Source organism: Chelon labrosus (genome assembly GCF_963514085.1).
Source record: "Chelon labrosus genome assembly, chromosome: 3".
In the NCBI taxonomy this organism is placed as follows: Eukaryota; Metazoa; Chordata; class Actinopteri; order Mugiliformes; family Mugilidae; genus Chelon; species Chelon labrosus.
In genome coordinates, this window is record NC_140339.1 from 3,189,144 (window position 1) to 3,395,710 (window position 206,567).

Consider the following 206,567-nt stretch of genomic DNA (forward strand, 5'->3'; position numbering starts at 1 on the left):
ATTGCTGCGGCTGATTTACGACGCTGCAGGCTCGCCGTGTTGCCTTGTTGCTCTTTTGGATTGAGCTTCTATCGTCTGCAGCATCGCTTCCCGTGCACAGATAAGTCAGAGTAGAGGGATAATTTAACATCCCTGCAGAGAGGAAGAACGCCGTCCTGTTCCCTCTGTTATGTCTTCGCGGCTCCAGATGATAGTCCAAGGTCTCGTGATGGAACTGTGGCTCAGATGAAGTGTCTCTGCCTCGGCTGTGACGGACCGAGGAGACGACAGCTCTCCGAGTTCAAGGAGAGGCCTTGGCGGTTGCCTCGCCATCACTTCCCATTTGTACCGCTGCACAAACAGAGTTAGGAAACTGGAGAGGACCTGCATACTACCGCCCCATACATCACAGAGGCTGCTCCTGCTGTAAAACTAAACCAGCTAAAGAGGGCTGTGACACGTCAGATATACAGCACAGAGACAGAGAGACAAAGGAAATGCCAGAGGGGTACAGTTACACACAGGTATACGAGGACGGAGGGGGAGGTTTAGATGTTCCTGTTAATAAACGACGTCTGGTATGGAAAGACTGACACGGAAAGATGTCCTGACGTGTAGATGCAGGTGAGGTTTGGCTCCTCGAAGCAGAAAGGTGAAGATAGGGATAGATATACTGATCAGTCATAACATTATGACCACCTCCCTAATATTGTGCAGGTCTCCCTTGTGGTGACTCATCAGAGAATGGACATGGACCTTCTGAGGGTGTCCCAACAGAATGTTGTTTGTGGGGGGGCCTTTGAGGGGAGGGGCCTCTGTGGATCATCCCACAGATACTTGATCAGTTTGGGATCTAGTGAATCTGGAGGCCAGGTCAACACCTTGTGCTGTTCTTCATGTTTTTTTTTTAGTTGTTCCTAAAGTGTTTTTGTGTGTGTGTCTGTGTCAGGCTGCATCCTGCTGGGGATGGCTGCTGCCATCAAGGAGTGTCATTGCTATGGGGTGGGGGTGCCTGGTCTGGTCTAGGTGGGTGCTACATGTCTAAGTAACATCCACACCAATGAATGCCAGGTCCAGAAGTTTCCTTGCAGAACACTGAACTGTCACGAGATGGTCAATGACGGCAGAGATGACGGAGGGAGCTACTCTGATACACTCCTGTTTTCTGACTAACAGTTGAAGCTTGCAGTGAGTTTAGATTGAAAAATCCAGCGATGTTCAGTGAAGCCTGAGGCAAATTAAAACCGTCCCGTGTCCGATCATTTTACTCCTTTCATGTTCACTGAAGCTGTGGATGAGTAACAACTTAAACAGTGAAAGACTTCACATCATCTTAATGTAGGACACACGTCATGTGCCAAACAGGAATTAGAATCACATCCAAGAAAAATAATAAAAGTCATTTGAAGCGTTCCAGATGTTCTTTAACGGCCCAGGATCACATGAAGTACTGTACGCCGGTATATACACGAAGACAGTAGCAGATAACAAATAATAAATATACCACCAGATGTGAATGTTAATGCGCGTTAATGACATGCACAAGAGAAAACCTATCCCAGCTGTCATTGGGCGAGAGGTGGGGTCAACCCTGGACAGGTCTATCAAGGCTAACATAGAGAGACACTCACACCTACAGCCAATTTAGAATCACCAATGAACCTAACCAGCATGTCTTTGGACGGTGGGAGGAAGCTGGAGAACCTGGAGAGAACCCACGCAGACACAGGGAGAACATGCAAACTCCACACAGAAAGGAACCAGTCGGCCATGATGGATTAGAACCAAGAACCTCCTTCTTGCTGTGAGGCATCAGTGCTAACCACCACATCGCCACCAAATGGATTTCAGGGTGCATGAAATTTTTGGAACTACAAATGTTTGAATGAGTCAGTAAAAACTTTTCCAGCTGTGCATCTTTGACTCATGATGAGATGCTGTGAGACGGGGGCAGATTAAAAATGTAAGTGTATAAGTGTACTAGCCATAAGTATTTAATTTTTACTGTTGTTTTCTCAGATGAGACTCTTGCGGAGTCCCTCAGGGCTCTGTTCTCGTTCCACTCCCATTGTCCCAATACATGCACCTGGCTTCTCGTTCCATAGTTATGCAGAATGATACACAACTTTGTCAACGTGTCACCTGAGCTGAATGACACAGCATACGTACATTCGTTCATCCTGATAGAAGATCACACAGTCTACATTTACAAATGTTATTAAACTATATATATATTTTATTTTATTAGGCGGAGTCTCGGCTCTGTCTTGAGATGAAGGATTTGGCCAAATTTGCGCACAAGATTATTTTTTTTATTTCTATTTACCCTGAGAGTAAATTGCTCTAAAGTAAATTTTCATTTTTAGTTTATTATTTCCACCTGTAGAGTTTTATGTTTGCAGCAGAAAGGTGAAAGCCTCTGAAAGGCTATGATTGGAGGAGAGAGGCGTGTTCACCGCAGGAATGCAGCGGCGCTCAGGTGGAGGGAGAGAGAGAGAGAAAGAGAGGGAGAGAGAAGGGGAGAGAGAGAGAGGGAGAGAGGGAGACAGAGAGGGGACGGCACACAGACACAGCAGCACCACGCTCACTCTGCGCCGTGGACTCTGTGCGCGCTGCTGGTGGCCATCTGCGCTCCTTGCAGGTCGTTTGCGGTGCACCGTGCGCACTTTGGGTCTGTTTGGACTGAGAGGAAGATCGAAAAGAAAAAAGAAAAAAGGAAGAAGGAACACAGCTACTGGAGCTACCTGCTGCTACAACAACAGTGAGCTTAACGCGCTGCACTCAAGAGAAAACCACCTGCCTGGAGGCGACGGTAAAACTCTTAGACACACTTCAGGGACTAAATTAGAATCCTTTCAAGTTTGGATTTTCCTGCAGGTGGTTTATAAGAAACAGAGAAGTGGATCTTTGTGCCAAGAGAAGAAACAACTCACTTTTTTTTTTTTTTCTGCTCGTTTCTTTCACACTTTGCTTGTCCCCAAGGACAAAACTGATGTGATGCGTTTTGGGAACTGAGCTACAGCTGTTTGGACGCACGAAGTCTGCAGCTGAGAGAAAAGAAAACAGTTTTTATTAATTAAGAAAAAAGAGAAGAATACGCCGAAGAGACGCCAGAGGAGAGAGAGAAAGAAAGAAAGAAAGAAAGGGAGGGGGGGATATGGATGGTGTTGTTGGGCCTGAGGTTTGCGTGTTGGAGCAGCCTGCAGCTGGGATGCGCTGTGCGTCCGAGCCGAGAAGTTTCACATCATGATACGGAATCAGAAGAGCTGCACCTGACCGCGAATGTAACACAGCCCGAGCCACAGCACAGTCCACGAGGATCTACCATGTCCCGGGTACACGCCAGGTGAGACGCTGCGGCTCTTTCTTCCTCTTGGCTGCGTGAGAGCAGAATCAGGGTGACTGACTTATAAGAAGAAGGCCGCGGCTCTGACGGGAGGAGGTGACAGATTCCAGAGCGTGTATGTGGAAGCTGTGTGTGCCCTGACTGAGGGGAGAAATCAGCGGAGGCTTTAAATATTTACCTTGGGTTATTTTTCTTGCAAGGAACTGCAAGGCCTTGAACATTTTCTGCAGTACAGTGAAAGATGGGAGGTGATACATTCCAGGGACAGTTTGAGTTGTTTTTTTCCAGTTGGAAGCTGTTTGTTCTGTGGTTTGATTCATTGCAGACATTTCAGGGGGAATTTATTGTGGTTTTAAACTTGCTTCCAGTTGTTTTTGGTGCGTAATTGCAGAATGTCCTTTACTCAGGGCCCCTTGTGTGCAGTATTTGACTTAAGCATAAGAGAAACTTGAAGCTTTAGATAATCCTGCAGGGCAGAAGTCACATCCAGTCTGCTGTAGGCGGCTTCCTGCCACTGGGTGAGGTAATCCTCCTGCCATATCTGTGATATTGCAACCCCTGACTCTACATTCCACAGATCCTGCTACACCACCTTTATCTCCTAAATGTCACCGGCTATAAATACGCCGCTCATATTTGATCTAATCCCATCCCTGCAACGGGGGGACACAAACACAGGAGGACTGCTGCAGAGAGAAGCCGGACCTCTCTCCTCCTTGCTCTCCTCCCGTGTGATTTAAAAGTGTTTTGTATTTGTTGTAATGTGTCAGGAGAAATGAAAATGTGCGGGCCGTCTGTCAACGCAGAGACATTGGAACGATCTGGCTCGGGGCTCCTTTTCTGACTCTCTGATAACTCTCTGGAGGAATGTTTGTTTGGGAGGGAGCCGTCGGCCTCATGAACAGATTTAATCTACTTAACGTGGTCCGCTGAGCATATAGCTTCAAAACGAGGACTCTAATTTGGCGTTACATGCGATGATGTCACTCTCTCCTGCGGGGAGGAATTTCAATCCCTTCCTTCGCTGTGATGTGAACTTTGGGCAAGGAGTCCTTACAGGATGTTTGCTCCCTCACCGACGAACAGTCAAAGGCAGAAACGTCTCCAGAAGCTTGAGTTTTGCAGGTACAGGTTCAGAGGAAGCACGCTTTAGTACGGAAACGTCCATCTTTCACAGATGTACCATCAGAGGCATTCACTCTAATGGACCCCAGATGTACTGTATACACAGATCCTGACCCTCAATACAGCTAGAAACTACAGTTATGCCCGATCTAAGGTAAATGTCATTCATTGAGACGTACAGAAACTAGAATAGTTTGGATGCTGCTGGAAAGAAACAAATATCTGGGGTTGTAATTAGGGCTACGTCAGTCAAACCTTTACCCTCCAGATATAAATTCTGCCGCCTCAGCCTGAGCTCATGATACTGTTCATTCCTAATGCAGGCCGGTTAACCCCGCAGCAGAAACACTGATCACTCCAGCATTTATTTAAAGTCAGTTTGTCTCATTTGTGAGTCCACAGATGCTGCTGCTCAGTTTTTCTCCAGCATTATTCGTTCCAGAAAGTTGCCATCCATTCCTTCAAACGCTTCCCCTCTTGTCGTCTAAGCCCTCCCCGATTTGCAACTTTATGCAAACGTGCCGTGCCGCACGGATTTCCTTCAATGCAGCTCAGTGATTTGACCTTTTACCTGTGCAGGTTTACAGTCTGCTCTAAAGTTGAAAGCTTTTAGAAGCAGGAAGCTGTGTACGTAGGTGTAATTCTCAAAGGACTAAACTGAAACATAAAGAGCTGCATTCATCTTTAGGTATAAAAGGCGGAGGTACAAACTTGCTCCAGCATCAACCTTTTGTACTCGCCGGGCAAACCTCTGCTGCTCAGTTTGAGTTTGAGCGTCTGCGGTCGACAGGTCAATAATCATGTCAGATGGTTTTTATTGTGGGAGGTTTCAATCCGAGCCTTAAAAACACTTCAGCTGTTAGTCAGAAAACAAACAAGGCTTTTCGTCTTTGTACCCTGAACAGGTTGAAATAAGCCTTCCCCAATTTGCAGCTTTATGCAAACATGCATCGCTGCTCAGATTTTCTTAATGTCGCTCGATGATTTCGGCAGCTTTTAGGAGGTAGAAACCGTGGAGGAGTAATTCTCAAAGGACTAAAATGAAAGTTCAGAGCAGCAGGAAGAAGACTCTTGTGTTTTGCTGCACGGTGATTCATCTTAAGATACACAAGGTGGAGGTTAAACTTGCTCTAGCATCAAACTTCTGCACCCAACGGGCAAACTGAGTCACAGAGGTTCGCCTCTGACAAGTCAGTAATCATGTCGGAGAGTTATTAAGAGAACACTTGAAGAACTTAACGCTGACAAATGTTTTCTGCAGATATTTCATTCTGGGAAGTTTCCATCCCGGCTTTAAAATGCTGTTAGTCAGAAAACTAACAACAGGTTGAAAGGAACCGTCCCCAGTTTGCAACTTTATGCAAACATGCGTCGCTGCACAGATTTCCTTTAATGTTGCCCGATGATTTGACCTTTTACCTCTGGAGGTACACGGTCTGCTCTGAGTTTGAAAGTAGAAGCTGTGGAGGAGAATTCGTTCATTTCGAGGACTGAAATGAAAGTTGAGAGCAGCATGAAGACAAACTCCAGCACTCAACGGGCAAACAAGTGCCTGATTGAAGTCAGTGATCGTGTCAGAGAGTTATCAAGAAAACCAAAACACTTGCAGAACCTGCTGCTAAGCGTTCAGAACCCCCTCGAGCTTCACACGTCATTTAAAATCTCCTTTGCAGCATGTCTCTTGATGACCCTGATGAAGGCCACGAGCTGAAACTCATCAGTCTAATAAAGTTGTTCCATTAACTAAAGGTGCTGCTGGAGTCTTGACCTTTCCTCCTCCATGCACCTCAGCAGCAGGTGAAGTTGCACCAAAAGGACTTTCTACAACAACCCTTCCTGCGTCGTGTTCCGCCACCGCATCCAGCTCAAATACCGCTTCCAGGTCGCTTCAACCCAGACCCTGAACTTGACCGACCCCCGTTCCGTCAGAGAGAAAGAGGTGAAGCCAGGCTGTCCTGACAGACGGCGTCTGGTTCCAAGGTTCAGTCAGATAAGACTTTACTGCTCGTTACCGTGTTTGCGTCTCGCTGCACAGATTCTCGATGAAGGGCCGTATTTCCAAAGGAGGATTAGCGTTGTGTTTTTACCCATCTTAGAGCGCCCCTTCGTCTGTCAGCGCGATGTTTTAAAACCCTCTAAAAGAATTTCCATGATGGACGCGTCGGCTTCGCGCCAGGAAACGACTGATTTGGTTTTGGTGCCGATCCAGATCTGGGATCTCTGCCATGTGACTTTTTAGCTGTAATTATGAATCTAGTCGAGACAGAAACTTGACTCCGAACCCTGCAGGTACGGCTCAGGCCCAACAGATATGTGTAACGTGTTTAGGAGAAGGGCGTTCAGTGTAGTTTAAGTGTTCAAACGTTTGGTGGGATTAGCTCGTCCTTCATCCTCCCTGTCACTTTGCGCGTCGGTCCACATTTCTCACGTCTTGAGGCCGTACGACCTGAGAGCTTCTCCTTCAGTCAAAGTCGCTGTGAGAAGGTAATCTCATAATCCCTGAGGTATGACGCTGTCCCAACTCTGTCCGCTCTGTCGTGGAAGGAGCGAACGACGCAAACAGAAGGAAACGACAGTCGAGCAAGAGGCCCGAGTCTAGACATCTTGGCAGCGGCAAAACCAACAACACGACCCCAGTGTCTGTCTTTCATTTTGTAATTCACCGCAATCCTCTCTGGGAGTTTTGTTCCGACGTACAATGGCTTTTAATTTCTTTTCTTCAAAAAAGGTTTTACTACGTCTTCAAGTGAAGCAGCTGCCGAGGCACAAAGAGCCTCCGCTTGCGTTCAAAGAGGCTCGTTTTGTTAAAGCGCGCTGACCGGGGCCACCGAGGGCCCGATTGTTGCGGCCTCATTCATAGTCAATCCAGATCCAAAGGGGTCAGAGCTGACCACGGAGGCTTCAGACTGAACATCTGTTAAAGGTTGTGTCAGTTCATTCAGCAGCGCGCTCCATATAAACACGGGACCCTCCACCAGGCATTCCCCTAACACTGGGTGGGTCACAGCTAAATCTCTGGGAGGGTCAAAGGTCAAGTCAGCCCCCCCTCCACCCCGGCTGGAAGATGTGTTGCTTTTCCAAACTCAGTGGGTGTGCCGACGTTTTGTGAAAGGGACGCCCGCAGGTCACCATGCAGAAACACTTAAACACCCAAGATCCCGCACAAAAGGGGAGCGAGGCGGCAGAGATCTCCAGTCAGGTGTCTCCGGTGCAGACGTGACTCACACCTTCTCCGAGGTCAAAGGACACATTCTCACCTGCGGCGCAATCGAGCCGGCGCGGCGCAAGAGTTTCCGTGTGATTGCACGACAACGCCGCGGACCTCTTGTTTATTTGTGCAGGGTGGGAATGTGAGAGCTACCTGTCTCGGGGCGTGTTTGAGGGGAAGGTTTGCGAGTTCAGTCACATTAGAGGAATTATAAACGAGGGCGGGGAGAGCGCGGAGGGCTTTAGCTCTGCTGGAAGAAGCCAGGTGGAGCCTCTGTTACCTGTCTGACGGCCTGGACGTGGACCGGTCGCACAAAGTGAACCTCATCTAGGATCATGTGAGGTCAGCGGGTCCTGATGAACTTTAAAAAATAAACTAATTGGCTATTTTTATCATACAAAGAAGAAGAAAAGGAAATTATAAATCCCTACAGTGAACAAACCAGATGTAATAAGACAAAAATAATCTTCCTTAATATATAATTTTCTAAAAAATATTGATAAATATGATTTATTAGACATATTTTTACATTTCTGCTTAAAATAATTAACTGTCATGTACAGAATTTTTCTGCAAAGGATCAAATGAAACAAAAAAGAAGTAAATCTGTGGAGGAGCAGACGAAAAGTTTCATTCAGGATATTAAATCTGCATCAAATCATTATTAAATTATAGATTAATTAACTGCTGATTAGCTTTTAGACTCAATGATTCATCATTTACTTTTTAAAATGTCCCAAAATAGAGAAAAATGTGCATACAATTTATATATATATATATATATATATATATATATATATAGCCTTCAAATTAAAAAAAAAAAAAAATCATTTAAAGCTGGAGCCGCAGCCACAGATGTGTCCGCAAACAGTTTAGTGTTTAGTGAGATTTTCAGCGTCATTATTTTGTCTTCCAACGCATTTAACGCGTCAGATCTATCCTGCAGACCACAGTCATGTTTGTGTTTCAGTCTTTATATTTAAAACGGGACCAGATTTGGATAATAATGATGATTGCATGGTTGATCTTATCCTGGGTGTTATTTCTTCGATAATGACGTCTTTTATTTTTTTTTTTCCTTCTTCGTCTCAGCTCACGAGAGAGAGAGAGAGACTAATGTCACTCAAAACAAACAGCGAGTCTCGTGTTGATTAAAGCCGTTTCCCTCTCCCTGCCCCGGAGCTATTCGCTAATGTGCTGCTACAGTCTTAATGAGAGCGGGAGGAGGCGGGCTGACCCCTTGCTCTCCTCTGTGAGGGGCCCCTGCAGCGAGGGGGCCAAGCAGTCAGTCACCAGAGCTGCCGTCGCTCCCTCCTCGGAAAGCCAAAGAATTCAAGGAGTAAGTGAAGCTGCAGAGAGATGATTCAGTCGTTTACAAATCGAAAAACTGCTCGTGTTGAAGACAAGTCGATCATTTTAGGGACAGGATGTGAGGTTACATGGTATAGATGATTTTAACGTGATTGAAATCATTCTGCTGAATAAAACGATGTGATGAAAAGCCAAGAAGGTTCTGGGTTCGGACCCTCCATGTGCTCCACCATCCTCCGACAGTCCAAAGACATTTACACCTGTCAGCCACAACATTATGACCACTGACAGGAGAAGTGAATGACATCAACCATCTTGTGACAGTTCAGTGTTCTGCTGGGAAACTTCTGGACCTGGCATTCATTGGTGTGGATGTTACTTAGACATGTAGCACCCACCTAGACCAGACCAGGCACCCCCACCCCATAGCAATGACACTCCTTGATGGCAGCAGCCATCCCCAGCAGGATGCAGCCTGACACAGACACACACACAAAAACACTTTAGGAACAACTAAAAAAAAAAAAACATGAAGAACAGCACAAGGTGTTGACCTGGCCTCCAGATTCACTAGATCCCAAACTGATCAAGTATCTGTGGGATGATCCACATTGTGTTGCCAGACACCACAGGACACCCTCAGAAGGCCCATGTCCATTCTCTGGTGAGTCACCACAAGGGAGACCTGCACAATATTAGAAATGGTCGTAATGTTATGCTCTGATCAGTGTACGTTAGCTATGTTGTCCTCACTACAGTGTAGGAACTGTAGCTATACAACTAGTTAAACTCTTCCTTAAAATGATGACTTGAGTCGGATGACTTACAGTGTGGATGGCGTGCGATGAACAAACACATGCAGATTCAGCTAGCTCCCTCTATCGACAGACAGGAAGTGAACTCTGAACCTAAGCCAAACAGGAAGTTAACTCTGAACCTAAGCCAAACAGGAAGTGAGGTCTGAACCTAAACCTATAACTTCCTGGGCAGGATAAACACATGTTGAAATAAGGGTTTATTTAAAAATAGAAGCATATTCAAACGTATGCCTTAAGGGCAGCACATTAGCTGCATGTGAGTTCAGGTTAGGGTTTGTGTCTTTGTGTAGAGCTATGACAGGCTAGCGTCGCTACCTCTCCCCCAGTGACATCTGGGTTAGTCTCCATCACCCCCATGACCCTATAAGGGTAACTGGTAGCAGATAATGGATGGATGATCAGTGTGTATTTACATGCTCCAAATCAGTCACTATAGAAGTAGCTCTGCTGCTGTGGAGCATTAAATCTGCTGGAAATAGAACAGAAGAAGAAGTTTTGTTTGCAACTTTGACAACGAACCAAGATGTCTCCACGTCTCCATCGTCTCTGTCCACATGGACTCCATCTTGGTTCATCTTGTTTTTCTACCTCCATGTTTCTGTCTCTCACCTGATGTTTACTCCACGTGGAGCAGACATGCTCAGAGAGAATGGATTTATTTCAACCAGGGAGAAACCAGAACATCAAGGGTTTACATGCTTAGTAAAGGTTTACACCACCACCTCTATGCCTGATCTGATTGAGGACCATCTCAGCAAATGTTTGCGTATAAACACATTTACTGGACAGAGAGGATTTCTGGACACAGAGCAGTTTTAAGTCTAATATCCATTTGAAGTTCAGCAGGAAAAGAGTTGGATAAGTTCCTCCCAACATATCTAAAACTGTCGAGGTTGAAGACTTGCAAACACAGCGTCCTGAAAGTCAAGCAGCTAACATGAAAGTAAAAAGACTCTGTGTGGAAATCTGACAACCTCTTCCATCAGTCATGTTTCATGTTCGAGTCACTTTGACCTTCCTTGTTCCTCTGATAAGAACTCCCCCATGTAAGGCCAGGACGGGAGGCGAGGGCTCTGAAGGGAAGGGCTGCTCAGCCAAGTGTGAGGGAGATGTGTATCGTTTAATTGGACAGGGGGGGCAACTACTGACCTGAGACTGAGCCAAAAGCCGACTCCAAACGCTTTGGATCAGCTCCTTTGGTGTTTACGGCCCGGCAGAGATAAAAGAGACGGGTAGATGACGGAGCGGCTGGAGGCTGATGCACCGAGACGTGGGAGGGGAGGAGGAGGAGGAGGAGGAGGAGGAGGAGGAGGACGAGGAAAAGAAATGGAGAAGATGGGTCGCTGCAATTCAGAGTGCAATCGGTCATGCATACTTTTCCTCGGAGCGCGTTAATGAAAATGACATGTTCCGTCTCAAAACAGACCCTTGGACGTATGACACACACTGTGGCTGTCACGGCAACGGTGCCAGGAAGCGATCAAAGAGAGGGGCTTTCCAAGAATCGCTCCGACTTCTCAGGAAAAAGCTCTCGGCCTTTGGTGAGTCAGAGGTAGAAAGAGGCCGAGAGTCAGCGTCTCACTGTTGGATGAGTCGTGTTTGCCCGGAGGCAAGGAGGAGACGAGCAAACAGACGCTCACCGTGAAGCTCAACGGACATCTTATCAGACCGGTGGCTCACTGTGGTGATACTACACTGAGTCTGTAACTCAGTCCACAACTTTTACACTTATGAGCTCAGCGTCATTTCCTTATTGATATCAACCCTGATCAGATTTACCTGGTGACTGTACCTGAGAGGAACACGCTGGTCACAAACGAATGCTGCCCAGCCAAACATCTGTCAAAACTTTTTGAAATATGTCCGGTTAAATCTGGGAGGAGAAATTCTCCAATGCACACCAGAGAGCTGGGGCTTTGCCTAAGACGGTCCTCAGGTCATCCAGGTCACGGTAGATGCAAAACAAAGAAAGAGAAACTGGACTTGTAGAGTTTCTTTGAAGACGTTTCATCCAGGTAGCTTCTTCAGCTCTAATCTGATTTTGACAGGAACATCTGTGTGTGTTAATCATCAGAAACTGAAAAGGAATAGTGTCGACCAGGTAGATACAGGTATCTAGAAGTGTCTTCAAGAAACTCTAAGTCCTCTTGCCTTTTTTATTTTTAGGTTTCTATCTCTTACTTTCTGGTCTCTGTGCACCGATGTTTGACAGAATAACCTGGTCAGCTCAGATGTCTACCGACTGGTGGGTGAAACGCTCCATCTGCAAAGTCCCCCACCCCATTTTTCCAGCGTTTCCCTCCTTAAATGGACACAAGGTTTTTCAGTCCCGTTTCAGTTTACACTCACTTGTCCTGCTCTAAATCCTCCTTCATGACTCCTCTGATGTTCAGTTGATGCTGAAAGGAGGTAAATCAACTGGATGGTCACAGTTGAAACAACGGCTCTCTCAGTTCTTTTAAACTAAGATTTACAGACAGACTGTTATATTAGAGTATTTTCACTAGTGTACCCAATGAACAGGTTTTCACGTTGACTTCTCTCTGTTTTGACGGCGACATATTATGCAGATGCAGATTTCGCCCCTAACATTCATGTTTATTCTTGTACCAGACCGATTTCTAATTATTTGTGAGGGATAGTTGGTCTGGAGTCTCTCTGTTGGTCTCTCTGTTGGCTGCTCAAGCAAAGATCTCCCGGGATAATCAAATCTATCTGGGTGTTAGTTATGCGATGATGGGCTATCTGATTGTGTGCAGAGCTTTATTTCAGCTCAAACACGCCCTATAATGAACTCTAAATGTTACTTACAAGCGGCTCATCTACACAAGCATCTTGTGTGCTTTACTTTTTGAGGACTTGCACAACCGAAGCTCTTTTGCAGGATACGTGAGGAAGCCACCTGCTTCTGTCCATTTTTCTTTATTTCAGGTTACATTTCATATTTCTTGGATCTTATATTTGCACGCTGGGCTGGCTCCTTTCCTTTGTTCAGATAGCTTTACACTGTGAATATTTAGCAACAAATAATCTCTGAAACCGTGTGGAGTTTGCATGTTCTCCCTGTGTCTGTGTGGGTTCTCTCCAGGTTCTCCAGCTTCCTCCCACCGTCCAAAGACATGCTGGTTAGGTTCATTGGTGATTCTAAATTGGTCGTAGGTGTGAGTGTGAATGGTTGTCTGTCTCTCTGTGTTAGCCCTGTGATGGACTGGAGACCTGTCCAGGGTGGACCACCTGAGATAGGCTCCTGCCCCCCCACCACCATGACCCTTGAATGACTGAACTCTGCAGCAACAAGTTTGTGTGATTCAAATTTAGTGATAAAATTAGAGTTAGTTCCGTTATTTATTGGATTAAATATTACGAAAATTGAAAATATTGTGTTGAGTGTGAGAGAAAACTTGTGTAAATATCCACTCCAATCAAGCAGTGAATAAGGAGAAGAATAAGTGATGGGCAGATTAATTAAAGCTGTCGTTAGTTGAGCTCAAGAAATGTTTATTGCATCCATAAATGTATTCCACATGATGCAGATGATCGGTGTAAGCAGAGTGAGTTTTTGAGTCCTTTTCCGTTTGAGGGTCAGTTGGACTGGTCGTCTCTTTGTCTCGGGTTGTGTGGTAGTTAACACAACACTGTGGGGGTGAGTGGGAGGGGCTGGGCAGGGGGAATTAATGATAGCTAGATGGGGGGGCATTCCTGACCCTGTCCCCTGCCCACGGGGACTCATAGCTGCATGGCAGCTTATTTATGGATATTATCAGCGACCCAAAGACCTCTGCTGCTTCAAGTGTCAGCCGCCGCTGCTGTTTCCTCTCTCCTTGTCCTCCCGTCCTCAGCTGTAACCATCTACGTCTTGACTTTCTCTCTGTGTCTCCAGGAAGCTGACGCTGTGCCAGGCCCTGACCTTTGTCCTGCTGCTGGTCGCCCCCGCCTGCCTGTCCTCCCCGCAGAGCGTAAGTCCGACCCGCCGAAGCGCCTCTTAATATTCAGATCCGGAAAAACCTGTCAGCCACGGCTCCCCTTTTCTCAGTGCAGTGGAAGCTTTTTAATTAGCCTGTCAACGAGGCTACAATAACTATAAACTGCACCTCAGTGTTATTTTTATTATCTTATCTTCATATTTTCAAGTCGTAATTCTGTCTACCTGATCAAAGTTCTCCTCTCCAGCCTTGGAGACAAATATTTCTGTCTTTAGCTGCAAAATGATCTGCTTCCCTCTGACTGTGCTCGCTGTTTTGGTGCTGGACAGGTTTTGTGCATGTGTGGTTATTAGAGCCTGAGCTGAGGCTGTTCCAGACTAGCCTAACCCAGACTCCTTTCTTATGAGAATATGAGTCTGGTTTTCATTATGTTTCAACCGATACGGATTAAAACAAACCCTCTGCATGCAACTGCATCGTCCTCCAGCCAGTCAGAGGCCTTTTGACTGAAACAAATTCAACTCCACGGCGCTCAGATTGACGTGCATGACTGCGTCGCTGTTGCTCTCCTGTCCATCACCACATAAAGACGCGCTCAGACTGTTTGATTGGCCCGACAGATCTTTGCAGGAGCAGGATCAGCTCCCAACGCAGAGACTCCAACTCTTTATAGTTGGTTGGGCTTCAAGGCTAGTTCAGAACAAGACATGGGCCAAAACTGTTGGTTCTCTGCTGGGCATTCCTCTCTTTTGGCAGGCTGGAAACCACATGATAATAAACCCTACCCTCCTGGCTGGTATACACTGATCTGGCATAACATTATGACCTTAATATCTTATCTTTGGAGGCACAAGGGAGACCTACACATTAGTAGGTCTCCCTTGTGCCTTCAAAACAGTTGTGACTCATCAGAAAATATACATGGGCCTTCTGAGGGTGTCCTGTGGTGTCTGGCAACAGAATGTTATTAGTGGGGGGGGCTTTCAGGGGAGGGGCCTCTGTGGATCATCCCACAGATACTTGATCAGTTTAGGATCTAGTGAATTTGGAGGCCAGGTCAACACCTTGTGCTGTTCTTCATGTTTTTTTTTTAGTTGTTCCTAAAGTGTTTTTGTGTGTGTGTCTGTGTCAGGCTGCATCCTGCTGGGGATGGCTGCTGCCATCAAGGAGTGTCATTGCTATGGGGTGGGGGTGCCTGGTCTGGTCTAGGTGGGTGCTACATGTCTAAGTAACATCCACACCAATGAATGCCAGGTCCAGAAGTTTCCCAGCAGAACACTGAACTGTCACAAGATGGTTTAAATGTTATTCACTTCTCCTGTCAGTGGTTTTAATGTTGTGGCTGTATGTGATTGGTTGGCCCAATGCCACATGACCAATCCCACCTTGCACACATTATTTAAAACGTCCTTCGCAGAGTGTTTTTTGATGAAGGGGCTGAAACACATCGGTTTAATAAAGTTGTTCCATACACTCCAAGTGCTCCTGGAGTTTTGACCTTTCTAAAACTGGGAGCTAAACGCGGCTTAAATTCCCTGCAGAGCTGTACAATTGGTGATTTTGTGCAGTTTCCGTGCAGCGTAACTGAGTGAGCTACAACCTCCATTTTAACTGAATCCTACTGATAATAGAGCTTTAAACAACCTCCCATAGGAAACATTTTATCTGGAAGTAAACACAAATCTTCTCTTTCAATTGAAGTGCAGTTGCTCTCAGAAGGCCAGGCGACCAGCGTGTTGAGTTGAGCAAATATCTGAAGCTAATAGGTGGATGACAGTGTTTCAACAAGTGGCACCACGCTGTATTTGCACATGCCATTTCCCACAGACCTGACCACTTTGTCCCGACTCTGCGTCGTCTCTTTTCTTCCATTTGACAGAGTTAAGCGTCGCCATTAAGCTCGTTTGTGTGGAGGGAAATCGCTGCTCTCGGGTTCCAAATCCAGCTCATTTAGATAATAAACCAATCAGAGCCCATTGACTCGCCGCCGGGGTCGGCTGATTGAGGTTTTGTGTTTGTCTTCTGGTTGTATTTTGTGTTGGAAATAGTAGCGCTCCCATACGCCAGCGTCCTCTTGGTGTTTCCACGCTCTGCGCTTTTCCTCCTCAGACCGCGGCGTCCATCCTTCATCACTATTTGTCCTGTTGTCAGGACACAACTCCCCCCAGGGCTCGGCTGGAATAACCAGACAGCGACGCAGGCTACCAGCAGGCCACTCTGTCACATCAAACACAGGAATGCAGTGGACGCATTTGTCTGTTGTTTTTTGGGGAAAATTAAAAACTGTAATTTAGCCTCATTGGTGCCGTTTAAAACAAAACTAATGACAGTCTGAGTAGAAACAGAAACCTTTTCAAAAGTTTTATTAGACGTTTTAGATTGCTTCCATAATTCATTGTTGCAGCTGCGCTGGTGTTAAAGATGGAAACAAGACAAACAGAATCACAAAATGTTGTAACTCTGCATTTTTTCCTTTGACTCATGAACATCATGCACAAACGCTTTAGTCAGTTGTCCCGTTAAATTATAGCTGATGACTTCAAGGAGCAATTATTTTTATTATTATTGCATAAATCGTTCTGAAGCTCTCCCTGATGTGTGGATGCATCAGCTTTTATACTTTATACTGCGCACTACTTGGTGTACAGCTCTTCATCCAGCAGCTCACTATGGCTGCATCTTCTTGTTCTGTTAGTCTCTGAAATACTCTAAACTGATCCTCTGACAAATATTTAACGATAATTCCAAAACACATTCCTGCGAGAGTCTTTTCTAATAAGAGTCAGCTTGTGTCCTCGGCAGTTAAATGCTTTTAATATGAAGCTGTTTGGTCCGATTAAGCAGATTTCTTAAGCTGTAAACAAATTTGCTTTTTCCACAAAAAGCCACAGACACCCACTTCATAAAAAGGACGAGGACAATGATGTGTGGTGACTCTCGGTGCAGCTGCACACAAAGAAAACAAGGAGGATTTAAAAGAAATATTCTTAGCAGAAAGAGACAGTAAACATTAAAGTAAGATTAAGTGAAGCAGTAGTAATACAGTTGATAAAATAGGGAGGGAGCATGTCAAGTATTGACCCAACAATCCAGAAGTTACTGCATAAAATAGAAGTTGAACATAGAAGTTTTTGCTACGGCTCTGAGGACAAAGCTGTTCCTCAGTCATGTTCATGTTTAATGTTCTAAAAGTCTCGTATCTTTTCCCTGATGGTGAGGTGGTGCATGAGGTTCTTTACTGATGCTGCCTATTCTCTTGTTCTCCCTGTGCCTGCATGGGTTTTCTTTGTCTGTTAGGTTCATTGGTGATTCTAAACTGGCCGTAGGTGTGAGTGTGAATGGTTGTCTGTCTCTCTGTGTTAGCCCTGTGATAGACTGGAGACCTGTCCAGGGTGGACCCCGCCTCTCGCCCAATGACAGCTGGGATAGGCTCCAGGTTATACCAGCTAATTTAGGTGCTATTTTATTGGGAACTAAAATTACAATCAGACATGTCAACAGGTGAGACGTGGTGCACCACTGCATTTGTATGTTCCATAAACTAAGCACATTTTTAATATCAGAACTGGTGATCAGTCTTCCCTAAGGGTTCTCAAGTGGCAAGCGCTGTGCCATGAACAATGACAGGGGGCAAGTTAAATGGAAAGAGATGCAGATGAGGGATGAATGACAAGAGTGAGGGTCCTTGGGTCTTTGACATTAGTGACCAGTGTGGAGGAGGAGACTCGATGTGGGGGGTTCCGTCTCAGGTGGTGGGCGGTGGCTGTCCGAGCAACTTATGGACCCCAGATGGTGACTGAAAAGGAGAGAAGAAAGGAGGAAGGAGACGTGGGTGGAGAGGCACTGGGTAAGGGTACGGAAGGACAGAAGGATGAAGGACGTGGGATGTGGGAGAGGGAATGGTCTGCTGCCAGATCATTAGGTACACTAGCGAATGTATTCTAATATAACAGTCCTGCTCTAAATCTTCTCTTCATTAAAGTTTCTGGTGTTCAGCTTTAGTTTATAATAACAGAGAGAGCTGTTGAACAGACACATGTTCCTATTATTTTGACAACCCTGTTCAGGTCAGTGAGCTAGGCTAAATAAAAGAAACACTTTGAATTCAGTCTACTCTAACAGAAACCACAAACTTTGCATGTGACTGCGTCACTTTTACTTTTTTGTCCATCACCGCATTAAGCCCCACCTGAGCGATTTGATTGGCCCAGCTGCTCTTTGCAGGAGCATCATCAGTTCCCAACAGAGAGACTCCAGACCAACATTTATGTTTACCTTTCTGACGCGGTTTCAAGAAAAATTTAACTTTAGAAGAGTCGTGAAGGAGGATTCAGTGCAGGATTGTTACTTTAGGATGCATTCCTTTCCACTTTGAACTAATTAATTAATATAGTAAAGAGGAGAGTGGACATTCTGTTGTTTTTTGATTATGGATCCTCCCTGTTCACCAGTTGTTCTCCAGTTGCCTTCAGGGTGGAGAGGTTTTTCCAGTCGTGTCTGTCAGCTCCAGACTGACTCTGTAGACGGGGAGAGTTTGTCTGCTGACAGATGAGAGGCGATGATGGGAAAGTCAGACAACATTACACGCTAGGAATCTGTTCACCTGCAGGTCGGACTGAAGGGTCAAAGGACCCTGACTCTTTGTCTCTGTGTTTTTTTTTCTTGGAGGAGTTTTTCTTGTGAAAGGGGAGGTGGTGGTGGTGGTGGTGGTGGTGGGGTAGTGTAAAGGTCAGAGGTCGCTTTCATTAATCTAGAAAGCCAGCCCACCCCATCTCCAGCTGTTATCATCGCTAATTTGAGCGCCGGTAACACTAATGAGGGCAACCCCAGGTGACCCTGCCATGGAAAAATGATGGAGAGTCACAGCACAGGTTGCTCTCAGCTGAGTAAGAGAGAGAGGGAGAGAGGGAGAGTCATAAAGTCTCAGTCGGTCCCTGTGTTTTTCCTTCTTGTTCCTGTAAAAACCTCAGTAGTTAAAAGTAGAGTTGGTTTGTCCTGAGGTGTTGCATCTGAGAGTTTGATTATCAGAGATTTATAGATCAAGCAATCACAAAACATGTAGATGTATACCATAGACTGTATAAAGATGGATGGTGGAACTGCTCCTTTAAAGTGAGGCCAAAGCAATTAGCGCTCCCCCTGGTGGCTGACTGCAGTAGAGGTCATAAGCTCCGCCCCCTCCATGTTAGTGGGCGGGACTTGGGCCAAACTAAAACACTAAAATACTCGTCAAATAATTTTTTTCAAGCACGGTTTCTGTCATTTTAGGTAGTTATTATAATGTTGATGAATGTTCAAGTGTCATTTTTTTGGATAAGTTTTATTTTAGTTATTTGACGCTATAGAAACAGGATGTGACATAATGGAGACTACCAGTTGCCATGCCAACCGCTCCATAAAGCAATCCCGTGGGGCCGTGAGAGTTGTAAAAAAAAATTACAAAATTAAAAATAAGTACAGTGTATAATCCCACATTTCCTTGTATCTAGTGGATGTAGAGCAGAGCGTAGTATTAATTAAACGAAAACGCAGGTGAGTCTGGAGGAAGTGTGGGCGGGGCGTCAATATCGTGGCTCCACCCTCAGACCGTACTGATCAGACTCTGGCTCCAAGATGGTGCCGCCCGTATCCCCGGGAAAATAGCATAAGTTTGGCCAATGAGAGGAAGTGGGGACGCATCATCCATATTTATATACAGACTATGGCGTACGTACACTCAGTTGCCAGATCATTAGGTACACTAGTACTAAACAGTCACGAACCAAATCTTCTCTTCATGCAGGTTCTGGTGTTCAGCATTAGTTTAAATCAAATGAGAGAGATGTTGATTCAGCTGTGTTTTCATTTTGGAGCTTGTGGTTTGTAGAACTACTGAATAGTGATGTTCCTATTACTGCACCACAAACTGTATCCTCCAAAATGATCATCAACACAAGCTGAACATTAGAACAGTCATGAAGGGGGATTTAGTCCAATTTGTATATATTTATATTTATATATGTTAGAACAAATGTATTTAGTGTCGAACAAGTCATTCTGTCAAACATCGATGAACAGAGACCAGAAATAAGTAGTAAAGGAAAGAAATCTTTGTAATTTTGTAATTTTGTAAACCGTAAATATTTAAAATCTTTGCAAACTTTGGGATGTCCATTAGAAGGGTTTGAAAGCTATCCACACCGTGTCAGGTGTTGCTGATTGGGCTAATTAAGCTCATGCACCAGACAAAGACTCCACCACCACTGCCACTGCAAGACCAGTGGAGTTTGGAAACTACTTAAACCAAACTATTAAATCAGTTTTCCTCTTTATTAAGTCTGCATTTTCAGAATTAGTTCACAAGCTTTCTCTTATATTCTAGTTGGTAGTTTCTGCAGTTACAGTCTGTTTGTGATCACTGCAACAGAAAAGAAAGAAGATCTGCGTCTGAAAGAAGACGATGTGAATGAGAAAACGCATTTTAATGATAATAATAAAACCACAGCATCTTGTGTGGTCTGTGTGGCTGCATCAGGATCTTCTTTGTGTAGAGGATGAAGCAATGTTTTCACTGCACAATGAAAGGTTTCATACCTCAAATCTATACATGAGCATCAGAAAAATCTGTAGTTTATACTGAATAGTGCCACTAGTTGTAGGGTGTTTACTTGTATGTGACACTATGGTCTCTCCCTCTTATTTGTAACAAGTTTTCACAGTAAAATTGTGTGTTTTCTATGTTTTATGACAGTAAAAAAATGTTATTTAGAGTAAAGAATCTTTTATTTTACAGTTATATTTCTGGGGAGGTGCAGGTCAAGTATAAAAGTACCTCTAATGTTGAATTATGTATAATAAATCCAAGCTACAGTCATTTTAAACTAATAATCAGTTAATCAGAAACCTGGCTAAATACTCTTGTTCAGCTTTTTTTCTGTGCACAACAAATCAAGTCCAGAACATGACAGAAACATCCTACTTACACGGCGCTCTGCTGCTCAGCAGATGATCTGATTACACAGTGGGTCGTCCTGCTGCATACATTTGTAAATAAATGAGGGAAGGAGACGTGGCACTTTAACCCCTTAACGTACAGATTTTTATTTCACCCTCAGGTTCCGAAAATCTGTTTTCGCCACTTTTCAGCTTTTTCCAGCTCTCTTTCGCTCAGAGGAAAACTGAAACGCGAGCTTTTTTCTTGCATGTTCACGCTATTTTTTTGGCGCCTGATTTGTATTTTTGCACTTTGGCCTTAACGACTTCATCAGGAACAATATTCTTAAACACGATTCAGACTGACAGGAAACGTTAGGATGTGCACTATAACTTTACTTGGTAGCTCTGAGCAACATTTGCAGCGACCAGCTCTCAGTGTTTCTCTTTGCTCTTCGTCTCCAGATGACTTTGACTTCAGCCCCTCCTGATAGAAAGTCAGCTGCAGTGAAGTCAAGTGTGCAAAGAGTTAAAAGTGTGTGTGTGTTTGCACTTGTACAGCTATCTTTCTGAGGACCAGTTTGAGTTTTACACCAATTAAGTGAGGACATTTTGGCCCGTCCTCACTTCTTTAGGCTGTTTGAGGGTTAAGACCTGGTTTTAGGGTAAAGGTTACACTTAGGTTGTGGTTATGGGTAAGGGGCTAGGAAATGCATTATGCCAATGAGTGTCCTCACTAAGATAGCTGTATAAACGTGTGTGTGTATGTGTGTGTGTGTACTGGAGCTCCTGTACGAGGAGCCGGTGGGAACGCTGCCAGTTTCAGTCCTCCTCCTCCTCCAGGGCAGAAACTCTGGAATGTGTTTGAGGAGCACCATCGAGATTTCTCTAATCACTTTTATTGTTAAGCTCTGATGCTAAGGATCCGCTTCAAGTTCATGAGGTCGTCCGTTGTTTTCGACACCACTGACTCGTTTTGATTGAACTGATTCATCTCCCTTTAGGATTCTTGGCTAGAAATAAAGTGGGTTTTGCTGGAAGTCATGCACATATGAAACCCCGTCACTCAGTGCCTGCTCTGTCTCTCCCTTACGTGCTGGGATTGTGATGACAGTTGCCTTTTGCCTCCTGACAGCTCTGAACATGCACGACATCTCTGCAGAAAGCAATTACAGACGAGAGCAGAGGGTTGTGTTGTTCAGAGAGGCGCAACATTTAGAGTGATAAAATGTTGGATGAAAATCAATCAGCTTAATTAGTGAAGGTGTTAAAAGATGTTTTTGGATGGATGGAGGCAATTTGACATTTTCTAACATTTCACTGCAACAACACTCCTTGATGTACAGCAGCAGCCATCCCCAGCAGGATGCAGCCTGACACAGACACACACACAAAAACACTTTAGGAACAACTAAAAAAAAAACATGAAGAACAGCACAAGGTGTTGACCTGGCCTCCAAATTCACTAGATCCCAAGCTGATCAAGTATCTGTGGGATGATCCACAGAGGCACATTGCGTTGCCAGACACCACAGGACACCCTCAGAAGGCCCATGTCCATTCTCTGATGAGTCACCACAATGAAGACTTACACAATATTAGGAAGGTGGTCATAATGTTATGCCTGATCAGTTTTCCTGGGACTATCTCAGTCATCACACTCATGTCGAGCCTCGGCCCTTGTTTTGTTCTTCTTCGTGTCACTTTGTGATAAATCTACAGAGCTGTCCCTCCCTCTGGTTGTTTTCAGGCCTCTTGGGGTCCCACGTGGGGTCCCTCCTCTGAGTCTGCGCCGGGACGCCCCGCACGTGCGCGACGGCAGCTCCACTTCAGAAACGAGTGGGCGACGTGGAGCGGCTGGTCCGTCTGCTCGCGCAGCTGCGGGGGCGGAGCCTCGGTGCGGACGCGCACCTGCATCACCAGGTGATTATGGACAGTCAGAAATAAATGCACCTAAATGCACTTCCTGTTGTCTTTAGAAGCTGTGTCATGATTTCAGAGAAACCTGAACTTTATGTAAGTGAAACAGAAACACAGAAATCTTAATCAAAAAATTTTCTTCAACGTACAATAAAACTGAATACTTATAGTTGCATTGAGGGTAAGTATGATGGACAGATTTTGAATTTAGATTTAGATTTCTTGACCATATGAACCAAAAAGTTGGAGGTTAGATGCTCGCTCAGGGCACCTGGACATGGGGAGGATGTGAACTTTGTTCTCTACCCACTACGCCACAGCTTCCTTATTCTGCCAGTTTTGCATATTTTTGCAGTTTTTGTACATTTTGTAAGCCTTTCTAAATTAACAGCAGGGTTTTAATAGTCACCAGTTAGGGTTAGGCTTAGTTAAATAGTTACATGTATTGATTTTGCAGATGCTTTTGTCCACACACATAACTCTTCACCTGTAGTTGATCGATCAAGCATGTATAAAGTCCAGCTTTAATGAAAGTTATTTAAATCTGTAATCATTTTGAGACACTAAAGCCGTCACTTGTTTCTGTCTCCGATCTGTTCTTTGTCTTTCCGTGTCCTAGGAACCCAGTGGGTGGACCATGTGCAGGAGATCCCAGACAATACAAGATCTGCAACACCAAGGTTCATTTTCAGCGTAAATCTTTTCACACCGTAGGAAAAAAAAAAAACGACTTTCGGTGTAGACTGTTTAGAACAATGGCCGATGTTTGCCTTACGAGTTGCTCACTGAGGTGTGTTCAGCCGACGGATTTCAGGGTGTGAGCTGGAAACACGTCGACGTCACCGAGCTGAACTCGGAGGATTTAAGTGGGCTTTTAGAAGTGCTACTGTACTGAAACGTGCTGTGAGGTCAGAGACAGCCCGTCACCGTGGCCCGTGTATTGATTGATGGAAAAACCCACTCACTGCAGCAGCAGCGTGTTAAAGCAAGTTTGAATGCGTGTGCATGTCGTAGTGTGTACATTTTTAAGCTCGGAGCTTAATGAAGGGACACAAATCCTGATTTATTATTTCTGTGCTTTATGATAAAGAAAGATTTATGCACAGATAATAAAACAACATTTATGATGTTTTGATATATGCTGTTCCCTTCAAGGTAAATTATGACTTTAAGATTTTCAAGGATCATATATCATGCGTCTTTATGGCGTGTGCTTGTTTGTGCAGGAGTGTCCTCCCGGCTCGGAGGACTTCCGAGAGATGCAGTGTGCTGCCTTCAATGACAGACCGCTGGTGGCTGGAAACTCCTTCAGATGGACCACGTTTCATGGAGGTCAGAGAGACAAATCACGTCTGGGTAGTAAAGACTAGCTGTTTGGAAATAAAAAAGACTTAATTTTAGGCCTTTATGCACCAGAAATTCAAATCTTTGTGTACTTTACTGCCAGTTTATACAGAGACAGTCTTGTAAAAGTATTAAAGCAACAAGAGTTGTGACCAGAGACTCAGTAACTGTATTTAAAATGCATCACTAACATGATCAATGCTCACCTGAAAAACCTGTTGCAAACCATTTGATTCTTGTCGTCTGCCTCCTGGTGGGTCTGTCCATGCTCTGCAGTCAGTAGCAGGCTTTTGGCAGCCATTTCTAAAATGTCTGATGACATTTTTGCCAATTTACAAAAATTTTACGGTGAAAAATATCATCTATTCATATTTCAGTACAAACTTTTACTTTACTGACACGACCTCCAGTTACTGCATACATTATCCTTTATTAAAATGTCTATTCTATGTTATTTTTTGCACATTTTTCTAATTTAATTAAACTGATCACAAACTGAACACATGCATTAATTTATTCCATCTTAGAAGAATTGTTGTGTAAACTAATGTTGCAGGGCATCAGTCTGTAATTATTGTTTTTTGCCGTCAAAAAAATTACTTATTGTTTTATTTATATTTTATATTTACCAGTTCAGAAAAGAAGTTTAGAGACAGAAAGCTTGAGCAAAGACAGAAACTATATATATATATATATATTTTATATTTTTTCTTACCAATAGACAAAAATAAAAAGGTCATAACATAGAATCCTGCTTGGGAAACCATACAACTAAACCAAAAGAAAAATATTTTTACTTTCCTCTGTCACATGTGCAAGACAGTTTCCTCCTCTCTCTCTCCTACCTTTCCCTGTGTCCCCCCCCCCCCCCCCCCGTGATGAACTAATGAGCCACTGACTGAAGCTCTCCCCTGCCAGGCTCTAACCCCTGCGAGCTCAGCTGTCTGGCCCTGGGTCACAACTTCTACTACAACTTTGGCCGCGTGCTCGATGGCACGGCCTGCGACAAGGAGCCCGGAGCCGTGTGTGTCAATGGACGCTGTCTGGTGAGTGGCGACGTCGCTGTCCCCGTTTTCTGGGAGAGGCTAGAGCCAGGTCGGTGAGGCATGGTTTAAATGTGCACTAGAACGTTAACTAACTTTCGGCTGTGGTCGGCCGATGAGTCCCAGGCGCACCCAGCAGCCTCTCATGCACTCAGAGCAGGACGATAAAAAGTTGTTTTGTGACGGCCTAACATCTGCTCTGTTCCTTTGAAATAAAACAACACATTTGTATCTCTGCAAAAACTATGGAAAAAATGTAATTGGTGTAGATAATGTGCAGCATTTTCCCCCTGCAGTTTTATTTAGAGGATAATCTTCTGGATAATTAAGCATCGCTATAGATTTATATTATGGCCACCAAATGATAATGATCTCTACTTTCTTAAAGTGAATGATTTTGTCAAACTGCTCAATGCCTTAATGGGTTTTTACAAGGTGTAGTCTTCAGTATTTTGTAATAAAATAGTCATTTGTGAGACAATTCATCCATCAATCCATTATCTACGTCCCTAGAGGGTTGCAGGGGGGCTGGAGCCTATCCCAGCTGTTATTGGGCGTGAGGCGGGGTACACCCTGGACAGGTCACCATCCGTCACAGGGCTAACACAGAGAGACAGACAACTATTCACACTCACTCGCACATCCACGGCCAGTTTAGAATAACCATTTAACTGAACAAGCATGTCTTTTGACCTTGGGAGGAAGCTGGAGGACCAAAGAGAAAACAGGGAGAACTGTGCACAGAAAGGACCCAGCTGTTTTGCTGTTTTGCTGTTTAGCTGTTTAGCTGTTTTCTGTTTGTTTAAACCTTGAAAGTTTTCCAGCTGTCAGTAACCTGTCTGTAGAGACAATAAGCAGGACCTGTGTCTCTGGAACACAACAACTCCTTGCAGTCTGCAGCTGCGTGATGTACGATGATGATTTTAAAAGTGAGGCTGGACGGAGCCCAAAGTTTTTCCCTCTTTCTCCATTCCTTCGGTCCCACTCTCCTGTGGCATAAATGATGTTGACCACTCTGACTGCAGCTCTCTGGAGAAGTGAACTCCATGCTGTGCGTTAGGTCCAGAGTGCACTCATCGGTGTGGACTGCAGCCTTCAGTTAGCGTTCCAGCTCTGCTGAGCACGCAGTCTGCACAGCTCCACACGGATCCGCTTGGTCCTGCAGCGTAAAGACACATCTGCAGCCTGAGGGTCCGTGCACAGTCAGAGCTATTTTTACACAGCCGACGGAGGATTAATGCGTGTTTGTGTTTACGTACGTCTATATGTGTGTGTTTGTTCATGCTTACATGTGGGACGTAGTGTAAATAAGTGGATTTATGGCCCGTGGACTGGAACTGGCCGGGGTCAGAGCACCAGGAAGCAGCTGGTCTGGACGACCGCATGTCACAAATTAAGATCAGGCTGCAGAACACATTTTTGCATGTGTGTGTTGCTCAGAACATTTCACAAATTGTTTTGCAGCTTTAATGATAAACCAAGTCAGTTTTTTTTTTTCACCCTTATTTTTGACCCTTTGAAAGCACTGGATTTGTCCAAAGTAGTTGAAATAAACAAGGGATTTTACAAAACAACAAATTTGGAGGCCAGGTCAACACCTTGTGCTGTTCTTCATGTTTTTTTAGTTGTTCCTAAAGTGTTTTTGTGTGTGTGTCTGTGTCAGGCTGCATCCTGCTGGGGATGGCTGCTGCCATCAAGGAGTGTCATTGCTATGGGGTGGGGGTGCCTGGTCTGGTCTAGGTGGGTAACATCCACACTAATGAATGCCAGGTCCAGAAGTTTCCCAGAACGTTGAATTGTCACAAGATGGTCAATGTTTTTCACTTCTCCTGTCAGTGGTCATAATGTTGTGGCTGATTGGTGTAGATACAGCTTTGGAGTTCGAATCACTTAAAGAATTAACCCCAAATCCTTCTGCATTGTAAGAATAACTTTATTTCTACACTCTCGTTATATTTCCTGCATACTTGTGTGTTTGTGGTGTTCCTCAGCCCCTCTCTGAGGTTCTCTGCTGCCTTGTCCCAGAGGCTTCATTTCCTGCTGCACACACAGATGCCGTGGAGTTTTTTGTTTTTAAGGGGCTTAAGGGACTGATTATAGGTTCCCTAGGTTGTTGCTCTCATGCCTGAGAAACCTCCGCGTTGATTGGCCTGTGAGTGAGAGATGTAGACCAGAGCGAGCCGCTGTAATCTATCTAGCAACGGCATTCTCCGCACGCCATAAACCATCCAGCCCGTCCTGCACGCTCTTCGTGTTGGCATTTTAACGTTTACAGAGACAAGCCTCCGATCCCCTCCCCGAGGCCCCGAGGTGCTGTTTTTCTCCAAAGTAAATGTTTGTGAGAGGGGGGGAAAATGACAGAGAGGAGCAAATAAGAGAAGGAGAGCGAGAGAGAATTGAGTTGAGGCCCGGCGACTGTAAGGCAAAGAGAACGCAAAAAGAAAAGGTTAGAAGCTTCTCAACGAATGTGTGAAACAAGCGGGTCGCTGCTTCTCATCGAGACATTCAACCAGATCAAACTGTCACTCACTGAACAGCTGTGCACAACTGTGTCTCGTACAGACCCCCGGCTGTGACTCCGTCCTGGGTTCGAAGCAGCAGGAGGACGCCTGCATGGTGTGTGGAGGTCACAACTCCACCTGTCTGCACCACAAGAGTGTGTACCAGAGCAATGGTCTGGAGGCAGGTAGGATACGCACACACACACCACCACACAACACACACACACACAATCATCACATTATCTCCACGAAGAATGTACTGGAGCAGATTCAGATAAACACGATGCGTGGGATAATTCCCGGGCCTTTGTGATTTCCCGCTCAAGTGTCATTCAGGCTTATTGCTCACTGATAAAGTGAAGATTAACCATGGTAACAGTTGTGCCAAAGAAAAGCACTTGGCCGCCGTCCAGGAGGAACATCAGCCAACAAACGGGCCCAAAATTACAGTGGTTAAGATTTCAGGAAGGAGGAGGAAGAACACAAAGTTCTCCAGGCCATTCTGGCTCGACGCCACCAAAACCTTTTCTACTCTCAGAGGTACCTTCAGAGACTAATGTGATGGAAGGAAGTCTGCAGGATTTCCCATGGTTTGCTCACAGACAGTATACTGTACGGTACGCTGGACTATGAACGGGTTAACCAGGCTGCTCGTGACTCAGTTTGCTTTGAAATGTGCAGTGTAAACTGAAGGAAAGCAAACTAAACCTTTAACATTCAGCTGGTAGAGACAGTATCAATATTGACTTATGTTTATTAGTGTTGTCAAAAGACCAAAATATTTAATCGTGATTTATCGCATAATTTACTAAGATGACGCAGGTTAATCACACTTTTTATATATAAATGTACCTCACCATCTCAGCTCCTTGCTCGGTTCATTGACACTAAACGCAAATAACTTTTAGCAGGACTTTGAAGATAATGTTCAAAATATGTTTCTTTGTCCATTTCTGCTCATTTAGTTCTGATTCTTATTTTTGGGGTGAATTGTTGGGAGTTTTGACACTACAGGGCACATCACTGCCCCCTTTAGGGTAAAATCAGTTACTGCAGCTGCACTTCAGATTCTGCTTGCTTTCCACAGCGTTACTGCTGCTTCGATCACTACTTAATTTGCAATGTTTCTCAAAAGTCATACCTGGTATCACTGGTTAACACACCTATGCCGACAAGGACAAGCGATGGAAACAAGGTCATAATCTTTTGGTGATGTGCCTGAACTTCACTTTTTCTTGATTACTTCTCAGGATATACTGCATGTATTCTGAGCATTAAGACATAATGTGATCATAATGTCATTAACAAGAGCTCACTTGAGCTTGGATGTTTGCAGAGGAAGCCCTCAAAGAAAAGTCAGCTGTTGAATGGAGGTGCAGATGTCAATGATAGAGAACTTTATCAATAATCGTAGAGAAAATGAATTTGGTTCTATGAAGAAAACATTTACATTATGCTTTAAATATTTGAAATGCGCATTATTCTTAAACCTACTCAGGATTGTTGGCTTTCTAAGATTAGATCCAATAAACAAGCTGCAACAAGGACAACTGGACGTATAGAGTTTCTCGAAGATGTTTCATCCAAGTAGCTTCTTCAGTTCTAAAGATGAAGAGTTGGGGTTAAAATAGGAACTTCTGTGGGTGTTGCCCACCTAAAAGTCTCATGACTAAGGTCTGTTACTTACTTGTAATTGGAGGAACCTGTTTTGATTCAGTTGTCCTACCCCAATGGGATGGTTCTCTAATGACCCATTAATGTCCAGAGGCTCCAGTCTCAAGGTGTGGACAGGGGTGAAACTTCTTGGGGAATGGGTTGCAAATTGATGGCAGGTTATATCTCAGTCCACCTCAGACCTAGATGTCTTCCTTTGCTCCTTTGTCAAACCATCGGTTCAGGTATAGGTGGACCGCTGAATCCTGGCCTCTCCTGTGCTCAGCCATGCATTTGTGAATGGGTCTGTTCATTCTTTACTGCACTGAACTTTGTCTTTTACAACTAAAGACACTACTTGGATAAAATGTCTGCAAGAAACTCTATGAGCCCAGATGCCCTTGTTTGAGCTTTGTTTTGTGAACATAACCTGACCTGGATGACTGAGAACCTTCACAGTCCTAGACTGTAGGGGCTAATGTGGAAAACAAAGGAAATTTAAAAAGACAAGACAGCAGGACAGGGAAACATGCATTGAGTTTTGATATTAACACATCGCGGACACACATGTACGGAGACAAACAGAACACCTCTGTTGTGTGACTTGGCTCCAGACTCGTCTCTAACTGTGGCTCAGTGTGCAGGCCGAGCAGAGCTGACAGATAAAGTACCGAGGCGTAATGGCTCAGATTGAGCAAGAAGAAAACAGGCTGATAATGGCCGCTTTGTTTTGGCGCCTCCGTGGCCTTGGGGAGGTTTTTCCTCTCCTCCTGCAGCTGTGTTTCCCAGCAGAGGCAGAACTGACGGAGGGCAGCTCTCCTCCCAAGGTCAGATGGCCTCAAGCTCATCGCTGCCTGTCTGTAACTCTGACACTTCCTCGGTCACAACTCTACGTCTTCATATAGCTTAAGCCCTGCGGATGAACCTTGTGCATAGTTTCTCTCTGACACGGGTAAGCAGGAGCAACCGACGTTACACGGCCTTCACAGGCTTTGATGGATGCAGCTGCTTTTCAGTGCAGAGCAGCGGGCGGACCATAGAGCTGTCCCTGCCTCTGTCTGGTTTGGCTCACAAGTGAAATATCACTCTGCAATGAATGGTTGCGATTTCAGCTCATTCATAAATGTCACTCACCGCGTCTCTTTGTGCTCGTGAGCCGACAGTGCAAACCATCTATCTCAGTTAAACATTACTGACTTCAAGGAGTTTGATTGTTTGGTAATGACAGATCATAAAACCATCACAGCGGCACCGTGGTGTGAAGCACGACCTGCCTTCTCAGATAAACATGATTATAGGTCATCATATTGATCACTGATCACTAACTGACTGCTGATAAATGACGCTTAGAGTGTTAAGATATTAAATCCTGGATATAAAAACTGTCTGATGTAAAACTGCTGAACCATATATGGCAACGTTTCAAAGAACATTTTAGGAACGAGTGCAACTGGACTTTTAGGGTTTCATGAAGGTGTTTCTCCACTTTTATCTCCTGCCATCTTACTACATATAGTTCTCATGTGCTACATATGTTATCATGATGCTGATGTGTGTTACCCTGTAGATACTTTCTTGTGAATCCACAGGTACTCCATGTGGAGCAAGTTATTGGTTTTAGAAAAGCTTTATATACAGTATAAATGAGCTGACAGTAAAAAGTTGCCAGAGTCTGACCACTGCACAAAGCCTTCTCCAGCACATCCCAAAGATTCTCAATGGGGTTAAGGTCTGGACTCTGTGGTGGCCAATCCATGTGTGAAAATGATGTCTCATGCTCCCTGAACCACTCTTTCACAATCTGAGCCCCATGAATCCTGGCATTGTCATCTTGGAATATGATCCATTGATGGAATAACCTGGTCATTCAGTATATTCAGGTAGTCAGCTGACCTCATTCTTTGGGCAACATAATGTTGCTGAACCTAGACCTGAGCAACTGCAGCAACCCCAGATCATAGCACTGCCCCCACAGGCTTGTACAGTAGACACTAGGCATGATGGGTGCATCACTTCATCTGCCTCTCTTCTTACCCTGATGCCCCCATCACTCTGGAACAGGGTAAATCTGGACTCATCAGACCACATGACCTTCTTCCATTGCTCCAGAGTCCAATCTTTATGCTCCCTAGCAAACTGAAGCCTTTTTTTTAGTTTTTCAGTTAGCCTCACTGATTAGTGGTTTTCTTAAGGCTACACAGCTGTTCAGTCTCAATCCCTTGAGTTCCCTTAACATTGTACGTGTGGAAATGATCTTACTTTCACTTTCATGATGGTTCCCCACTATCCTTCCAGTTTTATTAGTTTCTACAATCTCCTTAGATGTTTTCTCTGCTTGATGCATGCCAATGATTTGACCCTTCTCAAACAGACTAACATCTTTTCCACGACCACAGGATGTGTCTTTAGACATGGTTGTTTAAGAAATGAGAAGCTACTCATTGCATCAGTTGGGGTTAAATAACTTGTTGCCAGCTGAAAGATAATCACCCATGCAGTAATTATCCAATAGGAGGCTCCTACCTATTTGCTTAGTTAAATCCAGGTGGTGACTATTGTTATGGCCAGGCAGTGTATATATTTATATATGTGTGTGTATTGGCCGTAACTTCAAGCTAACATGTTGTAATTGATACCAAGAGCGTAGCCTGCAAAGACAAGCCAAAAATGTTCCACTAAGAAGATATAAGAAGGGGTTTAATGACATGGTGTATTCCTGAACAAGCTGAAACGAGGGAAACTTTACTTCTTCAAGATGTTTCATCCAAGTAGCTTCTTTAGTTTGAAGGAGTACTGGTGAGGAGTTGTTTAATAGAAACATGAGTGTTCAGAAAAACATCCTTTTCTGATACGTTATAAAAAAAACGTTAGCCTTGATTAGTGTCACACAGTCATAAATTCCAAAGTTAATCATTTGGCCCTTATCTGGCACGTACTGGTTTAACTTAGTCCTCCAGGTTCATTCAAGGTAAACAGGCAGGAATCTGAACAGTGGGATGATAAATGTCCAGGCTGTAAAACGATGACAGGTTTGTTTTATAACCAGTCATCAGTGACGTTTAACACATTTAACATGAACTTAACTGTACACAGTCTGTAACTATATGCAAACCACATGACCACTACAGTATTTTGCAACCTTGCTGTAACGTCTTTTGTACATTTGATTCATTTCCATTTTAGCACAACACTGAGATCATCACAGAGCCTGGAATCTGAGATAGCTGTGATGCATCAGTGAAGCAGAACAAGAGTTATTCAGATTTTAGTCTTCTGTATTTAATTAAAAAAGAGTAAAGGATGTTAAATCCACATAATGCAACTTAACTGTAGTGTGAGCAGCGTGTTAAGAGGAAACGCCCAGCCTGATAAACTGATCAGAAGACCTGAAGACCTTCAACAAGGACCAGGTCTAGGCAACTCCAGGGACCCTGAAAGTGCCATGTCCATTTAATGAGATATTTTTCTGCAAAGTTCAAGTTTACTGCTGCAGAAAACCAGCAAATTAAGTTATTGTTTCATGTAAGAATCTAGAACAAGTGCATTTGGGGAAATTTTGATTTGAATAAAATAACTCAGACAAGTTTAATCTCATCAGATCCAGAGTTGTGGTTGGTTTCTAAGCGATCTGGGTCAAAAATGTCAAAAACAATAATCCTTAGTAGGTTAGTCTGGTCATGGCAGTAGTCCACATGAGTCAGTTAGTTCACCGTGACCTGTAAACTCAGCGGAGGGAACATGTTCTTTATTTTCGACCACATGAATAACTTCTCGTTCAGTTTGACCTCTCCTCACTATAAACACTGGCTCACAGGTGAACCCAGAACCATCTCTGAAACGTAACAGACACTCTTCAGGGATTACGGTTTAACCGGCTCTTAATGCTCCGCTTCATTTAGACTCAAAATAAGTTCTCGTAAAAAGAACAAGACCTGGCCTCGTTTTACTTCGTATTAACATCGCTTTCAGAGCAGCACTCGTGTCCCTGGCTCATAAAAACAGAAAGTGACTTTTCCTTTAATCATGTGAAGCAGCTAAACATGAAGGGGAAACTGACTTTAAATCCAAGCTCACAACTCACTGCCTCTGTTTTTGTTTCAGGCGGGCCTTTCGGGTACAACGAGGTGGCCATGATACCAGCCGGAGCCACTCACATCCGAGTCACTGATAACAGCAGGAACTATCTAGGTAAGATTCAGAACACCTGGCTTTGGCTTGTTTACGTCAGTTTACTTCACTGGTTGCTGAGCTGCAGAGTAAAGCAGCAACATTAAAATGAATTTGTAGACTTCACCTAGAAACAGGAGGGTCTCAGTACTCCCATCTGGTCTCTGCGCCCGCTGTGTGTTTTCCAGGCAACATAATAACCAAGGGCATCTATTCTCATCCTCGTTTATGAGGCCAAAATAAAACAAGGCCCCCCTGAAATGGCACATACTGTGGTTTTGAAAAGGGACACTCATAAGGGGTTTATCTGACCACTGAGGCCAGCCAGGTGAAGGTACTTGTTTCCATCTCATGTCATGGAAAATCCCTCACCCTGCTCTTAGGACGGACAGCTGCCCCGATGGAGCCAGCTGGCATATTTCTTTCATTTTACCTCAACTCGACCCGGTTACGTGGATTTGTAATTGCTACCTTTGTTGGTTCAGAATACAGCTGCCAGAATGCTTACAGGAACCAGTCTCTCTGTCCACATCAACCCCCAGTCCTTGCATCTCTTTCCTAGCTCCCAATAAAATTAATTAGTAATCAAAATCCTTCTGATCACCTTTAAGGCACAACACAACCTTACAGCCACTACAGTCTTCTTATCCTTGGCCTTGCCATTTTCTGCTCAAAGGTGATTGTGTCTTTGCTGCACTGATTCAGACCATATGGAACCAACTTAGTAATAATATTAGGGCTGTTGACTCATTTAGCCTTTGCTCAGGTAACATTCTCACGTCGTACCTGGTTTATTACCTTGCTCTCCCAATAGATTTGCTTAAGTGGTGGATTTATGATCCGTTTTATTTCCTTCCACTAATCTTTTTGTTCTGTTTGTACTTTGTTTCTCTTTTATTGCATTGTATTAGTCATCTGATCTTTTTATCTAAAGCACTTATTGTTTTAAAAGTGCCAAATACACCGATCATGCGTAACATTACGACCACCTTCCTAATATTGTGCAGGTCTCCCTTGTGGTGACTCATCAGAGAATGGACATGGGCCTTCTGAGGGTGTCCTGTGGTGTCTGGCAACAGAATGTTGTTAGTGGGGGCCTTTGAGGGGAGGGGCCTCTGTGGATCATCCTACAGATACTTGATCAGTTTGGGATCTAGTGAATTTGGAGGCCAGGTCAACACCTTGTGCTGTTCTTTATTTATTTTTATTTTTTTAGTTATTCCTAAAGTGTTTTTGTGTGTGTGTCTGTGTCAGGCTGCATCCTGCTGGGGATGTCTGCTGCCATCAAGGAGTGTCATTGCTATGGGGTGGGGGTGCCTGGTCTGGTCTAGGTGGGTGCTACATGTCTAAGTAACATCCACACCAATGAATGCCAGGTCCAGAAGTTTCCCAGCAGAACATTGAACTGACACAAGATGGTCAATGTTATTCACTTCTCCTGTCAGTGGTCATAATGTTCTGCCTGACCAGTGTATACTTGTAAGCCAATGGTGCACCTGCAAGGTGGGCTTGGTCATGCGGCATCGGGCCAGCCAATCACATACATACATCCACATAGATGTTAATGTTGTGTAACTGGTGCAAATAAAGTAAAATAAAGTACCTTGTGCTTCCATCCAATCACTTCCCTGCCTCGTGCAGCCCTGCAGAATGGTCGCTCCCAGTTTGTGATCAACGGTAACTGGAAGATCAGCGTTCCAGGCGAGTATAACGTGGCCGGGACCAAACTGCTGTACCGGCGCTCTGCAGACACCTGGGAGAGCTTCGAGGTCCCGGGACCTACCAAGGAAGACCTCCATCTGATGGTAAGAGTCCCCAAAGATACCGAAACATCTGCATTTGTGATCAGTTTGAACCTTTTCACCCATGCATAGCACAGGAGAGGACTGTAGGAACCTGTAATTATTTTCTGACAGCGATTTGTTGACAGGATGTTGGAATCATCTACTATCTGCTCGTAATTTAAAAAAAAATAAAATAAACTTTTCCCAGGAGCTAAAGTTCTGCTAACGTGAAACAGCTTTTGCTAATTTTGGCTTCATCATAAACCCATCATAAAGTTTAATTGTTTGTACGTGAGGTACGTATATTATATAGTATATTAAAACCATGCTGACTTAATTGAGGCCCTGCTAGAATTGAAGGTTTTCTGCTTTTTGTTACCATTGAGAGAAACACCAGGTTCAAATAAATAACTGATTGCTTTCATTTAGGATCTTTACCAGTATTCCACAAACAGACCTGAATCTGCAGAGAAACAGCTGCTAACTATTGCAGCGCTGCAAGAACACGAGTCTCTGATTTGTGAAACAATGCTTCCCTTTAGGCAAGACTGTTTCTTTCCTGATGCCTTCTGCATAATGGGCATAAATATATAACCATCGTGATGACTTCCCGGGGGGGTTGTAGTTATTTCTTAGCCCATAATCTAATCCTAATGAAAATGCTCAGGCCTGGGGTTATCCACAATCTTGGGAGAACTTTATAATGGTCTTATATTTTTAAATAAGCAAGTCATGTTGGTTTAATTAAGATGGCTCTCCTTTATGTGAACCTGGTCAATCCCTTTGTTTTATTTAGTTACTGCTACTTTAACCCTTTGGATTATAAGAGCACAAGGACAAATTAAACATGATGGACGCCAGGACCAATCCTGGACAAACTGTGAAAAAACAAACCAGTATTTCATAAAGCAAACTAGAAGGTATGTTGCTAACTACAAGATGGGAATGTCCAAAGCATCTAGTATTTAACCGGTCAGCTTCATGTTAATTTCATCTGATTTTTGTCCAAACAGTTCAAGTTTTCTGTTGCAGAAAACAGTCAAATTAATTTATTTTCTACAGGGGTGGCACAGTGGTGTGGTGGTTAGCTCTGATGCCTCACAACCCAGAAGGTTCTGGGTTCTAATCCTGGGGCCGACTGGGGCCTTTCTGTGTGGAGTTTGCATGTTCTCCCTGTCTTCCTCCCACCGTCCAAAGTCATGCTTGTTAGGATCGTTAGTGATTCTAATTGGGCTAAGGCTAGTGTGAAGCATCTTGAGACGGTTTTTATTGTGTTATTGACGCTTTATAAATAGATCAAATTCTATTTTATTTTATTGAATTTAGTGAGAGGCTAAAAACTGTTGTTTGTTGGAGGTCTGCCTCTTCAACTAGGCCAAAGATGAAGCAGCAGACTCTCATTTACACTCCTGTACAAATGTCCCTGCAACCCCAACAACTCTTCTTTATATTTTGCATTACACTGGTACCAGGAATCACATTCTCCCACTTTAACTTTCATTCATAGCATAATGAGGTGAGAAGATGCTTCAAATAGCCCCTGGAATATCAAATGACCAGACGTTAAAGGTTTGGATCAGGACCAAATAAAACCACTTGGGTTATCTCTACAATCAGTTATAGAAACACTGGTATGTGTCAATGTTGAAAACAGAAAAGACCCACGTGGATGGTTTTTATTTTGTTCTTGTGTTCAGGTTCTGGCGACAGACCGAAACCCAGGGATCGAGTACGAGTACTGGCTGCCACCAGACCAGTACGACCTCTACCACGGGCTGAGGAGCCCGCTGCGTCAGCCTCACCACACTGCCAGCTACCTCCCCTGGGAACAACCCACCACTTCAACTACAACCACCACCACCACCACCACTACCCGGTCTCCCCCCAGCACCACCCGACCGCTCTGGTGTAAGACCTGCCTCCAGCTTCATTTAATCACCCTTAAGAAGATCCATAGATGAAAGCAGGAGTTTTATAAGAAGTTAATCAATTATAACCATGTCAGTCAAGTCTCCATTGATGTTTGGAAGAAGCCTCCGGCTGTGTTAAAGCAGAGATGAGTGGTGCATCAAACACAACCATGTCATTCGCTTCAATGAGGCCACTGTGCTCTGTGCTCCCTCAGGCTTCTGGAAGAAAAAAGTTGTACTTGGCTTAACTTTTGCTGCAATACAAACTAGTGTCATCTGACAACACACTTACACACATCACTTGGTCTCCTTCCAGAGTTGTAAAACCCTGCTGTGTTATAAACCACAGCGTAGCGTAATGATGTTTTCAAAGCCTCCAAACAGGAACAATTACTTAAACCAGAGCTCACAGATTATTTTATCATCAGTACCTGAAGCGGTGCACCTCTGCTGTCTTTAAGCTGCTCTATTTACAGTCTGCCAAATTCACAGCGAGCAGTTTCCATTTCATTTGCCAAAACCGTTGAACCTGAAGAGGCCCGTCCCTTAAAGTAGAATTCAAGTTTCAAACAATGTCCGAGGCCTTACTCTACTGCTTTTAAGCTTTTATACAATAAGGGATGCAAGTATAGTAGTAATGAAGACTTGCTTAAAAAAATACTGCTTCGATATGAGAAGTCGTCGAACTGGAAACAGGACGTGACCGATTAAATGAGCTGCCAGCTTTGCCACATCAGTTGTGTTTGAAAGAGAATAAAACACCTCTGCAGATTAGAGAAGATTCAGTAGAGCCAATAAAAGTATAAACATATAAATAAACTCAAAGTCCATTACTTTTACCATTACCAAGAGCTTTTTATTGTATCTAAAGATCCAGGTGCTCAGTCGTCATGAAGCTGTGGAGGTTTCTGGGAATTTAAAGGACGTCCATATGATATTGTTGTAGTGTTTATTACGGTCTGTCGTGACAAAGCGTCTGGACCATTTATGGCCAGAAACCCTCTAGGACTGATATGCGGTTTCGATTTCTGCATCAAATTGACATAGCCTGACGTGCACCTCCTCAGAAATTTAGCTCCACGCTATGGCGATGCAGACTGTGATTGGCGCGCTTGATAGTAGCGTGTTTCCACTTTAGTATCTCCGGCTGCTTCTCCATCTCCCCAAATTTTGAATTGATTGTTTTTGATCAATAAGGATGGAACACATGGAGGAAAGGTTAACTGAGGAGGTTCAGAGATACAAACATTTGTACGACTCGTCTTCGGTGAAATTTGGGCAAGTTGCCATTGTTTTTTGTGAAGTGAAGCAGGAAGTAGAATAAAAATTAACCCGACTGGCAAAAAATCCACAGGGCCAACTAGCGTTTGGGTGACGTTGTTACAGAGTGAGCCAGACTGACGTGCGCATAAGTATAAATGACTCGAACCGGCGTAGGCTACGTACGTACAGTAGGTTACGATGTCCCGCAGTACTGTAAAAGAGACTTAAGACACAACTAACTGTGGAAAAAGAAGATTAATCTGATCAAACTAACTTCAGGTGAGGACTCATTTATGAACTTGCCCCATGACATGATTTTAGTCTATGATTCTAGACTCCTGTCAGCTGTTTAGGAGTCTGATGGCAGTGGGGATCAAGGACTCTTCGGTCCTGAGGTCCAACATTTCACACTCCTGTACCTCCGGCCTGAGGGTAGGAGTGTGAACAGTCCATGTTGGGGGTGGGTGGGGTCCTTAGTGATGGAGGCAGTTTCTCTGTGGACTCTATGCTGGTAGATGCTCTGCAGAGAGGTTCAGTGGAGTCCTGGTGGTCCTCTCAGCAGCTCTGAATGATGCAGCTGTAGAAGTTGCTGAGGATCTTAGGCGACATGCCGAACTTCCTCAGCCTCCTCAGGGAGAGCGCAGCCGCTGCTGAGCCTTTTTTGACCAGCGGTGTGGTGTTCAGTGAAAAACTATGCCACAGTTTGTTTTAAAAGAAATAAGTCACTTCAGGTAATGACTGAGCCATTCGCTGCTGCTGTGCAATGTTAAATGATGCATAAAGAAGCTGCACATGTGAGGTGACCTGACTTTAACACTGAGACCACACAGACCTGACAAGAGCTCCAATCAGGCACCGTTAGTGAAAACGCTTGTGGTGCGTGTCGTACAGTGGGTTGAAAAAAAAAAAAAGAAAGATCCATCTTCAGGTCACGTTTCGTTTCAAATAGTTTATCTGCATGCTGACCTGGTTCCTGCTGCTGAGGAATGCAGCTGGTTTGTGTCTGGTGATAAACCTGCAGTACACATGTGCCTGAGTGTCTCCCTTGAACACTCGCCTTCGCATGAGGATCTGCACACGGCCCCAGGACTTATGCCTTGTGTCAGACTCCATCCAGTGGTGTAGTAAATCTGAGTAGCCTCTCTGGAGACATTTAGCTGTGAATGGATTTCTTGCTAAAATTGCCAGTAAGGTGTTTGTCAGGTTACAGTGTGGACTTTAAGGCCATGCTCGTTGGAGCAGAACACAGTGAGGTGACACAAGTAACTGTATGCACTGTGTCTTTTCACCATGCAAAATTCAATGTTTTCACACCACAGTGAAATTTTAAAATCTTTGTAACTGCTCAATTTAAGTGTAAAATGGTAAAAATATTTTTTTTAAAAATCTATTTTGTGTCTACTAGTTTTGAGGCCTGTGAAGCCACCAAGGCAATCTCCTCACCACGGCCGCCACCAGCCCATCCTGCCTCGTCTGGAGCGGGAGGAGAACCACAGGAACCTCCTCCCTCAGCCCTCACCTGGAAGTACGTTCAACGCCTCCCCATCCCGACAAGCTAAACCCAACTAACCACGATCCAATGAACCATAGAGATGGTGCAGAAATTGCATGCTTTGTTGTTGAAAGATCAATATCTAGATGTCTCCGGATGCCTAACCTAGTATAAAAACTTCACAGAAAACTTCACAGAAATATACATTGCAGTGTGTTATGTTTTTGGCCATTTAGTCAAAGCATAGACCCAAATTTATAAAGATCTTCAGTTGCAAGAATCACTTGCAACAGATGATCTGAATTACAAAAACTCTAATCCCCTAGACTGTGGCACATTGTTCAAGATACCAATGAAAATTGAATTAGTGCTTATTAAGACATGATCACACCAAATATGGATTAACAGTTTTTTATTTAATCCTCTTGAAGGAAACATCCAAACTTCGCTATTTGTGCCAAAAACCTTACGCGTTATCATGTGCTGCCATTTGTATCCCACATTTTTGACCATTTATTATTTTTTGAAACATAAAGTCCCATTCTTCAGCCGAGGCCTCTGTTAATGAGATACTAATGTAATATCATGTGGATGCATCTGCTCGGTTCATCCTTCAGGGCACTGTGGGAAATGCCAGCGAGTCAAAGGTCGACGGGAGCGCCAGAGACAGTACTGTCAGAAGGATTTTGGTAAGACAGAACTTTGCTGTCTGGTGGAAGCATGTGACACAAGAATACTGACTTATTAAAATATCTTTGCTTCCTGTTAGTTTTCCGGGCCAGAGTCCTCGGGAAGCTGTACAGAGGCGAGGAGACCCGGTACGACGTCCAGATGGTCCACACCTACCGGAACCGCTTCCGCCTGGAGCACAGAGAGTTCCTGTGGGTCCCTAACGTCTGCGACTGCCCCCACCTGGACGTGGGGAAGCAGTATATCTTCATGGTGCGTCGTCACATTAACTACGAGCACACGCTGAACCGCATCCTGCTGGAGGAGGACAGCTACGTGGTGCCTTACAGACCCAGAGAGGACGAGCTGCTGCGACCGCTCGAAAGGCTCTGCAGCAACCGAGGACCCAAAGAGCCGGCAGAGCTGAGGGGACGAGAGTAAGAGACACAGAGCGATGCTCACACTGAAGCCTCATTCATTTATAACGTCTCACATCAGACTCCTTCTGATCCAGACAATGTCCTGATGAATTCAAGGATGGCATCTCTGCAGGAAGACGATGCTTGTTTGAAACACATTTAGAAACCAAAAAAAGAAAAGACATTTATTTAAAAGCCTGACCAGCTTACTGTACCATATAGAGCACTTTAGGTGGACGCTTGTGTCCACCTTTAAACACAAACCAAAGAGAAGAACATGGACTGAAACAGCCTTTTTGTTATTGTTGTTTTTCCACAGCTGTTTTTTTTTTTTTTTTTTTGTATTTTTGAGTGTTAAGGTAAAAAAAAAATCCACCTAAACTTTTTCATATACGGATACACTGCCCAAAAACATCTGACTTTATAAACCAGAAGATACTTCTAACAACGCTGTAGGTTTATTACAGCAGCAATCATTTGTGCTATCTAAGATACCAACAGTAAAAGATGGGTTTCCTTGTTAGTCCGGCCAACTACGATGCAGTTTGTAGCCAGTGATTACATTATACATACGTACGGCCAATTTTAGAATCACCAATGAACCTAACCAGCATGTCCTTGGACGGTGGGAGGAAGCTAGAGAACCTGGAGAGAACCCACGCAGACACAGGGAGAACATGCAAACTCCAGTCAGCCCATGATGGATTAGAACCCAGAACCTTCTTGCCGTGCCGCCCTAGATCTATATGCATGGACGGCAATTTGATCTGATTTGACAAACCAAAATAATGACCCCGAAACAATTAATGCTAATGGATGCAACACAATATAGCATGGCATCAGTTCTTATCAGAACATAAGTCTGGTTCCACTCCATTTAGGTTTTATTATGGGGCGTCTTTCAAAAAAAAGACCTCTGCATCAGCTGGATAGTCCTCCAACCAATCAGAGCCCTTTAATTGTAAACTAATTCAACTCCACAGCACTCAGATGACGTGTATGGCTTCTCTTCTGTCCATCACTACGTACAGTCCCGCCCAAATGATTTGATTGGCCTGGCAGATCTTGGCAAAAGCATAATCAGTTTCCAATGGAGAGACTCCAGACCAGCGTCCACCACAAAAAATTTGTTTGAAGTTCTTCTTGGCTTCCAGGCTAATAAAATCTTAACTCTTAACTTTAATCTTAACTTAATATGTTTTTACATGGCCCAAAATATTAGCCCATATAAAACTGGGTGTTTCTGCTGCTGCAGAACAACCAGTCTGCAGGAAATATACCAGAAGATGGAAGAGTCTTCTGCCAACTTTATCTCCAACTCTGAACTGATAGAGTATTAGAAGACGGACCAAGATGTCTCCACGTCTCCAACGTCTCTGTCCACATGGATTCTATCGTGTTTTTCTACCTCCATGTTTCTGTCCCTCCTGGAAACTCCTCACCTGATGTTTACCCCACATGGAGCAGACATGCTTAGAGAGAATGGATTTATTCCAAGAACCAGAGAGAAACCAGCAACATCAAGGGTTTACATGGTAATTAAAGGTTAAACCACCACCTCTACACCTGATTATTGAAACCTCCTTCTGATCAGATCAGTCTGTTCTGACTGAGCTCTTTACATGAGACATTTTTTATTCTGACTATAATTGGTTCATGTTAATGCAACATAGAAAACTACAGCTGGAGAATATTATCCAAATAATAACAAACTATTCTAACTTCAGCTCTTAAGTCTAAATCTGCTGAGTGCACATTTCCTCTAATTGGGTTCCTGAAATGCATCTTGGGAAATGTGCAAAAGCAGCTCTTAATATTGAATAAGCAGATTTGGTTCAGAAAGTGGATTTTTCTTTTGTCTTTAGCCCCTGTATCTAACAGCGTATTGTTTCACGATGTATTTATGTATAAGATAAAATAATAATAATTATAATAATAAGCTTAAATCATAACACATTACTTGTGTGTCGCTTGTGTAATGTATTTCACTGCTCATTTGTGGTATTCATTGTTATTTTTTAATAGTGTGCGTTGAATCAGGTCTTCTCTCGGATACTTCGCTGAGAAAGAGATTGTTGGAAATATACAGTATTTTATTGTGTGGCACTGATTAGCTGCAGATATATTATTAAGCGTTAATTTGACTATAATTGTTTTGAGAAAGTTTTCAGTCTGTTAAATGTTCAGTTAAACTTTGTGCCTTGTGTTATGGAATATCATATCCTCTCTAAAACCTCATATACGACGTGCCAAAAATGTTTCTGCCATGTAGCGTATGAATAATAATGACCCAGTCTTCATTGTAAAGTTATTGAATCTTATGAAAAATGTTAATAAGTGGCATCTTCATGTGATTCTGTGAACAAACCAGACGTGACAACAGGAACAATTGTAAGAAAACAATGTATTTACAAAAAAATATAAAGAAAGAAAGACAAAGAAAGTTTTACATCTACCACAAAGGAAAAACTACATTAAACTGCAGATAATATACACCAATCAGGCATAACATTATGACCATCTTCCTAATATTGTGTAGGTCTCCCTTGTGGTGCCTCATCAGAGAATGGACATGGGCCTTCTGAGGGTGTCCTGTGGTTTCTGGCTACAGGATGTTGTTAGTGGGGGGGCCTTTGAGGGGAGGGACCTCTGTGGATCATCCCACAGATACTTGATCAGTTTGGGACCTAGTGAATTTGGAGGCCAGGTCAACACCTTGTGCTGTTCTTCATGTTTTTCCTTTTAGTTGTTCCTAAAGTGTTTTTGTGTGTGTGCCTGTGTCAGGCTGCATCCTGCTGGGGATGGCTGCTGCCATCAAGGCGTGTCATTGCTATGGGGTGGGGGTGCCTGGTCTGGTCTAGGTGGGTGCTACATGTCTAAGTAACATCCACACCAATGAATGCCAGGTCCAGAAGTTTCCCAGCAGAACACTGAACTGTCACAAGATGGTTTAAATGTTATTCACTTCTCCTGTCAGTGGTCATAATGTTGTGGCTGATTGGTGTAGCTGTACTCATGTGTTTTACCGAGCCGGACTACTGCTCATTAACTGTATGAACGTCATCACAGACAGTCGACTCTGAGACAGGAAGCTTCTATCCCACCTGAAACAGTTTTAGTACTTTTTTTTTTTAAGCACTCCTGGTTTCATTTCATTTTTTTTTTTTTTATAATTGAACAACAATTGCAAAACAAAATGTAAACACATATTCATTCTATCTGGACATTAGCGATCAGTATAGAAGTGAATGATGCACTGTAAAGCAACACAATGGTAGCATGCATTTTTTTTTAAAAAACAAAAAAGTAAAATGCGGCATTTTAACGCTTCTCGCGTGTTGACCTTTGACGAGGTCACACGTTTCTGTTTAGCTGCCTCTTATTCTAGTAAACCTCGAGTTAAATTTATGAATGAATCTCACAATGCAGAGATGATTTTTTTGTTTGTTTGTTTTGTTTTGTTCTTGAGATCTCAAACACTTCAGGTTTAATTTAAACACATGAACAAATCTTTCTTTGGCTTCGGGTCGGAAAATAAAAAGAATCGTGAGCTGCTTAAACAGGAAGTGAGAGTTCATGAATGAATTTGTGCATTTTCTGGTTTGTTAGCTGTTGTTACGGTTATTAGTTTGGAGAAATTCGCAGTAGTACATAGAAAACTTCTCATTAGATGTTCAAGCAACGGTTTGACATTTTGGAAAGTTGTGGACAAAGAGTTCATCGAGAAGATCAACACCACTGTTGTGCATTAACTACAACCGGGAGTATATTAGCTTTAGCTTAGCATAAAGACCGGAAAAGGTAGCGTAACTGTGTCCAAAGCTAAAGCTCTGTGATGAAATTAGATTTGTACAAAAGGAAATTTTAAAACAAAAAGTTGTGTTTTATTTACGGAGATATGTACAAAGCGTATTGGACCGGACGAAGTGCCACAATACGAGTCAATCTTTCAAGGTTTGTACTACAACATATTTGCAAAGTAGATTGAAATCTTAAGTATTTAGGTTGTTTTAGGTTATAAGAATAAAAAGACAGACTGGGCATGTTTTTAAAAAAAAAAGACTTAAACGTGTCTGTGGTGTTCAGACGGTTCAGACTAAACCAGAATGAACATCTTCTGCCAAGAAGGAAAAACATGGTTGGGCACCGCCGGCAGAGAGGCCGTACAGTCTGATTATAATTTCTGATCTGAAACAGACAAATGTGTCAGTATCTTATGTCTGCACCTGCACTCCGCCGCCTGTTTGGAGCTTCTGAAAGATTTGCTCATGCTCAACAACCTTTGATTGTTTGTGTACGGTCAGAGGACTAACAAGGCTCTCTGATTCAGGGCAGATTCTTCAGTTTGAAGAAAGTTTTTAATGTTTAGGACGTGTGCCTCTGTAGCAATATTACAGAAAAATATCTAGAATATTTCCTCCTGTTATAATATTAAAAGCCTAAATAAAAAAATACTACTAAAATCAAACAGTAAAACTTTATAAATGTATCCGTCTTTACAGCTTCTTACCGAGTGAGAGTTCACTCCTTCTGATCCCTTTGGCAATTCATACTGTAAGTGTGTGTCCAAACCACAGTCACGTCTTTGTTAGTGGTTTAATTTTACGGTGTCAGGGCCGTTGACGTCGAGGCCGTCGACGTCTGGGCTGTACCCAGTTCTTCACAAATCAGCAGTGCAACGAGTGCTGAGCTTCCTCCTTGGTCCTTCTCAAACCTCTGAGAGTCTTTGACCTCTGACCCCAGTGCCATCCATCCCTGACAGCCTCCTCCTGCAGTGCACCGAGGGGAGGCTCGGAGTTACCGGACCTCTTGTCCACATTGCAGCGTGTCTGATCCCCCCGCCCACCGCCTGGCCTCTCAGCGAGCGTCAGACGCTTACAGTGACGTGGCGGGACGACGCCGAGCGCCGTTTGATGCGCGAGCGGCGAGGCCTGGATTCGGACTGACAGCTGCACAGGGGGCCCAGCAGCAGCCAGAGGTAGAGGATGACACAGGCCCAGCAGGACGACATCTTCACCCAGAAGGTAGACCAGCTGCCGTGGGTGAAGGTGGTCTCCAGCACCGCTGACTCGTAGCTGGAGGAGGACAGAAGAAACGTTCACGAAAAGGAACTCGAAAAGGAAATAGCAGCAAGGTGTGGAAACGGACTAACCTGAACCAGTTGGTGAGGGTCATCATGACATAGAGCGAGGCCAGGAAGAAGACGAAATGGAAGAAGAAGTAGCTGTAAGCCACTCGCTGCGTCTCGTTGTGAATGACCTTCTGACAGCCTTTGTTGTCGTCATCAATCACAAACTCCTCTTCGGCTGGAAAATAAAAAGTGAACGGGTTAGGGTTAGTGCTCACTCAGGTTTGAACAGTATTTGCTAAAACAGCAGCTGCACCTCTGAGGCTGGAAGCTGGAAATGGCATTTGATCTTTAAATATACGACTATTTCAACCTCACACTGGAGGCACTAGATGGAACGAAGTGGATCAGTAAGTCAGTGGGACTCTGGGGATCGTGAATGTCTGGACACACTCCATCCGACAGGTGCAACAGATATTTCATTCTGGGCCAAAGTAGTAAACAGACAGACTGGGTAGTCTCTGGAGCCGCTCAGCCAAGCCGGCGTGACGCAACCACATGAAAGATTTCAGGCGCCCAGCACCAACACGCTGCATGTGGTGATAAAATTCACCACTATGGAAGACAGAGAGTCAGAGTTTGTTTCTGTCAAAACCACAAATCAGGTTTAAGAGGAAAATTACACAGTCAGAAGGTCTAAACGCACTCTGCTCTTCTGCTGTTATTCCAGATTGGTTTAAACAGGAAGTTCCTTTTAAGTATTCTGAGTTTTGCCATTTTACGATGCAGCATCTTCTGATTAAGAGCTTTGGGATAGGACAGGAGGATGCTTTGCAAACAGCACTTTTGAAATATGCATATGCACTATTGCTTGTTTTAGTTTTGTGTGTCGTGCAAATACACACGATCAGCCACAACATTATGACCAGGAGAAGTGAAAAACATCGACCATCTTGTAACAGTTCAGTGTTCTGCTGGGAAACTTCTGGACCTGGCATTCATTGGTGTAGATGTTACTTAGACATGTAGCACCCACCTAGACCAGACCAGGCACCCCCACCCCATAGCAATGACACTCCTTGATGGCAGCAGCCATCCCCAGCAGGATGCAGCCTGACACTGTCATAGTTTTGTTTTCTTGTGAACCTGTTCTTTGAGTTTCCTGTTTTATTTTGTAAAGTTCTTCCTGTCTAGTGTTACTTCCTGTGTTTTCCCCCCTTTTGATTGTTTCATTGGGTTCTCCTTGTGTGCTCCACCCTCTCATTAGCTTCACCTGTGTCTCGTCACAGCCCACTTGTATATATATATATTCCTGCCTTTCCCTTTGTTCTTCTGTAATCCTTCCCGTGTTCTTGTATGTACTTATGTTCTCTGCTAGCTTACCCCTCTGCTATGTTACATTTATTCTGTCCTACTATCTTCCCCTGTCCTTTTCTCTGTAATCTCATGTTACTTCTGTTCCGTCCTGCAAGTTTAACCATGTGTTTCTTCGTGTTCCTTAGTTTCTCCTTGGTTTTAGTTCTTACCTGTGTTTGTATTTTGAGTTCTTGGTTTACACTGAATCATGTGCACCTCCTTCAGTTTTCATTAAAACCATGTTGTTTAGCACTCCTGCCTTGTCCCGCTGTGTTCTGCGTTTGGGTCCTACCTCACCCGAAACCGTGACAGACTTAAGGAACAACTCAAAAAAACATGCACAAGGTGTTGACCTGGCCTCCAAATTCACTAGATCCCAAACTGCTCAAGTATCAATCACGATATCAGGAAGGTGGTCATGATGTTATGGCTGATCGGTGTATTTCAGCGTTGACCTTTTCCAGGAGGCGGTCTTTATTTGAGAGTAGGGTTAAAATAAATGAATATTTTGTGAATATAAAGCGATGCAGTACCTTCTTCTTCCTCGGGGCAGCAGAAGCAGCAGGTGGCTTTCTGGAACTCGTAGCGGTAAACTTTGATCATCCAAAACGGCCCGAACACCTCAGCCAGGTAGGACGCTTCGTTGCTGCGCGGGGAAATTAGATTTGAACACGTTTATCTCTGCAGAAAACACTGGGCGGCTTTACTCATCCGGATACAGATCCTGCTGAAGTGTTAACTCACCAGGCGAACAGGACACAGCAGTACATGATGGCAGCCCCGATGATGGCGACGGCGTTGCCTTCATTCTGGATCCCATCTTGTCCCACGCTGGGGTAGCAGACGGTCATGTTCATGCCCTGATACACCACTGACACACAAAAGAAGACAACAAGATGAGTGTAAAAGCAGGAAACTGTCCTCCCTGGTTTTAGTCTGTCACTAATTTATGTCAAGGAGTACAGGACAGAGGCGGGGTCCACCCTGGACAGGTCTCCAGTCTATCACAGGGCTAACACAGAGAGACACTCACACCTACGGCCAATTTAGAATCACCAATGAACCTAACCAGCATGTCTTTGGACGGTGGGAGGAAGCTGGAGAACCTGGAGAGAACCCACGCAGACACAGGGAGAACATGGAAACTCCACACAGAAAGGAACCAGTCGGCCATGATGGATTAGAACCCAGAACCTTCTTGTCATTGTGCCACCCCAACGTTATCATATACTGTATATGTATATATCTATTATTTTATCAACTCTGGAAAGTGTTTAAAGTGAATGTAGGACAGAAATAAACTCTACAGGGAGTAAGAAATGTGTAAGATCAGTCTTTTACTGCAAAACTGTAGAAAAACATTTATATTAAATTTCATTTCTGAGCAGATTCCTCCCTTCATGTGCTTCTGATTCTCTGTAATTATATTGAATTATATTGAAAATTGAAAATTCTGTTTTTTCTAATTTAAACTCAAACCTGTGACACTTTTAATCTACAAATTAGCTCTGCGCTTCTGTTCTGGCTCCTCGTTTTGCCTCGTTATGTTTAGCCACAGCAGGAGTCAGTAATCAGCAAATAAATAGAAATGTCTTTTTTCCTTAAACTACAGCATTCTCTTTTTTCTTTTTGACAGCTCACTGTATTTTGCTTTTTGGTCAGTAACAAGGAGAAAAAGTCGCAGGTCAGGCGTCGCTTTCTTCTTTTCCTCACTCTTTCTCCTTCGTTTCATTTCCTGAGAAATTCCTTTCTTTCTTGTAAAAAGGGGCCTGGGCTGCAGCTCTTTCCCTCTTTCCCTTCTCTTTCTCTTTCTCTCTCTCTCTCTTTTAAACACTCACCCTCTGGACACTCTCTGGGGGGAACACAGAGTTCTCACAAATATGCACTGTATGCTCACACATGCACATGCATGTGCCGAGCTCTGCCTCCCTGAACGCTCGCACACAGATCTTTCAGGTCCGGCCTCCCGAGGGTCGTTTCAGCCGGATTCCTGGCGGAGTGTGGAGTGTGTTTGTGGTGGAAAAGGAACTCAGTGAAAACACCGGCTAATTACAGGACCTGCGCCTTAACACACACACACATCTGGACTTCAATCTTTATGGGGACAGCTAACTAAATATGTGACATGGACATCAACCTAAAGCCTCGGACTAATCTGAAGCTTAAAACCAAGTATCTTCAAAAGTGCATCCTCAAACTGTCCTGAATCCTGACATCTAAAACTGAAGTTTGTCCTCAAAAAGACAGACCTGTAATTACGCACTCGGGTCAAGAGTTGTCGAGAGGAGGAAAAACACGTCCCGCTCTTTGAGTTGTGTCTTTTCGTTTTCTGTCAGTCTCCAGACTAATTCGTCCTCTCAGAAACATGAGGATTACTCAGTGTGAGTGTTTGTCAGGGTGAGCTCATAGAGCAGGATAAGCCTCCCGGGGACAGAGCAGACAAACAAAGACCTAAGAAGACAGTAACGAGGACGGATCACACACTCACGCTCACGTCCCCCACCCCCCCTCTGGAGATGTTACCCTGACAGGTGGAGAAACCCTGAATTAGAGGAGCTGAGAGAAAGGAAACTCAGCAGCCGTAGGTGGGAATTAAATATTACAGAGCAGAGCAGAGTGTGAAGCTGAGTGAGTGAGTGAGTGAGTGTCTTCGTGTGCGGCTCTGTCTTTGCGGTGAAAAGGTGTTTTTATAACAGACTCAGGGACTCTGCATATTTTCTCAACAAGTTGCAACAGTGTCCCGCTCTGCTGCAGGACTCTCTCCCTCTCACACACACACATTCACATTTACTGTAGATTATGTCAACGTTGTTAAAAATGCAAAGGAAGGCTGGAAGAGCAGCTGAACTGAGTCCTTCAAAATAATGCTTTTGTGATAAACTTTTAAGAGCCTGACGAGAGAACACTACGCCTAAAACACGTGTCATGAGCTTGTTTAATATTAATATAGTGTTTATAGTGGTTGTAGTAGCAGTAAAAGTTCTATTATTCAGTTTATTCAGTTTAATGACAGCATGTATTTACATTAATCCTTTTAAAGGAAAAGAAAAGATTTAGTAGAAGCTACTTTCCATCTGTAGCCCTAAAATTATTAAATAGTTTATTAAATAAATAAACAACAATAATTTCCTCTTCTTCTTCTTCTAGTTCCTTGTCTTTTTGTTCCTCATCTTCATCTTCAATTTCTTCTTATCTTCAGATATTAATATTTTTCTTCATCTTCTTCTTGTTCTAATTGCTCTTTTTCTTTTTCTTTTATATCTTCTTCCTCCTCCTCTTCTTCTTCTTTTTCTTGGTCCTTCTTCTTGTTTTTGTTCCCCCTCTTCTTCTTCTTCATCCCCCTCCTTATCTTCTTCTTCTTCTTCTAGTTCCTTGTCTTCTTGTTCCTCTTCTTCATCTTCATCTTCTTCTTCTTGTTTGTCCTCTTCTTGTTCTTCTTCGTCACGCTCCTCATCTTCTTTTTCTTGTCTTTTTGTTCCTCTTCTTCATCTTCTTCTTTTTTTTCTTCATCTTCATCATCTTCTTCTTCTTGTTTGTCCTCTTCTTCATCTTCTTCTTCTTGTTTTTGTTCCTCTTCTTCTTCTTCATTATCATCCATTATGAATCATTTACTGTTAAAGTTTTAGGCACAAAAATTCTGCTCTTGCCCTGCTCTGTCTGTAGGAATCTCCAGAGATAGGTAAAACAGTCACTCATATGCCAAAATATTAGGTACACTGATGAAAACGAACGTATTCTAATAATAAAGAGTCCTGCACTAAATCTTAGTGTTCAGTTGATGTTGAAACTGTCAGACAGGTGGTTGTGTTGCTGTTAAACTGGACCGAATTAAAAGTGTTTCTATTATTTAGCCTCGCCCTCTGACTAAAAGGGGGGGCTGTCAAAATAATAGGAACAGGTACAACTCAATACAATTCAATAGTTCTCCAAACCACAGCCTCCAGAATGAAACAGCTCTCTCAGTTATTTGAAACTAATGCTGAGGCACAGAGGATTTAGTGCAGGACTGTTACATTAGGATGCATTCGTTTTCACTGGTGTACCTAATGAACTGGCGAGCTCGTGTTATCTGAGCTGCCCTCACTTGAATAAAAGAGTCTGACAGCTCAGTGTGTACGAGGAAACCTGAACATCATAACGCACCCCTCTCCTCATCAGGACGCGCTGTGTGAGAACACATTTAATGACACTGGCAGCCTCTGCTATTATGTTGTCAATGGATCCAGGAGGAATGTGAAACAAATATCCTTCAGTCTGCCCTCACCACAGGCCACCGGCCCAGCGGGCAGCATGTCAGAGCACATCTCATCCCAGATTATCTGTGTGTGTGTGCATGTGTCTATATTTGCATGCGTGATTTAGATGTAAACCCTGGATAAGACATGGGGGCCTCTGACAAGCTGCTGCGCTAATGTCTGAGCCATGTGGAGGCTCTTTGTTTCACCTGGAGCCAACAGGTGAGTCATTAGGAGGGAAAAAAGAGTAAAGGCAAATTATGGAGGATTGCGTGAGTGTGTGCATGGGGGCACTTCAGTATAAAGACTTAAGCTTTAGGAGAGGGCGACAATAAGAGACTCGTATCTGGTATCTGATGTACAAACAGGTGTGTAGAGAAGGAGAGAAACTTAAGGAGACACTTTGTTCCCTTACGCCGATAATGACGTTGCAAAAAGAGGTCTTCTTGTTCTTCTTCTTGTTCTTCTTGTTCTTCCTCTTCCTCCTCTTCTTGTTCTTCTGTTTTTCTCTTCTTCTTCTTGCTCCTCCTTGTCTTGTTCATATTCTTCCTTTCTTCATTCTTCTTGTCCTTCTTCTTCTTTTTCCTCTTCTACTTGTTCCTTATCAGTGATGAGTCAATTAATGTTAAAGTTTATGAAACAAAAATTCTGCTTTTGCCCACATATCTGTTCAAGTCTCTAGGCAAAGGTAAAATAGAAGATGTACACTCATACGCCAAAATATTAGGTACACTAATGAAACAATTCTACTGGATGATCATTTTGGAGGATGGAGTTTTTTAATAGTCTTTCTGTTATATAGCCTAGCCCACAGACTAAAATGGGGGCTGTCAAAATAATAAATACAGTCTGGGGCCCCAGATGCTGGGATGAAAGCGTACAATGGATTTCAGAAGAGCATTCCTGTTTCCTGCTGAGAAGTGAGCAGCGAAGGTAAACTGCAGAGACAAGACCCAGGGAATAGTTCTGTGTAGCGTCACTTTTAATGTCTTGCATCGTCTTGCAGCTCTAAACAGCATTTAACCACAAAGAAAACAGTGCTGCACGTGTGTTTCTCCTTTGATCGACTCATGTCTTTTCTGTGCATGATGGACGTTTGTGTGTCAGATTTAATACAGTGTTCAGTGTCTCTGTGAAGCTGCAGAGGTCTCTGCCTTTGCTCCTGCTCCGTGTCAGGATAGTGAGCGTACCTTTCTCTGGAGGTCGGCTGGACAGCGCCGAGAAAGTGAGGTACATGACGTAACAGCTGATGATGGAGGCCTGAAGGAGCCCGGACCGAGGCTGCTCTGCAGAGACAAGAGAGTCAGGACATTGTCAGAATACACACCGTAAAACCTTAACCAAACCATCTCAACCCTCTTTTGCAGATACAAGACTTTTATCTGACATAGCTAATCTGCAAATGTTTAGGATGAAATAAATATGGTGGAGTCGAAAAACAAACTAGTTTTTCATTTTGAATTGTTGCAGCGACGCCTTAGTAAACCTCTGTAAACAGCTGCATGTTTCAATCATAAAACCCAGACGTGTGCAAACATAGCAGGTGACTCCAGATAATGTTAGCCTGCATCTAACTATTATAATCAGCTGGTTTCAACAGGTGGATGTTGGCTCGGCCGTAGCTGACTTAAGTGTTATTTCAGAATCGATGACAGACGCGGGAGTGTTTCACCGACTCACTCTGCTTCACGCATGGCGTGACGGCTATGAAGGACATGAGGCCGCAGAGCCCCAGGTTGATCCACAGCAGGGCCTTGTTGAAGTGGCAGGCGATGGGGTGCGTGTAGTACTTGTACATGAAGGTGAAGGCCATGGTGGCGATGGTGTAGAAGAACAGGGTGGCGCACATCACCGCCAGGTACCAACGTTTGTTTTCTGCCGCTCCCGTCAACCTGAGGGAGCAACGGTGTGGTTTCAGTTTCACATGCATCCTGCACTGTTAACAACATTCACAGTCCTGGTTTATGGTTTTAGTTTTAGTTCTGTCTGATGACACACAACCCTGAAACCATAAGTGATTTATTTAAGGTGCAAATCCATAAAAAAATTAAGACTTCCTGAATGGTTTTTGGCATTTTGACCTGCAAACCCAGAAGGGAGAGACAGTTCCACGGGGGTTGAGCGTGAATGAGAACGTCTCTACACTACACATCTTTAAAGAGAGTAAGAGGATTTTCTAGTTGTTTGCATTTGCTTTGGAAAGGGTCCTGAATGAATAAATCCTCTTAGCTGACGCAGCTACAACTCTGCCGTGCAGCGGAGTTCAGAGCCGGCTGAGAGAGGCTGACGGCGGCAGCAGCAGCTGGACACAGATGGTGAATAACATCTGGGACAAGTCTGGCGGAATGAACGAGGACACGGCGAGAAGAAGATGCAGGCGTTGGCTCATCAGCAGGGAGGAAACAAAGGAACAAGCTGACTAGTCATAGCCAATCATATCCATGCAGGTGTTTTAACCTGACACCAGTTATGTCAAATCTGTGTCAATGATCAATCGAGCAATCAATTAGTTTGTCATAATGACACTGAAGGGAATATTTGTGGATTTTGGAAATTATTTTGTGGCTGAAAGTTGGTGTGGAGTCTCTCTTTTGGGAACTGATTACTGATGAAGTGTAAACACGGTTCTGGCTGAAAAAAAAGCAGCCTCTTGTGTTTGCACATCTGTCCGCCTGTTCGGGGCAGATGCTGCTGACGTCGGTCTGAATGATTTAAAGAGCATCGTTCTGCCGACAGATGCTGAATCCATCATCGCAGGTGTGAAAGAGCAACACTCGTAACTGCACATGGGAATCATGGCTGCAGTCGTCGTCCCCCCCCCCCCCCCCCCCCCCCTCTCTCTCTCTCTCTCTCTCTCTATATATATATATATATATATATATCTACAGCAGGTGTGTTTAATAATGCGTCTAAATATTAACTGCCTGGCCAAAAAAAAAAAGGTCACCACCTGGAATTAACTAAGCAAATAGGTAGGAGCCTCCTATTGGATAATTACTGCATGGGTGATTATCTTTCAGCTGGCAACACGTTATTTAACCCCAACTGATGCAATGAGTAGCTTCTCATTTCTTCAACAACCATGTCTAAAGACACATCCTGTGGTCGTGGAAAAGATGTTAGTCTGTTTGAGAAGGGTCAAATCATTGGCATGCATCAAGCAGAGAAAACATCTAAGGAGATTGTAGAAACTACTAAAACTGGGTTAAGAACTGTCCAACGCATTATTAAAAACTGGAAGGATAGTGGAGAACCATCAGGGTAAGAAGAGAGGCAGATGAAGTGATGCACCCATCATGCCTCGTGTCTACTGTACAAGCCTGTGGGGGCAGTGCTATGATCTGGGGTTGCTGCAGTTGCTCAGGTCTAGGTTCAGCAACATTATGTGTCCAAAGAATGAGGTCAGCTGACTACCTGAATATACTGAATGACCAGGTTATTCCATCAATGGATCATATTCCAAGATGACAATGTCAGGATTCATGGGGCTCAGATTGTGAAAGAGTGGTTCAGGGAGCATGAGACATCATTTTCACACATGGATTGGCCACCACAGAGTCCAGACCTTAACCCCATTGAGAATCTTTGGGATGTGCTGGAGAAGGCTTTGTGCAGTGGTCAGACTCTCCCATCATCAATACAAGATCTTGGTGAAAAATGAATGCAACGCTGGATGGAAATAAATCTATATGTGCTGTGTATGTAAGAAGCCGTGAGAGGCCTGGGAGAACGGTGAACCTCAGAAAGGTCTACAGGATTCATATTTTGATGATGATTTTGTTTTTGTCGTTGTTGCCCTTTTATGACAAAGTGTGTTTTATGAGATATGACAGGAAACAGAGGGAGAGACAAGAAAGGTCTCCCAGCTGGTTGCTAAACAATGGGGCTGTGGTTGACCCTAAGCCACGTGGGCACCCTGGAGGGTTAGAGAAGAAGAGTTTTAGAAATACTCAATATGTCGATGTGTGTCTGTGTAACATGCAGCAGAAACAGGTTGTCTGATCTGAACTTTCGTCTCGTTTTCCAACAATAAATGCATGAATATAACTTTGTGGAGCAAATTCTTCACTGCATCAGCGTCAAGAGGCGAACTGACATATAAACAGTAAAAGGATGTCATTCAAAAACCATGTGCTGCTCTTCAACTAGATGTTGAACTGTCCTCTGCAGGCGTTTGCTCCAAAGCGGATGTTATGTTCCAGTTTATTTCAGTTTAAGTGCTGTCTGCGGTGGGGGTCATGACTCAGGTCATTTCTTTTATGGAGCTGGCTTTAAGGGCTGTTGCATTGGGACGTTGAAACAGCAAAGGTGAAAAGTTTGGAATCACAGTAATGGTTTAGATGTAACGTTTAGATGTAGGTTTATTGCAGATTAAACACCGTAAATTCAACAAAATGATGATAAAATGACGACATATGTTATTCATTTGACCCGTTCACTCACCAGTTCTTGTTCCAGGTGTGCGCGAAAGCCGTGATGAGGATGAGCTGGATGAGGATGAAGGCGAATCCTCCCACCACGCCAACATAATGCCATGCTGAGAGAGGTGAGGGAGACAAAGAGTCATCCGTTGATGTGTTTGAGGGAGAGACAAACAGAGGGAGGAAGGAAGACGGCAAACTGTAGATCATAAATCATCTCAGATATCAGGCTTGTATCAGAGTCACTTTTATTGTTGCCAAACAAAGTGAAACCAAACCGCAGAGATTTACGGCCTAATAATGAATTCCCCTGCAGCGGGACAACAAGAGGAGAGAGGACGGGAGCAGATCTCTGCTGCCCTCTAGAAGGATTCAGGAGGAGCTGCCATTTGTCTCCAGGTAAATTATGAACGGCACAGCTCAGTTTCTCACCATGCAGGAAGGACTCTGTTGGGATGAAGAAGGCAGCGGTGCACATCGCGAGCAGGGTAATGAGCTTCAGGAACCAGAACCTGCGTGAGAAAGGACAGGTGAGTGGCGGCATGGTGTACAGTGTGAGCTAATAGGTTGCATTTAATAAAATTAATTGCACCCGTTGTTCTTCAAGTGTAGAAAGATGCACATGCAAATCATTTTGCTCGATTTAAGACATTTAAATCCATTTACTGAATCTATTTTATTATTTTATCAATCAGATAACTCAGTCTTATCCATGTCAGCGCTTTCCCATCCATTTTACTGCACCTTAACATTTATGCTTCCTATGTGTATAGTGTATATTTACTTCTATTTCTATTTCTTCAAGATTTACACATTTGTGCTTATTTTATTTAATTTTTGTTATTTATTATTTTATTTTATTTTTATTTTATTTTTGTTATTTTAGCAATATTTTATTTTTGTTATTTATTATTTTATTATATTGTAATTTTATATTATTTTTGTTATTTTATTAATTTAATTTAATTTTTCTTTTAATATTTTATTTGTGTTATTTCAATTTTATTATATTTTTTAAACTTTTACCTATTTTTCATTTTACTAGTGTTTTTTATGAGCTACTGTGACAAAGCAATTTCCCTCGTGGATCAATAAAGTCTATCTAAGTCTAACAACTAACAAAACACTCTTTAAACGTGCTTAAACTGTGCATTGTGACCACTCTAGATGATCTACAAACACACTCATGATGGTATTCTCATTTCATCTTTCTGCTATAGGATGATATAATTACGACGTAAAAGGACATTTTGCAGAAATTACCCTGTCACTGTCTTATATCATCATATGTAATTTCTTCAAACAATTAAACAGATTAGCCAATGTGCTATTTCAAGTTTTTACAGTTCATTCAGGTCAGAGAGAGATCAGATTTGAAGTTAACCTAAAATAATAAATTAAATCATTAAATTATTAGTTGATTTCACCACATGTCTAGAAAATATTTTATAGTGCATTGCCCTATAAAGCATTTACAAGCTGCTGAAGACGTTGAGTTGTTAAACTCAGACTTGGATCAGACCGAAACTTCAAATATCATATTGTTGTATATTTTTAAAGCTACAAACACATTAGCTAATAACAAGCTGTTCGTATTTCCGCAGTTACGTTGCAGAAATTATTAGTAGATTTAACAAAATTGCATGAAAATATTTTACAGTGCATTTCCCTGAATGTGTTTACATGTTGCTGCAAGAAGTTGTTGTTGTAGTTTTGTCATTGTTGCTGTTGTTTTTCTGTGGTAATGCTTATTTTTCATTTACTGTAAAACTCTTTAATCAAACCAAAACTTTAAAATGTTATATTGTTGTATTTTTTTCAAACTACAACTGCTAACATGCTGCTAAACATGACTTTATGTATTATTTTGAGTTATATTAGGAAATTATTACTTGATTTCACTATTTTTCTGCACAATGAGTTGTTGTTTATATATTTTTTTTGTTTTGTTGTTGTTTTTCATTCACTGTAAAACTATTCTGTCTTTAATCAAACCAAAACATTACACTTTTATATTAATGTGATTTCTTCAAGCTACAAAACAAATTAGTTATGTTATGTTCAGAAATTATGAGTTGATTTCACTACATCTCTGGAAAACATTTTACAGTGCATTTTCCTGAATAGTGTTTATCTGTTGCTACAAGAAACTGATTTGTTGTTGGTGCAGTTCACTGTGTTTATATCTTTAATCAAACCAAAACATTTAAATGAGTTTCAAGCCGATTTTGTCTCAACTTGAACCTCATCTGCTCTTTAAGAGGGCTCCGGCGGGGCACTGGGTCACTCACTGACCCCGTGCAGACCACTACAAGAGCTGTGACCTTTGCAGCCTAAGACCCTGAAGCCTTTCACCGCTGCACCGATAAGACTCTTGTGAGTAGATTAATGGCCGAGAGGAGAGGAGCAGCGGTCCAGTGTGTCAAATCCTAATCTGAGCTACGTCACGGCTCTAATCGACTGTGCTGCGATGGAAAGTGTGAGCTTTAAATAGAGCTGAGGGGAAAACACTTTCCCCTTCCAGATTGAAGTATTTAAAGGTGTGGGTAGAAAAGTGGAAACATTTCTGGATGGGATCTAGTCTGTTCTAAATATACAGATTCAGGGAAGTGACTAAAAAGTCATTTTTAGCATGTTAATTAAGCACTTTTATTTCCATGGAAACAGTTTTCCACAGAATAAGTTCCAGGAATAAAAGCCTTGGCTGAGATAAATCAGACTGACCCGTTGTGGATGAGCGCTCTGAAGTCCTGACTGGACTTTACGTCTATGAGGAAGATCGCCATCATCAGGTAGAAACAGGACGTGCCAAAGCAGACTCTGTAGACCGCCGAGTAGCCCACCAGCATCTCGCAGTGGCCCCCGCCATGCGCCTGGTCGCACACCATGTTGAAGAAAGGCACCTGAAACGACACACGGGCCACATTCACCACTGGATCCACGTATTAGTGTGGACACCGAGGCACTGGTTCCAGCAGATCACTTGCCAAAACATTAGGTACATTAGTGACTCAAAGTCATAGGAACAACACAGTTCAATAGTTCTACAGACCACAGCCTCCAGAATGAGAACACAGAACCTTCATGAGGAGTCAGTACAGGACTGTTAGACTGCAGTCATTGACACTGGTGTACCTAATGAAGTGGCAGGTATGTATGATTTAGGCAGGTTTGATATTTAGAGAGTTTTTGGAGGCAGAATGAAAGCAGCTTTGTGAATAATAGTAGATTTTTATATGTACTTTGTATATATATATTTGTTTTCTTCTTGGTTACATGTCAACATTCAAAATAGAAGTGACACAATGTCTTCAACTGACATAATTGATTATGTGCACCTCAAATCTTCCTCCTCCTCCTCCTCCTCTTCTTCTTCTTCCTCTTCTTCTCCTCCTCCATCTTTTTTGTCTTCTTCTACTTCTTTTTCTTTCTCTTCTTCATCGTTCCCTTCTTTTTTCTCCTTCTTCTTGTTCTTCCTGCTCTTCTTCTCGTTCTTGTTCTTCTGTTTTTCTCTTCTTCTTCTTCTTCTTCTATTTATTTTGTCTTCTTCACATTAAAATTATTCATGACTGCATAATTCACGTTTAGTAGACCACTCATTACAATAATCAGTTGCATTAATTTGAGATTTTAAATACTACACTAAAATTCTTTCTCTCTCTGGGAACACAGCGTCAGACTAATACTAACTTGTATAAGTGGCAGGTAACGCTACTTCAACGCTCTCATTTCTGGTTGATTGGTGAAAATAATAAATCAGTTTGAATTTATCCAGACTTCTTCCTGACTGATGCGCTGACAGAGAACAGAGAGAGACATTACATCTATTTTAAAGTCTCCACTCTGCTTCCACTGGGCTGATAACAGATTTGATTTAAGCTGTTTCCAAAGAGCAGAGATGCACCGGGCCACGGAAAAGCCTGATGAGGATCTCAGAGAGGCAGGATTTATACTTTATTGGTATTTGCTAAATAATCCTGTTTTAAAAAGTAAACTGTGATTTGATTATTATTATTTTTTTTTTTTAGACATGCAGTCCAACAGTTCGGAGTTACACTAACATGAACCTCCCATGATGCTGTCATGTTGTCTTTAATTTTATTTTTAAGATGTTTAAGATGTTCTTACTATAGTTTCCTAATTTTATAGATTTTTTTTTATTTCAGTATTTTGTCATTTCATATTTTTATTCTGCTCTTTTTCTCTTACTTCTTTTATTATTTTAACTGTTGACGCTTTACTTTTTGCAGAATCAACTCTTCTAAAGTAGATTTTGTCAATTTTCTTTTCATTTGAACCTGAACTCTCATCTCATCTCATTTATATCCGATATCAGGACCTTTTATCATTTCTTTTCGTTTCATCACCTTGTTCCTGGTTTGCATCAATGAAAATTTAAGCTACACCGATCAGCCACAACATTAAAACCACAGACAGGAGAAGTTAATAACACTGACCGTCTTGAGACAATACAAGCCTATCCCTAGCACAGAGCACCACCACCGTCCTTGTCTACGACCTCGTCACTTCAAGCATCGACCTCTGCACCTCTGTTCTCTTTGGTCTACCCTCCAAATGTCTCCATAAACTGGTCCAAAACGCTGCAGCCTGTACCGTCACCTGAACTCCCTCCATGGACCACATGACACCAGTTATTCAGCAGCTCCACTGGCTTCCTACTAAAGCACGTATTGAACACAAGATCCTGCTCTTTACCTTCAAGGCTCTTCACAACCAAACCTCACCTACTCTCAGATCCTCCTCAGCCTCAACCCAACTTATTGCACCACCAGGCACCCCCACCCCATAGCAATGACACTCCTTGATGGCAGCAGCCATCCCCAGCAGGATGCAGCCTGACACAGACACACACACACAAACGCTTTAGGAACAACTAAAAAAAAAAAAACATGAAGAACAGCACAAGGTGTTGACCTGGCCTCCAAATTCACTAGATCCCAAACTGATCAAGTATCTGTGGGATGATCCACAGAGGCCCCTCCAGCTGATTTCTTTAATTAATGGCATTGTTTTGTTAATGACTGGCCCTTCAATCGGCAGTCACGCCTCCATCATGCAGGTCGTGTGTACGTGATACGAGAAGGCTACAGACTGGACGAGCTCCCCGTCACTCACGTTTTCCCTGACGAGCTCAGAGACGGTGCGGGACAGCATGAGGCAGGAGACGGCGCAGCTCATGATGTGGAAGAGGGTGTACATGACCCTCGTGCTGGTGGAGGATCTGACCGGGGGGCAGAAGGCACAGCAGAGAGAGCAGGGGGCCGGTCCGCAGCAGCAGCATATCTGAGGAGAAGAGAAATGACATGAACATGAGCCACTAGGATTAGTACACTATAATACAGTTACTTCAATTTTAATTGCAACCAAAGTTAGTGTTGCAGGAAATGAAAAGACAAATGTAGAAAGATGACACACAGAGGGATTCAGTTTTGCCTGATATACACCGATCAGGCATAACATTATGACCAACATATGATATTTTGTAGATCTCCCTTGTGCCTCCAAAACAGTTCTGGCCTTCAGTTTGTTTTGACGGCACCACAAACTACATCCTCCAAGTTGAATTACCACCTTTCCTTATTCTGTTTCAACATCAGCTGTACATTAGAACGATCGCGGAGGAGGATTTAGAGCAGGACTACATTCACACAGAGTTGCACCCACAGTGGAAGAAGGAACTCTGCAGGATGTCCTTTGTCCCCTCATCAGTCAGACTCTTTCATTCCTTAGCTCTGCTGCTGCTGAGCTTCTTTTCTTGGACATATAAAGAACATAATACATCTGTCTGTACCAACTCATCCCTGTCATTACTTCACGTCACTACCTCATGTCTTTTTGGTGCAATACTTAGTGCAGCTCCTCTTGGAGTTTGCCTTTTTTCAACTTTCTGGTTAGCCACTTAAACCTGATGCAATATGTAAATATTTTTTGTACCTTAATATATTTACATTTATATAGTTTCTCTTGTCTTACCTTATTCTGTTTTTTGTATGTTGCACTCTTGTTCCCTGCCTGTCATGGTTTGTGATTAGTTTTCCAGGGTTTCTGTTTGCTGTTAAGTTTTTCTGTTTTCAGTTTCCTGTTTTATTTTGTCAAGTTCTTAGTTTCCTGTCTCGTGTCTCTTCCTGTATCTTCCCGCCTTTGTGACTGTCTTCCCCGTCTTGATTAGTTTCACCTGTGTGAGTCTCGTCACCTCCTCCATCCTGTGTGTATAGCCCTGCCTTCCCCTTTGTTCTCTGTCACGTCGTACTTGCCTCGTATTCATGTCATGATTCTCGTTGCTTGTCGTTCATGTCTCGTCATAGTTTTTGTCTTGTCAGGTGTAGCTCACTTTTTCATGGTTTATGTTTCATTGAAGTTTTTGTTTCCTCAAGTTGCTTTAAGTTTAGTTTTTTTTCATTAAATACCTTTTTCGCCAACTCCTGCCTCAGCCCTCTCTGTCCTGCATTACCTCCCAACCCTCCCTGACACTGCTGCTGTAACACTTTCATTAATAAATAAAGTTTTATCTTATCTTTCAGCTTATATATTATCTTATCTTTTTTTACTTCTGTATCTAATATTTTGGCAAGTGAGCACCAGAGATGCAGTTCAAATGTTCTTGTGGTTGAAGGAAAACAAGAACTTAACATGATGCTGCCACGCTGTAGTTTAATATTATAAATTCATTCATTCATCTTCTGTAACCGCTTGTCCTCTGGAGGGTCGCGGGGGGGGGGGGGGGGGGGACTGGAGCCTATCCCAGCTGTCATTGGCGCGAAAGGTGGGCTCCACCCTGGACAGGTCTCCAGTCTATCACAGGGCTAACACAGAGAGACACTCACACCTACGGCCAATTTAGAATCACCAATGAACCTAACCAGCATGTCTTTGGACGGTGAGAGGAAGCTGGAGAACCTGGAGAGAACCCACGCAGACACAGGGAGAACATGCAAACTCCACACAGAAAGGAACCAGTTGGCTATGATGGATTAGAACCCAGAACCTTCTTGCTGTGAGGCATCAGTGCTAACCCCCACACTACTGTGCCGCCGTAGTTTAACAATGCCACTTGAAAAAACATCTCCAAATTCAATCCGTGGTTTTCCCTGGAAGTTTTTGGTTTTCTTTTCGGTTTTTGTATTTTCTTGGGGCTTCTGTTGGATTATCTTTGTGCTTGGACTGTTTGTATTGCTCTGCCTTATTGTTGCCGTTGTCTTTTGTTATGTAGAAAGTAAGCGTCCTGTCCCGTTTCCTGCTCCTATCTTCTCCTCCTCTTTAAGTATTTGGGTCCTCCATTCCCAGCTACCTTCACCAGGTTACCAGACCTCAACCTCATCACCAGGCCGGAGTAAAATCAGAAACAACATCTGCCTTATCAGAACCGTAAATTAGCGTCTCAACGAGCAACCAGTGCTCCATAAACCTCCTGCCTTCAGAACATAGTGGAATGTGGAAGGAGGTTGAAAGTCCCAGCTTTAAAGGCCAAGCAGTTTGAGGGACATTTGAAAGTCAGAGTATGAGACAACCTACATTTCAGAGCATTTGGCAGCGGTGCAGTTGGTGGCAGATTAAACTAATGAGTCCAACGGCATCTGGCTGGTTCTGATTCGGATAAATCAGGGCTGTGGACGGCTGGATGAAAGCCCAACGCCGCTGATCCTGCACTAAATCTAAGGAGGCATAACCGGCGTGCACATCTGTCGGACGCTTCGGCAAACTCCGGAGATTGCAGTCTGAAGGTCTGTCTGGTTTTATCGGGGTCACAAGAGGATGAGCGGGATAGGAGAAAGAGCCTCTAGTTTTCTGCTTTTCTCTGCTGATTTTCATTATCCGGTACTGCTGCAGGTACCAGGTACATGCACTGGATGGTTTCTGAGTACGCCGGAGCAGACTCCGTGAATCCGGTACATGTTATTACTCATCACGTGCAAGTTATAATCTGATGGATAATACAGAGAAGATAATCCAGCATCTTCTCGTTGAAGGGAAGACTGAACAAAAATAGATCTTTAATCGTGCGCAGTCACTGCTGTGGAATATGATTAAAGGGACAGTTCGCTGCAACCCATCCATCTCTTTGAGTATCGAACGGTTGAGAGCTGTTGACTTAATCGAGAGTGTTTCCACTGACTGCTCATGTGGCAGCTGCTGCAGATCATCAGATCATTCAGCATCTCCCCCAGAAATCTTTATTTCCTTTTTTGAAGGTTTCCATCTTGACTGAAGATGTTGTCACAACCACCAGTCAAACAATAACCAGAGCTCAAGACTGAAAGGTCTCTGCAAAGATTGAAAACCATGAGGAAACATTTTAGAAAGATTATGTAGAAGAAAGATCCACAGAGAGTTGTCACTTTCTGAATACTGACTAGTTGAGCTCGGGTTTTGTGTTGACATGTCTGTAAAACTTCTCAGTCATCTAGGTCAAGGTATTTCGAAAGAAAAACAAGCTGGACTTAGAGTTTCTTGAAGACATCCAAAAAAACAAGGCAACTGGACTTGTAGAGTTTTTCGAGAAGACGTTTCACCACTCATCCAAGTAGCTCCTTCAATTCTAAGGGACTGGTGGGAAGTTTGAGGTTCCCCCTGTCCCCTAGTAGGAATAACACCTGAAAATCACAGGACTAGGGTCTGTCTCCAGCTAAAACAGACAGATGGTTTGAAAGAGGAGTAAATGAAGCCATTTATATCAGATTGGTAAAACGGTGAAATCAGGTGGATTGAGATACACCGATCAGCTACAACATTATGACCACCTTCCTAATACTGTGTAGGTCTCCCTTGTGGTGACTCATCAGAGAATGGACATGGGCCTTCTGAGGGTGTCCTGTGGTGTCTGGTAACAGAATGTTTTTAGTGGGGGCCTTTGAGGGGAGGGGCCTCTGTGGATCATCCCACAGATACTTGATCAGTTTAGGATCTAGTGAATTTGGAGGCCAGGTCAACACCTTGTGCTGTTCTTCATGTTTTTTTTTTTTAGTCGTTCCTAAAGTGTTTTTGTGTGTGTGTCTGTGTCAGGCTGCATCCTGCTGGGGATGGCTGCTGCCATCAAGGAGTGTCATTGCTCTGGGGTGGGGGTGCCTGGTCTGGTCTAGGTGGGTGCTACATGTCTAAGTAACATCCACACCAATGAATGCCAGGTCCAGAAGTTTCCCAGCAGAACAGTGGTCGATGTTATTTATTTCTCCTGTCAGTGGTCATAATGTTATGGCTGATCAATGTATAATCCTCCATCATTTTACAACAGTCTCCAAAACGTTTCACCACTGTTCGCACTTCAAGTCTCTGGCCGATAATGTTTTGTTAGAGTAGCTTCACTGAGGAACGAAAACAGGATCAAAGCAGAATCCTGCAATCACAGGTGAGTATCTGGTCGTTAATAGACGAGTTTCAGGTAAACACTCACAGATGTTCCTATTTAAACCCCATCTCTCCACCAGGACTTTAGAACTGACCCAACATGTCCTTGTTTCAGCTGTTTATATATAAAACCTCATGGAAACTAAATTAGCATTAGCTTTGTTGAGCCATCTTGTGGACAGCTAGGCGTCTGTCCTGTGGCCTAGTTTAAAGTTTATAATGCAGGATTAATAGTCACCGAATTAAGTTGTTGCAGGCAGCGAGGGAGATTTAACTTGGCATAAAAGACTGAATAATTGCTTGTATTTAAAGATAACTAAATAGCAAAGTGCGTCATGCAGCGTATTCAGGTCAAACTGCAGCTAAACTTAAAGTATTTTGCTAGTTTGGAGGAAATGTACGACACAGTCTAACAAACCACAAACAGTCATGTTAATGTTCCACACATATAATCTAGGACATAGTTATTTGCTTGTAGATGCTTATCAGATCTCCTGCATCTTCCAGGTATTCAGGAAGCTAATCTGAGCGCTAATCCTGCATGATACACATCCCTAATGCACCACTGATCCAAATTTATCTTTTGTTATGCACCGTGAAAAGGTCTTCACAGTTCATCTTACTTTAATTTTAAAAGTATATTCCTACCTTTAAATTAATTTCTCTTTCTATCATTTGATCTGCATATATTTTCATTTTGTGTTTTGTGATTGTCTTCACTGGTTATCCCTCCCTTTTTAGTAAAGCTTAAAGGAAAAATAAAAAGGTTTTACATTCTTAAAATCAGCTTTGAATAGCTGATCACATGTGTGTTCATTGCTGTTGCTGTTTTCACTGGATGAATTGTTTATGACCAGTCGTTTTAGTCTGCACCCGATGCTTCACGAAACATTTCTGCAGCCGTGAACTTCTGCAGAACAGCGTCCTCTGTGGACACCAGCGGTAACTGCAGGATGGTGGCACACTGGACTTCACCTCATTTCCCACAATTCTCTTGTCTCAGACGTGTCTGGGAGTGAGAGGACCAGAAGCAGGGGACAACAAGGTCGTCTCCTGGTCAGGTTTGATGTGTCTGCTGTGGGTTTTACATGAGTGTGATGATGGAGCAGCAGCAGCAGCACAAATACAAGTGCATCCTCCGTAAGATGCATGGCTCCATTTTAGCCGCCATGAAAAACATGCAAACTGGAAACTAAGGCCTCGCAAACTTGAGTCAACACCGCTCTGACACAATAAACCAATGGTTGTAAACTTCATCTATTAGTTTAGGTGGTTGTATTGTCAACATCTGTGAACCTTCACCTGATGTTAAAACAACCATGAGCCACTTTCACTCTCTGTGTGTGTACACATCATCTGATTCTACGTGACCTCCAACTTCACTTCATTTCAGAAAGACATATCTCGTACTATTAACGCCTCTACAACCACACAACAGTCCTGACTAGCTATTTTATTGCATACAACGATCTATAACAGAGTCTGAAACAGAGTTAACAGAGACTGCAACAAGTCAGAAGTGAAAGAGCTTTTCAGAAGAGACGTGAAACATTTTGGAGAATCTCAAAGGAACTGATTTTCTTAAATCAGCTCTTAAATACACCATCACCTGGATGACAGAGAATCTACATACGCACTTTTCCTTTTAAAGCTCCTTTTTCACTTTTTAATTTGTCACGTTGCTGCTTGACTTCACTGAAGTAGCCTTCATTTCTTCTTCTTGCACCACCAGACACATATCATCTCTAAGTGTCAGTTAACTTTGACGTAATTAATCACTTCTTCCATTTCAGAAACAAATGCTATACTTTACGTTCCACTTGATTTTAAGGGATCTCTGAAAGTTGCCCTAGTCAGACGAGCTCTTAGATAGAGTCTACAGACACACTTTCTCCTTGTAACTGAGTATTTTCACTTTTTAATTTGCCACGTTGCTACTGTACTTCACTGAAGCAGCCTTCATTTCTTCTTCTTCCACCACCAGACACGTACCATCACTAAGTGTCCAAAGTAAACTTTTATATAACTAATCCGTTCTTCCATTTCAGGAAGACACGCTATACTTTACTTTACCAGGACACGATGGAGGGATTATATCTCTCGTCTGGCCTGGGAACGCCTGGGGGTTCCTCCGGAGGAGCTGGCGGAAGTGGCTGGGGAGAGGGCTGTCTGGGCTTCCCTGCTGAAGCTGTTGCCCCCGCGACCCGGACCCGGATAAGCGGAAGACGACGACGACGACGACGACGCTATACTTTACGTTCCACTTGCTGGCTAGTTATTTTAAGGTAAAGGTTTTAAGGGATCTCTGAAAGTTGTCCTTTCTAAAACATACCTCACTATGACCTGATAGTCAGAAGAGCTCTTAGATAGACCATCACCTGGATGACTGAGAGTCTACAGACTCAGAGTATTTTCACTTTTCAATTTGCCGCGTTGCTACTGTACTTCACTGAAGCAGCCTTCATTTCTTCTTCATGCACCACTGAAGACGTACCATCCCAAAGCATCCAAAGCAAACTTTTACATAACTAATATTCTGTTTACTCCACTACAATTACACAACTAGTACAAAACATGAACCCATAAAAGCTCTATGGGATCAATGAGAGGAACATGCCTCACTGTGACCTGACACGGCATTAGAAACGCTGCTTACACATCAATAACGACCCAGTCATATAATATATAATTATATAACACAGATTATTTCCCGTGTAACAACATAATGTTTTGCCTTGGACTCCCACAAATCACAGCAGCTCTTAGATACACCATCACCTGGATGACTGAGAGTCTACAGACTCACTTTTTCTTTTAATAGTCCTTCTTGTAACTGAGTATTTTGACTTTTTAATTTGTCTTGTTGCTGCTTGACTTCACTGAAGTAACCTTCAATTCATCTCCTTCCACCGCCGGACACAAACCATCTCTAAGTATGTCAATAAACATTTCCTCAATAATGTAAAAAGCATTGTCAGGAGTCTGTGGAATGACTTTAAAATGCTGTCATCCTGCAGTGTGAATACTAAACTGACAGTGGAGAGAGTCCCCCTCTCACCAGCTCTCACCTGATAGGCCACCATGTTGAGGAAGTAGTTGTAGACGCCGCTGCGGTTCGTCCCCTGAGTGGCCGACATCGTGCCTCTAAACTGCTTTTCATCGGCCACCACCACTCTACATTTGGCCATGGGCTTCCAAAGCAGAGACGGCTCTTTCTTTCTCAGAGTGCACGCAAAGACGGCATCCTCAAAGAGGCCGGGGCCCGACCTCTAACGGGCCTGTTTGAAAACGAGAATAAAAAGTAAAACCACAAAGTCCGGCAGGTTGTCCTAACGCGCTCCCGGTGCTGGATTAGCTGTGAATCTGGTCCGACTGGGCTCCCTGCAGCCAGGACCCTCAGCATGAGCGCCGGGTTTAGCTGCTCTCAGTCCAGCCTCGCGGGGGAATAAGTTGTTTTTTTGCCCATACCCTGAGCACTTTGGCTCTGCGTCTGTGTTGGGTGCTGCCAGAAAAGAGGGAGAGGTGGTGGCGAATGCCCGGTGCCTTCCCACATCCTCCCCCTCCTCGTCCTACTCGGTCAGATTAGTCAGAGAGTCTGTGAGGGGAGGAGGGGGTGAAGAGAAGCGAGGAGGAGGAGGTGGAGGAGGAGGAGGAGGAGGCCGACAGGGACCATGTGTTAGTCCCATCTGTCCCTCCCCGTCCCTTCCCCCCCGAGAGCTGCACAAACTCCACGGTACAATGGGATTGGGCAATACTCGTGTTTAATCCAGATTTACAAAATTAAAGATTTACCCGGTGTGATTTCTGGATGTTGAGGCCTGACACCTATCAGCCTCCAACGAGACCTGCTCCAAATCTGAGTCTGTGTGTCACTCACAGAAAGAGGCCGTAATCCTGACAGGTTATCATGATTACATTACAACCGAGAAACGGTGAAACGGGACGGACTGGATGCAGGGCAGCCTGGGATGGAATCAGTAAAGACAGGACGGAGAGACCTCACATGAAAGTTCAGCTTTTTCACATCATTTGAACTTTTGCAAGACCTGCAAGTAATTGTCACTTTTTCCCACAGCCTACATGCGCCTTTTACGGTTACAATCCTTCATAAAACCTTAACCTAGCATCACTTTTGCACAATCCAGACTGCTGCACCGTGGAGATTCATGAAAGCTTTAGTTGTAAGCTGCAGACACCTTTGCTGATACTTAGTTTAATGTTTTTATACTTTGGCAGTCAGTCAGAATCTTTGCGTAAAAGCAGTTTTGAATTGAATCCGTGCTAAACAACTCAGCTTGCAGAAACACCAACGCTTCCCTCTGTGCTGTGCAGCAGCAGCAGCAGCAGCAGCAGTGAAATGAAATGCCATATCCGGTAGCTGTTTAAAAGCGCTGAGTGCAGAGAGGGAGAGAGTCAGATTAGATTTGGGTTAGCGTGCAGGGCGGAGCGCCAGGATAATCCCGTCGCTGTTCAGCCCTCCCTCTCAGTCGGGATGACCTTCAGACGGGACGTCAGTCCCTGCACAGAGACGCAGAATCGGATTTGACCCAGTGCTGCGTCTCGCACATTATCCTACATTTAACTTTCATTGATGCCTCCAGATGAAATGATGAAGACCTGATGTTCTCTTCTTCACCTGTTGAATTCACACCCCGTAACCCTGACTGCCTGGCCCGGTGTACTCCAGACTCTCTGAGCTGTGGGTGTTATGCAGGTTACAGGTTTAAGTCTTAATTAATCAACAACAACACGGCAGGACGGTAAACACACAACTTTATTCCTCCATTACACAAGGGGAATGTCCCACCGTCAACAAAGACAGGTAGAAATGACTCTCTCTCTGAAGAAGGGGGTCATAGATAAATACTGAAATGAGGCACATGTTATTTAAGTGTAGGGGCTGATAAAGAAATAATTATGTATCTAAAATAATATTCCACAACTCAATACACAGTATAAAGCAAACCCTAACCCTAAACCTGAACCTAGACCTGAGCAACTGCAGCAACCCCAGATCATAGCACTGCCCCCACAGGCTTGTACAGTAGACACTATGGGTGCATCACTTCATCTGCCTCTCTTCTTACCCTGATGGTTCCCCACTATCCTTCCAGTTTTTAATAATGTGTTGGACAGTTCTTAACCCAGTTTTAGTAGTTTCTACAATCTCCTTAGATGTTTTCTCTGCTTGATGCATGCCAATGATTTGACCCTTCTCTAACAGACTAACATCTTTTCCACGACCACAGGATGTGTCTTTAGACATGGTTGTTGAAGAAATGAGAAGCTACTCATTGCATCAGTTGGGTTTAAATAACTTGTTGCCAGCTGAAAGATAAGCACCCATGCAGTAATTATCCAATAGGAGGCTCCTACCTGTTTGATTAGTTAAATCGGCCAGGCAGTGTATATATCCGTGATGTTATATTTAACCACTTTATCAGACCGAGTTGTTTACAGCCTGGTAACTCTTTACATGGATGTTGGAAAACAGCGGCCTGTGCCAATATCTTTCCGTAATACTTCAGAAGAGCCGTGATGTGATCCGGCCAGATTTACTTCCAGGGAACTCAGTAACAAACAAGAGTTTAAATAAGAGGAAACGTCAGAGGTCAGCTCAGTTCAGACTAAGAGGCTTGGACTTACAAACCCAGTGAACGCAGACTCCCCGAGAACCTTCCAGATCATCTAGGGTTGTAGGATTAGTCTGGTAGTCTGAGGCTCTAGAGGCGGCAGAGCAGCGACTATGAATGAAAGGGACAGACGGACTGTGAGCGGCAGGAACTTAAACGCCTCGCCACATCCAAAAGTCACGAATTCATTGATATCAGCAAACTGTTTTTACCTGAACAAAAGGACAGAAAGAGGCTAAAATGCAACACAAACTAAGATGCAAAATGAGCACAAAGAAATTTAAGACAACCAGTAAGAGAAGTAAGTACATATAATGACATATAATAGAGTGATGCAAAACTACCAAACTGCGACACAAATGGACAATAAAGAGAAGCAAAGCACCCGAGAGACACCAAATGACCACAAATAAATGGCAACTGATCGGAATGACACCTCCTTTAACCATACGGAAGTGAAGAACAATGATAAAAGACTCAAAATGACCAAAAGTGAGACGCGAAACAACCTAAATGAGGCAGAAATCAAACGCAAAGAGAAGCAAAAACGACCCAAAAGACACTAAATAACTGCAAATACATGGAAAATGATCAGAACGACACTTGGACCAACCGCAAAAGAGATGCAGAAGTGTTATAAAAGACACAAAATTACCACCAACAGACACAAAATGACCAAACTAAGATACTAAATTACCAAAACAGGATGCAAAAACTTCCACAAATACGTGTAAAATGAACAAATTGACCGCAATGGCCTGTAAAAAGACACAAAACGACATAAAGTGATGCACAATTAGCAAAAGGAGACACAAGAGCACAAGAAATGTGTGAAAAATTAATGAAATTACCACAAAAATATGCAGAATTATCAAAACGAGGCACGGAGAACCACCACCACTGCCTATGTTCACAGCATGGCTTGAAATATTTCTATTGGACGGTTTGACCTGGAGTTTGGTGCACGTTCCTCAGAGGATATATAAATATATATGTATACATATATGGAATAACGTGATCGATTAACTGGTAAATGGCTCTTGGCGTAAATAAGATGCTACACGTGAGAGTATAGTAAAAGAATAAAATGAATTATGTAATTTATAAACATGTCCTTAACCTGATCGGACAGTGTTTAAAGAGCCATAAAAATATATTATATAACAAGTTTTAGGATTAAAAATTCATCCACAAGCTAAAAAAACAAACAAACATTCATTCATGTAATAGCCTTAATTTGAGCTTTTATTATCTGCTCCAACGTGTTGCGGCTACAAACCGCTCGGCCTCTGTGGCAAACACGCGTTTCGCTCTGAGCGGTTCCAGTCGGCCGCGGCCCGGCATTCCTGGGGGCCCCTTTCACTCTCAGATAATTGCTGCTGCCTTGTGGGAGAGGAGGAAGTGCCAAAGAGGAACAAACAAAAGCAAATTAGTGAATGCAAATCGCCGCCTGAGTGAAAGCGTTCAATCTATGGTTTCAATAGGCTTGCGCAATGACAGCTGGCTGAAGCCCAAGCCTTGTTTACCAAAGAGACAAAAAAGAAAAATGATCTATTCATTGTTCAGTTAACAGTCTGACGGAACAAAGGTTTCTGAACGACATCTTTTAAAACTTGTTTAAAGAGTGGGTATATGCCAGTTAGAAATGACTCACATGCAGCTGAGAGCATTAAGAATAATCCTTCATGTAGAAACACAATGTGCTCATTCAGACCTGGGACCTGACTCAGTCCACAGCATCAACATCGTCTTCTGAGGACGTACAGTGAGGACAGATTATTAATAGAAACACCTTTACTGCATTCTTGAATTTGCACCAAAAGTTTAGCATTAAAATATACGCTCACCTGACAAAACATTAGGTACACCAGGTCCCTAAATCCTCCTTCATGACTGTTGTGATGTTCAGTTGATGTAAAACAGCGTCAGATCGAATTGAAATTAAAAATGTTTCTGTTGTTTAGTCTAATCTGATGCTGATAGGATTCAATGCAGCACTGTTGTATTAGAATGTACCTGATGAACTGGCAGGAAGCCTGGTTATTGTATGATTTAACCTACAATCTCAAAAGTATGTGAACAGCCCTGCCTTCAGGGTGACAGTGGCAGAGAGAGGGACCCTGGACAAACTGCTGTCCATACTGGACAACGCCCACCAGCCTCTGCACAACACCTTCATCAGGCAGAGGAGTGTGTTCAGTGGCAGGCTGCTGTCTCAATCCTGCTCCACCAACAGACTGAAGAACTCTTTCGTCCCCCTGGCCATCAGACTGTACAACAGCTCTCAGTGATGGCAGGAGACACAATAGAAGACGGACAAATCTTTTTGCATTACTTCCTGGACACTCTGTCATTGCCATGCCTGTCTACCTCTGCTACATGTGGTGACTGTGACTTTCATTCATTTATTCACTTCATTCATCTGTTTACAGCCTAATTATATATTTTTTTTATATAGTTTTTGTATAGACGATTAGCACGGGTTAACTTAACACAGTTATATATTTATTTTCTATGCAGATGTTTAATTGCTCTGCACATTTTTTAACTTTCAGAGTTTTAACTCCTCTACATATTTAATTTCTCTGTACATATTTAAATTCTATGCAAATGTTTAATTTCTTTGATTTCTCTGTACACATTTAAATTTACATTTATCTGTCTTCATACTTTGAAATACACTGATCAGCCACAACATTATAACCACTGACAGGAGAAGTGAATAACATTGACCATCTTGTGACAGCTCAGTGTTCTGCTGGGAAACTTCTGGACCTGGCATTCATTGGTGTGGATGTTACTTAGACATGTAGCACCCACCTAGACCAGACCAGGCACCCCCACCCCATAGCAATGACACTCCTTGATGGCAGCAGCCATCCCCAGCAGGATGCAGCCTGACACAGACACACACACAAAAACACTTTAGGAACAACTAAAAAAAAAAACATGAAGAACAGCACAAGGTGTTGACCTGGCCTCCAAATTCACTAGATTCCAAACTGATCAAGTATCTGTGGGATGATCCACAGAGGCCCCTCCCCTCAAAGCCCCCCCCCCCCCCCCCCCACAGGACACCCTCAGAAGGCCCATCTCCATTCTCTGAAGAGTCACAGCTAATGAATGACAATGCAGTCAAACCCAGTTATAATAATATAAAATATGTCTTTTTAATTGCTTACATATATTTGGCATTTGTAAATATTTTGAAATAAAACACACTAGTTTATGCAGCACTCATAAAGAGGAAGTTAAAGCTGTGACCTTTATGTCTTTAAGTCTTCTTTACTCCAAGATATTCTCATTCACATACATGTACATGCACCCTTTGCAAACTGTTTCCCCACACTGGAAGAAATGTTTTGTGATTTTTTTTTTTTGCCTCTTTCAGCATCTAAATCTCAGTGTCCTGCAGAGTCTGACCTGAGGCCGAAGCCAGTGTCCCGACATCACGTCGCCGAGGCCCAATCCAGACAGAGCTCCTTGCAGTCAACGCAGCTATCAGTCATAGAGCAGGATGAAGGGGTTTGAGTGACGACAGCGACGTCTCTCCGGCCCAGGTGCCATCCCTCCGGACGCTCGCGTCGCCGCACATCTCCCCCGGGACGACACCACAGAGCACTGATGTTGTTGTCACTCTGTTTAGGGGGTTAAAGGCACGGACAGGTTTCTCTTTCCTTTAATCTGATTAAGGTGGGCGGCTTGAAAAAGCTCAGGTACACAAAAGCGTTGGAAACGTCTGGAGACTCAGGAAATCTGTGCAGGGGCAGAAGCACATGTAAACCTCTTATAACAGACGAGAATAGAACAAGGAAGAGAGCAGAGTGGTTTAGTAGTCCGGACAGTTAGAGTGACCACATAATCCAGTTATTGCCCTTATTTCTCATTAACTCTCTGATGTGGTGTCTTAAACCTGCTGATTGAAGTTTGATCAAATCAGAAATGAAGGCTGTGACATTAAGTCAAAGAATAAAAATAACTCCACTGACAATGACTTGAATTAAATATTTGTTATTTATAGTCAAGACTAAATAAATGAGACTTCATCCCCAGGTGATTAATAGTGTCTGAGTGCCTTCAAGGACAGACATTACTTTACATTCAAGTCACCATGACCTTGATTTTGACTGTAGCTGAAACTCAGAGTTGCCTCTCTGGAAGTTGACTATCGCATATACTGAGGTTCATTGTGTATATTTGTTTATTGCTAATTAATTAGTGAGTAGAGCTCTTAACTATGAAGTAGATATTTGTTATTTTACTATAAATATTATGTCTACAGCCTACACACTGATTGTTGGCTTCAGTCATTGAGGCTGCAGAGGTAACTGTGCTCGTCAGTTTGTTGTTCAGCTGTCGTTCCAAATCACAAAGCTGACTAAGGTAGGATAACTTGGCTGGACAATAATATTTGAGTTTTTTAGTGTTTTTTCTGTATTATTATTATTATTGTTTAGTTTTTTTTTTTAATTTTTTTTTTACAAATCTTGCTGCAGGATTAAATCATGCCTGTGCTATTCCCAGCCAGTATATCTTATGTAGGTCGACTTCATTACATGTTATGTTTCTTTTTTAATGTCTTTTATGTTCAAATCTGTGCGTGTTCTCTGTGTTCTTGCTCTCTTACCAAATCAGCAATTACCAAGGTGACAAAACTACTTTACTTTATTTTATTGTCAAAATAATGTGTCAATTATATTGTTTTTTCCCCGCAATTTCAATAAATCCACGTGCATTTTGAATTAAATTTGTAAGTGAGGCACTTTTTTCTTCTCATTGTCTTCCAATACTCTGGAAACAATGGACCATCTTTGCTTTTCTTGTAAACTGTCCAATATTCTGGAAGGATTTCTGCAGTTGAATTTTGACTTTCTTAATAATTATTTAATAAAATATGCCAAATACTTTGTACTCAAATGTAGATTCTTAAAGGTTAGCACACGTATCACAAATTTTATTGAAAGATTTTTTTTGTAGTCTTTAAAACTGATAATATCCAAGAATGCCATTTATCTTTATAAATGCCTGCCATATTCTTTCATTTCACCCTAGATATAAATATGTAACTGAATGTCTCGCTTTCACTGTTATTTATTTTTTTGTAATTACTTTTTTCTTACAACATGGCTGCTATTGCTATTTTGTATATTTGTTCATTTTATGTTATAAATTATTATTGAATACTTACTTAATAATTCTCTGCGGAAATTAAATTTTATTTAAAACAGTAATTGCTTCTAAGTGTTTGTCCTTTTTAATATTAAATAAAAAATAAAATGTCTTCCGGTACTGCCCTGAACTCCCTCCGACGTCTGAAGGAACCTTTCTCTTCGTTCCGGCCCTCACTGCAGCGAACATGGCGGCTGAGGGAGACGTCGACTTGGACCTGGAAGCCGAGGAAAACTGCACCGGGAAGCCGGCAGAGAAGCCTCGGAAACATGACAGCGGAGCCGCCGACCTGGAGAGAGTCACGGACTATGCGGAGGAGAAGGAAATCTCCAGCTCCGACTTAGAAACGGTGAGAACCGCTGGCTAACGTTAGCACCGGAAACATGCGGCCCCGGCCCCGGCGGCGGCTGCTGCCTTGACTGTCCGGTCATCATCTCTGACACCAAACCACGTGAATTCTTTAGTTAGCTTCATATTTAGCTGCATGTTTTGGTTCATAAATAGTTTCCATATTTATTGTGAACAACACATGCTAATAGACTGTTAGTGATTTAATAATTGAGTAACGGTTGTCAGTGTAAGCTAGCTGTCTTGTAGCTAACCAGCTAGCTTACACTGTAAAAACTCAGCAAGTTAATCTATGTAGCCTCAAAGAACCCACAGATATCCACATACACCTTAAAACTAGTGTTTTCAGACTAAAAACAAGTCATTTTGTGTTGATACAAGAGAAATAGGAACAGAACAGTTTACTCAATAGCAATAGTTCACACTTTGTGCTCAATACTGTCATTAATCTGTTCTGTGTTTCATCTATGGACATTTAATTGGTGTGGTGTCAGACAAATCAATTAATTACGTTTGTTCATAATCTGTTTCTAATATCTTAATATATGTAATAGAGATTAAAAGTTTGCCAATAAACTGACAGAGTAGTTTTGCACTTGTTTATGTTCATCTAAAACCTTTAGTTCTCATTTTAAGCATCAATTTAACTAAGAACCAGTAAGAAAATATCAATTACAAGTTACAATAGCTTAATATGATGTAATATAAATTTAAAAACACACAAAAAAAATAGTAAGAAGAATTATCTTGATAGCCAAAAAATGATTTAGGTTGTTTCATGATGTCAGTTTTTGCAGTTTAAGATGTGCGCTTGCTTTATTCTACATTTGCTGCTGAAAGTTATTTTTCTTTAGTTTATTCATTCTTTCTGTGCATCCCAGTGTCTTGTTCTGCCTTTTGTCATTAGAGTCAGTTTGACGTAGCGTTGGTTTGATGGTTTTCGTAACTGCAGTTGAGGATTTGTTCAATGTTCTTGAATTTTTCTGGACTGACTGACCTTTATGTCTTAAAGTGACGATGGATTATCGTTTCTCTTTACTCAGTTGAGTGTTTTTTGCCGTAACATGGATTAGAACAGAATTTAAATAGAGTTGTGGACCAACCCTACCTCTGCACAACACATAAAGAAGGAAAGAAAGACACATCTGTTAATTAAAAACCGTACCAGGTGACGACCTCAGAGAGTGAAAAAATATATCTAAGACATATTCGTTCCTTCATGTCTTCAGTATTTATCTACAATGTAGAAAATGATAAGAAAGAGAAAGAACTGAATGAGAAGATGTGTCCAGACTTTTGACTGGTAAAAAATGAATTCAAATATAAAACGGAGTTAAAGATTTATTTATGTTTTTTTTTAATTGCAACAGATTTTGATCAGAGTGTGTGTTTTCAGGCCATGTCAGTGATTGGAGACAGGAGGTCACGAGAACAAAAAGCCAAGCAAGAGAGGTAAGATCAGTGTTCAGCCTGGTTTTCATTTATGTTTTATACATTTAACATTAAGCGTTAGATCCTTGTTTTGTTTTTTATCTCAAACATCTCTGATATGAGCATTTTTTTCTTTTCTTTTGTGCTTTCAGAGAAAAGGAGTTGGCCAAAGTCACCATCAAGAAAGAGGACGTAGAGCTCATCGTAAGTTTATTTCATTCTGGGATGAGTTGCTCTGGTCCTGTTTTAATATAAAACCACACACGGTGCAGGTGCACGCCGACACCGTCAACCTTTCTCTAGAACATTTTTATTGCAAAACCATCGCAGTCAATGTGCTGCTGTAATAGCCTTCACAGATTTTCCTAAACATTTTCTAACGTGGCTACAAAGATTTATCTCCCATTCAGACACAAAAAGTACTGACGCTGATGTTCAGTTCATTCTGAATTAGTTGTTTTAATCAAAATTGAGGAAAAATTCTTCATGGACCTAAATTTCCTCTTTGGATATTTTTGTGAGCTACTTCTTTACAAGAATTTCAATTAGCTCCTCAGCATACACAACACAGCAGCACACAGAGATAACATTAAGTTCCTTCCCTTTTGTCTTGAATATGTCCGTAAATGTCCAAGATGATGGGAAATTAATGCAGGATAAAGTTAACAAGTGAAACGGATCTAATACCAAAACACTTCTGTTGATTAGAGGCAGCGTAAATCTGATTTGAGTACGTTTGCATCTCATGTTGAAACAGGAAAAATTTAATTTTAGACCCTTACTTCATTAGAATTCAAAAACTAGACCCCAAATTAATGTCCATATACTTTTGGCCACAACTTATAATCACAAAGGTTGTTTTTGAATGTGTTCCATCTCACTTTTGTTAAGCTCATTGTTTCAGCTGTACTGACTCATACTCTTGTCTTTGTGCAGATGTCAGAGATGGAGATTTCGAGGGTGGTGGCGGAGCGCAGTCTGAGGGAACACATGGGCAACGTGGTGGAGGCTCTGGTGGCTCTGACCAACTGAACAAACAGCTTGTACACACTGGACTGCTTCTCTTTTTCCTTTCAAACCGAGGTCTCATCAGATCAGTCGGGCTGAACTCTTGTGGTGTTGTTTTTTTTTTTTTTTTTTAAATAAAAGTTGACAGTTTGCCTTTGTCTTGTTTGTGTGTAAAAACAATGAAAATACGGCTTTTATTCAAACATGAAGTTACAACATCTGGAAAGCAAGAAAATCAGCGTGAGGCTCGATACACGAGGTCACGTCACAAGCCGAGTATTTACAAAAATTACTTCACAAGACACCGCGTCAAAGTGAAGGAAGTATCTTGAAGCATTTTACAGCTGGACTCTGATGGTGCACCAGTCGATCCGCTGCGTTCCTTCCACAACATAAAGTCCAGGATGCAGCTAAATCTCTGCACAGTCCGTGTCCGTTTCAAGCCCGTGCTCCTCCTAAGTCTTCCTCTTCTTCACCGTGGGGCGGTCAAACACGTCCCTCACGCCTGCCGCCTTCTGCTTGAAGAACTTGCTGTTCTGAGCGCTCTCCTGGGCCCAGGCCGAGTCGAACGACGTGGTGTCCTGGTCCACCAGGTGGGTGTACTTGGTGCGTCCAGACCGGCCAAAGTTTTTGACCTGGGGGGAAAGAAAACGGGTCAGAGAGCGAAATTAAATTGACTATTTTGTGGGATTCCTGCCAATAATCTGAGGAGTGGTTTTCTCCCACTCAAAGTTAACGTGACAAATCAAAGCTGTGAGGTTCATCTAGCTCGCTCCAGCTTGTCACAGTAACTTGAAGCACACTAGAAGATATCTAAATCTGTTCAAACAAGGACACAGAGCTCAAGTCGTGTCTCTTCAACCCACCTGCATGACTTTGGGTAAGATGGTTTTGTTGAAATGATCCTCCAGAGTAGGCGAGCTGAAGTCTCTCTTGTACACGTCCTCCTCCTCGTCCTGGAACAGAAACCACACGTTGATAGTTAGAGACCATTTAGGAGGTTCTCTAGAGGTGAGATGAGACCGTCTCAGATAACAGTGACTCACCATGAAGAAGGCTCCTCTGTGGTAGTACTTCTGGAGGAACTTGTATTTGCCCTTGGAGGCTTTGTTGGTGACAAGCTTGCCGCTGTTGCGTAGCTCAGCCCTGCGCTCCTCCTCCGTCAAGTTGTGGAATCGCTCAATTTCAGCCTTCTCCTTCTCCATGCTGAGAAATTAACAACAATCATCACCGTTACTATCACCCCTCACCAACGACAGCAGCCCCTCGCTCTCTGGAAGCTGCTGAACATTCATTTAGCTGTGAATAGGAGTCATATTCGCGTTCACTTACGCTTCTCGGGCCTCTCTGTCCCTCTTGATGCGCTTCAGCTCTCTGACCTTCCAGGCTTCGTACTCCTCCTCCTCGTTCTCTCCGTCCGTGTCCAGGGCGTCCAGAGCGGCCAGCGTGCGCCTGTTCTCCTCGAACTCCTTCTTGGCCTCCTCCTCCACGATCTTGAGGGTGTAGCGCCGTCGCTCCTCCGCCTGCTTCTTGGCCTCCGCCTCCAGCTCCCTCTGCTTCAGCTCTTCTGCTTCGCGCTCGGCCACCGTGACTCTGTCCTTTCTGAGGAACGAACACAGATGACGCACGTTAATAATAAAGCTCTCACTTTATTTTTTTTTATAGAAACATTTTGGGACGTTTAAGTTCATACTTGCGAATGAAGACGGGTTTGAGCCTCGGCTCTGCTTCATCCTCGCTGTCTGTGTATTCTTCATATTCAGACTCGGACTCTGACTCCTCCCCGGACTTCCCCTCCTCCTCCACCTCCATGACCTCCATCTCCTCGTTCTTTCTTTCTACGGCGCGTTGACGCATCATCGCTCGTCTCCTCTCAATTTCCTGCCCACGATCAACACATGCGCGTTAAAAACTTTCCTGAGAGCAGTTTAAGTAAAAAGAAAACCAAACACTATCACAAATTGGAGCATTAAATCCACCTCATCATCCACTTCTTCCTCCTCTTCCTCCTCCTCCTCACTGCTCTCCTCGTGCTCTGGGTGCCACGTGCCTTCATCGGAGTCCTCGCTGCTCTCAGCCACGACCTCAGGCTCTGCGATCTGTCTGTGTCTCGCAAGTCTGGGGATAAATAAATGAGTCAAATCAGATTTTCATCACCACGAATATCCTTTCCCCCATCTCAAGTAAAAAAAACATATGAGCTGTTACGATACCTCTCTTCCACGTCCTCAGAGACGCGGTTGAGCAAACGTTTCAGACGCGGGTCCGAGACCTCCTCTTCCTCCAGCTCCACCTCCGGCTCCGCTTCCTTTCCCTTCTTCACAAACTGGAAGTCCTCGTCTTCCTCGTCCGACGACTCCATTGGCGCGTAGTCCGGACGTTTGCCCGACACGTACCTCTTCACCTTCACCTTCTCCATGGAGAGCTCACCTGGGAGACACACATATATACGTTTGCTTGAGTCTTCTTAACACTTTGGACTAAAACAATATATCTAAAACATGAACATGATCCTAAATCACAGGTGTCAAACTTGGGGCCCGCCAGAGTGTCTTATGTGGCCTGGAACATGAATTTGCAAAGTGAGTGAGTGTGAAAAGTGTGAAAATTACATAGAAGACTGCATTTTTTCCCATGAAAACAACCGCTATTTCAAATTTGTCCACTGTTTTAGAAAGACAAGTGGACAGAACACAACATTGAGACCCAGGACTAAACGGCGGACAGCAATGTGCCTTATTTTTCTTAAGAAAGTTCATTTTTTTTTAAAGGATGGTTTATTAAATATAAGCAGTCTCCTAACTTACTTGTTCTTCTTTGCTCTAAAACAAATTAAACAATGAAAACACATAAATTGGCTGCAGACATAAATATAATTGCATCGTGCTCTTAGGCTCATGTCTAACCTGTCAGACAAGAGTTAATTCTGCTTTATTGTCACTTTTAAGGTGGTTTGTGTTGTTGTTTTGCTCCTGAATCTACTTATCTGGCCACAACTACGTGGAAACCCATATATTACTATATTTATATTATATTTTCGATTTGCTCCTAATGTTAATGAAAAGTTTTATTAAACAAACAATAGACTTATTGTACTGTTTTGTTTTATTTCGTGTAAATAGCGAAGCGACAGTGTGCTAGCTGGCTTAGCACGCCGCTAGCCGCCTGCTACCTAACGCTCGGCTACCCCCCCTCACCTTTCTCGTTCCGGATCGGAACGGCTCCGGCCGTGGACTGGATCGGCGGCACCTTCATGTTGAGCGCTTCGCGACTAGACATGGCTGCCCGGTCGACGATTTACAACCGAAATGAAGAATAAAAACGGGTCTTTAGCTGCGACAAAATGAGCTCGTCCCGTCGCTACAGTCAAACGGAAGTTCAACACAATTTACGGAGGGACCGGAAGTGGATTTGTTCCGACGGCGTCTTCCGCCCGAGAAGGAGTAGACACGATGAATTTAGCAAATGTGGCTAAAGTTTCACAGCGGAACCAGTGGGCACCGATAATTAGGTGTTTATTTTTAATTTATTATAAATATATTTATTTTTAATTTGTTAAAAACAAACAAGTAAGCCTTAAAAAGTCAGAGAAGTGAAGGGACCGTTGATATTCTGCCATTCATCAATGTAATGCTGCCCCCTAGTGGCTCCCATGATACAAAGCACTACAATTTAAGCATACACCGATCAGCCACAACATTATGACCAGTGACAGGAGAAGTAAATGATATTGATCATCTTGTGACAATTCAATGTTCTGCTGGGAAACTTTTGGACCTGGCATTCAGTCATGTGAATGTACCCCCCTCAAGCTTCCCCAGCAGGATGCAGCCTGACACAGGCGCACACACAAAAACGCTTCAGGAACAACTAAAAAAATCATCAAAGACATCAGCTGTTGTGGTTAATTACAGTTCAGCTACAGGAAGTTGTTACTCGTGCATTTTTTTTAATGTCATGGAAGCAGTTGCTTAATGTTGGTTAATCAGGTTTCCCCATATCTGACGTGTTAACAGGTAGATCAGAGGATCATCAGCGTAAAAATGTAAGCATACACAAAGAAAATAATAAATGAACTAAAACTGTCAAATAAATTCAAATGGATTCAAATTATAAAGTTGCATTAAATAAAATACACTCCAAGTATCTTAACTATGTGCTGGAAATATTAAAATATTTGAGCCACTTTGCTTGAGAAAGAAAAAAAAAAATGCTGTGTAACTTCCTGGTCTTCTTCTCCTGATTTGAAATAACAACAGATCAATTACAACATAGGGTAAAAAAAAAAAAAAGTTTATTATTGATAGAGTATTTCTTTACATCCACCGTATCAGACAGTATCCATGTGTTTCTACAGAAATTAAAGCGATGCTGCGTCGCATCCGTCACCCTGACGACATCCCCTCATGTTCCACTACCCTGAATGTACACAGATATAAATAGAAATAAAGATGGAAATAAACTGTGTTGATTTATAAATTAAAATGCTCTAAAGAGTCCGTTCTCCGCCATGTTGTCAGAGCTGGAGTCCTCTCTGCTTAAACAGCTCTGACAGCTTCTCCTCCAGAGCCGAGTTGGTTCCTTTCAGACCTCTCACCACCTCAGAGGCCCACACGAAATACTCCTGGACCCGCTCCGCTGTCCAGCCTGCCGAACAGACACACACAAAATATGGTTTTACACTTTTACTCCACTGCATTTGCTCTTTGGTTCCACTCTTGGTAGGTACTGCGCAGACCAACGGGAGGAAGTGTAGACGCGTCATCCATTTTTTTTCCACAGTCTATAGTGTGAACGCGTCTGTGCTAGAAATAGTCTGGTGTGGAAGAACCTGCCTGGCCTCATCTAACCAGCTGAGCCAGATCTTACCACAGCCATAGACTGTATATAAATATGTACACTCCACTTCCTCTCATTGGCCAAACTGATGCTATTTCCCGGGCGCCGCCATCTTGTGAGTTTGGAGCCAGAGACTGATCAGTACGGTCTGAGAGTGGAGCCACGCGAAGCCGCCATATCGATGCCCCGCCCACACTTCCTCCAGACTCACTCATGTTTTCATTTAATTAATAATACACTCTGCTCTACCTCCACCTGCTACAAGGAAATGTTGGATTATACACGTTTTTTTTTTTGTTTTTTTTAAACTCTCATGGCCCCACGGCGTGCTTTAGGGAGCGGTTGGCACGGCAACTGGTGGCCACCATTATGTCACCTCCTGTTTCTATAGCGTCAAATAACTAAAATGAAACTTATTCAAAGAATTGACACTTAAATATGCATCAGTATTATATTAACTACCTAAAATGACAGAAAATATCCTTGAAAGAATTTATATGATGTATTATATGATATTTTAGTGTTTTAGTTTGGCACAAGTCCCGCCCACTAACGTGAAGGAGGTGGAGCTTATGACCTATACTGCAGCCAGCCACCAGGAGGAGCTCTACTTGCTTTGGCTTCACTTTAGAGGAGCTGTTCCACTGTCCATCTTTATACAGTCTATGATCACAGCGCCTCAATAACACTCTGATAGATGAGATTTAGGAAATGCTGACTCCAGAAAGCTGTTAGAGCAGCATTAGATGAGATTTAGTGCAGGACTGTTATATTAACATGGTTGACTAGTGTACCTAATGAACTGGCAAGTGTATTACTGTGCATATGTTAAAAAAAAAAACACATTTTCAACCCATTATTCCAAGTTTTATCAGATTGTTCTGTTAAATTACAAAATTCAAAGTAACTACTTAACATCATTTGTTTAAAAAGCATAGATAACCTTGACTCAGTCCCAGCATGAGAGCAGAGATACTGACCGACAGGTGTGCAGCGGTTCAGGTCCCTCAGGTTGTACAGTTTATCTGCCAGTTTCACCAGCTTGGCCTGGCGGCTGCAGTGGGGCGCGTGTACCACCTGCTGACGCTTCCTCTCCTGCCTGGGCAGACTCTTGTCGTCCGTCACCTCCTGAACGATACGAGCCACGCTGGGCCCGAACTTGGCTTCGAGCTCCGAGGGAGTGGTGTCCGTGTCCTCCACCGTGTCGTGAAGCAGAGCAGCCTGCAAGAGGGGGGGGGGGGGGGGGGAGGACAGCGGGCAGGCTCAGCGATACGAGACGCCGTGCACTCGACCATAACCGACGGGTGAGAGCTGATTACTTACTTGTAAAACCTCGATGTCTGTGACTCCTCCTTCGTGGCTGAGGATTCTCGCTACTCCTTAAAAATACACAGAGAAAGAAAGAGGGAATTCAGCAAAACTGTTTTCAGGACAAGTAGGAAGGTAAATCATATTGTACTCAGACATCACTAAATTTGCAAGATGGCCTCATGGACCAGGAGTCTGCAGCATCATCAGCGCCGATCCCCCTCCAGTGAACGTTAAATTACCTTTCACTTCCTTTGTTCCTCAAATTTCACGCAAAAGATCAAACTCAAAAACAAACCGGTCTTGCAAACATCCGTCATCATAGTCTGACTCAACGCATTCCTTCTGCGCCACATTGCTCCATTGTTGTCCAAACGCTCCACCTCTATCTGACGGCTTTAGTTACGTGGCAAATGAAAACTTATACAAGAAAAACTTTCATTTCATTTGTTAATTGTATTTATTGTCCGTGCTACACGTCACTGTGGTCCACAACTTCTGAATTAAGAACTAAAATGTTTCCTTTACAAATATCGATGTGATCCTGTATTCTGGTTAAGCAAGTTCACAATTTACTACTGCTACTACTAATACTACAGAGTACTTTATTTGCACTACTACTAGTACAACATATCCCTCTTGCACTGCTGAATTTGTTCATTTGGTTTTGTGCAATACTTGTATTTGTAATCACTAACCCACTTTTATACACAGCCAGTCAACTGCCAGTGTGCACACTTGTTGTAAACCTGAATAATAATAATACGTCAATCTATGTGGATGTCACTATATTATTTAACCCATACTATACTTATTTACAGTGGCTTGCCTTAAGGAAACAGCTGTTTATGTTTTTTTAGTTGCTAATTTAAGACTAATGCATCATTCAACTCTTTTTAATGTGATAAAACAACACGAATCAATGAAAAATACAAGTATAAACAAGAAATAAATAATTTTAATACTTCATAAAACAATCACTCGATACTAAAAGTTTACCTTCAGTGGGAGTTAAGTAATTTACGAGCGGCACTTGAAGGCATCAAAACAAAGTCTGCCACCTACCAATGGGGTGGTTAATGTACGGCGTTCCTTCTGGATCCTTACGCCGCTGACTGCGATGTTTCTCTGCGGCAAAATGAACCGTTTCCAGCAACAAACACGCGTCTGAGTTCATTTTTGGTAAATGTGCGCGTACGTTCAGTGACAGAGAGACGGCGTCAGGTGGTTTCGATCTATCCTTCTACAAATTTGTCGCGGTCCGTCCCTTTGTGGCGTCCGACTGGAAACTGCTGCTGCTGCCGACGATGAGAACGATTCCGCCCACTTAGCTACGGAAGCAGGTAGCGGCTAATACTAGTTAAACGCGTTTTGTGCATGTTTGAAGACTGACACGTCGCTTAATTTGTGTCATATATTTTAATTAATTAATTTTTGTTGCGGGGAAATATTCTACAGCAGTGTCAGCGTTTTGGCGCCGTTGTAAAAAGATGTAATGTGACAGATTTGTTTTCACCCTGTAAGCTAACCTAGCTAGTTGGTTAACGACAGCACAGTTTAATTTAGTCGCTCTTGTGTATTTTTCTTGTTTGCAGCCGCTCCCTCGCTGCATGTTATGCTTTTAGGGTACTACGTGAACATTTCTCTTTTCCAGTGGATGAGTGGGTGTTGTCCTGTCCCCGTTGTTGTGGTCCACCATGGCTCACAGTGCCAGTAGGAGAGATTCCCCCGAGTTCCCTGACTTCTCTCTGCTGAAGAGACTGGCCAGAGATCAGCTCATCTACCTGCTGGAACAGGTAGGAACGAGTCACTGTAATGTGTCCTCTGATTAGTTTGGGTCGTCTGGCTGCCACCTGGCTTGTCACCAGTAATGTGGCATGTAAACAGAATGTCACTGTAGTAGTAGTAACAGTAGTAACCTGTCAGTTTAGACTGTGTGTTGTCTTTCTGTGAAGATATTCTGTATTATTACTGTCAACAAAACATCCAGTCATACAATGAATGAGTAGTCTGCATATGAATGGCAGGCATCAGTCCAGTGTTCACCAAAAAACACACCAATAAGTCACACTTTTTCACTGGTTGACATGTTTCCTTGTCACAATGAAAACTGACACTTAAGTTTCATTTTCAAAGAATCCCACCCACACACCATCCTGCTAGTAAAGTAAAGTGCTTTATTTTATTATTATACACCATTGTATAATGAAATGACATGGTTGGATGGAGGGTTAGTCCTGAGTCGCTGCGACGGAGCGCGCTGTGGGCCGACCTGACCCAGCGGCTAGGTTTTTGATGATGGTGGGAGGAAACCGGGGTGCCAGGAGGAAACCCACGCAAGGACGGTGGGAACATGTAAACTGGGAGGATGGAGTTTGTGGTGCTGTTAAACTGAATAGAAATAAAATAGGATTGTCAGAATGAAAGAGACGTGACGTTACAACACAACACAAGTTCTTTTAAAGTGATGTTTAATACCAGAACCTACACGAAGACAAGATTTAGTGCAGGACTGTTATATTAGATTGTTTTCCCAGTAGCGTACCTAATGAACTGGCAGGTATGGGTGTCTGGTGGCTGGCTACACACCTGTCAGTTAGTGTGGGCCATGTGAAATGATTAGTCTGCAGATATTCTGTATTATTATTGTTAATGAATCCCGTGTAACAATACATACATTAAAAATAAATTAGTTTTTCATAGGTTTACATCTTCAGTAGACTACAGTGGTCTTTGTGCTGAGTAACATGAACATCAAAGTTAAAGCTAAAATTAGTGTTTATAGAGAGATAGATATGCAATCTGTTGTGAACAACAGAGAGCGTATTGTGTGTCTTCGCTGCTGTACAGCTTGTCCCACGTCTTCACTCGTCCTTCTCATATCCCGCAGCTCCCGGGGAAGAAAGACCTCTTCATTGAAGCGGACTTGATGAGCCCGCTGGATCGTATTGCTAACGTGTCAACGCTGAAGGTGACCCACTCTCCTGACTCTTCAGACAAAGACTCTCCTCCAATATCAGTTGTTTTTCAAACATTTTTATTTCTTCTCTGGCAGCAACACGAAGTCGACAAACTCTACAAAGTGGAACACAAACCTATTGTCAGCACCTCAGATCAGTGAGCGATGCATTTTCACGCCAATACAGAATTTCCACACGCAAACACCTGATGTGACCGTCTACTGATGTTTAGCCTTTGTCTTTTTGCAGGCTCTGTTTTCTGATCCGGCCAAGAATACATACTGTGAAGTGGATATGTGGTAAGTAGTTTAGCTTGTCAGTGTCATTAATGATCTTTTAATAAGCAACACCTGAGCCTGAAGGGTCAGCCTGGTTGTTTGAACTTAACAGGCCTGAAAATATCCTGTGAGTGAGCACATTTCTTCCAGAATACCTGGAACTTTAAATATATTTTCTGCATGTTATATGAGTGTAATCTCCTGGGAGTGGCTGTAAAGCAACGTCTCAGCTTTCAGAAACAGCTGGAATTTTTCCAGTAGTGCAAACCATGACCGCCTTAAGCTTTGATTACAGCACACATTCTCTGTGGCATTGTTTCAATAAGTTGTGTCACCAGATTTATTTCCATCCAGTGTTGCATTAATGTTTCACCAAGATCTTGTATTGATGATGGGAGAGTCTGACCACTACACAAAGCCTTCTCCAGCACATCCCAAAGATTCTCAATGGGGTTAAGGTCTGGACTCTGTGGTGGCCAATCCATGTGTGAAAATGATGTCTCATGCTCCCTGAACCACTCTTTCACAATCTGAGCCCCATGAATCCTGGCATTGTCATCTTGGAATATGATCCATTGATGGAATAACCTGGTCATTCAGTATATTCAGGTAGTCAGCTGACTTCATTCTTTGGACACATAATGTTGCTGAACCTAGACCTGAGCAACTGCAGCAACCCCAGATCATAGCACTGCCCCCACAGGCTTGTACAGTAGACACTAGGCATGATGGGTGCATCACTTCATCTGCCTCTCTTCTTACCCTGATGGTTCTCCACTATCCTTCCAGTTTTTAATAATGCCTTGGACAGTTCTTAACCCAGTTTTAGTAGTTTCTACAATCTCCTTAGATGTTTTCTCTGCTTGATGCATGCCAATGATTTGACCCTTCTCAAACAGACTAACATCTTTTCCACGACCACAGGATGTGTCTTTAGACATGGTTGTTGAAGAAATGAGAAGCTACTCATTGCATCAGTTGGGGTTAAATAGCTTGTTACCAGCTGAAAGATAATCACCCATGCAGTAATTATCCAATAGGAGGCTCCTACCTGTTTGATTAGTTAAATCCAGGTGGTGTATTGACAGTGTTTTGAATGTAAAATATTACATTTTTATTTTATAGGTATTTATTTTTACGCTTTTATTCCTCGTTGTTCCAGATGTGGCCAATGCAGACAAGGCGGTGGGAAAGTTTAGAAGATACAAGATAATCTTTACTCCTCAGAAGGTATTTCCCTCTCTGCTGTCGTGTGTATTAGTTGAAGTTCTTCTTGATATTTACCCGCTGACCTTTCTTTCTTGTCCAGTTCTACGCTTGTGAAGCCGTGTTGGAGGAGCAGGGGATCTTTGGCGGTGAGCTTTTATTAGTTTGCTTTTATGCTGTTTGTTTCAGAAGCAGTGACCAGAACGCGTTAAAGTCTTTTTCGTTTCTTCCTACAGATGTGACCACTGACGAATGGGCTTTCTACCTTCTTCCGCTTGACGACGACATCGTCAGTCTGGAGCTGCCAGAATTCTTTCGGGACAACTTCCTGGTAATTGCACGCTTGGGAAAATAGAGCTAAAGTCATTAACCAAGACGTTGTTTAATCGGTTAAGACGGACAGTTTGCTTCCTAGTTAATCGTTTAAAGTAAATGGTCCTGTATTTATGTAGCTCCTTTCTACTTATTGGTACATAAAGCATGACACCTCACTCGTTCGCACAAACATAACTTAGGATTCAGTGTCTTACTCAAAGACCAGGGATTGAAATGTTAACCCTCTAACCCTTCTGGGCCACAGTATCTTCCCCTTTTAAATCTTGAAATCATTCCTTTAGCTCACAATTGAAAGGGGGGCAGTTGGTTTGGTTTGGGCATCTCGTTCAGATGCGCCTCCCTTTGGAGGTTTACTAGACACGGCCAGCCGGGAGGAGACCCCGGGGCAGACGCAGAATTTGCTGGAGGGATTATATCTCCCGTCTGGTCTGGGAACGCCTCGGGATTCCCCGGGAAGAACTGGAATGTGTTTCTGGGGAGAGAGACGTCTGGAGTTAATTACTTTTCCTGTTGCCACCGTGACCCGACCTCAGATAAGCAGATGGAAATGAATGATTCATTCATTTTCTGTAACCGCTTGTCCTCTGGAGGGTCGGGTGGGGGGTGGGGGGGGGGGGGGGCTGGAGCCTATCCCAGCTGTCATTGGGTCTCCAGTCTATCTCAGGGCTAACACAGAGAGACAGACAACCATTCACACTCACACCTACGGCCAATTTAGAATCACCAATGAACCTAACCAGCATGTCTTTGGACGGGGGGAGGAAGCTGGAGTATTTAAATTTAAAAACACTTGAAAGAATCAAATAAGTCTTCACTCTGGAACTGTTTCTTTCTGTTTGAATAGACCTAATAACTAAAATAACTACACTTTTATTCCAGGCAGGAGACCAGCGCTGGGTGAGGACCGCTGGTAGCGCTCTACACCTCCTTCACTCCCTTTACGGCCCGTTCTCGAAGGTCTACGGGATCGGACGCTGCTCCAAGGTGCGGTTTGATCACAAGACAAACTTTCAGATCACTATGTCCTCTAAAATAAAGTGTCTACCGTCGTTTCTGGAGATGTGCACACGGATAAATTCTTGTCTGCCTGACATCAGATGGTGTACGAGTCGTGGCGGAAGCAGGCGGAAGAGGGAGAACAAAAGACTCGTCAGGCCGAAATAGGGAAGGTTTTTCTTATCGACAGAGGTAGGAGGTCGTCCTTCTCTCATCACGTCCTGTGTCGTCGTTCTCTCTTCCCGATCTAACGTCGTTGTTGTCGTTGCAGACGTGGACTTTGTCACGCCTCTGTGCTCGCAGGTTGTTTACGAAGGACTCGTGGACGACATATTTAAAATTAAATGTGGTGAGTATCAGTTAATATTCAACGCTGTTGTTTTCTAGTTGTTTGTTTATGTGGTGGCATCTAAAGACAAAGCAGACACACAAATGTACAAATACAACGTGTACAAAAACTCATGCAAACGCTGCAGATGTGGCTGAAAGTTGATCTGGGGTCTCTCTGTTGGGAACTGCCTACGTTTACATTGTGTACACGTTGCTCTGTTAAAAATCCTGTTTTTGTGAATTGAAGGTAAGAACATTGAAGTTAAATACTCAGTTCACATATAATTTAAAGCATGAACGATTAGAGTCATTATCGAAACTGACTCCAGTGTCAGGTTTTTCGTGCGTCGATGTGTCGTCTCATCACAGCGTCTCTGTTGCAGGATGCGTGGAGTTTGGACCTGACGTCACCTCCTCCGACAAGAGCGTGAAAGTCATGCTGAACTCTCAGGATAAGGTAGGACTGACGTTAAATGCGCGGACCGTCGGCTGCAGACTTGACGCCGTCTCGTTGTTACGTTAAACGTCCGTTTGTCTCGCAGGTCTTCGGTGAAATCAGAAATGAGCATTTCTCCAACGTCTTCGGCATTCTCAGTCAGAAAGCCAGGAATCTGCAGACTGCGTATGATGTGAGTGAATGTTTCTGACGGTCGCACTTACAAATTCAGCTGTGGTTTCATTTTTTAACCATATATAGCGGGTGCAGTATACACCGATCAGCCACAACATTATGACCACTGACAGGAGAAGTGAATAACATCAACCATCTTGTGACAGTTCAATGTTCTGCTGGGAAACTTTTAGACCTGGCATTCACTGGTGTGGATGTAACTTGTGGATGTTAGCACCCACCTAGACTAGACCAGACACCCCCACCCCATAGCAATGAGTGACAGCTATCTCCAGCAGAAGACACACACGAAAACGCTTTAGGAACAACTCAAACAAACATGAAGAACAGCACAAGGTGTTGACCTGGCCTCCAAATTCACTAGATCCCAAACTGATCAAGTATCTGTGGGATGATCCACAGAGGCCCCTCCCCTCAAAGGCCCCCCACGTCCTCAGCAATCCATCTTATTGCACCGCCTGCTCTGACTTTTACTGACATCTGAAGCTTAGACTTTGACAACCTTCAAATCCAGGCTCCAAACAAATCTTTGCAGAACTGTTAACTCCATTAAAACTGTTTTCCTCTTTATTTAATTTCTATCTACTTTTAAATTAGTTTTTATTTCTATTACTCTGCTTTATTTTTTTATGATATTTATTTATTATGTTTTGGCAGGTGAGAGCACAGCAGCTGAAACTCTTCTTTCTTCTTTCCTCTGTTTGTTCCACAGAAGCGTCGGGGGATGGACATAAAGCAGATGAAGACGTTCGTGTCGGAGGAACTTAAAGGGTTAAAGCAGGAACATCGTCTACTTAGCCTACGTGAGTCCTACGGTGGCATTCAGCAAGTTAAAATGCTCGTCATATATTCTGTATAATATTCACAGGTAGGGCTGTTCTCTTTCAGACATCGGCGCGAGTGAATCGATAATGAAGAAGAAAACAAAACAGGATTTTCAGGAGCTGCTGAAGACAGAACACTGTGAGAATACTTTACTCCTCCTTAAATGTCTTTGATTAGTGAAGCTGAGAGACTGCACATAATATTGCTCTTTGGCCAGAGTCACAAACTTAACTTTAATTTATTGATATCAAGCAGCTGTGTGCACAAGCGCATACTTACATACATGTGATTGATGCTGGTGTGATTTCTGCTCATGTCCAGGTTTTTATTTATTTATGTTTGCAGATTGTGTTTGATGCAGATCTTGATTTCTTGTGTTCTTCCAGCTCTACTTGAAGGATTCGAAATCCGTGAATGTATTTCTTTCATAGAGGAGCATATTAACAGACAGGTGGGTTGGCTCAAACAGGAAAAACAAGGTCAGATCTGATTTGTTACCTTCACCTATAAAATCTTTTTTTTTTCTTCTTCTCTCTAGATCTCCATGATAGAAAGTCTAAGGCTGCTTTGTCTTCTGTCTATAACGGAAAACGGTGAATTGACTTTCGTTATTTCAAAGCCAAACTCAGATTATTCTCATGTTCTTTATTTAACTGTGATGATATTTTTATTACAGGGCTTCTGCCAAAAGATTACCGCTCATTAAAAGCACAGTTTCTACAGGTGAGAAGACTTTTTTACTTTTATTAGACTGAAAACAGTCCCAGAATACAACACAATACCCAGCTTTTAACGATTTATGTTTTCATTAAGACTGACTTGTTTCAGGCCTCCAAAGGCAACCAGAGCGGTGAAATCGGAAAATACTGAGACACACACCAACACACACTGATTTTATCATCCTCTGACGTCTGAAGTGTCACCTTTTCTGACCTCATTCCAGAGCTACGGAGTGGAACACCTGCTCACGCTTTCCAACCTGAGGCAGTTGGGGCTGCTGGTGGAGCAGCAGCCGGGGGAGACACTAACCGTTATGGAGAGCAAAGTGGGAAAACTGGTCAACGACAAAACAGGAGGTTATTAGCATTTTTAGCCTCCTCCTTAACAAACTATTTCTCTATCCAGCTGTACACTGATACCAAAAAGTGCACGAACGTCCTTCTTATTGCTTCGTCTTTTCAGGAAAACTGACGGACGCCTTTTCTTCTCTGGCAAAGAAGAGCCATTTCAGAGCCTTGAGCAGAAAGCTCAACCTGGTAAATTAACTTAACCATTTCTCTTCCCTAAATAGCATCAAATACCGTTTTCAGTTTTAACCTTCTCTCAAAGCTTTGGTAACTGGATCGTGATATTTTTGCGTAAAGGTGCCAAAGTCCGATGAGGAGTACGACCTGCGCGTCCCACCAGACATGGCCTACATTTTCAGCGGCGCCTACGTCCCTCTGAGCTGCCAGCTGATCAAGCAGGTGAGTCAACCAGCAGGGTTAATTTACTGCAGTGATGTGTGGAGGAAACCAGTGAGTTTATCAGAGCTTATTAACATCTTTTTTTAAACGTTATCCCCGGTGTGCGGTCGCGTAGGTGCTGGAGCGAGACGGTTGGACGGGACTTGAAGAGGTCACCAGGCTGCTGAACGGACATGACTTTGCAGTAACAGGTTAGAACAACAGGAGAACGACACCCAGAACTAAACAGCAGACTGCAATGCACCAAAATTGCACTTATTTTACCTGCATGACTCAGAACCTAGATCCAGTATATAATATGAGGAAGCTGAGGTCAATGTTAAAATAGAAAAATCAACATGTACAGGTCTTGATGAGCACTGAAGGTTTTTTTTTTCTGTCTCATCAGGAGCCAACGGAGCCAACGGAGCCGATTTAGGAGCGAAGACCGATGCTCAGCGCATCATCGTGGTCATGTTCCTCGGTGGATGCACCTTCTCTGAGATTTCTGCTCTTCGTTTCCTCGGCAGAGAGAAAGGTAAAAATGCTGATTCCCTCCCTTCTGTGTTTTGTCTTACTGTTCTTGTTGTTTGGCGTTTAGCTTCAGTTCTGCTGTCCTCACTACAAATCTAACAGATGAAAGCCTCATTCTGAACTACTAGTGATGATTTACGGGGTTAAAAGGCTTTTTAAATAATAATAACATTAGCAGAGGTTGTCCTTGTGGCATGATCATTATTTTATAAGAAGTAAGTCCTTTATCAGTGCCCTAATTCTTAGCAGTCACCTGGAGTATACAACCTTTAAAACACGTCACATTTTCTTTAATTCAGGGGCACTTTCTTGCAACGTTACATGTATTTTCTTTGTGAGAAATTATCAGTAATTCTTTATATTTTGGCTGATTGTTTTTCTTTAAAGTGTCCTAAGAGGAAATTGTAATTTTCCTCGAAAGAAAAGCTTTATTCCAAGCCAAGTAGATAAGATTGAATTAATTAATAAATTGTTGTTATTAGATACCTAATTAGCCATACAGTGTATACTAAAAACAAAGTTGAGCCAAGAAAAACTGCCTTTTCGTAGCTTCTACAGCTCTGAATGATTGGTGGGGAGTTTAGGTTTTTATTAGAACCTGAAACTCACATGACTAGGGTCTGTAACGACCAGATACTCACCTGTGATTGGAGGAACTGATCCTGTATTCTTTCCATAATGAATTGTGGTCAGTATCATAGTGGTACTCTATTTCATAATAGCTATACATTGGATATACATACATAATACATAATACATTGGATAATATCTGTACAGTGGATTTGAAAAAGGTAATGTGGAGAAAAAGGAACTTGTAATAAAATGAAAGGGTGCCTCATCTGAGAATTAGTTCAGGGGTGGGTTCACGTTTGGTTCTTCTTAGCTTTTAAAGTAAAAATACAATAAATTGACAAATAGATTAAAACAAAAGTTTTTATTTTGACATTTATTTTCTATTAAATTTGACTTGTAAGTCAGACAAACAACTCCAAAATAGTAGTGAGTCCAAACCTCACTAAATGCTAAAGAGGTCATGCAATAAATCTGAAATGCCTTGTTGTTTAACTTTCATTTAAAGTCTTATTTACCATTTCTGTAGCTTTTAGTGCTTTTATAGTTTTGCTGTGTTTGCACTGTGAAAGTCTGCATTTTCAGTTTCATTGTACATGCACAATAAAGACAAATGTATTATGTTCTTTAATGTTTAAATTAAATACAATGCAAAAACCTGCTGATTTAACACAGAATTTGGTTAAACTTGCAATCAACTATACGATAGGATCAAATATATCTTCATTGATCCATAAACTTATTTCAAAATTCAGACTTATTAGTGAAAGCTGCACCAAATTATCTGCTGTTATTGTGTTAGTGATTTACAAATAATCTCAACTCAAAGACCTGGAAGTAGGTTCAAGTAGTATTTTAACAAACTTCTGTGTCTTCTTGTTGCAGGTTATAAATTCATCGTGGTAACCACTGCGATCACAAACAGCTCAAGACTTTTAGAGGCTCTGCAGGACAACCATGTATGAAGCTGCAGTCACTGACATGAACACTGGCAGCTCATTCATATGGACAATTATGAACACATTCCTGCAGCCAGGTGGCATGCATTCAAACTCTGGTGTTACAGGTGGAGAAATGCTCGCTTCTGGCCTGTTTCCGACTACAACATTAATGTAAAGATGTAAAAAAAGTGAATAAATGTTTTAATACAGTTGTCGCTTTTCTGTTATGTAATTATTTAGAAGGCGTTTACCGGTTGGTGAGCTCACCCGATCTAAAAATAACAACAACAGCTCTATTAATGCTAAATTACATTACCACACCCGCATGACAGCCGTGTGCGTTTGATTCCATTCATGAGCAACTCGAGGAGTGGGCGGTTCCTTCGTCAACAGAAGGAACCGCCCAGGCGGCTCGATTCGGTGTGGCACAGCAAGCGCACCCGCAGAAACGAGCCAATCAGAGCGCAGAACGCTGCGGTACGCGTATTTTGAACTGTAAACTGTCAGAGCAGCAGCAGCAGGCAGGCACCGAGGAGGAGACGAGCTGTAGCTTCTTCTCTGACACGTTAAAGTTGTTAGACTGTTTACCTGTAATCACAAACAAGTGCGGAATTAAAAATGAGAAAGAGGTAAAGTATTTTTTAAAATTTTTTTGCAGTTATTGTTTGTGAAGAAAAGCGTTTTTGACATTTTTTTTTAGCGAAAGTTAGTTGAGTTAGCAAGTAGCTAACTGCTAGCTAGCTAGCTAACGTCAACAACGGTTGGCTGTGAGATGAGTGGATTCTGTGTTTTGTGTTTGGTTTTAATGTCACCAGCGACTTGAATGAGCACGTAATTAAACTTGTTTACTGGTAAGAGGTCTGATCGTGCTTGTCCGACCCTTTTAGCGAGGTGCTCGCAGCGGAGTCTGTGTCGTGCCTGAATAAAGCCCTGTGCCATCTGAAGGACATTTGGGAGGAGATCGGCATCCCCGAGGACCAGAGACTCCAGAGAACCAATGTTGTCAAGAACCACATCAAGGTGAGCTTTGGCGTGTGTTAAGGACAGCATCGTGTGTGTGTGGGTGTGCAATGGTGACTCTGAACGTTTCAAATATCTCACACCAGCACCTGTGGGGTTTCGACCGAGGTTTAATCTTTGATCCGAAGTCAGGCATCTATGAATGAATGAAGGAATGAATGGAGTTTGGGTGTGTGTGTGTGTTTGAACTGGGTGGGGGTGCTATCATTTTAGGTGAAACTAGGCTGGTGGAAACTATTCAAAGCCCCCCTTTCCTATGAATACACTGTCCTCAGAGGCGTCTGGGTTTTGATCAACCAAGTAGTTTTAGGTTTTGGGGTTGCACCTGTTTTTCTTTTTGACTTATGCAGGACAAGACACTGCAAAAATACAAGGTGTGTAATAAGATAAGTCACTCTACCATTGCTCTTAAGAAAACAAACATGCATGGAATGACTCGATAAGTAAGAATATGTGAGTACTGCAATATTAGTGCACTGAATAAAATGATAAATAAGTAAAATTCTTGAAAAGATGGATATATTGGCCTGATATCCAGGCTACTGTGCTGTTACATAATGTTTCTTGGTTGTGTGTGATAGTTTCGTACCTCTGCCTTCTGTAAATATTCATCCGTTGGCTAAAATCAGTGTTTGAGTTTAAATTATTCATATGGATCAGGTTATCTGCAAGTCTCAAAACGCTAAAATCTGTTTCCTCTTAGTGAAAAATGTTTTTAAGTGTTACATAGCTGCTCTATGAGGACTGATTCTTGGTGTATCTGTGCCAAGCTTGCATTGTCCGCTTTCATTTGCTTTTAGTCAGTATTTGTCCGAATGTGTCCCTTCTGTTTTTGAGATTTGTCATCTGTTATGTTGTGGGATTATAAATTTAAACCTCTACAAGCTTCAAATAGTGTTTAACATCTGTCTGGAACAGTTGACATTTAGCCACAGGATGACGCTGACTAATGTGCATTGTCTCCTCACATCCAGCATGTTTGATTTGATCCTCTGTGTAACTCCAACAGAACTTACTGGAGATGATGATCAAAGAAGAGGAATCTCTGAGGAAGAGGCTCATACACAGCATTCAAACATGCAGGACAGAGATGGAGAAACTCTGCTTGGAGCTTCAGCTTCCTGTGTTCGAGGTAACGGCGAAAAAATCTACTATTAATCATTTATACTGAAGAACAGCTGAGAGCTCTCAGGGTCTATGCCTTCAAACATTAGACGTCAGACTCCACAACACCACATTTCCTTAATTTTTGTAACTATCCACAGTATTAACCATTAACGGTATTACTCACAATATATCGCTTAAGAAACTCTTAATAATTTACCTTGATGCCTCAGTTGTTGTCGTTTACAGCAGGTTGATGAATAGCTTTATACGGTTTAATGTGATTTTAGTGGTAAATAAAAATGGCTTGAGGGATTTCTTTCTTTTTTTATCTTTTTAAATAATTCTTATTGAAGACAAAGACAAACACTTACAGGACAGGGACAAAACAACTGGCACAGAACAGCTACGGCATCTAAAGGAGGAAAAGGGAAATAATAAAATAGACAAAAAATGGAGAGAAAGAATAAAATGTTTAGCGTTTTCAATTTGTTTCATTAAGGAGAAAATAATAATAATACATTAATAAACTCATAATATGTAAAAGTCAAAGGAAATGAAATTAATAACTGAAGAGACAAGAGAGATTAAGTGTAAATCAGTTATAAATAGACAAAGAATATAATGATAATATCAGTCATTCATATGGTGGGTCCTGAAGGGGTCTGAAGTCTATGAACATTTGAGGCACCTCTTAAAATGTGGATTTGTTATTGTCCTGTGTGCGCGCTCAGGAGGAGGACGGTATCAGCATGCTGCAGCAAGAGAAGAACATCCGCACCCAGATGGAGGCTCTGCTGAAGGAGAAGACTCAGCGGATGCAGCAGCTGAAGGCTCTGCTGGACCAGGACCAGGACCTGTGCGACATCCTCTGCTCCATGCCCTACGGCATCGCTCCGGACTCCGTTCCCTCGCTGGAGCAGCTGGAGAGCTTCTCCCAGCACATCGCCAACCAGAACGCAGAGAAGGTCAGAGCTCTCACATGTCTGGAACAACCATAACAAATCACTGTAAAGGACCACAAACTGTCCTAAACATCTGTAAACTGTCTTTGACCCGGAGGTGTTCTACTTCATGTTAACAGGCAAGACGATACGCTGAGTTCACTGACATCAAGAGGCAGATCATCTTGTACATGGGAGAGCTGGACCACGTACCTGAGACCAGCTTTGAGAAGGACATCGTCTGTGAGGACGAGGACTCCTTTTGCCTTTCCAGAGACAATATTACTTCACTCAAGCTGCTTCTTTGTCAGGCAAGATCATTGTTTTAATACAATAACATTAGATTTAGCTCATAGCCGTCTGCTGAGTTACTGACTGATGTCGACCATGCAGCTGGAGGAACGCAAGGTGGAGAACGAGGCGATGTGCGAGAGTCACCGAGAAAAGATCCAGCGGCTGTGGGACAGGCTGCAGGTTCCCCAGGAGGAGAGGGAGGCCTTCAACGAACACATGGTCTCATCCAAGAAGAGGAACCTGGAAGCGGTGAGTGAAGTCAAGTGTCCCCGTCTGTGTGCTGCTGATTTCCTGGTTCGGTTTCTGCTGTGCCGTCGAGTTCACACGTTATCATCCTTCCTCAGTTACAAGCAGAAGTGCAGCGCCTGGAGGAGCTCAAACTGCTAAACATCCGCAACGTCACAGACGCCATCCGCTCCGAGATCGCCGTGCTTTGGGAGAAGTGTTTCTTTAGCATCGACCAGCGGCAGGCCTTTGCACCGTATTTTAGCGGTTGGTTCTCTTGTTTGACTTCTATCGATAGCTCTAGTAATCTTTATTGTGTTGGTTTGTTTTGTTTCTGACGCTGTAATTGACTGTTTCTAGAGGAATTTACCGAAGACCTGTTGACTCTACATGACGCTGAGATCCAGCGCTTGAAGCAGCATTATGAGGATCACAAAGAACTTTTTGACGGGGTCAACAGTTGGGAAGAAAGCTGGAGACTGTTCCTAGAACTGGAGGTGAGGACATTTGATAAAAACAGATTCAACAGCTACCGCTACTCAGCTACTCAGCTACTCAGCTACTCTGCTAGGGTACCTGGGGTTTGAGGCCATTTTGAGTGTGTGCTGGTAAATTAACTTATGTGTCATCTGATCTGTAATCCAATCAAAACCAACTTTCTTTATATAAAAAGTGCTGCACAGAATAAATAAATAAAAGACGTTATAGAAGTTGCTGATCAGACTATTTAGGTGGAATGTCAGTGGTTGATCAAGCACCCTAAGAATAAAAAGAAATTTTTTTTCAGTTGGTATTAAATTATTCATTTTATATTATTTTGGGAAGACAAACTTTTAGCCCTCATCCCTGATACCAGTTTTTACCGTCTGACACTTGATGTCCTAAAACCCAGTTTGTTCTAAATGGCTCTGATTGGTTGTAACACTATCCAGGTGCATATAGATTTATTTTATTTTTTTCTCCTCTGTGTCAGTTGAGACACGCCCCAAAATGAAATCAAAATGGCTTTTTTATCAGACTCATATTCTGATAAGAATACAAAGTGACTCCACCTGGCTGATCGCGATCTTTCTCGTTCACAGAAAAAAGCCACAGATCCGACGAGATTCACCAACAGAGGAGGAAATCTGCTCAAGGAGGAGAAACAGAGAACCGAGCTGCACAAAAGTCTGCCAAAGGTAAGACATGAACACCTCCGGTGGCCAGATTAGACACTCTGGCTGCAGAATTTATAAGAAAAATAATAATTGCAGTCTTTCAATATTCAATAAAGTAAGTGCTTTTCCTTATTTGTCCAAGAGTAGAGGACAGAACACATGCAGACAGCAATGCGCTACAATTGCACTTCTATTTCTTAAGAAATATACAATAAAAGGATACTTCATTAAACGTATTCATGATGTACACATTCTTCTTTGCACTAAAACAAAAGTAGTTTGACACCTCTGTTCTAAAGTGAAAACATCTTGTTCTTTATCTTAATGTTTTGTGTGTATTTTGTGTTTTTTTTTTTTTTCTAAGCTTGAGAAGAAATTAAAAGCCCAGATTGACGAGTGGGAAAGCGAGCAGGGCCGAGAGTTTCTAGTGAACGGCCAGAAGTTTCTGCAGTACGTGGAGGAACAGTGGGAGCTGCACCGAGTCGAGAAGGAACAGGAGAAACTAGAGAGGGTGAAAGAGTTGATCCGTTGTATCAGTCGTAATCGTATCATAATGTTTTTCTGAGGAATGCGTTGACACTTCCTCTGTATGAAATCTTATCAGCAACTCAAGAAGAGCAAACAGACCGAGGAGGACATGCTGTACGGGACAGCAGTGCGAACCCCAACCAAACGCAGATTGCTCGGCACTAACACGCCAAATAAGTCCAGAAAGGTGAGTTTCATTTTTTACTTTAATCTAGAAAGTATAAAACCTTGCTTTAATAGTAAATTAAGTTCCTTTCAGTACTAACTCACGTCCTGTCTCTCTCTCATCAGTTTAATGCAACTTCCAGCATCTCTAGCGCCACCTCTAACAGCACCATGCGCTCCGTCTTTGGCGGGACCGTCTGTCGCTCACCTGTGCCCCGCCTCCCCCTCTCTGCCAATAAGGTTGGTTTTTATTTTTGAGACAAAAGAAGTTACGACACTGAAGGAATCCGCATCACTTCAGGATGACAGGAAACACGTTTTCTCTCATGGTTCCTCTTGTTTGTTGATTGATTCTGGCTCCGAACTCATCAATATACACTGCCTGGCCGAAAACAAAGTTACCACCCAAAAAAAAAGGTCACACACTCTGGAACAGGGTAAATCTGGACTCATCAGACCACATGACCTTCTTCCATTGCTCCAGAGTCCAATCTTTATGCTCCCTAGCAAACTGAAGCCTTTTTTTCCAGTTAGCCTCACTGATTAGTGGTTTTCTTAAGGCTACACAGCTGTTCAGTCCCAATCCCTTGAGTTCTCTTCACATTGTACGTGTGGAAATGCTCTTACTTTCACTATTAAACATAGCCCTGAGTTCTACTGTTGGTTTTCTTCCATTTGATTTCACCAAACGTTTAAGTGACCACAGATCACCATCAATCAGGATTATTTTCTGACCACATTTCTTCCTCTAAGACGATGGTTCTCCACTATCCTTCCAGTTTTTAATAATACGTTGGACAGTTCTTAACCCAGTTTTAGTAGTTTCTTCAATCTCCTTAGATGTTTTCTCTGCTTGATGCATGCCAATGATTTGACCCTTCTCAAACAGACTAACATCTTTTCCACGACCACAGGATGTGTCTTTAGACATGGTTGTTGAAGAAATGAGAAGCTACTCATTGCATCAGTTGGGGTTAAATAACTTGTTGATAATCACCCATGCAGTAATTATCCAATAGGAGCCTCCTACCTGTCTGATTAGTTAAATCCGGGTGGAGACTTCTTTTTTGGTCAGGCAGTGTATGACTTCATGTGTTGTATTTAATTTATTAGTTGAATTCTGATGACTTGTGTGATTCTTTCTGTACCTTACTCGTCTGATGCGACTCCCTCCTGCCGTTCATCGCTCAGACTCCAGCAGCGCGGACGCCGGGTGGCGGTAAACCACCTCACCCAAGACTCCAGGGCTGCAACAAAGAGAACGTGGCCCAGTCAAAGGGGACCCCTCTGAGTGGTGCGTTGCTGACCCCCGCTAGTCCACAGCGTAACTTCAGCATAGCCTCTGTTGCCAGCACATATTCAGAGTTTGTGGTAATTTACACTTTTGTCTCTAATCTTTTTTTTTTTTCTCTCTGCTTCGGAGCAATAACACATTCAAGCGTACGGTGGTAGGATGATAATGATGATGAACAAATGCTAATGATGTAAATTTATATTTTAGAGGGACTTGGTCAACACTGAATCTGTTCAGTCAAGGTGTGTTTGCGTCCTGAAATCTCGTGTAATCCTCACTAATATCTTTTAATTCACTGTTATTGCATGCCTCTAATCAAGGAGTAAAATGACCCGTAAACAGACGGTTAGCAGGCGGCTTTAGCTTTAACGTGTTAGCAAACACTCATGAGACGTGAAGTAGGTTCCAGGAAGTCCAGGTCAGTGACACGTGATTTATGAGCTTGTCATTGTGGCAACTATTTTACCTTTCCTTGACAATATTTTGAGTGAAGCTGCAGAAATACTGTACGCTGTTTAACCAGGACCTGGTGTTCATTGGGCCAACACACCGTCCAGGCACATTCAACGTATCTTGACAGTGGCCCACAAACTGACACTCTCACACCCTTCACTACTCTGCAGGCTTCCTCCCACCATCCCTTCATTTTTCTAAAATAGTTTATACACATTGATAACGGGGGCCATTGTCCAGGTTAGTGTTGAGGACGCAGAGAGACCAGTGTTTAGTGATGGATGAGACCAGGTTTGGTTCAAACGTGGACTGGATCTGAAAATGGGTGAACCTTCTGCAACGTCACCTGTAGGATTAATGAAGAGATTCACTGTGTCTGACTCGACCTGACTCCCAGCTCATTTAAAAAAATAAAAAAAAATGATCCAAGAGCTGGAGAGTGAGTGAAGCTGAGGCAGAGAGCTAGCGACCTGTGAGGACACCCGCCTGTCAGTCAAAGCATTAAGGCTCTTAATTATGTGATTTACATAATTCCTGTTAAGTTTCTGATGTGGTTTAAATGGAGGAGTTAATTTCATGAATCATCGTGTTTATACCTGGTATTTTCACACAAAGGCCAGTTAGGATTGACTCAGACCTGGCTGCCGCTCGGCCCAACAGCATCATCCAGTGATGCTACAGCTTTAGACACAGTCAGACACTTTACATTTGAATGAACAAGACTTGAATAAAGCAGGTTCGTGTGCTAAGATCATTGCCGTGCATACTGCAGAGCAGCCTGAACTAATGCTTCGCTTCATGTTGTCACCGCTGCTGCCGCTCTCCAACTTACACGAGCTGTTTCTGTGCGGCTGCCTTCTCGCTAAATGACACCAACAGCCTTCACACTGTGACATTTCATGATCAGGAGACGTTTACTGATGAGACGTTTGCTTCTCAGCGTCTTTTCATCGAAGGGGGATCGACCTTTAACTTGTCCTTCTTCATCCACAGCGAGACCTGTCTAAGACCTCTAACGCCAAGATCCAGCACGACATCCTGAACTCTACCACCACCACCAACACCAACCTTTGACCTCTGCACTCTCACGGTCAGCTCGTAGTATCGTCCTCCTTCCAGTCCTAGAAGGATCGCTACCTTCCACTGCTCTCTGCTTTTATATGTGTAAATGAAGGTAATAATATATTAAGTGTTAAGACGCAGATGAATGAGGGAGAAAGAGTCACCTCTCAAAGTCTGATCCCGGTTTATCGCTGTCTGCAGGAGGAAAAAAATATATTTGTAAACTAACACTACGTTGGCTGTCCAGTATTCCAGTTATTGAAATGTTCAATTGTTCTCTGTACATTACCCTGCACATTGTTATTTTATAAAGAGACAGTTTGTCTTTCTGAAGTTATGCAATCTGGGGTTACAGACCAAATGTATTAAGAATACATAGCACCTTCTTTTTTTTTTTTAGAAAATATATTGCAGTGCTTGGTGTACTTTTTATGCAGACTCACACTGTTCCATCCAAATCTGTTTTTATAAATGTATTTTATTTGTGTATATATTTCTATATCTCCTTGTCCTCTTTGTAGAAACTCCACAGGGTCACATAGGTGCTATTTAGTGAAATGCTACGTATTTGTTTAAATGTAGTTAAATCACACGGATTCACTATCATGGCTGATTTTGGAAACGCTTGGCAAAATATAATAAATACGTTTTCACTCAAAATCTCCAGCGTATTTGTTAAAAGGAAACAAAGGTGGACACTTTTTGGTTGTAGATTATTTGTGATTAAAAGTATTAGTGCAACTGAACATCATCAACATCCACACTGATGTCGATGATGTGGTTTTTCTACCAGTGCTGCTTCATCCAGTCCGTCAGGTGTGTGTGAATCTGATTTAAAGTGAGTGAAGTTTTACAGGGTAGAAAATAATTATGTGCTTTACTTCCATGTCAAGTGTTTTGGCTCCAACAACACAAATAAACATAGTCCACACAATGTGAGCCTCGGGTTTCAGTAGGTGACCTTATCTGGCGTCCGTGTCAGCACATTCCCCTGACTGAAGTTTAACCATTTACCCGTTGGACTGTGATAAGCTTTGTATACAAACTGCAGCATATAAGGGTTGGTTCACTTCTCAGAACTAAAAGCTATGTCATGCCATATTTCAAATTACTATGAAATCAATATTTCAAGGTGAAAAACTCAACACCTCATCTGATTTAAACTCGTTAGAAAGATCAGTCTTGTTAGCTAAAGGTTGGTTTGACAAGGCTCAGGTAAATTAACATCCAGGTCCTTTAATTTAATCAGCGCTGATGTCGAAGGAGGAATATTTCCCTCTCCTTCAGCCCAGGTTCTTTCTACCTATTGGAAAGGTTAGGCTGACTATGAATAGACCACCTGACAACTTCTCTCCAACTGGCAGTTTATTTGGCACGCAGATAATAGGTACAGAGTCAGCGCTGAGACTTCAACTTAACCACCTTAAGGGTAGGAGAAGAGAAGCCCCCAACTATGTGTGCACAGAAGTTTTATTCTGTCTGGGCTCCACCCGATGACAATAGGAGGAGCGCGGCCTTTCGTGTATCAGTAGTTTTCCGAAGCCGGCTGTAACTGGTTTCTACAAGGTGAAATAAGAGTGTGATGCATCTTATCTAGATAGAAGAAGAACATTTCTTTCTGTTCTGTTCTGTTCCCTCACATAACACTTTAATATCCAACACTGATGAAACATTGTTTGGTTTTATCTGATTGCATCTGGAATGATTACAACCAGACTTCTTGTTGCTTTCTTTTTTTTTTCTTTTAGCACATCTGGTCTTCTTCTACCAGTCTTTATGAAAAGCTAAAACTTAAAAATAGTAATCTCGTGTTCTGTTTAAAGACACCATTATAGGAGATTGTTTACGAGCTTTTAACCACAGCTTTACGTAAAGAGAACTCAGATATTTGTCATTTGACATTTAAACATGAAATGTTCAAGGGTTTAAAGCTTGTGTGAGGGGTTGCAGACAAAAGCACTGATGCGTATATTTCTTCACTTCTCTTTGGACCCTGAACATCAAAATTAATCGTGATGGGATGTTGGAACTGAGAAAGTCTGGGAGTGATAATCGGTAATAAATTTCATTGGAAACCATGTAATAAATCCACTACCTTCGATAAAGCACTTTGAACTTGATTTGATTGATTCAGACGATGTTTAAGTGTTAAAAACCTATAGAAATAGAAAAATATATACATTTTAGTTGCTTATAAATTTTTATGGAACAAATTTAGGAGGAATTGTGACATTTCCATAGGTTCTATTTTTTGGGCTCATTATCGGCCCCTGTTAGATAGTGTTCCCTTCATTTTTAGTCTTTTAACTTATCTAATTACATTACAAAGAATTATAGTTATATACGGGCAGAAATTCTGAGAATGCCAAGCAACTTCGTGCTGACTTCAAGGAAATGGGAAATGAGTTTCACTGGTTTCATGTGATAAGCAAAAATCGGTCTTAAAATTTGGATTTGGTGCGGAAACGCCCCACTTTCAAAATAAAACCTGCAAACAATTGCTAGACTTCAAACAGATGTTCTCGCCAATACAAATGTTAATTATTATCTTGTTTTGCTTCTTTATTGTTAGTATTGTGTACGTTTCTGGGTTTAAAATAAATTATTATCGCTATTCATTGTAGTTATTGAAATCACGACATTTATTCCGAAGGATCGTCAACGGAAGTCTCGCTGTCGGAACCTGACCCGGAAGTTGAATTCATCCTTGAAGCCCACACGCGTTAACCGGTTGACAAATGAGACTCATACACAGTCTGTGGGTCACACAGAGATCGGGGCACAACAACAACAACAACAAGGTGTTGTAATGAGACGCTGACCGAGTGTAGAACCTGATTTTTTTTGTTTTATTTTTTTTAGTTTGTTAAATTAAACCAGCTCAGTCATGTCCGGGGTGCTAGCAAGAGTACTCTTCTACCCGACTTTAGCCTACAATGTTGCCATGGAGAAGGTGTCGTCCAGGCGGTGGTTCGACCGAGTGGACGAGACGGTTGTCCTCGGAGCTCTGCCGTTCAGATCCATGACCAAACAGGTGAGACTGTCCGACAGGAGCCTCTCTGGCTAACTCTCTCTAACACTCCATAACACTCAACAAGAAAACTTTATATAATATTGATTTTATAAAATAGATTTTTTATCAGAAATCTAAATATATATATATAAAAATATTTAGGGATTTATTAAAAAATATTAATTATACCTAAGTGTCAAAAAAGAATCGTAGTTAAATCCATAAATCGAGTTCTGAAAAAAAGTGAATGTGTTAAAAAAATAAATAAATAAAATAAATCACACCAGCAACAAGTAATGTGATCAATAATAAATAATAATAATAATAATAATAATTAGCAAAAAAAGAGTGTTAAACTTTTAAGTCATTTTCTAATTTTCTAGTTTATGAAAGGGTTCGTAGACAAAAGCACTATGATATGCTTCTTTCTTTATCTTTGGAGCCTGAAAATCAGATTTTATCAGTTTATATACAGGATTTTAAATCATGTTGGAACAGAGAGAGTCTGGAAAAACTGTAAAATTAAAGAGTTCCCCTGTTAACTTACTGAATGAACATATTGGAAAATTCAACAGGTATCTATTAAAGGCACTACTTATGATGAACCACTTTGAATTTCTGAGACTCGGTTGACTCAGATCATGGTCAAAAATGAAAAAAAAATATATGAATTTAAACAAAAATAGAACAACTGACATGAGAAGAGCTGATTGTGAATGAATTATATTTTCTTCTTTAGCTTTTTTGCTAAATAATTAATTAATGTGACCCACAGGAAATATTCTGATGATAGGTGGAGGAAAATCAACAAGCCTAAGATCAGTACAGGGGTGTAGAGTCAAGATTTAAAATAAAAACTGCATTAAAGTCTTACTTTATAAAAAATCTCCCTTAATAAAAATCAGTAAATAAGAATAAAGAAATGAAATCAAGAGACACCTGAGGGTAGAAACAGTTCATACTTTAAAGCTTGTGTTGAGGGATTTCAGACAAAAGCACCGTTTCATATAAGTAAAGGTGAGTTTCTTAGTCCATGATGAAAATAGCCCTCAGTTGTGGTCCCAAATAATGTCGTATAATTAGGACTTATCTTCTTTCTCTTTCATATTGTGACCCAGAATGGGAATTTCTGTTCCTGTCATCCCTGACATTTAATTTATTTTATTTTATTCATTCAAGGGAAGTGAGACTGTACTGTACACGTCACAAGACACAAAGTGCTGCCCTTTGACAGACGCTCTCTGTAATTTCCCTGTCTTTGTAAATTGTAGGATTCATTAAGGTATTACTCTGAATTGACCCTGTCACGCTCAAGTCGTCAACATGTAGCACATGATATACAGTTCAAACCAGTTCAAACCAGGGCACCTCTCAGTTTGACCTCAGATGCTAAATGGTCGTCGGCTCTGAGAACTGACGGTCGGCGTTTCTTGTGTTGCAGCTGGTAGAAACAGAAAATGTCCGAGGGGTTATCACCATGAATGAGAAGTACGAGACCGCGTATTTCTGCAACTCGGGCGAGGTGAGTTTAATTCGTTTGAACCTCAAATGTTCTGTGTGATAAAAGATAAAAACATTCCCCAGTCACATCGCAGCATCTTATACAGTATTATTATCCTGTATAAGTTTCCTAAGACCCTTTAAGAGATTGTGTGTACATCAGCTTCAGTACTTACATTTGAGGTAATATTTAAAGCCGTTTGAAGCGTAAAAAGACCAGAGGGCTGGTTTCATTATGTGTAGCCCCTGATGAATGACTGACTGTTGATGTTGGGTGCAGGAGTGGCAGGCCGCTGGCGTGGAGCAGCTGACGCTGAGCACAGTGGACCTCACCGGCGTCCCCAGCCTGGAGAACCTGCACAAGGGTGTGGAGTTTGCTCTGCAGCACAGGCAGCAGGGAACCAGCGTGTACGTCCACTGCAAGGCCGGACGGTCCCGCAGCGCCACGCTAGCCGCTGCGTACCTCATACGGGTCAGTACGTCACTGTGAGAAACGGTTCTAACCTGATTTAAACCGTTCCGATCAGAGATTCTTAACCGTTTACATGGTAATGCTAAAAATGGATGATGATACAGACAGATTTTAACGCAGATATTGTGGAGGAAAAAACTCTCGCTGTATGTCATCAAGAACATTTTAAAGCTCTTGTAACATCACAGGGATTTCTTCTTGTTTCTTTCACTAACAGTTACACTGCTGGACTCCAGAGGAGGCCTGTCAGAAGCTGGCTTCAGTTCGCCCGCACGTCCTGGTGCGCTCCGCCCAGCTGGACATGCTGAAGACATATCACCAGCAGGTGTGTGGACAGTCCACCTGAGAAAGTTCGGACCTCGTTATGTTCCCGCTGAAGTGGAAGACTGAACTCAGAGCCTTGATCAAAGCCACGCTGACCTGAAACACACAGGGTTGTCTCTGTGTCTCTTTAGCTGGTCGACCTTAACGTAATGCTCGACCACTGAAGAGCAAATGTCAAATTATTAAGTTTTTAAATGGGATTTTCATGAGTTTTACAGAAAATTTGTTTTTTTAGTTAATCAATGACAAATCAGTTTCAAATCATTTTAAACTTAAGCTCACTATGTTCAGCCAAATATAAATACATATACTGTCGTTATTCAAACATTTATTTTACATTTATAGTATGTTCCCACAGTGCCTCATGACTAACAATGATGTTAAATAAATATGTGTGACATGTTGCAGGTGTTTATTCTTATTTATTTTCAATCTTTTTGGTATTTACCTGATAAGTGCATGTGTGCAGAATGAGAAGCAGTAAAAACAACCTCTGCAGCAAACTGACCCTGAAGATTAAAGAAAGTAGATTCACTGTTAGTTGTTGTCGTTGTTTTTTTCTGCACAAAGATGCTCTGTGTGAAATAAAGTCTGAAGAATACCTCAGAAGTTATGTGTGAGGAAGTGTGGATGATCATTTTGCATGCTGTGGTGTATTTCAGACTTTGTTGTGAAATAATAAAGTTGTGCATTAACATCTCAGTATTGGTTTGTATTTTGAAACCACTTGACTGTAAAGCTATTTTTTTTTTAACTGGAAAACTGAATGTGAAATTCAAATTTTCAAATTTAGTCAAAATACTTGTGACAGTTTAGTGTGTAAGAAGGTAAAAGAACTATTAAAATGATTTATGACCTGTTCCATTAACTGTTTTCTATTAGATGCAAACTAAAAGGTCACCACCTGGATTTAACTAATCAAATAGGTAGGAGCCTCCTATTGGATAATTACTGCATGGGTGATTATCTTTCAGCTGGCAACAAGTTATTTAACCCCAACTGATGCAATGAGTAGCTTCTCATTTCTTCAACAACCATGTCTAAAGACACATCCTGTGGTCGTGGAAAAGATGTTAGTCTGTTTGAGAAGGGTCAAATCATTGGCATGCATCAAGCAGAGAAAACATCTAAGGAGATTGAAGAAACTACTAAAACTGTAAGAACTGTCCAACGCATTATTAAAAACTGGAAGGATAGTGGAGAACCATCGTCTTCCAGGAAGAAATGTGGTCGGAAAGAAATCCTGATTGATGGTGATCTGTGATCACTTAAACATTTGGTGAAATCAAATGGTAGAAAAACAACAGTAGAACTCAGGGCTATGTTTAATAGTGAAAGTAAGAACATTTCCACACGTACAATGTGAAGGGAACTCGAGGGATTGGGACTGAACAGCTGTGTAGCCTTAAGAAAACCACTAATCAGTGAGGCTAACTGGAAAAAAAGGCTTCAGTTTGCTAGGGAGCATAAAGATTGGACTCTGGAGCAATGGAAGAAGGTCATGTGGTCTGATGAGTCCAGATTTACCCTGTTCCAGAGTGATGGGGGCATCAGGGTAAGAAGAGAGGCAGATGAAGTGATGCACCCATCATGCCTAGTGTCTACTGTACAAGCCTGTGGGGGCAGTGCTATGATCTGGGGTTGCTGCAGTTGCTCAGGTCTAGGTTCAGCAACATTATGAGTCCAAAGAATGAGGTCAGCTGACTACCTGAATATACTGAATGACCAGGTTATTCCATCAATGGATCATAGATCAGATGACAATGCCAGGATTCATGGGGCTCAGATTGTGAAAGAGTGGTTCAGGGAGCATGAGACATCATTTTCACACATGGATTGGCCACCACAGAGTCCAGACCTTAACCCCGTTGAGAATCTTTGGGATGTGCTGGAGAAGGCTTTGTGCAGTGGTCAGACTCTCCCATCATCAATACAAGATCTTGGTGAAAAATGAATGAAACACTGGATGGAAATAAATCTGGAGACACTGGAGAAGATTATAGAAACAATGATATAGAGAATGTGTGCTGTAATCAAAGCTAAAGGAGGTCCAACCAAATATTATTTTTTTTGGTTGGATGTTATTTGTCCCCCCGTCCACCAGGAGGCGCCAGCTCGCTAACAGCCGCGTCTTACTGCCCGAGGTAAACCGACTCCAGAGATCAATCATGGCGGCGTCGTTGATGCGGTTTGTCCGCGGAGGACTTGGAAGGAGTTATAACAGTACGTTGACTAAAAACTCTGCTGTGTTTACACTGAACTGTCGCTGTGGTAATTTAACCCGAGTCTGCGTCCATTTGCGCTCGTCTGAAAAGTGTATTATGTCATTTTGATCCGGCTAACGTCTCTGGTTTGACCTTTAAGCTAGCTAATGCTAACGCTAACCGTTACGGAACCGAATAGCTGAACAGCAGCAAGGATGGACGGCTTGTGTTGTTATTTCTATATAGATAGATAGATGGATAGGTGGATAGATAGATGCTTTATTGATCCAGTGAGTCAGTAGATTAGATTTAACTTGATTGACATTGTATATAGTGCAGGAAATACTGAAGTATCAATGTCAAAAAGTGCTAAATTAACCCAACAACAGGGAACAAGCTACAACTATTAAGCAAATAATTCACAATAATAGTATATATAAAATGTAATACTAATATATAGAATAGTATTATGCAGCATGTCGTGAAAACAAAGTATAAAAGCAGTGAAAATAAAAAGCGTTATGTGTTAGAAATGTATAAAATGGATATATGCAATATAAACAACATATATATATATATATGTGGGGTACATATAAGATGAAAATATGGGGTAAAATATAAGATATATATGTTTGTGTATGTGTGTGTATACAACATATACAATATGCAAGTATATAAAAATATAGGGTAAATGGGATAAACAAATATTTGTCAGATGTAAAGAGATGTGTATAGCTAGAAGGTTAAGTATGAAGAATATATAAGATCCTATAATTTATATATAAAATATGCAAGATATATCAATTTTACATAATATATGAGATATATAAGTAATATGTAAGCTATATAATTATTATATATGTAACATAAAAGGTTGTGTTTTGAGTGGATGTTAGAGGAGAGTTAGTTTGTACCCTAACCCTTTATTCTCCTGCTTCTTGTTCCTCAGTTGCCAGAAGTTCGTGTCTCCTCCAGCAGCAGACCCGGCTTCAGAGCTCGACCACTGAGTCCAAACGTGAGTACACACAAACAGACACTGTTCGTACAAGACGGCTGTTTTTGACTCTGCCTAACCAACCTCCTCTGCTCTCTCCTGCAGCCACCGTCAGGCCCAGTGATCCCGTCACTCACAAGCAGCTGGCAGCGTTCGGAGAGTATGTGGCCGAGATAATGCCTAAATACGTCCAGCAGGTCCAGGTCAGTTTATCTGCCACCCTTCCTTTCTAACGACACATCCGTTAATGTACTATCTGTAAATCCCAGCTGTTCTTGCCGGCCAATAATCTAAAATATTAAGAATCCTGGTGGAAAATGTGTGTTTGTGCAGGTGACCTGTTATAATGAGCTGGAGGTGATGATCCATCCTGACGGAGTGATCCCGGTGCTGACCTTCCTGAGGGACCACACCAACGCCCAGTTCAGGAACATGATCGACCTGACGGCTGTCGACATCCCGACACGGCAGAACCGCTTCGAGGTAGCTGACGCGCCACACACACACACACACACAGACACACACACAGACACACACACAGACACACACAGACACACACACAGACATGTCATTTAACTGAACGGGAATAAAAAGCTGTGTTAGGGTGCAGCCTTGGAGACAGATTTGTGATTTTGTCATATCGCTTCCTGTTCAAAGTGACTGTAGCTGTGTCTGTTGCTCCAAGTAAATGAGACAGCGTAACCACAATCATGTCGGGTTATAACGAATGCCTACCTGTGCCTAATTATGTGTGATTCAAGAGGAAACTGGGTAAAAGCAGCTGTGAAGGTGCCTCAGTCATCCAGGTTCTTGTATATCCAAGGATAACTGGACTTGTAGAGTTTCTTGTTTCATCTAGGTGGTTTCTCCAGTTCTGAAAGACTGGTAGGTTGGTGTGTTGTTGGTTATTCCTACAGTAACAGATTAGTTGTCTTTATTAGACTTGTCCCGATCGGTATCATGATGATCTAATTGTGATCGGGCTTGGCTGAAGTCATTTCGTAGTCATATATTTTAGGTCTGCCATGAATCAAAACTACGTCCCTGTAGCATCTTCTTCTTGGCTAGCATCAAAGCTACCAAAAAAAATCCTAGAAGAAGAACCAAAATCACGTGACTAAACATGTCTGCTGTGTGGAAGAAGTCAGTCAGACAGCAGTTAGTAGATGTTTGATGAGGTGGTAGTAGGAGATCAGACCAGCTACAATAAAACCGAACAACAACAACAAACACTGAACGTTTAAAAGAAGAGAAAAGTTTCCTGGAGACAGCATCAAGGAGAAACATCTTCCAGAGAGGGTTAGGGAGTTTATGGCAGCGTTGGATGACCAGAACATTTGTGGAGTAGAGAACACAAGGTACCAGCTACCCTCTCCACACTACATTAACTTTGACAGAAAGATTTATTGGACTGAATCCAGTCCACTCTAGGAGAAGACAAGGAAGACAAGGACAGACTTTAGGAAGCTACAGGGAGGAACTTTAGTTTATTTCATATTGGATCAGTGGCCAGGAAACCTGATCAGGACATCCCTGTTCTTTATTCACTACTTCCTTAAATGGCCGTTCTTGTTAATCTAAGATGCAAACAAGCTGTCTAAATGTTCCTACAGTGATCATTGGCGTGTTTGTTTACAGATCATCTACCACCTGCTGTCGCTGCGCTACAACTCTCGTGTGCGCATCAAGACGTACACAGATGAGTTAACACCGGTGGACTCTGCCGTCCCCGTCCACATGGCTGCCAACTGGTACGAGAGGGAGGTGAGTCACGCTCTGAAGCATCCTTACAGTCTCTCATCAGAGAACACCCGCGTCCTTCACGCTGGCAGCAGCACAGACAAACTGAGACAGGTCTTTTGACAGGTGTGGGACATGTTTGGGGTGTTCTTCGCCAACCACCCGGACCTGAGGCGCATTCTGACAGACTACGGCTTTGAGGGTCACCCCTTCAGGAAGGACTTCCCTCTGTCAGGATACGTAGAGGTGAGTTCTACCAGGAACAGTCAGCTTTATTCAGCCTTCACAAAATGAGACGCTGTCTGCTGGAAAGACTAGTTTTTCTATAAGATAATATGATATTTTTAAAATGTGCCAATTTTTACTTTGAAAACGCAAAAACAGGCTTTAACTTAAACAGTAAAAGTGAAACTAACTGAATCGTGTTTCCTGCTGCAGGTGCGTTACGACGACGAGTTGAAGCGTGTGGTGGCTGAGCCTTTGGAGCTGGCGCAGGAGTTCAGGAAGTTTGACCTGAACACGCCCTGGGAGGTGTTCCCCGCCTACAGAGAGCCCAAAGAGGCTGCACCCAAGCTGGAGGCCGGCGACAGCGCCCCTGAGAAGAAGTGATGAGTCCCACAGTTCTGTCTGTTTGTGTCATTCTGGGACTCCAGCACCTCAACGACGACAACCCTGATATTTATGTAAATAAAACTACTAATAAAAAAGTCTGTAAAGTATTTTTGTGGCGCTCTTGTTTTTATTTCAATGTACATATTACATACACCAATCAGCCACAACATTATGACCATTAACAGGAGAAGTGAATAACATTTAAACCATCTTGTGACAGTTCAATGTTCTGCTGGGAAACTTTTGGACCTGGTATTCATACATGTGGATGTTACTTAGACATGTAGCAGCCACCTAGACCAGACCAGACACCCCCACCCCATAGCAATGACACTCCTTGATGGCAGCAGCCATCCCCAGCAGGATGCAGCCTGACACAGACACACACACAAAAACACTTTAGGAACAACTAAAAAAAAAAACATGAAGAACAGCACAAGGTGTTGACCTGGCCTCCAAATTCACTAGATCCCAAACTGATCAAGTATCTGTGGGATGATCCACAGAGGCCCCTCCCCTCAAAGGCCCCCCCACTAACAACATTCTGTTGCCAGACACCACAGGACACCCTCAGAAGGCCCATGTCCATTCTCTGATGAGTCATCACAAGGGAGACCTGCACAATATTAGGAAGGTGGTCATAATGTTATGTCTGATCAGTGCATACGCTTCCTGTTTCCTGTATTATTAAGTGCTGTGACAAGGAAAGATGCTTTAACACAGTGGTAAAGAGTCTCTGGAACATGTTACAGGCATCAAATTCAAAATGAGTGAATATTTGCAAAAAGTTCATCAGTCTGAACATTAAACATCTTGTCTTTGCAGCGTGTTCAACTGAATATGAGCTGTTTTTATTTGCACAACGTCCCAACTTAATTCCAATTGGGGTTTGTATTTATTCTGGGCCTTTGGTCACTTTTCGATGTGCTCTGGAGACATCTCCACTGTCATTTGCAGGGGATTTCTAGATTTGCATGTGTTTTCTTCAGCTGCAGTGCGTCGAACTAACTGGTTGTGTCCATATATGTTTGGCCATATAGAGTACTTACTCAACCTTGTCATATTCCAGATATCTTTGTGATTCTGTCTCCACAAGAAGAGTTTCAATAACTACGTCCTATTATTAGACATTGCATTCAGCCAGCAGGCAGCGCTGCAGCACAGAATATAAAATAAATAAAAGAGGTAAAGCTGAAGCTTTCTCTGAACACATCCATCCACCGTCGTGGCCACAGAAACAGTCCAGTCTGTACGTTTTAAGTTTTATTTTGTCAAACATTTTCATTGAAGCATTCGTTTCACACGTAAGAAATAATCAAAACATATCAAAGAGTCGACACGAGCCATGGGTCAAAATGATTTCCAGGATCTTTTGAGCTTTATTTTTTTATTTATTTATCTCCTCCCAGAACGGTTGGATTTGTTAGACGTGCTCATTTTATTCCCAAGTAAAACTGAACGACGTATGCACATTTTGACCCACGTCTGCTCAGAAACAGAGAAGCACAGACCAGAAAACATCCAGACGCACTGTCAAACACTGTACAGGCAAATCACCGATCAATAAAAACACACAGTTAGCAGGCGTCGACCGAGGCCCGTGAAGCTACTCGAACAATCATTAGACGGTATCTTTTTAAGTCTTTGTATTTTTAGTTACGTGCATGCATCACACACATGTGCTTCGGAGCGTGTGCTCAAACAAACACCTTTACACACCTGGAGCTCTGTGCGGTTTGCAGGCTGGTTCAGATTTTCTGACAAATAAAACTGAGGCAAATGGAGAAACCACACTCTCACAGTATAACGTCAAACTGTGGAAGAAAGAGAAATAAGTAAAAAAATTGAATTTAGTCTGTTTTTTAGAAGTCACTGCAGCCCGTAAAGGACGGGAAATTGTCGATTAGTGAGGCTGTGATGAAGAGCGGCCTGAAGCCAGACACTCGCTGACGGTTATTAGCTTTCCAGAGAAGGTGTGAGTCCATTTTCCTTCCGTGCCACAGAGAGATCACAGTGAGGTGAAGACTTTTAGGACTTTTTTACACTCTGACTGAGCGACGTGGCCGCACCGCTGGGATTTAAACCGACCTTTTCAGGTTTTATTTCAAGCTGAATGCACAAAGAGAAAGACAGAGAGAGAAAGAGACCTCATTTTGCCTTTTCAAAACTCAGCAGTGTTTTTATTTTTTTTTTTAAACTATTTTTAACTTGTGAACTACTTTTCACACCACTCAGAGATGGAGCTCCAAGTTGCTAGGCTGGAAACTGGAGCAGATTTGGCTGAATATTAAACACTGTTTCAGTTTTTCTTGTCTTGTACCCATTACTCTCCTGCTGAAGCTTTGATTTCTCTTCTGCTGCTCACTTTGACTCTCTTCATTTTCCTCGTACGCGTCACCGTGTCTCTTGGATCAGAAATCCATCCATCATTATTGTTTGCGCTCCGCATGCAGGCCGTGCAGTAATCGGACCGATAAAGAGTCTCCGTGATTTCCCGGAACTATGACACTTGGACCTGGACCTTTCTGGTGTCATTTGGAGTTATTCGGACAATATTTACATCCGTATATCCATATAGTGGGAGTGACTGGGGCACTGAAACGCAACCTCTAAATAACACATTATCTACCGTGAAACTCATTCATTTCACCAATATTTTGTTATGATACGCTAGAGCTATTCCCTGTTGAGTCCAGAGTTACCTGTTATCTATTCACGGACGTGCAGCGGTTTGTTGTTCCAGAGTTTGGAATACTAAATACTACACTCAGTTTGTTGCTCTGTTTTGGGTCTCCACCAACCACAGAAGAGAAACGCCTGGCATTTAAATGCTAATGAACTCCCAGTTTGTTGCTCTATTTTTGGTCTCCACCAACTGCAGAGAGATACGCCTGGCTGTTAAACGCTAATAAACAATCTATACTTTTAACCCTGTGTTTGGTCTCCACCAACTACAGCAGCAGACATCTGGTTGTTAAATGCTAATAAACACTCAGTTTGTAGCTCTGTTTTTGGTCTCCACCAACCACTGAGGAAAACACTCATCTGTTAAATGCTAACACGTTAACTAGCTCTGTATGCTAACTAACGTGTTTGTGTTGTGTCTGAATAATGCTGGAACTGAACAGTAAAGCAAGCAGGCAGGTAAATGTTCTACAGAAGGCAAAACCGGGTCGTGATGCTGTGAGCAACCCTTTAACATTTCACATAGTCGTTATTAACACAAAAATACTGATTAGCATAACTTTGGATGTGTTTTTTCTTTGAGTGCCACAATCAAATGAAGGAAACAACCCTTAAACGTACTATGATTTCTTTAAATAAAACAGTTTGACATTAAACTGAGCTTCATAAATTGGCCTGTTCGTAGCACACAGGTGTGTAGAGACCACAGTTTATATCAGAATTTATCTTCTCATAAATTCACAACCAGTTAACTGTAATAAAAAAAAGTAAATGCTCAGTAAAAGAAAAGAATCACTTCATGTGCCTCCTCTCCAGCCGAGGAGGTGATTTCATAAAGTCAGGGTTCATCACAATTTGAAGAGCGTCATCTATTTTCCCGGCGGTGTGAAATTAAACAGACATGCATATTTCAGAGGCCTCGGGAGAAGCAATTCAATTTTCCCCCACAGTGGACGCCATCTGAAGATATGAATTAAACGCTGCTAGAATTAGAAATCAAATTACGCTCCACGTCCCCGCAGGCCCAGAGGTGGCATGTGGTCAACAGTGGGATGGATATGGAGCTCTGCACACTTCCAAAACCATGCCAGTTTTTTCAGTTTTTATATTTATTTATCTTTTTTTTTTTGTCCCGCCGTCCTCTGCTCCTGCTGCGGCCGATGTCGGCATGAGTAAACACCAAACTCCCAAAAAAGAAAGACACAAGACACAGAGTTCATATCGCTGGACATGCCTCTAGAGACATACGAAGCAGAAACACCAAGTCTTTGACGAGGATAACAAACGCACTCTGAGGAATATTTCACCTAAAAATGAGAACTCTGTGATTATCTACCTCACCGTAAATCTACCACTGGATGAATTTAGGGATTCGGCCTCAGCTACAGCTCAAATAATGGACCTGAATTATCAGACTGGACTACTTTGGTACAATTGTGATGTACTAGATTGAGTATTTTAATTTTCAGCTGATTTTAAACATGAAACAGATAATTTATTTTTACATTTTACAGCAATTATGAAATGATCTGATATATACAGTTACTACCAGGACCCTTCGATCATTAAGTGATAGTTTCTTCACTTTAAGTCACCTCTTTTAGCATTAATAAGCAACGTAAACTCCTGATGAATGGTTTATAGCGTAATCTAATGTAAGTAGATATGAATCTTATGGTAGAGTCAGGAAATACTGGAAAACACAGCTGATGTTACTAAAATGAAATGCCTAATATCTGCTTGTCATTACTTTCATTATGTATTTAAAGAAAAATAAAGTATGCACAATTAAACCTGTGGAGCCTGACGTATGAAATTACTCAGAAGAAAATTAAAATTTGAAACGGAAAATCACAAAAATAAAAAAAATTCAAAATATATTGACGGACATTTCCACATGTGACTTTTGTTTTATGTCATATTTGATACATCAGGAATTCATGGCCATGTATTGATGAGATTTGTATGAAAAATACTGTGCACTGTGTAAAGCTGTATTTTAGTTTAGTTGTTCTTTTTTTGCCAAATGCCGGTTGAAAAAAAACTGCTTCTGTTCTCGCTCATGTAAAGACGAACTGAAAAACATACGTTTGTTTTATATGAACGTCTCCTCTGCGTTGCAAAATGTGGATTAAGTAGGTTATGACGAGTTCACCTCTGCAACATTAAGTTGCACAAAAAAAAATCATACATATAAAAAAATTCTACAAATATGCAATAAATTTATGCATATGATTAGATGACATCTTAATCTTTTAAATAATCAGAACAAATTGTCAAAAAAGTTTAAAAAATTGGCATTGTGGCAGGCGTAGTGCATCAAGATAAATGACCTTATAAACCTGCTGTATCATATCTGATTCATGACTTTTCCACATGATTTTACTGTAACACGATGTAGTAGTATGAAATAATTATAGGTCGCTTCATCTAAGTAAATATATTCGTTGAAGTCAGTGACAACATTAATGATGGGTCTCAGATTGAGATCTCATGTATTAAATATGTTATATTTGGCATTATAGGGTTAATGCATGAATTTTGCCAATTGAAACTTTTATACTTTTACTTCCGATGTATTATCCTGTGGTAGTTCTACTTTTTACTGCAGTAAATGATCTAGATATTGACTTAGTTTCTAGTCTAATTAAATGCTAGCTGTTATTCTTTCTTCCTATATCAGGTGTACAAGCAGACACAGGTGTTATTTTTTTGAGATGTAAAAAAAAGGCAGCTAAATTAAACTGGGGCCTGAGGTGAGTAGGTAATGACAGAGTTGTCATAATGAGGTGAAATGTTCACATCTGAGCGTGATGGAGTCATATCCTGGGAAGCCATTTGCTGAAAATTGAAGAGATTTACTTTACACTCAGTCCAAGGTCCCGGTGACTTTGTGAAGGAATTCATATGAAGAGGGAAGACGTCCACGAAGCAGCATTCAGTGCCGCCCAAAAAACTGCTGCTCAATGCTTCCTGTGGACTTTTAGATTTTTCCATCTTGCATGAATTCCACCACAACGTTCAGTCCCTAAGTGTTGCGCTGCAGCTAGGGTTTCTTGTCTGCGTGTGGTTGGCTGCTGGCGGTGGCGGCGGTCGAGGCGGCGGCGGGGAAGTCGGGGTAAACCAGGAAGCCGGTGAAGGTGATGTACTTGGCGTGGTTGCTGTACGCTCCAAATCCGTCCCTCTGGTGGGAGTAGAGCCAGACCGTGTCTCCTGGTTTCAGCGACAGCATCAGGCTCTGACTCTGCAGAGCCTTCTCGCCCTGGCTGTCGTCGTAGATCATCGCCTGCACCTCCAGGCGGTTCTTCATGAGCTTGACGGACAGCGTCTTCTGGGGCAGCTTGCCCACGTTGAAGGAAAAGTAGTACGCCCCCGGAACCCGGCAGGTGAACACGCCCTCCGTCACGTTGAAGTCCTCGCCGATGTTTACGAACGCCGTGTCGAAGCTGACCGGCTGGTGCTGCGGCAGGCCCACTTGGTTTACTCCCACGATGCTTTGCGTGCGGCCCACGGAGAAGGCAGATCTCTGGTCATCCTCTTCCTCGTCGTCCTCGTCCTCTTCCTCCTCTTCTCTTGGTTGCAGCTCCTGCTCCTTCACCGTGTCCTTTGTTGCGGTCTTGACCTGCTCCGTGGCCTGGTTACTGCTCTGCAGGAGGCCGGCGTCCTGCTGGGGCTGCTGGGGGCTGTAGGCGGGATGGTCCTGGTGGTGGTGCGTCTGGTAGCCGTAGATGTCGGGGTAGACGAGGTAGCCGTTGAAGGTGGTGTAGTGCCCGGTGTTGCTGTAGAGCGCATAGCGAGGGTCACCATGGAGACGGAGCCAGACGGTGTCGCCGAACTCCAGCTGCAGCATGACACTCTGGCTCTGCACCTGAGGATTGAGGCAGACTTTATTAACCCAGCCAAGGAGTCACATCTCGGCCTGTTTTATATCAGGCACAGACGCATAATCCAGACATCTATCTCACGCTGCTCTTCATTCAGGGGGAATAATCCCCTCTGCTCTGCTTTCATTCCCCAACACAAACAAGCCCTCTGAAAGAGACACTGTAAACTCTTTAGAGAGGAAATATACATCCTGAAATCCTACAGTCTGGGTTTGAGGTGAAGCTCAATGCCACTTGTTGCAAATACACAACTGGAGCCAGTTTAGTCATTCAGAGTTTTCTTGATTATAATATGTCCAACATTTCAGGATTTGAAAACACTGGTTTGCATCTTAGAAGCAGCCATTTATACAAAGAAAGTGTCTCCGAAGTCTGAGACTCACCTTCCTCTCCTCTCCGGCGTTCTCCTCATACACTATGGCCTGCACCTCGTTCCTGTTCTTCATCAGCATCACAGACAGGTCTTTATGCGGAAACTTCCCCACCGTGAAGGAGAAGTAGTAGGCCCCGGGGATGCGACAGCGAAACAAACCCGCCTTGGTGTCAAAGTCCCCGCCGATGTTGACGTAGACGGTGTCGAAGGTCACCGTCATCTTCGGCCCGCCCTCCATGCTGTTGGTGCGCGCCACGGAGAAAGCTGAGCGCAGCTCGACGTCGTCCAGCAGACGGGCGAAGGCCGCCACGCCGGCCGCGTGACTCAGGCACAGCAGGCCAATCAGCACGCTCGATGGGAGCAGCATCGCGTCTGCAGAAATGTTTAAGAAGAAGACACAGAAATGGGTTTGATGTAACAGTTCAGGTGTGATATGACCTTCGAGGAGACGCAGCGTGGATCACCAGGCGAACTGGAGCAGATCCAACATGGCTGCCTATGTTTCTGTCCTCGTCTGGTTTCTGCTCCTCTTAAGATGCAGCTGAAGGGGATTTAATAAATTTCCCTCCACTTGATTCAGCATTAGTTCCACCATCTCATGACTGCCTGAGGACTCTGTTTATTAGTTTTAGTTTCCATTGATTGTAACTTCTGTACTAATAGTTTCATTAATTTCCACACTGTAGAGTCTCTGTCCCGTCACATTATTTCACGCACTAACGATCCTCATTAGAGATCACTCTGTTTGGAGTTTTTTTTTGTGTGTGTGTAGCAAAGTTTCTCCTGTTTTTCCTGTTGACTGATGTTGGTTTGTTGGTTCAAATTAACAGGCACAGACCAGAGGACACAAGAGGAGACGGGGGCCTCAAGGTCAGATATGTTTGAAGCTACTGGAAAGTCAATCAAGTGACCACAAAGAGACACAAAACAAAGAAACATAGATGCAAGGACTAAAGAAGAATTACGAACTGACAGCCGCAAAAAGGATCACAGAAGAGACACAAAGAGACCACTAATGAGTGTCTCTCACGGTCCCAGAAAGGTTATTTTTAATATTAATGAACGGGGTCAAACAGACACAGGCTCAAAGGACCGAGTGATCAGGGCCCGGACCAGATCAAATGACAAAAACAAACAGACACAAAGCAATGATAAAAGGCGTGTAAAATACCACAAAGAGATGCATAACGACCAGTAGAAATGACTGCAAAGGGGACACACGTACTTGGAGAAATCTGAATTATGCACCTATTTATTTGTTTTGCATTTCTGTCTTTGTTCAACGTGGAGTTTGGAGAGAGAGCAGAGAAAATGACACGCAACAAGAGGGGAAAAAGTTGCTACAGGGAGAAGTTAAGGGTGGATGGATGAAACTTAACTGTGTTGATTTTGAGACTAAAGATAATTATACATAGCCATGACTTATCACATTCCTCTGGATCATATTCAGAGTTTGGGACTCGGTGTTTTGCAGAATTTTTCATATCAGTCGATAGTAAGCTGTCCTGATCTTAAGATATGTTGCCTAACACATAACCTTATTTAAAGATGATGGCACATTAAGCATGATTAAAAGATAATAACTCTTAAATATTTTCCTTGTATCAATACAAACCTACCCATTTTCAGTCTAAAAACACTAGTTTGAAGATATCTGTGGATTATTTGAGGCTGGATAGATTTACCTGTTCTATTGTCAGATCATTTTACGTATTTTAAGTAATTTGTCCTTTATTTTAATACGTTTAAAACAGTTTTTAAAGCTGAGTTTTTGCAGTAAAGCAAAGAAATGCCATCAAAAGTGCAAATTGTAGTAAAATATAATTTTGAAACCACAAAGACAGACAATATCCAACACATCCCCCACATAATGCAGCAAACACACATTTGCACATCAGAAAAACACGGGGCTTCAATAAACAGCCTGGAAGACAAAACACACACGCTATCCCTGTGCAGAGACAAGGGTTCTCATTGTCTCATTGTCCTCCTCTAATGAACCAACAGGAAGTAGACACACACACACACACACACAGGTGGAGCTGTCAGCGTTTTCAAAGCACCGTCAAAACAAAAGGACACGGCTTATCATGTTCAGAGACCCACAGGAGCGTCCTCCGTGTTCAGCTGACGCCATGGTTTTCACCGCCGTTTATCAGCCTTGTTATGTCATTTATGAAATACACGAGACGGGGTGTATTGATGGGACTGCTTATTAAGCTGATTAATTAGAAAGAAAAGGGCCCACAGCCCTGCTAACAGCTCTGCACAGCCGTGCTGGAGCACCGTGACGCTTTGAGCTAAATGCACGGTGACTGATTAAAGTCAGGTTTACCATGTTCATCACCTCGGTTTTTAACACTAGCCTGCTAACATTTGCACAATGAGTTCAGTGCATGATGCAAAAATAAGCTTTTTTTTTATTATTATTTGGACAAATTTTAATTCAAATGGTAAAATGACATTTTAGTGGAGCTTCAGGAAAAATGAAGGGATTACATTAAGTCATTACAGTTCATCTAGAGGAGAATATGAAAGTCTCAAAACACAACTGTCAGTTCGGGGCCATTTTAATTTTAATTTTAATTTTAATTAAGACAAAGAATATTAGAGTTAAAACTAATATCTTATGATAAAAACTATGACGACACATGATAAGATGTTATTTGAATATGGGACGTTGAAAATCCATGATCTCTTCCCACGCATGAAGTTAAAGAAGTCTCATCTGAGTACTTTAGTTGCTGTTTTGCACTACATTTAGTTATTGCCCTCTGGTACATATTTAAAGAGTTATTAGCATTTAACAAACTAAACCTGTCCATAAAAGTAGTTTCTGGAATGAATCTTTCTTGTGCATGCTGCCTCTTTTATCTCTGTGCAATGTATGATCCAACCTTATAAACCAGGAGTGTCAAACAGGGCCCGCGGCCTAAAACCGGCCCTCCAGAGAATCTGGCCCGCGGGCAAAATTTGAAAAGTGTGAGAATAACATAAGAGACTTTAACTGCAATTGTTCAATAAAATTGGCACCAATTTCTAAGTTGTTGAGCTACTTTAGTCAGATTTGCAGACGTAACACAACACTGAGGCCCAGAACAGATTGAAGTAATGTGCAGAAATTGCGAAGTGAATTAAAAATTTCGACATAAAATGTCTAGGATAGTAAAAGGATAGATCACGAAATGAAAACATTTTCAGAAAGTACTTCTTTGCACTAAAACAATGAGAAAGATTTGGAGTTGTCGTTATTTACAGGGTCTAGGACAGCACATCAGGCTGATAACCAACTCTGGAAAGAGATATGTGGAATTGTGTGCAGTTTCAATACAGCCTGATTTAATTTTCTGTCCCATATATAAGATTAATTAAATAGCTGTAAAGTGATTGTTATTTTGTCTAAAGACGACATAGATAATTGCTGCAGAAATTAAAATGTCTGAAGCTTAAGACTAAATCAAGAGTGGCTGTCAAACTCAAACTGGTTCTCTCCAGGCCTGCTATTCAGATGGTCGATTATAATCAGAAAGTGATTTTCTCCTCACACACCTTTTAGACAAATCAAATGAGCCGGCATCGAACATTTTCTTTTAACGTCTCACTTTCTGAAACCGGCAAGCGTTCACACCCACTTCACACTATCAGCGGTCACCTGAGCGGAGGTGAGAAAGGAGCCGGGGTATGAACGTCTCAGTCGAGCTCTCTGTGACAACGACATGAGAGAGGGCAGATTTTAAATGCTTCCACCTTTCTGTCCCTGCTGCCATGTGTGGCCGGAACGGTTTCTGACATCGTCAAACAGCCTCGTATGAACCTCCTCTTCCCTGTCCCCTCATTAATCCTCTCATTAATGTCTGTGCCAATTTTCACGCCATCCGTCTAATAGCTGTTGAGATAATCAATCTGGGCCGCGGTGGTGGGCCATTAGACCGACACCGTCATCCCTACAGCCCTGCCTATGCTGTCGTAACGTAGATACTGTTTTATTCTCGCACCTTGATCACTTTATTTTAATCTTATCTGTATCATTTGTGATGCATTCTTCCTTACAGACATGTTTCCACAGTGAATATTTCCTCATGTTGTTGAGTGGTAGCCTGGAGGTCAGACCAACTTCCCTGCCTACGAACTGTTTGTGGTGTAAAGTTGGTCTGGAGTCTCTCCGTTGGGAACTGGTTGGTCCTGTCCCTTTTTTACCTGCATCGTCTGAGATTCAGCTCTATGACGCTGTCGCTCTTGGAGTTTATTTAATCTTTATTTATTTTGCCTCACAGCAAGAAGGTTCTGGGTTCTAATCCATCATGGCCGACTGGTTCCCTGTCTGTGTGGAGTTTGCATGTTCTCCCTGTGTCTGCGTGGGTTCTCTCCAGGTTCTCCAGCTTCCTCCCACCGTCCAAAGACATGCTGGTTAGGTTCATTGGTGATTCTAGATTGGCCGTAGGTGTGAGTGTCTCTCTGTGTTAGCCCTGTGATAGACTGGAGACCTGTCCTGGGTGGACCCCGCCTCTCGCCCAGTGACAGCTGGGATAGGCTCCAGCCCCACTGCGACCTTCCAGAGGACAAGCGGTTACAAAAGAAGATAATCTTTATTTAACCAGGAAGATCCCGCTGAGGTTAAGAGCCTCTTTTTCAAGGGTGTGAATAGAAACCACATTTACACAATGACACGGTTAAAACACAAACAGAAGATAAGGAAGATAAAATTTACAATGAGATTAGGTCTTCATGTCTGAGTTAGCTTTAGAAAATAACACAATAAACCTGCACATGACGCACTGATGTTACCTTTAGGAATAATTTAAGATTCTGTTAAGATTCCTCCGCGGCTGTGATATTATTTACTATAAATATCTTACCATGTCAGCTCATGTTGTCTGTTTTATGTCTTTATTGCCTTTTATTGGCCTCCACAGCTCTAGTTTTCCACTTTCACCACATCACTGCAGAGGCCTCGGAGTTATTTACTGTCGAAACTAAATGTTCCCCTCGTATGTTTATGCTAAATCGACCTCTTTAAATGGAAACTAATTATAGCCGTTAATCGTACTTAGGGCACTGGGGCACAACTGATCGTTTGTGTCTGATTGCTCGTCCCGCTGCAGCAGGGGGAGGAATCCGCTCCGCAAGAGCAAGAAAAGCTGCAGCACCGGCACCGGCTCACATTTTCTTTCATGAATCATAAAACAAACTCTTTTATTTTCTTTCTTTGTCTCTATAGAGTAGAAAAATAATTTAAAAAAGTGTACAGAATCGACATCGCAGCAGTTAGGCTCGTTCATGTATGATGGCAGCTTGCATTAAGGAGCACTGTTTGTTTATCTGGGTAATGGCGGCAGTTTTAACTAGTCATGTTGATAGACTCCACAGAGAGAGAGAGAGAGAGAGAGTGACGCTTCAGGTTCAAACAGCAATGAGAGAACAGATCAAACAAGCCTCTTCCGTAATGAGCACCCATGGGAGAGAAGCTCGGAGAGCAGCAACAGAGTCGAGCCGAACGGAGAAGAGTGGAGACGAATTAAAGCGTGCAAAGTAGAAAAACTGCACTTTTTATTTCTTTTTTTTTTAAAATTTGACTAATTAGTCTTGTGTCCTGCACAGTTTCAGAGTTAAAAACAAACCATTTATAAATGCAAATTGCTTTTTTTTTTTCTTTTTTCACAGTACAAAACCTTGGCGTATGCAGTTACAGTAATCTGATTACTAATAGCTATTGGATATTGTGTATTCCTGAAAATGTCTTCACAACTGTTCCGATATTCAGTTTACGCTGAAAAATATAAAAATAGACTGTGATTTACTTAAGTCACTGCAAAGAGAAAAACTGAACATGCATTGTGTGGAAAAACAGAAAAAAATCTCATGAGAAAATTATAAATATATACATAAAAAAAAAGATGACGTGAGAAAGAAGATGAGCTGAACGTGCAGCAACTCTACATCCTGTTTCATTGTATGTCTCTGTGACATTTTTATAAGCACATGCATGTGCATTTACAGTAAATATACACTTATTGGACAAAATATTAGATACTCTAGTAAAAGAAATGTATCATGGTGTAGTGTTAAGTTTCCTGTTTTATTCTGTTAAGTTCTTGATTTCCTGTTATGTGTTACTCCCTGTGTTTTCCCTTTTGATTAGCTCATTGCTTTCTCCTCGTGCTACGTCTTGATTTGTTTCACCTGTGTCTCGTCACCCCTCTGTTCCCCGTGTGTATATATAGCCCTGCCTTCCCCTTTGTTCCTTGTCCTGTCATACTGTTTCTTTGCCATGTTTGTGTCTTTCCCAGTCATAGTTTTTCACGTCTTGTTCATGTCTTCATAGTGTTTTGATTTTTGTTCTTGGATGTCCTGCCTCGTCTGCAGCTCCTTTGGTTTTGTCAGCTTTGTCTTTTTTTCATTAAATACCTTTTTGCCGACTCCTGCCTCAGCCCTCTGAGTCCTGCATCTGGGTCCTAACCCTCTTACCTCGCAACCCTTCTTGACAAAATGCATTCCAGTGTAACAGTCTTGCACTGAATCGTCCTTCACCACTGTTCTAATGTTCAGTTGATGTTGAATCGGTGTCAGAAAGGTGGTGATTTAACTGGATGATCATGTTGGAGGATGTAGTCTGTGGTGTTGTTAAACCGGACTGAATTAAGGGTGTTTCTGTCATTAAGCCTTGCCCTCTAAGATGGGGTCCTAGGCGTAGCACGTAGAAATGCTGCGTTATCCCAGAAGATAAAAGCCTGCTCGCTTCAGTGAGTGACTCTGGTAGCAGCGTTATCAAGAGAACTCTGATTTTACTCTGAGGGTGATCATTCAAGGTCTCAGGCGAGCAGTCACTGTCTGCATGGGCGGGTGACTGTCCTCAGCTCTGCATGAGTGAAGCCTGAAGCGGTAACGCTGCTGAATACTTGCAAGGTGGAGGCTTACTGTAATGTCTGATGAGCATAAAATAAAGCAGACCAGTTTGAAGAGGTGCCCCTATATTTTTGGAGCAATAAGGAAAATGAATAATACGACTACCCCTGTGATGATTCTACACCTTGCAGTTTACGTGAAGTACCAATGAAGGAAGTAGTGTGAAAATAAGATGACACACCAGTTAGATTTCATTAGGGAGCACGTTTCAGCTGATGCAGAGAAGAAAAAAGATCTTTGCACACAACTGTTTAGTCTTCCAACAAATCAGTTGCTGGTTTGTTGCAAATTAAACCAACTCTTCGTCTCTCAGCTAATGGCATCTACGACTACTGTTACTCTTCTGTCCATCACCACATAAAGCCCCAACCAAATTATTTGACTGGCAGATCTTTGCTGGTTTGTTGGTTGTTTTGTTTTTACAGAAAAAGAGTGAATGAAACTGTGCAATATGTGTGGAAAGTTGTCGTATTCGTCAGCCTGGCGTAGATACAGAGAAAAAACCTTTGAATTTTTTGCTGACTTTGCTGTTTTGCTGTCAGTATCAATATCTTTCTCAGCCATAACAGCCATAAAGCCAAACCCAAATGATTCGATTGACCTGGCAGATCTCTGCAGGAACAAAATCAGTTCCCAACGAAGTGGTTAAAGATCAACTTGTAGACGGTGAAGTTTATTTGACATCCAGGTTAGTATTTCCCATAAATGTGACCGTTGTGACTCTTATAGGTGGTTTAGGCTCAGACCGGTGACAGCCTAGCCTGGGTGTTCCCATACTGCTTTGCGCGCGATTTCATTCTCGCTGCAAAAGCAGTCTGGAAACCATCGCCCATATTTTCTCCTCAAGACGATGACGACGTCTATGCGCGACACCGAAGCTTGTAGTGTGTTAATCCAACATGGCAGCGGACCTAACGTTACCGTTCGATGCAGCCTTAGACAGTGTTTTAAGTAGCTTAGAACGCAAGTTTATTTTAAAAAAGAGCAACGTTTGGCGTTGAAAGACTTCATTGCCAAGAAGGATGTGTTTGCTCTGCTACCAACAAGCTTTGGCTATGAATCGCGCGCAAGGCAGCATGGGAATTACCAGGCGCATTTGATAGACATTCGTAGCGCCCAATAAACGGCTCTAGGCATTTGTAAAACCACGCCTCAAATACGAGAAAATAAACACGTAGTTTCCAGACCAGCATCTCATTGAGATGTGCAGTCGCGTCAGCCAGGCTAGTGACAGCCCAGACTCTACGCAGATCCTAATGCTGTGGTAACGCAGACCACAAGAGCTGTGATTGGTCCTCTTGGTAGTAGCGGGTTTACGCTTTAGTATTTCCGGCTGCTTCTCTGTCTCCGCAATTTTTTAATTGATCGTTTTGGATCAATAAAGATGGAACACATGGAGGAAAGGTTAACTGAAGAGGTTTCGGAGATGCAAACAAATTTGTACGACTCGTCTTCGGGGAAATTTCGGCAAAATTTCATTCGCCATTGTTGAAAGTGAAGCAGGAAGTGGAAATAAAAATGAACCCGACTGTCAAAGAGGACACAGCGCTGACTAGTGTTTGGGTGGCATTATTACATAGCGAGCCAGACTGACGAGTATAAATGTCTCGCACCGGTGTAGGCTACGTACGTAGGTTACGTGCGTAGTCCCGCAGTATTTTAAATGAGACTTTAAGCCTATGATAACTATGCACTTGCAGCTTCTTCTGTTTGGTTGTGGTTTCAGATGACCTGGATGTAGATCTTGATGTGCAATTAAGCATATACATTATTTCAGGAAGAGAAGTGTTCATATTGGAAAACTGCAGCTTTAAAAAGAAGAGGAGCTTGGATCTTCACAGAAAGAAGTTATTAAGATGTTTCTTGTTCTCCGGGAGTTTAAAGGACATGTAATGGTCTGAAGCACACTGTACGTCCAGTATCAGACTCAAATCTGTTCCACGTACAACAGCTGTCCCTTCCCTCCAGAGCTGGGCTAATTATTTCAGCTATCAAGCGCTCTCATCTGATCTCTAGTATCTACTAAATCCCCGTGACTGTGATTCTAACACTGTTTGACATTCTGAGTCAGTCGGCTCGGGCTCGGAGGATTGATGTGCCCTTCTAGGAAAAGAGACAGAGGGTCCAGCAGAGAGATTTGGAGGGACGCGCCGTTGGTTATTTGTGTGTTTTCAGGCCAGCAGAAATGCGTCAACTGAACACCCCCTCCCCGACCCCTTTTGTCTCCAAAAGGTCAGCCTGTCGAGGATTTCAAAACCAGCCTTATTTTTAGACTGACCTTCTTGCATTTTTTAGTTTATACGGAGGATTTTGAAAGTGGCCCACGGACTCACAAAGCTCCATCAATATTTTTTTAAGTCCAAACATATTCAAAAAAAGCCTTGAAGACCAGCTTTTCAGGTTGAGACCCCCAGGTCAGCCCTGTGTCTATAAATAGATGGAGGAGGACAATGACTGATTCCTGCTCCCTGGGGACTGATCAATAACTGATGATTGAGATGGAGGAAGAAAAGGAAGAAGAGGACATTTGGCAGAGGTTCCTGTGAAACTGTTCGTAACTTGACAATTTGGGAAGTTGTTATCTAGTTGTTATTTGTGGATTTACAGTAAACGTGTGTGTGGCCTTTACAACAATGTGTGTGTGGGTGGGGATGTGTGTGTTTTCCTGATTAAAGTTGTATTATATGTGCAAAAGTGAATTTACACAACCCAGTGCCCACTCAATATCAAGTGGTTGTGTGTGTGTTGCATATACACCGATCAGGCGTAACATTATGACCACCTTCCTAATACTGTGCGGGTCTCCCTTGTGGTGACTCATCAGAGAATGGACATGGGCCTTCTTAGGATGTCCTGTGGTGTCTGGGAACATAATGTTGTTAGTGGGGGCCTTTGAGGGGAGGGGCCTCTGTGGATCATCCCACAGATTCTTGATCAGTTTGGGATCTAGTGAATTTGGAGGCCAGGTCAACACCTTGTGCTGTTCTTCATGTTTTTTGTTTTAGTTGTTCCTAAAGTGTTTTTGTGTGTGTGTCTGTGTCAGGCTGCATCCTGCTGGGGATGGCTGCTGCCATCAAGGAGTGTCATTGCTATGGGGTGGGGGTGTCTGGTCTGGTCTAGGTGGGTGCTACATGTCTAAGTAACATCCACACCAATGAATGCCAGGTCCAGAAGTTTCCCAGCAGAACACTGAACTGTCACAAGATGGTTTTAATGTTATTCACTTCTCCTGTCACTGGTCATAATGTTGTGGCTGATCGGTGTATTGTACATGCACATAATCTTTAAGCATGTGTTTTTCCTCTGCTCACGTGTCAGTACTCACTGCGAAATAAAGCCTTGACATCTTGTTTTAGGATGATTAAAATCCTTTTTCTCGTCAGAGATAAATCATCTTGTCAAGCTCGGTTATTTAGCCCGTTTCAAAATAACTCATCTCAATTTGCTCTGATAATTAATCAATCCTCTCTGCTCTTGTTGAAAAATAAGCCAGAGTAGAAGATACTGATGCTTTCTTTAATAATTTTTGAGTTGTGATTAGTGCTCATGTGTAGGCGAGATGTAAGATGAGAGTAATCTCTGTTTAGGCATCTTTAACTTTGACTCTTTGCAGGTTTGGATGTAAATTAAAAAGGACACATAATGTCATGTCTGTGGTGTTTCTGGTATTTTCCCTCCTTCACATCTCAGTGAGTGTGTGTGAATCTCTGAGCATGGCGATCCAATCATCCTGCACACCTGAAGCCCATCCACTCATCAAGCTCTGCAGTACATCTACCTCGGTCTCTCGTCCTCATCCCTCCCAGTTCATTGTGTCTCTCTGCCTGTGTGGTAACGTCCTGCTCTTGGCTGTCTAGGTTTTATCTTTGAATCCACGTTTGACATTTTGTAACCCGTCTCTTTTTGTGTTCGTTGGGTCGTTACCTGGCCCCTCCACTGCCAGACCTTCAGCCCAGCTCAGCAGCACTTTCCTTCTTTCTCTTCAGTTTCCAGCCTGCTTCCTAGCTGCCTTTCACAACTAACCGTCACCCTCAGCTTTATCTTAACATGCCAATATTAATATAAATATCACTTTTCACTGCAAACAGCAAAATTCAAATTAAGCTCTATAAGGTTTTGATGAGTACTGGAGGTTTTCTGTCTTTAAGAACAAAGTCAGGCATCGTTCTGCTCGTGTTCCTCTGTGGATGCACCTTCTCTGACATTTCACAAAAGTAAAATAGTCTGAATACGAACTGTCTTTTCTCCTCCTGTTGGTGTTGTTGGGAATTTAGCTTCAGTCCTGCTGTCCCGACTACAAACGACCAACAGATGGCCGCCTCACCTCACCTGACCTGACCTGGATGACAGAGAACCTCAGTGTCTTTCATTCATTCATTCATTGCCGGCACATGTTGCAAACATCACAGCTGCCTGTACAATCAGCATGCGGTAACTCGGGACGGGATACTTGTGTTCATCATGTATACAAGGACAAAACGAGGTGGACACCGGTGCACACTGACTCATTTAAAGACGGAGTAGTGTGTAATCAAGGCCGTATTATAAGAACGGTTCTGTTTTAAAGATATAAACGGCTGGATTCTATCTTGTATTGACGAACGCTGCAGCACGCAGTTGGCCGTCATGGTGCGTCGCTCTTTCTTGTTCCTGTCCTAAGAGGATTAAATGCCAGGATACAGTGGAGTAGGTGAACAAATATATTTATTAACGGAACTGAGGTGACACGACTGTGACGATCCATTGCTTATATGCCATTTTCTATCAGTTTAAAGGTTATCTTATTCTTTGTAGGAGTTAGATTGTAATGCTCACTTCCAGATGTTTGCTGGCAGATAAGTGTTTGGTGTGAAATGATCCATTTTCACTAGTTTATAGAATATTTGTTGTTTCTAGGAGAGGTGTTTTTGCAGTGTGTATTTTTAGCTTTGTGTTGGCGTGTGCATGTATGATTTGCACGTATGAAGATGCTTTTGTGGTCGTGCACATACGTGTATGTGTGTATGTGTGTGTATATGCGTGTGTGTGTCTTCCATGCTGGGCCATCTGCTCTAGGTGATAACAAACACATTAGCCCCCAGACTGAGGCAAAACAGCCACTCTCCAGCTCTCGCCAGCAGGCCGAGGATTACTAGTTTATATTACCTTTAAGTCTGCTCTGAGAACCTGTTAATATGCCTTTCTACTTCCTCCCGCTGCAGAGCGCAAGCTGCAGCGTCATCATCTGGATGTCACAGGAGTCCGTTTAAGCATCATCCACCGGCCGATGATTGAAGTGGAGGGAAGACTCCGCTGTGAACGGAGCTGTTTCCGGTTTATGGCTAAACATTAAATATTCACACTGAATAAACAGATTTTATGTTGCACCTCTAAGGAGTCTTTTATCCTCTTTTAGATCATTGTTTTGGTTTTATGCCACATTTGTTGTTTGGCTCAGACTGAAGCTTAATTTACAGTCACTTCTACACTGTAGCTTCAGACCCTACGGCGTGCCCACCTCCCCAGAAATGTAACTACGTGTCGCACAGCTGTGATTGGGTCTCTGGGTCCTATTGGTTGAGGGGGTCCTACGGGTTACTTGATCAGTTTGGGATCTAGTGAATTTGGAGGCCAGGTCAACACCTTGTGCTGTTCTTCATGGTTTGTTTTTTTTTAGTTGTTCCTAAAGTGTTTTTGTGTGTGTGTCTGTGTCAGGCTGCATCCTGCTGGGGATGGCTGCTGCCATCAAGGAGTATCATTGCTATGGGGTGGGGGTGCCTGGTCTGGTCTAGGTGGGTGCTACATGTCTAAGTAACATCCACACCAATGAATGACAGGTCCAAAAGTTTCCTAGCAGAACATTGAACTGTCACAAGATGGTTGATGTTATTTACTTCTCCTGTCAGTGGTCATAATGTTGTGGCAGTATATATATGAAACTATACAAGATAGATAAATACTGTATAAAGTAAGATATATCAGATATGTAGTTTTTAAGATATATAAGTTATTAAATATACATTTTTAATGACTTATCTCCACTCTAATTTGTCGACATTTCAAAACTCAAATTCAAGCTGTAGCAGAAGCATTCATCTTGCTGCATGGCTGTGCACCTACATGAAAAGTGCGGGTTGAAGGTTAACGTTTAATCACCTTAACCAGGCCTCGCTCTAATCTTTGGTGAACGAGGAGCCAGTAACAGTCGCCCATTTATCACTCTGGAAAACAGCACAGTTCAATTTCTACCGCCGGCTCTTTGGTTGAGTGAAAATAAAACCTGTTCCTGGAGTAGCTGTTTCAATCTCATCGTGTACATCTCATCTCTCTTCTCTTTGCCTCTCGCTCGTATCCCCCCCTCCTCCTCCTCCACCGCTCCTTCCTCTCTCATTAGATCAAAGCCGCACAGAGAACTATTGTTGCATTGTATAGGCAGGAGCGACTGCCTGCCTGCACCGAAGCCAAAATAACAAAGAGACTCTCATCTCGCATTGCACAAGGGGCGCACGCACAACCGTGGCTCTGCTTTTTATGCTCTTTCATTTACATACAAAGGGGTGATTCAGCTGGGGCTGTCTTAAAGGAATAGTTAGATGAGAAAGGTTGATTAAAATTTCATGTCTGTGCGGTAATTATGGAGCTAAAAGCAGGAGACACTTGGCGTAGCTGAGCGTAAATACCGGGGGCAAGGAGATAAAGACGCGGTTCCATAAACACACGGTTCCATAAACACCTCTTTAATCGCACAAATTAACAGGTTGCTAGATGGGTTTGTGCACACAAAAATGGTAAAATGACACTTTATGGGTTTATTTAAATGGGTTAATTTCACCTCTCCACATATACTAGTTGCTCACTAATCTCATGTGATCATGTGTCTTCATAATGCAAGATCCTTTGCAGTAATTTTGGCATCTATGACTGTTTGCGTTCTGTGAAACTACAACTGAATCCAGAAACACAGAACGGGGGAAGTAAATCAACACTTGCTTTTCTCATCTTATTGTGTCAGCACTTCACTTTCAGCAGTGCAGGAACAGTTTGTGTAAAATAAAGCACAAGATCCTATTTGTATTTATTTTTTCATCCACCATTGGGATTTGGAGAACACTACATGCAGTGCCGCGCAAAGTGCTTTAGATGTTAGACATGGAGTATGAAGTCAGATCAGTCCCAGATTCATCCTCCAGCATGACAGCCAGCCCAGACATACAGCCACACTCATAAAAGGGGATCTTCAAGTAAAAAGCGCCAACAAAAAAATAAATAAATAAATAGATATATTTTCATTTTGGAGTGAGCCAGGTTCTGTCCTGGAACCACTCCAATCTTTACACTATGCTAAGGGCCCAGAAACACCAAACTGTCGTCAACAAAGAACGACTGGCAACAAAGACCGACTATAGCATCGCCTGCCTCTGGGCCAAGAAAATTGCACTTCAACACACGACAGTGGCCAACTAGCGTTCAGATGGGTAAACGTGAAGAGCTAGGACCAGCTGGGAGGCTACAGGGAGAGCTACAGAGATCTGGCCTCTCCTGAATCATGCTGAGCAGATGGTCTATGGTTTATTCATTCAAGATGACCATGTCATTGGGTAAATATTTGCAGATGAGATGAAGATTAAAAGTGAGGAGGGCTTTGTGTGTGTGCCCTCTCAAATTTACTTCTGTTGCTCATCTTGTGCACTGGTTCGCTAACTAAACCACCAATCAGAGTGATCTCTCTGACCGCTGAGCTCCGCCACTGATTCAACATGTGCAACTGGGCCAAAAAGTCCTTGACAGGGATCTGACTTGTGCCAAATTAGATCACAACTGTTCACCGCCAGCCTGACACCAACCAAACTAATTTAGCCCTTAACTTAGCACAGACTGACACTTAACTCTCTAAACCATCCTATCCTTTCATCTCACTCTTGAAAAGAAGGTTCACCAACAAAGACCATGCCTTAATTGATGCAAATAAGTTTACTGGGAGACAGGTTGTGAGAGAAATGGGTGGAACGATGGAGAGATTAGAGGGGTCGAAAGGTATGGAATGAAGAGGCATCAAGGGGATGGGATGAAAAGGGATGAAAGGGGTCAAGTGGAAAGGATGAAAAGGGTCAGAGGGGATTAGATGAAAAGGGGTCAGAGGAGATGGGATTTAAATGGTCAGAGAGGATGGGATGAAAAGGTGCAAAAGGGAAAGGATGAAACGGGTAAGAGGGATGGGACTAAAAGGGTCGAGGGATGGGATGAAAAGGATCAAGTGGAAGGGATGAAAAAAGTCAGAGGGGTCGAAGGAGATGGATGAAAAACATTGGAGGGGAAGGGATGAAAAGGGTTGAAGGGGATGGGACGAAAAATTGTCAAGGGATGGGATGAAAAGGGGCCGGAGGGGATGGGATGAAAAGGGGCCGGAGGGGATGGGATGGAAAGAATCAAGTGGAAGGGATGAAAAAGGTCAGAGGGGATTAGATGAAAACTGGTCGAAGGAGATGGGATGAAAAACATTGGAGGGGAAGGGATGAAAAGGGTTGAAGGGGATGGGAAGAAAAAAGGTCGAGGGATGGGATAAAAAGGGGTCTGAGGGGATAGGATGAAAAAGGTTGGAGGGGATGGGATGAAAAGGGATGAAAAGTCCCTTTAATTAGTTCTTTAATTCACCAAAGGTTTAGTTAAAAATCCAGCGTAGTGAGCAGCCATGTCTAAATAAGATCCATTGTTCCCTGAGTTCAGACTCAAAAACATGAATTGAAGGCGTAAGTTTCCATTAGTGTCCGTGTTTACCCACTCTCAGAGGATGAAACATCTTTCGCCTTATGATTTCAGACAAACGTCTATTGTGAAGCTCCAGCTCAAGGCCAGCCCCCCTCCTCCCCCACCTTGCGCCTATCCTCACGATATAAAGGGAGCGGGAGGCAGTTGCCATCCGAGTAAATAGCGCCTTTGAAAATGACTCTTGCTGGAACGGCAGCACGCAGCCCTGAAAGCCACACAGACACGAAATCAGCGAGAGCGGGTCCAAATCCTCGGCCGCTCAGAGAAGAGCAGCTTGATCCCGATGAGAAAATAATCACTGCCTCTGACACTTTGTCTTAAGCAGAGTGGGTGCTCCTTGAACCACATGAATAATCAGCAATGTACGGCCTTGAAAACTGACATTTCTCTGAATTGTCTTCCATCTTTTCATCACAGGCGATGTCATCAACAGCAGATAAAAGCAAAATCCTTCAGCTTTAAAGGGGGGTGTTATTTTTGTGATGAAGTGTTTTCTGTTCTGGAATCGACAGTGATGTTTTTCATCGTGTTTGAAATGAAACGGCGACTATGAGGATGCTTTGATGCCTTTCATTTCTAAGGCCACTGGAAGGTTTTCAACAATAACACTGTAGAAAACAATATGAAAAAGGTTGGTCAAACGGATGAATCTACAGCTTTCCCTCTGCAACTACTACAGAATTTCAGATGCAGCATTCCAACCCATTGCTTTACTTTTTTGGTTCATTCTCCCTGCTCTAATAGCATTGTTTTCAGCAAATTTCTTACATGCATTCCTATGCATATACAAATTAGGGGTAGTCTCATGTATTTCATGTTCACATATATTGGAAAGAGAATGTTTTAATGTTTGTATAAAATCTTGACAGATTAACACTTGAAGTTACGGTTATTATTTAATGAGTAAATCAACAAAAAGCGAGATTTTTATTCATCAGGTAACTAGAGGCACGTCTCTTAATAAATTACAGTGATGTAATGTTTCATCTTATCAACAGAAAAAACAAAGATGTGAGTTCTTCAAAACATTCATGCACTCTGCTGTTGCAGGATTTGTGCACACATGATAAAGAGCTTCAGTTGCTACACGGTTCACGAGATCTGGACTAAATTTAAAAGCAGAAATCCAGCTCGGCACACACCACATACTCCATGTTCAGATAAAAAGACGCCGTGCACTGTGTGTTCAACCTCGTTCCTCCCCTTAGCCACCCACCTCTGCATGGGCTTGTGATTATGTACTTTTTTTTTTTTTTTTAACAGAACGCATTTCAGCAATTTCTCATCTGACCTTGATCCATATTATACCGTCAAACTGAGAGTGTTGTGATAGCAACAGTAACTAGAGAGATGAATCTGCTGCTGTGGGTGAAACTGTTGATTCCTCCCTGTTTGAACACGGAAACAAAATGGTCTTTGCTCCTGTTCAGGTCATATCTCAGTTGGTATCAATAGTTAATGCAGATGACTTTGTTCTCGTCCAGAGAACCTTTGAAGCTGAGCTTGTCGTTCAAATGATCCATTTCTGATCTAGGCTCTATTCCTGCTCATTTGTTACTGCTTTATTTCTTCTTTTTTGTGGGATTTTTTAACAGTGTTGTCAGTAATTGTTTGTAGTTTTGAGAATACTGTCCCCTGCAGAAAAAAATTACATGCTACGACTGCACTTCAGTCTCTGCTTGCTTTCTTCAACCTTGCTGCAGCTTTGATCACTTCCTGATTTCCTCAACTACTAAACTACAAATCAGTTGCAGGAATTACATATGAAGAAACTAGAAATGCACCACTTTTTATTACATTTGGTCTTATTTTTCTCGTTTTGAGGATCATTGTTGGACAGGGAAAGTTAATCCGGACCAGATATAAACAGAAAACCATACTGTATTTGGTAGTAAAATTAGAGATAAATTTATTTTTATACTGACTTTCATGGTTCCCAGAGGATGATCTGACTTTTAGATAAGGGATTTATGGGTCTCTGAAGGGAGCCAGACCTTTTGGATCCTTTCCTTTCAAAGAGCCGTTCAAAAGGCTGGCTCATTTTGATATTTATTTATTTTTATGAAGCCAGCCTGGCAGTAACTCATTTTATCCAGGAAATACTTCAATGGGAGGGAAGATTTCAAATGTAGACATTCCACAAATGTATATTCTATTTGTCACATATTTGAGTTTGAATTATTCTACAAAGATACTTTATTTATCCCGTGGAGAATCTGGTAAAGACCAAACTGTAACTGCTTGAGAGGTATGATCACCACCACACCACATCTCCTCAACTTGTGGCGGTTCTCTGTTTCACTCAGTGGAGTAGCAAAGGAGGAGCTTGTGTTTGCATCTGTGTGAAACACAGTGCAAGATAAAAAAGAACCGCTTTAAAGAGCCGGTCAATAGATTCGATGCATTTGCTAACGTCACAACTCTAATGACTTTTAAGTAGACACTTTTAGACCTAGAGAATTTAGATTGAGATGAAGCTAAAAATAAGTTTAGAACAGAAAGCAAGCTCACCATCTTTTTATATTCTTCTAGCAGAGTTTAGTCAGTCTGTAATATTTAGATTATTTTAGATTGATTTCGATTTTTAGATTTCGATTGTTTCAAATCTGTCTGACTAACGTGGTGAGTATAAAATATTAGTAGGGGGAATGACGTTAGTTAGAGTTAAATCCACATTGTGACGAACGAGTCCTTATTTGACTTGTTCAAAAATATTGTCTAAAAGTCAATAAAGTGCAGCACACCGTGGGACTCACATATTAAGCACACAGCCTCCCCACAGACTTCAGAGCCCTTTCACATCTATCGAGCGTAAGCCACTTTAAAGAAGAATATAAATCAATATGTGTTTTACCTGCTTCATTCAGAGGTGCCAGATGACTGATTCCAAGTCAAAAAGCCTCACAGGGCTCATTAGAAGCCGAACAAAACTCCTATTTTTCATCCTTCTGCTTCCTCTAATCAATTCGATGACGGAATTAATATCGCTCATGTTTGCATGTGCTTGAACAGCGTATGAAGGTTTCCATCAGGATCAATACGGCCCTGCTCTGCTTCCCATGAAGGGTTCAGGGCGTGAGCGATGCTCTGAAGCCGACCTCGGTCGCTGTCCTACCTGCTGGGTTGGTGAAATCAAAGCAGGGGCTTCTGAGGGAGGGTGAATATGAAAGTTCACACCCCTGACTAGAAGTCAATATCAAAATGTGCACTTGGACTGATGGTGGACATCAAAGTGCTCACTATAGTGTTGTGATTATGTCCCATTATCAGGGTGTTCAGCCTTAGGAAAGTGGATGCATGAAATCCAGGATGATCCCAAATGATTACGCGCGTTGGCGCTGATGGAGCAAAGATTTCTATTGTAGAGAAATGTCTTTAGAGGATGCATCCCCGCTGGCTTCTGCACAGCTCATATTATCAGACGTGTGATGGCGAGCCAGGAGGAGTCAGAGGTTCCTGGGCAAGAAAAGTGACAGCATCCACCTGGTGTCTAAATATGAGTCTTTAGTAGCCCTTGAAGCTGTATTTATAAATGCTTTTATTACACACTTTATGTGCCTTTTTTTCCCAAAGAGAAGTTTTATACAGAAGTTTTATCTGTGACAAACTGTAAAAACTAGGACTGAGTTCTCTGTGCTGAATAAAAACCATCATCCTTAAACAGATTTTGTAAAAGACGACTGGGATTTCGGTCCGGGACCTGCTTTAAAAATGAAATCATCGGATGTTCCATTTTCTGTTCACACGTTGCACTGCTCCAGTCAACACAGAGACATTCAGACACCATCGGCGCCGCCATCCGAGACAATCAGGACACTTTGTTCGCTGCGAGACGTGTCTGTTCCTCTGTCATGTGTTACAGTAGAGGCGTGAGATCTAAAACCAGAGAGTGAAAGACTGAGACCTGTGCTACAAAATGACAGCTAGCACCGCTGTCTGGATTCAAACTGCTGATATAATGTGAAAGTGTAGTTTAAGGCACCATTTGAAATGTTATCCACACTTTGACTGTTTTATACAATAATGCACCGAGTGTCATTGCCTCCCGTCGTCTGTCTGGACCAAAAAGTTGCACTTATACACACCACTAAGACTACATACGGCAGACTCCAAACAGCTCACTAAGCAAACTCAGTCCATTAGCACTCAGATGATGCCGTTTCTCATTGCTTAAAGCTCCACCCAGACAATTTGATTGGTCTGGTCCGGCAGATGTTTGCCAGAGCACAATCAGTTCCCAACGGAGAGACTCCTGACCAACTTTCCAGGCTACATGCCTTCTGTACCTATATGAAAGGAAATAACTGTTCGTATCAGCAATGGGTGGTAGCCTGTATCCATCATTCAAAAGGACTCAGAGAAACTATTAGCTGGGAAGCAAGGAGCTACAAACCATGCAGGGCTGACCACACACGCCTTGCTTGCTTTTACAATGACCATGTAAAAAAAAATATCTAATGCTATATGGTGGTTAGCACTAATGCCTCACAACAAGAAGGTTCTGGGTTCTAATCCATCATGGCTGACTGGGGCCTTCCTGTGTGGAGTTTGCATGTTCTCCCTGTGTCTGCGTGGGTTCTCTCCAGGTACTCCAGCTTCCTCCCACCGTCCAAAGACATGCTGGTTAGGTTCATTGGTCATTCTAAATTTCCTTCCATGTTAGCCCTGAGATAGACTGGAGACCTGTCCAGGATGTACTCTACCTCTCGCATCAATGACAGCTGGGATAGGCTCCGGTTACAGAAAGTTTCTCAGACTGGCCGTCCGTCAATCCATCATTGGATTGTACGTCGACCAAAGTGTCATTTTCTGCACTCGCTTGCTATCTTGAGTTTTCTTTGGTTCTGCCGTTTTAGGTCACCTCTGGTAAAAGTCTTCTTTGGTTAATCTTGTTTGGAGAAGCTGCAGCACCAGCGTCACCTACTGTTAAACCTAATTAGAACAATCAGTCCAAACTGCCCAAAATGCGTTGCCAGAGATGTTCACAGTTATTCTGGGCTGCAGGTGGGTTAATTGCATTAACATTTTTAATAGATTAATCGTGACGATGGATTAACCCACGTTAATTTGGACAACGCAGATTGCTCCCAATCTGAGGAATGCTACGTTCACACTACGAGCAAGAGGGCAAGAAACAGAGACACATTTTCAATGGACGCAGACGATACGTAGCAACGAGCCGACACCTGACACTTGACGCCATGTGTCAAGAGAGGCGTCTGGCTTCAGCCTTTTTTGCCGCTGTGCCGTCACGGTGACGCATTAACCGATCATAAGTGTTTTCTTCAGCTGTTTCACACAGTAAAGTCACTGAGTGCTTGAGTGACACTCAAACAGCAAATCTGTGACAACTTCGCTGTCATCACTGAACGAGTTGTAGCTTTTATCAGTCGTAGTGTGAATGCACCAAAACCCTAATTTGGGGCATTTATACATTGTTATTATTATGTGTTCTACATTTAACACATTCATTTAAGTCTTCAATTGATTCCACAGGGCATGAAAGAAAAACTGGTGATCAGTTACTTTTTTTTTTGTCATTATATTTAATGTAAGAAAACATCCAAACAATGTATTGTTAAAAAATATATACGTCTCATCCGTGTACGTTATGAAAAGGGTTGGATGGTTGTGGGTTAGCAGTCTTGTTGTTTTGGTATTTTCCACATCACATCTCTCCCTGTCTCCCGGTTGCAGCCTCCTGCAGCTCCCCACGTACAGTATCCTGCATTTTTCATAAAAACAGTTGGGGGTGGAACAGGCTGAGGGGAGAACGTGAGTGTGTTTTATAATCTTTTGCAAAAAACGAGTTCATCCTCTCATCCATTTGTGCTTTGACAACACCTTCCACTGCCTCCCCTCCTCCTTCTCCTATTCTTCCCTTTACAAGTGCACAAAGGGGGAAAGAAAAAAAAAAACAGAGCCGAGGTGGCTAATAAGCACCCCTACCCCCTTTTCACTGCTACAAGCTGATGTAGCGACCTGGTCACTTGGGACGGATATCAAAGGGAGTCAGGGGGGCTGTTATCTAGAGGTGCAGTGACAGACCCCTGCTGCTGCTGTCCCCCTCATTAGTCCCTCTTCCTCCCTCCCTCCCTCCCTCGCAGCTTCTCATCCTCAGCACTTGTCACCGTGCTGTCAGCTGCCTGCTCAACTGTAGACACATGGACCAGCCTGGGGACCGGCTGCATGGCAGGGATGGAGAGAAACACAGAATGACAAACAGAAAGAATATGAAAGGAAAAAAAAAAAGATTTGAGGTGTAAGCCAGGATTGTCAGGCGAAGCAAACAAGAGAGGAGATCCATCTCTATGAAGTCTAATCCTGCCCTGTAAATGTCTTCTTTCTCCTGTCACAGTGGGAGAAAAAAGGAAACCTGGAGGAGGGACGCTGCTCTTTCAGTCCTGTCAATTCACCTGCTAGATCTGCAGAGACAGGACGGGAGAGTATCGGTCTTTCCAGCAAACACGGCAAGGGTTCGATCCGCCGGTGACAGATGATACGAGAGCGAGGCAGCAGACTTGGCTGACTAACTGCTGCCTCCTCATTATATAAGTGATTACAGGGACCATGCACAAATGTTGGGATTAAGACTGAAAAAACATCCATTAGTGAATTATCTGGCATTTTTGGGGGCTTTAAATCATTTCTTGGTGGATCATTTTAACCAAATAAAAAAAGGCAGGTGACTTACTAACTTGTTGAAATGTTTCCGGTGGAGCAAAACAGGATTTGTGATCAGAAACATCTCAATTTTATTCACTATTAATCCATTAAATCTGTTTTATTATTCATGCACATTTAATTCCGATTTCAGTTTCTCATTAGTTGAGCGTGCAGGTTTTAAACACACTGAATCGTCAAAATCAAGTACTGAGTTTATTGACCCTCCAGGATGACGGACTCAGTCAGTAGCTTGTTTATCACGAGGCTGCTCTCCAGAGACGAAAAGACCTTGAAAGGCACAGAAGAACAAGGTCAGGCGTCCACAGTGATGCCGGCAATTCTGCAAGGTCGTATTCAGGTAAAGCATTGCTTTGACCTAAATGCATCGACATGCAAACACATTCACAACTGTTGTGTTTACATGGGCACTAAAATTCAACTAATAATCAGAGGAAAATTGAAACAATCAGAACAGACTGATCTGACAAGAAGGAGTTTTCAATCAGATGTAGAGGTGGTGTCCTCCCACCGTCCAAAGACATGCTCGTCAGGTTCATTGGTGATCCTAAATTGGCCGTAGGTGTGAGTGTGAATGGTTGTCTGTCTCTCTGTGTTAGCCCTGTGATAGACTGGAGACCTGTCCAGGGTGTACCCCGCCTCTCGCCCCAATGACAGCTGGGATAGGCTCCAGCAGACCCCTGGAATAAATCCATTCTCTCTGAGCATGTCTGCTCCACGTGGGGTAAACATCAGGCGAGGAGTTTCCAGGAGGGACAGAAACATGGAGGAGGTAGAAAAACAAAATGAACCAAGATGGAATCCGTGTGGACAGAGACGTTGGAGACGTCTTGGTTCACCTTCTTCTACTCTATCAGTTCAGGGTTGTCATTAAAGTTGGAAAGAAAATGTCTTCTGTTATATTTTTGGGACATTTGATGCTCCACAGCAGCAGAAACACTTTTGTCAGAATTATTTGGGGTACGTAAGCAATTATCATTTTTATTAAGCGTCCATGGAAACAGTCAATCTCTACTCAGAGTGATTTCAGTCAAGTTGAAGACATTTTTACTCAAATCTATACACGGAAAAGTCAGAGGATCACCAAATCTGAAGTCCTTTGGATACATGAATGTCTCTGCAAGACCTGTTGATGATGCATTTGCTTGAGGATTCATTCATCCATTCGTGCTTGTTTAGTCCCTGACTCTGGGTCTGCACTGGACTTGCGTACTCGGTAGTTCAGACTTTAGAAGTTCGATTCTGCAATTGGCAAAATGGTGCACACACGTTACCTCCTGAAGCAGTCCTGAAACTGGAACGAGTGGGTGAAGCACACATCCTGATACTTGAACTGTACTTTCTCAAGAACTAAAGTACAGACGAGACTGCAGGTTGATAAACGACACCCACCTGCTCATCTGTTTCCACTCCCTGATCAGCTCTGCAGTATTTAACCACTCTGGTTCTCTCAAGCTTTTCCGTTCCTTCCCTCATTGTGTTTTCTGACCATTGACTCTCTCTCTATTTCATCATGACTAACCCTTTGAACTGCTTTACCACTCACCTTGCTCCCAGCCTGCCCACAGTCTCTTCTCTCTGCTTTGCCTCACCAAGTGTTGTTTTGCTTGTGAAAACAACAGCGAAGGTGATCCGTTATTTTTTTTTTTTTACCCCCTCCCTTCAGCCCCAGAGTCGTGCTTATGAGTTCTGCCTGTTATTTCTGAGTCATGACGGTAAATATATTGACAGTCCAGCTAAAATGAAGACGCTTCGGTCTGGAGTCGATCAACAATGTCATCCCAAAAGGCCCCTTTGGCCAAACAGTGATCTCAGTGTTTAGTTTCTCTCAGTTATTTCCCTCCAGTTTCTGTTCTTTGTCCTCTTATTGAGTGAATCTTTTTTGCAATCTTAGCCACAGTTCAACCATCTCTTGCTACTCTCTAGGCTAGAAGTCAGCCCAAACTATCAGCCCCCACAATGGAGTCCTAGACTGTTCTTGTGGACTTGTGCGAAACGTTCATTCCAAGAAACACTTTCCCAGTTCAAAGCATGCATCTGATCAAGTAGAGTCCAAATATCCAGACGTGCAACTGCTCTATCCGTTTTACAGAGAATGCATCAGAAGGTAACCTTTGTGGACTTGGTACAGCTAGGTATCCCAGAATGCATTTCATGGTTCCAATTCCTCCTGTCCTCCAGAATCCATATTTCAGAATGGGACTTGTAAAGACTACCAAGTACGCAAGTCCAGAGTTTGCGTACCTAGTATTGATTAAGGCTTCAAAGAGAAGGAACATCAGGAAGACTTGTCTTGTCAGGACTTGGGACAACCAGGTAAATCAATCAATAAATTCCACAAGTCCAGAGTTACCGGCCTTGGTCTGGAGTCGCTCCGGTGAAAACTGCTCCTGCAAGGATCTGAGGGGGCAATCAAATCATTTGAGCAGGGCTTTACGTGGTGATGGACAGAAGAGTAATAGGCAGTTTAGGCTTCAATCTGATGCTGTAGCTACGGCGACAGCCCAGACCCTACGTACTGTAGAACCTACGCAGACCTAACACTTTAGCTGTTAGGCTACGTGCGTAGGTTATGATGTGTAGTCTCGTAGTACTTGTAATGAGCCTTAACAGTGACATCATACACGTCATCTTAGCACCATGGAGTTGTATTTGTTATAACAGAATAGCTCTCATTGGTTATAGGTGCAATCTCTGCAATCAAATATCAATGTCCTGTTACCATAATGGCAACTTACTATACCAGGCTGTCAACTCTCCACTCATCCACTAGATGTCTTCCCTTACTTTCACCTACTTTATCACCTGCACCTCATCACCTCTTCAACCAGTCCTGACACCAACACCTAACCCTAACCCTCTTTTTACCAGTCAACTGTCACATTGTTGTGGTGTTCTCTTAGTTAGGGTTTTGCTGTCCGGTAGCCTGTTCAGTAAGGTCTCTGCCTGCCTCTTTAATTCCTGTTTAACGCTAACCCTAACCCTATCACATCATTTCATATAAATGTGCCCAGGAATCTGCAAAGAAGAGTATAATATATTCTAAATAGTTGAGAAGAAGTTGGCTAAAAATGTGTAACACAGAATTAGGTGATGTATTTTATTTTAGACTTTATAAACAAAGGAGGAAAGTTGCGTGGTCGACGGGAGGACAATACGAGTGATAAGCTGAAATGACTGTGCAAACATTCCCCTCACGCTTCCCTTTAAGCAGTCACACCATGTTTAAAATCTGCCTTGTTGTTGCCTCTGAGAGAACCTGGATCTTGTTCTCATACAAACCAGCTCTTGTGACTAATCGCTGATGTGAATGCTGCACCCACCGCCCCTTGTAGAGATTCTGGAAACGCACAAAATCTGCATTATTCTAATTAAGCTCAGCTTGAATTTTACATAATTTACTCTCGCCACTGACCAAAACAAAACCAAGATAGCTGCTGAATTACCTGCCCATATGTCACAACGAGGATACGGAGGAGAAGAAGGAGCCTTTGTTTATTGTTAGGAGGCTGGGGGTCGTGTTATTCCACACCTGGAGCATCGCCGCATTCGAGGAGGATGGGATTCAAACCCACGCGCATATCAACAAAATTTACACATTTCTCACTCCGCTTCCAATAATTCTGGGAAAGGAAGGAAACAGAAATACTCTAACTCACGACCAATAACTGGCACAGATGGCATTTTCACCATTTGAAAAGGAGAGAGAGGTTTAATTTTAAGTTGTGGGATGTGGATTGCAAGGTTGCTGTTTGAGGAATGATCTGTGTGGGTGTGTGTGTGATCTTCGGGATGTTGCAGTAGGCAGATTAGTGTAGCAACAGAGGGATTAGCAGGTGATGACACTGTGTGACTCAAAGACGTCCTCTGCTGCAGAACTGTCTCCTCTGCTCAGAGCTTTATTTCTGTGGCTTGTTTATAACGGACCCTTGCAGCGATCCAAACCCTGAGGCGTTGAGTTTAAAATAATCTCACTGCATCTCTTTTTCTTCTTCTCTCCTCCTCACACCGATCTCTGTATTCACACTCGCTGCGTGTTCACCGTTCCGCGACGCGCTCACCCGCGGCCGGTCGATAATCTCGTGTGATTGGTTTCACTCTGTTCGTGCGGGATGCCGTATTGTGCTTTCACGAGCTGCAAGAACAGAGCGGGAAGACCTCCACCTGGGTGTTCAGGTGCTGTATAAACTGCCTTGGCTAAAAATAAAAACATCCTGCCTGTTTTATCGCCTGCGCCGGCCTTAAATGTCCAACACGGCGCTGCTTAAATATACTTTTGCACTTGAAAAGTCTTGTGCAGTGATCCTCTCTGCAGCTTGTAAGTATTTCAAAGATCAAACCGCTGCTAACCCCGGCTGACTTTGAGAAGGTTTCTCACATAATTAGCAGCTCCTGCCTCGCTCTGACTTCTCACTTGTTTTGAATACCAGCAAGACATCGGTCTGGTGCAAAACCATGAGGGAAATTTAACTTTCACTCTCCTTAAATATCGCTCACCGTCGTTTTTTTAAAATCCACTTCATGGATCACATTTATTGATGCTCCCAATTATTTGCTTGTAATTATGAGATATGAATACCATGATTGAGTTCATTACAAGACGCAGAAGCCGTAATTGAGAGAAAACATGTCTTTGGTGAATGCAGTGACGTTTTGTAGGCTCCTTTAAAAAAGAAAAAACAAAGTGGTCAAAATGGTGGAACAGGTGTTGCTGGACTGCACCACATCACGTTGAATAGAAAGAATCCCAATGCGGCTCATGACTCAGTAACATTTGGCATGCACTATTAAGCATTTATTACTCTTATTTCCTCATTTACACCCCGAGGCATCTGCATCACAGTTTGCTGTGTGTGCTGGACTGTTTTCTTCCAGTTAGGAGAGACGAAGCAGATTCAGATTCAGAAGTGATTTCGGCATGAAAGTTTCTAAATTATCATCTAAACAAGCTCCCTAGGGAAAAATAACACCTGCCACAGCTGGAATAAAGAACTAACAAGAACTACAGGAGAATTACAGCCACGGCACGAGAGAGACTGTCTGACTAAAGCATCAAGAATATCTTCTCTACTTTTTCTTGAGTAGATGCAGTGCCCTATGTCTTTTTCGATTTGGACAAGGTGGCTTTGCAGTGACCAAGAGCAGTGCATGTTATTTTTCCCTTCACATTCTGAAGGACCAGCTTGAGCCACTGTCTTATTTCCGAAAAGTAAAGCTCACTTTTCACAGTGCTGGGGAAATTCTTCAAATATCACTTAAACACTTCATAGTAGAGTGAAAAACACACTTTGACCAGTTCCTCAGTGATCAAAAGGTACTTCAGAGGAGGATGATGCATCCTTCCTCCTCAAGTGATTCAAATGATTCACACACAAGCAGCCGGAAAGAAAATGAAGCCAACGCGAAGTGCGAGAAAACTGCAGTTCCTCTAATGTCCACTAGAGGCTTGCTCCGACAGCAAGTCAATCTCCACAGACCTTAAAATGTTAAACGTTACAGCAGAAATAAACATGTTTACAGCCTGGTGTATGTAATAACTGTTATTTAGTTTAGTTAGTCATCTGAGATATAGTAGTTATTGACATATCCCGATGCTAGTTGTTAATATGCATTCGATGTCCCTATCATGATTTTGTTAACCACGGAAGCTAACACTTGACCAAGTGCTGCACATGAGGTTTATATGGTGAAAAGGATTACAAACAAAAAAACTATTTTGGTCTCCATAACTGTTTTCTTCCCCCATTCTGTACAACTAACAACTGTATGGGGGAAAAAATTGTATAAGTCACATTTACATTTTATTAAGGCTTAATGATATGAATAATTAGGATGTGGCCCCTTTGTGATTTGTCCACTTGGTTGTTGTGTGTTCCTGCTGTAGGAACCTGTGGTCCTCTCAATTCTTCCCCTCTCTGGAATTTAAATTTACGGAGTTGTTTTGCAGAAGAACTCTCCTAACAGATCAACCTTTTTCACCTTAGCCATAAAGGTGCCATGTCTAAACACTGAACAGACCCACGCTATCGGACCTCCCTAATGCTGAGGACGTCATCTGAGCCAAAAAGACAGATTTACACTTTTTGTGGAATTTCCCACTCTTGTTTCTTGACTAATTAGTCCTGAATCGAAAGAACATCAACATGATATCAGGAACTACAAAGAATGAATTGACTCCTTTTGGATTCGAAGGACAAAGTCTAGAAGCCTTAATGTGATGTTAAATTATGTTTTGAACTTCTGATGTACTAATTTTCTTTTTCAGAGACGAATGCAAACATACCATTTTAACAGGTTTTGCCCCCCTCTCTTGGAATGACCAAGAGAGCGAAACACTGATAAGCCGGTCGTAAATAACTTTCTTTTCCCAGAACCAGACTCTGATATGCATTTTCCTCTGAAAAGCACCTAAGTTTTATAATATGACTATTGAAAATGTAATAACCTGGTAAGTTATATATTATTGTTCAGGAAGTGCTTACGATCACAATGAGACGATTTTGATCATTGTACGATAAAGCTAGCCCAAATTCACATAATTTGTCACAGTAAGGATGGATCAACATTGCCATCAAGTGGCTATCTTTAAAAGTATTATCTCTCTTTTAACCAATTGTTGAAGTTAAAGAATGTTGAAACTTAGGTATGTTCTTATACTAATAGTAGCTATTAGTTGAAATCATAACTGTTGAAATTGTTATTTTAGAAACCCCGACCTTTTATTATTAGCAAAATGTCAATGTAAAGAGAACTTGAGTTTATTAATTTATTGATGCTTTTGAGTTACTTTGATGTGGTCATTCTGATACGTCATCTTGTCATGTTGTAATGTTGAGTGTTGTCGCATACGGAAAACATTGCTAACGAGCCATGATGAGTGATGGAATGATTAAATTTAGTAATATAAAATAGGTTAAGAAGATCAGGCAATAAGACACCTCAAGACAAAGGAGAAGGCGTTCCCTTCTCTTTCCGCGCGAAGATTATGGAAACCCGATCCAAACACGCCCTGAATAATTAACTCATAAAACCAGAGAGACGCACCCATTTCTCCGCTCTTTCCTCCGCTCTTTTTCGCCGCACTTTCTCCGCACTTTCAACTCTCCACTTTCTGTTTACGTTTTACTTAGTCTTCTTCTTTACGTACTTAGTCACGTTTATACTTAGTAACTTTAAGAACAACTTGAATATTGACAATACGGTCCTTTTCAAGCTCTGTTTGTTTCTCGTCGGATGTTTTCCCCGACGTACGATTTTTATAGTGACTTAAATATTTTTCTAGCTTTATTCATTTTTATACTCTACGAACCGAAGTACTAACCAACATCGTTTATAAATTAGCCAGCGTAGTCAGCTGGGATATCAGAGAAAGACCCAATCTCTTCGACGGATCAAGAAATCAAGAAGCTGTTGCCATAGCAACGACATCAAGAAGACGTGACGATCCAGTTTCTTTCTTCAAATACAAAGACATTGCCAAGTGTCATCTGCCTTTGACTGAACACCTACAGCGCTCTCAAGCAAAGCTGGGTGTTGGAGTTGCAGACCAAGCAACAAGTCCTGTCTACCGGTCCAAGAGAGACCTGCATCATCTCGTCACACCGACGCTCCGCCATCACCGACGCCGAGAAGACTCTACAAAAGTAGGCTGAATCGTTCCTACCGCTTAAGACAAAGAGTTGGTGTCACTACTTTGAAACTCCCTACTAACATCTTTTAGAGAAGATTGATTAGAGTAGATATCAAATCTATTCCCTTTAGTTTAGGACTTAAACATCTCCATCTCTCACCATCGCTCCAGAAATTATTTCATACCTTATTATATTCGTTCATTTGATTACACTCCTATATTCTATTAGTCCCTCATTTATTCATAGTTGTCACTTTATTAAATAAATATTTATTCACACTTAAGAAGTTGTTTGTGATGTTGTTTTACGGCAGAGAATGACTGGTACAAATTGTAGTAAAGGATTCACTCCTTCAGATATGCAAATTATTTAACTGAGACTGATAAACTGATTTAAACCGTGTTCTTCCTACGATAACAGGAGGTGGTGCCCTAACGAGACATTTAAAGGTGTAGACTATCCTACACTGCTTTAGTATTTTGGGCTGCATCTCCATCTCTGCATTTTCCAAATTGACTCTTTTTAGATCAGTATAGATGGAACACAGGTTAACTGAGGAGGTTTGGAGATACAAATATTTGTACAACTCGTCTTCTGCGAAGTAGAAACTAAAATTAACCCAACTGGCAAAGAGGACATAGCGCCAACTAGTGTTTGGGTGGCGTTGTTACAGAGCGAGCCAGACATATGTAGGTTACGGCATCTATGTCCCGCAGAACCTTAAATGAGCCTTAAGTCTTGATCTGTATTGGGATTGGTTGGGAGTCAGAAACAACCACTCCACCAGTCTCTTAGAGCTGAAGACTTGGATGAAATGTCTTCAAGAAACTCTACCAGTTGCCAGTGAAAGTCCAGTTGCCTTTCTTTCAGCATTTTTTGGATATACCATGACCTGAATGACTGAAAACCTTCACAGACAGCTAGTTTAGTTCTATGTGGAGTCAGGCACTGCCAAGATGGCGACGACCAGCGACAACACACTGAGCTTCAAAACAGCTCTCCAGGAAATGTATGTGTGACGACAGTCCAAGGCTGCCTCTGCTTTGTTTAAAACTTCCTTCCTTTCTTCAGTGCTGTGAGCACAGTACAATGTTTATTTACTCCTGTGGTCATGGAAACCCTCTGATCAATGAGCCTACATTGTATTCTTGGGGCCTGTGATTGATCACTGCGAGCAGGTAGCCAGAGCACACGTTGAGTATGTTTTGTCATCAGGCAACTCGGTGCGTTTCCCTTTGTTTTTAGTTCTCGTTGAAGGCGTGCTCTTTGTAGACTGTCAAGGCTCGAAGGCGTTATCAATAATCTTAAGGTTTGTTTTCAGGTTTACAAGAAGCATGAAAAGCTAGCTGCACTAGAGGCAAAAGAAAGGAAAGAAAGGCACACTGCGAAGAAGTGGAGTACACTAAAGAAAGATTTCGTTTTTTGACTCTGGATCAACATTTGAATCGATTCAAATGCTCTACAGGTAAATCCCAAGTACGCAACAGCTGCAGTCTTCTTCAAAACTGCAGGAAGAAAACTTTCCAGCTCACGGAGGTGAGTTTTAATTTTGGTGGAGTATTCTGTAACTCACGCTTTCTGTCTTTGCTCTCACGACATCGAAAGCTGCCGCCAGCCTTCAGCAGCGGAGGGCAGAGGCAGCTGCATGCGTGCACACCAACACACACACACACACACAGATGCTGTAAATAACACGAGCATATGCAACTCACAAAATGTGTAATCAGCACACACACTCGCTCCCAGATGATGAGCCTGTAGCCCGCAGCAGCCGCGTTCAACACTGATGTAGATTAAGATACTGTATCTTTACTGCAGAGAAAAGGAGTCACCCTCCTGAGTGTGGAAAAGCCATCTTAAGATAAGAGACGTCTCATCACCTCAGCCTCATATTCACAGCCTCCTGCTGCCGTGCACGCTGCTCTCGGGTATCACCGCCACGGATAATGACAGATAAATAAACCATGGGATGTCCACGCGTGCTGCTTTCTGCCACGCTGCAGCCGGCCGTGGCACCGAGGTTCCTAACAAGACAAAAGCGAGTGTGGCTGAGCTGAGCCGAACGCATAAAAGATGCAGGTCGCTCACTCCGCTCCGCGCATTACACCTGCCCCGCTAAAACAATACGGTATCAACACTTCAACACGGTGCATGCAGTCCTCTCTCTCTCTCTGTGTCCCTGTTGAGGTATCGCTGTTTCTGGAGATCATTGCAGATAAATAATGCATGCTGCTCAGACGAGGCACGACTGCTGAACGCACGCAGACACTATAGCGCTTTCCAGCCAGCATGCAACACTTGAGGAAATTAATACTGCACACTTCACTCGCAGCCCTTGTTTGTGTTTAGAGTTCATGTGGAGAATGTCCTTTACTAGAGAGAGAGAGGGAGGGTGAGAGGGGGGGAGAAGAAAAAAAAGCCCATTCTGAACTGTTTATGTTGACATCCTTCCCTCAGGACACAACAAAACCCTCCAGCGATGCGCCGCCGTTCGAGCCACATGCCTGCACACATTCCCAACTTAGGCTGCACCTCTGCAACCTTTCACACGGCATTACACATTAGTGGATGCACAAAAGGCTAAAAGAGGAAGAAGAGGAGGAGGAAGAATAGAAGAAGAAGAAGATGTCTCACCTGTTTGTGTGTGTGAGCACGGTGTGGCTTCTGTCCTGGCTGTGGGTTGAAGCGCAGAGCTGAAACTTCTGTCTCACCAGCGCTGTTGGAATAAACCTCCCCTCCTCCTTTACGCTCTCTATCTCTCACTCTCTCTCTCTCTCTCTCTCTCTTTCTATCTCTGCCCACCCTCCCCTGTCTTTCTCTCACCCTCCCTCCCTCCCCCTCCTTGCTCTTTTCCCCCCTTCACTCACTGTTTTTTTTCCTCCTCTCTCCATCTGCCTCTTTCTCCCTCCTCCAGTGTCTTCCCTCAACCTGCTGCTGATGTTGTCTTTGAAGAAGCATTAGGCGGCAACCCCCACCCCCACCCTCACCCCGCTCCACCCCCCTCCTCACCTACCTACACACACTCTACACACACACACAAACACACTGTGTATATATGCTACGCAGGCTGAGATCTGATAAGGAGGTTTTAGAGGTGCAATGCGTACCACTGCAGTGCGCCGGTGGGATGCTCTGTTAACTTAAACCATGGTGTGTGTGTGCGTGCATGTGTGTGTGTGTGTGTGTGTGCATCCACCTGTGTTTACTAGTGTGTTTACTGGTGTGTGTGTGTGTGTGTGTGTGTGTGTGTGTGTGTTCACAGATAAATAGGAGGGGAGGAACAGACGTGCCATAATAACCGCGGGGCTTCGCTATGTGGCGACAGCGCTGCCAACTTCCTCCCTCCCGCTCATTGTTGGGAGTCATTATCTCACCTCTGGGAGGGTGGGTGAGGCGGGCGGGGGGATGAAGGGGGGGTTGAGGATAGGAGAAAGAGAATACATGTAATGCTCTCAAATTGAAATTCATCCTACCCCCGTCTCCCTTTATAATCTCATTCAAATTCCACAGTCTGTTGCTCACTCATATTTAAATGAGCACTTGACTAAATCCCTCCTGCGCCTTTGCTTTTTCTTGGCCAGCGGCTGGCAGGCTGCCGCGCTCCGCCGCTTCCCGGCTTCCTTCCTGGACGCTCCCAGGGCAAAACTGGCGTGCTCTTTTATTTCTTTCTTTCTTTTTTATTTGCACTGTGGCCAGCGCGCACAGATATATAGGAGTAAAAGAGCGGGCAGCACGGCCGCGCAATGAGGCTAAACAGATCTAATGTCGTGCGTCTTGCTCTGACCGGGAAGGTAATGGAGTGTGAAGCCACCAAAAGAGCTCGGGACAACACAACAGTGACGGAGCGCTCTGTTTACACCTTCCAGATATTTTTATACTTCACGCCGAACCACAAGAAGATTGCCAACAACCTAATGAATCATTTTCAGTGTAAAAATGTTTGTGCTTATTGAGCTCACCACACGGTTCTGGTTTGTTTGAGTCTTCGTGACATCTGCCTCTTCCTAAAACTCAAGAACATGACACGATTACTTTCGAATGACTTCAGCAGCCTGAGGAATTATAATCATCTCACCTGGAGCACTGGAAGAGGTTTGGTGACACCTTTATCAGGGCTGAGTATCACTGAATTGATCTGATTCGATTCATGTACAGATATTTCAGTTTAGAAACTAAAAATTAAAACTAACGTCGTCGGTCCCAGAGGTTTGTGGTATTTCCGCAATATTTTACACCTCTAGTTTCACATCTTCCATATGGTTTGCTTTTGTCCAGCTCTTCTCTGTCGTCACACTTTCTTTTTTTTTTAAATCCAGTCATCATTCAGGTGTGTCTGTGCTCTCAGAGTTGGAGCTTCTGTTGATGGACTTGGATCTAAATCACAAGTGGACTGATTTCTTTGCACCGATTTGTTGAAAGCGGCGGGATTTCTGAGGAGAGGATGCAGGAAATGCAGATGTTTATTTAAAATAATCTATCCGAGTATTTATGTTTAGGCATTGCCGAGGTGGCAGTGGTCAGACTCTGAGATAAGTAGATTGACAGAGTATGATGCTTGCATGCTCAAACACAAAAAATAATCAGAACAGAGATAATTAAATTTATGCAACTTATGATGATGATACCAGAAAAACCCTCAAAACATTTATTTTATATTCATACATTGCAGGAAACTTAAAGAAACCAACATACGCTACATGACATTTCTTTTAATTACCTAAATGTTTATTTTAACTGAATAAAACTCTGCATTTACATGTTTGCCTAATGAGCACAAGAACAAAGTGTCAGGTGTTCTGCCACTGTCATTCTGTCACTGTGTGTTTGTTGTGTCTAAATTAAAGCTGCGCACTTTCTTTTCATCTTGTGCGATTTAATGGTTTCGGGGGCCTCTCTCCGTCTCACAGACTCTTCATAGGAATTTTGGATCTCTTGGTAAAGCTCACATCAAAGCCTTTTAAGTCTCGAGTCAGATTTAGTTTGGATAAAAGTGAGACGATCATGGTGTAAATTACGACAGTCTTTAACATTAAATACTGTCTGGAAGCGAGAGGAGCGAAGGAAAGAAAATGAGAATGATGGGACACATCCTTCACTCCGATCAACCTCTAAAACCAACAACACAACCAAATAATGACACGACAACAAAACAGCCTTTCGCTCAGATTACACCTTGGAGAGCTACTTTGTTAATTATGCAGTTTTTCTTACATTTCACTTGTAAAACAGTTTATTGGAAATGAAGCAAGTGTTTCATTTCATTTAATTTAATCTGTCTCATTTCCCTGTGGTTTGATACCTGGAGGGAAGCTGGAGTAGTGCTGCTGTCTCACTCTTTTAACCCTTTAGAACTGAAGTATGGACATCTGAGAAATACCAGTAACACAGGCCGACTGAGACGTCTCCTGTGTCTTGCTGCAATTGAACACACCACAAAAATAACAGTGAATGGTGAATTGGTACATTGGTACGTTCTGCACCTGTGTGAAAGGAAATAACTCTCCATACCAGCAGGTGGCAGCAGTCTGTATTCATCACTCAAAAGAGGAAACAGGAAGAGCTACAAACCATCATACAGAGCAGTTTGTTCATTTTAGATCATCATGTTGTTGTGAATTTGAATGTTCAGATGAGGCAAGAATGTTTCTCTCTGCATTCTCTGATCAGCCAATCAGAGTGATCACTTACAGGCCACACCCCCAAATCTAGGGCCACATGCTCACCAACAGCCCAACACTGACAGTCCGAACGTCTGCTTCATGCGCCACTAATCATCAGCTTTTTAGAACTTTTCACTACATGCATTGTGAGTATTGCGTATTATACGTGCTCCACGTCTACAATCGTTGTCAGTGAAACACGTCGCCTGCTTTAACCTGAACAAAAAGAAATCCGGTTGGAGCAGGAATATAGACATATTGCAAACATTATGCTCAGGCAGAAAAGTATAGATTAAAGCTTAATGCAACATAATCCCATGAAAAATGATTTAAACTTTGTCAAGGCATGGAGCTGTAGGAGGAAACAGACAGGAAGTGCAGCAGGACACAAAACACCAAGGAAGAGCAAACATCAGACCTATGTCAGGTGACTGATCTCATATGGTGTCTCGTGTCGTATATTCAAGATGTTTTCTCGCGTGTGACGTTTAGCAGTCACACTGTTGATCATCATGTTTCCTCGCCGGCTTCTGCCTCACTGATTTATTGCCACATGACATGAGGATTTCATAACCACCCGTTTAAATCTCGATAAAGAATCTCCCAGTGCCATAACATGTGTGAGCATCTCGCTGTGTTTTTTTATTTATTTTTTTTTCCAGCTTTGGTAAACCCCCCATTTTACTGTTTTTTAAATGTGAAGCGAGCAGGAGGTGAATCATGTGCTCTTCCTCTCACGGGCATCTATTTCTGGGCTCTTTATTCTGCCATCTGCCACCTTCAGCAGGTGTTCCTCATTCTGCACCATGAGACCGGCGTATAGGACAGGCTCAGCTAATGACCCGGCCCAGCTATCAGTTAATGATGGGAGAAGATGGCAAATTGTTCCCAGTGTCTGCCTCATTTTCTCAATTCCCCCCTCTTTACTGTTTCCTCTCCAGCTCCACATAGTTGACAGAGTTCTGCTCGGTGTCTCTCTTCCGGCCTCTTCGTGGCCATCAATCCCTCCATCCACTTGGGATCAGCCAATTAACCTATAGCCGGTGGAAAGGCACCAAGCAGGGAGATGAACAGCGCCAATAACTCACTCTCTCCATCCGTGAGAGCGGGAAAGAGGAAGCTTGTGTTTCTGTTGATCTTGCCGAGTGAATGTCAGAGTTGTCTTCGCTGGCATTAATTAGCGAGAAAAGCATCTGCTGCAAATGCAACTGCTCGTCCAAAAGCCTTTGAAATGTCATCTCTTTAAAAAAAAATAACTACAGATTTTAAGAGTAGACGACGTGGCAGATATGGGGATATGTCATCACAAACACAAACAGCAGAGTAGGAGTTTCTTTTTTTCTTCTCTCCCCGGTGTTAAAATTAAGACTTGTCCTCAGATAGAAGGCGACGGTGTGCGTAGGCAGCTGCAGGCAACCTTGTTAATAACAAAGCACTGTCTCTTCTCTGGAAATTGGAGATACGGTGATAAGCCTGCAATGACATCTTCATCCTTCCTGACATTTTGTTTTATTGCCGCTCCACGTCACCCAGAGAGACGGATGGACGGAGCTGAGATGGATGTATGCATGTATAAGAAGATGAGTGGAGTAGATATGAGAGGGGGGAGAAATTATGTGAGCGTGACAAACAGGAAGTGAAAGATGATTGATAGATGGAATCCTTGCAATAAAATACAGCTGTGGAAGTGTTCTTGGATGTTTTAGTTGGGCTTATGTCCTATTCACTGACATGGAGGACTGTCTAACCTATACCATACATCAACGTGTTTTTGCTTCATCTGTCTTTATTAACAAGATCTCTTTGGTATCTGCATTAGGGATGTCCAGATTAAATTTTTTGACGATCTGTATAAACTAAACTTCCTCCCTGTACATTCCTTTCCTTGTCTTCCTTGTCTTCTCCTAGAGTCGACTGGATTCAGTCCAGTAAATCTTTCTGTCAAAGTTAATGTATTGTGGACAGGGTAGCTGGTACCTTGTGTTCTCCACTCCAGAAATTTTCTGGTCATCCAACGCTGCCATAAACTCACTAACCCTCTCTGGAAGATTTTTCTCCTTGATGCTGTCTCCAGGAACTTTTCTCTTCTTTTAAACGTTCAGTGTTTGTTGTTGTTTGGGTGCAGCCTTTGACTGAATGTATGTGTTGAATCAACTTGGTAGTATTGATGGATTATCTCCTACTACCACCTCACCAAACATCCAGCTATTTACAAATTGTTGTCTGACTGACCTCATTCTCCAAAGTAAAGTTCTTCCATCCAGTAGGTACAAAAGTTTCCCAGCAGAACGTTGCAAAAAAACGTCCCTCTCAACCTCCTAGGTTGGTATCCGTGTCATCCTCAAGCTCGGGTCCTCTACCAGAGGCCTGGGAGTTTGACAGTTCTGCGCAATATCTTAGCTGTTCCTAGGACTGCGTTCTTCTGGACTGAGGCTTCTGATGTTGTTCCTAGGATCTGTTGGAGCCACTCCCCCAGTTTGGGGGTCACTGCCCCGAGTGCTTCTACTACCTCGGGGACCACGCTCACCTTGACCTTCCACATCTGTTCCAGCTGTTCTTTCAACCCTTGGTACTTTTCAACCTTTTCGTGTTCCTACTTTCTGATGTTGGTGTCAGCTGGTATCGCCACATCTATCACCACTGCCTTCTTCTGCTCTTTGTCTACCACCACTATGTCCGGTTGGTTAGCCAGGACCTGTTTGTCAGTCTGGAAGCTGAAGTCCCACAGCACCTTGGCCCTGTTGTTCTCAGCCACCTTCTGTGGTGCAGCCCATTGGGATTTGGGTACTTCTATTCCATACTGGAATATATACCTATTTCTCAGCGAAAATTAATTTAAATTTCAGTTTGACTTCAAATCTGTCATGTTGAATAGACCATCATCATGCCACTCAGAGACCAACAGTGGAGCAGGTTGATTAAGTGGTGATGCACTGTAGCTGTTGTGTGTGCACACGCATACATAATGCTCACAGATTTCTTTTTTCCTCCACCCGGAGACATGCCTCCGTGGAACCGTGTGCAAATTTGACTTTAAGCTGATGAGTAAATGATCGAGTATTCCTTCACAGCAGTGATGTAAGCCCGGTTTTATTAAAGAGATCCTGATTTCCCTCTGGTTAATTATTCATCACAGCGATCCACAAGCGCTCACAGTCTCCAGACTTCAGGGAAGTCGTGCCTTCCGCTTCCCTGAATATTTCAAATATTTGAATATCTTAAAGTTAGATTGAGTGGCTTTTCATTTGCTGGGGTGATTTGTGATATTTAATTTTTGATTATCTGTGGTTTCTATCGGGGAGATTTTTAATATCTCAAATGCTTTTTTTTTCTTTTAATCTTGGATCCATATCTCATATTTTATTACCTAATTTTCAAAACACAGATGGCAGCCAGGTGTGAGTCATACTCCATCCAACGCTGTGTTTGCATACTAACCAGTGGCCTTCCTGCAGCCATAAATCATCATCTGTCTGATACAAATATCTCAGAAAACTCAATTAAGAAAAGATCAAGTCCTTGGATAAACCTGCTGCTTGCAGACATATTGCATAAATATGATTCAGACGCTTAGTTTACCTTCCTCTGCAAAATATGCTGCTGGAAAATGAATTTGGCAGTTTTTCTTCTGCTGTTGTTATTATTAACATCAAGGGCTTCAGAGAGCATTGCTTCAGGTTGCAAGGGGCTCTGTCACCGTGGGCTGCCCTAGTTTCATCATTAGTTTTTTTTTTTTTTTTTATGGAGCAAACCAGTGGACTAAATATAGCTTTGTACTGAGCTCAGTCACACTGCACAAATAACAAAACCACGGTTTGTTGTTGTTGTTGATGATGATAAATGCCGATGACGCTGTGATGTGGAGGAATCAGGATCAGAGACGATGCTTTTCTCAACTCCAACTTACATAGAAAGAATTTGTCTCAGTTGTTGAGGTTTATGCTTGTTGGGATCTGCACACTGATTTCACAATATTGCAAAACTGAGCAGCTTCAAAGTAAAAGGAGCTCTCCGTGCCTTGTAGAAATACACTATATTACCAAAAGTATTCGCTCACCCATTCAAATGATCAGAATCAGGTGTTCTAATCACTTGGCCTGGCCCCAGGTGTATAAATTCAAGCACTCAGGCATGCAGACTGTGAAACAAGACATTTGTGAAAGAATGGGCCGCTCTCAGGAGCTCAGTGAATTCCAGCGTGGAACTGTCATAGGATGCCACTTGTGCAACAAATCCAGTCGTGAAATTTCCTCGCTCCTAAATATTCCACAGTCAACTGTCAGCTCTATTATAACAAAATGGAAGCGTTTGGGAAAAACAGCAACTCAGCCACGAAGTGGTAGGCCACGTAAAGTGACGGAGAGGGGTCAGCGGATGCTGAAGCGCATAGTGCAAAGAGGTCGCCGACTTTCTGCACAGTCAATTGCTACAGAGCTACAAACTTCATGTGACCTTCAGATTAGCCCAAGTACAGTACGCAGAGAGCTTCATGGAATGGGTTTCCATGGCCGAGCAGCTGCAGCCAAGCCACACATCACCAAGTGCAATGCAAGGCGTCGGATGCAATGGTGTAAAGCACGCCGCCACTGGCCTCTAGAGCAGTGGAGACGCGTTCTCTGGAGTGATGAATCACGCTTTTCCATCTGGCAATCTGATGGACGAGTCTGGGTTTGGAGGTTGCCAGGAGAACGGTACATTTCAGATTGCATTGTGCCAACTGTGAAATTTGGTGGAGGAGGAATTATGGTATGGGGTTGTTTTTCAGGAGCTGGGCTTGGCCCCTTAGTTCCAGTGAAAGGAACATTGAATGCTTCAGGATACCAAAACATTTTGGACAATTCCATGCTCCCAACCTTGTGGGAACAGTTTGGAGCGGGCCCCTTCCTCTTCCAACATGACTGTGCACCAGTGCACAAAGCAAGGTCCATAAAGACGTGGATGACAGAGTCTGGTGTGGATGAACTTGACTGGCCTGCACAGAGTCCTGACCTGAACCCGATAGAACACCTTTGGGATGAATTAGAGCGGAGACTGAGAGCCAGGCCTTCTCGACCAACATCAGTGTGTGACCTCACCAATGCGCTTTTGGAAGAATGGTCAAAAATTCCTATAAACACTCTCCTCAACCTTGTGGACAGTCTTCCCAGAAGAGTTGAAGCTGTAATAGCTGCAAAAGGTGGACCGACATCATATTGAATTCTATGAGTTAGGAATGGGATGGCACTTCAGTTCATAGAATGAGTAAAGGCAGGTGAGCGAATACTTTTGGTAATATAGTGTATGTGCAGGAAAGTGAAGTTAGTGAATTCACTAACAAAGACTTAATCGATGCAATTTTAGTTTATTGGTTTATCGGCAGACAGGTCGTGAGAGAAATGGATGGAAGGATGAGATGGGTCGAAGGGTATGGGATGAAAAGGGATGAAAGGAATCGAGGGGATGGGATGAAAAGGGTCGAGGGAAAGGGATGAAAAAGGTCGAGGAGATGGGTAAAAAATTACTCAAGGGGTTGAGGGAATGGGATGAAAAAGAGACAGAGAGGTTTAGGACACATTTATATTGGTAAGTGCGGGAAATAACATGACATGGGGCGTGGTCTACTTCTCAAACTTAAGTTATGATAACTTCACAATGGACCAATGGAGGACATCTCTGTGCAGACTTAACATAATAACAACTTGGAAAACAGGAGAGGGAAAAACACTACTTACACAACTCGTTTTTCATCTCCAACAAAACTATCCTCACATTTTTCTGCAGGAAAATAACGATTTGTAAGTTTGGTTTGCATACACTAAAAACAAGTTGGACATAGAAAACACACTGAACATCAGGACTAAAGACTAAATTATAGTTCTGACGCAATTTTACCTGCTACCAAGGTGCATGGAGAAGGAAAAGAAATTGTAGTTTGGTCTCGTGGTCTTCATCAGGGTTTGGCAAAGTTTAAATCAGTCATGATAAATTTCTTGCAATATTAAGTATGGAAAACCTGGAAAACTGGAGGAGTGGAATAAACTTACACAACTTGTATTCTGAGACCCAAAAAACAATCCTCAAATATTTGCAGAAAAATGTTATTCAAACTTAACTTGTTAGACATTTGAAAGTTATTCAAGTTCTGATGTGGTGAAAATCCAAGAACAATACAAAATTATACTTGGAAAACAGTACGCCTGCTTTCCATTAATAGGTAAAATGTCATCATTTTGATAGTTGTCTCAGCTGCTGCTGCACCTGTTCTGCTAATGTGCTACTTATGTTGTAAAGAGTTACGTCATCTGAAAATACTGTTTGGAAATGCAGTTTAAAATCTGCTGACTCAGTTTCAGTCCTGGTCAGATCTGCTGTTTGCCTGCAGACTACAAACACTCAAGTTTTTCTCCATCTCTCCTCATTTGACTTTTCCTGACGTTCTTTTAATGTTGTTGATGAGTCTTTGAAATGTTTTTTTAAGCCTGCTCAGTGAGTAAGCGTCTCTTGAATTCGCTTTCCCCGAAAAACAAATTGCCTGGAGCTGCAGCAGCAGAGACGGTATGTGTGACAGAAGGAGGCCCATGTGAGCGACGAATGACAAACATGGGGAAACGTTCACGTGGAACCTGCAATCTGCTGTTTGCCGTGTCTCGTGTGGTGTTTTAAAACCTCGACGTGCGAATTAAACGCAGATCACGCGGGCTCCTCCAGGGAGACGTGTCTCTGATGTGAGACGGCACCGAGCGCGTGCTGTGGGTGACTTTCCAGACTCCTTCACTGTGACTTGTTGTTTTTCTTAGATTCAGAGCTGAGAGTTTCCTCAGGCCGACCTGTGCCGACTTTGTTCTCTGGATCCTGTTAGTACATACCTGTCCTTCACACCTCGCTATCCTTTTAGAATAATCTCTCTGTGTGTGCATCCTTGTTAATTCACCGTGACGACTGGCTGCTGTCAGTGTACGGGCGCAAATATCCTTCTGCAACATTTGTAGATGGGTACGTCACACACAAACAAACTTGTGTTTCTATATTTGAAAGAACTTTCTATTGACATGATGCATTCTCTAGCCCCTAACCATACCTTGATACCTTGATAGACTTTAAACCTTAAAAGGTTATGAGTTGGGGTCAAAGGACCAGAAAAATGTCCCCACAAGGACAAGATGACTCCACAACGTTGGTGCTCTGCAAGGGCATGGTCCCCACAACTTCATAAAAACAAGAACACACACACACACACAGCTAGCAGTAATCTCTCAACGCTGACATGACCGTCTCAATCTGTCTCTCTGCCTTCAGGCCTCCATCGCAGACTTGATTCAATTTGCCTCCATCAAAATGCAATTTCTATGCCTCACCATCACCGCTCACCTCTCCTCCTCCTCCTCCCCCTCCTCCTCCTCCTTCTTCCCTTCATTTTCTTATCTCACACCCCCCTTCTGTCTCTCTCACTGCCATTTACTTTCTGTCTCTCGCCTCATCTCATCTTTCTCCACCTTTCTGTTTTCATCTCTCAGGTTTAGGTTCTGATATTTCCCTGGGGGAGGAGGTTCTCCGCCACCCGGCCTAGGTGTTGATTCTCCCGGATGATCGGGCTGCGATTTGGGAGACGGGTGCCAGCTTGGACCCCTCTCAGGCCGTCAGACTGTCCCACATTGCACAGGTTAGGGAAGATGGGAGAATTCTTTCTGGCTCTCTGGTGGTTAACGGCCTGCTGATGGGTTAATAGAGATGATGACATGCATGTAAAAAGGTTATGATGGCGCTCTTTATAGGCCGATTCACTGTGCTACATCAGATGAAGATGTCAAAGCTCTTGATCCAGATTGACAGTAATCACTGGGTGAGAGGCTAAACCACGGACAGGTTGTCAGTCTATCACAAGATATATAACATAATGATAATATATGATGTTATATATTTTTATTTATCGTGTATGCTCTTTGGCCCACACCTTAATCATCCACAAGGAAACTTGCTTGGTCGCAGTAGCTTAGTTGCACCTAAATAAACACTCTTGAAAACTGCTAATATAAATGAAAAGTAGGTGTAATAATAGGTGATAAAAAATAATAAAATATAGTATGTAGAAAATATGCATATGTGCAAATCTGCAAGAAAGGGAAATGGAAGTAAATATACACTATGTACGTAGGAAGGATAAATGATAAGGTGCAATAATATAAATCGAGTTACTGAAGCGAAATTTATGCCTCTGCGGGACATAGATGCCGTAACCTACGTACGTAGCCGACGCCAGTATGAGCCATTTATACTTGTGTTCTCGTCAGTCTGGTTCGCTCTGTAAAAACGCCACCCCAACGCTAGTCGGCAGTGTCGTCTTTGCTGGTTTTTGGTTCCACTTCCTGCTTGACTTTCAGCAATGGCGTCTGAAACTTTAGCTGAAATTTCGCTGAGGACGAGTCATACAAATGTTCCTCAGTTAACCAGCCCTCGATGTGTTCCGTCTTTATTGATCCAAAACAATCAATTCGAGAATTGCAGAGATGGAGAAGCAGCCGGAAATACTAAAGTGGAAACACCTTACTTCTAAGCGGACCAATCAAAGCTCTTGCGAGTTCCATTTCTGGGCAGGTGCACGTCAGGATACAGCGTTAGGGTCTGGGTATGGTCTAGATTGTTGCCGAAGCATAGCGCCTATAAGGAGGACTCAAACGCAGGACACGAACACAAGAAACCAAGGACTGGACGAACTAAGAATTCTTAGTTTAATAAGGACTTACAAAGAAGAAGGCTGGGTTATCCAAATAATGAAAAGAAGGACAAAACCAGGAAACACAGGGGTACATGAAGAGGTATATCCAGGGTAGGAGAACCAAAGAATGAACAGAACAAGCGGGTAAGTCAACAGCTGACTTGAGTCACCAAGCAGGGTGTCAGAAAATACTCAAAACTCTATCTCATAAACAGAAAAAGGTTCTAAAGACAATACAGTGACACATATTCATGAAATTCGAAGGAACAGCTGCCGTTTCATCATAGCACGTCAATCAGTCCGTTCAATTTCTCACCCTTCCACCCATCAACACCCATTTAAAGTGCAGCAGCCTCAAAGCTACGCACAGTTTACAGCTTCAGTTCCGTAGTGAATTCCGAGAGTACATTTGTCACTCACCACATTCACTGAGAGACGGCAGATAGAAAATAGCTTATAGCATTTATTATGACACTCTGCTCCCAAAGGAGGCAAGGAATAGCTGCAGTACGACAAGATTTAAGAGCTAATAATACCTGCCATCGGCAACGAGCCACGTACGTTTCCCTCACGGACTGCTGGGCGTTGATAGAACATGTTACCTTGACTAATGGAAACCTCAGCTACATTAGACACAAACAGAAGGTAAACAGAGATAAAATGCAATTACCTTGTGAATTAAAATCAGTTAAGGACAAAAAAAAAACAAAAAAACGTTGAGTAGAAGCAAATGTGCTTAATTCTAAACTGTGTGTATTTCCTTAAAATCCATATGCAGTCAGTGGAAATAGATGTAACTTAATCTAAGCACATTAGGATGCTTTGTCCTTTGTGACATTATATCTCCAAACACATACAACAATTAAATGTCCCCTTAGACTAATTGCCACTAGCTGCTGGTGATAATGAACGTCCACAAATGGGACACACAAGGAAACTCCCTCTCTCTCTCTCTCTTTCTCTCTTTCTGTACAGGACTTGATGCCAGGGGGCAGGACTAAATCAGCTGACTGCAGCGGATCACACTCTTATCATGGTTGTTTCAGCTTGTCGAAAATACCAGTATAATCTGTAGGTACACCGCTCATGACAAATGCAGCCTCGTGTTGCTGAGCTGACTCGTCATCCGTGACAAAATGACACTCTGGAAAATAAATTGGACATGTTATTAGATGTTACATTCTATTTCGGGGGCCTAGAGAAAGAGAAATACCTGTTTGGTGCTGCTATATTAGAGTTTAAGCTGAATGTATGACCTGCCTGAACTGGAAACACCCCACACCTCTCTGATTCTCAGTAACTTTCTGAAACATTCACACTTTCTGCGCCATTTGCACCCTCTTCGCGCTGTGATCGGACAGGTGTGCAGAGATGAGAAGAGTTGACTATTTATACATGTGTGCAACCATACACAACAGCCACAACATTATGACGGGAGAAGTGAATAACATTGACCATTTTGTGACAGTTCAGTGTTCTGCTGGGAAACTTTTGGACCTGGCATTCATTGGTGTGGATGTTACTTAGACATGTAGTCATGGTACGGTCTTTTGAGTATTTTCTGTGACCCTGATTGGTTTCTCCTTGTGTGCTCCGCCCTCATTAGTTTCACCTGTGCTTTGTTGACCCCTCTGCCCACTTGTATGTATAGCCTTGCCTTTGCCTTTGTTCTTAGTCAAGTTGTCTGCGGTGTTACCCCTGTTTGTGCTGCACTCATGCTTCTTCGTGTTCCTCAGTTCTTGTCTTGTTTTTGGAGTTGAGATTGTACTGAGCTGAGTTGAGTACCTGTTTCTGGAGTTGAGTTTTTGTACACCCTGCCTTCCCTGCAGCGCCTTACGTTCTGGTTAGTTGAGTTTGTATTGAAGTCATTTCGCATCCTGATTCTGCCTCCTCCTGTGTCCTGCATGTCCGTCCTACTTAACCAGAAAGGTGACACCTACCTAGACCAGACCAAGCACCCCCCCACCCCATAGCAATGACACTCCTTGATGACAGCAGCCATCCCCAGCAGGATGCAGCCTGACACAGACACACACACAAAAACGCTTTAGGAACAACTAAAATAAAAACATGAAGAACAGCACAAGGTGTTGACCTGGCCTCCAAATTCACTAGATCCCAAACTGATCAAGTATCTGTGGGATGATTCACAGAGGTCCCTCCACTCAAAGACCCCCCCACTAACAACATCCTGTTGCCAGACACCAGAGGACACCCTCAAAAGGCCCACGTCCATAATGTTATGCTCTAATCGGTGTACGTATCAGTAAAAGTGTGCATTCACAATACAGTTCTTTTTAGTATTTTGTGTCCTAATATGTTGTAGTAGATAAAGTAGTTTGGTAGTTGTAGTAGATGTAGTTATCGTCTGTACGTACCACAGTGAGAACAGAAGAAGCAGCATTTCACACCTCTTTATTGAATCTTGAATCTTGGAATCTAATAAATGCCGTATCTCTACTGTTCCCACTGTTGGCAGGAAGCTAGAGTTAGCCATGCATGCTAACATGTGCAACTTCATCACAATGCTCATTCCTCACAAAATTGTGCTCTTGTGTTTTTAGTTTCAGAGAGGTCAAACAAATAAATAAATTTTGTCAGGGAGGATCAGATTGATGTTAAAATCTACACCAACCTTTTTCTCTGCACCAAATTTGGCACATCTGCTCTAATTTTCTGTACTTTCTCCACCTGTGAAAATAGATTCCCACTGAGAGTTTTGTCAGGACCCTTTTGCTTTTTTTAAATGAAAGTAAATCAGTAGAACATGAGAGCTATTCTCTGCATGAAACCTTGCAGAGAATCACGTGGACACATAGAGAAAAAGGGGGAAGAGAAGAAAAATTCACACATTTTCTCAAGGTCAGCACAGTGTGCACGTCTCAGCTGTTACTGAGCAAAGATAGAGCTCCCACACGGCTCTCCAGGGTTTCTCTGATAGGCTGGCTCGCTGCCAACATGTTACCATGTGAATTAATGGCATCAAGGACGGATCGCCTCAAACACTACACAACGCTCGGTGCCTTTGCTTTGCCTTGCCAAAGCGCTGCAGATTAGATGACTGCAGCTAAGTAAACTGCCAAACTGCTGTTGACGTTTGCAGTGATGGGAAACCTCACACTGACATGATTCATTGTTTTCTTTTCCAAACGAGGAGCATGTTTTGCATGTTTGACTGTTTTGTGATGTCTTTTTCTAAATTTGGAGTAAATATATGCCCAAAGTTCTCCTCCTAGAGAGTGAAATTTGAAGCATAATTTCACATATTTTGCAATATCAGGAGTTTTAATATGTTTTATATGAAGGTTTTTAGTCTAGACGGGACTGAGATTGGTTCCATTAAAAGTATCGGTGGCAACACACATTCATTGCGTTTTGTCTGAACGTTGCTCTTGGCTACAATTTGCAGAACACAGTGACCCTTGAAAGGTTTTGCACGACTCAGAATTTTCGACATTTCTGCATTTAAAATGACTCAGAACATCAGCAGATATTCACACTAACAAAGTAGACAAGGAGAACCCAATCAAACAAATGAAACAGAAATATATGCTTGAGTATTTGCAGTATAGATACATGCACATATCTGTGAGGTACTAAAGTAAGGGGCCTCTTGGACCTCAAGGCCAAATTAGAGTACATCTGTTCAGAAGTGTTTCCGATCAATTTGATGAGACTCAGGTGTCGTTCGGTGCCACGTTTTTGTGACTCGCTAGGTTACAAAACCATCTCTAAAGAGTTTGGAATGCATAAATTATCCACAGTCAGACAGATTGAGAACAAACTGAGAAGCTTTAAGATGACTGTTACCATTCATAGGAGTGGTCCACCAACAAAGATCACTCCATAATAGTCTGAAAGTTCACAAAGGAACCTAGGGGAACATATAAGCAGTTAAAGGCCTCTCTCGCATTGGCCAATGTTCATGAATCCACCATCAGGAGAACACTGAACAACCATGGTGGTCGTCTGTGAAGGTTCTCAGTCATCCAGGTCATGGTTTAGCCAAAAAAGTATTGAAAAGCCAACTGGACTTGTAAAAACTCTACAAGTCCAGTTGCCTTTTTCAATGCTTTTTTGGATAAACCATGATTTTCATGGTAGATTGGCATGGACAAAGACGTTGCACTCCAAAAAGAACCTTAATCCAATAGAAATGTTGTGGAAGGACCTGAAGCAAGCAGTTGATGTGAGGAAACCCACCGACATCTCAGAACTGAAGTGGTTCTGTTCTGAGGAATGGGCTAAAATTCCTCCAAGCTGCTGTAGACCACTGATCAGCAGTTACCAGAAACATTTAGTTACAAGTAGGTCACAGCAGATACTGGAAACAAGGGTTTACTTACTTCTGCACCTCACAGATAATTAATTTAATTGAATTAATAAAATGTCCAAGTATAATATTTCTGTTTCATTCGTTCAATTGAATTCTCTTTGTCTACTCACGGGACTTGTGTGAAAATCTGCTGATGTTTTGGATCCTTCTTATGCAGAAAATTCACAGCATATTTCCGCTACTACTGCGATAAACATTTCATTAACGTCTAATTAGAAGCCAGCCTTGACATTCTTAGCTGGGGCGTGCAACAAACTTTCTTCTGCAGCGCCTGATTTAGAGCTGATTTACTCTTTAATGAGGACTCCGCTGCAAATTGTGGGTTTTGTGTTTGTGCGTTTGTGCATGAAGATCAGTTCAAGTGCCCGGGAGTCTTGATGACCAGCCAGTCGATAGCTGCTGGTCCAGGAGCCGAGCCTCGGCAGCTTCAGATGTCCCTGTCAGGTCTGATCAGTGTGATGAAGCAGAACGCAGGCGAATAAGGCAGCAATGTGCCACCAAGGTTACTGCAGTATCAGGAAAACCAATATCTGTCTTTTTTTTCTTCTGGGAAACACTTTTTACTTCCAATTTGAGTGATCTTTCAATAATACCAGATGAGGTTATGTAAATGTAGCTTTGTGTTCTTATGGTGTTTCAGCATATGCACTGAATAAAACTCAATCATTGATTTGTGTTTTAAAAAAAAAAACTATGAAAGAGAACAGAACCTGTTACGAAGAGAAATAAATTCTGAGATGGATAAAAATGACTTTTTTTTTCTTTTGCTTGCTTTCAGCAGTTTTATTTCAAAATCTTCAAATTGCAGAATAGGAGCAGCAGGCACATCTCAGCATCAAGGTGACTGTATGAATCAGGGCTTCATGGTGGAACTGCTGCAAAGAAAACCATTACTGCGTGAGGCAAATAAGAAAAAGAGAATTGCACACACCAAGAAAAAACAAGCAATGGACATTAGAGCAGACGAAACCTGGACTTTAGTCTGATTTGTCTAGATGTGAGACGAAGGTGAATGGATGGAAGTGATATGATGGTGTGTATGATGGGCCTTTGCTGGTGACTATAACACGGTTATTCTATTCTATTCTATTGTAGTAATTCTAGTTTCCATCTGAATCAATACATCCAAAAAAGCCCAGTCTGCTCTGATCAGGCTTAAATTGCATGAATAGGCACCGTCCACACATGTTGTCCGTGGTGATCCAAGGTTCAGGAAGGGGCCCGGGCAGCAAAATCTGTCATCGGGCAAACAGAAAGGGAGCCCCTAGGTGGGGTTGTGGAGTACTGTCAATGCACTGTGGGGGCGTCATAGGTTTAAGGGTTTTTTTTTTTTTTTGGTTGTCATTGCTAAATATGCCAAAAGGCTGTAAGCCACCTGGGCCCCCACTTTCTGACTGGTCCTGGCCATGGTGCAACCCTGCATGGTGTTGGAACCACCGAGACCTGAAGCCAGTAGTGAAGGAGACTGTAAACTTAGTATATGCCCCAGAGTGTGGGATGAGTCACCAACATTTTTTTAATGGTTTTCCAGGAGATGACAAATGGCAACACTTAGAAAATTCCTTCTTTCTCAATAGTTGGTCAGGTACTGGTGTATGGTAAACTTCAGTCGCTTGGTTCCAAGTCAAACCACCATCCCCCAACCACTTCAGGTGTAAATGATCTCCACGGAAGAGAAACTCTCGCCTCATTACCTCCATGTGAAACTCTGCTAATGACACAGCCAAACCACCTCTGACACATAACGAGCCTGAATACTGAGCACAGCCGCTCAGCCGCAGCACACGGACACCTTTAACACTTAAACAAACTAATGGGGTACAAAAAAAAACAACAACTGCTCGAGGTGAATTTTAAGCAGAAGGCCAGATGCGGTGGAGAACGTGCAGCTCAGACATCAAACACCTGGCGTGTTCGGTTTGTGCCCTGAGCTGCAGCTCTCGGCGCACGAATCCACTCAAACATTAGAGTCACGTCAAATGAGTTGGACATGGATGCGGAGTGTAATTTGTTCATAACGTAGCAGGTGTGTTGAATAGAAAATTACAACCTTTCCGTCTCTTTTCTGGTTGTCGGTACAACTTCTTTCAAACATCTCTCTGTATTATGTTTTTTTTTTATGATATCCAGCCATGACAGTCCATATGAGAGAGAGGATAACATGTTCCTCCAGTCATATGCGTCGCCTTTAGTTATAACTGTTCTCATGGGAATCCAGCCTGTATTTGAAACCCCCTTTTTTCCTGCCCTGGGCTTTGCCTCTCAGGCTACTCACAGGCTGTCAAAAGGTATCGGTGTAGATGGATGCATGCAGCAAGGAGTCTAGGAGCAAACAGTATCCCACTGAATGCAATTTCCGGTCGAATCTTTTAATAGAGCCATCTGATGTACAGCATGCTCTGAGGAATCTGAGGAAACTGAAAAATACATCAGTACAATTTGATTGTCTTAAATATGCAACTTTTAAAACAACTAATTATTTACTTAAACAGTACAAGTATATCCTGTATGAGAGAGTTCTGCAGCTCTGCATACGACTCATCTGTGGTCCTGCCCTCATCAACCTGCACCTGTGTTTATTGCTTATAAAGCCTCTGTGGATCGTCCCACAGATACTTGATCAGTTTGGGATCTAGTGAATTTGGAGACCAGGTCAACACCTTGTGCTGTTCTTCATGTTTTTTTTTTAGTTGTTCCTAAAGCGTTTTTGTGTGTGTGTCTGTGTCAGGCTGCATCCTGCTGGGGATGGCTGCTACCATCAAGGAGTGTCATTGCTATGGGGTGGGGGTGCCTGGTCTGGTCTAGGTGCAACATGAATGCCAAGTCCAAGTTTCACAAGATGGTCAGTGTTATTTACTTCTCCTGTCAGTGGTTTTAATGATGTGGCTGATCGGTGTATATCATGTTTAAATGCTACGTGCATGCTTTAATGAGATGCATGTCTGACAGATGTATTTATCATCTTGTTCCTCCTGCTGCTCTCTCTCTCTTTTTTTTTTCTATCTCTGTCACAGATGGGTCCTCCCATATGAGCTGGTTCTGCTCAAAGTGTCTTCCTGTTAAAAGCCACCAGCGCTTATGAGGCGTATATATTGACGCTATATAAAGTGAATTAGAATAGAATAAAATGGAATAAAACTTTATTGTCCTCCAAGGTGGAAAATTGTCTTCGGCTCACCAACACAGAAGACAGACAGTACTAAAATACAAAAGTTGACATATGTACAGGCACACAGCATTGTATGGACACAATAATAAATACAGTAAGGCAGTGGAATATCAGTTCAAGTATGTGGATTGGTCACTTAGTTGAGCTAAGAATGCCAATGACATTAGGGATAAAAGACTTTTTAAAAACACCCTTTGAGATAGGGGCCTTATAGCGCCTCCCAGACTTCAAAAGTTCAAACTGATTAAAAAGAGAATGGGAGCTCTCTGCCAGGATTCTCCAAGGGTGGGATTCCTCCTCGTCCTTTCAGTATAAATGTGAGACTCTTGAGGTTTTCCCACAATTTTACTTGCCATAGTCACAATCCTATTTAATTTGTTCTTACACTTCCAGCTTAAGTGACCCAACCAAGCAGAGAGATGAAATGTTGGGACACTCTCAATTGAACTGAATCCGGCTGGACCCCATGGTCAAAGGCCCGGCCACCAGGCGCTCGCCCACAAACCCCAGCCCCAGGCCTGGCTCCAGAGTGGGACCCCGGTAAACCCTCCAGGCCGGGTACACGGTCTCTTAGGGTGTATTCACACCTGCCTTGTTTAGTTCGATTAAAACGAACTCAAGTTCGTTTCCTTGCTTGGTTCGGACCTTTTTGACTGGTGTGAATACAATCACTCGAACTCTGGTGCGGACCAAACAAGCGGACCGAGACCCAGCTGAGGAGGTGGTCTCGGAGCGGTTCCTACCGAACCCTGGTGCGGTTCCTTTATGGTGTGAAAGCAGCCCGACCTCGATCCGACCCAAGTTGCAAAAATCTACCTTTTTGGATTTGACGAGCTCCCGTAGTTTCCCGTAGTTTTCGCGCATTATGGGAAATGTAGGATAGCCTAGTGACACACACAACAGAGAGACACGTGAAGCAAACAAACGCAGGTAGGTTAGGTAGAGATGAGCCGTTGCAAAATAACGAGCATGATATGGTTAAACTCATGTTGCATCAAACGGTCTTGACGCTCGAGCACAAGCTGTAAGTTTATAAACCATATTGCTAGCATAATAACAAGTAGACCTACAGTACGCAAAGTCTCCATTGTAGCCTATTTACGTGGGACATTTGGCTTCCTTCATTACCCCGCCTATACGTTTACCAGCCAATGGCTGAACGACCTTAGCACATGTGTTTTTGTTTATAAATTCTGGTCCGGTTGCAATTAATCACAGTGTGAAAGCGAACCGCACTAAAAAAAAAAAACGAAAAAAAAAATTGGTCCAGACCAAAGCAAGTGAACTAACTTCCTGGTGTGAATACGCCCTTAATGTTCTTCTTCATGAAGGGTCTTCTGAACCGTTCTTGGTCTGGCCCTTCGCCTAAGACCAGTCTGCCTTGGGAGGCCCTACCAGGGACAAACTGCCCCGGACAGGATATCTCCTAGGGTCATTAGGACACTCAAACTCCTCCACTACGATAAGGTGACGGTTCAAGGAGAAGTGACAAGAAAAGTTCCAATATATAATTTAAAGGTGTTATTTCATCATCTGGAAACATAAAAATGGCCTCAGCTGACATGATACTGAAGGTTGTTCCACTACATTGGAGGTAAAACCGTAACTTTTAACACCTTCTTGGCACCAGCCGTAAACTGTCTTGGTTTTAGAGCTTTAAATACTAAAAGATCTCGTATCTGAAAGACTTGTTTGTTTTCCTGCCTTTCAATTTCTTTCAGTTGTTCAGTTAATACCCATTTCTTTTTGATTAACTGAAATAGTTTTGATTCAGTCAGCCTATTGTCTCTTCCAGCTCTTCTTCATGAATGTTCCCTCATTCCCTCCAGCATTTTGTTGCATTTCTGATTCTGAGTTAAGACCAAGGAAATCTAAATTCATCCGCCTGTCAACAAATGAGTAAATCCAGCTTCATGAGCGTGTGTCTCTTTTTGTTTCCGTTACAGACCCTGAACAGTGATCTGCCGTTTGATATAAAGAGATTTCTAGAAATCAAAAACTCACCGGGCTAGAATCTGACTTGTGTGAACACTTTGACCTAGATTGCTTCTAAGATGACAGTTGGCCCTGACGCTGTTCCCCTTTTATGAGCACTCTACCTTTCCACCCTTATTTAACTTCGCCGGCGTGCTAAGTGCAAGCCTACAATAGAAGCCAGATATGAGATAGGAATGTTAGGGTGGCAATATATGCCATATATCAGCATAATCCTGGGCCTGCGGGCGGATCTCCTAGCTCCTCTGAGTCCAATTATAGAGTGTGTGTGTGTTGTGTGTGTGCAGGCAGGCTGTGTTGTGGATCGGGACCTAGATCGAGCCGGCACCATCCACCTCCTCTCATCCTCGCTCTGACACCCACTCACATTAAACCCAGCTATAGAAACATGCATGGACACACACACACATACACACACACGGAGGATGATTTGTTCGAATTTAACGAGGCATGCTGCGCCGCTGCATTGTTGTTTACTCTGTCACATTCTCCCGCATATGTTTAATTACAAGGCAGAATTTATTTAATGATGTGAGCGAAGGGATAAAATCGCTCAGACTGCGATTACACACCAGCACTGCCTCTGCAAAATACATAAATCTGTATAATTAAATGACAGATTCTCCCCCAGTAATGAACCATACACAAGACTCATTTGATACCCATTGAGAGGATGTCAGTCTACCAATCAATCAGAGAGTGTTCTCCAGAAATGCTTAAATTTATATGTTAAGTGTGTCTTGAACCTGACTGAAATCATTCTGACGAAGAGATTCCAACTTTACATGGACACTAAATCAAATGATAGGATCATATATATGTGTTTACACGTCCCCAAAACCACGAATCGCTGCAGAACTTTATTGACAAAGTAGGCCTGCTGCTGTGGAGCATCAAATCTGGTGGAGATATATCAGAAGAAGAGTCATTTTCGAGCTTTTTCAACAACACTTTGCCACGACTCGACTTACAGGACTATCGCAGGGGGCTGAAGCCTATCCCAGCCGTCATTGGGACACCCTGGACAGGCGGGGGACACCCTGGACATGTCTCCAGTCTATCACAGGGCTAACACAGAGAGACACTCACACCTACGGCCAATTTAGAATCACCAGTGAACCTAACCAGCATGTCTTTGGACAGTGGGAGGAAGCTGGAGAACCTGGAGAGAACCCACGCAGACACAGAGAGAACATGCAAACTCCACACAGAAAGGAACCAGTCGGCCCATGATGGATGAGAACCCAGAACCTTTCTTTTCTTTTTGTTGGATTTAACCTGCTGACACCTGCAGCACCGTCCCAACTTTCATTCAAATAGACCAATACGTTTCCACGTTTTTGCCATTGCTGCCCACATGGATTCCAGCTTTATTTAACTGGTTGTTTTTGCTGCACACCTGGACACACAAAGGGGGCTTCCAGTTGTGCATACGTTTAAAAAAAAAATAGTTCCTTTAATTCTATAGAGCTGGAAATATACAAACACCAGCACATTAGTGCAATGCTGCTAACTGCTGTAGGCTCTTTGGGCATGCTGCACAAGATGCAAGTGTACTCCCCATGTCCCACCCCAAAGGACCCCTAAGCTGCCCAACATGAGCTTTACTTCTTGTAACCATGAATTAGCACTCAAAAATAGACATGCATCCGATTACAACTAAGCACCATAGCAACTCAAACAAACATGCAACATGCAAACATGAAAATGGGGGGATGTTCCTCCTGGAAACTCCTCACCTGATGTTTACCCCATGTGGAGCAAACATGCTCAGAGAGAATGGATTTATTCCAACCAGGGAGAAAACATGCCTCCTTACACCAAGACTGTGATTAAGATTTGGTTTAAAGTAAAAATTTGGGTTAGGATTACTTGATTGTGATGATTTGATCTAAATAATCACTGCTTTCTTCCAACAACCTCTCATTTCAGTGCATCTCATTTTATAGATTCAAAAGCGACTGATGTGTGACACGATACCTGTCGGTGATGATGTTTGCACTCATGACTCATGCTGTAAGTGTAAAGTGATATCTCAGCTCACTGCTTGGTGTAATCCAGCAGCTGACGGGAAGTTTGCTGTGCCGAGTGAAAGTGAACACAGTGTCTCTACAGTGTTGGTGTGAGCGGAGATGTTTGGGATTGTCGGAGAACAGCTGACTGCGACTCCGAACAGATGGAGGTTGTCGGTGTGAAAAGCAGGGTCGGGGTCAGTCAGACAGAACTTGTGTCTAATTGCTTCTGATTTTAGCTTTGTGAAAAACCGACTGAGTCAGTGTGACGGGGTTATCTCTCAGTTTTCTTTAAACCCAATCATAGCCGTGGCATCCAGTGTTGCATTCATGTTTCACCAAGATCTTGTATTGATGATGGGAGAGTCTGACCACTGCACAAAGCCTTCTCCAGCACATCCCAAAGATACTCAATGGGGTTAAGGTCTGGACTCTGTGGTGGCCAATCCATGAGTGAAAATGATGTCTCGTGCTCCCTGAACTACTCTTTCACAATCTGAGCCCCATGAATCCTGACATTGTCATCTTGGAATATGCCTGTGAACATCAGGGAAGAAAACATCCATTGATGGTGAGCAACGGTGGCCATCTGTAGCTGCTCAAGTACTGTTCCAAGTCAAAGTACGCATCTGGCCAAGTACAGTCCAAAATACCCAGATGTGTAGATACTTACCCCACCTGTTTTATCAAGGATGCATCAGGAGGTACCAGGACCTGGTACAGCCAGGTTTCCCAGAATGCATTTTGAGGGAATCATCAAAGGCATCATTAAGTACTTTCTGTTCAGAGTCTCTGCTTCAGAATCAAACTTGTCAAGTCCGCAATTCCGATAACAAACTTATCGGATGCCTGATGTCTGTTTAGGTCAACAAATGAAACACTGACATGTCAGAAGACAAAAATATGAAACATATGATTGTGTTAAAGTGCTTCTTGTTTTTTTGTGGGCCCGGTAAACATCATATCAGCCGACAGTAGAGACTGTACAGGAGGAGGTAGCTCACAGTCTGTAGGCAGATTGCTCCATCTTTACTGATCCCTTGAAGCTCAGAGTGCTGTCAAGACATGAGGATTTACTGGAGATTTACTAAAGGAGAAGACATTTCTGGAGCAGAGTCTTGTAGTTCTTACTTTCTGTTTTCAAAGTTTGAGTTCCCTGCCGATGACGCACAGAGCAGAAAAGATGTCAGCTGAAATGCCACTCCATCTTGTTAAAAGACGTTTGATGATATTATTATATAAAACAAAAGCATATAGCATGAAGACGTTTCATCCAAGTAGTTTCTTCAGTTATAGATGACTGGTGGGGAAGAGGGTGTTGCCCATAGACTGTATGTAAGTATGGACAACTTGTCTCCTCTTCCTTACATCAACCAAACTGATTAAATATTTTCCCGGGGCACCATCTTGCAAGTTTGGAGCCAGAGTCTGATCAGTACGGTCCGAGAGCGGATCCAGGTGGAGCCGCAATGTCGATGCCCCGCCCACACTTCCTCCAGACTCACGTTTTTGTTTAATTAATACTACGCTCTGCTCTACCTCCAACAGTTACAAGGAAATGTTTCAATTATACACTGTACTTGTTTATTTATTTATTTCTTCCAATGCTCACAGTCCTACGAGATCGCTTGTAGTGATCATGATGTCACATCCTGTTTCTATAGCGTCAAGTAACTAAAACAAAACTTCTGAGAATAACTGACACTTACACACTCATCAGTATTATATTAACTACCTGAACTGAAACCATCCTTGAAACAAAAAAAAATTGACGTGTACTTTAATTTTTCAATGCTCTTTTATATAGGCCCAAGTCTCGCCCACTAACATGGAGGGGGTGGAACTTATGACCTATACTGCAGCCAGCCACCAGGGGGAGCTCTACTTGCTTTGGTTTCACTTTAGAGGAGCCAAAGCACCATCTGAGGGACGAGAGACACTCTTTCGAGGACAACTGCACATTTCAGCCAGAGAAGACACATGGTTTGAAATGTTGGATCGGAAACCCCATCTCTGAACAGGGGTCCATCCCTTTTCAGCTTTTAAGAATCAAACATTTCTCCTTATTTGCTTGGTACAACCTTCACCGTGACTTTGCATCATTTACCATTAGAAATAATTATGTTTTTTAAAAAAACAAAAAGTAATATAAAATAAATTGGAGCATCTCTCAGAGATTGTCAGTCTTGACCATCACCCACTCATGTCTTAGGGGTGTTGTAGTTTACACAGCCTTAAGAGTTTATCTCAGCCTCCGGCATGTGGGGCAGTTTAGGGTTCGTTACTGAAAAATTTGATCAGATTTTGCTCAATTGCTTAACTTTGCAAACTTCACATCTTTATTTTGCTGACAGGATTTTTCACACAAACACAACTACAAACTAATCAGCAAATATGAGCTAGCCTACAGTACCTCCCGGAGCAGCTAGCATGGCTACAGCCTCTTCTCTTGAGAGAGAAATCATAAATTACTTATAAAAGAGTCCAGCTGGCTCCGTAGCATATTTTTATTCTTAGCAGCCTGCCTCCGCGCCCTCGTTAAAGTATCGACAGACAAGAAAACGTCAAAGTGGAGACGGTTTGAGGTTGGAAGCTGGGAATCACAGCAGGTGATGGGGAACAAAAATGATGTGTTTTAATACTTGAGTCATTATGGTGTGACGGAGCCCGGCTTAGCAGTCCACGGCCCTGTGGAGTCTTTAAACCACTGATCAGAGGCTCAAAGTCTGTAATGACACCCAGTGGGAGGAGGATATTGCTCAGTGCCAAGGACCTTCTTCCTCTCTGAACACATCTGCTTCTCATCCTCCCTCCACACCTTCTCACCTCTCTTTGATGTATCTTTCACATGAACTCTCTCTCCATCCCTTCCCTCTAACCAGCCACCTTCCCTCCTTCCCCGCATCCCTGTCAGCAGACGCCTCAGACATCACTTCTCTTCCTGGGAAGAGGAAAAAAATATAAAAATTACAGCACAGCACATCTTGCAGCAGATTTAGAAAAAGAAAAAAACATCTAGTTTTTTGTGCAAGTGTAGAAAAACTTTCTGTTCACTTACAGTGAGTGTCTAAAAGAAAAGAAGCTGCTCTTACTGTTGAAACTAACAATCCTGGCATTGTCTTTAAACCAGCACATCGTTCTATAAAGACAAATGCAGATTCATCTTTAAGGTCTTTACATGCTTTAAACAAAGTGCTCGTAGAGTTACTGAACACTCCTCTCCCCAAATTCATTGACATTGATGTTATTTTCTGTAAGCGCTCACCCCTATGGCCAATTTAGAATCACCAATGAACCTAACCAGCATGTCTTTGGACGGCTGGAGGAAGCTGGAGTACCTGGAGAGAACCCACGCAGACAAAGGGAGAACATGCAAACTCCACACAGAAAGGCTCCAGTCGGCCTGGATTTGAACCTGGAACCTTCTTGCTCCTCTCCGCAAATTGTTGAATTGATTTCAAATTAAACCCATTTTCACTTGCTGAGGACCTTTCCTCCCCTTTAACCCCACTGCGTCAACAGAAAGTGGACAGCCAGAGAAAACAAATCCATTTCTATTTCCACAAGTGTGTCTACTCTAAAAGGTAGACGGGTATTTAAAACAGGTAGACAGGACGTGAGGGGAATGGATGAAAGGGTTGGAAGATGTAGATGGATGATGGTAGAGGAAGCCCAAAAGTGAAACTCAAGAATGTTATTTTATATGACAAGATGTTATCTGTTTCAAAATACACAATGTCTTCGTTTAAAATTTGTAACCCTTGTCATGAGACTGGATAAGGTCCGTTTTCCTACCTGATGTCAGAAAGTTGATGGTAGTCTACCAAAACTAGCAAGGTGCTACAAGTCCTGCAGCTACAAATTAGATGGAAGAATGCGACATTTGAAAGATCATGCGTTTATGCAGCCTCCATAGCGGTCAGTAACCCTAACCCTAACCCTAACAACCCTCACCCTAACCCTAACTACAACTAAGTCTCATCTAAGTACTTTACTAGTTGCTGGTTTGCACAACATAAAGTTATTGCCTCCTGACTCTTCACTGACACATATTTAAACAGTGGACAGTAAACTAAAATTTTCAATGAGAGTAGTTCCTAGAATGAATCCTTCATGCATATGCTACCTCTTTCATCTCTCTGTAATATAGGCTGATATCCGACTCTGCAAAGAAATATGAAGAATTGCATAAGTGCTATAAGTGTAGATACAGCCTGTTTCCAGGATTCAAATTTCTGCTGCTACATATATAAGCTTCATTAATTGGTCTAAAGTGAGGAAGATTCTGATAAAATTACTGTTGCTAGCTGCAGCTTGACTAAAAGTACTAATTAAATGTTGCAATGACTTTTCCTCGACTAAAACTGTCAGAGATAATTATCACTAAAATGTGACTAAGACTAATAAACATTTTCTCCCGGAGACGAGGACTAAATCAAAAATTAACACTTGATGGGAGGAAGGTACGTTAATTTCACAGCATCTGAGAATCAGTATGTTTCCCTGCAGGCTTTTAGTGGAGAGAAAAGTGAGATTCAAGAGGCGATTAATTAAAAACGAATATGTAATTAGTACTCAAACATGTATTTTTAGCACGCTGTATGGATATACAGTTGAGTTATTATAAAACTAATTGTATGATTTACATATGCGCAGTAAATATTCTCAAAAGGAACAAGAGTGCTCAGAACAATGCAGAGTTGGAGAAATGTTCCTGATCTGCCAGGAAGCTGCATAGTGTGGTAATGTTTTACTGTGAACTGTTAGAGGGGAGGAATTGTGCTTAGGCTTGCTTTTTGTTTCTGCATCTTGTCTCTCACTTTCATCTTGTTCCTCTTTTCTGCTCTCCTCCGCCCTCTCGCTTGTCTGCTCTCATTTTTGTGTTTGCAAGGTGTACAACATCCAAGACACACAATCCTCACACACACTCATATCTCTACGCAATGTCTCTATCTGACTATGTGCCATTCGCCTCCCTTCCTGAATCCCGTGCCCATCCATCCATCCATCCATCCATCCATCCATCCATCCATCCATTCTTGCATCTCCTCCCTTGTGAAGCCAGTCCCATTCACACCCGGGCGGACAGAAACACCTCTGAGAGGAGTGTGTGCGAGGGTGTGAGATGGAGACAGACAGCGAGCGAGAGGTGAAGCAGCATCGACAAAACAAGATGGGGCAAGAGGTGTAGATATGGATTTGATAGAAGTCGATGGGAACAGTAAAAGACGAAGGAAATGGGAATGAAGTGGAGATCACTAGCCTGGAAGAGTTCACTCTCTCTGAAAAGATCAATAGAAGACTGTACTGAAAGGAACAGTGCAATACACTGATCAGCCACAACATTATGACCAACGACAGGAGAAGTAAATAACATTGACCATCTTGTGACAATTCAGTGTTCTGCTGGGAAACTTTTGGACCTGGCATTCATTGGTGTGGATGTTACTTAGACATGTAGCACCCACCTAGACCAGACCAGGCACCCCCACCCCATAGCAATGACACTCCTTGATGGCAGCAGCCATCCCCAGCAGGATGCAGCCTGACACAGACACACACACAAAAACACTTTAGGAACAACTAAAAAAATATGAAGAACAGCACAAGGTGTTGACCTGGCCTCCAAATTCACTAGATCCCAAACTGATCAAGTATCTGTGGGATGATCCACAGAGGCCCCTCCCCTCAAAGACCCCCCCACTAACAACATTGTGTTGCCACAGGACACCCTCAGAAGAGTCACAACTTTTTTGTAGGGACCTACGCAATATTAGGAAGGTGGTCATAATGTTATGCTCTGATCTGTGTATAATTGCTTTCTTGCTAAGCTTTTTGCAGCAGCCAGCCGCCCTAATACTCACATCTGGCTACTACAAAGACATTTGATGACATCATGTAGACCACTGGAGCACTCCTCTACTCTTTAATCTTGATTTATAGTCGCAAGTCACTTCTGCTCTGTAGCTGCGGCGTAACATGACATGACAAGCGCAGAATATTCTCCCTTGTTCGTCCTCCAACAAACCATCTTCTCAGACGTCGTCTCCGTGTTCTGTGCTGCAGCGCTTTCAGCGAAAGTAACTCCAACTCCGACGTGAAGCACAGAGATGAAACCCAACACGGCTGAATGGTGGCGTTTTAGCAGAGCAATAATGCTGCTTTTACACTTACGAGACTGAAAGACATTGTTTAATGTCAGCTTAATTTTTCTAATTTGATGCTGTGGTGCTGCAGAGTGTTTGTGTCCGGTGATGGTTGCACAGCCATTTCAGAAAGGTTTTTGAATACTTTAGAATAATATCTGTAGGTGTAAGCCAACAAAACATTGATACCTTCATCAGAAAACAGTGTGAAAGTCCAGGAAACACTGAACTATCAATGAGTCAGTATCAGGTAGCTCAAATAGAAAATCTTCTGTCTGCTGTCCAGGGGCCCCCGGCAACACACCAGCCCATTAGTGGCGAGGCTCGACATGAATGAATGTGTGTGTGTGTTCAGAGTCTCAATATTTTGGTCGACCATCTACTTTCAACAAAGCATTCTCCCCTCTCCTCCGTTAACGTGCTGTTGCTAAGATACCAGCCGCTCATCTTTACTCCTCCACACACACAAACAGCCAGTGTGTGTGTGTGTGTGTGTGTGTGTCAAGCCGTAAGCGGAAAAGATCTCACACACGCACACACACTTCTGGATAAATCATACCTCCACACCCATTCACCACCTTAAAGGTCACCTGTTTGACAGGGAAGAAAGGTGTTTTTTTTTTAACTTTATTTTATTTTTTTTCCCTCCCACTCGCCTGCAGACACATTCCTGCCTCGGGAAACATATTTAAAGAAAGAGCGTCATACTGACCTGAGAGCAGCCGAGAAACTTCAGACACCTGCATCTACACCTCGTTCTTATATATTATAAATTTAGAAATCATCTGTGGCCTCCGATGGAAAAATCAACAGCTGGAGGCGCAACTATTTGATAATGAGATGTACAGTTTGGGCATGTTACATGTTTACATCCCGTCTGCAGCATTACAATCACCCCAAACAGACACAAATACTAGTCAGTCTGGGATAAAATCAAAGGACAGAAGCATAGACTGTATATAAATATGGACGATGTGTCTCCAGACGCTAGCTACCCTTCCATGGATGCTAGCATGTCACTAATAGATCAGAATAAAAATGTAACCGCCACAATCAGAACTCACTTGACTGATCAGAAGGATTTTTCAGTCTTCTCGAGAGGGTGGTGTAAACCTTCCATAATCGGTTCACTTAGGAAAATATGATCTCCTAATAACCATGTGAATATTAGATCTGATGTTTTCTCTCTGGTTGGAATAAATCCATTCTTCACAGAGCAGCTGTGACAAGTTCCTCAAGATGCCAAACAACCTAGCTGCCAAGCTTTTAGGCGCTGAGTGCCCGCATCAATTGCAAATAAAAACTACTCATTGCATGCACATTTAGTGCCTGAAACGTTCTGCACTGTTGTCTATATTCATCTTAGAATATGAACAGTAAAGTCCAGGGGCTGGGGCCGAGCTGCAGCTGTGCACGTTACGACAGGATTCAGAGTTTACTTAGGTTTTATTGCAGGTGACTACCCTCCAGGACATTCACATCCCAGGCCACACAATGACGACTCTGCTCCTGTCTTTGTTCCTGATCCAGATGATGACTTTGTACATATTCCTTTTGGTGATTACCACTCTTCCTTCACTTCAGTTCTGGGGAACCTCACTACAAGCCTCCTACCAAGCTACTGGAAGGCCTTAGCCATCGGCCTCCAGCTAAGCCTCCTGAGTTTCTCAATGCTCGCAGCTCGGCTCCTGCCCAACCTCCTGAACACGTGCATCCTGGTGAACCTCCTGATTTGGTTAATGGTGCACCTCCTGGCTAACCTCTAGAACACTTGTTTGCCTCCAGACCAACTCCCCTGAAGTGTTAAAACTTTTTTGGTTTTCCTTTGGTTTTTATATTTTCTCGGTTACACTTATTTCTTTTGAATTACCTTTTGTTTGGAATTAATTTGGATCATCTCACCACAGCTCTGCAGCGCTGTTGGTTCTTGTAAGTTGTTTCATTAAATTGAATTTATTTTTCACCCTAATGTGTCTCCTGCCCTTTCTTACCCAACTAGATAACTTTGCTGCTCTTTAAAAGTCTACTTGCATACAGTCTCGTCTCCATCGTAAATGTTATTTAAGACAACATACATTCACACTGGTGTCTGTTACACTCTGCATATCAGTGTACTGTTAGTGTACTAGGCCTTTTCTTTAATCATGGAGAGGATGGTGGGTCGTTAGGCAGCGTCATTGTTGTTTCATCTAATTTAATCTCATGAATCGTCCTTTAGTGCTAAATCACACTTACACCATAAATAATGTGTCACATTTAACATTGATTAAGTCATTAGATAACTCAGAGGAAATGCAGATTCCTCCAGAGGAAAATTGCCAAATATTTGATTGTTTTCAACTGTTGATGGGACAAGAACAAGACAATGAACACAAGGTCAAGTATTAGTTGTTTGTTCAAGGAGTCTGGATGCCTTTATCACCTCTCCCTGGCCCGGCTTTTAACCACCATCATTGTTCTCAGACATCATGTGTCAGTTTGTGCCGACTCGTCAGTTTCTTCTCTCCTCATAAATTTGTGTGTTACGTAAGGAACATTTATTCCCCCTCAGACAGGTCCTCTTTGCAGACTTGTTGCCGTTTAGAGAGATACCGGTGTTGTCTGGAAGGAGGCTGAGGGAAGGCAAATCAGGTCTCTTATGCGCAGTTAACGCCACATGTGAAGCGTTACTGAGTGCAGCCCTAATCTGCAACGTTATCGGCGGCTGTTCTGAGGTGGATGTACCGTTCATCGTCCTGCTAGGAGACGCCTGCAGTGACTGCCTGTGAAAGTAAATGATAAACAATGATAAAAAAATAATGGTAAACAATGATTTATTCTGTATTATATAGGATAATATATTCCCTCTGTTACTATTTTATATTCTACACAGTTTTTATATAGCTCATAAGTTATATATCATATGAATTATATATCTCATATATTTATATATGAAATACAGTATGTAGGAGACTTACGTAACACATTTTGCAATCAACACAAACAGATTGTTTTTATAATTGGTCGTATTTCATATGAGGAAACGCCCCAGAAACCCACTGATCACATGAGATGAGCAGTCAAGTAGTATTTGCCGAGAGACTAAAGGCTGTAAAATATTCTTCCTCTTGCTACGACACACATACACACACACACACACACACACACACACACACAGAGTCAGACACTGCAGGGATTACTGCTGTTTATCTGTACACATTTGTACTCACATGTGAGTGTGTGAACGCCTGCAGCACATTAGATGAGAGGGACGCCTCTCAAAATAAAGCTTTCTGCAGAGAGCCACTTTCTGCCGCCGCTAAAAATTCTCCTAATTTTAGTTTTTGGTATTTTTTTGCCAGGGAAACGATGAGAGTGCGCTGAGCCGGGGGACGAGTCCCAGCGCTACTGAGCGGTGAGTCACTCGAGTCAAATAAACAACGCAGAGGCAAAGATAGAGACTAGTAAAAGGGAAAGGCAAAGAAATGTGGACTCCCTGTGCACCAGTTGCATGATGGAGATGGAAATGTGTTAAGCTTTCTAAGTAGGTTATCACCGTGACAGAAGATTCTTGTTTGCAAGTTTTAGTAAAACCTGTCCTCTCACCTTTCTGTCAAACGTCACCTCATCCTACCTTGATTTGCCTCCATTTGGGATCTGGAGCTGCTTTTCATCTTCATCTTCTAGATTCTTTCCACATTTTAATTATTTAGAAGACGCCATGTGGCCAAAGGTCTTACTGGGAATCACATGGATCCTGCTTTTAAAATCATCAATCAGTCATCAGTGCAAAGGTGAACTAATATCCAAACCTTTGTTTAGACATGCTAGTGGTCTGGAGCCAGTTGCCCACATGGGCTCAGAATGATATACTACTATAACTACTGAAAATAGTGCCATCAACAAACTCATGGTTCCAGATGATGAATCCCTTTACATTTCATTATTCCCTGACATTTTACCCAAAGGTTGATATGTTTTGGTTTGGACCTGTCATATGAATAACGCTCGTCTACCCACGTCTTTTGCGTTTGTGCCTCTGGTTTGACTTCTCCAACACTTTGGTTTTTGTTCTTTGCCTCCGGGCCAACCCCCTTGAATTATTAAAACCTTTCTTTCTTTTGTCTTTTCTTTTGCTTTTGGACTTGAAACTGAAGTTCCTCCAAGGGGGGTGAGTCAAACCAAATAGATCTCCATGTTAAAATGTCTGACTTTAGAGATTTTTTTTTGGTCTCTACAGCAATTTTTTTCCATTCATAACAACTGTACGGGGGGTTGTCATGACTGGACAAATTTGCTACCTGTCATTAGGGCCAGACACGGGAGATGAAAGTTGAGCTGGCTTCATCTTTTCCTTACCTAATAATGTGCATTTCCTTCACCTGTTGCTATGTTATATTTACAGTCAGTCTCTGTGGCAATGTTGACAAAGTTGTAGCTATCATTGCTTGTAATGTGAAGACAAGCACTGCCAAGATGGCGACGGCTGGAATCATCACACTGAGCTTTAAAACTGCTCTTCAGGACGTCTCAGAGAGTTTGTCCATCTTTATATAAAGTCACCATTTAAGCTAAGACAAATCCTTTTCATAATTAATACATAAATATCCATATAAAGTAACAAACTTCAGAATAAGTGCTGTAATAGTGCTGATGTTCCATTTAATCCAAAGCATCACTGTGATATATTTAAGAAAACTGCCACAGTGTAGCTGTGTAAAACAGGTTGGTAGTTAAATCCTTGTCTCCAGATGTCTATAAAGATGTCTATAAAGTTCCCTTAGACAACTTCAGGGACGCTGAACCCCAAATTGCACTAATGCGAGACAAGACAGTTAGAAATAATATAAAAATGGTTTAAATGCTAACTGCTGATGGTGGATGGAGGTAAATAGCGGGTGTTCAGGCAGCCAAACATGTGATATAAACAGGAACACAGAGTTCCAATGTGTTTATGTGTCCAAACCAGCAGCTTGTGATTCAGGTTGTAGTCATACACAGTGTGATGGGAGGTGGTGTGGGACATTATGTCCTGTGTACACGTCTACATGGACCTGAGATACGTTTCACTATGACTTTACGTTGCTCGTATACGATCTGCTGTCTGTCCCTTAAACACAAGGTCACTGCCGGTTGTCTGTTAGCTTAGCTTTACATAAAGACTGGAAACTGGAGGGAAACAGCGTTGCAGCACCTCAAACCTCACAGCTAAACATGTTTTACGGCGAGCACTGATCAGCAAAAGAACAGGAAACGATTACAGCTAAATAAAACCTGTGTCTTCTCATATCCTTCATACCATACAAGACTAAAGTCACCAGAAACTGAAATAGATGTAGTTCTCAACACATTGTCATCATCACTACATTTATACATAAAACATATCTATCACTCTCTAATGGAGACAAAGACACAGAGCTGTCAAAGCCTCGTCGTGGCTTCTATTCCTGACTCCGGTGAGTCACGGTTCTGTCTATAACCTGGAGGTGACAGAGTATGAGCTGGCGTGACACCTGGATTAAAACTGACTGAACAGAGAGAGAGACTTTTTTTAGAAATGTGTGACTGAGCAGTGAATTATAACACAACTCTGATGTACTCACTGGAGTGTTTGTCCATTTTGGAGGATTTTCTCACTATAGTCATCTGACAGATATATATATATATATATATGTAGGATGAGATTTTTACATTTATTTGTGCAGATACATTAACAAGCTACCTAAAGATTTTACGTAAAGATAAAACTTTACGTCACATTTTCATGGGAAGTAATCTGAAACTTTGAGGATTTAGAAACAATCAAGAATGCTAGAAGTTACAACATGTACGCTCCTGAACAGACTTTAGCATACCTTTCATTGATCTCCTTCTGGTGAAGTGTTGTCCAGATGACACTGAGCTGGGTTTGATCGTCTCATCAGAGGCTTATTGAACTAAATCAACCTGCAGCCGTTGATCAGCTGTTAGAAAAACATGTTCTATGCCTCAAGTTTCATTCATTCATTTTCTGTAACCGCTTGTCCGCCGGGCGCTGGACGCTGTCATTGGTCCACCCTGGACAGGTCTCCAGTCTATCTCAGGGCTAACACAGAGAGACACTCACACCTACAGCCAATTTAGAATCACCAATGAACCTAACCAGCATGTCTTTGGACGGTGGGAGGAAGCTGGAGTACCTGGAGATAACCCACACAGACACAGGGAGAACATGCAAACTCCACACAGAAGTGATATTCAGGAAAGACGGCATCAGGACTCTTTCCTAAGCTTTAATTTAACAGATTTCTCCTTCCTCGTTTCAGTTCAGTTTCTAACTTTTTATTTATTGTTCTTAGGGAGAGTGGAGAGGGTCTAAACTGCTGCTTTTGTGACAATAAACATCTTGAATGTTGAATCAGTGAAAGAGGACGAAATCAGATTGTTATTGTGAGCAAAGAGGGGCTTTTATCTGCATCGAATCGTGGAGGCTGGAGGTTTCTAACGGCTCTAAACCAAAAAAATAAAAAAAGCTCCATCAGACGATGAACACATCAAGCTTTGATCACTGACATAAAGAACAGCAGACATCCCGTCAGTGGAAGGCTGTCTAGTTCAGTCTCAGTGGACCAGCAGTGTCTCTGCACCACTTGAGCTGGACTAACACGGAGCAGCATGTCACAGTGGATGATGGAGATGAAGGATCCCAGTTAGAGATTAACAGTGGCAGTAACAGACAGAGAGAGTGGATAAAAACAACAGCAAAATATGCTGCTGCTGCTGCTGGACACCTGCAGTGAACAAACACGACCCTGACCAAGAAGAAGCAGGTCTCTGTTCCTCTTCAGAGACTTGCTCCGCCCTCTGGTTTCATCTTTGGGGAAAAGGATTCATGCTGCAGCAGAAGAATGAGCCCAGACACTCCTCCAAGATGATGATGAAGAAGAAGAACTACTTAAAGACCAAAGAGTGCTGACTGTCACGGTTGAAGAAACCCACTGAGAAACTGCACTGTGCTGTACATGCCCTGTGAAATAATGAAACATCACTGCCTCCTTTTGGTGGAAAAGTTTATTTTTGCATCATTGCAGAAATGAATAAAACATTGAATCTTCTAAAATAAATCACCAAAACTCACCCCAGAAATAAATATAACATTATTTGACATTATGGCTATGCTTCCATCCTATCTGCCCTGGGACTGCAGATGGAAATTAGCTATTTGCTAAATCTGGGACAGTGCATCTTCTCCCTTTTTAAGTGATTAATGCATTTTCTACATGGTCCCTGTAAGAAATAAACTAAATAAGTTATCCTGATAAAATGATTAATCGTCACCTGGTAATTTAGAATAGTTCACTCTTTAGATTATTGTCTGTCTGTTCATAAGCATACATGGCAGTGGTGAAAATAAGTCAATTTTAAAGAGCCGTTTGTCCAAGTCTTGGTTATATATGTGGTTTAATACTTTTTAAAATTCAATATTTCATCCAAATTATGTCATCATTTTATAAAATTTGGTTTGAATTCACCTTTACCTAAGAAGATGGTGCAAACGCTCCATCAACCACTGATATTGCTCCTTTTCCTTCATTTCTAAAGCTATTTGTTCATGTACAATGTGAAAGAGAATTTTCAGGATGCATCTCGAATCACCACAGCAAACATTTCCCCTTTTGATTCCTCGAAACTTTCTGTTTCACCAATTTATTATCATTTTAACTTCATGGCTGTGTACGTGAGCAACATTTCCAACAGATAAACAACCAATCATCACTAAATCAAATCAGTAAAGAAGTCACCAAATGCTTTGAAATCAAATGATAGTTGATTAAAGACAGAATTCCCCCTAATGATTACGTGACATTTCTCTCTGAAAATCGTCACGTGAATAGTTTTAGGTATATTTTGGGACAGAACTTCAGCTCTCTGTATTGTATATGCACAGAAATGAAGCATATTTTAAAGTAATATTCTTTCAGAGCAACAGTTCAGAGCCTTTGGTGTCATCCTGATGAGCTCAGGGCAGACGGATCTGGAGACTGACGCTTTAAGCTGGTTGGGAGAAGGAAAAAAAACACAAAATGTGATGAGTAGTGTGAAGTATTTGCTGGTTCTTACAAATATTGACAGTATGACTTAATCAGGAAGATTTAAAAGGGTATTATCTTTGTCCTCACAGCATTGGTAAAGCTTGTTGACGCGGGCGATGTCATTGGCGCTCATCTCTGTAGCATGCCCGAAGTTAAGGTTAGAATCGTACTTGGCGAGGATGGTCGGGAACCCATTACTGGAGAAGGCATATCTTAAAGAAGACACAAACACACATTTGTGATGCATGCATGATAACATTTGGTCTTTGCTTCAAAAACAGGCTGAACGCACGACGAGGAACTGCAAATAAAATCCAGCTCTCTGATAAGACGCTGTCAGTGTTGAGCAAACGCGAAGCTTTCTCTTTAGGGTTTACACCAAAACCATAACTGATGATGTGATGAAAGTCAAGTCAAAACCATCTAGTCTCTGATGACATCACTAATAAAAACCCAGTAGAAAGTAATGAAATCTATATTTTTCACCTGAATAAATATGCTGAGAACAGACAGCTCATGTGCTACATACTGTGAGCTGCAGATATGTATACCCTGTATGAAAACAGGCAGCACCTCAGCACCATTAATAGCATTTAATAGTACTCTACAGCGTGTTGTTAGATGGGATAGTGTAGATTTCTCTGCAGCTAAAGGTCTAATAACTTTATCAAATAGTTGATGTGCAGCCTTGGTGAAGCTGTTAACTGACTGCTGTCCAGAGGATTTGGACCGTTCCTCTGCTAGCGTTATTTCGCTTCCTTATTTGATGCTGGCAGGTTTCAGGTGGAGCTGGGAGGGGTCTGCTGCATGTACCTGCCCATGTGATCTCAGTTTGTAGAAGTGCATAAAGGACGGCCCTTCTCAGTGTCTCTCTCTCTCATCCATGCCTACTGCATCCTTGTCATCCTGTTCCTTTGTTTGGTTTGTTGTACCCTCCAACGTGCATCACATCAAACTTACACCCATCCAGTCGCGGCTGACATTACTGACTCCTCTGATTTACACATTTACACTGATTTTCCGAGTGTCATCACTTGGGTTGATTTAAATAAACTAATTTGACGATTATTTCTGTGTGTGGCCTCCCTCTTTGTTGCCGGCCTTGAGCCTAGCGGTAATACATGTCACGGTGGTATGGGCTTCATCTTAAGTGAAGTATTTCCACACACCTGATGAACCGCTGCTAGTTTGCTGCAACGACCCACTGGACTCCTAACCTGTCTTCTAGGGGGCGTCCATGTTGTTATTGTCACGTGATCAGTGACTAGTCGACATGATGCTTAGAGCGTCATGGCACAGCCGTAAAATCGACAAACTGACCAATCGGTACAACCTCTAGCAGGTGCAGTGACAAACTACCTTTTAGATAAAGATTTTACATAAATATATAACGTATTAGACATAAAATCAAAGATCTTTTCATGACCACTTTGGAGGATCCTCCGGAGTATGTAGCAGCACTGTATTAAGTCTTAGACCACATTGAAAATCTGTCAGATTTTCATGGAATAATAATAATCACAATTAGATTATTACATCTAGATTAATTAAAACATGTACGCTTCTGAATAATTTCAAGAGTTTGCACTATTCTATATTTTGTTCCCTATCTTATCTTATCTTCTTATCTTATCTTAAACTTCATCAACCTGCAGCCACTGATCACCTGTTATTAATACGTCTGTCTGGTCATCTAATCATGATGCAAAGATGATGCATCTGCTCATAAATGTACTGTAGATACACACATAAATGCAATACCTCTCATAAAAATCAAGTATTTGTGTTTTGGAAGACGAGGACGGTTCTTGAACCACACACGAAGCAGATCACTGTTCATAATTCCAGTTAATTTATCACACAATTAAACAGGGACCATACCCTGGGTAATTAGCTTTTAATCCACACCGACTATCGTGAATAAATTACAGCCGCTCTCATAGACGGAGCCCTTGAACAACGAGCTTTTATGACTCTTAAAATAATCAGCGGATAGCAAAGTGAGTCTCTGCTGCAGCTGTGCAACTAATTCAGGTTCACAACACTAATAGCTGTAGCTGATGCATTCAGGCAAACACTCACTTGCTGTACTGCATGACAGAGTTGAAGTCGTAGGGAGTGTTCAGGTTGTTAGTGTTCTCCTTCTGGAAGTTGTGTTCGTTTCCTGCACAGGGGGGCAAGAACAGACAAAGTATTTAAAGTTCAGCTCTTTGCTGCGCTCAGAAACATCCAGTCTCAGGTATATGATGACGCTCATTTGGCCACTGTCTGCTTATTAAATATTTAAATATTGAGAGAACCAATGCAGACACAGGGAGAGCATGCAAAAATGTTTAATTTTAATATAGTCAAATCACTTAGCACTGATGCTTCACAGCAAGAAGGTTCTGGGTTTGAAACAGCGTTAAACATGCATGTTTCTTCTACATACCTCACCATTATTCTCATCATTGTCTGAACCAAAACTGTGACGTAGCTGAAAACAAAACTGAAACACAGGCCACGGGACCGGTCTGAGTTTTCCGTGAAGATGTTTCCACCGTGAGAGGACAGAGGAGTGGTGACTCATCCATCTCAATGACTGGTTCAGGTTTTTATTTGGAACATCTGTGGGTGGTGCATATCCAGAGGCAGTTCTATTGGAGTCTACTGGGGGCCCCAAGGCAAAAGTTTCTATGCCAGACGTTTTCAGCAAATCTGCAGACTGACTACTTGACTTGTCTTTCCCTTTTCACTCCCAGAGGGATAACACACGTTAGTTTCTAATTTAACTACTTTAAAGAGTCATACGCACAACATGCAACGGGATTGTAGAGTTGCGTCAGGTGCAGGCCTCTTTGCCGGGTCTGTTACTGTCATCAAAAACTTTGCACATTGCCGCTGCTCCAGTTTAAAGTTTTTCAATCCTCGAGGGCCCACTTACATTGCACCTTCAGGGGAATAGCGCTGCCCCTTTAAGAAAGACGGCAGGCTTCAGGTATCTTTGTTGTGCACGAGTTCATATTTTTTAAAGTCGACTGTTATGTGATGAAAGTCGACACTGACAAGTCTCTGATGACGTCACTTATTAAAACCCAGTAGAAAGTAATGAAATCTATATTCTTGACCTGAATACATATGCTGAGAACAGACAGCTCATGTGCTACATACTGTGAGCTGCAGATATGTATAGTCTGTATAAAAACAGGCAGCAAGTCAGAACCATCAGTAGCATTTAATAGTACTCAGTGCATCATCAATTCAATTCAATTCAATTTTATTTATATAGCGTCAATAACAATACAAATCGTCTCAAGACGCTTTACAAAAACCCGGCCTGAAACCCCCAGAGCAAGCCTGAAGGCAACGGTGGCAAGGAAAAACTCCCTTTTAACAGGAAGAAACCTCGAGCAGAACCCAGCTCATATGGATGGCCCATCTGCCTAAGGCCAGCCGGGTACAGACAGAAGAAAGAGAGAAGAGAACAGCAAAGAGAGAAGAGAACAGCAAGATAAACATACATCTGTCATAGATACACATATCTGACTAAAGTGTACACACACAGCAGTAAACATTCTACATAGTAATAGCACAGAATTGTATGACTAGTAGTATATAGGAAATTAGAGGGCAAGAGCTCTGTGCCAGAGAAAAGAAAGTGGAGGATGCGAGAGAGGAGAGAGAAGAAAGAAGGAGGACATGTGTTTGGTGCATCGTCCCCCAGCAGCCTAGGCCTATAGCAGCATAACTAAGGGATGGTTTAGTCCAGCCCTAACTATAAGCTTGATCAAAAAGGAAAGTCTTAAGCCTGACCTTAAAAATCAGCCCTCAGGTGCCCCCTACTGGCCTGGACCCCAAGTAGTTGAAACCCACATGACAAGGGTCTACGACCAGGGGCTGTATTATAAGAAAATTCTTAAGAATTTCCCCTCAAAGTTTAGAGTAGATCCTGGTAAAGATAAAAGTTGTTCCTAAAGAATCTTAGTTCTTCAAAGAGCTCCTAAGGTGAGATCTGTTAACTTTTAAGAGGCTTTCTTAAGCAGAAAAGTCTCATTTATCTGTTGTGTTATATTTTCCCATGCCTGCTTCTTGGCTTGTAGTGTGACACTGGAGCCAAATCTACATCTCAAAACATTTTTATTCTCATTGACCAGCTGAGCCAGAAGCAAACACAGTTCCTCTGCCCAGTTGCGTTTCCTACTTCATTTCTTCTCCACTGCTGTTCGGTTTGTGGAAGATTTGAACGCACACCAACACTGCTTCTTCTAGGACGGTTAGCAATCACAGAAACTGATGAAAGCTGAGACATTTTATCCTCGTTGATACCAAATGGATGAAAAATGACCAGCGTGGTAAATGAATGGAAGCAGATAAATAGAACTATCAGCATGTGGATACTGTGCAAGTGAGTTTACTCATTATGTAGGATAATTTTGAAGTATAGCTAACTATTTATTTGACAGAGATTTTCTTTTTATGTTTTCAGTGATTAAGTCTATTGATGTGACGCTTCATTCTAGGCCCATTATCACCAACAGTGTATTTTTATGTAGCTTTTAGGATCAACCAATCACACCTTTTACCTAGCAACGGGGTCAACCACACCTCCTCACCAAGATCAGAGTTTCTGTCCATTCCTTGCTCAGAGTTCTCTGGGAATGTCCTGGAATCACTCCTAAGCTAAGACTCCTTGCTAGGAACTTTTAGGCTAACTTAAGAGCTCTCTGAGAGAATCATTAGGAATACACGCCCTGATCTCCTTTGTTTTAGCTTTCTTTTTAGTGTTTCAGTGTATTTACTGTGTCCTGAATGACATGTCTTTGCGGCTGAGCTCACCGGACTGAATGTTCTGGCTGAGGATCTGGACGTATGTGTCCCTGTCGGAGCGGACGTGCTCATGGTGGAAGCCCAGGGCGTGGAGGACCTCGTGCTGCACCGTGGACTTGTACAAACAACCGTTTCTCTGCAGGGAGATGTACTGTCTTCCTCTCGTACGGCCTATGTAGGACCAACAGCTGACAAGCACACACAGCGGCGTCAGAAAAATACCACTAGCACACTACGCACAATAGCCGAACTATTGAGACTTTATTTTAGAGTAGATATTAGGGTTGGGGTTAGAGGGGAAGGGTTTAGGGAATAAATTATCTCAATGAAGGGTATTCATAGATAGATAGATAGTGTGCGTGCATTCCTACCCAGATCCAGAGTAGAAGTAGAGGTAGCTGCGATGCCACCACCTCCTCCAGACAAAGTGAATGCAGGTGGACTCGTGGAAGGTCAGCAGCCCTCTGATGATGACGTTGCGCTCTGCTCTGCCTGCAGAGACAAAGAACAGGTTTCATTTCCTCCTCCTCGTTCAGCTGCTGAACACAGAGCTCGATGTGTGATGAAAGGAAGCTTTTGTCAAGTTCATGAAGCGTGGTCGTCATTATAGATCATTCCCTCATCCTCTTTATTTTCATGCCAGTGGATTAATAGTTATAGTTGTCTTTGTTTTGTTAACCCTCTTTCTTCACTGGTCTCACTATGAATTACTCACAGTTTTAGTTTTTACAGTAATATAACTCACGTTTAACATTACTTAAATTTATTTGCAGATATATTGCAGATATTTTAATTTAAATTTTTTATTCTACAATACAGCGATTAGTAATAATAATAATATTAGCAATAATAATAATCCCTGGAAATAGTTAAAAATAAAACAACAATAAAATATTATAACTAAGATAAAAAAAAAATGACAGAAATATACTGAAAACCAAAATAAAACCAATGTTGAAACGAGTAAAATGTAAAAGCAGCTGATGAAGCACAGTCGAAGGTGAACATCGTTCCTCAAATTGCAAATGAAAGTCAACAAATATTATATGTTGTAACTTTAAAAAGTTTTTTTTTTTTTATCAGAAATGAAGGACACTGAACTAACAAGCCCGACAAACCACAACGTCTGCTTTTTAGGTGACTTTAAAAACCTGCTTGTCTGCTTTAACGCTGACAATGTGCAGAAGAAGTATGACCAAGATTTAGGTCACAACTAACAACTGCTGAACACAGTAACCTGTTCTTCCAGCTGAGGGAAGAACCATCAAACCACAATAAATAAATAAATAAATAAATGAGAAACCCATTATTTTTTTAATTATTCTCTTTCAGCACCATAAACAGCGACTGTTCTGGCTCTACATAGTTTTCTTAATGAAGGTAAGAAAAATGGGATAAAGACACAGAAGCTCGGAGACATTTAATCTGCTTGTTTGCTTGCTGGCATCTTGTGTAACTTTTGTGTGATGGCTTCCTGCAAAAAAAAGATAAAAATAAAATACTGTGCATGTGTAGACGTGATGACTCGCAGGAAGACGTTGGAGGAAGCAACTGGAAGGAGCTTTAAGTTTAGGGTGCAACAAATCAACATACTGCGTGTACAACACACACTGAATAAGTATCCACCTGTACTTTAGTACATACTTCATAAGGTATGTGATCACAGGATGACAAGCAAGCGTAGCTCATAACATTAAACATGTGGCGTTTATTTAATGTTCAGTTGATAAAATAAAATAGATTTTTGAATTTAAAAGCAATATATTCTACAAAATGTTGAGATTTCTTTTGTTCTCATGATCCCATTAGATTTATTATAGTTAGTCTGAATCCATGATGCTGTTATTTTGAAGAGATGTCATTTCTGCCTGATGTCCGTCAAAAAGAAGCTTCTCGTGCGTCAGGACGTTGTCTGTGCTGTGACTGTTTTCTACTAAACTATTGAAACTATTCATTCTGTATACCTTTAAGTATCAAATTTAAAATAAATGCATTTAAAAAACAAGAGCCAAGACTCTCCGGCTCTTTATTCAAGGGAATCATGTGTAGAGGCAGGTTTTTGTCTTTATTTTAGTTCTTACTTGAACCAGAGAGAGCTCAGTTTTATCTTACTGTAAGCAGAGGAGATGTGGACGGGCACGTAGACGTAGCTTCTAGATTTAGGCCACTTGCATCCTTTGGCTGTGCATGGGTCGGCGTTCCTGCGTAAATTGGGCATGATGTCACCGTGGACCAGCCGTGTACCTGCATCACAACATGCAAACAGTCTGATTTATTATCAGTTATTCTCACTTTATTTTATTTTTTTTTATTTGCAAACCGAGTCTTATCATTCATTTAAAAGAGCCGTTCAAAAGACTGACTCATTCTCAAACGTTCCATCACTAATACAGAATAGAGGCAAAGTGAAAAGTCTGCCGTTCAGTATGTCAAATGACTAAAAATGTCATCATCTCATAGTAATTAAACGTCTACTTTCTTATCAGTTATAATAAAGACAAGCTTCACAGGAGGAAGTCGGAGCAACAGGTATATCATCTTGAGTTTGTTCAGAACTACGTCCATTGTGAAGTTTTTACACATTTGCTGGAGGGGTTGTTCCACTTTCTCCTTCAAGGGCGTTCTGTGTAATTGTTATCTGGTCTTGCCTGGTCTTATGTTTTCTTGTCTTGTCTTGTCTTGTCTTGTCTAATCTGATCCTTCTTATCTGATCTCTTCTCAAACACCATTCCTCTAATAATGACCACATTCAGAAGGTATTTTATTAACGTTTCACTAAAATACCCTCATGAACTCAGTTGCATGCATTTTGAAGAGTTTAGTCTCTTACTTGAGTTAGCGTTGGCCCTCGCGATGATCTCAGAGACGTCCATAGACTCCTCTGAGGGAAACAGATGAAATGAGCCGTTAGACTTTTAAACTATCTACGTGGCAGATGGAAGACGGCAGAAAGGATTTATTTTATTTTACTCAAGTATCTGGAAAATCCTTTAAATGATTCAACTCACCAATTTGATCTCCGGTGTCACTCTGCAACACAGTCAGACATAGAATGGTACATTATATTAATCTGTGCTGTGCATCTGTTCAGTTTGATCTCATTTAGACCTTATCTCAAAAATGCTTTATCACTAAGATCCGTTTTTTTAAGTTAAGCTGCTATTTTAAAGGCTGCAAGGTTTACACAGACGTCAGACATCGATTCACGTCATAAATCACTGTGCTGAAAGAATCATACTCACCAGACAAACGGTCGCCATTGAGAGGAGGATGAGGAGGAGGAAAGCTGGAGTCATGATGACAGATGTCCAAACCAATGTCTTCAGATGCTGAGTGTTTACCTGCTGCACCAGGCGTCTGATGCTGCGTGTAGCAGGTGTCCAGCTCCTCTCTCCATATATAGGCAGCTCACACAAGGTGTGGCGAACGTCTGGGACGGTCCCTTTTCAAACCAGTACCTCGCTTTTTTTTTGCAAGCAGAAAAACCAAACCAACAACATAGCAGCTCAGATTCACATAAAAAAAAAAAAAGAAAACGAAAACACAAGTAAAAAGAAAAAGAGGTGAAATAGTTTAAAATAAATAAATAATAAAATAATATTAAATGAAAAATTAAATAAAATAAAATTTATTAAATTTTTAATTAAATAATTAAATAATTAAAATTAAATAATTAAAAATATATCAAATTAAATTAAATAATTTAAAAAATAAAATAAAATCTAAGTAAAACTCTAGTAAAATAAAATAAAATAGCATAAGTGTAAAAAAATATACAAAATTTGCATATGAAATAGAGAAGGATTAATAAGATGCAATAATATGCATTATTTATGCATTACTAACATGAAGTCATCTGTTAAATAATGGTGAGTTGCTGTACGGCTTGATTGTTTCCAAATCAAACTGAAGACATACTGGATTATTACAGGTTTCTTGATTATTTTAAAAAGCATGTTTATGTTTAATTAGTCAGGTAAAAAGTCAGGCTGTATAATCCCATAAAAATAAATCACATTATTCACACAGAAGTGGAAATCAATTGTGTTTATTTTGTGCAGTCCAGGAGTATTTAGTTTCCACCAATCTATCCAGACAATAAAGTCTCAGGCTGATGTCAGAGTCTTGTTCACTGAAAAGCTGTTTGACTTTAGCGTCTGGTTTCACTAACATTTACCTGCAGAGTGTTGTCGCTATGTTGACCTATCCTGACCCTGAGCCCTGTTGTTCTGCTTGGAGCAAATAACAGTCTTCATGTGTCAGCACTCCCAGGTAAATGCATCATGTGTAGGCAGAAGAATGCCGGCGAGTGGGTGAGTCGCTTTTAAGACTGACAGGAATGAAACCAGGAAGTGCTCCACTTTAAATTCGTGTCGTCCTGTGGTTGTGGTGTGTTTCATTCAGTAACTTAAGGTCACGTAGAGTCTCTCTGTGGATGTTTTGTCTCGAACTGAAGTTTTTGTTTGACCTTTGTGTCTTTTTGTCGTCCTGTTTCATCTCATTGAGAATATTTTGAGTTTCTTTAGCCTATCAGTTTTTTCTCTTTTTGATTCTTTTGTGTGTTTTTTGTCGTCATTTTGTGCCTGGTTGTGGTCATTTTTGTAGTGATGTCAGGTTTCTTTTAGTGTTGCAGTCATTTAGTGTCTTCTTGTGATTATTTTTTGCCTTTTTGCGATAGTTTTGTCATAATTTTTGTGGTCATCTTGTGTTTCTTTTAATCTTTTTGTATCTATTTGTGTTTCTTAAATTCATCATCTTCTGTAACCGCTTGTCCTGTGAAGGGTCGCGGGGGGGCTGGAGCCTATCCCAGCTGTCATCGGGTGAGAGGTGGGGTACACCCTGGACACATCTCCAGTCTATCTCAGGGCTAACACAGAGAGACACTCACACCTACGGCCAATTTAGAATCACCAATTTCTTAAATTCATTTTATCCATTTTTTTTTTTTGTTAAATGAATCTACTTGGGACCATTTTGTGTCTTTTTGTTGGTATTCAGTTTCTGTGTGATCACTTTGTGTCATCCTGTGACTGTGTTGTGTTTCATTCATTAATTTAAGACTAAGGTCTCTTTGTCATCTTGTGTCTTTTGGTGCTAAGTATGCTTGTTTTCTCTGATTGCTGCTTAAAGGTCTAGGTTAATTTCTGGGTTGTTGAAAGTTACTGAATGGTGGGATAACCTGAAAGCACCCATCGCTGCTTTCAGTTCTGTGATGAAACTCCGAGGTGTGTCGGGAAAAGGTGTGTTAGACAGGTAACACGCAAAGACATTGTCATGCAGAAGAACATGTGCACTTAATGCCATAATGAGGTCTGTCGGGAATGTCACACAACGGCATGTGGTGATGTGTGCATGTGACAGAAACTTTAAAGCCTTCTGCTTTATGGAAACTATAATATCTGACAGGTGAGAGGTTATTGTGTGTGTAGGAAATGAAATCGAAAGTGTTTAGCTAGTGCAGTAAATTGTGCAATCATGTCGTTTTGCAAGAATTAAAATATAAAATACATTATGCAGGATACGTCATGTTAATGCAACTTCTGTCCAACTTTATAGCTGAAATAAACATGTTTACATCCTGGTACAAGAAACTGTTTTGGTCACTATAGCTAATTTATCCATTCATGACACACTGGACAGGGGACAACTACTATAGAACTCACCACTTATTATAAGTATTATAAATTATATCAAGGTTGTGTACAAACCTATGGCCCGTGGGCCAAAACCGGCCCACCAGAGGGTCCAGTCTGGCCCGCAAGATGAATTTGCAAAGTGCGAAAACTACATTGAAGTCATTAACTGCAATTTTTCAATAAAAGTAACTGCTGTTCCTAATTTGTCTACGAAGGGGTTCAGCCCTTTAAAACAACACTCAGACCCGGAACTAAATGGCAGCTATTCTTCTTAAGAAATTTCCGGTCGTTCATAAAATGTTTTGTAAAAGGATAGTTGGTTAAATGGAAACATTTTCATAATGTACTTCTTTGCTCTAAAACAAAAAGAAGAATCTGGGGTTGTTGTCATTCATACGTCATTATGCTTTAATGTTACTGGTTCGGCTCGCTTGAGATCAAAGTGTCACTGTACGTGGCCCCTGAACTGAAAGGAGTTTAAAGCATGGCTTCTTTGAGGTGGGTGTCCTCACAGGTCTGTTTGCCTCGGTGCCACCCGTCCATCTCAGCTCCCGTAACCCTCCACCTTTTTCAGTATTGGTGTCACGACCCCCTGCAACAGGCTCTCAGTAAAGATATTTAACACAAACAGAAGTTGCATCAAATCTTTGATTTATTAACAAGAATTAAACGACCAAAACAATTAAACTGAACTTGCCACAATATTGTGACCACTGACAGGAGAAGTAATTAACATTGACCATCTTGTGACAGTTCAGTGTTCTGCTGGGAAACTTTTGGACCTGGCATTCATTGGTGTGGATGTCACTTAGACATGTAGTCATGGTATGGTCATTCATTCATTCATTCATTCATTCATTCATTTATCTTCTGTAATTGCTTGTACTGTGAGGGGTCATGGGGGGGCTGGAGCCTATCCCGGGTGCCATTGGGGCGAGAGGCGGAGTCCACCCTGGACAGGTCTCCACTCTATCACAGGGCTAACACAGAGAGACAGACAACCATTCACACTCACATGCACACCATGGTACGGTCTTTTGAGTATTTTCTGTGACCCTGATTGGTTTCTCCTTGTGTGCTCTGCCCTTAATAGTTTCACCTATGCTTCGTTAACCCCTCTGCCCACTTGTATATATAGCCCTGCCATTGCCTTTGTTCTTAGTCAAGTTGTCTGTGGTGTTACCCTCGTTTTGTCCTACACTCATGCTTCTTTGTGTTCATCAGTTCTTGTTGAGTGAGTTGAGTTTTTGTACACCCTGCCTTCCCTGCAGCGCCTTAAGTTCTGATTACTTGAGTTTGTTTTAAAGTCATTTCGCATCCTGATTCTGCCTCCCTCTGTGTCCTGCATTTTCGTGCTCCTTCACCAAAAAGGTGACACCCACCTAGACCAGACCAGGCACCCCCACCCCATAGCAATGACACTCCTTGATGGCAGCAGCCATCCCCAGCAGGATGCAGCCTGACACAGACACACACACAAAAACACTTTAGGAACAACTAAAACAAAAAACATGAAGAACAGCACAAGGTGTTGACCTGGCCTCCAAAATTAACTGGATCCCAAACTGATCAAGTTTGGGAGTAATGACTAACATCATTCTGTTGCTAGACACCACAGGACACCCTCAGAAGGCCCATGTCCATGCTCTGATGAGTCACAACTGTTCTGGAGGCACAAGGGAGATCTAGACACACATTTGTATCTTTTTTTACTGAGTTTTACTCATATTTTATATTATCTTGTTTATGTTGTCTTCATGCATACAGGTCTTCTTCTTCTTTTTATATATAATTCTGTAATTTCTGATTCTGATGAGTGTTCCAATGTTCAGTTGATGTTGAATCTGCGTCAGAAAGGTGGTAATTCCTTTTAGAGGATGTAGTTTGTATTGAATTACTGGCTAAAATGGGGTTGTCAAAATAACAGGAACAGTACATTTCAATAATACAACAAACCACGGCCTTAACAAATGCTGAATGACAATCAGATTTAGTGCAGGATTGTTATATTAGAACACATTCACTAGTGTTCCTACAAGTGAGTGTGTATTCAAATTAGTGCTTTTGAAACAGGTTTCTTTGGGTGCACTGAGGTTCCCTGTTCAGCCGGTCGCACCAGTGTAAATATTAACACCACCGTGATGACTATAATGGACTATTACTGTAAAGAATTTGGGTATCAGGTTTTCCTTCCCGCCTCTATATGGTCTGTCCCGTGGCACAGAGCCATGAACTAGTCTTAGTCAACAAAGTCTTTTCAAGGAAATAGGAAGGACAATAAATGAAAATGTTTGGCTCACTTTGAGTTAGACAAAGCAAACGCTGGAAAAAATGCAGAAGATAGACCTAACATTAGGCCCCAAATTTTTCTTGATCATATCCTGTTAAATACAGGTTTGTTAAGACACATGTTGATGCTTTAAATTTAGGCTTTTTACTTCATTCATTCATTCATTGGGGAGGGGGACGGTGGGAGGAAGCTGGAGTACCTGGAGAGAACCCACGCAGACACAGGGAGAACATGCAAACTCCACACAGGAAGGCCCAGTCGGCCCATGGATTAGAACCCAGAACCTTCTTGTTGTAAGGCATCAGTGCTAACCACCTCACTACTGTGCCACCTCGCTTTTTACTTACGAACGTTATCACATTGTCATGGAAAAACACATGTAAGCCTGTCAGTGGGATTAAAGAATTATCTTCTGCTTTTGTCACATCTGCCGAAATAATTTGGACACAAGTCTCAAACACAAACTCAAGGCCAGTAGTAGCTGTGATTAAACCGGTTTATTGTGAAAGCAAGAAGCAGGTTGGTCAGAAGCAGGTTGTGAGCTCTTTCCGGAGAGAACAGGGAAAGAGATGCAAGGAAGAAGGCTGGCGGACTGGTGGAGCTGGTGAGGATCCAAAGGCGATGACAAAAGGACTGGTGAGTGGATGGGTCCGGGAGCTGAAGACAAAAAGACAAGAAATGAGTATACAACGCTGGAAGGAAAAACTAGAGCAGAAAACCAAGGCACTGTACCACAAGGTAAGCAGATGATCTGGCGACGAGTGGAGGACTGAACCAGGATTATATTGACGAGAGTAGATGGCTGATGAGGCTCCATTGCTTGCAGGTGTGTTTGCAGGTGGCTCCAGCTCCGCCCAGCTCCAGACCAACCTCCAGAGAGAGACAGAACAAATCGACAAAGAAACATAGATCCTGACAGCTTTACCTCTGGAAGACAATATCGTACACATTAAAAGGTAAACAGGAACTCTTTGGGCAAATATGGGGCCACTCATCCACTTTTTGAAGCAATAAAAGTATTTTTAAAACTTGAGCTGCATGATTTAAACCATTTTAGTTGCTTTCCTTCCAACTCATTTAATGCCGCTGAGCAGAACTTAACTCATACTTCCCTTTAACCTGCAAATCATGCAAAAACATGTGTGACTATGCAGTACTTCAGTTTGCAATCTCAGGTCGATGATGAAATCTAAATTTTCACAGTAAGTTGATCCCCATCGGACAACAGCTGATAACAGCTCGAAATCTTACGGTTCAAAGACATAGCAGTGTTGTTGTCATTTATGTTTTCCTTTCACCGCTTTTTGAGGCCACACCTTAAATCTTCGAACACCACTTCAATACTGACGGTTGTCCAGGAGATGGTGGCATCTTGATTTAATTTGATTGAATTTCTGAGTTTCTGACTGTAGACACACTGTAGACACACTTTCTGCAGAGCGTCTGAGAGATTCTCCGTCATCCAGGTCATCCAGACGGCTTCCGATATCTAAAACAAAGACCACTGGACGTGTTTGAGTTTTGTTGAAGAGTGTTAGTGTTAGGGGGTTAGTCTGTGGACTACACATTCTACTGATAGACGTTTTGCAGTGTATTGTATTTTTCATATATTTGCAGGAGATGCAAAGATTTATTTTTGTGGGGTAGAGGCTAATAGAGGAAGCATCTTTTATTCAATCAGTCGCTTGTCCTCTGGAGGGTCGTAGGAGACTGGAGCCTATCCCAGCCGTCATCGGGTGAGAGGCC

At 42.5% G+C, this 206,567-nt stretch overlaps 11 protein-coding genes across 13 annotated transcripts; 6 read left to right on the forward strand and 5 right to left on the reverse strand.

The window, feature by feature from the left end:
- The first annotated feature begins 3,093 nt into the window (after positions 1-3,093).
- On the forward strand, positions 3,094-41,188 carry adamtsl5 (ADAMTS like 5). The gene is made up of 13 exons (XM_084541156.1): positions 3,094-3,325; positions 13,668-13,743; positions 22,373-22,545; positions 23,162-23,222; positions 23,769-23,874; positions 24,805-24,932; positions 27,492-27,615; positions 33,185-33,271; positions 34,892-35,055; positions 36,732-36,942; positions 39,613-39,732; positions 40,317-40,388; positions 40,469-41,188. Exons 1-13 carry the CDS (start codon positions 3,141-3,143, stop codon positions 40,807-40,809), a joined length of 1,848 nt encoding a protein of 615 aa, XP_084397282.1. The 5' UTR covers positions 3,094-3,140; the 3' UTR covers positions 40,810-41,188.
- A 4,466-nt stretch (positions 41,189-45,654) lies between these two features.
- Positions 45,655-68,418, reverse strand: serinc4 (serine incorporator 4; the record flags this gene model as incomplete). Its single annotated transcript, XM_084541155.1, has 11 exons — positions 45,655-45,862; positions 45,940-46,093; positions 47,745-47,857; positions 47,956-48,082; positions 52,637-52,732; positions 53,127-53,338; positions 55,890-55,983; positions 56,300-56,379; positions 58,592-58,770; positions 61,004-61,171; positions 68,299-68,418. 11 exons carry the CDS (start codon positions 68,416-68,418, stop codon positions 45,655-45,657), a joined length of 1,551 nt encoding a protein of 516 aa, XP_084397281.1.
- A 7,786-nt stretch (positions 68,419-76,204) lies between these two features.
- hypk (huntingtin interacting protein K) lies at positions 76,205-78,971 on the forward strand. Its single transcript, XM_084541793.1, has 4 exons — positions 76,205-76,381; positions 77,777-77,832; positions 77,964-78,015; positions 78,748-78,971. Exons 1-4 carry the CDS (start codon positions 76,220-76,222, stop codon positions 78,841-78,843), a joined length of 366 nt encoding a protein of 121 aa, XP_084397919.1. The 5' UTR covers positions 76,205-76,219; the 3' UTR covers positions 78,844-78,971.
- A 2-nt stretch (positions 78,972-78,973) lies between these two features.
- mfap1 (microfibril associated protein 1) lies at positions 78,974-82,189 on the reverse strand. Its single transcript, XM_084541792.1, has 8 exons — positions 82,017-82,189; positions 81,033-81,249; positions 80,799-80,937; positions 80,513-80,700; positions 80,152-80,421; positions 79,866-80,025; positions 79,686-79,775; positions 78,974-79,454 (listed from the first exon to the last, which is right to left on the reverse strand). The coding sequence occupies exons 1-8, from the start codon at positions 82,096-82,098 to the stop codon at positions 79,275-79,277; spliced, it is 1,326 nt and encodes a 441-aa protein (XP_084397918.1). The 5' UTR covers positions 82,099-82,189; the 3' UTR covers positions 78,974-79,274.
- A 902-nt stretch (positions 82,190-83,091) lies between these two features.
- hddc3 (HD domain containing 3) lies at positions 83,092-86,273 on the reverse strand. Its single transcript, XM_084540951.1, has 4 exons — positions 86,032-86,273; positions 84,982-85,037; positions 84,639-84,879; positions 83,092-83,466 (listed from the first exon to the last, which is right to left on the reverse strand). Exons 1-4 carry the CDS (start codon positions 86,141-86,143, stop codon positions 83,336-83,338), a joined length of 540 nt encoding a protein of 179 aa, XP_084397077.1. The 5' UTR covers positions 86,144-86,273; the 3' UTR covers positions 83,092-83,335.
- vps33b (VPS33B late endosome and lysosome associated) lies at positions 86,273-96,521 on the forward strand. Its single transcript, XM_084540947.1, has 24 exons — positions 86,273-86,309; positions 86,621-86,762; positions 87,857-87,937; positions 88,022-88,083; positions 88,176-88,225; positions 89,367-89,434; positions 89,514-89,559; positions 89,647-89,741; positions 90,626-90,730; positions 90,844-90,934; positions 91,014-91,091; positions 91,456-91,529; positions 91,615-91,701; positions 92,416-92,506; positions 92,592-92,666; positions 92,915-92,979; positions 93,067-93,121; positions 93,205-93,251; positions 93,472-93,604; positions 93,711-93,784; positions 93,893-93,994; positions 94,110-94,185; positions 94,383-94,511; positions 95,963-96,521. The coding sequence occupies exons 2-24, from the start codon at positions 86,664-86,666 to the stop codon at positions 96,040-96,042; spliced, it is 1,863 nt and encodes a 620-aa protein (XP_084397073.1). The 5' UTR covers positions 86,273-86,309; positions 86,621-86,663; the 3' UTR covers positions 96,043-96,521.
- Positions 96,522-96,531: 10 nt separating this feature from the next.
- On the forward strand, positions 96,532-104,924 carry prc1b (protein regulator of cytokinesis 1b). Of its 3 annotated transcripts, XM_084540948.1 has the most exons (15): positions 96,532-96,647; positions 96,906-97,038; positions 98,048-98,170; positions 98,877-99,110; positions 99,227-99,397; positions 99,480-99,629; positions 99,725-99,872; positions 99,966-100,102; positions 100,688-100,783; positions 101,127-101,273; positions 101,367-101,477; positions 101,582-101,695; positions 102,647-102,826; positions 102,957-102,991; positions 104,196-104,924. In XM_084540948.1, exons 1-15 carry the CDS (start codon positions 96,637-96,639, stop codon positions 104,242-104,244), a joined length of 1,839 nt encoding a protein of 612 aa, XP_084397074.1. In that variant the 5' UTR covers positions 96,532-96,636; the 3' UTR covers positions 104,245-104,924. The 3 variants fall into 3 exon arrangements, with proteins under 3 accessions (XP_084397074.1, XP_084397075.1, XP_084397076.1); XM_084540949.1 differs by lacking the exon at positions 102,957-102,991; XM_084540950.1 differs by lacking the exon at positions 102,957-102,991 and having other exon boundaries at positions 102,647-102,749.
- Positions 104,925-106,811: 1,887 nt separating this feature from the next.
- ptpmt1 (protein tyrosine phosphatase mitochondrial 1) lies at positions 106,812-110,275 on the forward strand. Its single transcript, XM_084541717.1, has 4 exons — positions 106,812-107,298; positions 108,719-108,799; positions 109,058-109,249; positions 109,467-110,275. The coding sequence occupies exons 1-4, from the start codon at positions 107,152-107,154 to the stop codon at positions 109,593-109,595; spliced, it is 549 nt and encodes a 182-aa protein (XP_084397843.1). The 5' UTR covers positions 106,812-107,151; the 3' UTR covers positions 109,596-110,275.
- Positions 110,276-111,703: 1,428 nt separating this feature from the next.
- On the forward strand, positions 111,704-115,230 carry ndufs3 (NADH:ubiquinone oxidoreductase core subunit S3). Its single transcript, XM_084574999.1, has 7 exons — positions 111,704-111,796; positions 112,727-112,792; positions 112,877-112,974; positions 113,105-113,254; positions 114,410-114,535; positions 114,638-114,757; positions 114,950-115,230. Exons 1-7 carry the CDS (start codon positions 111,742-111,744, stop codon positions 115,118-115,120), a joined length of 786 nt encoding a protein of 261 aa, XP_084431125.1. The 5' UTR covers positions 111,704-111,741; the 3' UTR covers positions 115,121-115,230.
- A 5,624-nt stretch (positions 115,231-120,854) lies between these two features.
- c1qtnf4 (C1q and TNF related 4) lies at positions 120,855-122,432 on the reverse strand (the record flags this gene model as incomplete). Its single annotated transcript, XM_084540725.1, has 2 exons — positions 120,855-121,676; positions 122,076-122,432. The coding sequence occupies 2 exons, from the start codon at positions 122,430-122,432 to the stop codon at positions 120,855-120,857; spliced, it is 1,179 nt and encodes a 392-aa protein (XP_084396851.1).
- A 68,508-nt stretch (positions 122,433-190,940) lies between these two features.
- Positions 190,941-200,191, reverse strand: LOC311485976 (hatching enzyme 1.2-like; the record flags this gene model as incomplete). Its single annotated transcript, XM_084541718.1, has 8 exons — positions 190,941-192,301; positions 194,172-194,253; positions 196,905-197,083; positions 197,267-197,387; positions 199,008-199,139; positions 199,726-199,776; positions 199,904-199,925; positions 200,138-200,191. 8 exons carry the CDS (start codon positions 200,189-200,191, stop codon positions 192,136-192,138), a joined length of 807 nt encoding a protein of 268 aa, XP_084397844.1. The 3' UTR covers positions 190,941-192,135.
- Positions 200,192-206,567: the final 6,376 nt, after the last annotated feature.

What these genes read in the sequence shown, in the direction of transcription:
- ptpmt1 (XM_084541717.1), top strand. Translation starts at nt 107,152, where the DNA reads ATGTCCGGGGTGCTAGCAAGAGTACTCTTCTACCCGACTTTAGCCTAC. An exon ending in TCAGATCCATGACCAAACAG is followed by an intron (nt 107,299 to 108,718) that starts GTGAGACTGTCC and finishes CTTGTGTTGCAG; the next exon opens with CTGGTAGAAACAGAAAATGT. An exon ending in CCGCTGCGTACCTCATACGG is followed by an intron (nt 109,250 to 109,466) that starts GTCAGTACGTCA and finishes TTTCACTAACAG; the next exon opens with TTACACTGCTGGACTCCAGA.
- hddc3 (XM_084540951.1), bottom strand. Translation starts at nt 86,143, where the DNA reads ATGAACTCAGACGCGTGTTTGTTGCTGGAAACGGTTCATTTTGCCGCA. An exon ending in GTACATTAACCACCCCATTG is followed by an intron (nt 85,038 to 86,031) that starts GTAGGTGGCAGA and finishes TGTATTTTTAAG; the next exon opens with GAGTAGCGAGAATCCTCAGC. An exon ending in CAGACATCGAGGTTTTACAA is followed by an intron (nt 84,880 to 84,981) that starts GTAAGTAATCAG and finishes CCCCTCTTGCAG; the next exon opens with GCTGCTCTGCTTCACGACAC.
- ndufs3 (XM_084574999.1), top strand. Translation starts at nt 111,742, where the DNA reads ATGGCGGCGTCGTTGATGCGGTTTGTCCGCGGAGGACTTGGAAGGAGT. An exon ending in CCAACTGGTACGAGAGGGAG is followed by an intron (nt 114,536 to 114,637) that starts GTGAGTCACGCT and finishes GTCTTTTGACAG; the next exon opens with GTGTGGGACATGTTTGGGGT. An exon ending in CTCTGTCAGGATACGTAGAG is followed by an intron (nt 114,758 to 114,949) that starts GTGAGTTCTACC and finishes TTCCTGCTGCAG; the next exon opens with GTGCGTTACGACGACGAGTT.
- mfap1 (XM_084541792.1), bottom strand. Translation starts at nt 82,098, where the DNA reads ATGTCTAGTCGCGAAGCGCTCAACATGAAGGTGCCGCCGATCCAGTCC. An exon ending in AGGAAGAAGTGGATGATGAG is followed by an intron (nt 80,701 to 80,798) that starts GTGGATTTAATG and finishes GATCGTGGGCAG; the next exon opens with GAAATTGAGAGGAGACGAGC. An exon ending in ACAGAGGAGCCTTCTTCATG is followed by an intron (nt 79,776 to 79,865) that starts GTGAGTCACTGT and finishes TTTCTGTTCCAG; the next exon opens with GACGAGGAGGAGGACGTGTA.
- adamtsl5 (XM_084541156.1), top strand. Translation starts at nt 3,141, where the DNA reads ATGGTGTTGTTGGGCCTGAGGTTTGCGTGTTGGAGCAGCCTGCAGCTG. An exon ending in ATGTCCCGGGTACACGCCAG is followed by an intron (nt 3,326 to 13,667) that starts GTGAGACGCTGC and finishes CTGTGTCTCCAG; the next exon opens with GAAGCTGACGCTGTGCCAGG. An exon ending in CACCACCCGACCGCTCTGGT is followed by an intron (nt 36,943 to 39,612) that starts GTAAGACCTGCC and finishes TGTGTCTACTAG; the next exon opens with TTTTGAGGCCTGTGAAGCCA.
- hypk (XM_084541793.1), top strand. Translation starts at nt 76,220, where the DNA reads ATGGCGGCTGAGGGAGACGTCGACTTGGACCTGGAAGCCGAGGAAAAC. An exon ending in CCAGCTCCGACTTAGAAACG is followed by an intron (nt 76,382 to 77,776) that starts GTGAGAACCGCT and finishes GTGTGTTTTCAG; the next exon opens with GCCATGTCAGTGATTGGAGA. An exon ending in AAGAGGACGTAGAGCTCATC is followed by an intron (nt 78,016 to 78,747) that starts GTAAGTTTATTT and finishes GTCTTTGTGCAG; the next exon opens with ATGTCAGAGATGGAGATTTC.
- prc1b (XM_084540948.1), top strand. An exon ending in TTCAGCTTCCTGTGTTCGAG is followed by an intron (nt 98,171 to 98,876) that starts GTAACGGCGAAA and finishes GTGCGCGCTCAG; the next exon opens with GAGGAGGACGGTATCAGCAT. An exon ending in AACAGGAGAAACTAGAGAGG is followed by an intron (nt 101,274 to 101,366) that starts GTGAAAGAGTTG and finishes AAATCTTATCAG; the next exon opens with CAACTCAAGAAGAGCAAACA.
- vps33b (XM_084540947.1), top strand. Translation starts at nt 86,664, where the DNA reads ATGGCTCACAGTGCCAGTAGGAGAGATTCCCCCGAGTTCCCTGACTTC. An exon ending in GGTTTTTCTTATCGACAGAG is followed by an intron (nt 90,935 to 91,013) that starts GTAGGAGGTCGT and finishes TTGTCGTTGCAG; the next exon opens with ACGTGGACTTTGTCACGCCT. An exon ending in TAAAAGCACAGTTTCTACAG is followed by an intron (nt 93,252 to 93,471) that starts GTGAGAAGACTT and finishes ACCTCATTCCAG; the next exon opens with AGCTACGGAGTGGAACACCT.